This window comes from Nesoenas mayeri, assembly GCF_963082525.1.
Source record: "Nesoenas mayeri genome assembly, chromosome: 7".
Taxonomy (NCBI): domain Eukaryota; kingdom Metazoa; phylum Chordata; class Aves; order Columbiformes; family Columbidae; genus Nesoenas; species Nesoenas mayeri.
Genome location: NC_137551.1, coordinates 16,554,391 through 16,842,748, shown reverse-complemented (window position 1 = coordinate 16,842,748; position 288,358 = coordinate 16,554,391). Strand labels below are relative to the sequence as shown.

General features: G+C 39.9%; 1 protein-coding gene across 1 annotated transcript; it reads right to left on the bottom strand.

Annotated features, from left to right (window-relative positions):
- Window positions 1-247,065: 247,065 nt before the first annotated feature.
- Window positions 247,066-249,986, bottom strand: ZNF503 (zinc finger protein 503; the record flags this gene model as incomplete). Its single annotated transcript, XM_080348211.1, has 2 exons — window positions 247,066-248,586; window positions 249,678-249,986. 2 exons carry the CDS (start codon window positions 249,984-249,986, stop codon window positions 247,066-247,068), a joined length of 1,830 nt encoding a protein of 609 aa, XP_080204337.1.
- Window positions 249,987-288,358: the final 38,372 nt, after the last annotated feature.

The window sequence follows — 288,358 nt, the reverse complement described above, 5'->3', positions numbered from 1 at the left end:
GATGTGGCTGTTAACAAGTGGTATTACTTCTCATCATCTTGTGCAGCTGGGGTTATCTCCAGTACCTGGCTATTTTACAGCTATAGACTGTTTCCTCAAGTTCATCTAATTTTTTTTGCAGTTTTCTTTGGACTAGCTGCAGTTGCAGAGTTAAATTTTTACTGTAAAATCTCCTCAGCATTTTGCTCCAGAGGAGACTGCCTTCCAGTGGTGAAGGAAATAGTTCTTGTGCTTGGTTTGTCTGTCACCTCAAAGCTGTGAAGGGCTTTGTCTGTGGTATGTCATGACACTCCATGATAGGCATGCTGTCTCTCTTGACAGAGTTGCTAACTTTGCAGTGTGAATTATTTTTACTGCCTGCCTACACAGCCAGGCTGGGCAGGTAACGTAGGTAACATACAATGACACTGTTTGTCAGTTCCTTTTTTTTTGTATGCTGTCAGCTTGCTCAGTCTGAAGCATCACTTACAGTCTCTCATTGTGTTAGCACCCCTGGATCAATTTGCTGCCCTCCCATGTCTGCCCTGGGACTATATACTAAGCTGTGACACCCATGGCTGAAACACTGCTGCCTCCTTGGTGTTCTTTTTCCACATCCCTTCCAAGCTGACTAATAATCCATCTTTTTCCATCATATCCCAGCTCTTTGCTATTCATCAACTTAAGGCAATACCTTGCCTAAAATCACATGGTATTTCAACAGCAAAGCCGTTTCCTGGCTTTTTGGTTGGAGGAAATGTTGATGCATTTAACATGGAAACAGTTTATGTGAAGTTGTGGCTGCCTCAGCCTGATTTCTGCTGTGTGTTTTCCTTTCTCTTATACAGTTATGTGATTCTACTTCCTTGAGTCTCAGGCAATGTGCAGCCTAAAATATGTAGAAAACTTCACTCTATTTTGCATTGAAACTCAGTGAAGGGTAGTGAAGTGAGAGTCCTGGGTACCCATTTTTTTTTCCATGGGAAAGATTAGAAATGAAGCAGATGATAAATTTTACATTGTATGAGTGTGGCAAGATGTGCCTGTTCTCAGGACAGCCAAGATTTGTGGGTTTCAGCACGTGAAATTGCTGTTAGCTGTAACCCAACAGCTTGTTCTGAACCATCTGGTATCTCTTTTAGTCTGGTCTTACTAAACTTTAAGGAACACTGTGGTCCATAGCCAATATAACACTTACAGGAGAACCTGTGTGCTGGGTCTCCACGAGAGTGATACCACTGGATTTGGTCAGTGTTGAGTGCTTTGGAAATCTCACCCAGGTAACTGCACTCTCTGAATGACTGGGGAAGCAGATCTAATATTAGCCACTGCACACTAAACTACCATGTGTTTAATATTGATCTACATGAACCTGTGGAACCAATAGCTCAAGTCTTTGCTGACAAAGTATTTCAGGGCAGTGAGTGGGAAGATGGATGCAACAAAGAGGCTGTGGCTGATTTATTGAGTTACATGCATACTAGGAATTTGTAGAGTGTGAAACACAATGTATACATCACTGGATGAGAAGCTAGCCTGAATAAGGAAAAAGGTCTCTAGTATACAGTGCTTTAAACACATATGTGTATATAAGTATATGTAAACCAGTATGTTACCTGTCAGCCAAATGTTACTGATCTTTGAGGAGTGAGACTACAAGTCATTGGCTTTAAACTTGAAAACCAAGCACCCTAGTTATTTTGAATCATTACTTCTGAAGCACTGACCAATTGCAAAGACTGACCAACTGAAGCAAATACTAACACTTTGACAGAAATGTATAGAAAATTAAGTGAACTAATAGTAGGATACTGTCATCTCGTGAACCTTGCAGGGGATGCAGAGAGGAGACAGGTGTGAAGACAGGTAAAGATCTGAAGTATTCTACTATGATATTAAATGACATGAAGTAATAAGTGTCCTTAAAGATATGGTGAGGAGTTAATGGTAAAGGGAGGGACATCTAGTTATGCTTTGTTGTTCCTTGGTTTATGTTCCAAAATACTATATCTTGTCAAGAAGAAAAAGCTTGTGCTGATGTGACTTTAAGTTTCGATTCTCAATCAGCCATTCTTGGTGAGTCTTGCAAGCCATAACAGAGATCTCGTGTTTGGCACCACATAAACATAAGTCAAGGCAACGTTTTAATTCCAGGATCTCTAATCCTTCTAGAGATAGTAAGGTAAATACAAATCAGATATCCTATTAAATATAAAACATAGAGAGATAAATATTTCCCAAAGTGGAACAAGCTGCTACAGTACCTATTTTTCTGTGTGAAGCTCTGGAATGATGGTACTTCTTTTCTATTGTCCTCATGTATATCCCAAGAAATTAAACTTGATGAAAATTTCTGTGCAAGGCAATTGTTGTCGGGCAGCTGTTGGAGTAAAGATATTCAGGGAGCAGAAGTGACTTGGAGACAAGCCAGGAGGTCTTCTGAAGCTTCCTTGGACATTGTTCACAATGCAGTGATAACGACTCTGTTGTAGGAAACTAACAGAGAAATGCTTATTACAGCATGTGACAGGGTTTATAAACTGTAAAACAGTATCAGTGTTCTAATATCTCAGTCTCTGGTCTCTGCCTTATGAATTATTTGGTATACTGCTTCTTATAGAACTTGTTTAGAAACTGCTTATATAGAATTTGCTTGGCATAACTAAGTCTGCTTTAGCATAACTTCTGCAAGCTGTGAACTTTCTGCTTTGTTGAGGTTAAAAAAGGTCTCAGAGTGGTTTAAGCTACCAGATAAGGGGAGCTACATTCCTGGAGATAAGTAAAAGAACAGAATGGTATCTAGAAGAAGACAAAACAGAGAATGCTTTGGATTGCTAATAGTTTTTCTCCAGCTGTAGGTGCAGTATAGAAGCTGAAGGTCAGGACTTGGGTTGAAAATGAAGAGATTCTAGTATCTAATTTTGCAATTGGCCTACAGTGACATAGGTGGGTGGGGGCTTGGATTATGGGGGTATTGTTGTCCAAGGTTTGTTTGTTTGTTTGTTTTTTTACTGAGGGTCCCCCTTCAGGAGGTACCCAGCTTGAGCTACTCTATGCTGTACCTTGTGAGTAAATTGTTTATTTAAGAAGAATTTCAGGAATCCATGCCTGAGTCTCTGCAACAGGAAACCTACAGAAAATAAACTTCCTTAACAGATTCTTTATCTGCCTAAAGCTTTCCATAGATTTACGTCTCACTTGTATGTAACTTGAGCCAGGCCTTTCTTTTATGGACCTTGGGTGATTCACATGGTGTAAATTTTGGGATTGTACTATGCAGGGACAGGAGTTGGACGCATGATCCTTGTGGGTCCCTTCCAACTCGGAATGTTCTATGATTCTAAAAGCTGAATGAGCTAATAAGAAGAAAGTGCATATTCTTTAACTAAGAAAGCAACAGCCAGGCAAATCCCAGCTGTAGAAAGCATGCTTAACCCTTGCCAGAAATATTGCAATCTCTAATTGAGAAGCAGCTTGTCTGCAGCCAAGCTGGCTCTGAAGGAAAAATGAAAGTGTTTGATCTCAGCTGTGTTACCACCTGTATTACGCCAGGGAGGTTAAATGTACTGAAAGAGCTCCACCTACCACTGACTTTTATTTCTCCAAATGAAGAACATGTTGATAAACGGCTGATGAAATGAGGTAGCAGTGGGTAAATGGGCACCCTACCATAATCCCTGTTTTCTGTCTGGAGCTACTAACCTTGGCACCGTTAAGAGATGCTGCTTTGCAGTAATGGCAATGCTATGAAAGCAAGTGGTGGGCTGGTTCCTGCCATTTGAGGTAACGTGATGAAAGTCTGAGATATAATAAAATCACTTAGAACTAGGAGAAATATCCATTGCTTTAAAAGCTTCAGGACTTGCTATTATGTTCCTTCTCTCCCTCATGCCAGTGTTAATTTCCAAGGCACCTCCTTACATAAAATGGCTTAGAATGGGAAATATGTTGTGTTGCACTGGCACAGTAAAGCAGAAATGAGCCCTGTATGTATAGATCACTGTGAAAAGAGGATGTGTAGTATCTCCAGGCTTCTGAAAGTAGCTTCAAAAAGCATCAAAACACCAAAAGAGAGGTAGAAGAGCAGGCTGCTTCATCTGTATCTGCTGTCACTGCACACAGATGTAGTCTCCTGATGTGTCATTTAAGCAAGCTTTTGTGTCCTGGTGTACCAGTTATTCATTGCCTCCAGTCTTGGGAATGCCCTGTACTGGAGCTGTTCTTGATGAAGCTGCAGCACCTTGATTCAAAGAGTGATTAAGTGGAGCATACTTTAACAGAGAAGCTCAGCTTTATTGAAGATTGCTGCTCTTGAGTTGATTCCTTGAGGTCTTTGACTGCAAATACAGTATAGAGTTACCTGATTCATGAAAGAGGGTTGAAAAGAAAACTGAAGAGACAGAAATGCAGCTAATGTAGCATGTGGAAGTTAAGAACTCAGACTAATGAATGAGGGGCATTGAATTAAACTGAGTTAATCAGATTGAGCTGTTCAATGGGATATTAAGATCTACAAGAATCAATAACCTCAGAATTGTTGTGTATCAGCTTAGATGATGTACACTGACTGACTGGTTTGTGTAATCTTTCACTGTCTAAGATGGTTGACACCAGGATAAAAGGAAGTAAACAGAATATTAAACATGAGGAATAATATATCCAAATCCTTAACTGTAAAGAGAGACACACCTGGCAAAAACTCAGTTGTTTCCCAGCTTTGTGATGTGGCCCAGCAGGGTCTCCGTGGAAGACAGCATGCACTGACACTTAAAGTGGCTTCTCTGGCTGATTTGGGAGGACTGGGAAAAGACTGGGAACAGGCTGTTTAAAAACATCATGTCAAAGCAGGGTTATGGCAGAAAATAGGCTTCTCAATTAAATGTAGTTCTCCATTAAAAATGTAATTGTGAGGTACAATATCATTCAGTGGAAAGCCCTCTAGGGAAGGAGGGGTGAATGAGGCCAAGATGATTCTAAAATGACTCTGAGAAGCTGTAAGAATGTAACACTAAACAAGACCTTTCCTGTAGGTCATATGTTGCATTATCATAAATTCTGCTGGTGTCTGGACTCTGCAGAGACTGCTTTCTTTGCCATTTCAGGCATCTTAGATTGTTATTTTTGAAGTGAGCTGCAGGTATATTAAGCATCCAACTCTTTTGAATTGAATTCTTTTGGACCTCTCAGAAATCCCAGACTAGGCTTTTGTTGGCTTCTGCTCTTTCCTTGCAGGCATCTTTAAGATATTTGAGTTACTTTTGTGACATGGACCCAGATATGTTAAGTACGAAAGTTAGTAATTACTATTATTTTTACCTGAATAATTCTAAAGTGACTATGTTAAACTTTTACCATAGTTTCAGTTCAGACTGAATTGGTTTGAATGGACTGATGAGTGATGCCTTGACTAGTACAGGCAACTTGCTGTGCACAATAGTGCTTTGTTTTCCACATCTATCAAAGAAATAACTGGGGTGTTGGAAATGACACATGGATTTCTCTCTGGCAATAAAGCACCTGATTCTCTGTGTTACAGTGATGGGTGCAGCATAACAACCTTGATAGATAAAACAGTAGCTAACCTTTGGGCTGGGATGTTTAGGTCACCAGTTTAAAACTGGAGACTATCCATATCAGCTTACATTTCCATCCTTGTCATCTAACGCTCAGCTTTTGTTGTTCTGTATGCCTGAATTTCCATGCGCTACTGAAGTTGTGTTGCCTATTTAATGTACAAATGGCGTGGTATTTTCTCTGATTTGTCACATTTGCTTTGTGCTTTTACTTACGCTCATCTTCTCCTCTGAGAGTCCATATTTAACATTCTTAACTGCAGTGCAGATCAAATTCATCTCTGTGAAGATAAGCATTTGAACTTGATGGTGAGTGAATGATTGACAAGGTGCAAGTAATTTTGTGTCAAGGCTGTGACACGTCATTTATTGAAAAAGCTATTCAGCTGAATGCTGTACCCATCTGAAAGCTGGGAGAGTGAAGAATATGCCAGATTCTCAAAAGGATGCTGTTTGATGTCTAGTGGCACCATTAGTGACTTTTTGATGCTAATGAAGAAGGGAGCAACTTCTGCTCTGGAAATTACACTTTTTAAGGTTAGAAGAGGATGCTTTATGAAGTCTGTGCTATGCTGTTGCAATCCATGTAAACGTCCAGTTTTGCCATAGATAATGAAGTTACAGTTTGTGGATTGCTGTGGTCTATAGAGTGTTTGCTGATCACATGGTGATGAAAACTGCATGAAAGACAGCTGAAACAGTTTAAATGCTGCTCTGCTAGTGCTTTGCTGTGCAAGCAATTGCTCAAAGTGCCACAGGGATGTTAAAGGTTTGTTAATGGGAGAAGGGGAAGATGTTGGGGAGGTTATGTCTCTATTAAATTGTGTTCTGCAATGTGAAGGAGGTCTTAAGAATTGCAGAGATAGTTTGACCCAAGTTAATGCTGTATTCCCTAGTGTGAAAACCTAAAATGTTGCCAATATTGGGTACAACTACTTGGCTCTCAGCAGCACTACTGTTAATTAGCAGCTGTTTCCCTGTTTTGTGAGAATGTAGGCTGCAAATGAGCAAGTTGTATTTTAAGAGCTGTGTCAACAGGAATTTACTAATCTAAAACTATAGCCTTCCTGATATGGAATATCTCTTTGGATTTTACTTCTGAATAAATCAGACAGGTCAATTGACACTTCATCACAATGTTGCTTTAGTGAATTGATAGAAGTGGAAGATGTAAAATGCTTCCTACTACATGATTTGTAGGTATTTCCCCCCCCTAAGTCTAATATGGGCTTAAGTATTTTAAAATGCATCTCTTGTCTAGGTGTTCTACATCTCCTCCTCAGACTTGTGTTTCCTAACATTGTATAGGAATGACCACCAAAGTCCTAAGCAAATTCTGTTTAAGAAAATATAAATATTGTGGGTTTTTTCTTTAATAATTCTGCAAACAACAGTGTTGTTAATAATGATAAAAAGATTTTGTTGTTGTTGTTTATTTTGTTCTAGCACTTAACAGACTTTCTGAAAAAGGAATGATTTTTGTTTGGGTGGAGAAGAGGTGGAAAGGTCCTCTGGAGACCAATCTGTCCTGGGAGTAGAAATCTGCTACCTGGTGGCTCTGGCTGTAGCTTTCATCATTACCACTTATGGACAGTGATGAGTTGCTGCACCTCTTCCTCCTTGATATGCTAGAACCACAAGTGGTCTGACTAACAATAGCAACACTGCCTGAAAGATCAGAGCGCTGAGCGTGCACAGCCGTGGCTATTGTTGTTCCATTTGATGGATGCACCATATGCTGGTTGCTTTGCTGTGAGTTTTTTGGGAACAAAATTCATTAAAATCTTTTCACTGCTCTTTTTCTGAGACAATGCTGGGAAGGGAGGTAGAGGAGCCACCCTCCTGCTGTACTGTCTCCATGAAATTGCTGCCACAGATGCTGTCTTGGCTGCTGGTAACAGTGTCAGAAATGGCAGCAGCCTTCTGTAAAAGTGGTTTAAAAATAGACCTGTTTGGTTATGCTTGTTCCCTTAAAGGGACATTGTCAGTTTGATTTAGTCCCAACGTTTTAGCTTGGTTGCTGTCAGCTATGCCATCTCTTCTGAGTTGCCAGCCAATTTGGCCAGCTCTGCAATGGGTTCAATATTCTTTTACATACAGGCAAATATGCTTTGAATATAGTGCAATAAACATTTACTAAACCTAGTAAATTGTTATATTTTTTTTTTATTTTTGCCCAGATCTGTTACCATAAAAGTGAGGCACAACTAATGTTCCCTTACCAGTATTGTCACCCTTGCAGTTGAAGTGCTTGTGCTGTCAAGTTACTGGCATTATGTACAGTTATCCTTGTACTTTCAAAATACATGTCTGTTCTTCACCATACTGCCTCATTGCTCAGGATCCTGCTCTTTTTCTGACTCAGAAATTTCATTCCTCCTGTTCTCCTCTTCCTACCAAAATTAATTTGGGCAATGTAGCAGGGTGAGACTGGAAACACAGCCCCCATCTCCACTTACCTTCTATACCTTTAAAGCCTAGGGTTGCTTTTAAGGGTGAGAGTGGTTTTTGGAAGTTACGAAGATTCTTGGGTTTCCCTTTTGTGATTTCCCCTCTTCAGACAACACAAGGCTACACTGCTTGTGTCAGGAAGCAAATAACAAACTTGACCTGCAGCACTTCTGCTAACAAGACTTTCATTGTCTACCATTTTTGTCAGAGCAAATGTCCTGGCTCTGCCCAGTGTTGACACAGGTTGTATTACAGCCCTGGAGAGGAGAGCAGCTACAGTTTCATGACTGCAGTGAGTGATAAGGAGATGCAGGTTCCAGCCCTGAAAGCTCCCTGCCTAATTTCCTCACTGCTTGTAATATTTGTTCCCTTCTCTGCAGTGGTGTGGAGCTTGACAGTGCTGAGCAAAGGCTGTGAAAGCTGACTGAAGTAGGCTGAGAGGGGATTGTTGGAACATGATTTGATGCAATTACATCTGGCTTTGCAGTGGTACCGTCAATTTAATTTCTTCCTTCTCCACCATCTTCTCCATGCTAACTTCTTCTTTCTTCTCTGCTGCCTTATTGCCCTTCTGCAATGCCTCTGCTACTCTTTGACATGTCTGCATCTCTTACATCAACTATCACTTCCATCAAGGCCCTCTAGCCTCTTCTTAGCCTGGTTTCCACTTGTCTAATCTTTTTTTCATTGAGAATTAGATTTTGCTGACATCTCTAAGCTTCCCTATCTCCTGACTTTTGAGTGTTCAGCATTGATTTCAATTAGGGTCCCTGCCTAGAAGGCTTGAGCCGAGAGGTGTCTCCTCTCATGGTCATGAGTTGTTGTTACCACCCTACCGAATGTGCTTACTTGTGCTCAGTTCTCACAGTTGCTCTGATTTGCAGTCTCTGATCAAACCACACAAAGAAGGGCATCCTTCAGGGGTCCTCTGCCTGCTTCTGCTGGATGCATAGGTCAGGGAGCAGCTGCAGGGGGCTTCTCTATCAAAGGAGTCTTGAAATGCTATTGTGGTAATTCAAGTTCCTGAAAATGTGGTGGATTGAGGTAGCATTTTCTAGCATTTTTCCTTTCTCAGTGTTTGCACCTTAGCTGTGCTTTAGTGAGATGCTTGATGCCCATTCTGTGCCATGTAAGTAGGTGCTGGAGCAATTTTTCCCCATGCATCTACAAGCAGTTTTAAAAATTATGGCATATCTGTCTCTCTGGGACACTAATGATGTTGATTCCTGGATCTGTGGGGAGGTTCCAGAAGCCAGGAAGAAACCTAATGTTGTGCTGATGTAGAAAAAGGGTAAACAAAACAAACCTTGTAATTATAGCTCTGTCAACTTGATGTTTATCCTGGGCAAAATGATGAAATGGATGATAAAGTGATTTGAGTTGTAAAGAGTTAAAAAGAGTAATATAATTAATGTCAGTCAAGATGGGTTTGTAGAAAATAGATCCTGTCAAACTAACTTTATATATATTTTTGATACATTTAGTTGATTAAAGGAAATACTCTAGACATCTCTACAGCAGTTGACTTGCTACCACAGGACATTTTGGGGGAAAAAGTGATACAGTGTATGGCACATGCTAATGATATTACCAACTGGCCAACTGTGTCACATATCTAACTGTGATGCTTAACAAGGAATCATTGCTGTTAACAAGGAATCATTGCTGAGCAGGTGTGTTTCTGGTAAGGCCCTGCAGCATTTGGCTCCTAGCTCTATGTTGTTGAATATTTTTTTTAAATAGTAAAATAGGTGAATATGGAAGAAAAACTCATCATTAGTGATTATCAGTCTGCAGATATGCTCCCCTCAGGACTGTGTCAACAGGGAAGATAGTATTCTGTGATGCCAGGTTCCCAAGCCAGTAGTACCATATAGGAGAATGTAAGCAAGTGCAAGTGGAGCCTCCTAATAGGGCCAAAAGTCATATTTGGCACGTAGGAACTAAAGAGGTCATGCTTGCAGGGTGGGAGACCCTTTAGGGAAGGGAAGGACTCTGAGAGGGACTTGGGGCACCTGCTGAACAACAAGTTCCCAAGTTACCACAAGGATTAGTGGGGTCTTTGGATGTGAAAATAAGGGATGGTTAAATGAGAGTCAGGAGGTAAAGCCTTTGTCACTGGTGCAATTGCTTTTGTGATAGTATGCCTGGGTCTTGTTTCAACAGTGCTAGAAGGATGCTGATAAATGGGAGGAGAGTAAGAGTCAATCTGTCAGAATGATTAAAAGGTCTGGAAAACATGTCTCTTAGTGACACGCTCTGAGAGCACAATCTGTTTTAGCTTATTGAGCAGAGGTTTAAAGGTGGCTTGATCAGTCTGTAAGTACCTACATAAGGACCAGAAATGTTCTTCCATCTAGCTGACAAGCGTATTGTGATTGCTGTGGGCTGGAAGTTGCAGCTGGACAAATTTAGTTTAGAAGAAAGAGCTGTATTTGAAAAGAACGAGGGTAATTAACCACTGGAGGGTTTTACGGAGGGTTGTCATGGATTCTTTGCTGGCAATTTCACCCTCTCTTGACAGCATGCTCTGGTTGAAGCAGGGAATTAATTTAGGGAATGGTATGATCTGTGTTTTATGGGAGGTCAGAGAGGGTGCTTAGTTTTGTGTGTTCTTGCTGCAAGATCTCTGAATGCATTACAGCAGTTCTTGGCGGTGCTGGGTAGTTTGCCATGTCCAGGATCATTCCCACGCATTATTATTTCGGGCAGAGAATATCTTTTGTTTTAACTTGTGTAAAATGGATGCAATTGAAGAAAATTAGACATTAGTTCACATAATGAATAACCTTGATTTTATCAATTTGCAGCTCTATTTTCTGCAATTTGACAAGTTTAAATGGCATTCAAGTAGCTTTTCATGTAAGGTGTCACTCTGTTTCCTTACTAATGCCTGAGCAAGTACCTTGCCTATTGTCAGATCGTTAATTCTCTGTTATTAAGTACTCAGGGGCTTCTTTATTGAAAGGACTGTCAGTTACCAATGTGGAATCATTTAGATTAAGAAGCCAGCCTGTCAGAGGCTCCTCTGCTTCTCCAGACTAGTATCTGACAGCATGAGAGTCTTCTTTCTGGAAGACTGACTCTTTCTTTTTTTAATATTCCTTCCCCTCTAGAAGAAAGATCTGGTTTGGGGTGTGTCCTGCAGTTTAGTGATTAGAGAAGACCTGCATTCTGTACTGGTTATTTCTCTAGTCTTCCAGGTAGCCTAGGGTAAACTGTTCCCATTTCTCGTGTCCATTACTGTTTGGTGAGTGGGGTTAAGGATTTGGGCTTTCTTTAAGATCCAAAGTGAAATACCAGTATACAAACCCTTCTCAAGGAGCATTCTCAGTGCAGGAGGAGACTTGTCATGGTACTCTTATCTACTGGTAAAAAGTGCTACAGAAGAAAGTCTTAGGTGCTATTTATTCTACCTCTTTGTGTTGCAGGTCATAATGTGAGCTCCAAGTCAGATTAAAGCCTGATAGTTTCAAATTTCTAATGCAGTAGAGCAATAAGATGGACTTTTTGTGGATGAAGTAATCATTGATAGAAAAAAAAACACAACAGGGGCATCTTTATATTCTCTTAAAAGCTAAGTTTCTGATTATCTTTTAGATCGCTCATCAAGTAGTGGCTTTGTGAGGCTGTGTTTTTTCTTCTGTTCCGTCATTGTTTTTGCACAGCACTTAAGAGAAGCTAGGATTCAGAAAGTTATTTACCCTGGGCACTTAAGCAAAGATTTCCTGAAGGTGTCTATTTTCTACGTGCATATTTGAATGCCTTGCTCTAATACCTAGAATGCCAGTAGGTGGCAATAAAGAATATGCAGGCTGGTTCCTCTGTGTTTTGTAGGACCAAGAAGTTTCTTGTGTATGAGAAAACATCAGCTCTTAAAAGGCATGCAAAACTGGAGCACATGGAATTAATGGAAACTGATGCAATGGTTGGCTTCAATCTCCCTGCTTAGCCTGTACCCAAGGAATGGGTAGGGGTTAGCTGTTCATAAAGCCCCTGAAGGTAAACCACTTGGAATTAAAGTTGCGAGCTTGCTCCAACTAACCTTCCCACTTTTGGAGCTTTGGAGAGCAATCCAAGTGTATGTTGGGAGTCAGAGCATCTCCTTGCATTGCAGGAGAGCTGTGTTCTCACACCAGCTATATCTGATGCAGAAATGATTTCTCTGTGGGGTGATGTAAGGAACCTGCATTGGTACAGCCAGTAGAGAAGCTTTATATATCTATATCTATATCTGACTCTAGCAGGGTTACTCCTTGCAAAGCATGTTTTGCCATGGCAGGTTTTCAAAACTTTGTGTTACTTCCAAAACCACTCCAGTGTGGTGATCAGGGAACTTGCTCTGGAAATATCATGTCATGAACTGAAAAGTCCTGTAACTGCACTGAAGTCAGGCAGGGGTAGGATTTTTCTAGCTTCCTTTCTTCCTGTGGGATAGGAAGAAAATTACCATTCACTAATGAAGTTAACAGTTGATAATTTGCTGGTAATTGGATGGACAGATTTATTTTTGGTGCAGCAGGCAAATATATTGCTATACATAACTTTTCCAATGAAACAGTTTGTAAGAGCAAATTGCAACTGACAGTACAGCATTTGCCTCTAACATTTACCAGCATAGAAAATGACTTTTTCCCACATCTGCCCTCAGCTTGATCTTTCCTTATGATAGGAGACTGCAATAAAAGGAAAGGGAGGAAGGTGCAAGGATTTCACTTTGTGGAGGCCTTTTTTTCAAAAGAAATGGCTGTGGCATGAGGTCATTTGAAGCATTGACTGCTTTGTATAGGTATTGTTAAAGCATTGTGACCTACATTGCTTGAGCACGGTGATCCGCTCTAATTAATGGATCCGTCAGCACAGATTAATTATAAAACTGACAGCCACTTCTAGATGTAGTGGATGCTGGTGACCTCTAATCTAGAGAGGAAGATGCTGGCTTCTGCTTTGTGTGTGTGTGATAACAAGATTTGTGTGAATGCTGCTTTGTGGAAACTGTCCTTTTAAAATGACAAATCCCCTGTGTACCATATTTGAATTAGTTTTAATAGATTTTAGTTTCTTAATATGCTGGAAATCTGTAATGCCAAATTGATTTACATTTCTGAAATTTGCTTCTAGTTCTGTATTTTGCTCTACTTCAAAAGAATGCATCAGTATAATCATTGTTGCATTATCAGTCATTAACTTCATTAGAGAACCTTTCCTGCTGTAAATTACTTGGCTTAGACAGAAGAGCTTTGCAGAGGGCAACTCAAACTTTCCAGGCAGTAGCTGCTTACAAAGAGGGGAAAGCTGGCCCTTCTTCCTGTTCCCACTGAACATCTGTCACGAACATAATGCTTGTGGAAGTGTTATTAATAAATAGCTGAGTGAAGTACTTGATACCTACTTTGCTTCACTGATTGCTGGAGAAAGTTTGTGGGTGATTAGACCCTCTTGCACAAGATGCTATATAAAAACACAACAACAGAGAGTTTCTAACTGGAGGGGAGAGATTGTGTACAGAGAAATGGGAAGTGGGGAGACCAAGAAGCAAAGTGAGGTCTTGCTGTGTGAACAGTGTGCCTGAGTAGCAAATATGCCTCCTGACTGTACCTTTTTCTTCCTGACCCTCCCTCCCACATAGGGTCTGCTGCTTGAAACTTTTTGTTTGTTTGTTTTGTCTCCTGGCTTTCTGGTATGCTGTACCCCTAGTACATCATCTGTATGCCGTTCCAACCTTCTTGTTTGGGAAACACTAAGTTATACAAGTTACACCTAGTGTGTGGCATTTTTTTAAAGGTATTGCTCAAGAAATATTTTGCTGCCTGCTACTTCAGCAAGCACGAGAGGAGGATCATCTTGTCCATAGCCTTTAGCCCTGCCTACAGTAACAAGCATGGCTGAGGTGCTAAAAGGGAATAGTGCTTGTGCTAACAGCCTGTGTAAAGGAGGCGAGTATTTTTCAATCATTGCACAAAAATGCTGGAAAGATATTGTTTGAATCCCTGTATGTGCCCTTTTGTGGTGGCAGAGAGCACAGATTGCTGTATAACAGATAAAAATTATGTTTCTAGTTCCTGTGCAACCTCTTCTGGATTCCACTCTTCACAAATCTGCTTTCGTTTGTCTTGGTTTCTTCCCTGAGCTTCCAGAGGGAAGACTGAGCTAGGTATTTCAGGCAACAGGTTGATTTAGAAGTCTTCTATCTGTTTGTGAACAGTTTTTAAGATTTGCTAAACAGAGCCGAGGAGTGAAGCTGTCTGCTCTAGTATCTCGTCTGGGTGGGAAGAGGGCAGGCAAGCTCACTGTGTTTTTTAGGTTGACTCCTCTGCCTTTGCTCCTCTGAGAGGCCTCCATATTTGCAACTAATCAGCGTACATGAGAAGTTAAGATTGTTTTGCCAGTGTATATTAGTTTAAATTCATGCAAGTTAAATTTCATCTGCTAGTGTGTTGCTTGGTCCCCCAACATGATTTAAGACAACTGGAGTGTCTCAGATTTCATAGCTCTTGTCAGCTGAAACAATTTACTCTTGCTGGAAAACTTGGCCTACTTTGCGTTCATCTCTCTTGTGTGTTATGCAAAAGTCCAGGAAACAATGAACCCTCAAAACCAGGCTGTGACGTCTCCAAAGGCCCAGGCAGTAGGCAGTCATGGGAAAGGAATAGGGTAAGAATGTGACATTAATGTCATGTCACTTAACTGTGGGATGTTTCTGTATGAGAGAGGAATGTTCATACTGACATATTCCCTGTTGATGGCTGGTCTTTAATATTTCATGAAGCCAAACTAGTTCAGAAACATAAAGAAGCCTTTTACTAAAGTGATTTTCTAGAACAGACTTGGCATAATACACATAGGCTGAGTCCAGCCAGAAAACTGTCAAGCCTCTTCCTCCATTTTCACTTCTTTAATAAGCTCAGACATATTGCTCTTATGCTTCAAGGCATCCCAGGAAGCTGGAGATCCCATGCTTCTGAACTGGTACAACTACAGACATTTTCCCTAGGATTTATCTGCCATGTCTTTCAGCTGGTCTAGAAAAAAAACTCCCATGCTTCAGTGCACAGAAGGGAAATTGTCCAAAGCTGTTTAGAAATATCTGTGTATTAAAACATAGTATTTAAATATTTGGATAAGACTGAAATTGCACAATGATCTAGTACAGAGCATGAGCACACTGCAGGCAACTTTTGTACCCCACTGTAGGTAACATAAACCATTTTCTGTTGAATGTGCCTGTTATATCTTCCTTTTAATTTCCCTAAGTTCTGTAGCTGCTGGGTGCAAAGTACATTTATTCTTTCTCAGTAATCAGGGAGACATTTTTAGGTGCGTTGTAAGGGCTCTGCCTTGTACTTTTTCTCGAACACATTCACTGTCTTTTCAGCTTCCTTGCAAGTCAGGTGTTGCCATTTTCCTCATGCGTGAACCCAGGAACTGCTGAGATTATACTTCATCTGAAAATTTGTCTCATTCTTTGCTCACCATAACTGAAGCTAAATGTGTCAGCACCTTCAAATGGAGGATGAAAATCTGATCCTCTTGTATATGAGCTGCAGAATGCAAATGTTCAAAAACCACACAAAGCTGCATGGGCCCAGGTGAAGCAGAAACCAGGGGTCAGCTGGTCTATCTGTACCTTGCCCTGTTGCCCAAAAGAGTCCAGATATCTCATTTTTTATACCCTCCAGTGACATTTGCATTGCAGTCAGCATGCATTACAAATTTTTTTACACTGAACAAAGCACAACATTCCCTCTAGCATCAAACTCCTACTGCAGCTTTCTGCTGTGAGTAGGAGTAATCATAAATGATAATTGCACCACTATTAAAACAACCTGAAAAGATTAGTTAAACAGAACTAGTGATGGAGAGAAAGAGCAAGCTTAGAACAAGGAGGGCATAGGCATAAAATATTCTTAAATCTATTGCTGCTCCCCTCTCACCCCCCCCTTTATCCAGGAATTAATATGGTACATGGAACTGAAGGGGAAGTTTACCATAGCCATTATGGATGTTATGTGAAGAAAGATGGTTGACTTTGCAACAGTTCATTCTGTTTCTTTTACTCTTATAGATTTTTCCACTGATTGTATATAGAACTGAATAAGGTCCTCTGCATCCTGTAAAGATGTTGCTAGGTTTGAGTTTTTAACAGAACAGGGGCTAGTTGGAAGAAATTGGATGTTTCCCAATTGCAACTGGTCTTATGGGTTGGGATGTGTATGTTGTCCAGATGCTCTCTTTCTTTTGGGAGAAAACTTTGCTTTTTCCAGTTCCATGTCTGTCCTTGGAGCTGTTAGGCTGCAGTTTTCACTGGTTTTATGATGCACTGCTTGAATACTCAGCATCTCCAGTAGGCCCCTTTTGTAGTTTCTGGAAAGGATTCCATGATGCAGGCTTTCAAAAGGCAGTGGCAGAAACAGCTTGCTGAAAGTACGTGGATTTCTTTATCCTAGATAAAAACTACCAGGGGAGAGAAGTAGATTGAAAATAACAAAACCTTATTTGTCTATGAACTGATCTCACTTTTGGATTTCCTTGTCAGCTAAACAAGTTTTTAACTTGGACACTCTCAGCAGTGCTGACTGTTGACACAAACTGAGCTTTTCAATTGCTATCAGTCCAGCACTTCCCCTCTTCTAGTTATGGTGTTCCCAGAGCATGTAGGTAGATTTTTTTGTTTTGTTTTGTTTTGTTTTTTTAATAATTTCCTGATACTCCAAAGTTTGTTTGACTCACAATCCTGCAATGGGACTGACAGCTTGTTTGTTTCCAGAGGTACCAGCAGGAATCTTCTGGTGGTGAGCTCAGGCTTTATTCCTTCAAGAACCAGAGTGTTGAAGGAAAGATGCTGCCTGTATTCCTCAAACTCTGAAGAGATAAATTGGATTTAATCGTAGGGTTTCTTAGAACTGCACACTAGAGAATTCCAAAATCTCAAAATATGTATCCTGTAGATAACAGCTACATTCTTCACTCCATCTCTCAAAGTACTTGTTTCTTTCTAGGAGTATAAAATTGCTTCTGATCTTCCAGGCTCTTTGCAGCACTTACACAGTTGACAATATTGCTATCACCAAGACTAGCTCTGCAACTTTAAAAAAAAAAAATCATGTATGTTTCCTCCTGCCCCAGTTCTTTAAATGAGCAATGAATCAGAGTCGATACTCTAGATGAGATTGTGTATGCCCTTTTGATGTGTTTGGTTTATTGTGTTAAGCAGAAAGCTTTGCAAAGTGGCCACAGCAGTAGCTGCTGCTGCTGCCAAAATATATTGTGTGTCACTGGAGGATGGTTACCCAAGAACTCCCTTCAGCCAGAGGAATCCCCGCACAACTTTTAACCAGCTCCAGGAGAGAAAACACAGGAACAGGAACAGTAACAGTTGAATGGTCTTCTGCTTTATCTTCTGTAGTGCCTCTGTGGCTCAGGAGCCAGTCTTGACTAGTTGGCTGTCTGTAACTGGGGAAGGCCACCAAGCTCTTGCTGGCAGCACGGTTAGTGAGGAAGCCAGCAGCAGAAAAGTGAGGGAAGTTCTGTTCCTCTGCCTCCAGCAGCAGCACAGGTCTGTGTGTGAAGGTGGAGAGCTTCAGGAATATCAGGAAAGAGAAGCTGCTTCCATGGTTGGAGGGGAAGTGGGCCCCTGCTACCACGCACCTGCAGACTTGTGGGAAAGTGTTTACCTTGCAATCAGTACCATGGGCTCAGAGACAGCAGAGTTCTATATTGGGACATGCTGCAGGTGGTTTATGCCAGATGTAATGTACTGTGTAAAGATCTGGCATGTTCTTTTAAAATAGGATGTTATAGATAAAACTGCTTGAGAGTCAGAGCAGACCATATATTTTCCACTTTGCAACTCAGGGCGGAATGCATTTGGTAATACTTTTTTAGTATTTTTGGACAAATAGATGTCAACAAATCCAAATTTAACTGCAACTGAATTCTCCGTGCCTGCTTAAAAACAGAAGTAATGCTCACTCAGGGCATTTTAGTGCAGAGTTTAACATAAAGGGCTCTAAAGCATGTTACTCTATCAGCCTCAATCTAGAAGTGATGGAGTTGCAGCACTTTATCGTAAGATTCAGGAAAACCCACTGGAAATGAGAAAATGAATCTAGATAAACTGGATAAAGACTTCTAGAAGTATCCCATTCCTTATAGTATGACTGAAATTTTGGAACCCTTTGTCCATGCTGTATTTGTAAAATATATGTTAAAGGGACATACTAGAATTGTATTAAGTAGTTTCTGAACAAGACCATCTTAAATCTTCATGTAATTGTTCTGAAGTTTTAACTTAAAAAGACTAGGTCAAAATCTGCCATAAGGGGTGTATGGAAGCGGACCCCCAGCTCCTGTTTTGCCTTTGTAAAGATTTCTTTCGTAATGCCCAATTCTGTTAAATTTTGCTGTGACTTCAGATTCCTTTTGTCTCAGTGGACAGGTAGGAAATCCTAAATAGTCACGTTTCCCTGTCTCAGTGTTTGTTGTTGCATTTCATCTATAACTTCCTAAAGTTAATAAAAGTTCTCTTACTGTCGGTGATCTTTAAAGCAGATGCTGTGAAAGGATGTCTAATCTTCGTTAGACCTGAGAGTAAGGGGATGAATAATTCCTCTAAGCAGAGAAATGACCAAGTATTTTTCTTTTACACTGCAATAGATACAGGTCATATAGCCCTGACTTACTATGTGGTGTTCTGCTCCTGTTAAATGTACCTTTTTTTCTCTGCAGGAAGCATTATGTCTTAATCTGTAGCCCTGTCAGTCCATCAGGAGATGGGAAGTCCTGATGGAGATGGTTCTTGACAGAAAGGAGCAATAGTGTGTGAGGAGAATGAGGAGACCACAGGGACGGATCTTACTTTGAGCAGCCTCATTTAGGGCTCTGTTGGCAGACAATGGACGGAGCTGAATTTCCTGAAAAGGAGCATGTTAAGGACTATTGCAGTAAAAACTCTCATCATCACAGCTGAAGTGTACTGAAAGCTATTTTGTCTGGTCAAAATGCTCATCCTTTTTACTCCCCACCCCAACCAACCACTACCACCAAAAACCACACAAAACAAACACACACTGCCCCTGCCCCCCCAAAACAACACATAAGAAACCCCAAACACAGCAACTTGAACAAATCAAACACCAAATCTCTTGCCCCCCCCCAACCCCCTAGGATCTAAAAATTAATTTAGGATCATTTTGTGTCCTACTCTTCATGAACATTTATGTTTTTATGTAAATATTCTCATCATAAGCTTTGTATCTTGCCATTTATTTAACAGAATACATGAATGATTCATGGTAGCCCTATACATAATGCATAATTAAATCACAGACTGATGGAGTGGAATTTATTAATTGTGAAGACACATGTGTTACCATGATACTAATTTATTTCTTTCATTTTTATTGGCATATTGCTCACTCATCTGTGATTGCCTGCTTTGTTGCATTACCCAAGAACAGTAACATGTTGTTAAAACAAATTATCTGGACGTTTGGATAGGCTGTTCGTTCACTGATGGGAACAATATGTATTTAGCAAAAAGATTTAATGTGAATTATTTTACAGGGAGTATTATGTTAGCACAGAACCGTCACAAGAAAGCTGCTCTGAACCATATTAACTTCTGATAAAAGTAAAAAAAAAATAAATTAGAAAAACAACTGCAGAGACTCTTGCATCAGGAAAAAGCAGAAGTTTGTAGAAAATGATCTTAGCAAAATTGTGTGGTAATTTTTCATATATTTTCATGGTTCCTTGCAAAATTAGATGGTAAAATCTATCCATTATTTTAGCTTTCTTAGAATCTGTGTGCCTGCCTAAGGCTTTTGTCTCCGATTTCTGTTGTGTCTTGATGGCATCTTTGGAAAGAGACCTTTAATTTAATTTTAATTTTATTTGTTTGTGCATTTAGCAGGGCATGCTTTTGCTGAACAAGAATTTCATCTTTTAGCAATGGAATATCCACTGAAAGTGGATATTAACTTTGATTTCTGGTATGGAAATAGTGCAGTATTATTTGAAAGCTAATACTTGAATGAAAATTAGGAACTTGTTTTTCAGGAGACTTTAGACAGCTTACTTTTTGGTGTCTCTGCACGCTTGCCTGACCATTACGTAAACTGGAGTTGTGTCTTTCAAAATTCCAAGTGAGACACTCAACTCCTTTCACCATATTCATAAAAATACAGTTACTTAAAGAGGTCACACTTCTATATACTTCACTTTTTTTTTTTTTTTTAGCCTTTTTATAGTCAGATGATGCAATCATAGTGCTGAAAGGCAAGGGCAAAGGCTGTGTAGGTCCAAGGGACAGTGACAACTGGAAATGAAAAGTGTACACCCTCTTAGGAAGATTAGAGTAGAGTAGATGTGTAGTTGCCTTCAGAAACTGTTGATTAATTTGTGTACTTAGTAGGATATCTTGAGTATACCTGAGCCCTCAAATCGAGCTGCTTTTTCACAAACAGTCTGTGACAAGCCAGAGCTATGGTAACTCTGATGCTGCATGGTGGAGAACAGTAATGTCCATAGAAAATCGTGTCTTTCAGTAGTCAGAAACTGCTATTAGGCTGAATATATCATTAGCCTATTTCTTCTGTGATCTAATCTGGGGAATAAGGCCAGAAGGGGCACTTAGGTCATCTCGTCTTACTTATGCCTCTCACCCTGTTAGTCTATGGAATTGAGTAACTTTTGCTGGCTGAAGTGTAATGTACAGTTCTGCCACAGTGGCCAGTAGACAGGGAAAGGTATGAATAAGTAGAGGATCTTCTACCTCTGGCATACCTTGATCACCTTCTGTGTTGTCATATCTGCTGTATTGGTGTTAGAAAAATATGTCCTGGTTTGTTCAGAAGACCCCAGTGGGTCATCCTTTAAAATCCCTCAAAACTGATGGTCCTGAGCTTGCTTTGGTGCAAAAGCTACTTCTGTGCTGGATTTTCTGCAACATGGATGTTGACTCTGTTGTTCTGAGCAGGATTTCCTTCTCTGGATCCACACAACAACCTGGTTTGCAGATTCCACAGGGAAATGAACTGCAGTTTACTGCTTGACACATGAAGCCTTCTCTGTATTTTGCTGTAGGATTTACTGCCTTCTTTCACATAAAACAATCCTGGAAAATACTAGACAAAAAAAGATGGGGCTTAAAAAAAACCCCCATAATATGTAGTCAAGTAATGTTTTTGGATATTTTGGTTGTGGAGGGAAGGAAGTTTGGGGTATTTTATTAATTCTAGCCACATACTCGGGATCTTAAAGGAACAGGCTGCTCAGGGAAGTGGTTGAGTTACCATCCCTGAAGGTGTTTAAAAGATGTATAGATGAGGTTCTTAGGGACATGGCTTAATGCTCAAGTTAGGTTATGGTTGGATTTGATTATCTTTAGGGTCTCTTCCAACCAAAATGATTCTATGATCTCAGTGTTTCAGGTGCTGTGCTGGTATATGTTAAGAATTAGTCCTTGCTCAAAAAGTTTGCCATCTGGTGAGGCAAGAAAAAGCAAGATGTGATAAGTACTATCACTGCTCTTCAGAGAAAAAGAAATTGAGCTGACAGATAAAGAAGTAATTGAGATGCTGGCTTATAAAAGGTTAAATGACTGGCAAAGGCCCCCTAGGAATTCTACTGCATAGCTGAGAAATGAATCCAGGTTCCAGCCTGGGATCTTGGCCACAAAACTGCCCTTTTGAGGCAAAATCACTTAGGCTGAAGAAGATACAAGAACTGCAGAAACCCACTTCTGAATACTGTCCTTGAGATGAGAAATATTAAGTAAAGAAAATGATAAAATGCAACTGTAGTTTCTTGACGTATCAAAGTAATTATTTTAATTCTGACTTGCATGGCATGAAGCCAGATTATGTCAGCAAGTATATTGGTAAAATTTCAGCTTATCATAAACTAGTTTATACATAAGATTTCCTTATGCAATTATTTAGAAGCTGCTTTTTTATGATCAAGGCTGATTTCTGATTTGCCTGCGCATCAGAACAAAACCATCTCAAGGCTTATCAGCATGCACCTCTTAAATAATGCAGCAATGAGTAGCTCTTACTGTACTGAGTATGTATCCATCAGATACAATATACTGTCTGTAGTATATTAGTCATCCTGGATGACAGAGAAAAGTTACTCTTGCAGAACTATCAGAAGATAAATATTTACTGCTTTGAAATTAATCAGATAATTTTCCCTCAACCTTTATTTTTGCCTTCGTTTTTTCTTGCAGGTCTCTTGGTATCTTACTCATGACAAACTACATCTTGAATTAACAGTTTTTTTGGGGTTTTTTGTCCCCCCTAGAGCTAAGGGCCAGATGATTGGCTCCTGCAAGCAGGTCTTGTTCTCATAAGATCTCTGGGTGTCTGTTCTAGAAAACGTGCACTTCAGCACTTTCAGAAAACTACTTATTTTGGAAATGTTGAGCTGAGATTTTAAATTTGAGGCTTTTTCCAGCATTGTGTTACCAGGCTTCCTGATCAGGTAAATCAAAATAATGGTGTTCTCTTAAAAATTAACTGAGTTGCTGAGAGAACTTCCCAGCCTTGAATACGCGAGTGATTAAATGAATTACCCAGGAAGGGTGTAGAGATTCTACCACTGGAGGGTTGTGTGGTGTGTGTGTGTTCTGTGTGTGTGTGGGGTTGGTTTATTTGTTTTGTGTGGGGGTTTTTTTGTGTGTGTAGTGGTGCTTGTTTGGTTTTTTAACAGTTTCTTACACAAAAACAAGACCCTGTGACAAGCAGGTGTGCTCTGCTCTAGGAACATCTTGAGGTCATTCCCAATGCTATTGCCTGAGACTCTGCAGATTGTTAATGTAGTGATTGTCTTTTCAAACCTATGCAATTAGGGCTGGTTGGCTTCTGCCTTTGCATGTTTTATAAAGTTAATGGGGTTTTGGAGAAGATCCTAAAAACAACTTAGAGCTTTTTTTTGTCAGAACATATGGTTCTAGAGAGAGTAGTCTCATAACAAGGAAAGGAATATCTCTACCTATTCCTAAAGACAACATGAGAAGCACCTTGGCAGAAATGTGGCATTAGGAATAAATTCTGAGGAGGAAATGAGATATATTTTTACCTTCCAGTCACAGCAGGGGGAATATTAGAGTCCTGGCTCTGTGTAAGCTAGAAAGCACTGAACTTGAAAGGGTCTAAGTGGGGAAAAAAACCAGCTAAGTCTTCAGTCTCTGCTGGCTTCTAGCACAGGACCTCCAGCAAAGAGAGCTGTGGGACCTTCTCAGGTTCAGGCTTGTGTCTGTCTGACCTTCAGCCTTTGAGTAGCTTTCTTGAAATCCACAGGTTGACCTTGTGGTACAGCTGTATGATTAATGGTGTCCACTCCTGAATGAGACTTACAAGTGTTCCAGCCATTTGCTTACAAATCTGGTGTGTTGTTTTTATATCGCAACAGTTAAGGAATATTGATGTGCTGAGCAGTAATACTTCAGTAACTGAAATACAACACAATGTCTTCACATACTTAATATGATCCCTACGGTTGTGGAAACCACCTTGCATATTCACAGCCATCTTTAAATCCAAATGGCTAAATTAAAGATACTGGCCTAAAGGTTAAGCTCTTATCATGATCTTACTGTATTTGTTCTGATTATCCTGTCTTTAGATACTGGATTGGACTGAGATCTCTGATCTATGAACTTTGAGCTGTTTATATTATCTTAGAATCCCTGTTTTTTCAAGGTCCCAGTTTCTAGCTGATATTTCTAAATAATTTCTAGGTGGTCAGATAAAAAAAATCTAAACTCAGGTTTCTCTGTAACCTATTTTTGGGGATGGGAAATAAAAGTCTGATCTGAACCTCATCCAAACTGGTTGACTATAGTTTATCTTTTATGCAGTTAGCCCCAGCAGCTGCTGGAGATATGTGAATGCAACACATCTTTAATAAATGAGAAGGTACTTGCTTTGACTACTAGTACAGGAGATGGTTTAGCCTCAGGCAAACCTACAGGCTACAGATATTTCAGCTGGCCATGTATGTTTTCAGTGCTAAATTGAAGCCGTGCAAAATAATAGATCATAGTATTTAAATACATATTTGGGGAGAGGGTTGAAATGAGTGCTGAAAGGATAGGTAATGCATTATATTCGTAATAGTTGAATAGATTACTGAGAGGAGGAAAAAGGGGTTGTTCATAATATCTTTACCATCTGTTTGTATATGAAGCCAGTGGAACAACATAGTATGTACAGTGCAAGACGGCATATACTATGCCAGACTACTTAATTGCAAAGCTACTGAAAATGCACAAGAAGTAGTCTCAAATACCATAGCAAAGGAAATACTCTTACAGGGGGTAGTGTGATAGAAAGAGACAGATTAAAGTGTATGGTAATTAAAGCAGATGATGCATGTTTGGTGTATGGATGCTGTTGAAGCCAGATCTTGCAGTCATTGAGAAGGACTAATATTGGCAGTTTTTAGCTGTGTCCAAAGTGAACTCTCGGCAGGATTCTCAGCAGAATTCTACCTTGGAACTAAAGATGAGGTGTTGGATATGGGAGAGAGAAAAGGGAGCAACTGATTATACTTTAAAAACAAATAGGAAGAGAAAAGAAAAAAGCTAGCAGATTAGAAGACCTTTACTTTTCTTTCTCCTTTTGTGACAGGCAGACCAGGATTGGATTTGGATTTGGTTTTGGTTTTCCTATCTGTATAGTGTCACTCATGAGAAGATGAAGGTACTCTGACAGCTTTTAATAGAGAACTGTGATGAAACTGCAGGAGGACCCAAAGTTTGCTAAGGGCAAAGGTCTGAATAGAGAGAGCCTTAATATTATACCTCTCACATAAGGCAAAGTAGTGGAATGCTTTTTCAAAAACACTGAATGCTACCCAACCAACGTATATAGCTGTAGAGAGTGCTTCAATAAATTAAGAGAATTGTACCTTTATTGTGCAGGCATTTGAGTGATTATACATAGACTTCTGTGGTTCAGATGGTTATTTTTTCTTAACATTTCAATAAGAGCTAAAGCAAAGTTTGGAACTTGCTGTTTATAGACTAGTTCTTTTTTCTGGTCTGTATAGTTTGCTATATGTTTTCCTCATCCCTAGCTTACTGTCCTTGTATCCTAGGTCTGCCAAAATCAAGCCGTTTATCATCCTGATTTGGTGGTCTGTATTGAATTCTGGGTAGAAAATTCTGGAAGAAAACAGTAGTTGGAGAGACCTAATAATCTCCAGGTTAGTGCTCAAATTTAAATTCAGCTCAGATTTAGCAGTCTCTGAAACATATCACCACTAGATGACTGTTTGACTCTGTGTTGTGAGCTTGATATCTTTGGTGCAGATACCTACAATGTTAAATCTACTGCTACCTTTTGGTGTTTGGAGCGCTTGGTGGGGAGGAGGAGATGTAACAACATCATTTCTCTTTCACTGTGATCTTGCAGCACGAGTTGGGTGTAGGATTGCATAAACTTACTTCTGAGGTGCAGAGAGCTGGGGAATGCTCAGGAGAAATGCTTTTTCTAAAGGTGATTTTTGCACTTGTAGAGTAAATCTTATCCAATTGTGTGTGTTACCTGAGAAAATATACATGGGCAGATACAGTGACTCATTAAAGTATCTCATAAAAGGCCTCTGTTTATGTCCAGGTTGTGTTTACACAATACAAAGTTTAATATTGCTGCTGGTTTATTGCATTTTCAGCCCCATGTCACTTGTTCTGCTACACCCACGGTTCTGTGCTGCCTCAGCAGTACTTTCATGTTCAGTAGGGCCACTGGAGCTGGGTTGATAGATCCAGCTGAGAAGCACTCCCCTGCCCCCCTCCCCAGCAGGGCTGGTGGTTGAGCTGGAGCAGCTCCCCTTCCAGGCTCCTGAAGGACTTGAGCAGTCCTGCTAATGCACTGCAGGTGTGGATGGAGCAGGTGTGAGGGCGAGTTGCTTGAGGCAGGGCTGCTGCTACAAAAAACGAGGTGGAGCTGGTTATCAGCTGGCCCAGCTGCTGGAGAGGTTAGTGCTGTGAGCTGGGTGAGTGGCTGCTCTGCCTTCACAGAAACAAAAGGGACCAAAATGTCTTTGTAAGGCGAAACCACAGATTAGGTCTCACTAACTTCATTCTGGATCTGAGGTTAGGTGATGTGCTAAGTGCTTGCCTTAATTCAAGCCAATACCTGCACAGTATGGGCTGACAGGCAATCAATAGCTTGTGTGAGCAAAACTCTGGGTAGCATACAAGCACTGAAAGCAAGAAAACGTGTTTAATTATGAGATTTTTTTTATTTTTTTTTTTTTTTTTTAAGAAAATAGTGTTTGCTTTATGGCAGTAAGAGTAGATGTCAGTACAGCAAGATGAGGCTTTGATCAGCCCTCTCATGGCTTTAGCCATACTAGAGTGGCAAGTTACTGTCCTATGTCCATCCTTCTTCCTGGCTACTTGCCATGGGAATCCCTCTGTCTAGTCAACTGGCATAACTGCTCATGTAATTTAGTGTGATTAAAATCAGTTATGTTTAACCCAAGCAAGTAATTTTCTTTGAAGTGATTTAGGAAACTATTTCCTAAGCAATTATGCCAGCAGACCCAAGAGAACGTATCTGTGAGGGCAGGTATGGGTTGGTGACAGCTGGGGTGACCTTAAAGTGGCAGCCTCTGAACAGGGCATCTGACTACTTTGTTGCAAAGTGTGAGGGGGGTGGGGAAATCCCAAAGGTGCTTTATGGAAATCAAAACTTAAGGTTTGTAGGGAAGCTTCCTGGCACATGAGATGGTATCACCCATTTAAAATTCAGGATCAAATCAGCTGCATCTCTGAGGAGTATTGATTTACCAAGTGGAGTGTGTCTTCCTTCGGGATTTCTTCCCCAATTTAGGCTTCAATTGGTGTAATCTCAGAAGAAAAGCCTTGCTTCCCCTTGTAAGCTGTTCTTACCAGCTGTCTTGTAAATCTTTCCCTTTATTCCTTTGAAATGACTGGGCTTTGACCTTAGCTTTCTTAATGTTATTTAGCCCACATGGAATATCTATAAAAATAGGAGCTGCAAACTCTATTAAGAAATGCACAAATGACCTCTGCTTGTAATAACAGAATGCAATTAATGTCAGTCTTGTTTTGATGATAAATTAGAGGGTAACAAATGGATTTTGCTTTTTCAAACAGACTGGTATGAAGGGAAAATGAGCTTTAAACTACTTACTAAAATTTTAAAAGATCGCCTCTTCCCCACCCCTGACCTGAAAAGTAATCAATACAACTGAAGCTTTTGCCAGATTTGCACATTTTAAAAAAACAAACCTAAACAAACATACATAAAGTCTTCTGTAGGCAAATTCAATGCAGGGATGTAATTGAGAATAGGGATGCTCTTGTGTTACAAACTACAGAAAAGTTCACCTTGTGAAGCCTCTTAGTAATTGTGCAGCAGCTATTGCAGCAATTCCAGGAAGACACAGTGAAGATCCTGTTGCTTTGAAGGTCTTCACAGGTGCATCGAAAATCACTGCTCCTTCATCAATGGTTTTAGCCCTTCCATGTGTATGTAGCATCTCACTGTGTTTGTTTGGTGTTTAGATGTTACGGCTTCTCCTCTGTGTTTACCGACAAAAGTGCCAGCAGCTACTAGGTCAGAAAGCTTTTCCTCTCCAGCTCAAGCTATAGGTCCTTTGTTTTCAGGAGCAAAGAGCTTTGATCAGATTTAAGCGCCTTTCCTCCAACTCTCCCTATCCTTTGTCTCATGCTTCAAGTCTACATAGGAAAGCCTTCCTTATACAATTTGATTACTTCAAGGCACTGAAGACTGCAGAGCAGTTTTGGGGGTATTTCTTCTCTGATAGTCAAATATCAATAATTCCCTGCTCTAATAAGTTGTTGCCCCTTCCTCATCCTGTCTTATGGCTGGGAGACCAAAGACAATAGCTCTCTTGGTGTAACTAACCAGAGATTCTTGCAAGGGCCATGTATATTCTCATCCAAGGGGCAGATGGCTCTGGCTTGTCTTCAGAGCAGGTGGTGGCCTAGGGTAGAGAAACATTCAGTGACTCTGTACTGCTCATGCAGCTGAGTTGGGAATGCTGCTCATTCCCTAGTTTGCTTAGGGCAGCAAATTCCTAGGGCCTGCTCATCTACAAGAGATACAGTTAAAAGAAGGGAGAAGAACATTTAATGTCTTTATGTAGTTTTAAGCATAGCAACCTGATTTTAAAATATCTCTGGCAAAACAGAGACAGAACCATAATGAGAAAGGCAGATTGCTTGTGCATAGTCTGTGTGCATACCATTTTTTTTTGAGTGAGAAGCTCAAGGTGCTGCACTTGTCTGCAGCTGTGTAGTTTACTGTTTAAAGTGCTGTGTATCTTGGAGGCAGCATAGAGTGCTATGGGGAACTGCTATGTCTATGATGGAGTGGTTTTGTTAGAATGACAAAGTTTGGCAGTATACTTTTCCTGCTGACAGGGAGGAATCCCTGTGCATAGTTTTTATACCCAAGATTTGCTCTAGGGACAAGAATTTGGTCTGTAACATTGCTCATTCAAGCTGGCCTCAAAATCCATATGATGATGCAGCCCAATGTCAGTGTCTTTTCTCTTGCTAGAAAACTAATTTGCTGAACGCTGTCAGGGGGTGACTTTTTTTGCATATTCCCTCCTTGTAAAAGTTTGATGGACTGCCACAGTGGATATACTGGATATCGAAGTAATTTCCCTCTCAGACGATTGTTTAGCATGGTTTTTGTTTATGCCAACCTCACTGAAAAAGGAAGCTGCTTTGAGATTTTTTTTTTTCCTTTGGAAGTTGTTTCCAATCCTGTAATGAAGTTCAAAGGCATAGAAGAAAAAAGCAGAGAGATCAACTTTAGTTTATCTTTTAAGCATTAATAAAGTATGGGAGGTTATCAAGGAAGGAGTTCTTTTTCTAGATGATGAATTTGAAGGTGTGACTTGATGTTTTGCAACATGGAACTTTATTGTATTTTAGACCACTGCTGCCACCAAGTGGAATAGTTTCCTCTAACTCTTCATGGGGTCTTAAAGAAACTTGCACTTGCCTTCAACCACCTGCTAGTTCATGGAAAGGCAACAGGCCTGAAAACTAAAAATAGCTGTTGACTGTGCTTCAGAGTTGTTGCTGTAAGGTGATGTCATTGATACCTAATAAGCTTCCTGTCTAGAAGAGTCTGAGTAGCCACTTGGTGCAAAGTGGATTGGAGACAATATTTCCTCTCTGCATGACAAAATTTGGGACAAAAGGAAAATAATGTGGTTCACTGGTAACGACATGTGAAATTAAGAAAGAAACAGCAACAATTTGCCAAGTTTAACACAAGGAAATTGCAAATACAAAATAATGTACTTTGGGTTAAGATAGATGTTTCAGTGACTTCTCTTTGACTTGTTACTGTAGGTGACTTTTATCCTTTGCATCCTCCCCTTGATTTGTAGAGAGCCACATGTCAAAAGGTTGGCCATTCTATTAGGTCAACAGCTGTTAAAATCTTCCTTGCAAATCTGTGGCTGCTAAAGGAAGGTGTGTATTAATCAAGGGCAGCATCCACACAAAGATACATGGTGTGGGACTTTGGAGAAATGATTTGTTTATCCCTAAGACAGCTTGGTTGGTTATCTGACTGATCATGAATCTGAGGGGGGTTCCTTCAGCAGACAGTGATACTCCTGCTGTCTTGTACAGCCTGCGCCACTATGTCTCCAAGAAGGTAATTCAGAGACTTGTGGATCAAGGGAAATATCATCAATGCCATCAATATACTGTAGCTGACAGCATTAAAATTGAATTTCTGTTTTCGTAAAACACACTTTAGCTGGCAACTGGACAATGCTGTTTCCTTTCTGTGAGAGTAGTCTGCAACAGTGTCTGAATGTTACATTTCCAGGAAAGAGCCTCTCAATAAAAGTTTTGGAAAAAGCTTGTTTTCTCTTGAGTTTGAAATTGAATGTGCCAGTGATAGTGAGGAGTTCAGTCATCTGAAACAGTCATTTATCAGCATGGTCATGAGGGTGTGTTACCTGAGTAACATTTCTCAGGAGTCTTGGCTTCATAAGGCTATGAGATAACAGTGAGTTTGAGAAGTTCTAGGTCTTTTTGTGTGTGCTTTTCCCCCCTCCCCCAGTGCTCCCTAATTTCAGTGGCTTGACAAATGGTAGTCACCACATGTACCACTGCACATCATACAAATGTATTCTTGAAATGTACTTGTGAGCCCTAATGGAACAGTTGTGTTATTATGTCAAAAACTGTCTTCAGTGAAGGCTGGAAGACATACACAGGGCACTGGTTTCAACAAAAGCGGAGAGAAGGTTGTTTAATTTCCTTAGCTGACAAAATTATAATGTGTTACTCTGAAATTCTTGGCTCTCAAAATGTTCTGCCTGCAAGACCGTTTCTTCCCTTATGCTCTTAATACAGATTTTGCTGTTGGAGAAGGTGCTCAGACCAAAATCCTCTCTGGTCACAGAACAGGTCCAAAATGGCACGAATACTCCATAATGCTTCAGACTGTTGCTGGAAAGAAGTAGAATGTAATTTTATTTCCAGGTCCCCCTAAATCTGGATTTTGTCATTAGGGAATGGAGGCAGTGGTATGTTTCTTCTGTGGATGCCTGTACATCAGGAACTAGCAAGCTAATTCAGTCAAGCTATTCTTTGTGGAGGTATCTGGCTGAGAAAGAAATTTGTTGTCCCTGCAGGTAGCTGGGATGTTTTGATTTTTTTTTCTTTTTTTTCTTCATTGGGTATAAAATTAAACATGGCATCAAAAATCAGAAATACTTCATTTTAGAGATGTCAGAATGCTTTTATCTTGGAACACTTCAACTTCACACAAAATTATATATGCCAACATTTTAATAAAATGCAATACAAAATTAAAAGTCAGAATGAAATAGTCTTACAGCCAAAACCAAGAAGTTAAATTAAATATTCCATTATCAAAATCAATATTTCAGAAGGTTCTGTTGTTGACAAAATTATATTTGCCATGTAAAATCTTTTTTTCCTTCTAGTTGAAATCTTCTCCTAACTGTGTCTAATTGTGAATTGCTGAATTTTGTGTTTGAGACTATGAATGCATTTCAAGAAAAGCACTGAAAAGCCTCTAGGTTTTCATTATTAATGTATTGAATTTGATTTGGAATACTGGTTTAGAAGAGAATTGCTCTGTACCCAGCATCAAATTTCTAACTTAAATATTTTCTGGGTTATTCTGTATTTTTCACTGGGTCAGATAAATATAATCCTCCTCAGGCCATAATTAATGAGAATAGAATTATTTCACATTTCACAAATTTGTTTAGGCAGCATTCAGACCACAACAGTGGAAGGACCAGAAGTTCCCCTGTTTGAAAGACAAGAGACAAGTCACAGAATTACAGCGCAAGACTGAGATCTGCCAGCTGGTGTCTTCAGGCAAGCTTGTCTGTGGGTTGAAGTCTCATTTGTACTTTGTTCCCTGTACACAAGTTTAAGGGCTTCATCATGCTCCTATTTTTGTACAAAAGGCCCTACTTGTGGCAACGTGAGATTATTTTGTTCTTGATTAAACACCATAATCCATCATTTTTTTTTAATGCAATGAACTAAATAAGTTCTGAAATATTATGAGTAACTTTAATTTCAGATGCTTCAAAGTTCAAATTACTTTGTAAACCATAAACAGACCAGAACTTTATTAAAGGACAGTTACTGTTAAGAATTTATTTAACTGTGAGGTTTACATAGTGAACAGTATGTCTGGCTCCAACAATTAATATTGCAGATTGCTTCCATTTATTTAAGAGTGGGTCTGACTTTACTCAGCTCAGAAACAATCAGTTAAATGACACTGAGAACTTGGAAGACTAGGTGAGGAATTTTTTGTACTGTCTGTTCCCCACTCCCCAGTTTTTTCATGTTTGAGAAATTCTTGCCAGCTTTTAAGGGTCCCAGGAGTGCGATGTAAAAGTTTAAAACTCCCAAGTACATGTAAAAGGTGCGTTAGGGTGGAGGCAATATAAAAATAGTACCAGGTTCTTCTAATGGTTTATCAAAATATTTTCTGATGAACAGAATTACTCAGGAATTTGGCACCTTGGAAAACATCCATCCTTGGTCACATGAAAAAGATCTTGACTTCTTTGTCACAATTTAGCTGCCCTTCACAAAAGTAGTCAAATCAAAGTTACTTTTCCATCGAGTGTGGATTGTGAGCTCCTGATTTCCTCCAGTATTAATGTGTGTCATGCTTTGAGTCTTACCTAGGTCATTGTGGTTTGCTCAAAGGGTAACACTTCAAAGTCAGTAAAGGGGACGTGCACATCCAACTTCCATTTCCCTCTTACGCTTTGGAAACCCTCTGCCACTGTTCTTTGAAATTTTTCTTTGTTTTCTCTGTTCATTCCCTTCACTATAACATTGTTTCTTCCTGCAGTCTTTACTAGGCCCGGTTTCCACCGAAGTCGAATAGACCATTCAGAAGGTGACTATTTGGTTCCCTGTGTGAGAGACTTTATTTTTTTAATAGCTGCTGCAAAAAGTCATGCTAGTAACACTTAGCAGAACTTTTTGCCTGCTTACATGTGAGCTGATGGATGTTACTCTAGATCACAGAAACCACTGTCAATGTTCCAGTCCTTGTGGTGTAGCTGATTATTTTGATACTTTTCAGTTCACTGGATAGTGTAAGGCATCTCTCTTTCAACTAGTTTTTGGTTGATTTGGTTGGAACTTCCAATGACGACATGGCTTTTAACCAAAGGTAATGTTTTTTCTGGGTCTCAGTTCTGAATCCTATCCATTTAGATGACTGGTCTCATTAGAATCTTCCAATGCAAACAGTAGATTTGGGTTTCATTCAAATAGTAATGTCCTGAAGTTGAATTTATTATAGGACCAGGATTCTGTACAAAGTCAACTCCAAGAATAAAAATATTTATGCTTGGCAAGAATAAGAAGGTTTATTTGCATTACCTTGTCCTGTAGCGTTAGGTCAGTCACCATCTATTTTACAGCTTTGCACTAGCATGCATTATTTAATGAAAGATAAACTTCAACCTCCTAGGAATGCTGAGCGATATTGGCTTTTGCCATAATAAAATGAATGATGACCCATTATTAATGAACATTCTGTTAACCTATCTAGTATAATGACACACAACTGTCCGCACTTCTTAAATACTACCTTTGACACTTTTGTAGCACCTACATTGAACTCTGTGAAAACACAACTAGTATCAGTTGCATCAGCTCCTATTGCAGTGAAATTCATAATCTGGTTTGATTGCTGTATCTCATTTCCAAATGTTTTAGATAAGAAATAGCAATGTTTGGCTGTTAAGAAATATTTACACTCATAAACTAGAGCCACCTTCCCTTTTTTATTTAAAGGTTCTTGTTGACATTGCTACCTGTATTTCTGAAGCTGTGCCATTCACATTGGCACAAATTATACCGTAAACTTCGTTGTTCAACTGTTCATGTTTGTATCATGCAAGTAAAGACCTATTTGGCTGAAGGTCTTTCTTACCTTTGGAAGTATTTGTTCCCTCATCAATGTTAACTATAATATCACACTACTGAGAAGCATTGGATCTAACCAGACAGATCTATGACACAAAGCCCTCTGTCTCCTTCTATAAATAAAATGCCATACTGAGGGGACTTATAAACTTACAGGGCTAGCAAGAAAACTTTAAGAAACTTTTGATGCATGAAAATGATTTCTCACTACTGATACAACCCATGTTATATAAACTATGTACTTTTGTACTGGTTTTCAATCCTTTCATCTTTCTGTTCTCATTTATCATATTGGCAGTACTTTGCAGGAGTAATGAGTTACTTTTTTAGTTGTTAAATCTGAATGGCTAAATAAGTTGAAAAGAAAACACATTTGAACAAAAAGTGCTGTCTCTGACACTACTTCTTAATCCTTCAAGAGCTTTCCTCTATAGGAACTGGGGGAATTCTACATATTTTAAGATGCAGTATAACTGTGTCAAACTAAGCAATCACTTCCAGATTTTGTTACACCCTACAGCTCATTTTCTGATACATCACTCTTTATCTTACAACACAAGTTATAAGTCAAATTACATTCATAACATACTTCCCTCAACAGCATCATCACTGGATGACCTTTTACTTAGAATTAAGGGTGATGCTTCTCCCAACCCTAGATTTCCTGGAAGAAGTTCTCTGTGTGTTATAAATTGTACTGCTCAAGAAAATTTCATCTCGGAATGGTTCATGTACCACAGAAATAAATTAGGATAGGTGCAGAAATATTACTTTGTCTGGGTTCATGTAGAAATATACAATTTACTAGCAGCAAAAAATATCTTCCCTTCTAAGTTCACTCATCTGCAAACTCACTGAAACATTCATCTCCACTCAGTTTCAGTGTCGTCAAAATATACCAAAAACCACTTTGGAAAGTTAGTCTGGTTTTCTACTCCAACTGGCAGGTTAAGCAATTGTTTCTCAGTGACATACATTGAAGTATTTTTGAATACAAGCTAATGGGTGGGGGAGAGGTGGCAGATAGGCTGGGTTCCTCATGTGCCTCTGAACAGCTTAATATGTTGTCAATCTTTTTCACCTGTGTAAACCCAGAGGGGGATAATGGGAAGGTGCTGGAGTTTTACTGGAGAGACCTGTCTAGCTCTGTGGGACCTTCATTAGTGTTGACGAGGAGCTGGTGGGGGGAGAAGAGCAAACTCAGCTTGGGGTGGGTTTTCAGAGCCGGTAGCTGGGAGAAAAAATATTTTTCTTGTCTTTGTAAATTTGTTACATTTGATATAAAGTTATTGAAAGATGTGAAATATGGAACCTCACCATGACATTTTTGCAGTAATTTTGCAGAGTAGACTGACATGACAAATTGTGAAAGGAAGCAATGTTGCTCATATCCTGCATAGAGCTTTAAAAATACACCCATGGTTCTAAGGACTGCTCCATGGTTTCCTGAAGATAAATATTTTTCCCTTCAGGTAGATTTATGTCAGAACAGCCAATATACTGAAGGGTGGATTCTAATCTAAGCTTCACTACTGCAAATCTGAGTAACTATGGAGTCACTGAATTCTTTCCCTGTCCATGAGATGGTTGTTGTCTCTTTGTCTGACTCTTAAATCATATGTTTATGCTGTCACAGCGCTTTTGAAGCATTTAATGGCTGCTTGCTTTTACTCTCTTAAGTCCCAGGTACTAAATTGATTAGGATGATCTTAACTTGCAATCTTAAGTTGAGTGACAGTATAATATTTGTCTGACTTCTCGTCCTGTAAGAGTGGACTTTTGTTTGGGGTAGGGATTTAAGTCTGTTGTTTAGTTTTTAAAAAGATTTTTACTTGCTGTACAGCATATAGTTACTATTCCCTAATCCCATGTGATGCATTCTACCGTCACTTGTGTAGGTGACCCATCTGGGCCACTTAAATAAGAATAAAGAAGAAAGAAAATGTTTAAAAAACAATCCCAACAGTTCAGACTACTTTTTTTTTTTTTTTTTTTTAACTAAACTACTGCGTCTTTCCTTTCCATTTTTCCCTCACTTCTGTTGCTTAAAATGCCTCTCCCGTGTGTATATGCTTTATGATTTATCTCTTTTGCTGGCTTCTTATGATGAACTCTTAATAAATCTGGGGATTTTTGACTATACAAACAGGATGTGTCTTACTTAGTGCTGTTGTCACCTTTATTTGTTATCTTTAAGAAAATTTGTTTTGCGAGATTTGGTGGAGTTCATTTGTTTTGCTACATTGTTCATGATTGTCTGTATTAGATCTGTAATAGTTTCACTGTTTCTCATGTTAAAACATGTGAAGCTGATGTGCTTATGTCAGTCATTTTCCTTTAACAGTTTTTGTTTCATTAGATGGAGTAGAAGGTGTGGATAATTGGGCAAATGGAAAAATAAGAAATGTTAATTGTTGTGTTTGTGAAATCCATATCCTTTTTGTAAATGAGGCTTATGATTGAATTGTGTTCTTCTAATGCTGCAAGTAAGACCATCCTTTGAACCACTGGTGGCACAGCTCAGCTTCAAGTTCTAGAGAAATTTTGCTCTTGTAATAGACAGCAGCAGAGTAAAGATGAGAATGGTTGTCTTCACTGGCAGCTAGATTTTAATATTTTATATACATATTTATATATCTGTACCAGTTCAATAATTTTTTAATAGTTACTTTGAGTCTCTTTTCTGTATCTGTATAGTAGTGGATGAAAAATGCTTTGTTAAATCTTCTAATGGGCAGATATTAATTAAATAGTGAAATTTTATACTAAAATAATTCTCCTCTTATACCAAACCAAAACCAGTCAGGTTGTATCACAGCTTCTTCCTTCACCCTGAAGCTTTTTATCTCTGTCTATCTGTCTGCCTTCTACACTGAAGCCTTTGAGCACCTCCTGGGAAGCTGCCATCATCTTTCATACATGGTGAGAGTCACTGCAAATGAAATCCAAATCCTTTGATGAATGAGATCAGTCATCATGTTCAGCTCTTACGTCAGGAAATTTGATTTGGTGCGGTGTGTATATTTAGCTGTCTTGCTTTTCATCCAATGCTTTCTTGGGGGAAAAAAGAAAGTCAGCTGACTTTCCTGAGATCATTCATTTAGAGTCCTGCCAATTTGAAAGCATGTTGCTACACAATCCTCTTTGCTATAATAACTCCTAAGAGTGGTGTTTCTAACAGGTTGCAGATAAAGATGACAGCAGTGCTAAATGTGACATAATTTGAATACTTAAAACTTCAGATTAAATTTTGCATGATTCTTATTTAAATAATGACACAATGGTTCTAAGGCAGTTCATAGGGAACAGCTGGAGATCTGTCCAAGAGATATCTTAAAAATGTGATACCCACCCCCCATCCCCTCAAAAAACCCCAGAACTGCAACCCACTATTATTCTAGGTACAGCACAATGTTAAATCTAGATGCAGTGATTCTCCCTGTTAACTCCATCATTTGAATAAACGAGGGAAATATGCTGTCTTACTTTTTACCTTTTTTTTTTTTTCCCCCCAAGACCAATTGTTTAGGAATGTTATATGATTTACTTTGTCACTTATAATGAATGTTTTTTTTGATTCCTGAAACTTACTATATGGTGGGATTTTTATTTGTTCACCTACAGTCTCAATTTCTTACTAGTATGCTTTGATGCCCAGTTTAGTGTTTGAGGTTCAGCAGACTCCATCTTGCTAATCACATACTCCCCATTGAGAACTGATCTTTTTTATTTTATTGGATTTGTTTTTAATGAAAAATTGTTCCTGGGTGGTTTGTTTTTAATTAACATTTAAAAGACATTTGTTTTAGATTTTTTGCATTATTCACGCTCATCTTCAAGTCTCTCTTTCATCTAATGTATCGAATTGTTTTAAAACTGAGTCTTTTGTTAATAATAATGAAAAGCGACTCTTAACTGAGGGGCTGGTACTTTTCTTTTGACAGTAGTGGATGTTTCTTTAGGCTAAAACAAATGTGAACAGCAACGGTAGTTGGCACTTCTTTTGTGTAGGGTTATATAGAATATGCTGCAGTGTAGTAAAGGTATATCAGGGCTTGCTCATGCACCAGAGGCCATTTGCCAGAAGCAGTATGGAGAAATCTGAATAAGCACTTTATGACGCTTTACCATGGCACGGCTATACTAACTCTAGTAGCCAGTCTAAGTTAAAAGCTATATTGAGTCCCTATGCTGCTTTGCAGCATAGACATGACCAGTTTGCTGATGGAAAAGCTAATTACCTGGATACTCCATTGGCGGAGAACAAAGGCATGGTATGTGTTACTGATTAATGCCTGTCTTAAGACACTTCAAGAAAAAGGAACCCGAATTTTCACTGTTTATTGATGATGTCCTGAAAAGTTTGAATCCAAAAGAGTAAGAGGGTCCCAAAGGTGGGCACTTCAAATCACTTTTGAAAATTCTTGTGCAGTATAACTATATGGATTTGTGCTTGCAAGCAAATGCTATAAATGAGAATATAAACTATAATTATTTGTATTTAGAATGTACACACACATATCAGAATAATGGTTTGTTCCCCAATATATCATCTTTACAGTTGCTTGACGTAATTTTCCTAGAATTCATTGTTATCTCAACTGATTACTACTTTTCACCTTTTTACATCACATGTACGTTCAAAAGAAGGTGTGTTTTAGTGAAACAAGAAGAGATTATTACAAATGGACAGAGAGATTTACTGATATATATGTTAAAAACTCCCTGAGTCTGATCCTTTTATACACCTGCCCAAATATTTATATGTATGTATATATATGTACATATACTGCTTTTGCTGAGTTCTGTATATATTGAATAATGTAGATATTTTCTAAGAGACTTAGCTTAAACTATTCAAGGGCACTTTCAATATTTTAGTTTTATTTAGGTGAGTCACAGAAAAAAAAAAAGCTGTGACACTTCACCATAGTCTGAAGATAGTTTCCTTCCCTCTGATCTTAGTTTTTTTTCTTTATCAGGCTTTTGTGGTTCTATAATATGAATATATGTTTGATTTTTAACTGAAACTGTTTCTTGTTTCACAAAATCACTGCAGGAAGGAATTACGAGTAAATGTAGCTGTTAATAACCTGACTGGAGTTCAGGTTAGTTTCTCTGCTATTTCATACTATTGCTACAGCTTTTCTGAACACCAGACTGCTATGGCTGGAGTCAGAGTAGGATTCCTCACTAGGCTCAGGAGTTCAGTGCACAGAGGATGGCGGTTCAGATTATGATGCCTAAAACATAATGTGGTTAGTGCCTTTAATGTTCTTCACCTGCATTCTGTGAATGCTACACAACTGGGCAGTCCTGACCTGTTTCTTTAGCGAACTCAGACGTCAACTGGACGCTAGTTTAAAAAATAAAGAGATGGTCCTCAGCTCATAGTTGCTACAAAGCAGAATGTGCTAGGTTTTCATAGCAAGGCTGCTGCATGCTTCTCTAGTTGCACTGAGTCATCTGTTTTTGGAGTCCGTATCAGCGTGCTGTGAGTCCTGTCACAGGGGATCAGGAAAAACCTTCCAGGAGGGATTATGTGCATTCCTAAACCACTGCACAGAGGAGTTAATTACAGATAGAGGGAGGAAGGCAGGAATGAGACAAAGACTGCATTAGCCATCTATTTTGGAAGAAAACTATTGTATCAAATAATGATCATTGCAATCATTGCATCCTTGATGAACCTTCAATAAGAGCTGAGTATTCATCAGACTACATAAATGAGGGAAGAAGAGGGGAATTGGATGAGGTTGTCTAATCTGTTCCCTGGGGCCAGTCCCCTGCAGTACAGTTTCTAATGCTTGTCCAGTCTATTTCTTAACATCTCACATGACAAGGCTTGCCTCTCCATGGCTAGCTAGCAGGGGAGTAATGTAGGAGTGATTGTGCAAAAAATAAGGTGCTGTATGTTCTTATAGCTGGCTGCGAGTACCCATGTTGAGTGTTTGAGCTTGCCTAGTACAGACCTGAACAGACTGAATAAAGTGCTGTATCTCCAACTGTGGCATGGAGCCACCTCCTCGCTGCATGAGTTACCAAGGGCTGCACCTACCACAGCTTCCCATCAGACACTCAGTTCTCACTCTGGAAGCTTCTCCCTGATATTCATGCTAAATGGTCTCTGTTATTGTAATCTCATTACTCCTGATTACCCTGTTTTTTCGTGGACTAAATAATTCTTCTGCCTTCTTGATGGTTATACCTATCAGATGTTTGTAGACCCTAATCATGTTCACCTCCTCCACCCCTGCCCTAATCTTCAGTAAACCAAGTTGTTTGTATTGGAGTCTTTTAATTTTTCCCTACAAATCAATCTCTCTAGTCTATTACTCACTTCTGTAGCCCGTACCTGATCTGTCTCCAATTTATGAGTGTCGTTATATTAACGAGGCACTTTGACACTAATGTAGAGCTTTAAACGTAAGAAATTATCTTACTCCTGACCATCATCTGGAAGGAGTGGGAAATAGTGAAAATTAATCTTAATGACTAACTTGATTTGGATCTATCTCACTATATTTGTGGTTTATACATCCAGATCTTTGCCATTTCCTCATCGTTTGCTACTCAAACATATTTGCTTTAATAATGCGTATTTGGCTTCTGGATCAGAAACGCAAAAAGAGTTACTGAGTAGAGGAGCATACCGTTTGTGAACTCCAATGGGTACTGAAAGACCTTCTGCAATGAATTCCATAAGAAATTTTCTCTGACTGTTTCTACCAGTAGAACTCAGTGGCATAAATATTGACAATAAAAGAGTAAATTGGATCTCAGTGTGAATATCCTAGAGAAATTATATCCATGGAGTCAAAGCTTGTGCTTCTTGTATCTAAATACGTACACGAGACATGTTGGTCTTAAAATGGCAAAGTCATCAATGGATGGTCAGATATTTGACACACACAGCAAAGTAAACTAATAAGTAAACTAAAGTAAACTACTATTCTAATATTTACGGAATGAAGAATTGAAGTGCAGGTATGCTAGGTGACTTTTCCAGAGCCAAGGCTGTGGCATGTGGCTAAACTGAGAATTGAATCCAGTTCCCTTGATTCTCAGAGGCATTACATCAAAGCGTGCTATCTCTCAGCTGGCAGTTTGCTGTTATTAGTGGTGAAGCAGTAGGTTTCAAAAGATGTTTGAGGTTCTCAAAGCATTGAAAATTTTACTTCAGCTTAGTACAAAGAAAATCTTTCTCTTGCTTTATTACTTCTAAAGCCCAAATATTCTGTCAGCTTCTTGAAACATACAGATAAATTTTGCATGTGTAGGAGTGTTTTCATGGCTATAATTTTTACTCTTACCTTTACTACTAGAGTTAAGACGATCTTAACATTTTGAACATTTTGCCTTGCTTGACAAGGCAGGCTCACTAGTCTGAGAAGACTGACAAACACTGCCTTCATCCTTTCTACCTGATTGTATTCTAAATAGTTTAAATTAATTCTTTTGAATTCTACGTTGCCCCTTAGGAAATACTTATGTTGTGGCTGCAGTGCTGTGTCACTATGCCGTGTCATGTGACGTCAATGAGATCTTTCCTGCAGTTTTAGTAGGCACAGCATCAAGGTAACACTGCATAGCAACAGTGGCTTGTTGATCTGGGGCTGCTGAGTTGAAAACCTTCCTCCTCTTTCTACAGGAGCCAAAAGAGGGTGGCTATGAAACACACAAAGGATTTTTTTTTTTTTCTTAAATATGGTATAAATGGCTGAATAATAGAGCATGCAGGTGACTAGTTCAGGTTATAGACAGAAATTTTTAATCTAAAGCATTTGTATCACTTAATTTATGCTCTCTTGCAAGTGCTTCCAGCCAAACCACAAACACAAGCAGAAGACAACTAGGACCCAAAACTTTCACTCTGCTCTTGTGACTGTCAGTTCTTTGCAGTTGGAAATAATTATCATTGGCAGTTCAGGGCTCAAAATGCGTTTGTAGAGATCTGTATAATTCTCAGCAGCTTTCTGGAGGGTGTTGCACATCAAACTTTAAGAAGTGGTGGAGGGTGGAGAATGTCAGCCAAGGTGTCTTGAAAAATCTTTAGGAGTCTGAGACTTTGAAGATTTAGTTGTAGACTAGAAAAGGCTCAAAGGACAATAGATTAGTCATAAGCTTTGTATAAAATGATCAAGTCTCCTGGCTCACACAACAAAATTATTTTTTCATAAATGGTGTACTATTACTACTCCATCTCTAGACATCATGAGCCAGTCAGAATAAGGTCCCATGTTGAATTTTTGGCTTCCTTTTCCTGTGCCATCTGTTATTTTGGTGTATTGTTGAAAGGTTGATGTTGCTATTGCACATGTGAGAGTAAAACAGATAGACAGGGCATACTGTGTCAATACAAGATGCCAAAACATGTGCTGCATTTTAAATTAATTTTCAGTAGGTTGAAGCTAATGTTTCTTACATTGTTTCTGGATTTGAGCAGAGTGTCAAAATGACACCTAATGACTACCTTATTGGGGCAGAGCTGCCTTCTGAGACTCATTTAGGTATTGGAGCCCTCCTCCCCTTCCATTCCTTTTTCTTCCACCTTCAGCTTGATCCTGCATTTCTCATGGGGCTGAGCTTGCCCATCTCATGTTCTCACTCAGCACCTCTACCTGGTTACTTCTTGTTCACCCTTTGTCTTGTGTGTTGTTTGGGGTGGTGGGGTTTTTTTGTTTGGTGTGTTGGTTGGTTTTGTGTGTGTATGTGTCTTCCTAGTCATGGGATTTTGAGGCTCCTCAGTTCTGCAGGCTGAAGCTGGATACCCAGAACATCAGCACTTCAGGAAATCCAGGCTTATATAATGCATTCTTATGTAGCGTATTTAGTTGACTTTTCTGCATAATTCATGTGTTGGGTTTCTTTCAGTTGTTTTACTTTTTCTGACTTTTCCCTTCTGTCCCAGCAGGTCTGAATTCTGTTTTCACCGCTGTTCCACTTCCCTTTTGCCCTCCGATTTGCCACACTCAGCTTCTGGCCTGCTTAGCTTTCGCCCTCATCCGCTCTTTGTTCTCCTATTTACCTACTGAAAGAATTAATGACAGCGCATAAAATGAGTAAGTTAAACTATATGTATATTAAAAGCACACAGAATTTTTGTTACTATTATATAAAAATGAGTATTTATGTAGGAGGCATTGCACAGAGGTAGGCATATGATGAGAATGTGCTGCTTGCTTGATGCAGCAGGCTACCTATCTAAAATATGCAATGCAATTTCCAGGTACCTGAATGTCCAGGGAATGCTGGAATTGAATCCATATTGTTAATAGACTTGAGACTGAAGTATATGTTTTCATATCCTAAAGGATGTTGAGGAAAGATAATTTGTTGCCTGTTCATACTCGTGTGAGACTATCAGAGTGAAGGATTGATTTATTAAATGTCTAATTTTTTGAAGAGAAGTGGAACAGTGTTGTGGAGAGGTAGGTTTGTTTGTTTGGTTTTCCCCCGGTCTTCCTGCCCCACCCCTCAACATATCCATGTTCATCTTGCAGTCATGGTTGGGCCCTGTATTGGATATCATAGTGCAAATAATCATCCTTGTAATACATATGTACTGAGAGTTATTCACGGAAACCTGAAGTAGTTGAGTTTGGAAATCGTGGTCAGCTAGAGCAGGTTGCTCAGGATTGTGTCTAGTCAGGTTTTTAAGTAATTTTGAGGATGAAGAGTTCATAGCCTCTTTACACAGTCTAGTGTTCTAGTGTTTAATCACCCTTATAATAAAAATGTGGTTTTTTAATGGTTAAATGGAATATGCTATATTTCAACTTGTGTCTGTTGTCTCTTGTCCTGTCACTGAATACTGTAGATTCTGGCTCTGTCATCTTTATATATTTCTTTCATGTATTTATACATGTGGATAAGATCCTCTTGAGCTTTCTCTAGGCTGAACAGTACCAGTTCTCTCAACTTTTCCTTGTATGACAGGTGCTCTAGTCCTGTAATCACCTTTATGGCCTTTTGCTGGACCTGATCTGGTCTGTGGATGTACCACCTGTAAACTTGCCGAGGGTGCATTCTGTCCTGTCATCCAGGTCATTAATGAAGGTGTTAGACAGTACTGATGCCAATATTAAACTTCAGGAACTGATCAGAACTCTTTGAGCCTGGCAGTTCAGCCAAATTTCAGTCTACCTCACTGACAATTTATCTAGCCCTTCTTCAGTTTGTCTATGAGCATGTTATTGCACAAAGTGTCAGAAGCCTTGCAAAAATCAGGAAAAAAAAATACACTGTTCTTTCTGAATCCACTGAGCTAGTCATCTTGTAGGAGGCTTCCAGATAGCTTAAGCATGATTTCAGTGCCTTATTGTCTCATCAATTTGTAATAATATCCTATTTTTTTGATATCTTATTGTGAACATATGTATTATTTTGAAGACTTATATATTTGTTTAAAAAAACCCATCTTGATAACACCAGGAATATGTCTTACAACAAGAAGACTGGCTAGACTTCCACACTCTTAGGTTTTTATTCTGATGTAACAGGTAGCTCAGGCTACCATCTGTATAGAAATATAGAAAGTATTATGGACATAGCAAGGCTTAAAATCGTAGTGTGTGTGTGTTTGTTTTTTGTTTGTTTGTTTTTTGTGTGTGTGTGTTTTTTTTTTCTCCCTCAGCTGAATGAAATGCAAAGGATTATTTTCTCCCTTTTTGGCATTTTTAAGATGTGCTGTTTCCTGTTAAAATATAGGAATGTCAAGAAAGGATGGTATATATTTAATATTCATTGTGGGTTGTAGATATTGGCTGTCTCTTCATTATTGCTAATCAGAGCTGTGTGGTTAATTTCTCCATAAGTCATAATGAATATTTACGCTGGAATGTGTCATTGTCCTAAATGAACTTAAGGCGGCTGTCTCTTGCCATTAGGACATATTTCAAGAGACATCTGTTTATCCTCAGACTCTGGTCAATACAAAAAAGAGGCAAGGAAACTGTTCTACATTTTGCTGCAAAAGCTGTACGTAAGCCAGAGTTTTGTTTGTTGCTTTTTGTTTGTTTAAAAAAAAATCCAAACCAAACAGCCCTACAACCCTCTCCCAGTTGCTATCATTAGTGCAACCTTAGTAGTAGCAGGGATGTAAGGATAATGGTACAGCTTACAGCTGCTGTCTCTCAATCTTTATTCACTTTGGGGCTGGGTATCTTGGCTGTTTAAATGCTGTTGGCCTGACTTTGGGTTCTTCTAGCATTGCTGACTGCAAATAGAGCTGCACAGATGTGAAACGGTGTTCAAAACTGTCAGAGTGTAGCGTAGACAAAGTCTTGGTCTTAACCAGTTCTCTTTTAAAATTTTAAACAAATTAATATGTATTGTCTTCAGGCCCACCCCATCATGATAACTCTGTGCATGCTTTGTTTTTATTAAAACAACAGTAGTAGTATATTTGGAAGCATTTTAAATTTGACAAAATTTACTTTTTTTGGTATCACTCCAATTGCTTGTGCTTGTCTAGTCAAGGTTACAAAGTAAACCAAGTGGGGTGACCCAGTCTCTTCTGAGTATTCAACACTTGTGGTGGGCAACTTGTAACGATGATACTACAAATAACGTCGAGCCATTAACATTAATGGAGAGAATATTATGTTCAGTATGATCCTAACACTTTATAAACATGGAAATGATTTAATGTATTCATTTTAAGTCAATTTTCGTAGCTCTGATTTCACCTCTCACCTGATGAGGCTGCATTTAGGATGTGAGAATGAGAGTTAATTCTCCCTGGCTCATGCAGTATGCAATGCCTCCTATGGGACAGCATAAGTGTAGTAGAGGTGAGCATCATGGGGTAGTGGCTGTACTACAACTTGGGAAATTACATCTGCCTGAATTCCCCCAGAAATTCCTCTCATGTGCAGTGCTCCTCCCTGTCCAAGTTGTTGTGGACTATAACGTGACATTACATGGGATGAGTGCTGCGTTCAAATATTATTGTGGGTATGTTATCACTGCACATGGCTTTTGTAGTCAGAAAACTGCATCTTGGGACCCATTCTGATGAGAAGTATTTCACATGGAAGATTATTACGAGAGAATGTAGTTATCTTGTACTGAAAATACTAAAATGTGTTTGGTTTTTAAATACTGAAAGATAGTAGACAACTGGGACAGATCATTTCATTCTGGAGATTTAGGAAGAGGCTCTTGCCACAGTTACATTGATAATAGTTAATGACCTTAGTGGAGTTAAGTTTGTACTCTGCATTGTTATCGAGTGTGGATGTACTCGTGTACATACACACTTATACAGAGACACTTACAGGAAAAGGGTGTTAGATAAACTAACAACAGAAGGTGGTTGGTTCTGCTGCCATCGTGATTTAAAAGAGAAGTGATGTATAGAAAATTATGAATGCCTATTGCAGGAAGTCCTTTGTACCTTTTCCCATGTCTGGAATATGTTTCCTAAGTGGAGGTACTATTTCTTTTAACCTGCAAAGCCTGTCTTGAAGTATTAGGTCTTGCTTACTTGTTCTCTTACTCCCTCTTCCTTTATTTCATCTACTCAGCATATTATTTATCCTTTTGAAGGACCCATGAAAAGGATATATCCATGCCCATTTATTCTGCCGGGCAGGAAAAAGCAATGAATGCATAAATGATGTTACTGTACATCCAGGCACTGTAAAGAATTGAAAAATGGCTTTTCAAGTGAGTGCACTGGAATATCATTGAAATAAAATCTGTAAATTAAAGGTGGAATTAGACAATTCGAACATGAGCTTAACATTCAATGTTCACCTGGAGAGATGTGCTTGTGGGTTTTTGTGTGTTTGTGTTCCCTCCCCACCTTTTTGTTGTTGTTGTTGTTGTTTTTCCTGGAGATGTGTGCTTATAGGACTGAAACCTCAAACAGAGCAAAATGGATGTGCCCAGTGCACCCAGGAAAAACAAGATGGCAATTATTTTACCCACCTACTCAAAAGTTTTGAACCAGTAGGCTTTGATATTGTTGTTTATAACAGTGCAAAGTTAGAGTGACTCTATGTAAAAAGACTCTTCTCATAAAACATGCAAAGTGATGTATTAACAAGTCAAAAGGAGGCGGTTATGTGCCTTTTTTCCCTGTGTATCATGTGTTTGTGGTCTTTTTAGTTTTGTTTTGCTTTACATATTTTAAAAGAAAAAGATTTGGGCAGATAAGAAAGTAAACAGACTCCTGTTTTTTCACTCAATAGAAAAGTCTCTCTGCTGGCCACATCCAGTGATAAGTGAAAATGTAATGAATATGACTTCAGCAGAATTAGAGGGCGAAGCCTAGCAAAGGAGAGGAAAAGATTTGCTTGCAAAAAAAGGACAGTGTCAAATAATCTTTTTATGTCCTTCCAACTCTGAGGCTGAAGGCATCCTCTAGATAACTGGTGCCCAGTAAACATTCATCCATCTACTGAGTGGTTAAGTAACATGTGAGGATCTGTAGTGTGCATTTCAGCTTTTTAAAAGGGCCACCAGGAAGAGTGGTGAAGCATTCACCAGGAAAATAATAAGTCTGAGGGATGTTATTGATATTTAAAAGGACAAGTAAGAAATTCCCCCAATCTGTGAAACTCGCAGGGCTTCACTCTAAAGCATACAAAACGTGGAAGCACAAAGACTTTTTACAGGTCACCTTTGGAGAAAAAAAGGAGAACTCAGTGTGCACAAGGAACGGGGAACCCAGTTTCAAAGCCCAGTGGAATATTCTGAAGAGCAGACTGTCATTTTAAGCAGCCTTGTGCCAAGCCTGTTTGGGGACCTGCTATTTTGTCTTAATCCCAGTGTTTTAATTATTTTTCATAAGCAGTGTCTAGGATGTGAACTTTGAACATGTTTTACCTGATTACTGTAGGACAGGTGTACAGATAGGGTTGAATAAATGCCGTGAAAATGTTGTAGTCACAAAATGGCTAGAGATGTCCTAATTCCAGACACTCAGCATTATATATTAGACAGCAGCTCTGCTCAAACAGTAAAAGAACACGTCACTATATATCCCCGTCAGATTAAAAAACTAATTTGAAAAGATTAATGTATTCCATTCCTGTTAGCCTGAATCAGATACCGCTGTGCCTACAGCAGCACTGCCTCCTGATTATTGAATTTTTATGGCCTTGTAATTAATTGCAGATTCCCTGTTTTGTTCTATTTCTTTTTCTCTGACATTTTAATTTCAACAAAAAGCAGCGGTCTCCATGCAGCCTCTCTCAGGAGATCCTAATGGCCTATAAAACAAAATGACTTATAGATATGGCACCCACTTCAGTTGGCTAGCGATTGTTCGAAACCTTGCTGATCACGCGGAATTTAATTTTTTCCCTTCCTCTACTGTACTTATTTCTTGTCTATTAAATTGCAGCTCCAGTGTCCTGACTAACAAATGGATGTAACAGAGTGCCACCCTTCTGTAATACATTACTGTTGCCACATGCAAATTTTTTCTTAAAAAATTGCAGTTCATTTAATCTAATTATAAATGAATAAATGACTCTTGCACATGAATAGAATATTGTCCTTGACTCTGCATGTGAGAATTTTATGTTCTGGTAAATCATTTGGATTTATTATAAATTTAAAGAATTAAATGTGTTTTAGATTCATTTTGCATTTCCTCTCTCCTTCTTCCCAAAATACTGGAATGTGCAAAAATGATTGATTTCTGTGCTGTAGAAGGGCATGTTAGCATGACTCACCATCTCCCAGTGAAACTCCTGGAGTTACTGAAGGCTGGTAGTAGTGAATTATTGTTATTTATATTACAGTAGTGCCTTGAGATCAGAATCCCATTTTTCCGGGCACTGTACCAACAAATAATAAAAGATCATCTTTGCCCGAAAGAGTTCATAATCAAATGAAAGCATGCTCAAAAGGGAGGCCTGATGGGTGGGTTGTGCCTGGGAAGGGAGGAAAGGGCAGTGGGGACCAAAGCCAGGAACTGGAGGATGATGGGCAGAGCTGGGGCTGTGCTGGGGACACCCTGGCCTGGCAAAGGGCAGCCTGGGTGTGGAGCATGGACGGCAAGAACCTGGGATTGCCAGAATGTGTCCTGTAATGGTGTCACAGGCTACTGGAAGTGTCATCTCTGCTGTCTGCTCTGTCTGCACCTTCCCCGGGTGAAGCTGGGTCAGTGAATCTTCCACTGGCTGGACTATCTGAGCTGTCGTTTCATTAGCACATTCCTTCAGTGTGCTCCCAGGAGCTCCTGGGCAATGTCCCCTCTCTGTGGTGAAGTACTTGTCAAAGTGAGGGGGTGTGAGGTGTCTGCTGGAGTAGAGGGCTGTCTGAGAGCCACTGCTGAAGAGCTGCTTGCATTAGCTGGCTTCAAAGCAGCTAGCTGAAGCATTTGTAACCTAACCATAGCAGTGCGAAGATTGCACTGGGTGTGAAACCTGCTTGAAAACCAGAGTAAAGTAGCCCTGGCACTGATAAAATAAGTCTGTTATTTGATTAGTTTAAGTCTAACTTTGCTTAGACATACCTGTCTTGTAGCCATGCCTGGAGGTTGCAAGGGTGCGGTGACCTCAGTGGGTTCTCAGCTGTGGATGCTCTGTTCTGGGGAAAGGGTTTGTGTCTCCGTGCTCAATGTGTAGCCTTCTTCCCAGGCTTGGAAACTAGAAGCAAAGGCAAGTGTGGATGTCTTAAGAAGAGTCACAAGAAGTCACTGATCCAATTTGGCATGTATTATCTTTTAAATAGGTGCTAATTTAAGTGGTAGCACTTAGGCAGTGTAGTTAATACTGACTGTACGTTCCTAGTGTTCCCACACTAGAAGCTCCTAGATGATACAATAATAAAAATAATTGTTTTGCTGGATTGGAGTCTTGCTTGCTCTTGCTTTTAGCTTTGTAATTGGAATGCAGGCAGTAATCTTTTAATGGGTATTGCAAAACTGTAGAGACAATTTCTAACAGGGCTGTCAATCGTGTATTTCTGAGAGGAGTTACATACACCATCATCTCTTCTCTCTCATGGGTATATGTAGGCCCAAACAGACAAAAAAAGCCCCAAACACCACCCTCTTCTCAAATTTAAAAAAAAGAGTAATTAAGACAAAACAGCCTTTTTGAATGTTGTGACCTTTGCACCTCTGTGCTTGCTTTTCATGAGATAGCTGTGCAAAAGCTTTCCTGCATGTTCATCTTGCTTAAAAAAAAAAAAAAAAGACTTCTTCCTTCCATCTCAGATCCCAACCAAACCTATCTGGCCTGGTGTCGTTTACCTCAGGTGTCCGGTCTGGTTTGTTTGAACATCTGGGTGGTGGCAGGAGCCTCAGCTATCCCATTCTGTGGATTCCTGGCTGGAGTGCCAGGACAATGTGCTACAGTCTTGACATGTATTAGGAAGATATGTTCAAGAGGTTGTCTGAGCTTGTCTCAGCAAGCATCCAGAGAAGCAGTTTCATGTTAAAGTTAATTTCTTGACATTGGTTAATATCTAGCCCAAAGAAGTGCTTGCTTGCTCAGGGAGTGATGGGGAAGGAACCTATTTTCATGGTATGCTTGAATAGAGTCTAGCTAGGGAACTGTGGGTATTCGCACCAACTGGAATCTCCTCACTATCTGCTGACAGTTACTTGCTCTCTTTCAGCCTGGGGAGGATAGCAATCATGAATGGAAGTTGGGCATCTTTTTTTTTCAAGCTGACATATTTAAGAGTTAAAGTCTGCTCTGGTGTTATCTACAAAGCTGATTTTCCTGTGTAACCTATTTTGTCTTTTTCACCTTGTAGGAGGTTTTTGTGCTTGAATACTCCTGGCAAAACCTGATAGTGTGGTATGGCCTCAGCAGTCTACAAGAGACATCTTAGCAGCTTGATTCTTCATGACACTGACGTATTTTCCAGGAGACTCTAAGCTGATTCTGCTCTGTTACAATACCTTATGTAACTCTAGCTTGGCATCTCATTTTATCAGTCTCTAAAAAACATGGTACCACAGTTCCTGCCCATCTTGTATCTAACTTACTTTGTTTCTTTTCTGAGGATTAAAACTTCTTGTATGGTTTCCTTTGGTTGCTCAGCTGAGAGAGGGCTTCGCTAGTGGCTGCACGTGCATGGGACTGTATGCATTTGCCTGCTGAAATTGTTTGTAGAGCTGGTTCTGGCACAACTGGGTTAGGAACCACCCAGTCCAAGGGGTGAAACAGAACCACATGACACAGGCCACCAGTTTTAAGCTGCATCAGATGCATTTTTTTTTTTTTTTAATAATTATTTTCTAGGGCAAAAGAAACATCTGGAATACTACTTGTGATCTTGTAGATCTTAGTTTTTTGCGTTGGAAAAAAAATCACCCTCAGAAGACAGCTTGCCCAGACCTGGATACCAAGCTCAATTCAGTAGTTTAAATGAGGTACTGCTGTATTTATGTACTGCCTTCCAACCAGAGGTATAGAAATATTGTGATTACGTTTGCTTCTGGCTGTTTAGATTTTAAGAAATGCTTTATCTTCTGTTGTCGTTTTATCAAGCTTTGGTTCTGCTATTTAGTACTAGGAACGTGTGCACAGAGAGAAAAAAAGATTATAGCATCTGCAGAAAAAGAAAGATACAGGAGTAGGCTGGTGGATTGGGAACTCCCTGACTGCAGCTGCATGTGATGTTGCCAGAAGGCCTTAAGTGGGTATGTGCTGCAAAACTGAGCAGATGAAAAATGTTTCTGGATCTATAAAGCTTTCATCCTATAGTGCACTTAAATGTCAGTTATTTATTTGTGCAGTTTGCAGCAGAAGTTTTAGCATACCATACTGTATTTAACCAGACCAGAGCTGGTATCTGAAGGATTGCATCACGTGTAAGAACTGTAATCAGCAATTATATTTGTGACTGGAGAAACAGCAAACTTAGAGTCTAGTTTTGATTCCTTCAAAATTCAGTCTGTTGAAAAGGGGATTTTCCAGGCTACCTAAGGGAATTTTGAGTTCTTTTGATTTATCCTTTTCCAATTTTTTGCTTTGTGCAGAAGTTTGATGCATCTGTATAGTGCAAACAACAAGAAGAATCCTGGTTAGGAAGTACTTTGGTGTTCTTTGATTTGGTTCTTTTTTCACTCAGTGTGGTTTCTCCCTTTTTTAACTTTCAAAGAGAAAAATAATGGATAAACTGTCATTTTCATGTGGGATTTGGTGTATTTTCTCAGTTTCAAGTAGCTTAGCAAATCTTTGCTTATGAAACTAAGAAATCCCAGTGCTGTTTCTGCATTAAAGGTAATGGTGCAATTAAGTTCAGGTGTGACAAATCAAAAACTAAGAAGTGTTAGAGCATTTTGGGGAGAATGAAGTATCACTTAGTTGTAGCTATCTGGACCAAAATGTCTCCTCTTAACCTCAGTGGCTTTGGATTAGGTTTTCTGAGAACATGTGCATTTTGGTGGTTTTGTCACGGAGTCTTAACTCTCCTACAGGATATACTGAATACTTTTTTTATACTGCAAAACTGAGAAATGTGGAAGCCTTTAGAAGATGTTTCAGTATGAATTTATGAGAACAGTGTGTGTTTCATCCACAAGAGACAGCCAGAATGTAGAAGCATGAATAGCTGTAGGACAGGTTTTGATGTGGATTCTTAGCTGTTATGAAAGCTATAAAAAAAACCCTTGCGGATCTGCTCTGGACATGAAACAGAAACCATGGTGGGTGATGCATTAAAAGACTAGCTGTGTAAAAAAGAACAGGGCAGTGGTTATGAAGAGAACAGAGGAATCTGACCATCTGGCATCAGATTTATTATTTTAAGAAAAATTGAAGTTGATATAAAAAAATACTGGGAAAGTGGCTTTGAAATATTTTCTTCTGAATTTTGTAACTGAAGGATGTAAATTCTAATCAGCTGATTTAAGAGTGAATTTGAAATTGCTGGTGATAAACAAGCATAATACGTAGGTTCTTTCTGAGCAGGAGTTAGTTTATGCATAGTGGAGATGAGCTATGAAATTAGGAATGGTACTTCAATTTACATGTGCTGGAATTTTTGAAGATTCCTAAAACTTTAGCAAGAATTTTTTTCTTAGAGCAAATCATACTGTCACTTCGACCCATGGAAAGCTGGAATAATAACTTTCAACTCATGGCCATTACCTTGGTGTAAGTGAATGCAAAATTTGGCTCTCTTTGTAAGAACATTTCTTAATTCTCAGCTAACTTGACCTGCCTTTGCATCATATTTTTTCAGCATATGATTGGTTTAAGCTGGTTTTAGTTTATGGTGGGGGGTTAATGAATTTGAAAAAAGCTGAATTCACTCAATTTGAGTGTGTTACCACAACACTTTATGCAGAGCTTTTCATCTGACTGATTTTATTTCTGTGTAAATTCTGAATGGTGGTTTTTTTTTCCTAGTGTAAGGGGTATGCAAGTAAATTTCAAATGATAAATGAGCCTTTGCATTCCAATATAATTTATCTACAATCCTATGTCTTATTTATACATTTGGAAAATAGACAAAATGGTGATGTTTTGGCTCGCAGAGCCTTCAGAGTGTATGAATAACCTGTATTATTGCATATAAATTATATTGGAGTGCAGATGCTCATTCATCTTTTGAAATTTATCTACACAGTTTAGCTTTTCCATCCACAAATGCTTGAAACCAATCTGGCACCCACAGGAAGTGATACATCTCCGTGCCAAAAAAAATGGTACTAAGGGAAATGTTGCTTAAGGGATCGACTGTAACATATACTTGGTTTGCCACCACGCCCAGAAACACGAATTTGTCTAATCAAAGGGACTGAATTGTTGGGCCTCTGGTTATTGTGATATACCATCTACCCAGGTTCATAGCTGTTGACTTCTACCTATACCTTAGCAGCTAAAGCCACATAAATTAGACCATGTACAGCCAGCTAGTCACAGGTGTGCTTTGCTTTTTATCATTCTTCTCCTTTTGCTAATTCTCAGCGAATAATTTTATTATTTGCATCAGCAGTTCCTGCGGACTAATTGAAGTCCTTAGGCCAGGTTCACTCCAGCAGATGCACAAGGTTAAAAATTACCTATGCATCTGAAATAAAACATGTTAGTTTACCTATATTAGAAACAGAGCCAAGAAGACTGAAGGGCTGCAGGATGGGTGGAGAGACTGAACAGTCACAGGGGTTTTGGAAAGTGTCTTTCACAAGGGATTAGAGAAGTGGGAGAACTGAATCTGGAAATAGGCCTTTGTGCTGAGTAAGAATTTGAGATATGAGGGAGGAACGAGAGAAAACTGCAGGGGCATTGCAGCAGTCTATAACTTGGGTACTGGCAGAATATCATATGTGCTTTTTCCTTTCTTCTCTTTTCCTTAGCTCTCTGAGCCACCTGCCTATGTTTCATGCATCAAAATGCCTTTAGACAGAATATGTAAAAATCTTTCATACTCCTTGGTGCCTGCTGGTGTGCAAATTTGTGAACAGTCCTTTGGCAGATTCTGCTCTTGCGTCTTGCTTGGGTTTGTTGAGCCCCTCTCCCAACAAGAGTTGGAAATCTGCAAAAATCATGAAGTAAATGCTACTGTCTTGTGGCTTCTTTGCCTTGCCAGAATGTAGAAAGAGTGGGCTTGAGTGCTGTGCACAAGAGGGATGTATGGCAGTTTGGTAGGAAATGTGAAGACATGCAGCCCAGCAGGAAGCACAAGCAGCGATCTCTGTCCTGCTGATGATGTGGTGCTCCTGCTTCACACAAACCTCAGGAGAGGCCAATTTTGGCATTATCAGAATAGAAGAGGAGATATCAGGAGATCCCTGTGGGTAACAAAAGGGAAGTTTGGTGTGGAAATTGGGAAAATTCAGAGCTAGTCAGAGTGGTGGGTTCACACATCTTTCTCTTCACTTAAATTCTCCCATACTTATGTACCCTAGACAGGCTGCTGAGGAATCACGTTCTGTGCCCACTGAGGTCTTACATTAGACCTGCTTGACACATACTGCCTCTCAGAGCTCCTTAAACTGCTTGTGGTCTCAGTCTGTGGTGTAGCTACCTTTATGTTGTGATCAGGGAGAAGTTCAAGGTGGTTGAGGGTGAGGGTCCTTTGGGAATTGCACAAGATACCATCTTTAGGCAATTAAATGCTCTTAAAAATTGGTCCATAGCATGTCATACAGCATATAAATGATGTGGGACAGAACTTGGGGTCTTTGTTTCCAGTCTTAGTATTTTCCAACCCATAGAAAATACTACTTCTCAATTTCTTTTATTTTCACCATCACATTGCAAGAATACAAGGTATCCAACCCTACTGCACAGAGCAGAATGAGGAAATTGCTTGGGAAACACATCTCCCCAAGTAAACCCAGTGGATTATGTATGTTCTATCTTGTTTTTAAATACTATAAATGCAGATGTGAGAGTTTTATTGATTCTTACTCCCTCCCCAGTACACCAGTCTATTAGTAACAAATGCAACAATATGTTATAAATACTCAGAACACCAATGTGTTAGCATAAAACCAGCAATAAATTCCCATCCTTTATGTAAAAGCAAAAATCCCTAATAGCACCTCTGCAATTTGCCCACACAAGAGCAATCAAGAACCCTACATAATATGAAGGTGTTGCTGTGAGCAGCCAAAACATACAGGATAATTTCATTTTGCCGATCTTTGAAGAGGTCCCTAGTGACATTTTGCTTGGCTCAGAGTAATCTAAAACTGCTACAGTTTAACACTGCACCTTGCACGTAATGGTGGGGTTCAGAGTATGAACCAGTAGTTATGACTATGTTTTATACGTTAATACTTTCTCCATTTTATGTTAAGACCTGGAACTTATCCTATAGCCACATAATGAAATGTCTGTTAAAAAAACCACACAGAGTTGCACCAAACATTAAACCTTCTTATTTTAAATAAGGAAGAAATGTTCAGTTTAATACTGTAATTTCTGTAAGCTTTTGATTCTGGACAGTTGAAAGTGAGAATGCAACGGTAAACAGGTTTGGAGGTTTTGTATTCGTCTGTTTATCTGGCCCATTATGTCATTCATGTTTTCCAGTCTGAAATGCTCATATCTCCAAATCTCCCCCGTGTTCAGCTCCCAGACCTTCTGTATGCTGGGATGTTACATTATTCTCATGTCTGCTCTACAGTGGTTCAGGTTCTGTGTGTACAATGAATTTAACCAGACTGTGAGCAGTGTAAAAGCTGAGGCAACCAAATGCAACTCTGGTGTTTTCCAGTGTCACAGACATCTCACTGTCCTCGTCTCAGTATCTTATTCCCCAGCATGGCCACCAGTGGGGTGTTTGGTGTGCAGCGACTGTAGCTTCCTACTATGCTTGCCCTGGTGTTTCTGGAGCACTTTTTTTCTGAAACCACTGAGGTGTGTGTCAACTTTGTAAAGTGATGAATAGGTTGGACTCTTTCTGGTTTTGTTTGTGAATAAAAGGATCTTGTCTTTATGCTGGAGACCCTGAGAGATTGCTGTTGCAGAAGTAAAGAATATTGTTACATGTAAATTGTTAGAATTTGGACTTATTGTTTAATTTCTCTGGAATAGGTGTCATGGGAATGATGGTAGTGTTAGAGATTGGTGGCCTAACAACTAGTGTATTTAGTTTCTGTTTACTCTGAATTTATCCCTCTCAGTGGTGTACATGTGCATTCTCTGTCCAGATGAGACCTCACCATGACAAAGTTTTGGAGCCTTTGGTGTCCTTTACAGATAGATTAAACCCCTTTTTCATTCCTTAGGTTAATTTCCTTTTCGCAGGAAACACAAAGCTGTTGTTTATTAGAGGTTGTGTAAACAGATGGTAACATTACACCTTAAACCCAGTCACATTATTGTTATGTTACCATGGTACCTAAAACCAGTCCAGAAATGCACAGCCTAATCCTGCTGTTACTGGTCAAGATGCTGGCACTGATGGAGTAGTTTTAATATGAAACTGGAAACAGGCCCTTTCTGAGTTCCTCTGAATAGAATTCAGATAGAAGGAGCAGGGAAGCAATTTGCTGCGTTTTCTGGGTTTACTATAGAAGTGGAACAGATAGACTTGAGAGTTATGGTTTAACCAATGAGAAGTTGAACCAAATGAGTCAAGCAAGGGCTTTATTACTATTTTGCTGGCAATAACACTCTATGTACTTAAAGTTACATGAGTGGAAAACTCATTCCCAGGGGGAAGAAATGTGCTCTATAGTGTGTACCTGAATTGCTGTTGTATAAAAATGCTGTAATAGGGTTATAGGAGCTAAAGATCCCCTGTGTCAGGAATGAAACCCAAGAGGAAATGCATAAGTACAAGTAACTCTAGCTGTAAACATACTATTTAAATGGAAATCCAGGTTTAGCTTTATTTTGTGTCTTACCAACCACAATTACTACTATGGTAGTTTCTGCAGCTCAAACAGTATGTTTTTAGTACAACATACATTAGTTGTTAGTAGAAAGCACTTATAGCACCGTATAATTGTCATTTATTTTTTGATAAGTATTTTATGTGGAGGGAGATTGATTCATAATTCTGTTAAGCTAATTTCTTTAGGACAAGTGTTGCTGAAAGCAGCCTTTGACTCAAACCATTTCTGATATGTGAAAGCAAGCACTCAGCTCAAGCTGAAACTATTACATGGTAATTTTTAGGAGATACGGTAGCACAGGTCCAAGTATAAGCAGACAGTATTGTATTCTGGCACCATGCTGTGGATACCTTAGTTTTGAGAGTTAATATTGCTATTCTCATAAGCCAGCATCTCTACGTAATCGAAATTCTCAAAAGATACTCTTGAATCTGAGTCCTTAGAAGCCAGCTGGGAATACCACGGAGTGCAATCTTTTACTGCAGGCTGGATGAGACTGCTCAAACCAGTCTGCATTTCACTGCCAGATTTCTAGGAACTGCTTACCTTTAGACCAATAAAGTGGTGAAAATGGATGTCTAGTCAAAATCAACTTATTACAAAACAAAAGGTGGATCTGAAGTTTTGCATGTCGGGAAAACTGAGAGCAAAATTCACCAGTGACACAGTAGCATTTTTGGGTTTGTGGTTGGGTTTTGTTTGGGTGGGGTTTGTTTGTTTTATTTTTAATTTTTATTATTTATTTATTTTTAATGTGTTACCAACTATCTAATATGGATGATAGCTAAGGTCAAGTCTCATATCCCTACTTTGAGGTATCAGTTGCATTTGTAGGCTTGACAATGGATAGAAAAAGGGAAACCAGGTGTGAAATGAGTAAAGGCATTGATTCACATTTGTGAAATATTGGCTACCTGTAAGGAAATTCAGCATATGTGAACGCAAATGCAAGTTTTTGCAGTGGAGATAAAAATGTTTTAGATAGCTGAAAATGCAGTTTTATCTTCCTTTTGTCTTTCCAGACCTTCCAAAGGTTTAGGTTGGAGTATGTGTGGTTAGTGGTGGTTGGTTGATTTGTTTTGTTTTGTGGTGTGCAGCATGTTTGTTTTTTTGGTTGATTTTTTTTGTTTTGGGGGGGATGTGTGTGGTTGTTTTGACTTAAGCCACTGTGTGAAGGCCTAAGTTGCTGCATTATGTTGACAGTGTTTTGCTCTCCCTGGAAGGTTGTGAGACATCTTTTCCATTGACCTACTTGAATGCAGTTAGGAATAGCAGTCTTATATACAAAGGTCTATCTCACATGCAATCCCAGGAGAAGAAAAGAGCACCATATGCCACTGTGTAAAGTGCTGGTGTGATCACCTTTATGCCCAGACTGGTCCAGCTGGCATTGGTGGTCCTGTCTTCAAATGGAATAGGGATGGAAGTTGTCCTGTCTATTTATTCTTCAGTCTGATGGGGTAATAGGAGATAAACTGCCTTTGCAGTGTTAAAAGACGTTGCTTAGCAAGATTTTGTTCAAAAAAGTAATTGTGTAATTTTTACCTGAATAAGAGAGAAAGTTGGATGTGAGAGGTAGGAGACATCTGAATCTCCACATGCCATCCATGGGACTATCTCATGCTGCTAACATTAGTAAGTTTGTCTCCTCCTTTATCCTCTCTTTACCTCCTGGGTCAGGCCCAAGTTTCTCTCATTTGTCTTTGGTAACTTGTCTATTATACTTCATGATGGTTAGAGGATATATTTCTTTTACCTTCTAGTATTTCAAACAGCAGAAGAGAAAGTGGCTCTCTGTCACACTGGCTGTGCAGTCTCTCACCTCTAGGTTTATCACATACCTTTTTTACGGTTCAGTAGTCTCTGATTCTGTATCTTGCCAGAATCAGCATTCATTTTGCACTTCCGAATGAGGCGAGATAGTCTTTGGGTATGGCAGCTCAGTCAAGGGATCTGTAGCAAATGGCCTGGATTATCACAGTCTTTAATTTGTTCTTCTCAACCTGTTAGTGTGTGTTGGTGATAGTGGCTGATGACTTTGACAAGCTAGCATCCGTGGCTATTCAGTCTGATTTTAGGCACCCTGCAAAAGAAATGTAAGATGTATATTTTACCTTGCTTTCTCTGATTCAAATATCACTGCAAAATGTGGACTGCTGTAACCTTTAGACTATCAGATAAACTACTCATTGCAATTTTACAGCCCTCCGGGTGAGTAAAAGAAATAGTGACAGGAGAAATTGAAGCCCAGCAATAATATGTGACAATGGTTATGATGACTTTGCAATATAAACACTTTCCTTCTTTAAGGACCCATAAATTGCATTAAGATAATAACTGTACAGCTTCCTAACTTGACTTTTGCACAGTTCAGATTGAACACCACAAAAAAAGGCAGCATAGGATTAAAGCCAAAATACTGTTTAAAAAAAATTATCCTTCTTAGATTTGCCCGAGTCTATATTCTATTAATTTAACTATCCTAAAATGTTTTGTGATATGCGCCATGCTTCTAAACTGTGTAAAGGGAGATGCTCCCCCAGGCTTTCATGGAAATTATGTTTATAGTATGTGCTTCTGTTTTCTTCTCATTCCCTTAAGCAGAAAGGTCCTCACTGGTACATTTTCACTGGCAAAAATGTATACATCATTTAAGTCATTACAGGTCGACTGCTCATTTGTTACAATAAACTATACCATCCCTGCTAGGAGGCCAGAGAGAGCCTGTAGCCATGAATATACATCTTCCTAGAGTAACTCAATTCAAAGCAGCAGCATGCCATGGTAAAGTATTACTTAATTTATACTGCTAATGTTTAACATTGATTCTGTGTGGGAAAATAAAGCCCAACACATTTTGAGAACCTACATCATTAAGGTTTAATAATTTAGACCTAGTTAATGTGATAATGAATTTACTGACAACTAAAGTGCAGTTTCAGTACTTACATTTCTAGAAATACTGACTCTGAAACTAGGTTTTCTAGGCAGAAAATGTATATTATAGGATTGTTTCTGTAATTTACCTGTCCTCACCCTCTTAAGCCACAGTGAAAAATATATCTTTAGATATGTTTACTAACTTGTGGAATGCAATGCTTCTTTCACTCCATATGTCTGGTGAATTATATGGTTCTAATAGGGTATTTGTGTGTTAACAAAACTTCTTAATTGATGGAAGCTGCTTAATATTTTTTAAATGTAGCAAAAGAAAGTTGTTACTGTGGTCCCAAGTACATTTGGCTGCTAGAAGGAGCAAGTGCTCTCTGTTGTGCATTTGCATCCCTCCCACTGCCCCATCCTACTCAGGGCTGCTGTAGCATCTATTATGCTAGACTGTATCACCACAGAAACTATTTGACAAAATGATATGTAGGTCACTTCCAAAAGCTCTAGGAGGGGGAGGGGGGATTTATTTTTAAAATCTGACATAGTGTAGTCCATCTACCTCCCTCTGACCTTCCTATGTCACTGTGCAGGCTGCAGCCATCTTCTACTGCCCCTGTGGGTGTCTTATATCAATCAGGCTTCCTTTCAAATGGCTAAAATAATGGGTGTCCTCCACGCGTCCGAATGTGTCAAGGCTTCTGCGATATAACTTCAAGCAGGAGTCAGGGGCACTCGGCACCTTGTGGGAGGTACTTACTCAGCAGCTTGCTGGGTTTGGCCTTGTTGCAGAATGTTTCTGAATATCCTTTGCATAGTCTTCTTATTCATGGTTTACAATACTACTGTTGGGAAAACAAAGGCGAGCTAGGTGTTCTGTGGCGTGGTTGTCCCCCAAATCGCGTACCCTAATTTTGCTGGAAGCAGCAGCAGTAGGTGTGTTCGGTTGGGGTTTGTGTTTTGGGTGTGGGGGGGCTGGGTGTTGCTGTTTCCAGCTTCAGTAATTCTTGCATTCGTGATAGTCTGTCACCTACTTGAAGTTTATAGCCCAAAAGCCTTTATCATGTATTACCACGAGTTGATGGCTAATGCCTGACAATATCTTGCATCAGATTATAGAGATTATGAACCCTGACATTGGGTTTCACAAAGAGACACCTGTAATTTTGAATGCTATTTGGAAAATGCAGTGCCCATCCCCAAAGAATTTCCATGTGCTTAAAACAGTGTTAATGTTTTCTGGACTGTATAGCTGTGAAATTTGGTTAATGAGATATGTGAGTGTTCCAGTTCTGCCCAGGAGAGGGCAGTTCATATTTATACTCGACAGGCAATTATTCTTAGTTCTTTAATAATATTATTAATTGTTATTAACAGTATGACTGGTTGATCCAGATTAGGAAATACTCACATAATTTCTTTGCACAGTTCTGTAATTCTTCAGGGATATTCCTGACTTCAGTTTAAAAGTGGAAGGTAGCACAGACATGTGAGTTTTAGGCTGTACAATTGTTTCCCTGGCTCTTCTTTTCATCTAGGCCCTGAATAAGTTATTTTGTCTCTTGACATATATTTCACCACCTTTTTCTTCCCCCTCCTTGTGTAATTGCTGTATTAAGGTTTTCAGCTCTTGGCTAGAGTGCTGTCCCAGCATGTGTTTACCTTGATAGAGTTTGATCATTGATTCTTAAATAAGAATGAAAGTTGAAAGGAGAACCTCAGTCTTGCAAAAAACTCTGTTCACAGGAGACTTTTGTCCTTAAACTGTAGAGTGGGAGAGCTCAACCAAACATGTGGATCTTGAGGCAGTGTGATCCAAGCCAAAACATTTCTATTTGTGGCTCACCTGCCATTTGTGCTAAAATACTAGCTGTAACTGTATTTGATCACCACTGTCCTCTACTTGTTAAAATGCACTGCCATTACAAGAAGTGGATTTTTCAGTGTTGCAAGGTGCCCATCAATTAGTTTAGTATACTGAAATAATTTACTGAACTCGTACTTGAGCAGATAGTATAGTCCTCTCCATTTAAGTGCTGTGGATCAGTGCTATCTTACCAGACTGGACAAAAACCATTTTTCTAACCAGATTCTATGTGTTTTTCTTTGTGGTCCAGGCTGTGCAAAGTATCATTATCCAGTGTTGTTCTGATCAAGTAGGTTACCTTTTCAATGTCTTGCCACCTGCAGCCTCGCTTTCTACCCTGTAAAAGCTTCTTCCTTGTGACTTGTTGAGATTGTGTTCCTTCCCCCGTCTTATTAGGAGTTTTAGTTTCTATTTGACTCTAAAGTTTTGTAGAGCTTTTGTTTCACCTTTTCGTCTCTCCCAGTTCCTATTCTCTTCATAATGCTGTCCCCGAATAAGTCTAGTATGTGCCTGGCATCAACATACTGTAAGAGAGTGACTTAAACTGCCTGTGGTGTGCCATAGCACTCATTTCTCTGCTAGGAGCTAATGATGTAGGTAAGCCTTTCTTCCATGTTAGCTTGCAGAATATTGTATGTGTTTTACTGACTTCCATTCCCAAATCTGGCTGAATGTAAATAAAAATTTACTTTGTTTCATTTTCAAACACAACAAACTTGGCAAATTTGGAGTGTCAGTTGTCTATAAGGGGCATTTTTCTTTCCACAAACCCAAAAGACAAAATTACTTTAGAGCTGTCTAGAAGATGTGGTGAATAAGTGTTGAACTTCCTTGGAACGGTTAAAAGAGGTTACTCCTTACCCCCAGTCCGTAAGGCCTTGTTATACAATGGAGATGGCTGTGTCCATCCCTCAGCTGCAGTCACTCATGGTCTGGTTGTTAACTCTACAACCTCAGGCTGTAAACTTGGTTGGATAAAGAATAACAAAACCTTTGCTTTTCCTATTTGGCCACTTTTTTAATGTAGGGTACTGCTGTGCTTACTTGATACTTAGATCACTGAGTTACATAGCCTGTGTTTGAAGTTGAAGACCAAATTCCTGTCCCTTCTTCTATCACTGTATATTGGAAGCAATTCCTTTGAAGGCAAGCCAATTCACCTTTGGTGGTAGACTAGTGTGGGGGAATGGGGCTGTCAGATTCCTCGGTGGCTATCAGAGATTGTACCAGATGTTGCTGATGTGCGGCTAAATGAATTTTACCTTTTTTGCTGCATTTACTTTCCAATACTGCTGGCAGCTGCTTTGTGACTAGTTAAAAAGTGAGCCTGAGACATCTTGCTAGAACAGATCAAGTATCATTACGATGCATGGTATTTCAAAAGGAGAAAAATCATACATTTATTTCAGTTAATCTTATATATGAGGTGAATGTGCTTTTCATAATGTTACACAATGTAACCATAATAACATAGCCAAGATGGTAAATTCATTTTAATTCCACGAAATTCATAATTGGTGACATCGCCAGTGGGAGCAATTGATCTCTGCTTTCCATTTGTTCTTGACTGTTTCCACTTCACTGAATTAAAAGAATTGGGCTATTGGGACCCCACCCTCCCTCTGCATGTTCATACAGCATATTATGCAAGAGCAATAGCCTTCAGAAAATTGCTTGTAATAGACAATGCCTGCGTTAAATAAAAAAGGCAATAGTCCCTGGCCTGACTCAGTATTTTAATGCTTTTCAGGTTTTTATTATACCTGATGCTTTTCTGTTCTGTGGTGGAGCTAAGGAACAGGTGTAATTCAGTGTAGTTAAATTGCATTATTTGAAGTTAATGAGTTCTGTGTTTATTCTTGTAAATTAATACAGTTTCTAATAAATCAAAAGAGAAAATGCACTCCTCTGTGTTTGCCTGCATATTACCTCAGTGGGTATAATTAACATCTTGTGACAGTGAAGTCATATGTCAAATCTGAGATCTTATTGCTAGTCTAGTGAAAATGATGTTGCTAGTGACCTATATCATGACCTTATTGATGCAGTACAAGTTCATTCTAAATGTTCAAATCTTGTCACTTCACAGTCCTTCCTATTCTGTCAGAAAATAATAATATTAATGTATCTAAAGTAAAAGAAAAAAATCAGAGGTAGTTAATGGGGAAGACATTAACATAATACCATTTGAAGTGTGTATAATTATTTTTCTTCTGTTTTTTCTCAACATGTTTATGTTGTGTGCTTTGTTGTTTTTTGTTTTTTAAAAAGAGTACCCAAACTATTCATGTTGATGCTATTTCTTTTTTACTATAATTAGGGCTACGTTAAAGTACTTGTAAGTATATTACTAGTAATACTCATTGGGTAGAAGAGGTTTCTTGTGCCTGACTTTCTTCCTTAAGGGTAGGTGAAACATTTAAATTTTCTTTGACAGAAGAAAAGGCTGTGGAAGCCTGTGAATTCATTATAGAAACTTTTGGTCATCCAGCTTGTATTCTGTCCATTGGTAATTCTTGATCCCATTTCTGGATGGCTCAGGGCACTGGTGATGGGAGATGGACTCTTTCCTCTGTAGAGGAGAGTTTAATGAGCAAGTACTCTGAGAGTGCTTGGGTTTCCTCATACAAGAAGAGGTTGTGCACAAGTGCAAGTGAGTAGGTTTCTGTTTAGATGCTGAACATGGAGATGAAGTGATCCAAAACTAAAAGAAAGAGAAATGGGATGTTTTCAGCTCCTGTGAACTAAGATAAAGGTCTTCAGGGGGAAAGAAAAAAACCAAAAAACAACACAATTGAAAATATCTTGAATGGTAGCCAGCAGAGTAGTTAAGAATTTACTGAGCATAACCATGAGGCTAAATTCACATGTTTAGATGTAAACAAAAGAGCCTCTTTCTGCTTGAAGTTGCCCATGTACTGTGACTCTTGTTGCATAAAGCCAGTTTTGACAAGTCTAAATGCCGCTGCATTCCTATGTTTAGCACTGGCTGTCCAAGAAATGACCTTATTTTCAAAGGTCAGACATTCTACCTTCCTTTTCTTAGCTACTGATTACTTTAAAAAAAAAAACCCAAACACACAAACAAACAAAACCGATTAAGTTATAAGGGAGACCCAATGAGTGAACTGATTGTGTTTGATGTGCCATGCCTGCCAGAGTTTGCATGTAGTCTCATACAGTAGCTCTGAGGTGAGGACAGTCTTAGTGTAATGTGTGTGTATGCCAACTAAAATAATCACCACTTTTTATTAAAACTTTGTTACACACTTATATGCTTGTCACAGTACATAGGAAAGGAAAAGCAGTGTTAATCCTTTGAACTGCACTGTTTACTTTGTGTTGATCCCTCAAAGGCTGAGAAGGTGCAACCACTTGTGTTCACCCAATTAACATGGCCAACTATGTCTATTCTGGCTGATGGAAAACTGAGCAAGAATAGACAACAATGAAAGAGCTTGGGCACTAAATAGTGGAAGATCTTTTCATAAGGGCTTATTAAGTTACAGTCCTGTGACATCTGTTAATTTTGTAGGTGGAGGTGGAATACTCATTACCCATTTCCTTTTTCTCATCTTCAATTTGATGCCTGGACTTTCTTAGCAGCAGCAGGCCGAGCCTGGTCTCGGTTATACAGGCTGAAATCTAGAGTAGTACTACTTAAATCTGTAAGGCTGAGCTCCATCTTCAGTTATACAACTGGTATCTGGGCACTTTTAGTGTAAAATATTTATATTTGTATCATTGTTATTTCTTAAGCATCTGAAATCTGTCTGTCCCAATTCTGGATGGAAACAGCTGTATTTTCATTTTAAGCAACCTCATTCTTTCTCCAACTTTCTAAAGTCTTTTTAAAAGTGGTATTGGTACACTCATTACCATGGATATCTATTGATGTCTGTGTCTCCAAAGGCTTACATTTCTTCATGTAAAACAAATACAGCCTGTTGGGTATCATCATTGGGCCCTACAAGCACCAGCTGCAACTAGATCATGATCAAATATCCTAAAGCAGGTGGATTGCGGCCTGGCTTCTTAGAACTGGAAGTCTGCCGGCTTTCATCCTTCAGGTCTCTTTCCAGCTATTTTTGGGTTGCAGAAAAAATTGGAAAGACTCTTTAGAGAACCCTTTCCTTTTCAGAGAACCATCTCTTAAATATACCACTATACATATATATTTTTAAAATATCTCAGTCCCATAGTTGCCCTTTGACTGATGTCCTGGCATACAGACAGTGCTACCTTTGTTGTTCTCCTCCTCCTGCTCCAGGACAAAGGGACATTCTTTGCTGGGAATTTGTATAGCACCATGTACTAGCTTTCTTTTGGAAATCAGAAATAAGGGTTCCTACTGCTGAACTTGAGTATGTTTTTCTTAAATATATATATATATTTTTAATAACCTCTGTATGATGTTTGCAAACCAACAAATTTATGATAGTTTCTTGGACTGATAATTCTCGCCCTAGAATGATTAAGGATCCTATATTGAAGTCCCAGTGACATTGTGTCCTTCAGTGGCCCCATGTGGGTTTATTCTCTTGAATCAGGCTCCAAGTATTTTATTCAAAGTCACTAGCTGAGCATAAAACAGAATCCAGAACCTGTGACTCCTTGTTGTCCTCTTATTTTGACCAGAACACAACTCCAAGGCATAATTCCTCTTCACTTCTTCATAACAACTTATCACCTCTGGTTTTCCAGTTTAACCTCCTGGAAAATAACACTGAAGGAAAAATCCCCTCCCTTTTAATTTATTTTTTTTTGTCTTCCTTCTTACAGACCTCACAGCACGTTATCTGCTTTTCAACATGTGAAAATGAAGTGTCTGGTGATTTCATGTAAGCTTTTGTTTGATCAGTGTTCTTTCTTAGTCCTTCAGCTAGTGTGCTCTGTGCAAACCCTACCTACCAGGCTAAGAAAAAAAGCCTTTCAGTCAGTATAAAAGTAAATAACTAGCATTTCCTTGCTGCAAAGAGAAAACTTCTGCCATTTCAATTAAAGCAATTACTGGGATTATGAAGACAAAATCTGAAATCAGATTTAGCAGCATTTATGAGGATCAAGTGACCATTTCAAGTTTCTCACTTTTTTTTACATGGGTGCTTCTCATGCTCTGAAAATGTTGTACCCTGTTTGTACTGAGAATGGAAAATAATATTCAGGCTATAGATGGTTGATGAAATGAACCTGGTTGACCATATAGCTGGGGAAATTTATGTGTGTCTTTTATCCTTTCCAGCTGCATACAGTGGTGTTCTCTGAATTTGAGTTTTTTTAAATTAACTTTTATTGTTTTTAAAGGAAATTTATTACATGAATAACTTTGATTGTAGAGCCAAGGCAACTCTTCCAGTACCTGCATCTCTTGGTATAATAGCTAGTTTTATGCAGATTATCAGAGTCAGCATCATTCCAGTAGATTCTAAGTTGAAGTAATTACTCTGTCCAGTTAGCATGGGAGAATGGGAAAACAGATTTCTCAGGCTAAGAACCAATTCCTGTAAGACGGGATCACATCTTAACTGCATTAGGAAGATCTAATGCTGACCTGCACCACCTTGCATGTGTTTGTCTATTCAGTACTGTGCTATCTAGTCCTCCTAGAAACAGGTTAGATAGATGTGATGTAAAAATTGCATGAGATAGGTATGTTAAAGGCTTGCAGAGGTGATGAAACTGAACCTGCGTAAGAGAGAAAAAAAGTCAAACACACACACAAAAGCCCTCGACAAGAAAATCCTCCATGCCTCAGTAGTTCCATTAAGCAGGCCATTAGTGTCCACCTGGAGGTCTTATGTCAAGCAAGGAGTCTGACAGACCATTTCTTAGCTCATCTTTCTGATTCAGTTTGAGGTATTACCATGTCCATCTGTCCACTGCATTCCCCTACTCGAGGATTCTTGGCCTCACAGCAGTTTTGGCAGGCTGTCATGTATACCTACATGTTAGCTGTTCAATTTGGCAATTGATGCCACTAAATCCAAGTGCTGATCACCATGTGTTTGGGCTAAGACAGCAGATGCTAAAGGGGATTGGCTGGGACATGGATGCACTTGTCTCCAGGGCCAGTAACAGGCTGGGAAGGAAGCTGCATGTTAACCTGGAACAGGTGATGTCTGAGTGAGTGGCAGCTGGAGTCGTGTATGACCACAGCTTGTCCTGGCATTGGGTACTGCAAGATCACAAGGCAGTCACCACCTTGGTGTTGTGCCCCTCCCCTAGACCTGCCCAGAGGAGAAGCTGAGGCACCCTCAGCTACTTTGCTGTCCAGGCATTAGTGTCACACTCACTGATGTACTGATAATTAACACTGCTCACTAGTTTAACAATGACCAGACTAGCATGTTCTGTCACTGCCTTCTTTCCAAGGAAAGATTGTATGAGCTATGTGTACATTTATACAACATAAAAATCATTCCCTTTCCTCACAGAAAATGGTGGTCAGGGAATGTCATTGTTTTTATTTTATTTTCCTCTCACCAACTATCACAGAATGTCCTGGATTGGAAGGGACCCACAAGGACCATTGAGTCCAACTCCTGTCCCTGCATATGACAACACCACAGTTCATACCATGTGTCTGAGGGTGTTGTACAGTGTCTTCTTGAATACTGCGAGGTTTGTGGCCATGACACCTCCCTGGGGAGCCTGTTCCAGTGCTCCACCACCCTCTGCGTGAAGAACCTTTTCCTAATGTCCAACCTAAACCTGCCTGGCACATCTTCCTGCTGTTCTCTTGGGTTCTGTCATTGGTTGCTAAAGAGAAGAGATTGATGCCTATCCCTCTTCCTCTTCCACTTGTGAGGAAGCTGTAGACCATGATGAGGTCTCCTCTCAATCTCCTCTTCTCCAGGCTGAACAAGCCAAGTGACTTTAGCCTCTCTTCATACAGCTACCTCTCCGAACCCTTCACCAACTTCATAGCACTCTTCTGGACACTCTCCAGTAGCTTAACACCTTTTTTTTATACTATGGCACCCAAAACTGCACACAATAAAAAAAACCAAAGGCTCACCTGAAGGCACACACTGAGCTGTTCACACTCAGAAACTTTGACCGTTGTTGAGCTGACCAACAAGGATGGGATATGAACCCAGATGTACACAGCACAATGGATTACCAGTGAATTGCCTTTACCGCTTGGCCACCTTGTCAACATTATGTACCGTAATACATGATCATGAGCAAGAGTATAGCAAACAGGATCCCTATCTGTCCTGGTAAGCAAGCCTACTTGGTTATTAAGAAAAATCACTGATGCAAACAATGTCTTAATGTGAGGTATTTCTTAACAGAGCATTTTTAGATGGAGGAGAAGGCACGATTTGTTAGCAGCTAGGAAAGGCTAAAGCTTTTTTAGAGAAGGTTTTGTGTGCACACCCCCTATGCACATATTAAATATATGTTTATCAAACTGGAGTTGTCCTTTTTCTTGTATTAACATTCCTACATGTGGTTACAAGAGTAGAAGTGCAAGGGTAAAAAAAATACCTTTGTTTTTCTAACAGTGATTTGCAACCCCAAGACCTCTTAAGCTGCAGGTTGATGGATCTTAACTTAGTGACACTAACATGGCACTCCCAGAGAAATGTGTTGTGTAATGCTTTAATCATTAATTACCATCATTCATCATGCAGCCTTCCTTTTAATGTCCATTAGCATCATATGCCACTCATGAATGCTTGTAAGTGTATAAATGTGCTGGTAATCCTGCTGAGTAGGTTTACATTAACTGTAAATTATCTTCTTGACCAGTTGGTTGGCCTTCCTGGCTGGTGAAGTCGTCTTATTTGTAGCATTAGCAATGAGTTTGGGAAATGAGATATGTAGAAAATATGTGCAGGTCTGTCTTAAAAGCAAGGACCAGCTGGTGCTTGGGGATATGTTGTGAAGTGTTAGCTCAGTTGTGCCAGCACGCGTCAACATCTTTTGAGACAAAAACCTACAGTCTGTGATCCACATGGCAACGCTTCTCTAGAGATCGCCTAACACTTACCAGCTCCACTCACTTTAAGCCAGTTCGTTTAACATTCCATAAGTCTTTAAAAAGAAAAAAGGAAAAAAGCCCCACAACAACACACCAAAACAAATGTAACTGTAGATAAGCTATTGAGGGGAAAAAACAAATAAAACACCAAACCGTAACAAAAGAAAATAGGTAAATGCAAACAAGAGGGGCCTTTCCTCACAGCAGCTTGTGAAAGCTAAGCAAGCGTGCAGACATGCCTATTCTTTTCTTGTGTGATTTTTCCTTGTTATAAGCCTTATGTGGGCACGCTTCATCTCCAGGAAGATCATGTGGCTTTGGCGGGAGCAACATTATGTTCTATATTGTTGCATTAATGATTCATGTGAAACATGCAAATCAAAATATAACACTTGACTACATGTCATTAGGGAGCAGTTGAGTGAACTATGACAGAAACAAATACAAAGGTATAAATCTGTGTTGCATATATGAAACATTTAGTGTGAAATATTGATTGCTGCCTCCTCACAATCAGTTCTTTCTCTTGAATTAGCACCAATGTGTTTTTTGTCACACAGTTCAATACTGGACAGCCTTTAAAGATAATCTCCCATAATGTACTTTTACATAGGAGAAGTCATGCAAGATGCATTTTGCTGGTTGGAACTGGTTTTGACAGCTCATCAAGCAGCAGAATATTTTCTGTACAGTCCCCCTTCTGCTGTCTTTGCTGGTTAGATGGAGTGCATATTTATTTGCCCCAGGTTCCATTGTGGGATTCTGGTTTCTCACGTGATTGCACAGAGTTTACAAAATGTGAATTTACAACACATTTTAAATTGTTTTATTGACCACCAATGTACCAGGGTAGTTTTGGAGTAGTTCTTTGTTTCCTTTAGAAGCACTTGTTTTTGGTGATTACCTGCTGGTATGAGGCTAGATTTTCACCAATCTACAGTGCAGCAGCAATTTTCACTTGACAGAATCTCTAGAAGATAAGCTGACATGTTGTCAAAAGTCCTCACAAATATTTGAGCAGTTTGATATTTTACTTATATGCTCGGCACTGGGTTTTACATAAAGCTCCACTAAGGGGCTGTTCTCTCTGCTGGTGTCAAATCCTGGTCCTGCTGAAGCTGATCACAGGGCTTCCATTGACTTCAGTGAGAAGAACTGGATAAATATGTGGGCTCCATTGAATGCGGCCTGAGAGTTTATTTGAAATTCAGAGGTTGATTCAGCTAGATCTTTGTTTCTTAGCAAAGCTCTTTGTGATAGCAAAACCAGTTTTTTTACACAGGTAACATGAGAAGCAGGGTCATTTGTATGAGACTTTGAGGCATCTGTACCATGGTCTGCCTGAAAGGAGTTTGTTTACTCAGATCAGCTCCTTGGAGATCTGAAGTCCAAACTTCACCATTATTTCTGTGTTCACTGTTTTTTCTGTGCAATCCCATCACTATGGGTGAGTGCTGGGGGAGGGAGAGAGCTACTTATTCACCAGGTGTAGAGAGAAGGGTGTGCAAAGTTTCTTCTGCCAGAGAAGACTTAAATCTTGTGTTCCATTGATGTGGCAACTGTTACTATCGTTAAATTCACTGACAGGACGGGAACACATAGTTTTTATCTTGAGTGCCGAACAACAACTGCTGTCTTCACAGAAGGCATCGGTTTGTCTGAGGTAGAAATGCTAAATTTGTTGTTTTCAGCACAAGTGGGACACAGGAAAAGACACGCTCTTCCCAATCAGCTTTGTTCATTCAGAGATTTCTGCCACCTGCCATGGTACATACCCACTATTGTAGACTGCACCCATCTGTCACATCCTCATCATATCCAGAACACCAAATCTGGAGCTGTAGCAGACATGGCCATGGCAAAGCGTGTTTTTGTTTGTTTTGTTTGTTTTTCTCTTGGAAGAGATGTCTTCCCACTCACCATCACCAATGGTACAAACCTCCTGCCTTCCCTGGATCTGGTAGCCATGCTACATTGAGCCTGGTAAGAGAATCACTTTTTTTGCTACAGGCTATGGAGACTTCCAATTCAACCAAATGTGCAGTGCCAAGGAGTCCAACCATAGTCCCAGGAGCCATGCTGATAACTCATCTAACTCAGGGGTAGAAAGGTCCAGCAATGAATTATGATGCTATCTAAATTCTAGTTTTCCAGTTGAAAGTGTAAGTGGGACCATGGGACTGTGTCAATAATTGTCTTAGGAAAGGAAAAAAATGTGAGTGTTCAACAGATGTCCTGACTCTCCCCTTTTGGGAGAGAGCAATCCTTCCGTTTCGCTTTAGCAGACTCTGACTATTTGTTCATGCTTCTCTGGGGGCTTATTTAGTAGTTCTGGAAATATTTTATAAGACGCTTAAAGGGAGTTGACAAATGTTTGACCTGTTTCAGTGTCCATGAGCTAAATTATGATGGTATCCTTTACATGCAACACAGAGGCCTGGAGTTTAAAATTGGGGAAGACTGTAGGAATGTTAAACCCATTTCAGTAATGGTATCCAACATATGTTCTGTCTGGTTGAAGTGTAAGGGTGAGGAAGCAGTGGAGTTGTATGCAGGTTTTCCATAAACCCTTCCTGATGGTTCAGGTAAGACCAAAACTTTCCCATAAATGTGCTGTAGCCTGCTACTGGCTTCTTGCTGTTCCAAATGTCATCTTCCCTGCCCTCGGAATCTGTTTGCTTGCAGAGTTTGCAGAAGAGAAGAGGCACTATCTCTGCATATAGAAGATAAAATGGGATGATACTGCATTCACTACACTTTTTTATAACACTCCCTTGCTTATTAAAAACAAGAAAATAAATGTGCCCACAAAACTAGTTACTGGTTAGACTGAGGTGTTTGCTGTGCTCTATCCTTGGCTTTCTCAGTTGTAAGTTTCTCTCTTTTGGGGCAGCATATGTAACTGGTGCCAAACTTCCTCCTCTTCCCTGGCAGGATTTTTTATCTGGCTCTTGACCTGGATCATGCTCCTCTCCCTGATCCTAGACCATCTTTGGGGCTATATCATTCTAGCTCCTTTGCATTCTTTTTTCCTGCTTGTATTGCCTCCTCTTTACAGTTATCCTACTGAGCACTATCATCTATATGTATGTACCTCTGTGTCCTAAACCTCTGGCCTATCTTCAGTGTATTGTCTGCTCTGCTTTGCCTTCTCTAGCCAAGAATGTTACTGAGCTTCTGTCTCCAATTTCTTTGCTATTCTCATTCACCTCTCTTCAGTTGTAGCTACCATTCTCTGACAAGCTTGGGGGCACAATGAATAGTAGGGCAGCAGGTCTCACTTGAGCTGGTGGAGTTCCACAGGAGAATTTCAGCAGTGTTTGCACAGTGGGTCTCTGTCCCTGTCCAGCTGAGGTTTTTCATTTTACTGCAGTTTATGGTAAAAAAAATCTGGTTTATAATTAAAGTCTATCTTTGCTTATTGTCCTATTTACCATAGTTTGTAAATTTCCTCTGTGTAAGTTGAAGAACAAATCTTGCGTTAGTCAGAGACTGACACAGACTGCACTTGCTCCTTATAGAAACTCAAGTTGAACTTGTCCAAATATGACTACCTGCTGTTAATATCATAAAATTATAGTTAAGTATCTGTCCTGATTTTTTTAAGATTTGAGCAAATGCAACTCCAGATAAAGGGGGTGTGGCAGTAAATAATCTCAGGAAATCAGGGTACTTTTATTTAAGTCTCTAAATAAGACCTTGGGTGCCTGTATTTTACATTTTCAGGTTTTGCAAATGTTTGCTGTTGTGTGTAGGTTCCAGTCTGTGTTAATACCAGCAAAAATGTCACCTCTTCTCCTTGCCTTCTGCCCTCCTCAAACAAAACCCTAGAATGACATTTGCCGTGTCTGAATTGTCTCTGTGTATTGTTTAACAACTTTGTTTCCTGCCAACAAGGAGAACCATGACCAAAAGGAGTGAGATGGTGCAAAATAAACTTCTGCATTAGTCTGCCAATTAATCAGGCTCTAAGTTTCATGTTGTTTAGGAGAGGATCAGAGGATTATTATCTGAGACTGACCTGAAATGTGAACTTTTCAGATATGGCCTCAAAATTAAAGTCCCCTTTCTCTCTTGGAGACATTGAGCAGTACCTTTTCTGAGATGTGCTCTTTTACTTCTTGCTACTTCAAGCACAGTTTTCTAATGTGAAAAATATTTTTGTCCTTTTTTTTTTTTCTTTTCCCCCTGCTGCTTCAGCTGTAACAACATTGGATGTTTGCTTGGCTTGGGTGGGAAGATGGAAAATTCTTCCAAAATTCAGAAACAGAGAGCTTTCTGATGTGTGCAGTAATCTTAAGGCAGTAAATTCTTTTTATTTGATTTTAAATGCATAATTTAGTATACAATATAAAATGTATCCATGGGGGAAATGAATTTTTTTTAATAACATGCTTCCCAAGGCGAATGGCAAAATGTGTGTGTTGATGGGAAAGGGAGGGGATAAATTTATATCCTCAAGGCATGACTTGTGGTTTTGAATAAAATTGAGATTGGTGCTGCTGTTGGCTTAGTTTCTTTCAGACAGAGATGGGTTATACTGTTCACTGAGAATTCAAACGCAGGCAAATTGGGTTCACTTACAAGACTTTGATGATACAGGGATTTACTCCATAGTTCATGCTACAGAAGTTATTGACTTCTCTGCAGCCTAGAAAGAAAATTTGTAGACTGAGGATAACTTTTTGCTCATCAGGAAAATTGTGTGGCCCTGATTCTGTCACCCTTGTGCACATGAGCCACATCTCTAGCACCAGTGAGTTTACTTGCACGATTAGGGGGTCATATAAGGGTGATGGTTATTTTGTTTTCAGTCTGTTGCTAGACAAAGTTTCTTAGGCCCTGGTCCATATGGCAGTGATAATCACTTTTCTCCAACATTAAACAGACTTATTGAGAATAAAGAAAAGAAGTATTAGCTTAAAACATTGCTTATACATCTTTGGGTAATGAATTGTTTGTGTTGTGTCTTATCTGACTGCCTCCAAGAGGTTTAAAGAGAGCATGTGTATTTTCTCACATTTTGGATCAATTCATACATGTGTTAGCAAGTGGGGTTTTTTTGTTTGCTGTGGGCTTTTTTATAGATGCATTTTTAAACTCATGATGCAAACTGAGATAATCACTTGGATTTCAATTTAAACTTGATTTATGCTCATTTAACCTGAATCCATAAGTAGAATATTAATTTGAAAGCAAGTTTGTAAAAGATTTGATCTGTATGTTTTCCATTCAAAGTGGATTTTTGAAAAGTCCACAAAAAGTCTTGATTGCCTGAACATGAAAAAAAACATTTGATATCTAGACATGTCTAGCAAGTGTATGTGTTTCTTTCTAGCAGCATTCATCATTTCATGCTTTTCTAAGTGTTGCTGTGTCATGTAGTCATATACGCATAAAACAAAAAGAAGTTCAATTGTGTTATATCTCTCAGGCATCTCAGAGTTTGAGGAAATTACAGCATCAGATTTCCACCGGTATACCTTAAATCCACAGCAGTTTGGATTTCTGTCGAGGCTGGCAATCTGTAGCATGTCTTTGCATGCTGTCTCCAGCGTGTGCTGGAGTCAGGAAAAACTCCAGCCTGTATGGATTTGGTGGAATAGAAACATATAATGGGATAGTTCTTTCTAAAATGAGTTAAATACAGCAGCTTCTGGTGTTATTGTCCCCGTGTCAGAACACAAAATTTTAAAATAAAATGAACAAATCCTGAAGATAAGGGCTCCACTCAAGGCCTGTCTCCAGGGAAATGTTGGGGCTGGAGAGCTCGTGGAACTGCACTTGGTGTAAAGGCGATTTCCCCAGTGGTTAAAGTCCACACAGAGATGTGGGAAGAATGAGCTGAGTGAATCATGCTGCTTCTGGCTACTCTAGGCTGCTAAACAGTCTCATAGGAAGTCACTGCAACTGGCTAAAGATGTGATGTCCTGGGGAGCCTCTGACTTGCCCTGGGGACAGCTCAGCGGGGTGAGGCGCTGGGCAGGTGGCAGCCACCACCTCCCCTCCCACTGTCCCCAGCTGGGGTCAGGCTTGTCCCAGCAGCAGGAGATTTGCAGCCTGCTATTCCTGAGCTTCCTGCATCGTATGGCACAAATGCATGTTCTTTTCAATGCGAATTAATCCATGGAGTGATGTTGTGTAATATTAGATTTAAATATTGGTTCACCTGTGAAACACGGGGAAAGTAATAGTTTCAGTCCCCTCTCTTTTGCATTATTGGACTTCCTATGGGTTTTGCTGTGTTGCTGCAGTGGTATTACAGATGAAAATGCCAGATGTGCAACTTCAAATTGCGGTGCTGGGTAGCCTGATATTGCAAATGCCAGCTTATATGAATTACATGAAGTAAGGATTAAATTCTCTGTTGTTTTCATTGATTTGTGAAATGGCTCTTTTCCAAACAGTTCCTCTCTTTAAAATGACTTCTTTTTACCTTAAGATTTGAAAGTAAAAGGCAATTTGGGCCTAATCCTGGCTGTATAGGGTTCTCTGAGCTTGCAAAGTCAGCCTTAGCAGGTGAAGGGGAAGCAGAACCTTGTAAGACCAGCTGCCTGGATTATTTTATTTACCACACATTGAATATACTTTTGCCACTTTGTTCTATCAAGTAAGTTGATCAGTTTATGCTGAGCTGTAATGAATTCTTACAGTCTAAATGCTTTAAATTGTGCATGATACACTTCAATCAAATGAGGCGCCACCAGTCTTGTTCTGCCCCTGGTGCATTGTGGGAATCTCTTAAGATGCTGCTGTGCAAATTCTCCTCATTGACACCCAGCAGAGGGTGATATTGTACAGTAGGTTGTAAATCTGTGAGGTGTAGCACCTTGAACAATTATCTGAGCTATTCCTTAGATTTTTATCATTTTAATCCACCCTTTAGAGCTATTACTTAAATGATATAGACATGGGTGGTATAATTAGAATGTGCTGTATCTGCTATTAATTTATAACATATGATAGGCTTATAGATGTCATAAAAGTGTATCTTGAGAATGCTCTGAACTCTGTTTAACCCTGATGTTTCAGAAAAGTTTGATTTTTATGGCCAAACTGTTTCATCACTGCAACAAGATCTTTCTTCTAGAAAAAAGTGCTTAAAATGAAAATTCAGTTTCCTCTCTGGTCTTGATATTCTCGTACTGCGCTGGAATTGTCATATGCAAAAATAGTCGTGTTGTTACTGCAAGCATCAATGCAACTATCCTGGCTTGGATTTGAATTTCACTAGACCTAGGAATACTTTGTTTAATGTATGGGACATTCATTTACAAGATCAAAGTTAAAGTTGTGTCTGTTTGACCGCATCCATGTTTTCCATAGAACTTTCTCATAGTGAAAGCTGAATGTGGTGTGAACTACTGTCCATCTCTGTGTTTGTCTCCCTCTTCTGGCTTAACAAATTTTTAGGCCTGGTGCTTTGAAACAAAACCGGTTTTATTATTTAGCTGAGATTATTCTTGTAGATATTTTTCTCATATGCTTTCAACTGATGTGTGCACTAGGCTGTCAGATGGTAGTGCCTGTCTTGTTTACAGCCTAGATTTTGACACCTTCTATCTCAGTAAAATATTGAGTTGTGTTGCTGTTTTTCCAACAAGAACTGTATTTACTCTTAGAATATTCCCTTGACTCAGTTTTATCTGATGACCCAAAATGCTGGCTAGTGAGTAGAATGCATAAACTGGAGTGCCACTGTATATGCTTTGTGAGGAGGGAAGTGATGAGTTTCGGAAGTCTCAAGAGTTTGTTGAGATTGCACCAACGTGCAAGGATGGCTGCGTTAGTATGGCTCTTAAACATCTAGTTAGGAGTAAAAGTAGTATGAAAATCTGCCATCTCTGTTCCTGCAGGCTGTAAACAGACTTCTTTCTGAGGTTTCTAGGAAAAACAAAAAGGATTTGCAACACATTTCTGAATTGAGAGGCCGCTAAAGCTGTCAGCTTCTTGGTAGTAGAGTTACCTAGCCTGAACAGAGTGAAGAAGGATTTTAAAATTATCTTTTCCTGTTGGTCTTCAGTGAGACTTGGAAGAAACCATGTGACTTCACATCAGACAAAATAATTTTATTTTAAAGAATCATATGTAATCTTGCAGAACCATTCCTAGCTAAAAGAGATCAGTACTTAAAAGGGGCATATAAGAAAGATGGGGACGGACTTTTTAGCAGAGCTTGTTGCGATAGGGGTAATGGTTTTAGTCTAAAAGAGGGGGAGACTCAACCTAGACATGAGGAAGAAATTTTTTACAATGAGGGTGGTAAAACCCTGGAAATGGGTTACCCGGGGAAGTGGTAGATGCCCCATCCCTGGAAACAGTCAAGGCCAGGCTGGATGGGTCTCTGAGCAACCTGATCTGGTTGAAGATGTCCCTGGTCATTGCAGGGGTTTGGACTTGATGAGCTTGAAGACCCCTTCCAACCCAAACTATTCTATGATTTTAATTTGTGGTATTTTAATTTGCTGATTCACAGAGAGTTATTTTTCTCTTAGGTGTTGAAACTCCACTTTACAGTTATCTTCCAGCAATTCTGTGATGCAACGGTCCTGCTTTGTGTCTTACTTAATCCCGTGGTTGCTGGTGAAAAGTTTTTCCTTGAACTTCTAGCATAGAAAATCATGTTATTTGTATCGGAAGGGTTAGAGATGAGTTAGAATATTTTTGTCTCTTGTGGGCCAGTTGCAGCAAATGGTTTTGAGAGGCTAAAGCCACTAATTAACTACAGATTTTCTGCAGTCCCCAGGAAAGATGGAGACAAATCTAAATCTTTTGGGTGCCACCCATGATGACGGGGAGAGCTGGGTGCCAAAGCTGAAAGGCCTTGACACGTTGCAAAAAGGTCTTTTCTACATTGCAAAAGCTGTTCCTGCCTTCCACACCTTGAAATTAATATGATTGTCCTGAAAGAAGAAAAGAGAACTCTGTGTGCCTGAGAGGGTTGTCATTTCAGCGTCAAGACCCAGCCATCAGACGTGCGGGCACATCTTACTGAGTGTCCTGTCCAGTATGTTGTCGTGCACCTTTGCTCTTGACAGCTGGCTGTGATGCCTGTATTTGCTATACCAGTTGCACAGTCAGGTACTCGCATGCATTGAGAGTACACTTGGACCCTAGGCTTTGCAGGGAAAATTGGATCCAGTTCCATCTGCAGCTGGCTCTCATGTAAGTAAAGAACTGTACCAAACCCCAGACAACTGAATACCTCCCTACTTTGCCCTGGTAAATTCCTGGCAACGAAGTTCCTGTTTCATTCAATGAAACAGCTCTTATCTCTGCAGTTACTGTGCTCTGCTGCTGAACTACGCTGGTTTTCCTGTCTATTCCACAGCTCCTTTTAAACTGCAGTATTACTCAAGCTCTACAACAGGAGACAAGGCATCTAACAACAAATCTGTTTTTATTTGTCCTCCTATCAAATCACTCTAAATCATACTGTGGCCAGACATGGAGTGGAAGCACCCCAACCTTTTATAGCACTCGCTGTGTTAGATAGGGAGGAGGCAAACTGCAGCCCTAAATCTTCCTGGTGCCACCCTTAATGACAAGGAGAGCAGGGTGCCAAAGTCTATTATGTGCTGAGAGGCCCCTAAGTGTTATTGTAAAGGGCTTCTGCAGACCCACCATACATTTTCATCTGAAGGTTTTTAGGCTTCCACTGCATGGGAGGAAGCTCATGGAGTATTTGTAGTGTGTACCTGCCATATTTTATAGCAAAGAGCCCTTTCTGAGCAACTCTCCTTTTTAATTATACCTTAAAATGGTATTAAGTGTTGGCTCTGTTGATGCCAATTGCTGTTTGGTTGTAATCACTGCAAGAGCTCTTGCTTGTTGGGACATCAATTTTATTTTCATTGATGCTTTGCTTTTATGTTTGGAAGGGAATTTGAAAGTATATAGGCTGAAGCAGAAAATATTGCTGAGACACACAGAATGATAAATTTCCCTTCTGATACAGGAGAGTCTAAGGAGGAATATATGTTTTGTTCCTTTTAAAAAGTTTTCCTTGCAAGGTGATGTTTCGAAGAAGGTGGGGGGAGAACAAATTTGTACTTTTATGCCATGGGGGAGAGGAGCGTGTATGTGTGGGTTTGTTTTTTCTGCCTCTTAAAGTCTACCTTAAAGTGGATATTTTATTGCCTGCTTCTACTGACTTACATATATTGGTAATTGAAGGAGAGTGCTGAACTGCTGGCCTAGTGCATTATTTGTGTTTTCTGAGTCTCCAGGATCTTGAAGGAGGTGATTATCCCAACAGCTTCCTCTTGGGGAATATGAGGGGAGAGGGGAAATTGCCTAGTTGGGTAGATGGGCTCACCTCTGAAAGGTCATGAAGAGAATGAAATGCTGATATATTGACACCTTGTGGACCCTTTCTTCCCAGCTTGATACAAAAGTTAGCTTTAAATCGAGAGGACTGTGCTACTGCGAATTGCCAGCCACTGGTCTCGTTTGTAAATCACATCTTCTCTCTTCTGGTGTGATTTGTCTCCATTCCCTTTACAAATGTGCAAGAGGGAAAGCCATTTACAGTAATCAGCTTATCTTACTTAGCCTTTTAAGAATGTTAATTTTGCAATATTAAATCTGAGTATTATACTAGGAGCACTCTTACTGGTGACCTTTTGCCTGCTTGACTAACAGATATTGCAAAAGTTGCAGTGCAGCCCTGTAGCACAGGGATGATGGCTTCTAATGGGATTATGCATGAGTTAATACATTTCTTGGTGTATTTGGGTTTTCTGAGAGCATCCTTCATGACATATTCAGTGTCTTTCAGCTTGAATTATGCACTCACAATATACCTTAAATGACAGAGACATCTCAGGTAATTTATTTTTTTTTTTGAAAGTTATATTAATTTTGAAATTTTTACTTTTTTGTGTCTAGGCATAGTTACCTGTGTACTGAATTTAAGCAGACTTGGTACGTGCTTTTCATCAGGAATTAAGTCTTATTTGCAGGAGTCAAACCTTTGTAACTTGGGTCAATAGTTTTAATTTAACTTGTGCTTTACCCTCTCCTGTCCCACTCAGATGTGTGTGTTGGACACCAGCTTATAACATGCTTTGTTGTCTTGCCACCTCCTGTGTGTTTGGCTGCACAATAGCACACTTTCAGGAGGAGAGATGGCCCCACTTAAGGCATTTCGACACCCTGGTAGGCAGAACAGTCTTTTGAGACTAAAGTGTGGCTTCAAACCCTGGTTTCTAACTTTCTTGGCGGTTGCTTTATCCACAGGGCTATTCTATAAGTAACTCTTTGGGTGTTAGTGCTGAGGTTGGAAGGAAAGTAATGCTCAAGAGCTTTAGAGATGGGAAGATTTCCATTCTCCCTGAGACCCTGCTTCACTTAAAGTTCATGTCTGTGCCGTGTGCTGGAACACAGTTGCAGAGCATGGTTGTCAAACTCTGGATGTGCACAAGAATTTCACCTTGTGCTTTTGTTTTTATCCTTGAGAGTTTGCTCCTCAAAGTAAAATGGCAGATTGACTCCCCAAAACTGAGGGCTAAAATATCTGAATAAAACATATGAGGGAAGGGAGGAAATTGACGTGTCTTTCTAAAAGCCACAGTATTCCTGTTTATTCAGAGAGAAGCAGGCATGCAGTCAGGATGTAGAAAACATGATCTCTATAAAATTAGCACAGAGATGGTCTATAAAACACAACATTCAGGAATAATTACAAAGTACAATGTCAGCTGGAGGGAAAACTTGTTTTGACAAGCTATGCATTTAAGCCAATATAGATTAAACTTTTTTCTTCCTCATGTATATTCTATTACTGGAGAAATTTTAGAAGAGGGGAGCAGAGATCTGTGAAGTATGGTGAACCTTAAAGTATCTTGGGATTTCAGTAATTTATGATGAAAACAAATGTGATTGATGGAGTTACATGTCAGCTGTAAGTAGGACCCTAAAGCCCCTACTGTAATTTGCTTGGAGACAGCCAGCTACAATGCACCTTGATCACATCTTGATAGCATGTGGCTAGGAGTGAAGAAAACAGAAGGCTTCTCTTTTTCTTTTAAACAGCCTCCATTTATTCATAAATTTGTGCCTGGAACAGCTTTCATGTAAATCATTTCACAATTTATTTCAGTTCAGGCTGGTTAATAAGTTTACTTTTTACTGATATAAAGGGCACAACTGACATTTTAACTGCAAAAATATGAGAAGCATGTTAAGTGCTGATTGCTTGTTTCCATTAGCCCTCAGAAACAATATAGGGATCCTGATGCTTTTTAGTGAGGTCAGTGTTTAGTGTGGACCACTTCCAGCAGAGAATGTACTCTGGACTCTGTACTGAGAAACTGTATAGGATGAGTTATTCTGTACATCTAATTCCAATACAATCAATGGAGCTGTATAGATTTACAGTAGTTTAAGATTTGTCCAACTTGTTACCAGCAGTCACATCTGCCCATCTTCAAAGAAGCAAATTAAACATTTCCTATAATCCTGTAGATTTCTGTCAAGCAGTGGAGTGGCAAAGATGCTTCAAGGAAAAAGGAATCTCATTTTCTCTCTTCAGCATCTCCAAATCAACAAAATTAATTTCCCTCCCTCATAAATGAAAAAAAAAGCTCTCTTGATTGTTACTGCTTTGGCTGCTGCAGATTTTGAGTTAGTTTTAAAACTCAGAGGTTTCAAGTTTTCCTCTCCATTTCTGATGCAATTGGCTTAGGGTTGTCAAGAATTAGTGCTGCTTACATAGGGCAATTCGCATTGTCACATATTGCAAATAAATTTGATTGTGAGATGAAGTAAGCTCAAACAGACACTATGGGCTTATGGCAGAACAGGGACCTCTAAAAAGTATTCTGGATGTGCAATAGCTTTAGTGTGAAATATCTCCTGGATTGAAATACTTCATTTTTTTTTAAATACTGCTCTAGAATGAGTACACCTGCAGCTGATCTGTGTAATACTGGACTTAATGCAAGTTTGCATCTGAAGAAAAGGTGGTTGGTTTGTGTGTTGGGTGGTTGATTTGTTTTTTCTCTCCTGTTGGGTTTTTAAAAAAATGTTTACACTAATGTGTGAATTTTTGCAGCCAACAGTTGAAATTTATTGGGAAGAAAATTAATTAAAATTCATTAGCCGGAGAACTTGGAGAAGTGTGTATCTTTTTTTTTTTTTTTTTTTTTCATATTTAATAAAAGAGTATTTGAGAATTGGCCTCCCCTTTCTGTCAGCTGTGGACTTCTGAAGGATACTGGTGTAAAGTCAAAGCAGCATCTGCACTTAGGCCTTCTGCAGCCCTGGGAGCAGCAGCCACCATTGCAGGCAGGATCGGTTGGTGAGTAATGTCCCTTGCAGGGCTAGGATGCTGTCAGCTTCAGGACTCTGTTCTACCTGTATCACAAAGAAGATGAGCTGTGTGAGGAAAGAGGCTCCTTTATCTTGTTTCCTTTTGTATGTTGCTTTTAAGGAGTTCCAATCTACTTGCAATTATGAGGTGTCATTTTTACTCAAGAGGACCCCACTTTGTGTAGCATGTAGGGGTGAGCACGCAATACATCATAATTCAATTTGGAGAAGTAGCTGTGAAACTGGTGCGTCCTGTCTGTGAGTGTTGAATGTAGATACCTAAGTAATGGTCTTATGCCTTGCTCTGGGTTTTGGGTGTTTTAGTGTTGTGTAAAGGGGTGAGCTATAAATTGTCAAGAACTATGGATGTCAAAAGCGCTGTGCTGATTTATGGGATAACTGAGTTTCCTGGGCAAACTGGAGAGTAAATAGACTATTGGCATCTCCCAGCAAATTTTGACAACTGTGATAAGTGGTTTCCAACTGCTGCAACTCTGTTACTAACTCTACTACCAAAACTAATTTTGTTCTATACAATTAATATATATGAATACAACTTGAATACACCGTTTATATAGCATAATTAACATATGTGTGGGAGAAACTATTCACATCACCATAAAAATAATTTGCTAAATAGTTGAGAGTCTCTACCTAAGAAATGTCATGAATGTTTCAGGGTAAGGATACAAACATACAGAAAGCCTTATAATTGTTCTCTTTTCATCTCTTGCCTTGTTTTCTTGTTGATTTAGGATTCAACTCCTTCTGAGATCTACTCTGAAATTTTATATGTGATACCATATTGGACTTCAGGGTTTGATTCAATACATTTGAGGGTACAGTGAGAGATAGAGAAGTGACGCTGCCATAGATTTGATGTTTGACCTTTGACTTTTCTGTGCCTCAGTATCACCAAATGTGATACAAAACATTGTCCACAGATGTGCAGTGGCTCCGAAACAAACTGTAACAAAGCTGAAGTGTAATTACCTACGTACTATTTTTTAATATATTTACTTACACTTTTTTTTATTGCTGTAATCTCTTTCTGAATTATATTCTTTCTCATGTCATATATTAAATTGATTTTTATTAGTCTTATTTTGTAGTTTCAGGTGGGGTTGTTGTTATTTGTTTGAGGGATTTAACTTTTATTAACTTTTGGTCATTATAAATAATATATAGCATGCCAGTTGTCTTTCTACCCAGAAATGTCTCTTCTCGAGAAAGCATTTTACTGCAAAGATGCTATGCAAACTAAGAGAGATTAATTATAACTATAGTGGAGCATAATTGCTAGAGGCTCTGGATCTGATGGCTTCAAATTGATATTTGGGGCACACCAGCAGATCAACAGATGTGGATCTAAATGAGTGACTTGGAGCATAAGGCAGCACAATGTCAGGAAAGTAGGGTGGATTGTGATTATTAATGGTCTTCTAATTAATGGATATTCCAGACAAACCTGTTGTTGTTGTTATATGCCTGGCTGGATTTAACTGCTTGCAGGCTCAGGCCATTCCTGCCAGGTCACACATTTTAATATTAAATTTAGATGAATATTTGTCTTTTGCTATTTTTCTCTCTAGACGTCTGCCTGGACTGTGGCTTTGAACAAGGTGAGAGCATTTCAAACACTTTATAAGGGATGCCCTTGCAGGTAATCAGGGAGGTTGGACACAGTCTTGGTCTTAGATGTGGGTTTATGTGGTCAGATGAGCCTGGCTGTGAAGTTTGCAGCTCATCTGTATGAAAAGTGCTTCTGTGGTGTTGGGAACCTATGTCTGGATTATTTAACACGGTAAATGACCATACTGAAGACTCAAAAAGCAAGAATGGCATTAAGCCAAGTGTAGCGATACTTGAAAAGTGCACAGGGTTTCAAAATTGTGTAAAGTTTCTATCCTGCTTCTGGGAGGACAGGGCTGTGTTGCGGTCCCTGCCATCCATAAATCAGTCTGTCTTTCCTGCGAAGGAAGTTTGCACTTGTACATCCCATGCCTAGAGGCACACTTACAATTCAGCACATAGCTCTGTCAGTGCGGCTATGGCGCCAGCACCGTGCATTCGTCTTCTGATTGCGGCTGGGCAGCCGTGTCCTGCTGGCATGGCAGGGTGCTGGGGACCCTCTAGCTGGCTGTGCTTTGAGTTCCTTAAATATGGAAGAAAAAACTTGAAAGTCATATCCTTAGGGTATGAAATGGCATAGTGTAACTTACTACAGTAGATGATCTGGCCCTTCTTCATGTGTGTCTTGCATCTGTGCCTGTCTCTAGTCACAATATTGTATATTTCATAGAGTGCGTTATTTATCAACAGACTGTGTTTTCAATGTAAATATTTATATGTTTCCTATTCAACTCCACTGTTGTTTGTGGTCTACTCTTCTTTGTGATGCCACTTGGCCAAAGAAGTTTTATTTGCTGTATAACTTCATGTGGAACAGACGAATGGACCACATCTATGACAAGTCAGCTGGTTTTTCTGTGGGACCACTAGTGTAAGGAGAGGGTTGTGCAATAATTAGAAGTAGGAGCAACAGCAGCGAGGTTCTGTCTCCAGCACAGATGGTATTTAGCTTCCTGCTAAGTTCATTGTCTGTATAAGGGACTTGAGTAACTCATTTTTGTCCCATTGTTTTTTTCCCTTCTATGTCATTTTTCTTTCCCTCATTAAGTCACTGAGTTAAATTCAGGATTACCTATCAAAACTATTCATGTTTCCTTTCCAGAGTCCCCTTTGTTATCACCTCCCATGCCCTATAAATGTAGTCTGATGCTGCTTCTTGGTGTGTGCTTGCATGCACTGTCTCTCTGCAAATTGCCTTTCTATACTTAACGCATCTATACTTAACATTTGCTCTAGCAGGGAAATCCATCTTGATCTTAGCATGCTCCTTTGTCCCCTTGGAGAAAGGTGGATAGAGGTCATGCTTGTGGGTCCTTGTAACACTGACCTCACCTTTCTTTTAAATTCTTCTGAATGCTGAATATAGATTTTATATTGTCGGCATTTGTCTCTCTCCTACTGGTATCTCCCTCGTGCCTTCATTTTTTTCAAGTTTAACTATCACCATGTGAAACTGCTGTAAATGGGTACTACATCTGTATCATTTGGTTTCCTCTGCTCTCTTTTTTCTGCTTCCTCTTGGTTTCACTCTACGTGTATCTCCTGGCTCTTACTCACATTTCTCTTCCTCTGACTTTCATCTCTGTTCCATAGTTACCAAAGGCAGGAGAAATAACTGCTTAGTGAGGTTAATGATGCCATAAAAAGGACAAAGATTCTGGTACATCGGAGGAGGGAAGGGTTTAAATTCTCCCTCCTGTAGAAAAGGCAGCTGGTGTAAGAGGATGCGTATGGTATGTCTGTTCAGTGCTTCGTGACACTGTAGACTTTAGCTTGTACTTGAACCCAGCTCTGCACCTTTCTAAATGCATTATTGTCATTGCCAGAATAAATTACATAGACCAAACAGCAGGTGTCAACCCTGTGGCCCTCCTAAAATCCTGCTTCATTTTTCATACACAGCATCTCCCTAAGATTTCTGCAGTTCTGGCATGGAATCAATACTTCTTATGAGTGCTCCCATCACAGATGGATCCACTGAAAGAAGGTGCTTCTTGTGACTTAAGATTATTGCTCTTGAATATCAGGTGCTACTTGAATCTGCACAGAAATGATTGCTCTTTGTTTTCCCATTTACATGCAATTCATTCTGGGCTAGGTTACTTTATTCCACATTAAAACTATTCAATGGAATCGATGTGCAGATTTCAACCATCTGCATCCCTGACAACAGCATGCTGGTGGACGGTGTCCTGAGGGCAAGAGAAAATGATGTTTGTGATATAAGTTACTCAACAGCCTTTGAAGTGATGGTTCAGAATGTACTGCGGGAAAAAGAAGCGGAAAGAAGCCCCAGATGTAGTATGTTAAAAGAATTTGGGGCTTTCAGAAGGCACAGTTGTTACCCTGTCTCTTGAGTCATTAATAGAATCATAGAATGTCCTGAATTGGAAGGGACCCACAAAGATCATTGAGTCCAACTCCTGTCCCTGCATAGGACAACCCCAAAAATTCACACCATGTGTCTGAGGATGTTGTCCAATCACTTCTTGAACACTGTCAGGCTTGGGGCTGGGACACCTTCCTGTGGAGCCTGTTCCAGTGTCCACTACTGGAACACTGTCCTCTGTCTGAAGAACCTTTTCCTAACGTCCAACCTAAACCTCCCCTGGCACATCCTCCTGCCATTCCCTCAGGTTCTATCACTGGTTGCTAGAGAGAAGAGATTGATGCCTGCCCCTCCTCTTCCCCTTGTGAGGAAGCTGTAGACCATGATGAGGTCTCCCCTCAGTCTCCTCTTCTGCAGGCTGAACACTTTAGCTGCTCCTCATACAGCTTCTGCTGCTCCAAGCCCTTCACCAACTTTGTGACCCTCTTCTGGACGCTCTCCTAGTAGCTTTATGTCCTTTTCATACTGTGGCGCCCAGAACTGCGCACAGTGCTCCAGGTGAGACCGCACCAGCCCAGAGTAGAGTGGGACAATCACCTCCCTCGCTTGAGTGGCACTTCTCCAGTTCATCCAGATCCCTCTGCAGGGCCTCTCTGCCTTTGAGAGTGTTGACAGCTCCTCCCAGTTTTGTTTCATCAGCAAACTTACTTAGTATTTCCTCAAGTCCTGTGTCCAAGTAATTTATAAAGACATTGAAGGGTGCTGGCCCTAAGATGGATCCTTGCGGAACCCCACTAGTGACGGGTCACCAGCCCAACATAACCCCATTTACTAGAACACACTGAGCCTGGCCTGTCAGCCAATTGCTCACCCACTGCATTGTGTGTTTACCCAGTTGTGCCCTGGATGTTCCAGGAGGATACTGTGAGAGTATCAAAGGCTTTACTGAAATCCAAAAAGATCACGTCGACAGATTTTCCTTGGTCAACTAGGCAGGTAACCTTGTTGTAGAATGAAATTAAGTTTGTTTAGTGAACCATTCTCCCCTCATGAGCCCACACCGGCTGGGACCGATGACTCTGTTTTTCAATAATTCCCAAAAAAATCTTCTCCATGATTTTGCCAGGCACAGAAGTGAGACTGACAGGCCTGTAGTTGCCAGGGTCATCCCTATTGCCCTTCTTGAGGATCAGAAGAATGTTTGCCAGCTTCCAGTCAACTAGGACCTCTTCAGATTCTCGGGAGTGTTGAAAAATCATGGAGGGAGGTCTTACTATGACATCAGACAGCTCTTTAAGTACCCTTGGATGAATCCCATCAGGCCTCTTTGACTTATAGATAGGTATCTAGCTGAATTGGCAAATCCTGCTCAAGTTTGGGACTGTTTAAGAGTTTACCATTCTCACAGCCATGGTTCTCTAGCCCAGGGCTCTGGGAGTCCCAGACCCCATCTTTGGTGTTGACAATCAAGGTTGAAGAAAGCATTAAATATCTCTGCTTTGGCCATGTCCCTGTTTGTGAGGTGACTGTGCTCATCAACTAATGGGCCAATGTAATTTTTGGCTTGCCTTTTGCCACTAACATATTTTTAAAAGCCTTTTTTATTGTCCCTCACACTATTGGCCAACTTCAACTCTAATTGATCTCTAGCCACCTGAATTTCCTCCCTACAGTGGCAAGCAGCATCTCTGTAGTCTTTCCAATGATGCCTGACCTTCCTTTCACTGACCATATATCTTCTTTTTTTTTGCTGTAGTTCAAGAAGAATATCTTCTTTTTGCCTCACCTGCTTGACTTTTGACATTTTGGAATTGCCTGATCCTGTGCTTTTAGGAGGCTACTTAAAAATGACCAGCATTAATGGACCTCAGCACCTGCAAAAGCTTCTTCCCAGGGGACTTTATTAAGTAGTTCTCTGAGCAACATGAAGTCTGCTCTGCTCATATCCGGCTTTAAGGTCTTGCTGGCCATTTTCCTGCTGTTAGCATAGATTTGAAACATGACTGCTTCATGGTCGCTGTCACCAAGGCAGCGAACAATCACCTAATCACCCACAAGATCCTCTCTGTTAGTGAGTAGCAAATCTAGGAAGGCACCTTTCCTGGTTGGTTTACTTAGTACCTGTACCAAGAAGTTATGGTCCAGATGGTTTAGGAATCTTTTGGACCTGTTTGTGCCAGCTGTGTGATATTCCTAGTTGACATCTGGCAAGCTGAAGTCCCACATAAGGAGAAGAGAAGGTGACTTAGAGGCTTCCCTTAATTCCTTAAAGAATAACTCATCAATGTTGTCATCCTGGCTGGTTGGCCTATAGCAGACACCCATGATGATATCTGCTTTATTTGTCTGTCCCTTAATCCTTACCCAGAGGCTTTCAACTTTGCCATCACCAACTGAAAGCTCCATGCCATCCAGCCCCTCTGCTGCACACAGTGCCACCCCCTCGCCTCTCCTGCTCTGCTTATCCTTTCTGAAGATCCTGTAAACATCCATCATGGCACACCAATCACAGGACTCATCTCACCAGGTTTCACTAATGCCAATCATGTCCCTGGGACTGGCCAAGTTTTCTAGCTCATCTTGCTTTTTCTTTGTGCTATGCACAGTGGTTTGTGTCTCTTCTCCATAAGAAGGTTAAACTAAAGCAAGAGTACTGTTCTCTTCACTCGGGAGGTAGTTTTTCCTCCTTTTGACCTTGGCTTCTTTGACTTCACCATCTGAATTTCTTTGCCTGTTTCTGTAGAATAAGAAACATTCTCCAGAACACATATTGCTCCTGTTAATTTAATGTACTCTCAACTAAAATTCCTGTTGATTAGCAGAGAGTTATGGCCTTTGCACGGCACCTGTTGTTCTTGTGAATACCAGTGAGCGCCTCCTTTTTCCAGCAAGGGTGGCAGAATATCTGGAAGACTAAATTCCTACCAGTAAAAGAACAGAGTAAGATCACAAATGTAAACCCACCCTTGTCCTTGCTTTGTGGTTGCCTGCTATCCCAGTGGACAAGTCCAGGGTATCTGTGCATGAAGAAACAAATTGATAATTCTAAGACCAAAGACTGATTTTGTATACTTAGTCTTACTAGGTCCTAATCTGAAATTTTAAATATGTCAGTCTTTGAAATGCCTTGTAAGTCATTACACAAAAATGCAACATTCTTGTGATGGAAAAGGATGTCTTTCACCTGATGGTGACTGCTTTATGTGTTAGGTATGTTGTAAGCAATTTTTTCTTCAAAATACATACATGTCTGTATGGTGAATTTTATTACATGAGATCAGGGCTAAATGCTTGAGCGCTATGCCTTGCATGTATCTGTATGTGAGTGTGTGTACATGTATACTGCTTTGGGCCTTGAGACAGCTGGATAATGCCTCTCTCTCCTCTGATTTTAAATTACTTCTATTTTGGAGACAAGAGATGCATTTTTCCATCAATACTTGATTTTTTTTCACAGTGATGTGTTGACATAATTTTCCTTAACAGGAGTGTGTGGATGCAGATGTCTGTCTTGGTGGGTTGTTCTGTGTGTAGAGATGCTTTCTAATGTTATTGTGTCTTTAATCTGGCAACCCTGACAGGGAAATATCACCTTTCTTTTACCTGTCAGAAAGAAATCATCTTCTCCAAAGAGCTCCTGGATTTCAGTTTTAAAAATAAAGATAAAAGCAAAACCAAAGACAGGGTAGTAATCCAAACCCTTTGCAGCTGGGATTATGGATTACCTAGTCAAGTATTGGATAAAATTATTTGACTTTTGTCAGTGAGATGGTATTGCCAAAGCCTTTGGTACCAAAACAATTTCTTTGAAGTGCCAGAACTCTAGAGGATGAAAGAATTCCTTATAGTTATATTCTGCCTCTGGTTATTCTGGTCTCTAACTTCCATTTCAGATGTATTACTGTGCTAGTACAGCCACATGACAGCATACCCACATTCCTCAGGAATGGTGTGCATCACTTGTTTTGAAAGTGAAAAGAACTCCAGTGCTTTCAAGTGTATTGTAAACATCAGAAAAGTGGAACTTTTTAATTCCTCCAGTGCTGCTGGAAGGGTAAATATTAAAACAAATGACAGTGTTGGGTCTTAGTTTATGCCAAATTTTTATAATACCATAATAAATGAAGTCTGTCTATACTACCTCCAAGCATGTGCAATTTGAACTCTCTTTCTAAATACCCTTGTAAGGATTCTTCTTCATCACCTTGGAAATATAGTGCCAGCATCTGAAGAGTCTCTCTAAGTAACGAGATTCTGGAATCACTTCAGCTGCTTGTTGCAGTTGCTCCTCTTGAAGCGGCATACCTTTTTCAGTTAGCAAAACTTCTCTCCCACCCTCCTTTTTAAAATACTATTGTTGGTCTTTGTTTTGCTTGAGTAGAGAGGAAATTCTTCTGGAGGAGAGGGGTTGAAAAAATCAGGCATGCACTCAGCACGTTTCTCATCCTTTGTACTTTTATCTTTTTGATCTGCTTACCATACAGAATTAAACATTTTGCTCATCCAATCAACATATGCTCTCATAAATAAACCTTAGGACAAAGTGATGCTTTAGAGACAGTGGGGGCTGGATATTTATAATTGGAAACAGAATGAGGTCCTTGACTTTCTGCAACAACTTGCAGTGACTCCATGTCAGAAGTATTTAGTATGGACCTTCTGTAGTGATCCAGAATGTGTGCAGGCCCTTCTATGCAAAATTCTTCATAGACTTACATAAGTGGAATCCAAATTTGACTGAGACTTGTGCAGTTACGTGAGTAAAAAAAAAAAAATGCAAAGATGTGGCTAACATTCTGGTAGGCAACAGAGCATGCTCCATTTTGAAACTGTATAATCTTGCTTCACGTCTGACATTTGTTACTGCTGGGACCAGAACACTCTGTTCAGAACACATCTGCAGCCAGCCGCAGCTCAGAAATACCACATGCATGGTGGGGATTATGTCCCATCAGGTTTTGAACTCCTCCTGAAGGCTGAGCATTCTTCATCCCTTCCAGTATTTGCAGAAGCTGAGGCCACTCAGCATCTCACTGGTTCAGGCATTGTGTGTTCTCCATGGTGTTGGAAAACACCAGGATAGAAGTTTCAGATGGTAAATTGTCTCATTTTCAAGCTCCCCTTTTATGCCACAGATGCATTTCTCTTTTACATTGATTTCTCACTACAAAAAAAAAAGTAGAAACAGCAGCCGTTTTCTACATTTGCTGGTATCCTCCATTCCCGGCACTGAGTTTGGACAGTAGAACTGCAATATTTTAAAAGTAAACACCTTTTATGTGGAAGTAGATTTAGAAGAATTTTGATACATGCATTTCCTAAATTTTACTACCTTATGTTGGATTTATAAGATTTCTTCTTTGGAATTGCATCTCACACCAAAACGTTAAGCAGTATTAGATCTAAATACAATTCTAAAACAGTTAACATAGAAATGATTATACAGGGAAACAGAAATGCGACATTTAATTTACTGGGATTAGATGGTATTTTTAAGTATGTTTGTCTTATATTCTATCAGGGTGTTGGCTTGAGCGCGACTTCAGGACCACTTACACAATAACTAACAAGTATACAATCTGTTGTTAAATGTGAAAAATAGACTACATTGATATTTTTTTCATTGTGTTGCTGATTTGTAGCTACTGGGATTGGTCTATTCCTTGCAAGTTAGGTTTCATTTATACTTGTTAAGAACTATGCTCTTTTGGAAGCTAGATAGTCTTGAACATCTCTAGGAATTCATACCAGAGACATGCTAGCTATGCTTCACTTGCTGTTTAGTAATCTTTAGTTTTAAATCATCCTGAAGTCTTTACACACACTAATAAACTTAAGCCTCATGACATATGGTATAAATTGGGGATTATAAGGTCACAGTACAGAACTGACAATCTTACATTCTTGTGGTTTTTTCTCCCATAGAAATTCTACTTCAGTATTTGTGGTGGGGTCTCTGACAGCACTTGCTTTCACCCCAAATTATACTTCATGCTTATAAAGTTTAGACAGATCATTTAACATCAGTTTCATCACTGGGTAACTGTTAGGAATCGTATTGTGTTATCAGGATGAGAGACCTGAAGGAAAACCAGCTGATATCAGGAAACCAAATAGCATCAGTAATGGAAAATAACACAATAAGCACTATAGATACTGTTGTATTTAATTCTAGATATTTTCTGGAACTTCCAGATCCTTTCACAGATTTTGATAGTGAGTTCTCTTCATAATAAAACCTTCTAGGTTATTGTACTTAAAAAGCATTTAACTGAAAATCTAGTGATGTCTAGTAACTGTAAAATTAAGATCATTTTTATATTGACATGGTGCCTCTTTTGTGTAGAGGATGTTGGAATGTATAGCGATCATTCTTCTGTTAGTCAATTAACTTAATCTTTAAAAATCTGCAGTCCGCTTTTTCACAACTCCAAAAATGGTAGTATATAATTGATATCCTAATTAGACTAGATAATTATGCTTGTAGAGACCTATTCAGAGCTAGCTGTCTGTACTGAGGCAAGGATGAATCTGCACATAATTGTTCACCTAAACAATAGTAGAGTATTACTGGGCAACGTTTCATTCTCATGTAGTAATCTACAGTGCCTTAATGCTTGATTTAGAGTAGAAGTTATTGTTGAGGCCTTTTGAAGGTGGCTAATGCAAATGAACTTTAATTTTGAAAAGTTTCATTATCAATTCCAGCACCTGTCTTGGGAGGAGAAGGCAGCAGGACTCATCCAGGGATAATCTTGGCTAGTTTTAAAAATTAGAATATTTACTGTGTTTCATTTACCTTGTTGTCCTGCAAATGAAACAAAATATGGCAATATAGCAACAAAATAAAAAGAAAGGAAGAGGGAAAGCTGTGTCTGCTGACCACCAGTGGGCAAGGGCAGTATCAGGAGCATGAAATCCTTGGATTCCTTTCCCAGAGGAGTGGGTGCCCGGCTGCGCACGCACCTCTGAAGACCTGTGAGACAAGTCTGGCGAGTTTTCCCTCCAGGAGAATTCTTTCCTGAAAAGCAGACTAGATGAAAACATGCTTGTGTGAAAAAGGCTGTTGCTAGACCTTTACATAAGGTGCAAAGATGCTTGTTCTTTCTGTTTTATCAGTACTGCAGCTGAATTTTCAGCATTTTTCTCCTTCCTTACTTTTCTCTGTTCTTTTTCTTTTGCTATTATAGCATGCTCCTCCCCCCGCTCCGCCCCCCAAAAAAAGAAAAACCAACACAAACCCAAAAACAAACAAAAAAACCCCAACCCTCCCTACTTAAAAAGGCCCACATAGAAACTGGATAGTTGAGGAGATTTACGTTTATCACATTTCTGCTCAGGATGTTTAAACTGCATGACTTTGTTATTTAATGCTGAAAAGTATTTACAGGAAATGATTGAAAAATGCTTTTCAAATACTATATACATTCCCACCTTCTCTTTCTCTGTATTTTCTGAAGAGTGGCATAGACAAATAAAGGTTTCTTAAAATAATGTTAAATGATTCTGGGTATCCCCTGAATAACTGGTGATTAAAACATTCAGCCTGTTAATCTGTATCCGTTTGCTGCTATCCTCTGAGCTGATTCCTCTCTCGTTTGTCACTTCTCTTGGATCTTGATTAATAAAGGCAAAAGAGTGAAATTTGCTCAACTCTGGGTACAAGTGTGATATATGCAGAGGTATCCTTCCCTATCCTGAAATTATTTGAAGTGTTCTTGTACGTTATTAATGTGTTGCCTCTTTACACTTTTGTGCCTAAATCTTAAAGTTGCTACAATACTTAATCATGGTTTATCAGGTTCTTCGAGATCCTTTGGTGATAACTGCTGTTATACTGGTGACTATCAAGAGTTCCAATGCTAATTGTGTCCTGGTAATTATATTCCCAAAAATCTAACAATGTACTGTTAGGGCTTTGCATTCTGAGCACCAAATGCAAGCAAAGTTGAGACACTGAAAACAAATGCTAAACTCTTACTGAAGATGCAGAAGCAGGGCTATCAACAGGTCAGGTTTATTGTATTTATGAAAAATGCCAACCCACTGAAGAACCCCAAACCATGCCAGCAGAGTTACATTGCCTTGGATGGCTGTTTCACTTGACCCTCCTCAGCCAGTTACTGAGAAATGCCAGGATGTAGTTTGCTGAATGGAGCCTGGAGGTTTATTCTGTGGTAGGAGAATAACACCACCACCAACAGAGTAAAACTGATGGATCTACATTCAAAACTGTTTTACAGAGTGGATTACCTAGGTGAAAGATCTACATACAGACTCTTCACTAAGAGCTACAAAAAAAAATCAGAGAGCCCCAAAACCCCACGAAGTCCCACAGCAGGAGTTGTACAGTCTAGGAGATTTAGAGCTGTCTGATTTCTGCTTATGACCTATTTGTGCTGACTGTTGACAGCTGTACTGTGTTTCAGAAATAGTGGAAGAGTTAGTAAATTGCTGAAAATGTGGCTAAGTTTGTTGAGTTTACCTTCACTCTGGGAGTGAAATGGAAGCAGCATAAACCCTGAATGGAAGAATAAAATGTTTTGAAAACAGAAAAATTATCAGCAGCTTAATTATAAGCAGAAGTATCTCTTACAGATACTTCTCTACTTGGTCTTAATAGAGAAGTAAAGGGGTGTTAAGCATGAAGTTCATTTCTTACAAGTCTGCCAATTCTGTTTATTTTGCTGATCATTTTGGGCTATTTATGAGTTATAATTGCTTGTTGGCAGGACCATAATTATCTGACAACTGGATGTGAAAGAAAATTTAGTGCGTTGGGTGCAGAGCGACCGGACAAAACCTGATTGAAGGGAGGTCAGTACTGGCTACTGTGCCCCTCTCAGGCCATGTCTGAGTAGGCAGCACTTGGATAGGTTAACCTGAGGTGGAAATGTGCTACTCATACCATCTCTGAAGTATGCCAGAGTTCCACTGAGCGTATATCAGCTAACAGAAGAAGACGACTCTTTTTTACTTAAGTCACAGTTATGCTGTTTCTGTGGAGCAGGGTCTGGCCAGGCTTTTAGAGAGATAAAGGAAGGCAAAAAAATGCATGCTTGGGCCACACACCACAAAAAGCCATTATGTAAACTTAAGGCTATGCATCTTTGAAGCACTTTGGTGGTAAGATTTTAGTCGTCCCAGATATTTAACCCTCAGCCAAGGTAAGCCAAAGTAGGTTCACAGCCAAGGCAGAGAACCTATCCCATTATGCATACTGGAGTAGGAAGCCAGGCATTTGGATGGCTTCCTGGCCCACTATGGAGACTAAAAAAAGATGACCTGTGTGTTGTTTGCAAAGTAAATAGAGTGTCAACCAATAGCTGACAGTAAAGGTGACCTGGTCCAAGCTTCAGTATAAACTTCCCTGCTATAAATGTTTTTTTGATAATTTATACATTCAAATAACTCAAAGATGTATCCAGATTACCCAGGCTGTGGGTGAACTGTTGTGAGTGTAGAGAGATGCTTTGGGTTGTTTCTAGTGCTAACTGGGGGTGTTGCACTTCCAGAGCCAAGCTCCAATGTCACTGGGCTTGCTTTTTTCCCCCCCTTTGCCATCCAACTCCTTTTCACTCCCACTCCTCCCATTCATCTGGATAAACCAGCATTCTCTAAAGAGTTAACAATTAAGAAAAAAGTTACCTGTGACTTGGGGAACTCTCCATGCATCAGAACTGATCATTACCATTCCGGTTCTGTTCTGCTGTTCATTTGTGCTGGGTTCTAGAGACCGAAGGGTTCTCCAGTGTGCGTGTTCTCTGTCTTGGACAACTAGTCAAGTTGTCCCCATGTGCGCTCTTAGCTGCTGCTACTGCACGTCTGAGAAAGTTTCTTTGATCATCCAAAGCACAAGCTTCAAGTGGCTGTTTTGTGGTAGTTTTTTTTTTTTTCTTCCCTCCCTTTACAGACTCAGGAGCATTATAGAAAAACGTCAGTTTTTCCAAGGCAGAACTAGAAAGCCCATCTCACAATAACTGACAGGTCAAGTTTGCATGGCTCCGTTTTCTTATGTATTCAACTCCTTTCTAAACCTGTGCTGCCAAATCAGTAACATGGGCAAACGAATGTATCTTTTCCAGCTTTGACAGACACCTAGCAGATGATAGGACCAAGCAGACAGAGAGTCTGGGCTTCAGCCTTTGCTATTTCTCAGGACAGCTTCCATTTTTGAGCAACTTTAACTTTGCCGTCTCTACTCATGCATGCCTATTCATCCCAGGTAGTATTCGGTCATCATTTCTGATCATGTATTTGCCTGAGGTTCTCTAACCATTCTGTCAAGGCCTTCGTCTTTCTTTTAAAACATATTTTAGTATAGGCTTAAGATGACAGTGAATAGATTTTAAGAGTAACATGATTTGCAACCACACTTCTGTGAAATCTCTAGAGTAATTCCTAACCACCAGTCAAAAAGCATGCCCATTTTCTCACTTCAACAGTCCCCTTAAATAGCATCAAATTCTATGGAACTATTTCAGTGGATAGTTGGCTCCACACTAACTTGTGTGGGTGCCTTGTCTGTTTAGGGAAATGAGCATTTCCCCCTCACAGGATCTTGTGAGACCACCGTTCAGCAGCCATGTATGAGTAGAGCTCAAAACAAACAATTTGTCTTTGGTTCACCTGCCTTGGAAGAGGTTGTCAGGGAAAAACTTCCATTGCATGAATTTTATCCTTTTCAACGTAAAAAGATGTTCTGACCAGCTGATGGAGACCTTCATAAAAATGGCAGAATAAATCCTTGTAAAAAACAAACACCCCCCCACCAAAAAAACCCCAATAAACAAAAACCTATCCCCCCCAAACACCAAAACAACAAAAAAACCTTAGTCACCTCCCCCAACACCTTAGCCTAGATTTTTATGATCAAAAAGATAAAAAATGGGTTCTAATTTCTGCAATATCTTATTATTTTAAAAAATACTGTCTAAATAACTTGAAGAGCTGCTTGTTCACTGACATTCATGTAATCTATCCATGGGGATTTTCCACTTTATTTGGTATATTTCTGTGAGGAAAATAAACAGAAACAAAGAGAAAAGTAAAAGCTAATGGCTTTTAAAGGCCCTTGGCTTCTCCCCCTGCCCCCCCATACAGGCTTCTTTATTCTTGTGAAGGGCAGCTGTTTTTACATAGTCTTGTTGTCTATTTGCAAAACAATATTTGCAGGAAAAACTAACATATTTGCAAATATAGTACTCTATCTTGCAGTTCCTGACACAAACACCACTTGACTAGACCTACTGGTTGCATGTGTGAGTCAGACTTCAGTCAACATTGAGCCCTTGGATAATATAACATCATCTTTATATGAAACTTTTCCCTACTCGTGCTATTTTATTACAGGACTTTCCCTCACAGCTTGGCTGCATGAAGATGGTTATTAATGTCAGTGCTATTACAATGAAAAACTTCTTTAAATAGTAGAGACTCTGGCAGATTTAATGCATTAATTTCACTAAACATGATAATTTACTTCTTGTTTATATATTTTAATAACAGCATCCTTTAATTGTTATAATTCCTGTGATAGAAATAATTTATGAAGAGCCTTGGGTAATTGCTTTGTGTCTCCTCTCCAGGTGCAAGGAGTTATATTCTACTGAGAAGTATCAAGACCATTTTTCTGGTATATGTTTTTCTGCACTTTCAACAGCTGATCTGTGCTGTATGTACTGCTGACTCACTGGAAGGTTTCAGTAGTGATCTCTCATCAATCGTTAAAAGAAACAATGTTACTAGGTCTAAAATTCAGAGTAATTTCTTTTTATCTTGGCAAAACCATTTAATTTTATCCAGCAATCTCTGCGTTTTAGAGTGCTGCTTTGAAAGAATGTGTTGAGAGGAATGCAGGGCGATTTCTAAAAAGTAGCTGCTATAAAAGATATTAAAACAATACCTCAGTTCAGGGTGCTGAATGAGCAGTGGAGATTAATGTGATTAAAATAGGAAAATAATGTCAGTATTTTAAGTGTGTAGCTGTTAGGTGGGTGCTAGTGTATACATCTGTTTTCAAGCCTGTATCTTTGTGCATATTATCGTGTGGGGCTTTGTCATCCATGGGTAGGATCAGTTAGTGAAGTGTTCAGTGCTGTGTTGTGGTCACAGCTGCCCCATCTCCTGCCTCTTCCTTTCCTTCATCTCTCTCCATTTAGAATAAATCTGCATCAATCCCTCTCAGATATTTCAAAGGTGAATAAAATAGCTTGGTAGCCTCTCAGTTCTCTTATAGAAACTTGTTAGGTCTGAATCAATTGCTACATAATATTAATTTCAACAAGTAATAGCTGCAGTCTAGGAATCAAAACTTGTGTTGCAACCTCCAGCATCCCTTTGCAATACCCTCAGAGTGAGCAAATATTACTGTAATTGCTTTACAGAACAAGCTGAAATAGAGGTAATTGAAGCAGTTTGCTTGGAGTTATCAGAAAGGAGCTTGTGGGCATGGGCAGAAATGTACCGCATCTCACTTTTCTTAGGCACATATTGTAACTGCAAACTTGCAAATTAAAGAAATTCCCACCTGACCTGCCAGCCTGATACATGTGCGACTGAGACTTAAATCTAGTTCTCTCATTCTCGAGAACAGACAAATATTATACAAGACTAAACTTGGATGGAAATTCTTGATTCTGGATATTGAAATCATCTGATGAAACTTAATTGACTTCAGTGCTGGGAAGTAAGTGTCCCCTTCACACTTAAAATGTGCCAAATTAGCCTGGCAAGTATCCTCTTGTCATGAGGGTGTTCACTTCTGTCTGGGACTGTCCCTCTGAGCCTGTTTCTGTCCAGTGCCAGCCTCTGCTGGCCAGGAACTTGCTGAGATTTCTCCTCACCATCTGCACCTCAGTCATGCCTGTCTCTTGCATCTTCCACTTTGATCCACTCAGTTCTTTCACTCTGGCTTTCTGCCTTTCCATTTGTTTCTTCCCAGTTAACATTCCCAACTCCTAACTGCGTGATCACATGAGATAAGAAAATCATAAAGCTATTGTGGTATTTGCTGCCAATGTATGGCTTTATGTTATAGAAACTTCCAAAAGAGCCTCTTCCAGTCTCCTTTTTCTTCTCTATAATAAGTAGCCAGTGGAACTGACTGCAATGGGCATAACAGATAATATCTTCTGTTACCTGTTGTTTCAAAGCAAAAGATTAGATTGTTAACCTATGAAAAGTAACATTAAGGTTGCTTCAATCTTTTCCAGAGATGTCACTAAAGTGATTTTTTTTTTTCTTTTTAATGAATTGGTATATTCAAAGTAATTTGGAGTAGCTGGAAAAACTACATTGATTTGAAAATGGTGAATTATTTTTTTATGCATTCTGTGGAAAAAAACCCCAACAAACCAACCAAACAAAACCCTTTTAAACATCAACTTCAATTATTCTGTAATGTATATAACCTTGGATGTAAATTAAAATCAATTAGACTAAAATTCAAATTTATTATGTGCTTAATCAACATTTTTAAATGCATGGTACTTTGTTTACAACCTAGAGCAAATCCTTTGAGAAATGCATCATCTTCAGTCTTCCACTCAGGAACTGTATAAAAGTATATGATGGACTTAACTCCGATTGTTTCTAAACAGAGACTCAGATGCAAAACTGTAGACTGGAAGAATGTTACGTGTTTGCAAGGGTCTGCTTAATGTTATGTGAAAGCATTTGGTTTTTATCTTTTGGGTCCATTTCATATTCTTGTTTTCTCTTCTACTCTGTGTGTATGTGTAACACATAACATTACCACCTGAAGTCTAGTTGCTTTGTTTCTTTTTACTTCATAACCCTTTATATGGCTTTGCAAATTAGATTTGGTAATTAAAACAGACAAGTTTCTTTAACACAAATTATAGCCTATCTTAGAATCCGTGATCTATTTCATAGCCATTACTGTGACTAAGTGGTTTGTGTGGCAGGAGACTCAAGACTCTAGCTTAATAAATCATTGCCCATTTGGTCAGTTTTAGGCATGAAAGAACAAAAGCACAATATAATTTCTGGTTCAAGGAAAGGATTATCAAGAAAGATTTGTGAGTTGTATGCAACCCCCTAACCTTCTGGGAAAGAAGGCATTCTAGGACTCACTTATCTTCCTTCATAAATAAATAAAACAGTCTTGCCAATTAAAAATCCTTTATTGATAACCTGCAGATTTATTTTGTGCCATAGCTAGAATGTCGGTATGACAAGGCAAAGTTTATTTCAATTGTGTAGATCTCCCAGTAGGAGGCAAGCAATGTGTAAAAGAGGTCTGGCTTGCTTTGAGAATGTGAGCTATTAGAAACTGTACACAACTTCCTGATCTGGCTAAACCTGCAAGAGACTGCAAAACCATGTTGTTATATTAAGAAAACGAATTAACATCTTACACAAAGTCCAGCTTAGTGATTCAGGGTTTAAAAAATACAAAATATATATACAGCATCAAATGGGAATCTCTTTTGAGGTTAAATTAGGATCTCGAATGCATGCAGATGAATGAGGATGGTTTAATCGTGGATGAATGAAGCTTAACTTATTTAAATGGTGCTCTCTGTCTCCACTTCTAATTGTACCATATGGCATCACTGAGTAGGAGCCAAGTACAGATGCCAGTTGCATCACAGTATGATATATTATAAAGCAATCAAATTTGAAGTGAAGATTTATGATGGGGCTCTTCTTTGTTAAAATTAAGCAAAAAAAACCTATCTGATCTATTACTGTCACTGAATAGGCTCTGTTTTAAAGCTTCTGTTTTAAAGGCTTGTCTCTCAGCATGCACCCTGCATCCCTAGGAAGTCTCAGAAGGGGTAAAGAGCTGAGGGAAGGATTCCAGAGGTGAGACCTACCTTTATGCTGTGACCAAAATACTTTGCTCAGGAAGAAAAAAGCGGTGAGATCCTGAAGTGAGCTGAAGAGTTGCTCCTTGCTGGTGTGCAACCTGGAGTGTCCATTGCACTGTTGCTTCTGCTAAACGCATTTAGGAACCCCATTCTGTGATTATGACCAATTCATAGAATCGTTTTGGATGGAAAAGATCTTTAATATCACCAAGTCCAACTGTCAACCTAGCACAGCCAAGCTCATCTCTAAACCATGTCCCTCACAGAATCCTAGAATTGTTTTCTGTCCTCTCCCCACACACCCATTGCTACATATTAAGTGGCAAAGAGGCCATTTTACTCTTTCAATTTTTACCCCTGTGTAACTCATACTAGAAAGTTTTGTTGGTGTTGCAGGCATTAGGCTTGGTCACGTGTGACTGTGAATATCTTTAAGGAGGTGCTCAATCCCAAAGACACAAGAAGTGATGAAGAATCCTTTGCTTACTTTCATCTGGGTGGTAGTATATGGTTTTAAGAAACTTGGATAAACTTTAAAATTTAATTAGGTGCCAGTAAGCTTCCTTAGCTTGCCTATATGTACATCACCATTAAAAATTAATAACTTGATCAATAAGAGTGTGTTTTCCATATACTCTCTTCTCATTATTTACATTCACAATTCACAGCTCTATTTCAGCCAGTCACAGGTAGCTGCAAAACTGTCATTTCTTTCTCTGTTTTGTTACAGGCCAGGTGGTGAAATTCATGTTGTTTTTATTTTGCCTTTTTATGCAGTAAAAATCAGCATAGTTCTCTGTTTACTTTCCTTATAATATTTCCAATTAGTTACTGAAACCTTTAGGAATGCCAGGAACAATGGCAAAGCATTTTCAGGTGTTCCTGTGGTCAGAAGGGAAGGTGTTATAGTTGATGTTCATTTGCCTGAGTTTGTCTAAAACTTAAAATTGCATTATAACAGTCTTGGTTTAAGAAATAGCTGCTTGGAAAATTTTTTATTATTTTTTCAAATAAATTTGAGTTTGAGTGACCTATTCAGCATATTTAAGAATTGCTTTTTAGAAAAGCTAATCTGCTTTTATTTGAAACAATTTATCATGCAATATCAAAGCGAAAAAAACAGGGGCTAAGCAATATCCCACTGGAACATCAGGAGGACATCAGCATACATCTGCAAACAGAAGGATTCAAACAGTAATTTCTGCCGTTGCCAGTTAGGGAAGCTTTAAAATAACAGTTGCCAGGATGCAGGTGAAGAAATTGCAACACATGTGCATTGTGACTGTCATTTGACCTGTGTGCAGGCATGTAAATCTCCCATTATTCCCAAACTGAATAATCCTTGGATAAAACCAAAGCCATCAAGCGGAAATAATAGTCAGAACTATGTAGCACTGACAGTGCACAGAGCTCACTCTTCTTCTCTGGCTTTTGTTGCACAGCTTGCTGAGCGAGGAGTGAAATAAAACAGTTGCACGAGAGTGTGTGAATCTTCAAGTAGAACAGAATGATCTGTCCAGACTAAAAATCCAGGGAAAGATTAAACAGGAGGAAGATTAGAGTTGATGTACAGGACCTGAGACAATGCAGCAGCAACACTTTGCTGCTGCTGAAGAGAAGTGAATGGGTTTGATCAGATGGGTCAAACTCTGAACTGAAGGATTCCTAGTCCTCCTCACATCTGCCTTTAGAGACCAGGATATTCACAAAGCTATTTTGTTACAAAAGTAAAGAAGTGTGCTGGCAAACTCATGGCATACATGACAATAAGCAGATCCTCCTGAGTGGAACAGAGCATACATTTTCCTTTCAAATTTACCCAAAAAGAATTTTCATTGTTTCTAATAATTTAATCCAGGTTCCCTCCCCTCTCTACATGTTATTTACCAAGAATTTCAATACATAAACTCATTTGTCTACCTCTTCTGCTGTTAAAAATCTTCAGGGAAAGGATTGGAGAAAGTTAAGCATAATTATCGTTCAGATTTTGGTCTGCCTCCTGAGACTGCTCTCTCTGGGCAAATTGTTGTGATACCTGGAAGATTGTCTTGTGAGGAGAGAGTCTTCTGTTCTGCTTTCATTCCCTATTTTTTCCAGGCTCTTTATACCATTAGTGAGGGAGAGATTTTCCAGAGTGGGAACTCATGGTATCTAAATGATTCTTCTGAATCACCCTCTCCAGGCACCAGTCTCTTCCACTGATCATAGGTGGCATGTAAAACTTTTGTTGAAACAAAAAAATGCTGTTTCCCTCGGAAATTTTTGTGTATCTAATGCAATTTTAGTTTTAGTCTCTTGTAAGTTGATTTCTCTGCATCTTTCCAGTATTAGCTGTGGATATCTTAGGGAATGAGTGTAAGTAGTCCAAAAAAACACGGGGAGTTCTACTGGGTGGTATTGCCAGTCAGAAATCTTTTATCAGGCAGTAAGGTGATGAGCCTTTGAAAAAGATCCTGTGCCCTTTCACAGTGTGGAACCTCTAGAAGAGCTGTATCTTATGAGAAGCCAAAGATCCTCAGTTACAGAGGTGTTCTGGGTTGTGTTTCTGTGACTGTAACTGTGCTTGTGGATGAAAGGAGGCCTGCTGCCTGAAGGAGGTCCTGGTTAAAGGATATTTGCATCACAGCTGAGTGGTACATAACAGTCCTGCTAAAGGTAATAGCTCAGCAAGAGTCAAAGCTTCAAGATATGTCCTTAGCTAAGTGGAGGGCATGATTAATTTTCTTATTTTTAACATGAAGGGAGCTGCTAGATTCATGTTAGCAGATCCTGATTAAATCACACAGTTCATTTTTGAGGCAACTGGAGCAGATGTCTGAGTGTTACTGCAATCATGCTGCATCTCGAACTGTGACTTGCACAGTAGGCAGAACTGTGGTTTGTAGCTATCTTAGCAGACCATTGGGCTTGCAGCTGGAGAGGGTTTGGGCAACTTGTGGCTATGTGTACCCCTGGCTTTCCATGCAGCCTCCCACGTCAGACGTGTTTCAGCCACCTGAATGCAGTGCCTGCTGCATCCAGCTAGAAGAACAAAGCCCCTGTGCCTGCAAAACTTGTATAATGAGCATTGTTCTGACTGACTGAATTGTCCCTTCCAGTTGATTTCAGGCATCTCTGGTAAAGTACTTTTCCTCTCATCACCCTGATGCTGTCACACCTACACCCTAATTGGAGCACCTTCCTATCATCTACCACATCCCCCTTATCACCTGAGTGATCCTCCATCTCGGCTCCCAGCCTGTTCCCCATGGACCACCCTGTCCTCTCCCTCCAAATCTCCTGTCTGTATGCACAGCTTAAAGTTTTCTGCTCTTCTCTCACCAAAATTGAAGCAATCTCTTATAATATTTTAAGATACAGGCGACAAATTCTGAAAGAGAAGGGGATGTTCGGACTTTCATAATGAAGAAGATTCAAGATATAATTTACATATTTTGGGAAGATACATGAGTTTTTTGTTAGTTTTACTGATAATAATTAATGTTTCAGTGGAATCTCATTGATGAGCATTTCATCTCCCTTAAAATTCACGTTTTCTCCTATGTGTATACCTGCTGGTTTTTTGCTGTTTACAACCACCAGGTATTGAAATCCATAATGTTGGCTTTGTAGAGGACAATTTAATTTCAAATTTGAAACAGCATTTTAAAATCCATTGATACAAACTTTCTTTTCAGCTAAAGAGAACAAGACAATGATGCTTAAAGTATCTTTACTCTTGATAGATCAACAATGGAATTTTTTTCTGGACAGATATTATTCTGAATACCTCCCATCTCACCTATTTCTTTTCCAGATTATTTTAGTTTCAAAATTACACACCAATCCTTTCTCTATGTAGCACAAAGTTAGAACATTTAAATTAACTGTGGCATGCTTGTTGATAGAAAATGTGATGAGTTACATGTCTCTGAACTACCATAAATTGTTTAAGAACTTTTTGCAAGATTTGTTAAAATTTTTTTGAGAAAGGTTTCCCACTACTTGATCTGGTTTTGTTCAGTATCTGAGCCATGGATAAGTACATTTTATTTTCTTTAAACAGATGTTTTATCTGTCACATACAATGCTGATCAGATTAGGTAATACTAGGTGATTTTGTCAGTTTGTTCTATATAAGCCTTTACAGGACAGGCAACCCTTACTGAGGCAGTGCAGGAAATTCATTTGTCTTCTGTTCATTGTCATGCTTGGCTGTTGCAGAAAATAATTTCTCACAATACCACATGCGTTAGAACCATTATTCTGCTCTATGCTATATCACATTCTTTTATGTTGACTGATGCTTGGTTTTCACATTTTACATCAAGAGGAGCAATTCCATAACATGTTCTGAAGGTGTTTATCAAATCCACAGCTTTTGCCACACTACATCCCAGAGAAATGAAAATAAATGTTGTTTGTGTGCAGTCAGAGACTGATTGTTACCGTTTATTATGGGTATTGCAACAGTAGTTTGTTCATTTTAGGAGAAAAAGGAGGTCTGTAAAGTCTGAAAGAAGTTGGTCCTCTCTATGTGTTACATGGGATGAACCAAATTCTTTAGATATTATGTTAGGAAGAGATAGATCACCTGCGGTTTGCATTGACTTGAACTGTACATAAACTAGGTATTCAAGGGCAGGACTTGACATGCTACCTGTAGAAATGACAGGAAGATTATCTGTAAGTGCTAGCTTTCACAGTGCATCACAAGCAAATTTTTAAGTCCTAGAAGGTGGCATTCAGCCAGGCCAGGTTCCTGCACGGGCATTAATCTCACTGGGTGACTCTTCTGTGAATAGAGACTCTTACTGATTATGTGATTCAGTGTTAAGAGTTGCAGAACCAGGCCCTGAGGGGAGAAACGTTTTCAGCTGGTGCTTCATATTGTCGTTCCTGCATCGAGTGTCACTTCATCATTGGGGCATTTCATCACCTTCAAATCACATGTTAAAAAAAATCCACCTGGTTTCTGAGAACTGCTCAGGGCATGGGTAATAGCCAGCACTGCTACTTGAATTTTGCTATTGCAAAAGTGAATAGGGATAATCAAGATAGGAAAAAAAAAAAAGGATATCTTAGCCTCAGTATGGTTTCTGTTCTTGATTTTTAATGTTTGCAGTGGATAAGCTACACGCCTTTGAAAGAGGAGGTTGTTTTGCTTTGGCGTAGTCTTCTGATGGCACCTGAGAAGGACAGCACCATCCATGCCACTGTCTTTAGTGCTTATAGCTGACTGCCATAAGCTTTTCTGGCCACACACTCCTTTCTGTCCTTTGTGCCCCTTTGTACTGTTTCACAACTGCCCTTGTCCACCACCTCTGCGAGGTGCCTCAGGAGTAGTTGACTTCAACCTTTTGCGAGTGCTAGCTCCAGGTTACCTGCATTTCATAGCTCTTGTCAAAATGGATGTAAAGGAAACCTTCTTTAGTTTTTGAGGTTGCTAGACCTTTCCAGGTTGCTGGAGGGTTTTCTGCTCCCCTCCTCATCTTTCTTGCTAGGGAAATTGAGAGGAGTATGTGCTGTCTACAGAGATCTAAATTCCCTGCAGGAATCAAGTCCTTCAAATTCTAGCAGTTGTCGGGTGGTGATAAAGACAGATGGGTTTTGATGATTTTGCAGTCCTTGTTTAGGGCAATAGCGTGCCTTTCTTTCCTCCTCCCTACTCATGGGAGTAGTTAATCTCTGGGTGTCACTTCTGAGGCACTTCCACATGGCAGCAAGAGAAACTCTTATAAGAACTATGTGCAAAGGTCTGCAAGTATTCCTCTGACTTGAGAAATCCTTTGGAACCCAATGTGCTAAATGTTGAGAGAATATGCCATGGTTTACTGGTTATATACGCATGCGCACCCGTGTTTTTCTCGTGATTGTGCTCTTCCCAAGGCACACACAATTGTCCCTTGTCAGAGAGCTGCATAAGGGTCTAAATCAGGCCTTGTTCTGGTGGAGCACAGCTGTTTTCCTGTCCCTATGCGTTACAGCGATGGACTGTGGGCAAACCATGCTCCAAACATTCCTGAGAGGAGGAACAAAAAGGAGAAAGGATCATGTTTTGTGATAAAAGCCATCAAGACCTGGTGTTTTAAGAGATATTTTGCTGCATTTTTTTTACTGGCTTAAGTGTCCTGTCAGCCTGCAAGCTTGCAGAGATGATCTGGGTATTCTTGAGTGGTTCAGGAAACCATATTTTTTGTTCTTTTCCCCAGACATGACCTGTTTCTGTCTATGATGATCACTATATTCTCCATCAGAGCATAAGGTTTTGGCTGCTATGTCAAACAGGAATGATTCCTTAAAGCCAAGAATAAATTCAGGAATTTATACATATGCAACACCCCTCTCTGCCTTGGTCTGCTCAGCCCTAGCAATTTGATTACCTATCCAAGACTTTCTTTGCAAGAAGGAAGATCAGTTTTTCTTCTCCCCTTCAAAAATAATGTTCTTTACGGCATGAGAAGCTGTCACATATAATGAAGGACCCAAGTGCATGTCATCAGTTCTGGGTGGACTTATGCCAAGAAGAAGATATTAAGACTTGTTGCAGACAGAACCTTTTGGGTTGTGTTTTTTTTGTGTTTTTGTCTGGTTTTTTTGTTTGTTTTGGGGTTTTTTGGGTTTTTTTTTTTTTGTTGTTGTTTGTTTGTTTGTTTTCAGACAAACTTTTTTTTTTCTTAAAAAAAAATTCTAATAATTTATCTTACAATACCTGAATTCACCATCCCTACTGGCAGATATGAGTTTTTATTGCTCAGTGTGGGAACATGGGTATAATGTTAGCAAACTGACTGTGGCACATCTCAGTAAAATGGCAAATAGTATGGATTATAGGAGATCTTGTGACTGGGTATTACTTAGCAAGAACACATGGTTAGGTCACAAACTTGGTGATATAATCCATGCTGAGAAGGAATAGATAGTATCTATCTACATAACACACATAATGTTCAAAACAGTAACCCTTTCACTGCCTTCTGGCAACATTATCTTTCTGCATTCCTTTATAAACAGTGCTAAAGATGAGAAATTTAACTTTTTTAGAATTTGGAAAAGCTGAAGTTCATTCTTCTACAGTGTTTTTTCAGATGGAATTTCTGTTGTCTGGCTAAAAATATATAGGACATGTCATAGTGAAGAGTCAATGTTGCTTTCAAAATCTTGATGTTTTCCTGATTATTTTTCCTTTTTGCGCATGTTTTTATGTTGTGGTTTCACATTATGATATATTAACTTGAATGTTTTGGTGTTATAGAAGGAAAATTAGCATTTAGTGTAGTTAGTTTGGATCATGTCCCAAAAAGCTGACTTTGCTGCAGATAGAATTTTGAGTCTCTTTTCAAATCAACAGATTAGGCCTTTGTTAACCCAATATCACAAGGGCTATAGCTTTGCAATAGAAAGGCATGTTTGTAGCAGGTGTTTTCACATGATGCTTTTTTTCTGTAGACTGAAAATTGATTTTCTGAATGTGCTATACCTTTTCAACTTTAAATAAGCATGTGTTATGTTACTTTACCTTATGTGGAAGTTAACAAAGAATTTGTTCAGTGCTTTGCTGAAGACTACTGTAAGGATAAAATCATACCCCAAGAACTGAGCATTGTGTATGTCTGCAGTGGCTTCTGGAAGAGAATATTGCCTAACTGCTGCTTGAGTCTGCCTTTGTCCTACAACTGATACGTGTGTGGTTTGTTTTCAAGAGAAAAAACAAGTGATACAAAATACATCTGCCCTCAGCCCCAGTTTGGGTTAGTTCTTTCAAAGCCTTGAGGTGTTCTCTTGCTCTTGTCAGAGAAGTAACAATACATTTTTTAAAAACAAAGTTGCAACTTTTCCTTCCTAGTTAAAAGTGTGAAGATGCAAGGTTCAACATCTCTTTTAATATAGGTGATCTAAATATTTAAGAAATGTGATGGATGTCTTTGGCATCCTCTATCTTGGAGTATTTTGTGATGCTGAGGTACTTCACTGTGATGTTTGTGACTTACTCAGGTAGGAATTTCACTCACAACTCATGAACAGTCCTAATAGATCTTTCAGGCCAGACGACTGCCACACAACTGTTGAAGAGTGGTTTTAATCAGCTAAAATTTTATTATTAATCACAGTATTCACAGCTGGTCGCAAGGCACTGCCCTTACCCACAAAACTGCACAGCCACGGTTCTGAAATGGGAAACCAACCATTTCTTTACTTCACACAAGTGAAAAAAAACAGCATTAAGAGTGGTTTCACTCAGGCTGAGCTTTGTAAAGAGATTCATATTTAATTTGGAGGAAAGAAATGGTAAACCCAATATTAGCATCTAAGTATGAAGCAAAGCCATAAAAATCACATTTTATGCCTTATCCTTGTCAGTAGACATTTCGAGGAGGAGTTAAGAGGGAAAGGTTTTCCCATCACATGGACTTGTTTGCCTTGCTAATGGAACAACATTGGTGCTGTCAGTTCCGTAGGTGAAAATGTTGGAACAAACACTCTGAGTGCCTGGACCAAATTTAGCATGAAGGCGTGACTTCAGTGCTGTTGGCTGCTTTATTGTTCCGTCAAGTTTTTTGGTAAGTCTCTGTTTATCTCCGTTTCCTAGTTTGTGTTGACTTTGTTGAATCTTACTTAACCATCTTTCATTAAAGGAAACTGTGTGTGCATTTTAAAACATAGCTTAAAAATATACATTGTATTTCTAGAAGATAAATATTTTTTTTGCTCCATGTAGATATTCAGGTGCAGGTGTCCTCCCAGACACAGAACACCAGCCTAAGTATTTCCAGATAATTCAGTGTTTGGATTGGTGGGGGGGTGACAAGGGAGTGTTATGTCTTTTTAGTAAAACAAACTGTTAAATTGGGAAGCCAACAGAAAACATTATGCTAGAGACTGGTGCCTAGGTGCATATCAGCCTCTTGGCTGATGGTTGCACATCCCTCATTTGAGGCCTTTTCTCTAGATGCCTTTCATAACACAATAGTAGCGGCACACATGGATTCAAATTAATATTTTCCAGAACACCACCTTTGAAAAATCAGTTAATTTGTGGAAAGATAGCCAGCCTGAGGCAGCTCTGAAACTACGCATTTGATCTGAATACCTGCCTAATGCAAAGGTCAGACACAGATTGCATCTGGCTGCCATCTTTTGAATGAACCATTCCAAACTCACTCCATGTCCACACATGCTCCTATAGAGAAAATACAGAGTTAGGTTCAAGTCTGAATTTATCTTCTGCAAATATGAATCCTGGATCCTAAAAATCTCCTGCTTCTGAAAATCCATTTGTAACACCTGGTACTGGAATGGTTTGAAAGTCTGTCTGTGAAGCCTCATCCCACTAACCGTAAGCAATCTTTTTAAACCTCTTTTTTACTAATGGACCAAATATGTCCAAAACTTTTCATGTTGACAACCTTTAGGTCTAAATTTTATGGCTTTGCTTCATTCCTAAAAATGCACTAGTTGCTTCTCAGGCTAAGAACAGTGAATCCACAGCACTGCCAGGAACAGCCCTTGTAGCACAAGGGAATATCTATTCATATTTCTCTAGTGTTGAGCTTTAGAAACATATCAAAGTCTTTCCCCACTTCTCAGTTGATGCTCACAAATTTGGAATAGTTTCCCGCTCAGGGATAAGTGACTTAAAAAAATCAAGATCTGATGAAGTAGCCTTCATGATTTACCAGGAAGCACACTCTGCCAACTGCACCTAATTTGCAACAACAGTGCCAGAAAATATGAAGGAAGGGAGAGAACAGTTGATTCATCAGGGGTTTTTGTTCATTCAATAAATGGCAGCTTGTCCAGGTGCTATGTCAGAAAGCAGTTTCAATTTGATTAAATAATTGAGAGATGAATACATTGCCCCACTTATTCAAAGTCAAGTAAAGGGAAACTGGCTGCTTCCCCATAAGACATACAGGTGTTGCTCATATTCTGACTACTAGAAGTTGTACAAGTGAGGATGGGCATTCAGCTAGTGAGTGTTGTGATGGAGCAGGCAAAGCAATCAGAATAAATCTGCTGGAGGATCCTCTCCTCTTTTGACCCAGAGGCACATGAAGCATGTACCTGGTAGTGATGCCAATTAAGATCAAAACTTTAAAATGACACCTATAGTGTAGCAAACTGGTTAAGTGCACAAAGAATTAATAGGAGGCATGGAAAGAATGGTAGCTTCTGAAGCTCATTGGGAAAGATTAAATGAAAGGAGGACAAGGCAATTCTGCCAAGTGATATAAGTGACAAACTGTTTAGATTCTCAAAAATGTATTTGCTGTCACCCAGTTCTGAAGACACATAAAATTAATTGATGTTAATGTTGTCAAAGGACCATAGAGCTTCTTGATGTTGAGATTGCTGACCCATTCAGGTTCTTGCTTGTAACTAAGTCTACCCAGACGCACAGATTAAGTGTTTATGTGTCCATTCACTGCACTAACAACAATAGGCTTTCTCAGAAGACAGGTTCAAGGTAGAGCCTAACATCTAGGCTGCTGTATTAAAAGGGAGCATGTACTCTTCTAGAATAAAAGGCTGCAGCCCTTCCTCATTTCTGAAAAATGAGATCGTAATTCCAACCTTCATGCTTAAGGCTGTGACTTCAAATGGCAGCTGCTGAAGTCAAAGTCTGGGCAGATATCTTTCTAAATTGCAGAGAGGAATAGGAAGTTAGAAGACAGGATCTCCTGTGAACTCCCTGTTGGCAAGTTCAATTTGTTCCCTGTTCAGGGTGTTGGTTTTAAGGACCCTTTTTGTTCTTGTTGTTGGCTTGCTCTCTCCACACACTGTGGGTAAGTGTTATGACAAATATTAGAATGCAAGATTCCTACAAGGCCAGGTCTGTTCTATTGAGTGCATCAGTGCTCATGTTCTCTTCTAGGATAAACAGAGGGAGCTTTACTCCATTTAGCTGTGATTTTTACCTCTTAACATCACCTGTGCAGTAGAAAGCAAGTCACCCAGTTAGAAATGAAGGTCAGAATTGCTCTGTGTGTACACATGGTTTCTACCATCAGATAAATAGACAGGTAAACATGTGGTAGCTACTTCAATTAATCATCCCCTGGAAGCTTTGCCCATTGTATTCCCAAGAACAGTATGCAGGATGCATCACTGTAAAGAAATTCCACACGTTGCATCAAGTGACCCCTTACCAAAAGCATGGCTGAGAAAAACTGTAATTTCCTTGTTAGAATCACATATTAGCACCTTGCCAGCTACATTCTTGACTGCTGTTCAGCTCTTTTTTGCACTTGTTGCCCACAAACACTGCGCCTAAATCCATCTACAGGGTGACTCACAGCATTATTCCATGTTAAACCTCTTTGTCTGAAAAGGCTGTGCTGGAGTCATTTGATGCTGTGTTTGCTAGTGTCCTGGAGGCCTCCAGGCAGTCCCCAAGTCAGCTGATTTTGTGTTACCAGGGATAAGCGAGTGGCACTCAGACTGCGTGCCTGCACAACTGTGACTTCTTTTCAATCATAAAATAATTTCCCAATTTACATGGAAATTATACATTGCTTACCAAATATAGGAAACAGATCACATTGCAGTCAATATTTTACAGGTGCTCTATGGCCAGTTCTGGCTGTGACTCATTCAGAAGTTCCCTTTGGCTTTGGTTCTTCCCAGCTGGGCTGTTCACACGAAGCAGTGTTTGTATTAGCAGATATTAGCCTTGTTACGAATGGGAGTAAACACTCATTATTCACAGGATAGATAATTGCCCAGGGGAGCAATTATCTTTTTCCCCTTTTCTTTCTCTGTCCCCTCAAAGTCTGGATTTCTGCCTTGTGTAGGGAAGTTTCTCAAAGAGTTAAGAAAGCAGAGAATACTGAGAGGCTCAGGAAAGAAATAGCATCCCAGGATGTGCTGTCCAGAAACTGGTTTTCAAAACCTTGAGTTCTGTATTAAAGCTCCAACTTTGCAGGGCAAGGTTTTCCTCTTTTCATCCTGGATGCAATATTGCAAAGCTCCCTTTGTATTTTGGGGGAGCTTTGCTTCAAAGAAGCTCTAAACTGGAGAAAGTCCCTTTCAGATGAGGGATTGGGGCTCTCCCAAGTGTAGATCTGCAGTGAGAATGTTATTATGAAAGGAGGTAGAGAACTGTTTGAATAACAAGCCTATCTGTCTATGCAGGGTTTTTTAATCTCAGCTCACTCTCAAATGATTCGCAAGGTGTCTGCTGTGTGAGGAAACTGTAGTGTCCCACATGTAGTTGGCCTTCCCTGTGCTTTCAAGGCATGATCAACCAGGTTTTCCCATGAACCCAATTCTGTCTAAAAACGATGCATGGAAACCATGAGTCCCTATCTCTTTTTTTTTCCCCCCATCTCTCTCTTTACTGGAAGCGTGAGCAGCTTTATAATCTTAGAATTCACATCTTGTGCAGAGGGAACTTGAACTTTCATTGGGAGTTAGGGCAGTCATGTCAAGAGACACTTTTTAGGAGTGTATTTGACAACAGAAGGTGGGACTTTGAAGACCGAAGAGCACATTTAGACCCAAAAAATCCCCTTTGCAAAAGAGAGAAAACAAGAGATCTAACCATTTCCAGTTTCTGTTTGGATTTGAGGGAGAGTACAGGCTGATCACTGGAACTTAGGCATCTCTATTCAGAACTGGGTATATCAAGTTTCATGACTTGTTGCTATTGTTTGGTGGTTGTGCCAGCAGACACAGTGGTCACTAGCATGTGTATTTTTGTGCCATTTCATTTGTGTGCTTAAGTCATCATATGCAGACATTAGGCTGCAATATCAGCTCTTTAGGCCTTTTAGAAAAACAAAAAATTCAAGGGATGGAATAGGAGCTCAGAGCAGGAGCTCTGAGGGTGGGAATCCACTCAGCACTCAAGCAGTTCAGGACATGGAAACACTGGGAAAGGGTAAAATTTGTGTCGACAGATTGCTCAGCTGGAGTAGCTACTGTCTGCTTGAAAGCCCAGTCATTCTTTTGGAGCCAGTTTAGGTCGCTGTAGTGTCAGTAAAGACAGCCCAACAGTCAGTGAAATCCTCAATGAGATTAGGTTTCTATACATTTCCCTTGGTGACATCACAAAAGAGTTTGAAGAAAAAGCTGACAGACCCATTATTGTACTGGCACAAGGTATGGCTGTTGTCTTTCCAGTGCACCCAAAATAAGTCTCATCTTTGAAAGTGAGTTACTGTATATGTCTGTGGCTTAAGGGCAGCCCTGAGAGCGCCTTCAGTCCTGCACAGGAAACACAGAATGAAAAGGCCATCGTGCATCTCCCTTGCCTGTTAAGGAAGCCAGAACTCTGCAACCTGCATAACAACAGAAGTTCAAATTACCAAAGCTATTTTGATAACGGTATCATGTGTAGGGCAGACTTTAAGAACACCTGTGTCAGATAGATAAGCTCTCTGGGAGACTTCCAATGTCATATATTACCAGAAAATTTCTATTTTTTTAAGTCCATTTTCCTTAAGCTCTTTAAAATGAAGCCACCACAATAGGAAAGCAGTATTTCCCAATAAGCAATAGTACATAAACAGACACATTGTTCATAATGCATTTTCCTGCTGTAAAAAACAAACAAACAAATAAAAACAAACAAAAAACCCCTCCAAACAAACAATCCAAAACAAAAAAACCCACCAAAAAACTAAAAGACAAAAAATCCACAAACTATCAATGGAGCACAAAGCAGCTCTGCCATACCAGCTAACCAGCTAGCTTGGTGTAGCATAATGTGGAGGGAAGAAAAGAATGTGGCTTGTTGTGACTGCTTAAAAAGGGGCAAGGAAGGAGCATGTGGAACAATGGGTGCGTGCTGTGTGGAGTGTGCATAGTCCTGGAAAATAAGAGAGCGAAATGCTGCTGAAATATTGATAGGACAGATAGGATCTGGAATGATTGACGGCATGTGTGTGTGTCTTGGCAAGTTTAATTGGATTTGTTGGGGTAGAGGGTGGAAGAATGTGGTGCATTTCCTTTCATGGGTTTATTTCAGTCTCTCCTTTGCTCTCCTATAGAACTGACATTCAATGCATATCCTTCTCATTGTCTGCATAGAAAACCTTGTCTTTATTCCCCTAAATTTTAAGGTGGAGGGAGCTGCATGGAAGGTATGAAAAGAGATGTAAAACAACTTTCACTGCATTTTGTTCATTACTTGACTTCACTCTTGAGTGAGTACCCTTGCCCAGTAAGAGTGGTAACTTGGAGAGGAAGAGAAGGAAAAGGGAACATATAATTGAATAGTGGTTGAATTAATCTCAGAGTTATGTTGCTAATCATAACAGGAATTCTGCCCTGAGGACTTGCATATATGCTCTATGTGGGCATTACTGTGCTTTTCTTTTTGGCTTATTGTCAGTAACCAGATTCCTCTCATCTTCCTACAAGATTTAAACCTGGGACTTCAGGCACAAAGATGTTAGGTTATACCAAAATGATAAAGTCCAGATCCCTCAAAATGCTGTTGAGCAAAATGCCTGTTTAGCCTCGCAACTTCCATTGAAACAAGTAGATGTCTGTGGGGAGCCACCGCAGTTTCTTTGATGGCCAAAGCTTAGATTCCCAACAAGTTGCCAGCCATGGTTTCTGTGGGCTTTCTTCTGTGAGGCTGTATTTCAGCCTTCCCCTCTCCCTCTTGCCTTTCTCCAGTGTGAGTATCCTGTACTTTTAAGTAAACTGTTAAACCAAGTATTCTCACCCCATGTCTGATTTCTACTCGCTCTGGTGTAAATCAAGAGTTCCCCTGATGTCAAAACCAGCAAGCAGAAAGCCACCCTGGATTTCTGATTCCTGTAATAAGTTTTGTTTGTTTTTATTAAATAAACTAAACTACTTTTATGAGTTGTTTGTTTGATATTTGCATTGAACTTACTGTTGGTGAAAAGTCCCACTATGGGAACTGGCACGGATGGCAGTTCTAAGTTTTACCTGCATTGCTGGGCTTGTATGGTGGGGTCCTGACCTAGAGGAACACATCTGCGACAAGCAGGGAGAAGGTATTTTGACCCCCTGGTTCTTAGCCTTTCACTATTATAAGTTAATACGCAATCTAGTTATTGCACACAGGAACGTGGATCTGGAATGGACATCACGTCTACTGTCACAGGTGAACTTCTAGAGCTACATCTTAAGAGTAGTCAAGTTTGCTGTTGTGATTCCCATTACAAAGTTACTCGCTCCTCTGACTTTTGTCCAATTTTGGTTCAGGTCTTGCAGGCCAGAGAGCTGATAATGAGGGATGACAGCTTCCTTTGTGTTTCAGAGAGAGAATCCCAATTGCTGCTCCTGGGCTCAATGAGAGGTAAGCCTGCTTTCTGCAGAGGTGTAGGTGAAGGAGCAAAGAATCAAGGTGAGCTTGCTTTGTGTGGGGAAAACGGAGAATGACTGATAGAGGACACTACATTTCACCAAAGGGTAAAAGTTTTCACTTGCTCCTGCTCGGAGTTCAGTTCGGCTCACCGGCCAAAGACTTGATAGTCCCTTTTCAAACTTGTGAGCTTTCCAGGCCCTTGGACACATACTTCAGAGCTGTTGGTATTCAACCTCTTGCCGCGTCCCCTCTTTTGCTTCATCCTGCCCCACAAGCAAATTTAATAGTCTGTGAAAACTGATGGGTAAGTAGGTATAGGGAGGGGGGACTAATGACATGTTCAGTCATCTCTGAAGAAATGAAGCCAAACATTTGTCTGGTAGCAGAATATTTCTGGAGCAGTTTGTCTGTTTTCGAATAACAAGCTTAATGCAATAATGTCATTACCCAGCTCTAAATTCAAGTATGTGTTTTCACTGAAACACAATAGAAGCTGAGCTATCAGTGAAATACCTCATTTTCATTGAAGTAAAAGCCAGTTTCACTGGCAGAAGTATTTCTGAATTTTCCGCTCTTACTTATTTAAGGCTGCTTTTGGCATGAGATAAGCGTATCTTCTTGAGGCTGACTAAAAGACTTCTGGGTGGAAAGAAGGCAGAGTATAGGAAAACATTAACTGTCTGCTTGTTTGTTTGATCTGATTTGTTTTTATTAGTATGTGCTTTAAATTCAATTTCTGAGAAAAAATATTGATTCAAGAAACTATGCATCATTTTCTGCTCTGGATGTTGTACGTCCTTTCTTATGAAAAGCCTGAATTTCAGAAAAACCAACAGGTAGCATTCATGAAGAGTCAACCATCATTTTTATTACTCCACTAATCAACAAACCTCCATCTCCTGCTTGCTGTAAATCTGCTCCCATTGCCTCAGATGTTAACTCTATGGTCAGTTCTCTTTAATCTTAGCACCCTCTGCTGTGGACGGCTATAATAACATCGTATTTAATTGTTCTTGGTTTATAACGTATGTATCTCTTTTTCTACCAAAGGATCTACAAATGCAACACAGCTTGTGTCAATGGAGCTGCATGTATCTGGTATGAAAAATGTATTCTCTTTCTTGTGTTGATCTGGAAGGTAGTTTTTTTTCAAGTGTTTACTGAAGAAAATATGCGTAGAATGCAGACAAAAGATTTTAAAGTGTTCTAGATTAGAGAGGATCCTGAACCAACATCTTAATCTTTGCAGAAGAGTAGTGTAGATGTGCAACCATGCTTGAGTCTGGAGATACCAGTCTTCCACATGCTATAAGGAAAAGTTTATATATGCCATGTTTTCTTCCTGTGGAACGTGCACTGATCATAGAATTATAGAATAGTTTGGGTTGGAAGAGACCTTTGAAGGTCATCTACTCCAACCCACCTGCAATAAGCAGGGACATCTTCAGCCAGATCAGGTTGCTCAGAGGCCCGACCAGCCTGGCCTTGAATGTCTCCAGGGATGGCACATTCACCACCCCTCTGGGCAACCTGTTCTAGTGTTTTACCACCCTCATTGTAAAAAATTTCTTCCTCATGTCTAGCCTCAATCTCTCCCCTATCTTAGTTTAAAACCGTTAGCCCTTGTTCTATCATATCACTTCTATCTCTGGTGTCAGGTTTTCTACATGCACAAAGGCACGTGGGTTAAAATTGGCTTTGTTGGCTCTCATTTATCCAGACATTCTCTCTTGCCAGTACAGTCCCTAGCTAGTTCTTCACATCAAGGCATCTCTTGTGCCAGCAAGACTGGACCAGGATGTGGCCCATTTTTTTTTGTTTGTTTTTGTTTGGTTGGTTGGTTGGTTTTTTTGTTTGTTTGTTTGTGGTTTTTTGGTGGGTTTTTTTTGTTGTGTTTTTTTTTTTTTTTAAAAAAAACACTTTTAAAATGTCAAAACAGACAAGAAGTGAAAAGCAAGTATACTTATCTGCCTAATTTATAAAGAGAACTTTGCAGGGATTATACTTGAAAAATCAAACTTTGTTATTGTATCTTTCAAGTAACGAGTTCCATTTTTTAATCTCTCGGTGGCAGGAGAGGAGTAGATTTGATTTCAGCACAGATATAGCCTGAAAACTGGAGGAAGAAACTGTTCCTGTTAGGTAAACTATGGTCAATTCCTTAGTGAAGCTTCTTGTCATAGATCCTCAGATGGGAACACTGTTTCCAGTGACCCTTTCTTTTCTTCTCCCTCATCTCACATTTAGAACCTTTCTCCAACTCAACAGGCTTGAAGGCTAACAAGAGGGCTACACCAAAAGGATGCTTTCGAAAAATGCCATTACTTTAGATATAACGTATGAGCAGTTCTCTGTACTTTCAGTGTCTTCCTTTAAATGCTTAAGTATTTGTTTTCAACCCTCCCTTCATCTTTCCTATTTTGACTTCTAGAATGCAGCATGTGTAACAGCAATAACAGTATGAATCAGTCATTTTCCTTCTTACTCCTCCAACTCCATCTGCTGATCACTCATATGAGAGCTCTAACAGCAGATCTGCTTCTGAGGATTGCTGAAGACATGGAACAGTGAAAGCCTTCTTGTCAGGCCTCCAAGAGCAAATAGCAGCAGAGATGAGATTTTGAGTACATTAGTAATAATACCATATTGATCTCAAAACTCTTTGCAAACATTAACTAATTAAGCTTCAAAGCAGTGAAGTAAGTTTGCATTGATAAAGCCTATTTAGCAGATAAAGAAGTGAAAATAAACAAAGGATAAGTGAAGCGACCGGCATCATGTGGTGAGTGAAGGTCAGAGAAAGTGTCCTGATTTCTAGTTGTTCTGCCTTTCATGTGATCTCATTGAGAAAATTTTTCCAGTGAAGCATGCAGCTTCAAATTGAGTCATTTGGGATGTTTTATTACAAGCCTGAGTGTTTCTTACAAGAATCAAGATGATATAAATGCTCACAAAAGTAATAAATGTTTTTAGCTGCTCAGGTCCAGCTTTGATTGACAAGGAGCCATTTCTGAAAGCAGAGATGGGGCAGCAGTGGCTGTGGTGTTTTCTGTGTGGCGAGTCTTTCATTTCTCATTTGTGGTGCTCTGGTGGTGCTATCTGGATAGAAAACTGCCTTAACCTGCAAAATGGGAATTTACATGGGCTTGACACTGATGTCATGCATCTCTCCCACCCCTTCCTATGAGGGGAGTAAAGCCTTCTCAAGGGATTGCTCTGCTCCAGTGATCCCAGCCAGTCTGTGCAGCCTTGGGGGCTATCATAGACTGGAATGGCTTACAGTCAGTGGAGCAACCCTGGCTCAAAACCAACATAACAAAGTGGAAGATTGGGCACACAGTAAGTGAATCATGCAGGACAGCATTGACCCAAACAGAGGATGACAGCTTAGAACAGGTTCCTCAGAGACGTCAAGTTATCCTTGGAAAGGCAGGTCTCAAAGCCAAGGCTTATGCTTTCTTAATGGGTTTCATTAGGCAGAAAGGAAAGGAACTGGAAAAAATACTTGTAGCTTAAAAGGGAACAGCTTCAGCACAGTCTAAAATTTGTTCCATTTTTCAATAAAAGAAGCCAATGCTGCCTTGAAATTCATGTCCCTTCAAAGTTCAAGGAGGCCTGTATTGTTGGCCTGCTCAGTCAGAATGCTCCAGCCACTTATTGTATGTGGATTGCACTCCAGGGACGGACTGAAAAAATATGATTTAGTGAAAGCTTGTACCCAAAACACATCATTGGCCTCTGATCTCTGAACATTTAAATATTTCAAGCTTACAAGCAGACGCTGTCACGAGGACAGACCCTGATCCCTAGCTGATTCTAGAACATCTGTTGAGGCATTTACCAAGTTAATAGATTAGCTATGAGAATCAGGCAGGTGTTTTTCACCAAAGCCAGAAAACATCAAAATCAGATTGCCCTCCAAGTCTTTCAGCACAGGCAATCGAGTTAGAATGACTCATAGAGTCTAACAGATAATAAAACACACATAACATTTGCTTTAAGGTACAGGTGGGGATATTTTGTACTGTGCTTAGGAGAAAGAAAAACTAACTCTATTTGGGAATAGAGTAATTGAATACAGATGGGAGGAGGCAAATGAAAGAATTTAGCAAATATCTCAGTGGAATAGCTAATGGGAACGAGACAGAATAGGAAATTAAAAATTATTCGAAGCAGATGGACCATTCTTTGAGTTTTTTAAAATTTATTAGGGCTGCGAAAAAAATGTGTCTGTTTATTTTCCACGGCCATGAAATTAATGACTTGGTGAGTTGTGCTTGTGCAATTTTATGACTGCCATGTCATTTGTCATAATTTGGGTGCTGTTTGATATGGATTTATGAATATTTCCTCCCCCCAACATGATTTATGGGTGTTGGTCATATGTGAATTAGACTGTCACCTTTAGTATGAAAAAGTACAAATGACAGATTATAAAAAAAAAAGTGCTCAAGTGCTTAGTGCTGGAAAGCAGAGTTCACAAATCCCATCCTCTGCTGCTGCTTTGGAAGTTTTTGCTTGGAGCTGACAATTAAATATTTGGAGTTGAGTCAAGCATATGGGAACACTGAGAGGGCTTGAACAGATCTGAACTCATCTGAACTTCACCTGTGAAAATCAGCTTGAGTCATCCTTTCCTTGTACTGTGCATTGAAGAAAAAATATTATATCTATATCTATATATCTATATATCTATATATATATATATATATATATATACACACATACATACACACACACACATACTACTTGCCATAGGAACAACTAATTTACTGTACCAGAGCAGCAAGTTGGCCTAGCAAATTTGCTGTCTTGCTTCCAGTAGTGGCTAGTTCTAGGTGAAGCTTCCAAGAAAAGTGAAAATAATCTCACACGATATGTCCAGTTATGCCGCACTGCATAGTTGAAGGAGTGAAGTTAAAGGACATACAAAACAGTCAGCTGGATTTCTGTCAAAATAATAGTACCCTAGGTTTAGATCCAAAGCCCAACCTTTATACTATTATAGCTTCCACCAAACCTGTTAGTATTTGACATTTGTTTTGCAACATGTAGCAACAGGATGCACCAGTTTAGGATGGGAGAAGCAGCATAGTTGCTGCTGGGTTTGAGCCACCTGACTTTAAGCATAGAACCGAGGCACCTAATTTAGTACCTAATCACCCGAAGCTCTCCCATTGATGCTGGAAAGTGATATGCACCTCCAGAGGGCAATTCGGCCCATGTGTCTCCATCCGTTGATTATGCAGGCAGACTAAAACAGTACCCCTTCCTAATTTAGCTCCCCAGTTTGGTGTAGAAAGTCATGTGGGAGGAATTAGAGCCCAGCATGGGGTATAGCTTTAAAAAGAAGAAACAATACACCTTGCACGACAACAAAACATTGCTGATCATCATGCTGAGCTAGCAAATGTTTCTTTGTGGGGATATGACTGATTCTTTCTATGGTTCTTAGATGACCATATGCTGAAGCCCATTTACTGAGCCCCCAGTAACATTGCTTCTGCAGTGAGAGGCTGGTAATTCTTAGTAGTAAGTGTCTCTGTACTTGTGGGGAATGGATGGATTAATTTGCAGGGAGCCACCAGGACAGACTTTGCACTTCTGGATAGAACACATTACCTTGAAGGGTAATTGATCTTTTTTTTTGTTTCCCTGTAGATGATCAAGCAAGAACCTGTGTTAGTAACCCAGTGTTGTGTCTGCTCTTGTGATAGGAGCTGAGATGCTTTACAGTGGTATTCAGCAGCTTCACAGATCTGGAGTTTCTGGCTAAAAAGTAACCAGGATCACTGGTATTGAATTCCAGACTGAGGTCTAGTGATCTCAGCCTACTCATCAGGAAATCTCCACGCCTACTGGAGAAAGCTCAGCTCATCAACTGGGATACATTGATATATATCCAAAATATCCCATTGCTTGGGCCAATGAAACTTGTTTCCATCTAGCACATCTAATCAGTTCTAAATTACTTTTATTGTGCAAAAGTAGCTGACTGTTAAGCTCTGTGGCAGTTTTAAGGTGAAAAAAAAAAAAAAACCAGAATTCAGAAAACTAAAAAAAAGAAAATCAGTTTCAGTCAAGTAAAGTATTTTGCTTAAATGCAAACAAAGCGCTCTATCTAGGACTTACCTATGTTTAAGAATTTTTTTTTCTTACTTGAAAAATTTTTCCAAACAATCTCCTTTTCACTTTTTTTTTGGATTTTTTTTTTTTTCCTAATTACCAAACATGTATCATCTCAGTCTTTTTCAAACATTTTGAGTTTTGTTCCTTTATTAAAATAAGTGGTGAAAATGAAGCAAACTTGCAGAACCTTCTGTTTCACCAAGCCTGGATTCACCCCTGAAAATGTTTTGGTCAAAGCATTGAGCCTTGATTAATTCTTCTAGTTACTTTTTAATTTTTTTACTTACTGGATGCATTGCCTTGTATAGTAAGTTTTGCATTATGTTTTGCCAGATTTTGAAATCAGTGAATTAAGTATAAAATCTTTTTCTGGAAAAGTCTTTATACAAGGTTTGGGGTGGAGAGGAGGAGAATATCTACTGTTCAATAAGAGTGGTGTTCTCACTGAGCCTATATCAAAGCTGTTTTGACCATATCTTGCATTTAAAAGGCCAACCTGCTCATACTCTGTTACCATAAAGAAATCTGCCAGGAAGGCAGGTGTCTAACTATACAGGCAATCAGATTACAGAGCAAAGTAATAATGATTTCTGGGTTTGAGCATAGCTTGCGGCATTAGCACATGTACCTTGGAAGAGAGGAGAAGTAGACAAAGGACGAGGGCCGAGATCATTTGAGCCAGTACATTTCTAATAGGCGTAGTAAATTTTTTGTAGCTGTTATTTAAGTATTTTGTTTCTTTTATATAAAAGAGGTCAAAGATATCTGAAAATGAGAAAATCCTCAAGTTTGCTTTCAGTTGTTTTTAAGAGTTACTGAAATATAGCAGTGTGTTTCTTGGGAGGCACCGTTTGCACACACATGTCTGCAACTCTGAGCGAGTCACAGCTGCAGAGTTTCTTTAAGGCATGCATGCTTGGCTTTGACATGCTGAGATTTATGGTGAGATTTAAGTTCTTGTACCAACGGTGACGTTTCCTGAATAGTTTTCATCCAGATGGTCTCTGAGAGGATAAGGTTTAACAAGATTTATTCACTGAGAGGGGGCAATGCGAATTAAAATTACAAGGGGTACTGTATATACACAACTTCTTTCCCATTTACTGCCTCACGAAATGTAGAAAATCCTCTTTCTATTCCCCCCCCCCAAACAAAGTTAAATGGAGTTGCTTCTTCCAACATATCATTCGACTCTAAGCAGATTAGGGCTCTGGCAAACAAGTGCTATTAATTTTGTTGGGGTGCAGGAAGGGGTTACCACCCTTAGTGTCTACCCTGCCACTTTGCCACGGCCCTGCACCCTGCTAGTGGCAGCAGCAGATGCAAGCAAGTGCCAGTTTATCAACTGTCACAGTTTGCAGTCCATTGGCAGTTAAAATTAATGTGCTGGCTCTGAGCTGTATGGATGAGGGTTGGACCATGTTGCTTTCTGATGGCTCTGTTTCAGCTTCTGATGGGGGCTTTCTGCAGACAGCTGGGAGAGGTAACTTCTTCAGCCATTGCCACTAAATCCAGCACAGCCTCTCTGACTGAGCTCCAAGCCTTTGAGAGCTGTTAGGACTAACAGCACTGTTTGCGGTCCAGAGGCTGCATCTACACTGGGTTATAAGACCAGTTAGAGTCAGTAGAGCACCAGTGATTTGTGCAGAATGAGTATCTAAGCATGGTAATTCAGATTGTGATCGCTGAACCTATGTTCTATGGAAACTGCATGTATTTTGCACACAAAAAACTGATATAAAAACCTTGCAGTGTTTTATAATGAAACAACTAAGCACATGCTTAACCGCTGCAAGATCATTATCTTCACCAAAGAAAACTAAAAAGTGTTGTTCTTATGCTTTAGGTTAAATGCTTTATAAGTATTTTGTTGGACAGAGTCAGGAGATCTGTAGTTTTCTGGGTTTGTCTTTTTAAAATACTGTGGAAGTTCTATTAGTATAGGCTTCTTCAAGTTCTGTTTAAAAAAAAAAAAAGTTGGTATGAAAAGATCAATATGTCTTATCATTTGTTTTCCTCACTTGAAGGCTGATTTTTTTTTTTACCCCACCTCTATATCTTGAAGTAGCAGAAGTATCTTAACTGTTAATAATTTGGCTTTTTTAGCAGGATCAACACACTTCAGTTTGAGTATCTTTGAATCAAGCCAAAATTCCAATGGCAGAAGGCAACAAGTTCATCCTAGAGCAGCATTTATAGGAAAATACACTGTCCTGCTTGTTAACCAGCAAAAACCAGCTTTGCCAGCATATTGAATTTAGGAGTTTGAACTTGTTCAAGGTATTTTTACCTTTTTTTTAGTTATTTTGCTTTGCTATTTCATATTACATGAATAAATACCCTTCCTGCATTTCCTGCTGCTAGTTGAGTAGCTGAGTTCTCTAGGATCAATGACTGGTCTTGAGTCCTTCATCTTATGAGTTCTCAGCTTGTGTTTCTTTTACTTCTAAAAGGTAACTAACTGCTCAACATTTCATAAAATCACATGCGCTTTATACTGTCTCAATTTCATCAGCTTCAAGTATAGATACTGAAAGTCACTGATCACTTTGGAATCTTGGGCTGGGTGAACAATATCTTTTTAAAACAATGGAAAAGACTTTGTGAGAAGACTTTCTGATCACTCTTTATGGCTAAGAATGGACAGTCTGAGAAAAACATAAAAGGGTTAATAACTGTGACAAAATAGGCATCATTGTATTGTTGCAAGTTAAAAATATGCCTTTTGCCGCAGGGCTTGCATTAATATTGTTTGAGAGGAGTAGCATCAATGTACTGTAATAGACTTTTATTAATAGGCTAGCACAGTCATCAGTCTCTGGGTTGGTGTGATTGCTGAATGCAAAGAACATGAACATCCTGACAAGCAAGTAACAAAATCTATCAATCACTTTCAGCATGAAGATGCTGTGATAATTATGTTTACAGTGGTAATAAAATATGGATAAATAAAGTGTTCAAACACATGGAAATTTTAGGGTCCACAGTGAATATATTATGAAATATGAAAGATGGCTTCACCATAAATTCACCTAGCTGCATAGACTACGATCATTATACTCTTGACCCATCTTGCTATTTTTAGAGTATATTTCATGCATTTTTCATTTGGCACTGTTCAATGGTAAAATCACTCCAAGGCTAAAGGCCTAGGTTGAAATCTTTTCTTGCTGTAATCATGTATAAGGATGTTAGGTACCCTTCCTGTTGATGGTGCTGATGCCCTTAGAGCAGCAGTGTGGTGGCATTTTATCATTTGCGTTAGTCACTTTATCTTTCCAGTTTTGGCCAGATAAAAATGGGGCATGTTCTGCTCCCTTTTCCGCTTCTTCGTGTGGCCTGTTGTTTCCAGTCATTTCAGTCGAATTACTGTAAGCTTATGGTATAAGGAAAAACAAACTTCCTGGTCTAGTGGCTTTTGGTGTCAATGAGTCAAAGTCTCCCAGCCTGAGAAATGATCCCTCATGTGGTTGCTGCCAAGAAAAAGAGCCCTAATTTTTGTTTTTTTTTTTTTGTCCTAGGGCCATGACCCTGGCAGGACAAAGAAGCCTTATGTATTGGGAATCCATTGCATTTACATCAAGTTTCAATCTCTTTATAATGCAGGTTAATCTACACTTTAGCTTCAGGAAGAACGTGGCCCAGTCTGAATCACCAATCTGCCCCACACTAAACAGTATCTGGATTTTCTCTTTTCTATGATGATGTAAATTCAGTTCCTGAGAGAGGTGCTAGTTTGACAGTCCACGATACCGATGTCTTTGTGCTCCACTGTGGTACAGCCCTGCTCAGGCAGCAGCAGCACAGGCTTCTCCTGCCAATGTGCCCCCACGCTGGCCTGTAGAGGGGGAGAGGTAACTTTGCTTCCCATGCTTCATTTAATTCTTGGCTCTGTCTTCTGAGAATGGCAACGGAGTTGCCAGTTGTGGCATGCACATTTATTGCTAGGAAGTGAGCCAGAACCACCAATCCATTTTGCATAGACGCTGAACAGCAATGGTAAATTCTTCTTGTTCATTATTAGCCTAAGCCAGATTTGAACTGAAGACTTGGAGGTGAAAGACTGTCTCCCATTCCTTAATCCCCTTAACATTTCAGCCTGCCTCATAAAATTTTCTAAAAACAAATGTGAACCTTGTGTATAAAAAGAAATCCAGGAGAGAAAAGAAAATCCGGAGTGAAGACTTGGGTCTGTTTTCTTCTTCAGCAAGCTTCTTTGCCTAGTAGTGACCCTGAAAAATTGTTCTTTGATTATTCTCTTGAGAGATTACTCTAATTTCTTGCTGCTGTAGATGGCCATATGATCAATTGTCATCAGGCACTGCCTGATGATGGGTCATTACTTACCAGTGCCTTCTTGGGGGAAAAACACATGCGACTTCCATTAGGAGGCAGAGTGCACCTACATCAAATATGAAGTATACAGTAAGTTCTCATTAATAACATTTCAAGACTGTCCTCCTAAAGTTCCTAACACAGAAGCTGCCTTGACAGTGGAGGAACTTAAACTAAGAAAGATTTGCAGTTTACAGTCAGGAAAATAAGTACTCCCATAAGTAAAAAAAAAAAATCTGATTTTTAGTTAAGCGTTTCAATAACGGAGATTGGTTTTATTGAGAAAGGTGAAGCTCACTGTCTTCTATTCTTTGCTTCAGGACCTCCTAGTTTGAAAGAGCTTCAGTGTTTCAATTAATTAATTAAATTTTGTTAGAGGCAGTATAAATATTCCCTTCTTGTTCCATTTCAAAGTTAAGAATTCATATATGGCACCATGGAAAATGCTGCATCTCATGGGTACTGTGTTGATCAAGAAGTCTGGATGTCTTCAAGAACACAGAGAATAGTTTTAGTGAAATTTTGAAATATATTTCTTTTAGATTTTCTAAACATCCTAGCAGCAATTCAAATCAAACCGGCCTTCAGCTGAGTAAACTACTGAGAATTAAACAATGTAAAGCAAGCACAGCTCTTCTGTGCTGAGTGGTGTTTTCAATGGATCCTGCAAGGACAGCTTCTTTCCCATAAATATGAAGATAGTTTCTGTCTAAATCACAAGAATTTTCATTTAGGCTTTCAAAGCGAAATCTGGTAGACCAAGAGGACAAATGTTTGAAAGAGGTGAAAGTGGAAGAAGCAGTTGGTTTTTTTTGGTCCCAGCAGTTGGAGGGTACTGAAATAGGTAGAGATAGGATTGGATGAGATTTGATGTCATCTAGTCACGTTGCTGTGTGTTCCAGTCTGGCACTGAATGACACTGGGTATGGTGCATACTGTTGTAAATCAATAGATATATTCATAGGTGTTCTGTGAGCAGGGCTTGTTTCCATGCTTCATCCCACTTCCCCAAAGTCCCATACCTTTGTGGAAGACCTCTTAAGAACAAATCTGAAGAAAAGCAAAGAAAAAAGGAAAGTTCATCCTTAGTGCTTGTTGGTTTCTTTTCTGCTAACTGCCAGTAAGGAGGGCACTGGTGTGTAATCACAGGCATGGATTCTTATCCATTAAATAAACTGAGGGTTATTAGACAGATACTGGAATAACCACATTTGAAATGACTGTCAAACTGCTTGTTTTCAATATCTCAAAGTCAGTGTTGAAATTCTATAGACATGGGAAGGAGTGGTCAGCTTAGCCCTCATGTTGCCCTCATGTATGCGGGCGGGACCACGCTTCAGAGCAGAGAGAAGGCTGCAGTTCAGAAGCTTTACATTAACTAGTTTGGTTGACTTCAGTTGCTCAGCTGTGACAGTCTGAGTCCTTACCCAAGACCTTGCTGAAGCCTGTGCTGCTCTGAGTATTTGAGCTAGTTAGTTTAAGCTACTTGGAGTATGTTCCCACCTCTGGATTACAATGGAAGTTATTGCAATGAATCACAACTCCAAACATTTTGCTTGAAGCATTTATCAGCTGAGCTTTGGCCTGCTTCCTGATCACAAATTGGCCCTGGATGGTTACTTGTAATATGCTGTTTAACGCTGGAATGTACATGTTGAATACATTTTAGGAAAGGATCTCTTTGGGAAATATCATGGTCTCTACACCTTCCAGCTTAGTGCACTATGCTCACTCATCTCTATTTATTAAGTTGTGTGGGTTTAGGTGGGGAATTTTATGGAGGAAGTTTGAGCTGCAATCCCATGAAAATGTAGGTAGAGCTTAGTACTTCCTTCCCTTAAATTATAATGTTGTAGGTAAAAGCCCTTCACTGTTCAAAGTCATTTAGGGCTACCTAGATGCCGCTGGGGGAGTTATCAGTGGTTCCTGAGGTGGTCAGAGGCCTGATGTCCATTGAAAGGCAAGAGGATTTAGGCTCTTTTCTGTATCCTCTAGTCACTACATTAGTTCTTCAAACACCGAAGTGTGTTTGTAAAACTCACCCCTAGTACTCTTGAAAATCCTACCCTTTAGCTGGTGTAGTTCTGCTGTAGATAAAAATAACCACCCCGTTGCCTGGCTATAACAAAAGTGAGACTGCAGTGTTACTGGTGCATATTCCTCTTTGGCACCATCTAGTGACTCCAGAGCTAGGCTTCCAACCACTGCTGTCTTCTCATTGGAAAACAAGACGTGTTTTCTTTCGGCAATAGCTTAAAATTCAGTTCAGTGCAGATGCTGCTCTCATGAAATGAACTCGCCTTAGAGCAGTGGTTGTAAAGCGTTTTGGGAGAAAGCTTTGTAGTACAGGTCTTGTACTAACAGTTTAGATTTGTAATTCAAGGTGCAAAACTGCCAAAGCACATAAAAAATAATGTGAAGATCTTGCTATAGATATTTTGTTACAGTAAGAATCAGGAATGGGTATGTGTCTGTGTCTGTTTTAAGACTGTCATAGTCTTTGAGCATCTTTTCTAGTACTAATAAAATAGCTGAGAATGAAATGAGCATACTTAAATTATAGAATGATTCAGGGTATCATGTTGTTAATAATGTAGAGAAATGAGATATAAAAGCTTTTACTCAAGCATACCCTAAAGCAAATTTAAGTAGAGCACACAGTTATGATGCTGATTGTTTTCACAGGTGTTGGCACCATATGAATTAAATGAAAAAAAATGGTGAAACATTTATGACTCATTAGAATTATGTGGTTTTCTATCCTGTCCTAACAACTGAAAAAAGGTGTAATTTACATTTGCAGCCAAATGGCGTGAAGAAACATTATACTTTACCGACATGAAAAGAGGAGACTTCCAGATGACTACTATTCTGAACTTCTCTAGTTCTTAAATCCTGGATTTTCAGTTTTTCATGTGGACTTTTGAGAGCTAAAATTATTGCCCCATAAAAAAAAAGGGATATGGTAACTTTGAATCTATAGAACATGTTCTTTCATAGAGCTAAGTGTCATTCACAACATGTAACACCTTTACTATCAGAATATTTCTCCTTTTTGTCAAAGAATATACTTCATAGATCCAAAGACAGCCACATTCGTGGGGTTTTTAGATAAATAAAACTTTGCATCCTCCTCTTCCCCTCTCCTTTTCAGAGTTTAATTTTTTCCTATCAGAATTGTTTTGTTGTAGATTTTAAATATTTACATGACGGAGGTATGCTGACAGGCTGATCTATAGCAGGAAAGCAACAAATAAACAAAGCCATGTCTACAGTATTTTAGATTCTGGTTTCCTGAGCTGCTAAGTGTTTATTTTTCCTATTGTAAAAACTTGCATTGAAATACATTCAAAATGGAATTCACATGGCAGCTTTCATGCAATGTCTAATGTTTTAACAAAGCCATAATATAAGCCTCAGCTTCCCATACACTGCATAGTTGGCTAAAAAAAAAAAAGAAAAGGCAGCGGATTTATCAGAGCCTCTGTGCTGTAGATGAGTCTTCAGAAAAAGAACATGTTGTACTTTGCAACTGAGACTTTTTTGCAAACACCTAATAAACCAGAAAAAGAAAGTTTTACTGGGCTTCACGAGCACATTTTTCTCCGCTCACCAGAGCACCAAACCCAGTTTGTAATCCTACTTCCATTTATTTCATCCTCCCCTGAAATTCCTCTTAGTGCAAACTCACTCAATTCTGGCTGGCTAATTTTCATCTCATGGCCTGAAGTATCTCTTTAGGAGGTGAACTATTAAAAATACATTAGCCTTGTGTGGATGATAATGGGCCAAATGCTGCTGGTTTTGAAGGCAATCTGGGAAGCCTCATGCTCTCTGACTCTTGATAGCTGTGCAAGTCAGTTGTTTGCTTTTGCTGTCCTTGGATTTTAAAAGATCTAGCAGCAGTTGTAGGTGAGATGATTGTTCTTCTGAAAGTCTGGGTTGAGAAAAGCACTTTTCTTCCTTTCCAAGATTGCTCTAATCATTAACATTACCCTTATTTCTGTTCTGCCAGAACTGTGTCCTATTAGCATCCAAAAATGTTACACATAACTTTGGCTTGCTTACAGAAGATGATCCAACCACTAACATTTGCCTTCTGTAGCTGAACGCTGAAAGAAAAAATAATCCACATTTGAAATGTGAGACTTCGCTGCTGTCAGTTTCTGGAGCTGATTACGAGGGCTGTGATTTTTATCTACTCGCTTGTACAGTAATTAAAAGCAATTCCCTCATCAGTTATCATCCTGCGAAGCCAGCTTTTAAGCAGCACTTGATGTACAGTTTATTAACCTAAGCTCACATTGAAGGAAAGGTGACATAGTTTAAAAAGTAAGAATGAACACATCTGCACTGGAAGAAAGAGTGGAATGTAAAATAGATGCTTATTGTTAAGCTAGCAAAAATGGCAATGTGATTTGAATTGGCAAAGTAGCAGTTATCACCTGGCTTGGGCCAGGTGTACGCCTTCATTCTGTCCACTCCCATCTGTGTCCTTTTTATGTGGATTATTTTCTGTGTGGAGGTATCCTGTCATGATGGAGTAGGTGGTTAAAGACTTAAGGAGGAAATCAGGGAATCAATTACCATGGCATCCTGAAGAGGAAGAGCTGTTCAGCTGCCTGACAACCTTTGCCACACCTTCTAGCAGGTATTGATCAGCACAAATGCCTATCAGTGTTAGCTGTAACTCCAATATATTTTATATTAACTGAACACTGTGCCTCTAGCCACTAATGTTGTAGCTTAGAACATCTTTATTGCAGGAAAGAGTTGTAAAGTAATAGGTAGTTAAAATAACGATATTTACCTGTGATAACTTTTCTACATGGGTGCCGGAGACAAAATGTCAGGCTGAATGAAGGGAAACTGAAAGTGAGCCCAACTATGCATCTATCACATTGGACTTTTCTTGACCATTGAAAATGATGTGGAATCTTCTGAGAATGCTCAGAGATTAGAAGAAACAGGCATTTAGAGAAGAAAAACGGCAAGTGGATCAGAAGTGCATTACGCACTTGCAGAACACTTGAGGAGCCAATGTTGGATGTGCCTGAGAAAAGGGAATAGAAACAGCTCTGCTGTAAAGATACAGGCTGCAGCATTTACTGATGGAACCCTGGTATATGCCAAAAGGGGAAACAATGAGGTAAGAAGTTAACTACTGGCTCTGCACCTTCAAATTGAGCCATTCAAGGCATTCCAACAGAACAGCATGGTGTGTGATGGGCAGTAAAGCAATTTGTATTACATGGTCAGCCAGACAGAAAGGAGTAAGTGCCACAGGAGGTGGTGCCCGCCCCCAGACATGCTAGCAAGTGAATGAAGAACTACATGGATTTGGTTTTAAATGGAACTGAACAGTCATCCCAGGAGACTTAAGAGCTGAGATCATGCAGTACATACATATTTCACACCTGGGGATAGAGACATGCCCGAGATGAGCCAGGAAATGTATCTACAGGCCAGGCGTGAATACCCAGTTGAAAGCATACATGAAACAGTGCAAGCTGTGCAAAGAATATAGTGATTGACAAGAAACGCCTCATGAAATCCCAGCCCAGCCCTGGGAAAAGGTCAGAACAGACTTGTTCCTTTCTAATGAAAGAAACTTTATGGCCATGGCAGATTACTAACCCAGATTTTGGAAGGTACACAGACAAGAACAATTATCAGAAAACTGAAGGTGTAGATTTTGAGATGTGCTATACCTCGCTTATTGGGACCAAGCGAGGGACTCCTGATACCCTTCATTTAAACATTTGAAGGTTTTGGTGCTTTTAAAAACTCCTGTTTAAGATTTATGACCCTGAAAATATACACAGAGTGTGAAGATGGCATCGGTTGTGACAGCAGCCAAGAAGCTGATGACAGATAATAAGGGTGTTCGGCCTGGTTATTTTGAACCTCATAAAAACTAAATGCTCCCATGATCTAAATAGAGACTTATTCAGACACTGGCCTTGCAGTCTACTAAAGCCTGTGGCAAAACCAATTGAGTTTTTTTCTTTACAGTTCTTAGGAACATAAGCAAGCACAAAGGACCTAAAATCCAGAGGTTACTATATATTCAGGAAAGTATGTATGACATTAGCCATGAACTTATTACAAAAGGTAACAGCAAATAAGTTGTCATTGGGTGCAGGATGTGAAATGAGTAGAACAAGCAGGAAAAATGAAACTTGAGACACCATGCTGTGATTGGAATCAAAGATAGCAACAGAGGATCGTGGTCTGTTAGGCTAATGTAAGCAAGACAAAAAGGATGCGAAGTGTGTGATCAACACAGAGGATCAATATGACCAATCCTTTCAAGTGTTCTCAATAATAACAAAACAGGGAAGTTGAGCTGTATGAAAAGAACTTGGTGGATTCATCATTGGCATACAGTGGTGTTTTAGCTCTTATAGAGTAGCCTGTGTGGCATCCATTTGCTACCCTGGTGGAGTGTCAGTCTGCTTTAGGTCCTGCGTCATAACTGCTATTCCCGTACAGATGTCCTGGATGCCTTAGGGCCTCTCAAATGGCACCAGGCACCTGTGTGCTGGGCCGAGGAGTCCTGGCCTTCGCTTTACAAAGCAGCATGCTTTGAAAGGCCACGACAGCATGGGAGCAGCCAAGTATGGCAGCAATGAGCAAGCTGGAGAAGTCTTTAAACAGGTAAGGCTGTCCAATAATTGTCTTCAGCTTGGCCTTTTAAGGCTGGCTGTGGGCTTAGCCCTGCAGCTTCCCGCCTTGGCCAAGGAAGAATCGCCTGTGGGGAGTTGTAATTCCCAGAGCAGATGGGAGCTGTCAGGTTCACAGTCAGAAATGATGGAAAGGGATACAATGTGTAACAGTTCCTTTGGGGCAGAGGGATCGGGGGTGGGGGGGACTCACAAGTGGGTCTCTCCAGCCAAAGAGCAGATATCAAAGCCAAAGGTGCTTTAGGAAGGTGGTTTAACAGGCAATCAGGTGTCTATGTAAAATACCCAGAGGAGAAAGCAATTAAAAGAGCTCTAGCTGATTTAAAATAAAAGAAAAAGCTGAAGAAAATTAAGCTGATCTGAAAATTAATATTCAAAGTACCCTTGAAGTTTTATCAGACCACCTAGAGATGCAATATCCTAGACAGGCAATGAGTTCTCAGAAATACATCTAATCCTTTTTTTATTATTTTTTCCTACCCTAGAAAGACTGAAGTGTTTTGATTTGGTTTTGTTGGAAGACTGAACTAGCTTGCCAGAGGCAATCTGGAGGAAGCTAGAACATTTTCCCAAAGAGAAGGTAAGGCCCAACCACACCTTGCAACATAAGATCTTTAATCATGTACCCGCCTGTATAGCAGCGGCAATATTCAGTGTTTCTGTAACATCATTTATGCAAGAATTTCAAAGCACTTCATAAGCACTAATTAATCAAACCTCACAAATACTCTGCAAGCAGCAACTTTGCCCACCTATGAAGCATAATCACTTCTAAAATGGAACACGATGGCAGTTTGATATCGCATAACATGACACAACAGGTCAAGGTAAGTAGAACAGGAGCAACTGAGGGCACTTGGGAAGTACCTATCCTTAAACAGCTTTGCAGATACAGTGCTTCTGTTACACTGGATGTGCTTTGTGGAAATATTTGGTAAAAATATTTTTGTAAAAAAGTAATTTTTGTGTTTTACCCAAAAGAGCAATTTGAAATATGTTTTTAAAATTCCTAGTAGAGTTCCTAATGCTAAAGGCAAATAACCTGCACCTTGCAGGGGCAGTCCATCAGAATGCATTTTGGGATCTGTTGTTTCCATTCCTTTAGCTAAGGGAAGCTGCAGTCCTTGAGATCATGAAATAGACAACTCCTGTGTGGTTCTTGACCCACAGATGCTGCCCGTTGAGGTTCTTCAGAGGGAGAAGGAAGCTGTGTCAGAGACTGCAGGCTCTACTTTCAGTTCCTCTGTGTTTTAAGGACCACCTGTCCCATTTACTACTTTACCCCCTAAATCAGTCTCTCACAGCTGTGATCCCCAGCCACAAAACCTGTTCCATTACAGAAGCCACAGGGCCTAAATTAGGGTCTTCTCTTGTCCCAGTAAAGCGGCCAACATTCCAGTTGACTACAATGGGAAAAATATTGGGCTGGCCCAGTTTCTTTGAGGGACAGACTAATTCAGATGTGTATATGTTGCTGATACCCCAGCATGTATCTTCCCAATTAAGCATACGTTTAACAACCTTGAGCTTCTTCTGTCTATAGGCAAAACATCTCTGTAGTTTATAGGCCTCCTATCCCATCACTTCTCATCTCTTTTGGAATAATGAGACATGGAGTTTTTTTGACATCGTATGATCAAATGATATTGTACTTGTGTAAAACAATGTGCAAACCATTAAGTAGAATAATGAAATGCTGGAAGTTAAAACAATAAGCTTGGATGATTTAAACCTTGCTACATTTAAAATGTGCAATATGTTTGCAAGCGTGAATTGGTCTTTGGGGCTGAATAAATAGTACAGATATCCAGCCCACTTTGGAAAGAATAAGTAATACCTAGGAACATAATTTAAACCAGTGTTGTAATTAGCTGGTCATTTCACATTGCCAGAGTTCCGGTCTTGTTGTTTGGCTTTATAAATGATCCGTATAGTAGTCTTATAACTATACGTGATATGTTTAGGAAAAAAAAAAAGTTAAAAAACCAAACCAAAACAAAAACACCAACCACCAAACTGTTTGGATGAGAATCTTTCATTTGGCAGAATAGTGATGAGTAAATTATTTAGATGGATTATGTGGTACACTTCCCATTAATATGCCTTTGCAAACTTATTTAAAAACCCAAGACCTGGAGGCTCCTTTAACCGTACCTTCAGGATATCATAATTCTCCCTGATTTCACTTCCTGAACATGAAGCAACACAGTATTTTCTGTCAAAAGTCATCTCACCATACATCTAACAGGTAAATAATGGATATTACTGTGAATACAAAAGGATGGCTTTGTTCCTGATTATGGTAGAAATGGAAACTTTATTGTAGAAATTCAGTCAGACTCTTACAGGACTAAATTGAGAAGCTAGGAGGACTGGACCTTTCCTTGGGACTTGTCTTCTGTCTGCAGCACAGGGTATAAATTTTTTCTGACTTTCACACTGGTTCAACCATATATCATGCCAGTATTGAGAAGGAAATCAGAACTGTCTCAAGGTTGCTCTCAGTTACCATTGCCTTTTTAACACTCTCAAGAAATCATGTCAGTTCCCTGGGATAAGGGAGAGAGAGATGTTCCCAGTCACAGTTCCCTTATAACTTCGCCTGTAGCAGATTAGTAAGTGATATGCTGTAGAGGAAGGCATTGTAAAGCTGCCGGATGGGTTTGTTATTTTTGTTTTTCAAAGCCAGCATTCTTCCAACAGAGTGTGAAGGTACAGGTACTTGGTTAAACTTCTTGTCTGTTTCATTCTTGCCAATTGCTGGAAAGCAGCTACTGCAGGATTGCGGCATCTGGCCCCAAATTTGAGTTCTTTGCAATAGAATGAGGATTCTTTAGTATGCTGAATTATATCATTGATATTAACATGTTTGCAAATGTAACACCTCAGTGAAATAATTTCTAGGGAGATTCTAGATTGCGAATCATGAAGTATCTGTCATCTAAAAAGCTTTCTGAAAGCATACACTTCAGTCCTCTAAATAGCCCCTTTTTACCAGCCTAAAAACTGAGAACATAGTCTTTCATGTATTTACCTCCTTTTCATTATCTTGGCTTTACAACTTAATTGAAAAATCTATGCTAATTATAAATTTGCTACAATAAAAAAAAAAGTGTCTGTTGATATATGAACACTAGAAATTAAAAGTTGGGAGTGGGAAATGAAAAATTCATAGCCTTGGATGTTGAGAAAGTCAAACCTGCTGTCTTCCCTTGAAGTCACCTAGGTGAGGCTTTTTGACATAATGGAAGCATCAATGAACTCCTCTTGATTTAAAGTTTGACAGGTTGACACTATCCCCCTGAACAGGAAGACCAGGGTTGAAAGAAAATTTTAATACAAACAGAATTTCATTAATATCACAGTTTGCTATAATGGGGGTCTTTCCCTCCCCACCCCCTGTTATTTTTGCTTAGATGGTGTCACTACCTTTTAAAGCAGAAAGACACTATGGTTAAGCTTTGTCTCAGAAACAGTGTCATACTAATGGAATGGGAGCTTTCAAGTAAAATCTGAAACAAACTGCCTGGAACAGTTCTGATTCTCCAGGCACAAACAAAAGCAGTTTTAATAGGGTGGTTCCTCTAAATGCAGACTCTATTCATTGAGCCAACATTTATTTTGTGGAGAGAGTACAGAAATTCATTAAACGGTATAAACAGAATATCAGAATGGCCTTACATCTCCCAAGATCCAAAAATATAGCCTCACTTCACTTTATTTACCTTTGGAGAGCTTTTTTTTCTAATGTGGTAACTGTTAGACTCTATCTGTTCTGCTCAATGTTAGGGCTGTCATGATGAAAGTGAATAAACAATATAAATAATAGTTGTTGGCACATGAAAGGAACTCTGAGTGGATTGTTCTTTTGGAATCTAACCGTCAGGGTTTTTGTTTGACTCTCAGAGATTTTTTTTATTGTTTTTTTATGTTTAATCTAAAAATTCTTATAATCTTAAATTGATTATTTGAAAAACCATCATTCTTTTAATATTTACATTGCAATTTAATATTTATAGCTTGATGCCAGGCATTTCTTATAAAATTTAGTAAATATTTATTAAATCAGACTTGTTTTTAAAGGCTTATAGTTTTGTAACCACTCTCTAGCACTAATACTCTTTGAAGCAGAATGTCAGCCTGTGCAAGTCAGTTTCTGTATTGTCTTTCCATTCCTTGTCTGCAGTGATCCTTCTTGACTTCTTTTTACTGCTGAATAGTTAAATAGTTTAATCTCTTTCAGATCCTTGATATTATCAGGTTATATAACCTCCCACTCCATTCCCACTCATCATCTCTGAGCCGTAATATTTGCAAGTGGATTTTTGACTTCTCATTTGAGATTTGCAGAGGTCTTTAAAGCATTGTTTGAACCCACAACATCTTTCCTCATTATGTATTTTTAATTTATCATTTGCAGGCAACTAAATTGACTTACTGTGAGCTTACAGTATATTTTTCTGATATCATTTAATTGTAAGTGTTCAATTTTTAGATGCAGGGCTTGAGACATTTGCTACCTTACTTGTAGACTCATTCCAACTCTTTTTTGAAGATGGTGAGTGTTGAAGTACTGACCCACAGTGAAAAGCAAGACAATGTACATCTTCTCAGCTTGGAAACCCCAAACCAAACCATCTAAATCAATGAACTTGATACAACACTATAAACAGTTTACCCAGTCACCAACACAGTCAGTAATAGAACTTGGACATCTGCTTCACATTTTCTTGTTCTCCTGCTATGCTGTTCCTCTCTCCTTAAAGCATCGGTGACAAATTAAGTAAAAGTGGACATGTGAGGAGTATGGGGAAGACAACATTGAAAACAAAGCAATTCAGAGCATTTTATCCTTTCTATCCAAGTCAATGGCAGGTGTTCTATGTCCTATTACAGCCTTGATAGTGTGTTACGTTGCATTATTTCAGCATACTTGCTTTCAGGCTGGATGACTAAATGTCAGTTCAGATAGCAGTTATACAATCCAAATGAGCCACTGTTGGATGGCAGCAGGTGAGCCAGAGGAGCATCCAGTTCACGAGCCTACCCTACCATTCCCTACATGGAAAGCTGCAGATATTCCAGATTTTGTTAGTGGAAAGAAGCAGATGTAAACTAGGAAATATTCTCCTGTGATTTTTCACTTTTTTTCATGATTGATTATGGGTCTACACATAATGGAGAAGAGAGCTTTTAAGAACAAACGTGAACAGTTCTGATTATCCATCTTGCCATTTATTGACACAAAATGGGCAATAGATAATGTGTTATAAGCAAAAAATGTTTCACTACGTTAGGAACCATTTCTTTGCTAAAACATCCATGAAATCAGCCTCTTGACATATTCCCCAGCAAGTTAATCTGATCATGATTGGCTCTGAGTGAAATGGAAATGAGAAAATTCCAGTAAGCATGTGAACATACAAACTGATTTTCAACCCATTTTAAACACAGGTTGGCTGAAGACATTACTTGTATAGGCGAGTAAGCAAAAAGCTGAAGTGCATCTGAATGTAAAAGCCAAAATCAATTTGATTTTAAATGATTTTCAACTGATTTTAAAAAGCAATGGTGTGGAACTTAGGTGTAAGGTTAAAAGGCTTCAATTTTATTCTTTTCAAACTCAAGGAAGCTCTTTTTTTTTCTCCTTTATTCAATTTGTTATTTTTTTTAATCCCACTGCTGTTTTCAAGAGCCTGTATGTCACCTTTACCAGTTTTAGTCAGAATTATTGGACAAACAATGCAAACTAGTTTAATACACAGAACTGAACATCAGTTAGAACTCCAGGAATATTATATTATTCATGGCCATTCAGTTAGAGATGCCTTAAAAAAAATAATAAATATCTAGTCTGCTCTGGTATGGCCTCAGTTTTATTCTAGCTGAAGGTTTCTTTTAGCTACATTCAATGAGTAACCCAGTGGACTCTGATAAAAATTCCCTTTGAAAAGAGCAAAAGTTTTCTATGTTGAATTTGGTGGGCTGTTGGTCAGACTGTAATTACCATTCATTCACTGACAAAAATTATTTAAGCGATACAGGATCCATAATGAGTTCGAATAAATCTGGATTATATTTTTTTGTCCTTGTTTTGCCTGGTCTTGGCAATCTTGGGCAAAATATTTGTTCTCTCACAGCTTTGATTTCCTAAACTATAAAATGAGAGTAAGATTTTTTTCTTTTCTTACCCCCCCCTCTATATTTTGTTATCTGTCAGTTTAGACTTTACTGGTTTTGGGTAGGGGGTTGATTTTTGTTGCATGTGGAACAGCAGCAACCCATGCTTATCCCATTTGAAAAGTGGGTTGTTGCTTCTTCCAGTTCTTGGAACACTGTAGTGCTAATTAATGTGCAATTCCAGAAATATTTTGATCGAACAATGACAAGCAAGCATAAGGTGCAACAGCTCCTCAATTTGCGTGGACAGACACTAGCCAGGGAGTTCAAATTGTTCTAAATGATTGCTGCTTGTTCTTTGGAAGATGATTCTCAATATAGATTTGATAAGGATTCAGAATTGTGGTCAGGCACAGGTTTATATTATGCGGGGAGTTATTCTACAAGAGAGCTGAGCAAGATTTAAATAAGTTTAAATTGGAACAGAATAGAGCTTGCTGAAATATTTGCCCAAATATCAGTGATTAAGGATGGTGACAAATGTGTCTGTGCTATTAACTGTAGAATCTTGAATCATAAAGGGTTCAAAAACCATAATCTATTTCTCTGGCAGTATTTTAAATGAGGAGTAAACAAGCTAACTTTTGAGTCTTCTTTACATCACTGTAAATTGAAGTAGAATTTGTTCCAGAAACTAGACTGCATAAGTGTCATGAGATAATTTGTATCTTCTCTCTCTCTTTCAATCTCTCTCTGCATTCCAGTCCTTATGGCTTCCTACCCCATGATTTAATTTTCTGTTTGTATTTATAAGGGGGTTTTATTGCTAATGTTTTTGCACAGTGCAATTAAAAAGCAGCTTCCCTACTGAATGCAAGGACCCCGAGTTAGATCCCTGTTTTTGATACACCCCTCGCAAAGCAATATGATAAATCTTATATATGAAAGGAGATTAAGGATAAGACTTTCAGAAGGGATTAATTTAAATTCAGACTCTTATTTCTGTATTTATCTGTTTTTCAGTGAAAGTGCTTAAGTTCTTGACACTCAGAACCAACTTTAAGCATCTGAGGGTCTGAAATGCATTTATCCCTTCACTTCCATTTAAGGATTCTTCATTGTATGAAATGTCAGTTTTCCATCTTGCATATTCACTCACTGTGTACTTTTTACTACCATTTTAAACCATTATTTTTAAAGCTTCTGTCTCCACAACAGTAAAAACTTAGTGATATAAATAGGTTACTAAAATGGCAATTTAGCTAATCCAGCTTCCTTAGAATAATGCAGTCACATTAGTACTTTAGTAATTTCCTTTTTGAAAACATTCAAACTATTCTGAAAAATATTTGCCAAGCTGAATTTTCTCAAGAATTTGATGCAAAATCTTAAGTTCATGGAAATGCTCTGAAGATTTTGTGCATGTGTATTTTTGTGTGCCAAAATGCTGCTATTAAGTTGGTGAGCAGTTAAAGACTTATATTTTGTCGTCCCCCCCCCAATTCTGTATACTTATGGAAATAGATAATTGCAAAAAACTGTGACAATACTGAGAATGAGGTTCACATCTTGAAAATTATACCTATTTCTTGTCCTCAATTCAAAAAGACCCTACATACAGGAAAAGGTAACAGCAGTGAGCCAATTTCTGGAAAGGTTTCCATATAAGAGGCCAAGTAGAATCAGCTTAGAGAAGAGGTCCAAGGGCTGCATAATTCTTCTTGGTAGAATCTTAGATTGTTTGAAGAAGTAATAGGGAATTCTTATTCACTATTTCTTCAAATTGTAATAATACATAAACAAATGGAAGTGCTTTTCCACATAAAAAGCATTAATAAACTGTGGAATTCTTTGCCACAGGATGCCATAAAAGCCAAAGTATAATTAGATTAAGAAAGCAATTATCTAGGCTCGTGAAGGGTACGCTTGTCCTTGCAATTAAAAAAAAAAAAATCCTTACTGCTGAAAACAAAGGTCTTGATACAGTCTCAGCTCAGGAAGTCTGGAAGAGCTGAATTACAGGATACGTGCCATAGAAAGGAGCCCTCTATGTTGTATAATGCTGAAGCATTGCTTTTCCTGAAGCTTTTGGGTTTGTGGTTTTATTTTATTCTACAATGAAATTTGATGGAATCTAGGAGAATCTTACAGCAGTGTTATGCCATTGCGATTGTTTCACTAATTTAAACCTGTCACATAGGCACACTGCATCAACATCAAATATATCTTATTTCATTTCCCATTGTGCTGACAATGTATTCTCGCACTCTGGTACATAGCAACTTTGTTTCCTGTCCACATTTCATACCCCAGATAATACCCTGTGTATTCTGTAAGACAAATGTGGAACATACAGCACGTACTAAAGAAATGAAATCATAGAATGTTGTGAGTTGGAATGGACTGACAAGGATCACCAAGTCCAACTCCTGTCCCTGCACAGGGCAACCCCAAAATTCACACCATGTGTCTGAGGACTTTGTCCAGTCTCTTCTTGAACACTGTCAGGCTTGGGGCCATGATACCTCTTTGGGGAGCCTGTTCACCTGGGCAAACAGGAAAAATTTTGAACTTGACTCCCAGTAGCATATACATGCATCTACATGTAAATGTGAAATAAAGCAAGAATGCCTAACCCGAGGCCCACAGACTCACTCCAATAATACCAGAGTTCAACCCTGGACTATATTCATCTTAATGAGGGACTGAAATCCATGGTAAGACCTAACATCTCAGAATTCAAGTCATGTATCTTATGTTGAGAAGCATGTTGCAGCAAGTGATGATTTTTTTAAATTCCGCCCCCCCCCCCCCCCGCCCAAGAGCTAATCTGGCACATAAATTATGAGAACATTAGACATTTGCTTCTTTTATTGTAAAGTAGTAGCTGCTTTTGACAGGACAAAAGTTGAGTCCGTCTCAGGAGGATTGCACTACCAGTGTACTTTGCTTATTGCTATATGGTATTGTCTCAACAAAGCAGAGCCTACTGTTATCCATTACTTTCTCTTCTCACAGAGCTGCTCTGGATTAGCCAGGCAAGTCACTGGCTGCTTAGCATTTTGCACACCACCAGCAGAAATAGTCCCTAAAAGCAATTCACCTTGACAGAGGTGGCTGCACGTTTTTTTCAAATAGTGTTTTCATTAGAGTTTGACTGTTCATCCACTGGAAGTACTGACTGAGCCCATGGGTAGAACTCCCTGTGGTTTGGCAGTGCACATTTCAAGAAAGGAGGACAACTCAGGCTTTTTATTGTTACCTACACATGAAGTTGTATTATCAGAGTCTGGACCAAGAGTCTTCCATTGTACCAGGTGGCCATGAATGGAATTGCTGCATGACAGACAATGGTGACTGAAGCCATTAAACTTGTTTTGTTTTTTGGGATTTTTTAGGTGGTGGTGGTGTTGTTTTGGGTCTTCTAACAGTAAAAAACTCAGCCTTTCAGTCTGCCTGCCCCTTCCTCCACTCCACACTCAACCATTGCAGTTAGCCCAGGCATGCTATTGAAATATTTCTACTAGCTACAGCAGCAATGATACATGAAATGTCTTTGAGCTTATGTGTCATCAGGAAGAGGAGAGCTCACCCACCAGAAGGCAAGCAGCAGCCAGCTTTCTTGCTTCACCTTCAAGTGCCCCTTTAGTGTATGCAAGCACCTGTAGAGGCTAAAATCACCTCAAAGTGATTGCCTGTACAAACAGCACTGGTAGGTTTGGGGCTTTGAAAGGTGCAGGAAGGGGAAAGTTTGGGTGCATAAATAAGCTAAAAACATCCTCACTGTCAAATGAAATGTTCCTCTGCTTTATCACCATTATTTTTAGTGAGATTTTGCATTATGGTACCTTGAGTTTTAAATTAAATGTCAAATATAATTTGGCACTACAAAGAATGAATTATGTGACTGCCCTTAGAGAAAATCAGAAGGCTTAGCTCTGTGAGTTAAATTGGTATCTGCCTTATACTGAGCTGATGTGGGCTAATTGATTAGGATCTGACAGGATACCATATTGCAAATTCAGCACAATCTCTTCCATTAAAAAAAATAGACCTAAGTAACCTTTAGGGAAAAGCAAAAAATCCTCTGTAAAACAGAGTGGGGAGAGGAAAAGAATATCTTCAAGGACTCTCCTTTGCATTGATGGTTTGGATTCCCCAGAAACCCACGCTTCTTAAGGGTACTCTATGGATGTTAACGTGCCTCAGGTCACTTTGGAAACAGGTTTAGTCAGATTTCAGGTTCTTATGGCCTAATTTTAAAGAGCAGCAAAATATTTTCTCAGCTGTCTAAATCTATCTCTGTAAGAACTAAGATGACAAAGTGCCACTTTAGATCATTAAAGAAGGGTAATACATTTTAATCAGCAATTATATGAGGAAGGACAAAGCAAATGCTATAGCACAGGGTCATTTTATAAATTCAGTACTTGTGGGGCCCCCTCCCTTTCAAAATGCATGATGCTATTTCCTGGAAACATCAGTCTTAAAAAACTATTGTCAAGTAAACAAGCCTTGTGTTTCTCACAGCCTTCATGTCTGTGTAGTCTGGGTTTAATTTTCTGTTAAGTATGGGTAGTGTTGGGGGGGGGAGGACTAAGTTTGAAGTTCTAATGTAGTCAGGCTGGAATCTGTCACTCAGCTTATTGCATGTTGATGACTCAGTGCAGTTTCAGCTGTAAGCAGACCATGATTTATGGACACCAAGTGAACTCCTGCGGCAAAAACCAGCCATGAGATCAGAGCAGCAATAGGGCCTTTTTTTGGCAGGAGACAGGGCCTGCATTTTTCTCATTCATGCCAAACTGCTTTGCACGGCAATTAGCTCTGTCCTCATTTAGTCTCCAGTCCCAAAGGGTAATGAAAGTCATATATCATCTTCAAGGCTGCTAATTATCCAGCTCAGTTACAGGTAGGCTTTGTAACTGTGAGAAGGGCCTGTCTGCTTGATATTTATTGCTCTTCCAATAAGTAAGCAAAGGAGAAGCAGGGGGAAAAACTTTCTTGAAAGCTTGCCCATACCCCTTGCCTCAGATCCTTGACATACCTTCTGCAAATGTGCTAGTCAAAGGGGAAATGTCTTCATTCCACATATCCATTTTTCATGCTGTAACTAAACATTCAGCAAGAACAGAGACCAAGTGCTTGAAACTTGAGAGAACATACATTTGGGGGGAGCTTGTCTGTAGTCATTTGCTTGTGGAAAGACAATCCTCTGAATACACATCCACAGAAACAGAGAGAAGGGCAATAGGGAAGAAGGGCAAACTTTCTCCTCCTCCACTTCTTTCTCCTCCCAGCCCTTCAGCACACACCACAGCAGCATCTTGGGAAAGCAATGGGGTTAGAGAGCTGCGATAATTTTATTGAAGATATACCAGAGGAAGGCTAGAGCTCCATAGCTGAACTTCCTCACCACCATCAGCCCTGAGAGTGAAATTCAAATCTGTACCTAGAGTTTGGGTCCTGCCTGACTTTCTGTAGCAGGCTGAACCAAATGCTTGACAAATTCAGTTGGTTTTGACGCTGTTATTAATAGCGACAAGTCTTGTAACTGGGAACCGTCTTTGGCTAATTCAGTAGTCCAGCTGAGTTTTTACTTTGCAGCAGAATGAACTTCCTAAACTTGGATGAAATCCTGCTACATTTTGAAAGGGTTTTATTTGCTTTTGACCTCTCTGTTTCATTTGTATTTTACCTCCTTATTTTATACTTATTTTGATTAGTAGGCCTGAAGACTGTGATGTCCAAGCCCAAGCAGTCTGTTGCAGTGCTAGTGTGGAGACATGTCCAGATCCCACCAGCCAGTAAAGGAGTTGCCAGATGTCCATTGTAATTGCCTAGTAAAGTCTCACACTTCGTACAAAAAAAAATCACAAAAAGGCTTTCTCTGTTATTTCCCATCAGCTGGCCGGGTTTTTTTTTTACACTGGTGGCAGTGGCTGCTTGGAAAAAAAGGTACTGTGCATTTGCAGGAAAGTAGTTTTGCCAGCTCCAGCACAGGGCACATCAGTGCATACATTGTGCAGCTGACCTGTGCATGCATAGCATTCATGGAGTAACGTTGCATCTCAAGGCATGACATCTGATCTCTCCGGTATTATCAAGGCTTCCATTTACTACAGGGTCCATTGTCTCAGAAATCCTCAAGAGAATTTTGTTATGTAGAAAGGTAGATATCAAACTAAGAACATGAGAATGAGGAGCTGGGGCAGAGGAGTTAGTAAAGCTCAACAAATTAAGAGCTTTGGCAGGCACTGACCTGCAACTGGAGGCACGGTGGGCAGGAGCAGCAGAGATGCTCATCCTTTGTGTGCAGTGAGAGTGATATGTGACTATACTGGCAGAAGGCAAAGAAGATATGGACCTACTGTCATAGTAGAGACATGCTGAGGAGAGAGGATGTTGCTAGGTATACGGCTCTTTGGGTGGGGAGCTGAGCTGCAGCATGGTGGGAATTCTGTAGCTTTTCAAGGCTTTGAACTGCAGTGTGGCATTGGGAGGGGCCCAGCACTGCTCTGCTGCCTCTGGGTATCTCTGCTGGGTTCATCCAGGCCTGACTTTCATTTCTGTCAGCAGCAGGAAAGCACTTAGAGGGTGGGGGTGTGAAAGAAGGGGAGGAAGTTCTTTATTCTTTTTTACAGCTCTTCTTCCTGTCTTTGCTGTTTTGAGAAAATGAAGGATCAACTTTCATGATGAAATGTGATTTTATTTTTCTTTGCACTGAGAATGGCAGAATATTTTGCACTGATTTCACCTTCTTCCTGGCATGGAGGAAGCACTAGAAAGCTGAATGAGATCCAGATGGTTTAGACACCAAGATTCAGAGGAGCATTGGAAAGGAGTGGGTGCTCATCTGTCATGTATTCACAGGTTCCCTTGAACTGAGCAGTACTCATCTGATTTATACCAGTCACAGAGGTGTCCTGCAAACCTTGAGTTATTTGTCTGCATTGTCTTTGCCAAGTTTCCAAACCTGTTGACTTGAACTTTCAGTAGTTGCATTCCAAGTGCTCTCACCCAACCCGTTCTGGAAACAGGTATCCACCAGCTCCTCCTGACGACCATGGGAAATGCTGTTGCGTATCCTACTGCAGAACAGAGCGCTGGTGTCTGCATCCTGCTGCCTTGTAGGATCAAAGTTTGAGGCACCATGCCACTGATGGTGGTGTGAAGGGCAGAGAGTTAGACAGAAGTCATCATTCAGGATCAGAGTGGTGATGTATCTAATCTGATATCTTGGCACTGATAATGGATAGTGCCAACTGCCACAGAGGAAGTTGTCCCTTTTTTTCTTGTTATTTAATTTTTTTTCTCTGAGTTTAAATTACTCTTTTTCCTTAATATTAAGATTTTCTGCTTCTAAAAAAAACCAAACAAAACCAACCCACAAACATTTTGCACTATTCTGTAATTTTCTAGACTTTTCTTTTTACACTTCTTCAAGCTTTTCTTCAGTCTTCCTCATGAATTTAGCAGTGTGGGAGATGGATGATAGGAAGAAATAAATATTAAAGGCTTAATCCACTAGTGTATTGCCTTTTCTACTACTAGGTTTAGATCTGCTTCCTAAGCCAGCTTTTCATATACTACTAAATAGTAAGACACCAATATTAAACATAGTTTTGGAAGCAGCATTCTCTGAGATGAAGATGAGAAAGTAAGGAAAAATGAACGTTCAAGCCCTACAGTTCTCTTTCCACAAAACCTTCATGTGGAACTTCATTTAACATGGTTTAATTTTTCCATTTATTGTCTCCTTGCTTGAAACAAACATTTGTCTGAGTTACATCTTTTTCCATTTGTATTAACAATGACCATGATATCATAAAGACAGGTATTCCAAATGTTTATGCTTTATCAGTAATGTGATTTGGTTTTGTGCAGCGAATAACACAGGAATCCGTTGTTTCCTTCCATCACAAAAACCAGCTGATACATGGGTGCAGTTTTGTATCATGCAAGGCTAATCTATTTTAACCTGCTGAAAAGGCAGTGAAAGGGTGTCTGTCCCCTGTCCTTGGTGTTGTGTCAGCAGCAGTACCAGCCAGCTGTGCAGGCAGCTGCACGGGGGAGCAGGTCTGGCTGGCTGCTGAGGCAGGCAACCGCATGTGCTGACACAAAGCGTGGAGGAGAGACAGGTGAGGTGGTGGAAATGAAGGTCTGTCCTTTTTACTGGCATTTCAAAGTTCAACTAGATGCCGCTCACCATAAAATCTCATCCTTGCTGCAGCTGCATTTATACTCTTTCTTGTTTAGGCCTCAGTTTATTAAATGCCTCCTTCAGCAGGTGAGGAAAAAAAAACAAACCCAAACATATAGACATCCTTGATGTGCATAGAAACACACATCATAAGAAGACACGGTTTTTTTTACCCCATCTATTGAAACAGTTGAATTTAGGCCTGTGAATAATGCTGCTGTTTTTCCCAATACACCAGATTGGTGCTGCTGCAAATGGAAACTGAAAGACTGTTATTGGCATTGTGTGCTTTGGAACTATCATGTACAGGTATGTTCTGAAAAGATACACTGAAGGAGTATTTTTGAGTAGGAGTTTAATTCAAAATAGGTGTGGTCGAAAGACCACATCAGAGGAGTCTGAGAAAGATAGAAAAATCAAGTCTTTGATCAAGATCTATCTCAAACCACTCGCCCTTTTTGCATGGAACTTACACATGATTCAACTGCCCTCCATGTATCTAACGACAGCTTAAAAAGAAAGCTGATGTAAGATAATTTTACTCTTCCCTTTCAGATGAAGATGAAAAGAAAAAGAATATGGGGAAAATTCGATTTGTGACAATTGAACTCTGGGTTTTCAAAACTGTTCCTGAGCGTGAGTTGAGTAATCTTCCGTAGGAACCTTGCTCTGCTCTTTCCTTGTGCCAAAACTTTGTGATAACCTCTGTGTTGAATAGTTTGGACTGCAAGTGAGCTCCAAACAGCTCCCAGGGAATTTATTTTTCAACATTACATTAAAATTCACCCAGAGAATTCAGGTCTTCAAAAAAATTTCGTCTAAAGTTTCTCTGTGTATACAATTGACAGGAAGGAGGAGGCGTGGTGTGTATTTTGTCATTGCTTAAATCTTATTTTCGTGGAGAAATGACTAAAGATTAAAGATAGGGCAGTACAAAGCACCAATCAATACATGTGGTAAAGGAAAATCATGCAAAGGAGAGGTCTGAAGTACGAGGCACCGGACGTGAAGGTATTGCTTCCTTCTTATGACAAAGAGGATTGTTTTTCATTTCTAACATTAATTTCTATGCTCAACAGTAAACATATTGCTTCTTTCCTAATAGGCAATCATTGCAAATTTGACCAGCTTCAACAGGGGAGGCCCCAATCAGGTCTCATATGGTAAATGTTAAGTGAATTGTCAGGACTACCAAACCTTTGGCATTTGTATGTGAAGAAGGGTTAGGGAGGAATGTTTTATCCAATCTCTTCTTAAATACTTTGTTCTCTGTATGTTCTTGTACTATGGTTATCTCTGTAATACCATCTACATGTCATTCCATTTTATGTCATAGCAAGCAAGGTCAAAGGCATGTGCTGTGTGCATAACGCAGAAGATACAAGGGTTTCTAGTGTTACTCAGCTCTTTTGGCAATCTGTGCTTCATTTCATAACGAAGTCACGAACACCCCATGGGAGATCCCACCTCTTGTGTAGATGATCTCTGGCCTTTCTGTGAAGAGTGCTGTTTGGACGGAGGGCTGTAACTGATCGTGGTGTTCATCCTGGATGTATATGCAAGTACACTGGAAAAAAGAAAAATATTTTTGAACTAAATTTGAAATGTTATGAAAAGTCATTGTAGGTAGTAGAGAACAAGGGTAATGTGCTGACAGTGCTACTGAGGAAACACACAGCTGTGCCCTTTAATGGGAACCAACTAGTCTCTTGTTAACTCCCATGAGAATCTAATAAGAAATACAAAGTAATGTGCTAGAATCAGCAAGTTAAACATGGGTTTCTTCTGCACTGATTTGTTACTACTGAAGGCTTTAAGGGAATAATGGAAGGCTCTTCCTCAATTTAAATATTGTGTGTGTCAGTCAAGGTACCTGTTGTTCATGATACTCTTTCTTAATCCAAGAGGATCACAATCCCCATACTCCTCCACTGTAACAGAGAGAACATAATGGCACCTCTGCACTTTTCCTACTTTGGGAGCACTGGCAGGATAAAGGGGGGGGTGAGTAAAGAGCAAATATGTTCCTGTGGTTTGAGAAAGCATCCTGAATATGCAAGATTTTTTTTCAAGCGAGTAGGGTGTTATTTCACGATTGCTGTTCTATTCTGTTCAGACTGTTTGAGGCTGAATAGCTGTTCTGTACCTGCTAATACCACAAAATTAAATGTGGTCATGCGTAATTCTTACCTAATTGTGTCTTAGGCTATATCTCTATATGATTAATTAACATACTTATTAAGCAAGAAGGAAAATGTTTTATTTACTAATACAGTAAACAAACTACCAACATACCTATTAATATGTCTAGTGAACCACCAGTGATAGTTTGTTTTCAGATTCAAAAAATTAATTATCACATTGAGTAAGTAGGTTCAGAAGCAATCCTTTTATTCATATCTTGCTTCATATAGCTGGACTCATGTTTATATGGTTTTCAGTCTCTAAGCCAAGGCAACCACCCAGTTGTCCTCATTCAAACCAGAACGTAATTTTCATTTAACAAGCCCATTGCAGTAGTTGTTCAATCTAGGCTATTCCAACACCATTGTTAAAAAGCAGACAAGCAAGGGAATATCTCATCCCCAAGTTGGTCCAGCAAGCAGTGCAGTAGTATCATATCATAGCTTTGGCCTGGCTGCTGCGAGCAGATTGGATAATCCACTAGTCCTAATGTCTCTGCGGTGTGATAATCAGCACCCGATTAGGGGCAGGGATCAATTATGACTTGTGGTAGTCAGCTGTCCAAGAAGCAAGCGAGAATTGTAGGAGCTCTTTCTCTTTCATGGCTTCTTGAGTGAACTCCTACCACTCTGATTACTGATTTCTCAGCTACTGATACCTCATATCTGTGTCCCAGTTGAGACTCATTGGCAGAGGAATGCAATCAGAGCTTGCCTTTCAGCTTTTTGTTCCCAGAGGCCTACATGCCTTGCAGACAAAATACCTTTTGTACTTATTACTAATACAGATGTTTCCGTACTATTTATTGGATGCATCAACACTAAAAGTGCTGAGACACAAGCTGGTTCAGCATGAAGGAAGTCTGGAACCAGGAATGGTGGGAAAGGATGGTGGATGTATCCACACTCACTTTGTAGAACATCGCTGGGTCTAAGAAACATTATGTTTGTGCCAACACAGCCAAATGATCTCTAGATCTGAACTCTTATCTCTGCATGTCATCACATGGACTAACCATTCAGTCAATGTCCTGGAGTCAGATCCTGAAGCGTTCAGTGAAAATTTCTGTTGGAGTCTGGCAGAAGGAGCATATAATTTCATCTAAAAACACCAAATATGCAGTAGCAGCTTTAGTTGTCAAATCTAGCATAGGATTATACCCTACATTATATGCTTCAGCACTTTATACAGACTATGTTTAAATTAATTTTTAATTAGCTCATTTTACAGATAGAAGATCTGCTTGTCTCAAGTTTCATAACCACAAGTTTGCTGGCAGGTCTGTCTATCAGACGGTTGGATGATGCCAGCACCCCCCTTGAGCTGGAAGTGCTCAGACCTGGCAGCAATGAGACTTATATTAAAAGCCCTGATAGTATCAGGCACCACCCTCCATTATATCATGATTGCATTTCCATCTTCGTGCCCAACCTTCTTACATACTATAAAGAGCTTGTGGAGGGTGGTGGTTCGTGACTGCTGGAAAACCTACATGCCATGGAGAGCCAAAGCTATTTGACAGTGCATAATAGTGCTACCTGTAATCTCTGCATAGATTTTGATGATTAAGTGCAAGTTTAGCCCACCCAAAATGATTCATAACGAACTATTGGTCCAGAAATTGCAAAGCACAAATCTTGTCTGACTTCTGGTTGGAAAAGATTTTTGCAGACGTATATGTCTAATGAAGTGTGACAGTGCCAGTTGCCTCTAATAGTATTACCTGCTTTGGAAATACCTTCTCTTTTCAAAATTGTGAGATACAGTGTACGTGTACATAGCTTGCAGCATGAATAGGCATGGCTGAGAAAGTACTAGCTTTACAGACCTGAAATTAAGGTACATCTAAAACCATTTGTTTGGATTTGTACAGGAAGCATGCAGCACAGTGAGGAACAGACCACAGATCACTTAAGTTCTAAGTACTGTACTTAATTAGAGATCATCCTTATCCCCTGGTAGCTCCACGTTAGTAGTTTCTCCATTAGATTTTAGTTCCATTAACAGTTTCTTCTTGGAGCTTCCAACCCACTCCAGTGCAACAAGCTGACAAAGTTCTAATGAGATTATTCAGAAAAATTGGGTTTTGTTTGTTTTTCTTTCCTTTCATTTGCTGTCAGAAATACCCTCAGAAAACTAATTTCCATGAAACCAAGAGGGAATGGACATTTCACATGTTTCAGTGTGATTTTTTTAAGGATAGCTGCACTGCAGGAAACTACTTGCTTCAGACTGATCAAATGGACGTAAAGGTTGTCAACCTAACTTGACACAAACCATAAACTTGACTCAAAAATTCTTGTGAAAAAGTGTTTGATTTCTTTACTGTACAGCAAATATTTTTGAAAATATATTCAGTCTCAAGTTGCTTTCTATGAAATCCTGTTCTTGGCCTGTGTGGTACAATGCCACACTTCAGAGATGGGACGTAATCCAGCTGCAAAAACTCCTTAAGCTATAGTCCAGCCATTCACACCTCTGGAATTTCATAATAAATTTAATCAACTGAATGCACAGAGTGGGGGTTAGACAATGAACAGATCTGAATGAGTGGTGAAACCAATGACTCATCTCAGTCTCTTGTTTCATTCCTGTTCAGATTGTTTATCCGGGAAGAACAGAGCAGGGAATATAAAAGGATATATGTGCTGTTTATTTAGATCTGTAGTAGGAAGCTAATTCTGAAGCAGAAGCTCTTCTATGAAGCAGAGGGAGACTGATTTGCTATAGGATATCATTAATTTATTTATTTTAATGGCATTTCTTGTCTTTTGCTTGATGAATAAGAAGATAGTGACTTTCTTCAAAGTCTGTCTCTCTGAGATCCTTCATTGTTATTGATTTCCATTCAACTCCTTCCAGCTTCTCTGAGTTGATGGCATTCAAGGGCCAAAGCTTTGTGATATGTTTGCTTTGGTTTTATCAATGCCATACAAAGCCTCATCTCTTCTTTAGTTCCTGATTGTGGCAAGCCTGGGGATAGAAAACTAAACTGCTCTGAAGCATTTCAATGTCTTATTTCACTGCAAACTCACATTAAATTTGCTATTCTCTTTGAAGTCAGTGGAAAAGAACCCTGACTGACATCACCTGAGTATCTGGGTTCTGTGTTTTTGACATTACTGCTTGTCTGGTAGAGCAGCCCCTGTGGCCGCTGAGAGTGAGACGTAGCTGAGGTAGTTTCTCAGGGGTTGGGAATTCTAAGAGCCCGGATAATTCACCCTCTAACTAGCCTGGCATCTCCTTTCTCTGTTCTTTTCAACTTGTACCATTATCACCACTGCCGCTGTGGCTTAGGTCTGTGCTGAATTGCCAGTAAGCATACAAATGGGGGGATGAAGGTGACTGTTGAACATGAAAGGGGGGAGGCAATAAAACATTTTGCTTGCCCAGGAGTAGCAATGTGCTCTCAAGGAACCTGGGTATTTCTCTGAATATAGATGTTGCAGAGGATTTTCTGTAAGGAACAGGCATCCTGCCTCCAAAAATAACTTGTGCCTGATCTTTCAAAGCCCTTCATAATGTACCTTGCCAGCTATATGTTGCTGAGCAGGAGGGTTGAGGGGATTATTTCAGCTGTGGCAATCAGTTTACACCTTGAACCACAAGATCGGATTACTTTTGGTATTTAATTTTGAAATATTTCCCCCAGATGTACCGTACCTTTGCATGTTTCCCGGATGAATTCCATTTTGTTATTTCCTGCTCTTATTTCTAAGCTTTCTCAGGTCCTCTGTGTTATTTCTTTGTCTTCACTTATGTTTGCAACACTTTCTAATTTAGTGTCATCTGCAAATTTAATTATTGCATCAGCTCTTTATTTCACCTGATCAGTGGTTTTTAAAATACTACTGAAATATTAAAAACTTGAATTTAACATGGTCTCTGCAGATTTCCCAAGGGGCAGTTCCCTCAAATCATTTATTCTTGGGGGGTTTGTGTATGCTCAGTATATATGACAGTGTGGATGTGCATAAGACTACCCAATAGAAGTTGCTGATGTAAATTAGTGCTTTCCTTGCTCTGAAAGACTAAGGCTACAGACATCTCAAAGGTGTGAAATAGCATAAATATGGAGTGGGGGTATGGTTGTACAATTGAACATGTGAGTTTTCTATGGGAAGCCTCTAGCAAAAGTGAGTTCAAAGCTGTCACAAACATACTTCATGTCACAGAGGAAAAAATAAAAGCTACGGTAGGAAACAAAGACTCAGTCCAAACAAGTCTGATAGTTCTTTTAAGGAGCAGGAATAGTGAAGGAAGTAGTAAAGAAGGATGTCCAAGGGCAGTGTTTCATGGTACTCTAAAATGCTGTTTTGAACTTGATTTATAATAAGTGGAAACCAAGGAGCTGAGAAGGAAGAGCATGAAAAGATAAAATATATGAAATGGACATTGAAATAAAGGGAGTAAGAAAGCTGTGAGACAAAAAAAAAAAAAAAAAAGAGAAATGTTGATGTAGCTGAGGCAGCAGATGACTAATATATAAACTCTGAGCGGTAGAATAAAGAACAGGCTGAATTTTTAAAGTTGTTAGACCCAGTTTTATGCTAGCATCTAAACAAACAGTTGAATATTTCAAGTGAATTTCCGCTAAATGATTTACTAGCATTTAATGTATTGTACATTGACTTGTTCTGGTTAAGTTTAGCTGTTTGGCAGTTTAGTAAGAGTTTGTCTGGCAAATTCCTTATAAAACCTCTTTGTTACTGCTTTACGTAACTTCACAGTTCTTGCAGGTTATTTTTTCCTGTGCTTGTATTACTTCAGTGGAGATTCCTTACTTGGGCTGACATGTTTTTATGAATTGCTTGCTCTTCCTTACCTTTGTGATTGCCTATTTAGTTACTACAGAAGAAAGAACATAATGAGTTATTTTGTTTATTGTTTTTCATTTTACACAACACAAGTTATCTCTTGCATTCTGAGAGGAATTTTTATTTAGTGGCTTTCAGATTATTATTTAATAGCTATATCCCAATATGATGGATCATTTTTCTCAATTATTGCGACTTTGTATTTTAGATACTTTTTTAGGCCTAATTGTGAACCAGGTGCAAGGTGCTGAGCAAACACAAAGTGAAAGCATGCGCTTTGTCCCAGTGAATTTGCAACTTACTGACTGTTGTCACACATTCCGCTGTTCTGATGTTTGTAACTGATAACTTTGTATTTTAAGTGTCATCACTGTTCTAAAACATAGATTTCACCAAACTGGAGATTTTAATGAATATGCTTTGTCAGAATGAAACTGGAAAGATTGAGTTCCCTGATTCTGTTTTTAAAACAAAGCCTAATTTCCAAGATCACAGGAAACTCATGGTCAGATAGTATTTAAACCAAAATCATGCAATTTGTACAAGAGATTGTCGCAATGCCCAAAGATTTTTGTGCAGGGTATTCGGCATTCACATTGTCAAATTTCAGACACCTGGCCTGCGTGTGTAAGCTAGCTGTTTAAGGTTCTTCATATGCTCAACAAAGAGGGATGGGTACCTACACCTTCATTATCCTCTGGAAGGTCCACTTTCACATAAACCTCCCAGCCTAGGGACCTAAGGGAAGACCGTGTCACTGTCCCACTGTGTAGCCACACTGCTATCTCCAAGCAGGGGTCTGAACCGGCAGTGAATGATGTTCAGGAGTGAACAACTGTGGCTTTAGGAGTTTTTTAAAGATGCGTACCACTGAATCTAGGGCAACTGTTGACACGTGTAATTACAGCTATGCTTAGGGTCAGTTTTATTGGAAGGGGGGCAGTGTGGAAAGGAGATCAGCTTGTAGTTTACACAGAAAAGAGTCTGTATCGGAGAGGATCAGGTCAGGAGCTTGTCTGTAAATGAAAGCCCTGCCCTCACAAGGCTACAGTCCAGTGAAGAGGAAAAAAAAGTTCCAGTGCAGTTCTCTGGGGACCTCACTTATTAGGCAATTTTCATATAGTTGTAACAAGCTGCCTTTAAGCCAGACCTTGGGTAAGGCCTTAGAAATGCTCAGCTGTGCCATGTGGCTTGTAACAAATATCACAAAGTATTGATTTATCCCATAACCACTCCCTGCCATGTGTTATGTAAATAACGATGTTTGATAGAGTGTGTGGTTCTTCATGCTGTAATGCATAGGTCTTGGGGAGGTCTTGAGTCAAAAGATGAAAGGCTCACTGCCTCCAGTTGTCCTCAGGATGTGTGCATGACACTGCAGCTGCACACACATGCACCAAGCCCTTCCCTTTTGAATGCATTTTATAACGATGATGGTAATGTTTTATCTGGTTCTGATCTGGGTGGATATAATCTTCTAATTATATAATTTTGAATTTTCTCAAGTTGTCTCTATCTTTAACACTATTAGTAATTCTCCCTGGAAAAGCTAAATTCACAGTGCTTTCACTATATATGCTCATATCTATATGGATTTAACCTAGAAAAAAACATGCAGTCTGAAAACACCACTAATTGTGCTTCAGCTTGTAGGTTGCAGAGCAACCTCGTTCTGTTTTCCCACAGCCAAGAGAAGGCCTCAAGGCCAAAATGTCACCTCAGATTTCTTTTGATCTCAACTTATATTTTATTAACCCTTTTAACTTCACTGAGGGTGTGCAAGGAAACATGTATATTCCCTTTCATATAAAACTAACATTGTCCTTACATCTTGTGTGCAAATGTATGGACAGTTTCTCATACAAAGGATTGTTTAGATGTAATCTATATGCCTTGTGAGTTACGGATAAGGAGGGGTGGGCAGCATTTATTCTGCAATGTTTATGATTTATTCCCCTTTTATTTTCTCTCTTTAACTCCATCCAAAATATTTCTGAGAGTCTTAGTGAAATATAATACTAGAAGCCTTTAATAGCACCTTTTCATCTCACAATTGCAGAATGCTTTTCAGGGCTTAATTAAATTTTACAGCACGTCTTTCAGGTGAGTGTAATTTGAATGCATCCATTCCTGTTTGTGAGGAAACTGAGGCAGGGACTGGTGATTAACTCAAGGCTGTGAGCCAAGTAAATGTCAGAGTAAGAATTATGGCCCAGGAGATTTGATTAGTATCGTATAATTCCAGCACGATTTGGTTCTTAAATATTTCATCAAATAGACAACACAATTGATGGCTGCCTGATCTGGCAGAGGAGCCAAATAGCTTCTCTGGACTTTTCCTTTCCTTATCCTTTGTGATGACTGGTGGTTTATGCCTCATTTCAATTTCAGGGCTTCCCAAACCTTTGGGCATGCCTGGTGTTTGCTCAGCCCTCCAGCATGATCAGAAGAAAAGAAGTGGATGGTTACATTCTACCTCCATCTTCTTTTTGGTATGTGACATAGGTCTTTCATTGCTTTCCACTGACAGTCTTGTTAGGGTGGGATCTGAATGCATCCATCAACTCTTAAAGTCATGGTCTTCTACAAGATAAACTGTAATGTTAGTTGCGAAGGACATGGGGCTCCTTGCTTGGTCCTTTCCAGTGCTGAATGGGGTGTTTTTCATCCTTCTTTCAGTGACTGAAAAGCATTGAAAGCAGCCTATTCTCTTTGCCAGATAGGCAGCTGGAGGAAAAGAAAGCTGCTGGGAAGAAAGTGTTCTTTTACTCTGCACATTTTTCTTACAAAGATCATGGTTCCTGATGATGCTGGAGGTTAGGTCTTAAAGCATCATACAGGAGTGGGTTAGGAAAGTGGGAAGATACACTTTCTGAGTCCTCAGTGACCATGGGTTGGAAAACATAACCACTTTGACCAGAGTCTGACTCTGAGAGGAATGCAGCTCTGTGAATGTCTCATGTGCATCTGGTTCCCCATTCTGTGCTCCAATCTGCAGATGGAACAGTATTATCCAACCTGTCTGGCAGACCTAGAACTGATGTGTGCTGGAATTTGAAAAGTTTGATATGGCCATTTTTCTGAAGGTGTGTGAAACAAGACTGAAGTCAAGCACGTGAGAGATCACGTAGATACAGTGTGCAGGCTGAGAGTGTCCTTCCCTTTGTTCCAGCCATCGTGGTGACAGAAAGTCTTCTGGATGTGAGACAGACTCATAACAAGCAGAGCAGTAGTTTTAATGAGTTAAAGAATCTGTCTTTGGGAAGTCAGTGGTGTGAATTAACTTTTCGTTCTTCCAGCACAGAAGCCAAAGATTGAATTATGTCCCTTTGTCATGAGAAACTGGCCTAGACCTAGAGGAAAGAGGGAGGACACTCCTGCTGTTGCATGCACAGTCCTTTGCTCCTTGGCTCTGCTGGAGCCTCAGCTCACTCTAGGCAAGCACCACTGCACCTAGGCTTTCCAAAGCCTGAGCAGGACCTAGCAATCACAATTTCCGACTCCAGTCCCTCCAGGTAGGGTATGCAAGGTGGTAACACAGTGTGTTTTCAGTGTCCTATAAGACAGTCAGTCAGTGACCGCTAGGCAGGTATAATGAGGGCAATTTCCAGTGTTTTCAGCCTGATCTCTTAAATGTACTTGCCTGAATGTGAAATGGCTCCACATGGTCCTGCAGAGGCCAATCTTCTATTGCTGTTTTATGAAATGGGCACTGCATGGTTTGTCTTTTTATCAAACAGTATAATTGGAGTACAAATGAGGCCATGCAATTGCTTAACAGTTTTTGCCACTTACTGTTCATCTTTCTAATACCTTTCTTTTCTCCTTCACACTGACCTCTTCTAATAGTGAAGTCAACAGCTGTGGCCACGTGCACAGAACATACTTTGACAGCAGCAGGACTCAGCTGACAGACTCTGGAATATATTATTTCAGCAGCGTCATCTGGGTCTGTAGCTGGATCTCCTATAACTGTGTTGAAGGTTGAAGGCCTAGTTTTTTCTCTCCTTTTCATCTCCTTTCTCTACACCGGCATTGCAGAGGGACCTTGAAGTACACATAGAAAAATGGGCCTTGGGCACTTCAGGGTTAGAAACTCAGCTTTTTTTAATTTATAAGTGCTTGGTTGTGTGTAAATCTGTTTCACTACCATAACTTCACATCAAAGTATTTGAGCTGTGCTGTAGTTGATGAGAGCAAGACTGTGTGTTTGTTATTGCATAAGCAAAACAGAAATACCTTCAGGAGCAGGGAGACAGAGACCTGAGCACAGCACACCTTAGAGGATTTGCCATTAATTGCAATGACAGGAGGGTTGGTTTTTTTTTTTTCACATTATTAGCATTCTTCAGATTGAAACTTCTGCAACAAACACTGTTTTGAACCTTGCTTATGATTGAGGCTATTTCACAAGGGTGCTTAGGCTTCTTTGAAACCTCTGGGTGGGGTTGAACTTGGGAGACTCAAGGCCACTGGGAAGGTGTGCAAAAAGTGCTCGGGAGCCTAACTCACCTCTCACAGAGCACAAACCGCTCCCATTGACCCCACCTCCTGGACCCCTCAGCCATCAGGAGAGCCATGGCAAGGTGTCAGCTGTGTGTATTGGGAGGAATTTCTGCTGATCCTGTGCTGGGCAAAGCAAGAGGAATTCCCTCTGAGTGGAGAAATATCCTGAAGGTCAGGATGTGTCCCAGCTCCTCGGGGAGAGTGATTCCAGAGGGGTGTTTAAGTGTTTGGTTTTCAGGAAGATTAGCCGTGCCTTTCATTTGTCCTTTGAAGATTATTTTTGCTCTGTAAAAGGGTTTTTAAAATGGCAAACCAGTGCACAGGCACATACAAAAAAGAAGAAAACACAAGGTTATGGGAAGAAGCTGAGATTCTATCTGTTTTATTGAATGATCCTGGAATACAGTAACAAAGGGACAGTCACATGCTTAATCATCTCACTCTTACATGTGGAAATGATGCTTGACAATAGAGTGCACTGATATGAATGTAAGAGTTGGGGAAAGGGAAAAAAACACTAAGGAACAAAATAAGCATAAAATGTAAACAAAAATCTGCTAGGAGTATTTGTAGTGACAGATGCTTCGGTAGATAGGGCAAAAAATATATTCCTTTCTCCTAAAGGGAAATAGGTGGAAGTCCACCAAATAAACTTTGTCCTGGCATATTTTATTTTTGAAGGGGGGGAAAGGAAAAGATCTTTTTTGATGTGGGCTTTTTTTTTTTCTTCTGCTGTTTTTTCCCTTTCTGTCATACAAGAAAAAAAAGATTATAGCAGATAAGCCAGGCAAAAGAGAAAAAAAAAAGGAGGGGTGCAAGGTTACTCTGAGTATCAGAGAGGGGGCTAATTGTCAAGGTTATATCTCCAAAGATGATTGATGTGAGGCTGGGTTTTTCTGTCAGCCTGTCACAAAGCAGGAATGTTTAATGTTCTCATTATTGGTTACGCTGTTGTGTATATTTCTCTGTCAGCACTGCGGACCCATCTGAACTGCCAAGGCACTTCAAAGCCCTGCAGGTCATTTATCATCCTCCTGACGCTGCGAATGTTCAGCCTCAGCTGAGTGCCAGGGATTTGTTATGACTTGAGAGCCAGCTGACAGACAGGTCTGCTGCAAAAAGGATTCCTTTTTGTCACACTGCGAAAACATCAATGTTCCTATAATGGCCTACAACTGTCAAAGGGGACTGCCACCTGACAGTTGTGTGGTCTCACTAATTTGCAGCCCGGTGACTTGTTTCCTTGAGTTTAGATTCAGTTACGGTGTCACATGCAAACAGGTCACCATCTGTCGTCCTGTGCCAGGGGGCACATGGTAGGGGGTGGAGAGAGAGAAGGAAAAGATGAAGTGGCAAACTGGGGGTGGGGGATATGCAAGGGGAAAATAAAAACGGCTATGCAAATCAAAGCTGTGTCTTTATTTCAGATTCCCTTTTTCTGAATGTTTCTAGCCCAGCATAGTGTGAATCTCTGAAAGTTGTGATGAAAATTGAGGACGGGAAAGAAAGGACCTTGCAAACAGCCAGAGCCTAGTGAGAGAGAGGGGGAGAGAGAGAGAGAAATATCAGGGCTTTGTTTCCTTTCCCAGGCCATGACATGATTAATCGTTTTCTTCTGATCTAATTTTGGAACATGAAAAACAGCACATTTGTCTTGAAGAAAAATGATGTGCCGTACTGCGCAGATGGAAATTTCGAGCAATGAAAAAGATTAAAGTGAAATTCCACTCCTTAGACCTAATCATGAGTTGTAGATTATTCTGTCGTTCTAACCAGATGGTAGGCTTGATTCCACAACCCCCTTCTTATATTAATGAATACTAGACTGTTATATTTGACTTAGGTAAGTGAAATGTCTATCAAGCCTAATGGACTGCCAGCCAGCATAACACATGTTGTACCACTGAGGGTCCTTGCTGCATTTTTCATGTTTTATACTAATGTAGAACATTTTGTTTCCTACTGTTTTCCATCATTGTCACTGTTTGCTAAATATTTTCACATGTTGGGGGAAAAAAGTAAAAAAACTTGTGTCCAGAGCTAATTTCCTCACGTTGGTTGCAGCTATAATTCTACAAGTAAAACAGTCACCCGAAGCAATGCATACAAGAACTCAATAGTAACTTGATTAAGTTCCCAGTCAACAAGACTGCACTAGGCTGTATGTTAACAAACCTAATTATAGGCAGCATGGTGATAAATTGTGCAGGGTGCATGTAGCACATCTCTGAGGTCAGGTCTAGAAAAGAAGTTTTGCCCCAGGGGACAGGGATGGTGTGTCATTTCTAAATAAAGTAAACACAGGTTCACTGATGTTTCCCATTGGGTTGCCTTCCGCTTTCTGACAACTGTTTTTCCAGCAGGGGTGTCCCAAGGGATCCTCACAAGAACGGAAGAGCAGAGAAGCAGAAGAATGAGAGGCTGGGGGATTCTCTTTAACCTTTCCAACTGTGTGCAGTCCTGTGACCACCACATGATTTCTACCAAGCCTGGACTTGTCAGAATCATGGGCGTACCGGTAATCATGTTAGGATGGATGTTACCACTTGTGCTCAGTGTTATCATTTTCAGCATTTAGCTGAACAAAATAACACTTGTTGTTTGTCCTGAATGTGAAAGTGGGGTGGGATCTTCTCCTGTTATGTTAAGTAAAAATCAAAAATCTCTTGTTTCTCCTGTCAAAAAAGCAACAGTTGGGGTTTATTGCACCCAGCACATCCGTGAGTGCCTGCCTCCTGGTCTGTTGGAGGGCATGCCACCAGGTAGAGAAAGCGTGCGTGCACAGAGCTAATTTTAGATGTGGAAAGAATCAACAGGATGCACGGATCGAGTTACTCTCTGCCTAGGAGAGAACAAGTCCAGAAACTTGAGTAAGCAGGCAAGAGTTGTCCAAGTTTGGACTTACTGAAGTGTGATAGGCACAGTAAAGTTATAAATGTTCATTTAGGCTGAACAAATCCTGGTAAAACAAGGCACCAAAGTACACCTCCTAATTGAGTAACTAGGATATTTGCATTTGATATTTGCTTTTTGATAATGGAATGAATTTAAAGCTTACATTGTGGCTTTAGTGATTTTGTTCTTGGTTTCTTTAAACTGTTTCTTAAGGTTAAAATCCTGAACTCCGAAAGGCATGTCTTCCTTGGTGAAACTACCATTCATATTAACTGTCGAATAAAGGACTTCTGGATTGCACCATAGAATAAACTCTAAGTGGCCTTCCAGTGTGAGTACCCTGCACTTTGGACCCTCTTTGATGACGATTTCCCATTTTTCTCATCTGTGTAACAGTTTTTGAAAGGATAAGGTTAGGAAGTCCTGAGCAGAATGCCTGTGTCGTGCTCATTGTATCTTGCCCACACTAAAAGCAAACAAATTGGAAGGCTTAAATTAGTATGCCTCAAAATGTTTTTCTTTGTAATTAATTTTAATTACAAAAAATATTTTTTCTATTTGCAGATCTGTCCAAGAACACAAACTAAAATAGCAAACGCTTTCACCACATTTCTGTTATGGTTGGATTTAGATTCTGTCTTAGCCCTCCTTAAAGCTTGCTCTCAAGGGATGGAACATTTTTGTTGATGAGAATTCCTATGCAAGAAGTTGTTTGGCATTTTTCTTTCAAATCATTTAGGAGAAAACTCCCACTTAGCCTGCATTTACTGAGAGCAGTATAGAGGAGTAAGTTACCCCTTTAAAATGATCCCTGCAGATTACCAGCCTGTGTAGCTCATATCCTCTGGGGAAAACTGGCTTTTTGCAGTGTTTCTTCTCTTGTGCACAAGGCGTGTGGAGCTGAGTTGGCAGTGAAGGGAAAGTAATTTGTTCCTGACAAGGGCCAGTAGCAGACTATTTCTTCACTGGAAGAAAGTGACAATCAAGCAGGAAATTGCAGCTGCAGCTCCTTATTTGAACTGATCCTTCTTAGGAGCTGGTAGACATATCTTAACTTAGCCTTTAGCTTGTTTGCCTCAGTCTCACGGTTTTGCTTTCCGTGAAATGTCAAGGACCTTGAATTCCTGCAGTGTTTACAGTTTGGCCTGCAGAATTCATGGCCTGCTCAGAGTGTCGCAGCTTTACAATTTTATTGTGAAAGTAACACAGGAAAGGCAAGAATTACTCTTCTGTGCTGGTATTTCCCCAGAATGATTGCAGCTAGTGGAGAGGACTTTGACCTGCCGAGGAAGAGAGTAGCACAGCTGAAAGGGAGAGAAAATAGTCTGTTGTTGTTGAATCCTTCTTAAGCCACCTTGTTTCCAAACACAGGGATGGATGGATGTGCTATAGCTATATGTAAGCCTCAGAAAGCATTTGTATTCCTGGAAGAGTGTATTTTGGCCTTTCTGTTCTGCAGTGGGTTACCACCCTGCTGTAATTTTGACCAATGGTAAGTGATGGGAGCAGGAAATGAAAGTCCGCTGTTTGTGCTCAGTAACACTGCTCAGGAGAACAGGACTCCAACCTGATGGAATATTTTACAGGTTTGAAAGGTTACGTACGGCAGGGTCAGCAAGACGTTTGCTGTTTTCCACGTGTGCAGATTCCTCATGAGTGCTCACAGATGGGTTCTTGTACTCATATTTCAAATCAGTATGTCCGTGTAGTCTTCACAGCTCTGAATCAATGTGGTGTTGCCTTTCTGAAAACAAGACTTCATGGCTTCTAGCATTTCTTATAAGAGGACACTTACTCACATGGTGGATGCCCTTCTAAAATTCTAGGCCATCCAAAGGTGGCTTTTGCACCCTTTCTCTATACACCTTACCCTTCTTGGTTGAACAATCTTCTTCTGAGAAAATGACCCTATTCATCCTTTTGATCCAAGGCTCAGATCATTGGGTGCTAAAGCTATTCCCCCTGGGCAAAGTGGCTCCTCTGGTGGGACTGGGAGCATGTAAGGAAGGAAAACATCCTTTCTCATCTGAACTGCAAAACCATTGCTTACAATAGTTCTCATGAGAGGGATGACAAGTCTTTTTTTTTTTTTTTTTTCCCCAAGAGTGTTTATTTCCATTTTACACATATTCCCAACTTCCCAACCTCTATGCAGTCTTCTCACTTTTGTACCCTGTAACTTTCATCAGTTTGTTTCTTTCCTTTCAGATGTGCTCAAGGCACAGCAAAAGTTGATACAATCTAATACAAACTTCCCTGTTTGCTGTATCATAAAATGTAGCGCCTGGTGTGTTCATTCCCCTCCTGTCATCAAGTGCCAGCTTCAGCAGTGCTTAGTACCTCCAGGTTCTTCCTGCTGTCATTTTCACTTCCCCCCAAGGACTAAACATTTAAAAACTGAGAAATCCTCACTGAGGTCCTAAGTAACACTTGAACCATGCTGATCGTGGGTAAACAGTTCCCAGAGTGTTACCATTCCTGATGTTGAAAGAGCAGATCATTGAAAGAAAAGAATGTGCATACAAATTCTCTGTATTCAGGCAGCCAGCTGATTTCTATATATTGAAAGATTCCTTTGGAAGCCATTAATTCTGCTTATGTTTAAACTGACACACAAGCTAATGAGCCTTCTATTTACTCATGAAAGACCTATACCAAATTTTTACTAGAAGATTAAAGCTTAATTTAGGGACAGGAACAACAACAACAAAAAAGGAAACTTGGGTGCTTTTTTTTGGTCTATATATATATTTAAATTTTCTTTCATTAAACTGCTTTTTGAAGTTTACCGAGCAGAAAAGTAAGGCGAAAGACTACCCATCATGCTTTGGGCAGAACTTTTTTCACCCCAACACATGCCTATGTGGGAGGTGGTATCAGGCGCTGAAGAAACACCTGCTCTTTTTTTGGCCAGAAGCCAGCCTGTCAACATAAGAGTGAGTGTACATTTTATTGAAAGGTAAAATGTAGGTCTTCAGTAAACAACAGCATTTCTTGCTTAAATAGGGCCTTAGACTCCCATCTCCTTCCAAAGTATAGGTTGGCTTGTGTCAGGGCCCTGATTTGCCTTAAGGGCTTTGGTGAGGCACATCTGGGACACCCACTCACAACCCTTATCTGCACATTCAGCAGTCCCATTTCAGCTCAGCTTTGGGCACCGAGCTGTTCCCTGAGCCAGGTTATAGGTGTTCCTGAGCCACTCATCTGCTGCTCTGGCTTGCTGACTGGTTTTCTTGGGTGGACTCCAGACCTGCCCTGCAAGGTAGCTTTTTTTCCTTGCCCTGTGTTCTGAGTGAAGCTCAGACCTGTGTCACAGATCCATTTCCAACCTCCTTTCTTGGCTGGGCTTCCTGGGATGATCCTACACTTGACTGTTTATCTCAACTTGTCTGTGACTGTCAATAGACAACATCACAACCACCAGCCTAGTCCTGTTCAGACAATGTGAGGCACTCGGGTTATTGCCATCTCCCAGGCTGTTCTTCCCTTGGAGAAGCACTGGTCTTGCTGCTCCGTGATGAGTGGTGTTTTTTTAGGATTCAAGTGTGCCATGAAGCAGTAGAGCTCCCAGCCAGCCTTCCTTTAGTCAGGGTCTGGCCCTTCTGTGGCCCCATCCCACGTTCCCTGCTCAAGAACAGGGTTTGCTTGAACATCTCACTGCTACACGTGATACTACTCTGCTCATGATTCTTGCAAGAAGTTGAAGACATCTTCTCAGGCCCATGAGCATGGGGTTTTCAATGGGCTGGGGACAAGTCCATTACTGAGTCTGCTTGTTTTTGCACCTGTATAAGCAGTTCCTGCTTCAACACATAATGGTTTTGTTTTATTTAGGCACAGAGGTCTTTAACCTGCTGTGTGATTTTGTGCAGGTTCAAAATGGCCTCCCTATTCCCATTTGTTAGTGGAAGGGGTAGAGTTTCCCTGATGCAGTGCCAAAGGTATATGGAATTTGAAATGTTCTTCTAGATGAGATGCTGTGTTCTGTAATCCTCAAGAAGAACATTATTTCTTTGGAGAGATATATGTAAATACAGTGGTATCTGGAAAAAAAAACCCCGTATTTCTAAATAAACAGTTGAACATCTACCCTGTATCCTAGTTTCTGTTGTTGCTATTATTGTTTTTTGGAAGCATATACTCACAGTAAATTCATACCAAGTTAATCAGAAAATTTGACAGAAGAGTACTTGATGAAAGACTTCAGCATTATTGGTAACTAGCTAACAAAAGTTGACAATAGTAGATAACTGTGGTGAAATACTGACATTTCCTTAGTTCTGTCTTTTTTTCTTTCTGGGGTATTGGTTCTGAGAACACTTATTAGGCAATGATTTTACCACATTGCTAAAATTAATTGCCAGGTTGATGTAAAATTAATCACAGAATTTTACTTTTGTGGAGAACAGTAGCCACTGGAAGTAGGGAAATCTTTCTCCCTTCTATTCTGTGACATGAATGTTAATAAACTCTAACCCAGGTTGGTGTCAGGGGCAAAGAAATATAGGTCAGAACTGTGAATTATATGATCAACTATAGAATTTAAACAGTAATTTCTCGTTAATCTCAATGACAATCATTTAGCTAAATCCCCATATCCTTCCAAAAATATGCTAGTGTTCTACTACTAATTTTGTCACATTTGTATATAGTGACAGATTCTTTAAAACTACTTTTATAAATGAACAAAGCCCCAAAGTGCTATACTGATGAATGCCAGTAAAAACCTAGAAGACAACTTGATTAGATTTCCTGTTGTAGAAGTACTTTATCAAACAAAATACAGGTTTTGAAATGCAACACCTGAAAAGAAATACAGTAGGCTGAAAATTCCTATAATGAGAAATCCATGAGCCTAAGCGTTTGGTGTTTCTGATTTGCTCACTTCCTCAGGTTAATGTTTCTTCAACGTGTTTCCTATTCTTTTTCTTTTTCTTTTCTTTTTTTTTTTTTTTTTCAGCTGAATTGATAGTTATACTTTCAAAGGTGATGATTTGCAAATGATGATTTCCAGCCTACTGTATTCTGCATATGGCAGAATGTCCATCAAGATGCCTGTAGGTGACATTAGTAGTGCAATCATTCAAAGTGCAGCCTGACAGCATTTCAATCAATTCACTTTTCAACACTAGACATCAAATATACATTGCTAACCCAGCACCTGCTCTACTTGTAGCATGACATCAAATAGGTTAGCCTCGGGTCCTAGGACAGAGGCTGTCTCTTGAATTGCTACATTAAGAAGTGACTTTGGCAATGATACCCTTGGAGATTAACACTCCACCAAGACTGGCTCTCAAGCTACAATACAATCTAATCCCTTTACTCCTTGTGTTTCTCTCTCTCGGCACAGCCCACAGGAGCTCTGTGTCTGCTGGATGAGTCAGCCACAGCATCCAGCTCTTAACCTCATACTGTAGAGATTCACATTCACAGCAAAGGTGGGAGCAAAATGGCAAACTTAAGTTTATGAAAATTTGCCCCAGGTCTGAGCTCCTTGGGATCAGCTTCTTCCCTTTAGAAACAGCTGCATTGTACCCTCAGAGGTATCTTGTGGGGGGCAAGCTTTGCAACTCTTCATGCTATCTTGGTGGGTGTATCAAGACCTGCCTTATTAAAAGAGCAGGGGAAGAACTAGGATAATATCCAGCTCTTGTCATACTGCTCTTGAAATGGAGACATCTAGCCACTGCCATCCCAGGACTTTTTTGTCTTTTGCTGGGGATCAAGAATAGGTCATTTAATGATGTGAGGAATGCAAGTGCAGTGGGAGATACACATCCCATGTGGCACTGAAGAGCTTAACGTAGGGGCCGGTAACCTTCACAGAAGAATCAAACAGCTGGGTAGTAAAAGCTGTTGGAAATATTTGCAGTCCTATCAGAGTTAATGGAGGAAGAGAAATGCTGTCTCGGAAGATGATGCAGTAGAAGCAGCACATGGACAGACCTCAAGAAATGTAGGAAAGTGTATAGAGGTGGGAGATATTATTCAGAGCTGCTTACCTCAGTGTCTTTGGGATAGAAGGATCTTTTTCTCTTTGAGGAGGGGTTGAACCTCCTCTGGTGGAAACATTGGGCTCTGGAGATAGACAGACTGGATTGTGGTAAATCGCAGGTTAGGGGAAGGTCCCTGCAGGCCTGCTCAGTCTGCTCTGTGGGACATTCATCTGGCTGGTGTGCTGTCAACGTGCAGGCTCACAGATGGTAACAGGGCTCACAAGCCAGCCGGAGTGCTTGCTGGGGACACAGATGTGTTCTGAGGATTGCTTTGGTATTTATGTGAAATGACTGCTTTTTATTAAGAAGTGTTGAAACTAATAATTCATATTTATAAATTATTTTAGTGTATTAAATTGTTGACATAACACAAACACAAATATTTCTTAGAAAAGTGAATAAGCATATAAAGCTATGTTACTTTGTAAATGAAGTCATTAGTATTTATTACAGGAAATTACAATTATTTATTAAGTATTATGATGGCTTGCTTGGAGAATGGATATATTATTTTCACTATTATTAATAATTTTAATTACCAACTTTAAGTACTGGTGATTTCCCCCACACATCCCAGGGCACTAATTTTTAAACAGCATCTGAAATACACAGTGTTTTTGTTTTGGCTAGCTTTCTAGCACACAAAAATATTTGAAAATAAAGGTAATTTCCTAGTTGCTAAGTGGAAGCAGAAGCTCTGGGTGTCCCTTAATCAGAGGCGACCTGGCTTGGGATAGCTGGTTTATATTGTGCAAGAAGAAACGTATTTCTCCAAAGTTTTTTGTGTCATAAGCAAAGCCAGGTTTCCCCTGCTACAGATTTTTATGTTTCTGCCATCAAACAGGATTTTTATATGCTCAAAAGCCTGCTGTCCTTACACCTACTGTATTAAATTGGTCTAACAAAACATACTGCCTAAAAATGTGTGTAGATTATGACGGACCTATGATTATCCCTGATGCTAATCTGGTTGCCCCTACTACAATCTTGTAGATTTCCAGTAATAAGCCCTATTACACAATATTCAGACAAACAGTTTTCAGATATCTTTATTTGTCAAGCAGATACATAACCTGAATGTGTTTTTTGGCTTCTCACCACGGGTCTTCACATGCCCCACTCCGCACTCTAGTTCTCCTCCCGCATGCGTTCCTCTAGCAGCTCTATGCTCTGTTCTCTTAGGTTACTTCTTCTGACTTCATAGCAACCTGACTGATGTGCTGTGGGACACAAAAACTGTCATGTAGAGATAAGCATTTTTAATCCTCAATTACCACAATTAACTTCACACCCAGTATCTTGGTAGAAATGGGACTTCCTGGCCAACTGTACCTCTGACCACCCCACCCTGTCCTATGATGCTGCAGCCCCCCCTGAACTCCATTTGTCCTTGCAGTCTCCCACAGGCCTCTGCTGAGGGAGCAATGCCAGGCAGGATCTGTTGCCATCCTCTGGTGCCCAGGCAATTAGCATACAGCCCATAGTCAAAGGGAGTGAAAGTGCTAATGGGAACACCTGGATTGATTTGGTGATGATATTCAGCTGTTGAACCAATCACCAGACTGTTGATTTAACACAGTATTTTGCTTAATACTGAGCAGTAAAGGCATTGTCTGTGCATACTAGGATTGCTTTATGGTACCTTGTAAACTGCTTTATGTTAGAGCACAGCAGAGTTATTCTAGTTTTACTAGAAGTGGGATTTAAAAATACATGTAATTAATTTTTTTATTCATTCTTTTGTGAGTTGCCAAATAACTTCAGTGCAACTAAATGAATAGATTTTGGATGTTGTGAATAGGTTGGTTATCTGGAGTGGGATGAGGAGAGGGATATTGTAGCAGAGCTCTTTTTATCTTCCTCATTTATTTTTTTTAATACTTTCAATACAGAGAAATGAATGAATTCTTCATGAAAGCTGCTGGTTGGACAACTCCTGTTTCTCTTTACAAGTCCTGAAAGAACAGCGATGGATTCTCCTGCCTTGCTTCACCTCCTAGGTTGATGCCTTGTGCCTGTGTCACACTTAAGAAGTTCTGTTTGATTGCTACTTTTCTGTTGAGACTGTCCAAGGTAAGTGTTTGCTTCATAGTGTTGGGGTTTTTTTCCTCCTTTGTTTTTCTCTCATTAGGAGTGGTTACCCACTGAGTAGGTATGACTAGGTCAGCTGATACAGATCAAAGGTATTAATAGCTTGTATTAGCAATAAGTGTGCAATTTTACTGTTACCTGAACAATCATTTCACATTGAAGTATTTTCTAAGAAGGAATACATAAAAAGTTGCATGGAATTTGCTAAATAAGGTTATGTGATGAATATACTTTGATTCAACAGAACTGTTATTTTATGAAATTAGTTATTGTCATGCTTTTAGTTCTGATGTATTTACAGTAATATTTTCTATCTAGCGGGACTTGATTGAGATGGGATCCTTTGCCTTCCATTGTAACAATTAAATGTTTGTTTTGAATTTTTTTCCACATTCTAAACAGTAATTTCTTGTTGCAAAGCACTTTGATATACTCTGCTCAGATGGAAGGCATTATGGAAGAATTCTATTGTTGTCAGAATTGAGTGAATTCTGAAAAACATAAGTAGTAATTCAAATTCAGAAATAATTTCACTTAGGCTGGATTTGTGCTTTTGTTGCTCAATGCAGTAGGATTTGAAAGACTTTGTCACAAACTGGAACCCTGCTGTGCTAGAAGCTGTATTGACGTTGGACAAAACGGTAGCCGCTGCTCTGAAGTGTTTTCAGTTTTCTCACAAACATTTAAGCAATTAAGTTGGGGGCTCACTTTATTTGCTTGTTTGGGTGCTTGCTCTGCTTTTTTTGTTCGCTTCTTTCCTGAATGATAATGAAAATTTATGTTGAATGCACATGTTGTTTTAATTGCTAGAAAATACACAGGTGTTATCTGAAGGCTTCATCCACTGAAGTGGAGAAAACCCTTTACTTCTCTGCAGCAAGTTCTTTGTTCCTTGATTGTCTTCCTTCATGTTCCTAAACATATATACAAAAGTCTGGTAAATATGAATGAGGGCAAGTGTCACTGACCAGTGACTAGAAGTATATTCTAAAGGTGATATAGCCATTCTCAAGCTATTCTAGGCAATTCTTACCTGATCTCTAAAACCAGAACTACAGAATGTGGCATTTTTAGGTAAGGCAAAAAAGTTGTGGCTGTTTCAGTGCTAACACTTACTTTGTGTGGATAATTGCTCTGTGACATTGGAGGCAAAATTAGAAAACCAAAGTCTTCAGTGGTATTCCAGAAGGGACTAAACCCGCTCTGCTGGGACTGTTCAGCTTCACAAAAATATTGTATTCCTAGCATTCATCTGCTAAACCTGATTTGGAGGTCATTTAAGGTCTGGAGCCAACAGAAGTTTTTGTATTTGTCTTGTGGGCAGAATTGGTTCTTGAATTATCCTAAGACCTTCCTTTCCCCAGAAAAGGGCCTGCATTCACTTGCACAATTATTTGGTGTGAATTAAATTTAAACTCTCTAGCCAGCTAATAAATTTAAACAGTTTAATTTCTTTTTCCTAGCAACAGTTCTTTAGCCAAGGCCTATGAGATTCAGAAAAGGGAATATGTGTGTGTCTACATGCATGTTTGTAATATGTGTGTGTATATACATACATATAGTAGTAAAGCTTAAATTATAGTTGTGAGTACTTTTGATAAAAATTTGATCAGTGTACTGCTGTAAATAATAGCATAAATAACACCATAGGCTTTTAATACATAAATGAGAGAACTGCCTGTTTGCAGACATATTTTATGTAATGAAAAAGATTAAATTTAAACAATTTAAGACTTCTGAAGTTTTTTCCACTTTTTCAGAATATGAATAGCAAAGGTCAAAGGTGTGAGATGTATGCTTTTGCTTATCTTGTTGTACTGTTAAATACTGACAAAGTCCCTGAGTATATTATTCAAGTAAATACTCAGTACTAATCAATCCATGTTGCAATTCAGTGAATTCAGAAAATTAATTCCACTGAGCAGAACTGTATTTGCAAAAGGTATACATTTTATTGGGTGATGCTTTATTTCCTTTATGACCTGAAAATTACCCAGTACTAGATAACATTTTAATCCCCATATAAGTATTTTGCACTAACTTACCTATTTAGTTAGATGTTTGTCCATTAATATAGTAAAGCTTTTATCAGCTCTGTAAGCCACCAAGGTACATCTAGATAGTTATAAAGGCCTCTGGTAGCTGTACAATCTTTTATAATTAAAATGGTTTGGGTTTAATGTCTTGTAAGTAGCTGTAGAGGTGCTCAGACTGCAAAGGAGTAGAAAACATAGCATCAGGGTGGGAGCTCAGGGGAGGGCGAATTAAATAATCAAATGGATGGGGAAAATTAATATTAGTAGTGCTGGTTGTATTAGAGTTGTATGTATAGCTGATTCTATTTGGTTGGATATCCAATATAGTCAGTATCACATGGAATTATAGAGGCAAAACAGCATGTGCTCTACCCTGAGGAACTTGCTCTACAAAATGTGTATGTAATGGCCAAGGGAAGGAAAAGGAGAGGTAATGCTACTTCTGCTGTTGCTTGCTGATTCACTCCTCTCTCACATATATGTGTCTGTGGGAGCAGCTTTTACAAGTACTGGACTGAAAATTAGCAGAGGATACTTGAGGGACTAGGAAAAAAAAAGTGAAAACTATGATTTCTACTTGCATGAAAGCAGCTGTGCTATCTTCTGTAAAGGGCTGTATAAAAAGACAAAAGATCCAAACCAAGGCAGAAGGGTCAGTTCTACAGCTGGTGTAAGCTAGCATGGCTCATTGACTTCAATGAAATTGAGTTGCTTGCTACCAGCTAAGGCCCCGAATGCCACTCAGGTATTAGGACAATGTGTTTGATGTTCCCTTTGATCATGTAAGTCAAATTGCATAAGTCATTACTCAGCGTGCAGGAGAAAGTTGTGATTTCAAAAATTGCCCACTCCTTCTGAAAATTCACTGAAATGTTTGCCATAAGAGTCCTGGAATAGAGCTAAGAAAGCAACAAAAGCCACAAACTTCTCCCTGAGGAAATTTATAGGAGGGAAGCGACATATAACAGTGAAGCATATTCATGATGTTGGGGTCAAGCCCCTTCACTTTTGTCTTGGCCTAAACTATGTTTCCACTTGTTGTTTTCTATGCCTGTGAATTCCTTAAAACCGCCATAAGTATAAACCAATTCCATTTTGTTCTGCAAACAGTATTTCAGCCTTTTAGGCTTGGGGATACTTGTTCTGCTTATTAATTTTGTGCTTTAGGTGAATCCATGCTGATGGTGAGACAGGGCAAGAAGATTTATGTTTAGATTTATTGGGGGGGCCTATTTTCCCCTCCTGGCTGACATCAATAGGGTTGCATGGTCTATTCACTCCATCAGAAAGTGCACCCTGAGAAAGTACGGAGAGGGCCCCGATTGCAATCCTGCCTTCAAACAGGTCACAAGTCCATTGTTCAGGAACAATAAAGGTTTTATAAACAAAGTCTGACTAGAAAGTTTGTGAGTTATGACACTACAAAGACCCTTGCTGAAAGCGAAACGAGGCAAAAACGGAACAGGGTAAGGCATAGAAAAACTCTTACAAACATCAAGTTAAATCCCAGGTCCTGAGTGAGACATTGATCCACTGATGTCAGAGGAACTGTGCTACCTTACAGCAGTGCTGAACTTGGTTTATTAGTGTTTACACCACCCAGTGTGTATGCTGTATAGTTAAAGTGAAAATAAATGTGTAGGCACAGAAGTACTTAAAACATGCAAGCGATGCCTTTGAAGTCAGTAGTAATCAGGTTTTTAAGATAGGCATATAGTTAGGTTTCTTGTTGGGGACTTGAAAGAGGCTGTGGATGATGCCCTCCTACTTGTTTTGCTTATCGCAGTCATCTCACACCTTAAGTTACTATTTCCAATGACCATCTGTTGCCTTTCATCATAAATTTAGCACCGCCCTTACAAGCGCTCCCATTGGCAAGCCACGCTACAGTTACTTGTAGTGGTAACTCATATGGAAGTATTTTTGCAGTATTGGAACTTGCTTCTTTGAGGTATGACTGTCTTCTCACTACACAATGTGCAGTACCTGGTGCAGCAGGTGCCTTGTTCAGTGTAAAGTAATGCAGTCGAGCATCTTGGTTGGAGCGGCACATCTAAAGGGTGCTCTGTGAAATAGAAAGCACAAAAGGAAGCCTCTTTAAGTCAAACAGCTGGTGTGTTAAAGGCATTCAAACTTGTACATATATGAAATTAAAAATAATTCTACTAAGGTAATATGGTTAATATATCCTTTGTGCACAGACGTTTAAATGATCTCTTTATCTAGATGTTATTCAGTAGAAGGAAAATTATCAGCATTTCAGTCCATCCCACCAAACCAAGGAGCTTTCCCTCTTCAGAGCTGTTCTGGACATGTAAAGTTTTTTTCCACCCTTTTGGAACTGTAAGTGTCTGAAAAAGCAAGGTCATATTACTTTGTTATATGGCCTGCTAAAGTTTTTAATTTTGATTGCTGGAGCCCAAAGGACAAGTAATCAGTTATTAAGCTAATCAGCCTTATGTTGTAGTGCATTGGTTTGATGAGGCTGGTGTCAAAAATCTGGCCTAAGTATTTGCAGCCTTCCTGTGTCAGTGGAATGTAATGCTTTTTCATGCGAAGATCAACTTAACAAGCAGATTTAATCTGACACGGGAGGGAAAGGAGGAGGGGGGTTGGAGCAAAAGGGATTGAAACCCTCTGTGTACTAGACTTCCACTTCTATAGCTAGGGTAAGCTATTTTTACTGAATGAAAGGTTCAGGATTTATATCAATAAAGCAGGTGGTCAAAATGCTGGGCAATAACAATTCAGAAGTTGCCACTTTTCTGCTCTCTCTTTTTAAGGCATCTATAAAGAGCATCCAAGAAGGCTGTGTGCAGCTATTTAGAAACATTATAATTAACTACCTCTCACTTGTTAGTAAGTGGAAAAGAGAAGATTAAAAGTATCCATTTGGTATTTTGTTTACTTTTTAACTAGATTTCAAGTGGATCTTGAATAAGATTTGTTAGTATGAAGTCTTAAAAGTGCCAAGCAATTTTTTAGACAAAAAGTGGGGAACCTGAATAAGACTGAAAAATAGTTATTGTATTGTATACACAAATGCTACAGTTCAAGCTTCTAGCTAGGTGAAGTCCAGAGTCACTTGGGATTATATTAGTTCCTAATGAGAGTGTGTTCACCGTTTTTTTATCAAGAAGCAAGATACCAGAGTTTCTGCATCAGGCTTGTTTGGCATGGAGAGTGGGGACCATCCAAGTTCATCGAGCTGAATTTTCCATTCTGCAGCCTAATCAGTCTGAAGCTGATTAGCAGCCTCTACACAATAAGGCCACAAGTCATTAATCATAGGAGATGAGAGCAGTCAGCCCCCCATCCTCGACATTTCAAGAAAAGTTTTCTGTTGCACTTTTTTTTTTTTTTTTTTGTGATAGGGCTTCAAAAAGTCGCAAGGTTGCTTTTCATGGTCAATAGTGTGTGAAGTATAAGCGGAGTCTTGATGTGACAGACAAGGGACCACTGTTCAAGGACCCACTGGACTTTTTTTTTAATGCTGCCCTCTAACAGAATGGAGTCAACTGATGACTTTATTTGCTTTGAGTTGAAGCATAGTTCAGCTGGGAATTAAAAAAAAAAAATTAACAAGTATGATTTTTGTTAAAGCGAAGCTCAAAATTTTACAAAGCTGCTTAGTTCTTTTTAAAAGTTACAGTCCTTTCTTATGCACAGCTAATGAGGAATGAAAGTCCTTTCACATGCCTAATACAGTTTAGTACAGTGTGTCTTGAAATCTAATGCTAACAGCCACAGGCTAAGCACTAGGAAACCTTTGTAGGAAAAAAATAAAGTTTTCTGAGGCTATTGATAAAACTTCTTCCAAACAATTTGGGGTAGTAAATTTAAATAAAATGTTTGCGACATTTTATTGTGACACTGAGAATTAGATTATGCATTATACTTTGCTCTGTATCATCTTTTACGTGCAGATATCTGTATTACTCCCACAATAAAGGGATAAACATGCAAAATAACTTGATATGTTTGTGGAAACATTTTCTGTGAAGGAAGTTCTGCTTCCTGTATCTATCTTACTCTAATTTTCTTTTTTGTGGGGCGGGTTGATATCTGTACGCCTAATGCATATCTTTAGCAGGTCTTACTCCTTTGTGGTCCATAGTGTGTCTGTGCACCTGTTGATAGCATCACCATTTCAGGAGAAAAATAATTATGGTATTTCGGCCATTTAGAGCTTCTGACTTGGACAACTGAGGAGAGGAGGTGATAAGTAACAAAGGTATTCATAGTCTCCTTTTATTCACCACTGAATTTCCAGTATAAGCAAAACCGTCTCGTTGCAGAACGGGTTTTAGAAAGATTTCTTGAAGACCTAAGTGTATCTCTCAAGGCCTCCTGCTTATTTGTTGTTTTACTTCGGGAATTACAGTAACACTGAGAGCAGCTAGTGGCCTTTTCTTTATTCAACTGTCCAGGAGGTCCCTGTTCAAGCAGGCACTGTACCAAACTCCACATCCATCCCGCTGCCCGGAGTCGTCCACTGCAGACTGGGGGCAGCTTTTCACAGGTGTCAGCTCAAGCAGCACCACTGTAGGGAGGCACAGCACTGCCAGCAGCCTATACACACACAGAGATCTACCACTCCCAAATAAGCAGTTCGAGTTGTGCTTTAATTTGCTTATTTCCCCTCTTTGCAGTGTCAAAATGACACTGAAAGAAGCATGTTTGGTTTGGCACTTTGTTGTTGTTGTTGTTCGGGTTTCTTTTCCTGTTATCAGTCTATGAGATTAACATAGGAAATAAAAATTATAATTAGGAGTCTCAAACAAATGAAATCAGTGCTCTGTCTCCAGAAGTTCAGCAAGCGGCCGTCTATGCCTGTAATATGGCTGTATTATGTTGTGTTTATTTTTCTTGATCACCAATGGATTTTGTCCTTGAACCAGTGTTCTAATTCAGTAAGAATGATGTCTCCAAGCTGTTTCAAATCTTGTGCTTATTCTGGTATCCAGGAGTCTGTGGCCACCATCAAATGATCATTTTGGGTGACGGCAGGGAGGAGATTATCCCAATCAAAAGACTATGGTTGAAAAGATAATTCTAGTAAGACTTCAGAGTGAGAAGGTTTGTGTTTTGGTGCCGAGTAGTATACCTTTATTTTGATATGTTATTTCCTCCTGGGAGAAGGGTTAAGAAGCCATGTTAAGTGCCACCTTGTCAGTGTATTTTTGGTTCCTACCCCCTACTTGCATACTCCCATGCTCACTCCTTGCATTTCAGTTCTCTGTTTTTGAAATGTGAAACCAGTGACATTCCAGTTTATACCAAGCTTTCGGTGCCGGCCTGAGTGGGCCTGGCAATTAGGCAACGTGTTCATGTATCCCTAACAAAAATGAACCTGTGCAGAAACTTCAGCAAAAAACCTGAGGAGCACTGAGAGACAAATTATATTCCTCCTGTTGTACCAGTGTAATGGTACAGATTTTGAAAATTCCCTTAATATATTTTTAAACCATAGACCATAGCACTGGTTATGGTCTACTGTATTAACTCATACATTTCAATAAGAAGGCATTTTCCTTCTTTTCCTCTCTTTGTAATACTGAGGAGAAAAAATATGACAGGCATTCACACAAAATTTTGTAATGAAATCACATTAAGGATTTGACTAAACCCACAAAAGCAGAGAGTTAAGACTGATATTCTGTCATTACCTCAGCTCATTACATCTTGTTTTTTTGTTACTCATGTAGTCTGTGAGTTCACCCACTGTCTGGAGAATCTTGTACTACCTGGAAACAAAGGGAAGTGTTATGCTGTAGCTTTACCTCTGAAATTTCCTTGCTTTGCCAACTTAGTGTTACCATAAAACAGTTTTTGGTGAGTTATATATATTAATGGCATTAATTAAACTATCAGCACAGCTGAATGGGAGAAAATGTGTCTTCTCAACTTGTTTCTTGAATAGGAGTAAATGCCTCATTAATCTTAAGCATCAACCGAAGAACACTCTGTTTGTTAGATAGAATAATAAATGACTTTACAGGAAATACACAATAGCAGATGCTGGAATGCATCCATTCATTAGTCACTGTGCATAAATATCCCCTTATTTCCATGAAGAGACATTTAATGGAGGGCCAGTCTGACAAACACGCGCAAGCTTTCACTCAGTCACTGAGAAAACGGAAGGGAGAAAATGTCATACAAATGTGCCTGCTGAACACAAAGCATCACACACCTTCTTCATGTTTTTTCTGCTCCTTACCTATCTTTCATCAGATTGAAATGTGCATTAGCAAAGGCAATACTGTCAGGCAGGTTTTGGGAACCCATAAGGCATTATGGTTATTTCTGCCTCTTGGTTACAGTCTGTTTCATTGCTGCGTCACCCTGGAGACAATCACCAACTTCCCTCATATTGATATGGACTCAAAGCCCAGTTTGGTGTTTGGTAAAGCCAAAGGAAGGCTTTTTTACTCTAGAACCTTAGAGAAAAATAGTGTTCAGGTTATTTTTAAGGGTTGGGTTTTGGTTGTGGTTTTTGTGTTTTGTTTATTTGTTTGGTTGGTTTATTCTAATCAGTGTCTCCCAAGAAATAAGCTCGTTTCAGTGAATAATAATGTATTAAAAAAAAATAAGTATAAGAAAAAAAATGAGTTGTTCCTCATCCTACCACCCCTGCTTTCTCTCAACTTCTGTAAACTTGTATTTATTTTCTTCCCTTGTAACGTAACTAGACCAATGAAGCACCTCTGGCAAACAGGTGCATCTGCAATTGTTTTTTAAAAAGTAAAGCCTGTACAGTAATAGAGTGGAGGGGGAAACAAAACAATCAGTCAGAACTCCTGTTTTTCTCTGACTGCTTATTCAATGCACAAGAATCTTGGATGCATTACAGAAGCACCTAAATAATTTTCTTGATATGCTCCCTTGTTTGTCAATGCGTACCTTAATGAAATTTGACCGAAGAGTTACATTTTAGCATAATAGTTCTTAGAAAATGTTAACAGAGTGTTTGTATGTCCTTTTGTGTTTGAGGTCTATTTGGTTTCTAAGGCTAAATTGACCAGAAAGACAAGAAAACCTTGATTTATGAAACAAATTCTTAAGCTGGTGGTTGTATTGTGTACCAAAGGTATCCATGTGCTGTAACAGCACCCATCCCACTTGAGAAACACAAAATCTTCCATAAAGTGCCTTGTGTCGATGTATTCTTCACTGATGTCATGGTGTTTCATGCTAGAATACTAATCAGAGTACTTGGCTTTTAGTGTGCATGGCCTCAGCCTTATAACATAAGGGAGGGCAAAGCTTAATTTCTTATACTGGAAGTTTCTGAATAAGTGTGGATTTGAAAAACTGCTATGCATAATTTGGTGAATCTTCTCATCTGAATTGAGAGCTTGCAACACTTTTTAACATTGTCAAATCAAACATTTCTGAGCAAAAAATTTGAACTAGGTACTGTAGTAACTTGGGAGGTAGTTCTTATTTTTCTACGGGCCTAAATTTGCAGTCTTTACTCAGAAGTCCTGCTTGCATGAACAAGCAGCAGCTTGCTTACGGAATTAGAGCCATAGGTCAGCAGTGAGTTATTAGCAACGTCAAGGGAGGAAAGTTGTTTGGTTTTTTTTTTTAAGAAGTAATACTTAATGATGATAGCAGCCTAAATCTTCAGAGGTCACTAGTGATTTTTGAAATTGAAAATACAGGAGCGTTTGGTGTTCTTGCATCTCTGTCCTCTGAGAACTAGATCCAGTTCAGTTGGACACAGTGAGCTATTAGCCTAGCAGTAATTTCTAATAATAACAGACAATATTAGCACTTCATGAAGTGAAATGCAAATTTACATTTCTAACCAATTTTTCATCATCAAAGATCCTGGGGAAAGCTCACTGGAGAACTAAAGAAGTTTCCTTTTTGTGATTGTCAGATTTCCTTTTGGGGTAGCTTACATTTTTCCCGCATTACACTCCTGGTGTTGTTTCATGTGGGCAGGTACAACAGTACTGGTGTTTAAGTGTTCACATCCTTCGAAAACTGTCCCACTGGTAGTACTAGCATTATATTTCTATCCCACAAGCAGCTACTTTTGTGTGACCAGACAAAATCCTTTCAAATGTATACAACACTAAATGGAATTACACCAAACGTAACCATCTTAACCTTGATTAGACAGGTATGCAGCTAATAAACTACAGCATTGTCCTTTTCTCCCAAGGGTGGTCATTCTGTGCAATGGTAGTGGGTCATTTCCACTGTTGGTCACAACAGGTCAATCATAGATGGAACCAGAAAGCTCCTTTTGGAAGAGAAATACAGAGTCATTCTTTACAACTGGAATGCTGGGTGGGAATCCTCCAGACTCCATCTGGAACAGCTTTCACCAAACAAAGGCCACAGATCTGCTCACAGTGCATTTGGTGGGAATACTGTCACAGCGTTCCTTGGGAGCAGCATTAGGCTTCGATTATGGTCACAGCAAGAGAGTAGTACATGTACAGCTGCCAAAAATATTAACAAATAATTCTAGAAATGTCTGTCTCTGCTTTCCTTTCTTTTCATTTTTCTTTAAGGCAACTAACATAAAATGCTTCTGCCTGTCATGAATGAGAAAATAAAAGTTTAAGGCCCAAGCTCCCTGTGCTTCCCAAGAGACACAGGTCAGGAAAGCCATGGCTTTGAAAGTGCTCTGAGCCACTGTCCCCTCTTCCAAATGCAGGATTGTGCAATGGCCTTGGCAGCTGCTGACATTGCTCACAGCTCACCAAGGAATCTCAGCATCCCTGAGTGCAGCCTTGGCCTCTCCACGTCCTCGCCACAAGGGCCAGCTTTGAGATAGCGCCTTCCCACCAAGGGCATTCTCCTCATGCACTTGATGCATCTGCCCAATGCTCTGTGTGTTAACTCAGCCCATGCCTTTTCTATTAGTATTTCACAGCATGTTTGCTCAAAGCAACTTTCTTATGTTATACTCTTGATGAACTATCTTTGTAAATCAGAATAACCTTAACCAGGAGGAGACAAAGCAGACTTTGTGGGTGCTGAATTCTTTCTTGCCTGAAACTATTAAACGTTTGGGCAGATCCTAGACCTTTTTGACTGCTGATTGGTGTAGAAATTGAACAAACTAGGGTACAGTGGGAAGAACCAACTGCAGAAGAATTTTCCTTAAAACACAGTGTGGACAGGCTTAATTCCATGAGATAATTTGAAAGGAAAAATGGCATCAGTTCTTTTAAATAGCTTTCTACAGTTATGTGTTGTTTAGAAACATTAAAGTCATATTCCTGAGCTCAACAGCATTGAGTTTTTGTCATTAACTTCAATGGAAATACACTGGGATTTTTAAAATGCTTTGTTGAGAGACCTCCGTCATTATTCCTCTCCTGTGAGGCCTTTTAGGAAGGACTGTAATTTCCTTCTTCATGAGAATTAATTCAAGACAGTCAGAGATGCCTCTTTGTTTGTACATTTTCTAGCTGTACAATCCAGGCTTTAATGCTGACCACAGTGTGAGAGCCGCAGCCTTGGGTCTGGAGTGCTTTGTGTTTTGTCCCATGATGTTTCTTCCATAAGCTACGAAGGAGATGCCTTTCCCAGAGTGAAAAAAAATTGAGAGTATGGTCCTGCCAGTCCAAAGGCAGGTCAGGATAGTCAGTAAGGTATAAGAAAAAGAAAGCTGAAGGCCAGAATGAATACTGTCCATTGTTCTTATGACTGAAAATGTTTTGTGTAGACAGTGGCGAAAGCATAAGCATATAAATAGCTGCTGACACCAACGAACTCATTGTAACTGGATTAAATTATTTTGGTTTCTAATTCTATAAAGACTATTCAGAAGCATATACAAACTAGTGAGTAATTCCAGACTGCTCAGTATCTTTGCATCCTATCAGCCTAGGAAAGCAAATGTAAAACAGAATTGTTCTACTTGCTGGATTTTAGATCCATTTTGTGTTCACTCTACAGTTGCAAAACCTGGCACAAATTTCAGAGCAATTCAGGACATAGCTACATCTTCCTCACAACTTAGATCATTCACTCCAGCTACTCAGTCAGCAAGATATTGCTTTGAATGTAGAAATTAGTGAATTTCATTTCATGTGTGTTAGAAATACCTTTCTAACCCCACAAGTGGGGAAGACTACATGTTTACTCTTTCACTCTTCCTCTATGCTTACAGAGGCACGTACTTGCTGTCTCTTAACAGATCTGTCAATTGTCATTGGTGCAAGCATCAGAGTATTATGAAACATGGTACCACAGAAACATGCTTGTGGGGTAATGAAAGCAGAAGATTCGCAACTGAGCTATTTTTTCTAGTCTAGTTTGCTAGGATGCTGTAGGATATAAGGACTGTTTGTGGTGTCTGAGGACATCGAAGTGAATACAGATGTGCAATTTGTATTTGTTCAGCTTCATATCAAGTAGATGGGAGAGATGGTGGTAGGGATATATCTAAATGCACTTGAAGAAGAACTACTCGTGGCTCTTCAGCAATTCATTATGTGGCTAAAATTGTATGATACTGTATTTTTGACCATGCATATATGCAAATATGTGTTTCACTTTGCATATTTGTTTTGAATAGGGAATTGGGATGCTATTGTGTACTCTTGCAAAGAAATGCATGAAGAATTGCAGCTGTGCATGTTATAAGTGGCAGGTACTAGGCATATGTTTGCATGCAGAGCATTGAGACTGTGATCTCAGCATGCTGTGCTTTATATCTTGGTCCCACCTGCTTTTAAGTCCATGCCTGTTGGTCCAGCTCTGCTGGCTGTCAAGCAGTGGGCGAGCTGTGGTCTTTCTGTGTACGTCCACCTTCTAGAGCTAAATCCTCCCACTTCTGCTCTGTTTGTTCAAGAACTGACACAATTTGTGCCATTAATATGGAGTTATGAAAGATGATGCAATCTGGTTCCACGTCTTTTCCCCCTAACCCCCCAGCACAGATGTACAAATTGAGCCTGTGACTAAACGTCATTTTGACTTGAGTTCAGCAAAGCACTCACTCAGGCTTGATCTTAAGCATATGGATAATCCATTGCTATTGAACAACTTAAATACACCATCTTTAGGGGGACTAAGCATGTGCTTGGGTGCTGAAATGAGATCTTTGGGTTTTTAAAATAAATTCATGCCTAGCTGTAAGTACAAACAAATGCTAGTGTGCATGCTTAATGATGCTCTAGCCAGAATTGCTCATCCTTGCAGCTGTACATCAGAGAGTAATTTTAATTAGAGTTTAATTATATTTTCATTTATTTTCTTCAGCAAGTAAATGTATACCTTGCTGTAAGTTTTCTTGGGAGTATAAATTAAAGTAACATTAATAACATCCTATTTGTCCTAATTTGTGTACCTATACTTATTTATCTGGGATTTTTATTAGTCATAATGAAGTATGTTTGGAGAAATGAGGCAACTAATGCATGGAAGAAAATAATGTTAGGCAATATCATTATAATAATAAAAGACTGTTTCTGATTTACTGAATAGAAATTATAATATAATAGATTTGCTAATAGGGTTTTTAATACATTTCAAAAAATTTATTTGGGGGAAGTTTTCTGCATGACAAGGGTTTAAGCAGAAATAAGTTTGTTTTTGACACTGGAAATGAAATTAATCAAAAATGAACTTGAGAATTTTTTTTTTTTTTGTTCAAAAGTTACCTATTAATGGAATTTAATGTCAACCAAGCTTACGATTATTAGATACTTCGTTACAGAAATTAATCTCTTCCAGAATATATTTGTGAGAAAATGTTTGATTTGTGCATTTTTACCAACATAGAGATGTTCAGATCGAACAAATTTTCTTATTGGAATGAGTTCTTCCTTACACATAATGTCACATAATAACTTGAGAATTTGTAGTTCTGCTGACACATCTCCTTCAGTCCAAATAATTCGTCAATATATGAGAAAAGTGGAAAACTATGATGAACCTCACTATATACAGCAGAAACCTCAGGCACAAGGAAACTAGGTACAATGAGTTCAGATAAAGTGATCAATAATTTGAATGATCAAATTTTTGTATGCTTTCCTTAAAATATCTTAAGTCAACTTATCTGTACTAGACATATATAAACTTTTTCTGCATCTTCTGTTGTCTTTCTGCAGTCTGTGGATTATTTCAAAGCATTGCTTAGCCAACATCCAGATTAGGGATGGGCGGCTCTATTGTGTTACTTTGGGTTTGTAGTTCTGAGTTACTTCACTCTGCATGGCCGTGTCAGCTGGCCTCACTTCTATGAGGCATCTACAAGTTCACAAGACATTTTCTTCTTTTGTGTTTTCTTCAATTTTTATAGATTTTTGGAATACTGCTAAGGCAGGAAGGCTGAAAGTCTTCTCAGATGCACATCACTTAGAGAATGATAAATAAACCGTCTGCTTCCTGACACCTCTCTGGTGTGTGTTTGTTTGTTTCCCCTTCCCCTCGTTAATTCTGGGATTCTATCTTTCTAGCATCTCCAGAGTAGCAAGACTTGTAGTTGAGCTAACAAGTGATTTTCTACTTCATTTCCCATATGGCGAAGTGCCTTGTACTGGGACGTGATGTCTAGTCATAGATTACCTCTGCAGAAGGCACAGAATTCTTGTTGTGGATGTCTAATGGTGGGCACAGTGCTGAGGGGTTGAAGGGGCTACGTGATGACCAGGGGCCAAAACTAATTGTAACAATGGCACTTCTGCAGGCTGTTCTGTGACTAGAGGTTGTCAGTGAGTGATGTGACTAGAAATAGTGACAACATTGTTTGCTGGACTGGTCTTAACCTTCCTAAGGTGAATAGTTTGTACTTACTAGGACTGTGTTGTCTGCTCTACGTGACCAGAAAATGATGGTAAGATGGGTGATAAACCTCTGCCTTGTAACTTTAAAGCTCTAACAGAGTCCTTTTTTGACTAAATTCCATGTTATATTCCTCCAGGCAGTCACAAAGTTGACTATGAAATAAATGTGTTGCAATGATAGCCTTAGACTTAACAACAGCCTGTCTCTCCTGTAAGTGACAGGATATTCTTTCTATTTCCCAACCTGATGGAGCCATTAAGCTTTGAGTCATGAGTCTTCACAATAGCGTAACACAGAGAGCAGAAACTAGGTAAACCAAGTTTACAGAACTTTTGCAAATGTTTTAAACATTTTCCTTTCTAAGCCACACAAGTCTTGCCTGAGGCAAGACTTTATTTTCCTAAAATAAAATTAGGCTTCTGAAAGATTTATTAACTGCTTTTGGAATTCAGCATAGTCGTCCTCTTGCTCATTCACATAATGAGACGGTTGTGAAATCCTGACTCAGGAGCGAACTAAGCCCTCTTCAAAATGGGGACAAACGGGAGTGTGTGGTCACACACGTACAACTTCATCATAGAACCGAATCTGTAAGCAGCACAAAGGGTGCGAGAGAAGGGCTATATACAGCCCCCCAGCACCCTCCTGCATCCACTCCTGCTGTACTTGCTGTGGAAGTTGCTATAGTCCACAGGTATTCATGGAACAGCTGGTGCCGTACATGGAATAAGGAGTTGCAAAGGCATGAGAAAGCAGATCTGTGTGGTCCCTAGTGATGACTACTCTGTTCCCTAACACAGCTTATTCTCGCCTATAGTGACATTCTGCTCTTTCTTATTTAATTGCCCCTATGTTAGCTCTGTTTCATAGTAGGGGGTGATTAGACAACTGTGTTCCCCTGCTGTGTTAAACAATCTTGTCTTAAGTGAAGTGTACTGAGTGCATTACATTTAGTGTAGTGTATTTCACATAGGAAAAGACTACAGCAGCATTTGAAGCTGTTTCAGTTGATTGGAGCTAAAAGACCAGAACTTCCTGCTGCTACTGCCACTCCCAGCCCCATGCAATTTCAATGGCCTGTTTTGCTGAAATCAGCCCCCCTCCGGGTTGTTTACTCATCAAAACTGGTTTTGCGATATAGAGGACATCAAGTGCATTTCAAAACATGGAATAATCTTCAAACCAGATCCAGGAAAGGGTGTGTATTTGTGCACACAGCTGCTGTGCTGAAGATGCTTTTTCACTGAAATCTTTCAATAAACACTCTGAAAAGTGTTGTTTTTTTCCCAGCAGTTCTTGCTATAAGATTGATTGGATTCAGGTGGCTTAAAGGAAGTAAAAGTGTTTCTGCTCTGCACCTAATTCTTTCCCTTTTGTCTTCCTGTGCAAATACAAATAACTAATGCAGGCAAACAGTAAATTGCAGTGAGCAGTGGAAGTGCTAAATGGTAGCAACACTTAAAACATTTGCTGAAATTCAAAAGAGCAGCTGTTAGACATTTAAACCTATCATTCTCTTCTGAACATACATCAAATTTACTTCGTAGCACTGTCATAAAAATGCATGAGAATGTAAATGCTTGAGTGACCCATTAATCTTTTGAGTAGTAAACATAAAATCTTCTTAACCCCAGTGATGATATAACCATACTTTATCTTGAATGAAGGCTTTATCATTGAAGTGAAGATGTTCTGTGTCTTTCTGTGGTGTATAAATAAGAACAAATTAATATTAAAGTCTGATGTCTATGAAAAGTGTACCATTATATTGATTGCAATATGAAGATATATGTAGTGAACAAGGCAACACTCAATTTCTGATGAGCACGGAAAATCTAATAATAAATACGCAAAGAATGTAAGCTCGTTATTCGTTGACAGCAATCACCAGTCTGATGCTGTTATCATTATTATTTACTAACTTACTCAATAATGAGTGTTTGTTCTTACAGAATTGTCCATAAAACCTTCTTTTTTATGTGTCAAATGATAAGTTTCTAAGCTGTCTTTGTGGTGAAAAGACACCCTTAAATATTGGAACTGTTGATTGTTGATTTCCCTGCATAGGCTAGTCAGCTTGTCTCTAACCAAGCAAACTTATCATTTATACCAAGGTGAATTTTGATTCAATAAGGACAATAAGAAAAATATATATTTTGGCTTTAATTTGGAACATTTCTATTCTTCCATTTATTCCAATTCTTTTATATACCTTCCATTGCCTCTTGAAGCCTTGTTTGGAAGACATCATGATATCTTGACTAGGCTTTAAAGACAAAAGATATTTCTCATGAACAACAAACTGCTTTCTTGTTACAGAGCTAGATTTAGCCTTGATATAAACAGGAGAAATACCATTAAACTTCTGAAGTTGTCCAGTTCAAAGCATTGTGCCCACAGGGTAAAAAACTGGGAGAGCTGGAAAATTTCTATTAAATAATCAGTTTCATCCTCCCATCCAGCCAGGATTGTTTCCAGCAGTATGCTATGATTTCTTAAGCAATGGGACTTCATGTGTGGGGAACGTGATTTATTCATAAAACATTTGAAACATGTCTAAGTAAGCATGGAAAAATTTAGGTCCATCAGTTTTTAATGATATTTGGAAATGGAGGTGATTCCAATTTTGGGGGAGGGAGGGAGAAGAAGGAAAAAAAAATTATAAACCAAGTAGTTTAACAGATTGAAATGGGCTTTATTAGTTCAACTACGGATGCAAACTAGCTACCAGACTACATACTCCATGACTGACAAGTGTCTCTAATAAAAAAAGGTTTCTACTATGTTCAGCACCTTGCTCTCTTCCCATTGTTCCTTGAAACCATCTTTGAAGGGCTTCATATTTTATTAATATTAACTCTCCCTTTGAGACAAGGTGTGTCTTAGTGAACAACAAATTACATGGTATAAGGATCTTGATGATAAGTCAAAAAGATTATCTGAATCTGAAATGCTTCCCTTAGCTTGGAAGGCAGATTGCAAAAATCAAGCCATGGAACAGAAGCAGTACATTAGAAAGCAGAGTCAGCCCAGGTGGCTTTCATGTGTTTTGAAAACTCCCTCCAAAAATGGCATGAAAGTCAAACCAAAAGATCACTGATGTGATTAAAGTACACAGTAGTTTAAACCTTGTCACCTTTCTTCAGTATTCATATTAAAAATACCCTATTACTGCTGCATCACTTTGGAACAAACATCTGGCTTTAACCAGCATCCTAGAGAGAAGGGAAGTTTTTGAGGAGGTTTGGAGTTGAGGGCAGTGTGCTCAGGGGGCAGGGCAGGTACCCGTTACCAGCTGGAGCACAGCCATCAGAGGCCAGGCTGGCACTACCCACACTTGTGCTGCAGCACCAAGTCCTACAAAGTCAGATCCCAGCAAATTGGAATGATGTGGTGCAGGTAAAAGGCTATTTAGGGAAGTGGTGGAAAGGCAAGAGAGGAAAGAAGGTCTTTCTACTAGGTTCTCCAAAGCTTCCCACATCCTCAACTTCCTCTTGTATTTCACAGTCTGAGAAAAAGGGGGAAAAAAAATCTTCCCACAGAGCCCACTCTTCATTTGCCACAGCATGGAATGTTGTTGCTTCCAACAAAGAGGTCAAAACAAATAATACTTTTATGTGTGGGCAGCAGAATCAATTTTGCCTACAGAACTGTAACAAAACAAAATTTCGTTCTTCAATATTACACTTACTACTTCCATAAAATCTGAGTTAAGATATTTTGGATTTACTCATGCTTTCCCAAATGATTTTCCTCTTATTCTACTGCTTTGGTACGACATGGTCAGTCCAGGTAATGAAGGAAAAATAGTTACATTCTGAGTGTATGCATGAAAGTATATGGAGCATTGGATAGATGGCATTGTTGTAAGACAACTTTTATAGAAAAATAGTTTCTTATTGTGACTTTCAGTCTTCTCAAAAGTGTTCAAGTATATTTAATGGTATTGTACCATTCATGGTGGATCTAACTACATTCCTGGGGAAATTCCCACAGATCTTTCAGTTTTTGAATAAGCTCGTGTGACTCATCACACCTGCAGGATATGGCTGAGAGATGTTAGAACACCTGCCAGTGAGGTTAGGGACAACTTGAACATACTTGATGAGGCACTGTGAGGTTTAAGCCAGAACTATGAATAAGATGTCTCTGAGATTAAGACTTCAGTGCATGAAGGAAATGCAAAAGATTGGGCCTTAAGAATGGCTCTAGAGGTAGCAACACTGATACAGGCTTTTAAGAGTAGCAGTTCTTCCCTGTTTATCAACTTTTTACTTTGATTAAAAAAAGGCTTCTCACTCTGTCTGAGAGTGCTATTGCAGTCCTTGAGAGCTCAAGTAAGAGTATTGCTCTTGCTGGAAAGTCATGAGTTCAACAGTATGTTCATTAACGCAAAGCAAAGAGCTGCAGATAACACAATAGATCTGAGCCAACAAGCCCTTAGTAAGATCTTATTAATAAATGACAAAGCTGTCAGATACCAATCTTTCACACACACTGTAATTGAGACTGAGGCTTGATAGCCAATATGTTCATGAGCCTCTACCTGAGCATGTTGGAGCTTGCACGATCTTTTGTGTAGGCTTCTGTGATGTGGATTTATTGAAGGCATTTTCATTCTCCTACTGCCTATCAAAAAGAGAACCCTAATTTAAAAGTGAGCAACAGAACCTAAAAATGTGCAACTCCTAAGCTAAAAGCTTTCAGCAGAGTAGACTACTGTGTCTCAGCAGCATTGCAGGGAAGCGTGGTGTTGTCTGCCTGACGTTGAGCTGGAGCCAGGCTCCATGTCAGAGCACAGCACTTCCTCACGCAGTGCCTGAGCTCTGCTGGAAGATGGCTCTGTGGCTCTTCCCTTCTGCCTACTTCACAAAGAAAGAGCTCCCTTCAAGAGCTAAAAATTTCATCCTCTTTCCATTGTGAAATCAAATAGTTCTCCCACACTTACACAGGTATGAATGCAGCATCAGTTAAACAGTTCTGGAATCTGAATACACACACATAGCACTGTCAAAACATCATTGCAATTGTGCACAAGATTATCCTTCTCCTCTCAGGTGCTTTCCCCAAAGCGTCACAGGCTGAGGACTCAGTTGTGGCATCTTATCCCTTGCAGAAGCTTCAGAATCAGTGTTGCAAAGAGGTGTTCAGGACAATGTACATATTTGAAGTGGTCATTCTAGGCATCCTACAGCATAATTCTGTGCATGAATAAGGCAAGAGAACAGGGCAAAGCTTTCAATTTCTTTTATTCAAAATGGAGTTGTATTAATCCAGAAAAGACTGGATCTTCTTCATGTAAGGATACCATTTAAGATACCTCTTTTAGCACCCAAGTCTCCATAGAAATACGTATGTTTCTCTCAGCTAAGCATTTCCAATATAGTTCTGATTTTCTGTTTATTTTTTGATTACCCCAGGTAGGCCGCATCAGTGCATAAAAGATCTGAATGGTTTGTAATAATGGAAAGCATACAAAAGCAAACCTCTCCCACTTGTGTTTTTTTCATTCACACATAGAAGGAAGGACCAGTCTTTTTTTGCTCATCTCTTTTACTAGTTAATGTAGAAAGTTATTGAATGTATTGACTCTAGTCTGTCTTGAAGGTCTTGATAAATGATACTCCATTATGTACTTAAAAGCTGCTGTGACTCACTGTTGAGTATCAATTCCATGTTTTTTTCAGACACTTTCATTTTGCTTATGTGTTTTTCCTACTTTTCTAGTCACCTTCGAGACTTATTCAAGGCAATGAGCTTTCTAGCAGAGCAGATTGTAGTAGCAGAATATTTTAAATAGGTTTTGGGGATGTTTCTCGAAAGTCAAGATGCCTGCAAATGTTAGAATTTAGATCAGAAAGCTGAACCTTATGAGTTACACCTGTCTAGTCAGGGAACAAAAAAATTATCTAAAGTTTGCAACCAAGATTGTTCTAAACCCAGCTCTTACCTTTTCCTATGGAATACTTTGCAACATACTATCTAAGACCAATAACTCTTCACAGAAAGTACTTAGTTGGAAAATGTGAATTACGAGTAAATTAGAGAAAATCATTATCTGCTGGTGTGCAATTTGCTAGAATAAAAAAAGGAGATGAAATGTATTGAATATGTTACTTGTTATGAATTATTTGCCCATTACAAATTGATGCCCTGCTCTTCTCATGGATCTGAGCCATATAGTGTTTCTCATTTTCTCTTCCTGTACAGTTTATTAATATTCATTTTTTTCCCAGTTTCTCCTTACTTGCAAATCTTTCTTTTGCAAATGAAACAACATATGCAACTACCTATAAATATTTATCACTTGAGAACAGTCATGACATAAAGACATCTGAAGAGTGAGATTGGAAAACAATTGGTGATAGTTGGTCACTGATGCTGCAAAATTTAGAAATGCTAAATCTGAAGTCTAGATTTACAAGCACCTGTTTTATAAGGCATAGAATAGCTAGCCAAAATAGTGAAGCTTCTCAGACCTACCACACACCTGAAGAAATAAGTTCCTATTCATCAATTTTAAAGTAATGATTTTTAATTTAACCTTTCCTCTTATTTGTAAGCAATGTGATGGGCTACTATGGTATGTAAAGATAACTATATCCTTCTTTATAGTTTGTGTTTTCTTTGTAGGGGAAAAATACTGTTGCATGGGCTTGTGAGCAAATATGCTCAGAAAAAAATCAATGCTATATGTTTGTTCTGGTCAAAAAAACCTTATCGAGTGGGATAGTGGCCCTAACTGAAATACATCCTTTAGTGTTTAAGGATTAAGTTTGAGCATTTCAAAAGTCCTTTTTGAAATGAGAGAACATAATAGCTAATTTGATCAGTCACCGAAAAATTTACTCACAGCTTGAAGCTGAAAGGTGCTTTTTGCTCCCTGCAAACAAAGAACAACAATCAAGCATAGAAGTGCAGGTATGGACAGAGCATGAGAAAGATCAGGGATGCAGACTGGCAATTCAGATACAGCAATGGGTAAAGCCTGCAGGTCTGAGAGCTCCTAGAGGATGTTGAGACGCCAGTTTTCATGGCAATTGTATGCTAAGATTAACTGTTATGCTACTAAAAAATTCTTTGTCCTTTTTACTCTCTCTAGTTTTCTGTGTGTGGGTATTAATGGTGAGCAGATGTTGGAATCAGCCTGCAAAACAGAGATGTTTGAAACTGTTGTTGCACAGACAACAGCATTTTCAAACTTTGTGGATACTTTTCTCATTGCTGTTACACCCTGAGTACTTAGTCACTTTGTTCATGTGAAGTCACCGAACAGTTTCACTGCATTCAGGGAGAATGATAAAAGTCCTAAATGCCTATTTCATCTGTTGTATACCTGGCATAGTCTAGAAATTCTGGAAAATCATTTGCAGGGTAGGACCCGAGACATCAGCTGACTCTACTGGGACGTGAGTCCTTCACTTTGATGTGTGCACAGATAAAAGTTCTTCTATGAGCAATTGTTTCCAGGGATAAGGGTGTATGAGTGAATCATTTCTCACAGCAGTGACAAAATGCAGTCTCTAGTGAGCTAGCTAAACCTTACATGCTCACTATATAAAATGCCATTTTTTTTCAGGTAAAACTTAATCGGTAATTTAGGGTATATGCAATGTAATTCCTTAGCCTGGAACTTGCTCAGGACTTCTTGCAAGAGTACAATAGAATCTGCAATCATCACGTTTGCCAGGATGTCAACTGTACAAGACAGTGCCTCTCCAACAGGTAGTAGTTTTATTAGTGGGCACATTTATTGCTGATTTATTAGTGATTCAGAAAGGGGAAAAGCTGCTAAATTAATAGCTTTAATCACTTCTTGCCATAGCCTGCACTTTCCTTAGAAACTCCTCAATCAAACATATTGACCCAGTTCTCTCTAGGTGTAGCTTCTCCAGACACAGGGAAACAGCTCAGAGAGAGCTGCTGGTTGTGATTTAACCTATATTTGTCAGTGCAGTCTCTCAGTGGACCAGAAAGGAAATAAATTAATACAGATATTTTGGCATTATGAAGCAGTCTGCCTATCCTGCGCCTTTTTTGAAGAGATATAGATTATGAGACGTGATGATGGGTGACAGAATCACTCTCTTATCTATGGTCAAGTTGCAGTCACAGCCTTCCAATTATTGTGTTGATAACTTTTAAAACTACTAGCTGAAAGCATCCACCCATTCTGGAGGGAATGGCAACAAAGATGAGGGTTCTTTTGTTTGACTTTTATAGAGAAATATGTACCAAATTTATATTTTCTTAGACCATGTGAACTTTTAAGGCAACAAAACTCTTGGAAGTAATGTTGAAGCTCTACCAAAAGTAAACTTAGACTAGCTTGTTCTTTGGTGATTTCATCAGCTTCTGCCTAGCAGTCATCCACTAAACAGACATGGGTTTATGGTTCTGAAAAAGTCTGTGATAGAACTACTTGTGTACATAATACAGGGACTTCCATGTTTCAAAGTGAACTTTGAGGATGTTAACTTCAATGTCATCAGCTGCATTTATGTCCACTGTATCCAGCAACTCTAGAACAGTGTGTAAGGACATCTTCAAAATTATGGCTTTGGCCTCAGAATAGTTCGTCATGTTCCTCCATCAGTTAGTTCTCCTCTGTTTCAAGCCAACCATCAGCTCAGCAAATGTTTGGATTGAAATAAAGTTCATCAGAATGTTGCGTACAAATCTGAGTGTGGAATAATTTAGAAGTCCACTCTGCAGTCTCATGTATTACATCTAGTATAACTTCCTTCTCCCCTTCCCCTTCAAGTAGTAATACAACTCTGGAAAATGATTTTTCTCCATTTCCATCCTCACCCACCTGTATTGCACAGAACTACATGAGGCATTTGGAGATTAAAGTGCTTGAGATTGGAAATCTAGAGTAAATTCAGAAATATTGCACAATTGTCAAATTGATGAGGTTCACACCTTGTAATCTGACGAATCTGATGTTCTCAGGTGAATTAGTGAATAAATAAAGAAGCACTAGAACTGCTGGAACATCTCAGCATTTGTAGCTAAATGTTGACATACCTGTCTATTTCAAAGTTGTTTCTCCTTTTTGCCCATCCTCACTGTACTGGAGGTTTGATGACTTATTGTAATCATAGTTCTGTATCATAAATCAGCAAATTAGTCTCAAAAGTAACAGCTAACAAAATTAATCTGTGTTGTCCTACAGTCCCATTTCACTTGTCTCTTTATTTGTTTCTCTGTTGTAGACCTAAGTCTGATCATTTGATTGTTGCTTAAAGAAACAAGGGCAGCTCTTCTCTGGGATGGTACAGAGAAATGAATTGGCTTGAAAAATAGATCCTAACTTTCTTACTTGCAGTGATAGAAGTGACAGATGGGTTACCACTGTCTACATCGCTCTGTTCTACCAGATAAATTTTAAATTGTAACTATAATTTCTGTTGTAGCATTTTCCAGAATAGATGAATATGATGATAAACCAAAATTTCCAAGAAAATATCACTAGGCTGCGAGACAAAAAAAAAAAGAAACGCTGTTCCTAGCCTGCCAAGAAAAAGGCAGAGAAAGATCTTGTGGCAAAACAAAAGCATTTAAAATGTCTGGAACCATTTGAACTTCTCTATCTTATATAGGGAATGAAGCAGCATACAGGAAATGTGCTGAATCACTCACTGTCCCTTAATATACCACCATATAAAAGGTCTTTGCCCAGACTCAGTGGTGTCTTCATTTTACAGGCAAGCCATTAGCTGAAAGGAAAACTGTAAAGCATGTCTTTTGCATTCCACCTTTGTACACTGCTATATATTCAGGATGATAGAAAGAACCTGACTCAGAATAATTCATTAGCATTTTAAGGGTTATACAGCATATTCATACTGTTAACAATTGAGCAAATCAATGTAAGGCGAAATGCTAAACAGTATAGTCTTTTTTTATATGGTGATTTGCCAGAAAGTTCTGGTATGTGGTTTTTAAGATCCCAACTCCAACAAATGCTGCTACGTTTTATTACATCACTGTAAATACAAGTTAAAATTTTCTTCAATAAACCCATAAAAATAATAACCCCACCCCACTGATTTGCGAGTTGCAATAGTGCCTGTCCTTAGTATGGTGTCATTTTGCCTTTCTGCCTTTGCGTTACCTCCTCAACAGCTGAGCTGGCTCCTGAGTTTTGCTCATAGGAGTGCAGGGAAAATGGAAGTGGAGCAGTACATGGAGGAGCACCGCTGATTGCGTTTCCCTCTAGCTTCAGCAGCTGTGATCACATGAGTAAACGTTATGTGCTCTACAAACTGTAAATTGTGGTGGTAAATGAGGGAAGCTGCAATTCCGCTAAGTTGGGATCACCATTCCTGAATGAATTTTTGGGGGGATGGGGTGACGGGTATAAGGGAGCCTTATTCCAAACCAGAACAGCTGAAGGATCTTTACTATTTATTTTTTGGGGAATAGGTTCAAAATTACACCAAGTAGCTGTGTTTTTAATAATTTATTAATGACTCTGGATGGCTAACTGGAGACATTTTAAAGTGGAAACTGCTGAGTTGTTTTTATCTTAGAAAGGAACACCCAAATTCACAGCAAATTTTTCAAACTTCTGCCGAGGTCTTGCTGTAACAGTTTGTGAAATCAGTCTGTATGCACACATTTGTGCTACTTTGGTGTATAAGATGTTTGTATTGTAGGTTATTCATAACTATCCTGCCTTTTTTTTTCAAAAATTTATGCTACCAGTAAAAGCAAACAGTCTAAACTTGAACTGGAATTGTTTGGGCTAATTATGTAGAGAAGTTAATTAACCTCTATATCTTTCAAGTATTACATGGAATAAACCTCTCGTGATCTTGAGAAATTCTGCACATTTTACTTTTTAACCTCTTTAATATCTGCTTAAGAACTAAGCATTAACTTGAACAAGTTCATTTTAATCATTCATTACAAAATAGAAAATGAAAGATCTTTCATTCCCAGAATAAAGAGGGAGGGGAAAACCACTGATAAGTGAACTTAATTTTAGTTTCCACACTTATAAAACTGCAAGTTTAGCATATCCCTTACCAGAGGTTAATGCTAACTGTCATTGGAATGAGCTGATGAAGTAATGATTAATATAGTCAATGTTTGCAAATGAAATTCCCTAGTAAAATACAAATAAACCAAAGGACTTTTTAAGATGATCACATTTTAATTTCTCAGTTGGAAAAAAAAGCAGGATAAGTTGGGAGTTGGTTTTGCTATTTTTCAGAACTGTCCAAGCTTCTCCTGCCTTGTTTTTACAAGTACAAAAAATTATTGCAATAAAATTTATCTCAATCTGCTTTATATTTTTTTAGCAAAACATTATGTTCAAAAGATTAAATATTTTTTTCATTGATACACCAATGAGATTCCACAAATTAGTTAATTTCTATGATAGACAGGTTTATAACTGCTAAGTTAGCATCATGTTTTACAACAATTAGTTTAAAAAAATCTTACAAAAGTGGGCAATAAATTTAAATGCTTTCTAACAGCTGCCTTCAAAGGCCATCACCCCATACCAGATATTCAATAAATCCTCTGTTGTGATAGTGAGTGCTTACATCATACCAAAGACTATTTTAATTGTTCAATTTAGATGTTAAATTCCAGGTGAATATTGATTTAAAAAAAAAAAAAAAAATCATTACAACTTTTAGCCTTTTTCTTACTGAAGTTATTTAGTTTACTGGCCAAACCTGGATTACTAATACTCAAGACTGTGTCTAAGTCTGGTGCTTCTGGTCCTGTTCTCAGGAAAATTAAAGTCCAAGGAGCTGTTCAGTTACATAAAGCACAGCATCTGTATCAGTATTTGTAGATTCAGAATATTAGGTAGTTAGTCTGCATAATTTTACAATTCTTATGGGTAAGGAGGAAATAAAGTCACGCCAAGTCAGAGAGGACACTGCAGCTAAAAATTCCCGGTAGTCCCTGACATTCAATGAAAGCTCCCTGGTGAAATACTAGAAGACCGAACGTGCTGCTCTCAATCTCAGCCTGGAAAAGGGTCCTCGAATCCTGGACGCACAGGGAGCAAGGACTGCACTTCTCAGCACCCAGGTGTTCATCTCATAGCTCATCAACCTCCAGCTTTCTGCCTAGGAGATAGGATACAGACATAATTTAGGCAGGCTTCTACATTTAGTAAGCTTGTAAAGAAACATCAAACTAATACTAGGGTATTTCAGAGGTTATCATATTTGGCAACTACTAGGTCCAGTATATCCTTCTTGAGCTTCCCAAAGTTAAGAAAAACTGCATTTCTTCTCTTGGGGACAAATTTGTCACAATTAGAGAGAAACGAACTACAGTGTATGCCTTTTTTTTTTCCTCATTTTGGCTTCCTTCTCTACTGCAAAGTAATAGGTCTGACTGCCTAGTGTGCTAAAGCAGTCATATTTCAGCAGCACCCCAGGCTGTGTGTCTGAACAGCAGGTTTTTCCTCTGTTGTTCTATTGGAATTAAGTGTAATGGTTTGCTTTGTTCAGAATATTTTCTGTCTGGTTTTGCCTGTCTTTGTTTTCATCGCTCCACGCTAGAACTTCTGGGCCATGAAGCCCTAAATAAGGGCACTGCTGCCTCGGTGAGATTCTGCCAACCACAGCAGGAACCACAGTGCAGCAACTAATTGTGCTTTCTCAGTCAGAACCAGTGTTACTCAAGGATCCCTTTAAACTGATGTTCTTTCCCTTTGGCAGAAAAAGTTTACCCTCACCTGGAAATAGTCAGTCACCACAGAAATAGCACCTGCATGTCCTCACCATCAGGAGCACTGTGATGTAAAGGGACGGGGACCATACACAGAATGAGGCTCCCAGGTGCCAGGTGTGGTTATGGGTAACTCCATTGATGCTGGGGATGAGCTTGTTCTATTGAGTTGTTCTCTTATAGACTTTTACTCAAGGATAGAAAACACAAGAAGGGACATATTAAATACTATATTTCTATAAATGGCCTGATCCACAGACCAGTGGAGTCTGTGGGATTTTTCCAATAATTGCTGTATGCTTTGAAACAGACTATAAATGCTCTCAGTCAGGAATGTGGCTCAGAAGCGGATACTACAGGGAATCCAAGCTTATCGAGACAACTTGCTTCAATGAAAAATTATGTAAGGGGCTACAACGCTTTCATGTCTTTGTCATTAACTTTTACGCTGCACAGACAAATCTTTCGCCTTATGAATGACATGAGAAAGAGAGAGTATTTCATCTGGGTAGGAACAACCCCAGGTTCCAGTATAAGTTGGGGAATGACCTATTAGAGAGCAGCATAGGGGAAAGGGACCTGGGGGTCCTGGTGGACAACAGGATGACCATGAGCCAGCACTGGGCCCTTGTGGCCAGGAAGGTCAATGGCAACATGGGGTGTATTAGAAGGGGGGTGGTTAGTAGGTCACAAGAGGTTCTCCTTCCCCTCTACTCTGCCCTGGTGAGACCCCATTTGGAATATTGTGTCCAGTTCTGGGCCCCTCAGTTCCAGAAGGACAGGGAACTGCTGGAGAGGGTCCAGCGTAGGGCAACAAAGATGACTAAGGGAGTGGATCATCTCCCTTATGAGGAAAGGCTGAGGGAGCTGGGGCTCTTTAGCTTGGAGAAGGGGAGACTGAGGGGTGATCTCATTAATATTTACAGGTATGTAAAGGGTGAGTGTCATGAGGATGGAGCCAGGCTCTTCTTGGTGACAACCGAGGACAAGGAGTAATGGGTTCAAACTGGAACACAAGAGGTTCCACTTAAATTTGAGAAGAAACTTCTTCTCAGTAAGGGTGACAGAACACCAGAACAGGCTGCCCGGGGGGTTGTGGAGTCTCCTTCTCTGGAGACATTCAAAACCTGCCTGGACATGTTCCTGTGCAACCTCATCTGAGTGTTCCTGCTCCGGCAGGGGGATTGGACTAGATGATCATTCGAGGTCCCTTCCAGTCCCTAACATTCTGTGATTCTGTAATGTCTGTGGAGAATAAGGATTGGGAGAACAGAATTCAACCAGTTTTGTTTTCCTGCTATGGGTTTTCCTGTATTGTTCTGACTGTGCAAGATCCAGAGCTTGGTGTGCAGCAGTCACTGAGAACCTTCCCCTGCCCATTCTCCTTAGTTATGAGGGGTTTTATAGTCTTAGAACTTACTTATCAGTCCTGAGTGTGTACTTGGGCTATACTCTGTAATACAATTTACTGTATTTCTATCTGAGAAACACAGCAATGGATGAACATGAAACTGTCTATTAGGTGGGATCAAAAGCACTGTGCATCATCAGGAAATAAGGTAAGAATGAAATGAAAACATTTCTTAGGGGCAGATAAAATGGCTTACAGAGGTTTCACACACTAATCCAGTCAACCAGCACTGTGATTACGGGAACCTTTACAGTGTAGTTTGACAAGTTAAAGTAGCAAGAACACTGACATGTATTTATATTATTATTTAGGTTACTTAAACTGCTGTACCTTAGGAATAATCTTAACCCATCAGATTTTGAATACAATACAATAAAGCATAACTTAAGTTTTACTGCAAAAATGCCCTCCCTGATACCTATAACATCTCACACATTATTGTTCCCATATATTTCTAAGGTGAATATAAACAAAATAATCCATTAGTATTCAAAGAGGGAAATGTAATTAGAAATAAAAATGTAAGATAACCACATCCACCTTCCCAAAAAGAGATTTACATTAAAGAATAAGATGAAAGTGTTTGCTCTTAAAGCATTTTTACTGGATAATTTCTGGCTGAACAGACCTCTTTTTCCTCTTGTTTCACATAGTTGTCCCAAATCAAGTAAGGGCTATATTTATCTCCAGTTCTGAATTTCTGAACTTGTGCTGTCACTCAGCAGCTCTTCTTGGATAAAATACATCATCATTTACTCTATTAGAAAATAAATGTATGGATGTATTATGGAATTTGCATTCCATTACCTTGGTTTGCATGCCATAAAACATTTATTACACCCTTGGGCTACAGTCTTAATAATGACTGGGTGAAATGCACTAATGTGGTCTTGGCCTTGCTATAGAACAAAAGATTAATGCTCTTTGATGTCACCCAGCTAATAGTTGTGCTCGCCAATTTGTCCCTTCAAAAGACATTACAGTCACGCAGACAATCCCTGTAAGACTAAAGTGAGCAAAAAATGTTTAAACCAAACTACAAGCTGAAGCCCAGCTAACCAAATAAGCATTACATTAGATTTTCATCTCTAAAAATAAAGGTATGCAAGTTCCCTTCAGCAAGGGAAGAAAAATCTTCCATGTTTTATTTCATCCTCTCCTTTTCTGATTATACCCTGCTGACATCAAGTTTAAAAAAAGCCATCAATATTTTCTTATATTTTATGGCAGATACAAAATAACATTTTAGTTAAGCTCCTGGAAGGCATATATCAATACTGTCTACAATCCCAAGCCTCTCAGGCCGTTCTCATGTAATAAATTTCACTTGCCTCTGATAAAACTATTGAATTTTTTATCCACCCACTTCTTTTTAGAGAGAGGAGGAAGAAATTGTCCCTTTAACCTTAAGAGACACCTTTGAGATTTTCAAACTTTTTTTTACAAAATGCATAGCTAATGGTGAAGCTTAATAAAAACAAACCAACAAACCCACATACAAACAACAACAACAACAAAACCCACAAAAACAAAACACTGTCATACCAGCAGAAGTTGCAATCTTGTCAGACTTCACTGACTTGAGTAGTGGGTCAATACTTGGATGACAGACATGGGGGAAAAACTAAGGAGGAGCCTTGCAGGGCAGGAGGCAGGAGGCAGGGTCCCAGTAGCAGAGGAAGTGTCTGTACTGCTGGATGTGCCAACTTCCTAATGATCCTACACTGAGCAAGAGGGCCCAGTTCACCATGTGATGTAAATCAGCATTGCTCTTTTGAAAGCACTGGAGTGACAGTGACTTACACCAGCTGAGTATTCTGACAAGAGTGTATTATTTGTCACACTGTGCTGCAGTCCTGTCCGGAGATATGACACTATACCCCTTTGAATTTTCCAGATAGTTTCAACAGAAGATTTTCCTCCTGCCGCAATTTCATATTTTGACCAAAATGGTTTTGCAATGTCCTTTCCAATTGAAAACCAGCTGATGGTATTTCCAACTAAAGGTGACTGTGCTTCTGGGATGAAGGAAGCCTGTATCTATTTGAAGTAAAGCTGTTTGTAATTATATAATGTAAAGCATTGGATATATAATCAGAATGTACGAGATTGAAATCCCTTTAAAACTCTAGCGTCTTGACTGACAGGCGATCCAAGAACATGCTTATAAAGCACAAAAAAGTTGTAAAGCTTTCAGAAACACTGATGTTGTGGTCATAAGGCAATCCTTTGTAGAGTTATGATTAAAATAGCAGATGAGCCAAAGTGAACATCTTTTTTATTTTTTTTTTCTTTCATATTGCAAGAGACAGCACAAGCCTGTAAAAGTCCCAGTGCACAAGGAATATGGCAACACAGAGAGGAAAGTGAGACCCTATGATATGTTTTGACAAATAGGTTATAAAAATGAGTGAGAAAATTGTTTGTTGAATAGTAGATAGAAAATGTCATTTTATAAGTATAGTCCTGCAAAAAGTAGCAAATACAGTGTGACTAGCTCTGATCCTGCAAATGAGATGATGAGGAAATAATCCAGATTGTGTTCTTTTTCCAGGATTTATCTTGAGGTAAAAGTTATTATCAGTTCTCTAACTACATGGCAGGCCTTGTGCTGCTGTTTGTGTATATAATACTTATCAGACATAGAATACATGAAACATCAAGTATTAACAGCAGGGATAGATATCAGTAAATTTATTTAGATTAGCAGTTTTAAAGGAAAGTCTTTACAAACATCCAAAAGCCTGTGTAGAACTTTAATTACTATGTATGCATAAGCATAAAAACATTTCTGCTCTAAACATATATATGGTGCTTTGCGAAGGTAATAACTTCACTTCAAACCTCAAAGCCTGAAGTAAAATGTAACAGGACAAGGCATGCAGATTTGGGGACCTAATGTGGGGAATAATACAATGTTTAATTAAACAGCAAGGAAGTTGATTATTTAAATATCAGGGCATTTTAGTTGGCTGTGTAGAATTACCTTTCTTTCTCCATTTCAAAATGCCAGATTACGTGTAATGATCGCAAGACAATTGAACTCCAGTCTTAAAAAAGCCCTCTACCAACACTGGTGCGTGGGTTTGTGAAGTACCATAGGACATTTATTTCAAAACCATTTTCAAGTGAATTGCAAGTGCCACTTCCGCTGTTTGGTTGGGTTTGTGATTTAAGTCTCTCATTTAAGTCCTAGTTAAACCTGTCTCTCCTCAAGTTGAGTTCTGGTGAACTCAGGGTCTGGCATCTTTTTGTTTGGAAGCTGCTGAACTGTCTCTACCTGCCTGCCAGACAACTGTTACAGGGGATAAAGATGTTCCACTTCCAGGTATAAAGCAGGCTGATCTCTTCACATTTCTCCTCCTATACAAGCAGCACATCTCTCTTGGCAGCTGTATTTGTGCTGGCTTCTGACTGCGTTTCTGTTTTCCCCTTGGTTGACTGGTGGGTCAGAAACTGCAATACATAATTCAAGACCCCAAAAGAGAGATGCCAGGCCTGTTCTGCCCCTCTCCACAACCCCTTCCCAGCATGGCAGCCAGATGTGACTGCTGTTTTGTGTGAGTTTGCCATATCACATTGTGATGCTACAACTCAGAATCACGAAACATCTGTTCCATGAGAAGCTGATAATTTATTTTATCCAAGAGCTTGGTGGGTAACACACATTATCACTGCAAGCTTGATTCTCTTCTCTCCTTACACAGATACCATCCACAAACAATGAAATATCTTTACAGGACCATGTTTAACCCTTAATTGACTACTACTAAACCAGCTTAAGGTCTTGAATTAAAAAGTACCATGACAGAATACAGAAGCTTGGTACAAAGCTCCTACCTCCATAGGACTTCTGCATACTTCTCTAGAGGTGTTCTCACTAGGAGCTATTTCTCTAAATAAACTACCTTTCAGGAAACAGAGCATCTAAATGCTCTTCTCACCTCCCCTGACAACCTAAAACTGAAAGTTATGGTTAGTCCTTAGTGTGATCCTACGCTATTTCCATCAGATTATTGCTACGCAGAAAGACGTTTGTTTACCGCTTACAGTTTTACAGTCACTGCATGGACACATACTCTGTTTCAAAATTATCACTGTATTACCTTTTTCACCTTTCTCATTTGCTTTCTTATTTTATACACACGGAGTTCTGGCTTGGCCAAAAATTAAAAAAAAAAAAGTTAGAATTGTTCAAGGTGTCCACGTTGAGACATCTACAGCTTTGATTTCCCTCAGTATTTGGCTCAGTTTCCAGGATGTGAACTGCAGGAATAAGCTCCCTGTCCCTGTGAAACTGTCCTCTTGGCTACACCTTCATACTCTTGCTCCTCACCCAATTCAATCTCCTCCATCTTCCACCTGCCATTCAGAGTCCACAGCAACTACAGAGAAAACACTTGGCTCAGAAGCATATGTCAGCGCTGCGTGGCCTGTGTGGCTCTTCTAGCCCAAAAGGCAAGAAGGGCATGTGGGATGTAGGTTATGTAGTGCACAGTGAGCAGACACCAAACTGAGTGGCTGTTCTTCAAGCACACACTTCATCATCAAGGGTGAAAAACATTATGTCGCCTATAATTGTAAGGTCTAATATGATGTGCAAGGATGGTACAGTAAAGCTTTGAAAATTAAATTCTTACCTACATCTCACATATAGAGTCTACGGCTATTTCTTAGACAGCCTTGAAGTGTCTGGTCTTAAAATCGACTTTTTCCTTCTTCCTCACCCATGTAGTGCCACCAAACTGTTGGATTTAAAAACTGATCTTTCAGCCTTGCCAACTGCAATGACTTTGATAAGTAACGGTTTAAAACATCTTATATTTAATGAAAAATCATTTTACTTCACTTACATACTGCCATTATTAGTATCTGCAGTGTCATACATTCATCATGCTGTTGATGAGCTCTTTTCTGCTATGTATTATAATGTCTTCCAGGTTACCAACATAAATCAGTTATTCAAATTTTTTTTAAAAATCACATTCCTATTACAGGATTTATTGTATCCTAAAATGGGGACTTGCTTTGTATGAGAAAACATCTGTCCAACATTCATTCATAGCTTGAAAACAGGAAATTCTAGCAGAAGGATGGCTTACTGAAATTTTTATGCTTAGGCTATCTCAAGGAAAGTATACTACTACAGCTGTATGGCATAGCTCAGTCTAAGAATAGTAACCTGTTACCTATTTGTAGTTAGTAACGACCATCCTTGAGCACTAACCTTGCTTTTCAGTATGAGCGATGGCTTGGCCCCAGCCTAGTGTGTTAATAGCAGCATCACGGTTTAAACTGGAGGAAAAAAGCTGTTCCTGGAGTGCCTGTGTTTGACATGGCCTCTGGTTTAGTAGCTATGGGGCAAAAGGAGCTCCTGCATGTTGAAAAAGTTGGAAAGGGATATATAAAACCATTTGCTCTATGAGTGTCTTCTACTAATGAGTTCCTGGATTCTGGAATCACTGCTGGCAGGTCAGTGTGCATCTTGCTTGCAGACGTGTAGACAGCCCACTTTTCCATGTGGTAGGTAACTTTGAGTGTACTTTGCAGATCACAATGTTAAAATTTAACAGGTGGATTCTGAGAAAGTGGGAGTGTGTTTTAGGGGAGACATACATATCGAAGTTGTTGAGTGTTTTTTTTCTTCTTCTTATATATGGAATTTGGAGATACCTGTCCAAAACTTTTTTTCCTACAGAAAGGAAGATAAACGGTGGTTGCCTAGTGTGGCTGAAAAAAAATGTAGTGGTTCACTGACTGAGCTTTTAGTCCTTTTCTAGAGAAGAATAATACATGGGTTACCTCTAGCAGGTCATCAGGACACATTTCAAAAATCCATCTCCTGCAATGGGTAACAGCTGGTACAGCTGCCTCGTATCAATCTTGTGCTAAGCCTGACAGAGATCAACTCAGAAACTAAGAAGGGCTTTTGCTGCAAGGCACAAGTGCATGCAGTTCATTTAATTATTTCAGGAAGTCACGTATACTTTGCTTATTTCAGACCAAAATGCATAATGGTTGTGTCTTTCAACTGCTTTTTGTACAATTAATTACAAGATGTTCTTGGCTTGCCTGGGTATCTGGTAGGAATGGTATGGTTGATCTTTGCTGAGTCAATTATTTTCCTTCCAATAAATCTTAAAGAGTCTTATGGGATGATTCTTTTAGTAGATTCTTTGTTCTGGGAAACTCTATAGGATGGTCTTCTGTGCAGCTCTTTTATTTGATATGTATGTGAAAAAATTTGAGACCATAAGTGGATTTATTAATGTGCAGATGGCACTCAGCTGTGTCTGTCTCCTGTCACACTGGAAGGTTTAATCTCTCTGCTCTTGTAGAACCAGATCACTTGGGAGGCTAAAAGGCAAGTTGGAACAACCTCAATTCAGATAAAATGGAATTTGGATGGTTAGGGGGATGTACCTGAAGATGATTGCTGACAGGGCAAATGTTCTCTCTGTTCTAGAGGAGTGTGACTTTTTTATTGTCCTCTAGCAAAACCAGTGTGTTCTTGTGACTTTCTGTACCTTTCCCAGTATTATCAACTTCCCTGCAGAGGCCATTATAAGAAAAACAGAACACCGGTGTCTCAAGCTGCAAGCTATGATGGCCAGCTCATGGCAGGAATTGATATCATACCCCTACTTCTCATTCTATGCTAAATTCTGTACAGAAAAGAGCACCTAGAGAAACCCAAAAATTGTCAATGTGGTCATGACTTTCTGAGTCTGTCCTAAAGGTTCATCGCCTAAATGAGAAGTGAAATAACAGAACATTTAAGACCTTAGTAAGTCCCATCCATATTGCAGTGAGGAAGGCTGAAAACTTCTGGAAGCATGGCAAATCACTGTTAAATATACCTTAGTTCTAGGACTCTCATTTGGGATATGTAGTCAATTTGGGGCAAGTAAAACAGACTTAACGTTTAGCTATATTAATCAGTGATCTCCATTGTAGTTTGTGAAGAGCCAGTGATTTAGAAAAGCTGTTTGCCCCTGTGCATTTATTGATGCCAGCATATACAGAGCCATAAGCAATGTGTTTATATATATTAAAAATCAAGAAAGGAATTAATAGAGTTCAAGAAAAATCATGACAGAACAGGAAACCCTTTTCCTACCTGGCACATTTCTCCTTTGCAAATAATCAGTTGATGATACGTGCAACGAACAAAGAATCGCTGCATGAAAAACTGCAGCCTCCCACAGTTATTGCTTTCCCCGTGCTTCCTGCCAGAACAAGGGAATAGAAGGCTTTCAATTTGATGTTGATGTTATTTCCTTGAACATTTTTGTTAAAGTGCTGAACGCACAGTTTGTTTGCTAGCAACCTTTGGATTTACGAGTTGCCAGTCCTGGAGACGTTACTGTTTGTCATGCATTTTCCTCCTGATTTCCCTTCTTTATCCTCCCGCCTTCAAACCTTTTTAAAGCCTTCCTATTGCTGATACTTGCTCTGATGCTAACTGGTAGTAATAGAGTGCTGTGCAGCTGTGGCTCTGTAGCTTCCCTCTGGATAATGCTGACCGCAAACTTAGCAGCATGTGCCAGCTCAGCACATCTTGATAACTCATAATCCCTACCATAGGTTTTTATAGTTTGTCTGGTCTACTGTAAATCTCTAATTCACTGTCATCGACAGAGCTCTTGACCTGATTCATAGGCACCAGGAATTAAGCTCCTGTCACACTCTGTTGAAAGACGACACCATTTATGCCGTGATATTATACAAACAAAAATAGATGCTCTTGAATATAGTGAATCATAGAACAGCATCAAAGGTCATGTAATTATTTTGAATGTTCTTAATTAAACCAAGTAACTAAATAGAAGGAAGAAGCAGGGGGCGGCGGGGGGGAGAAGAAGAAACCCATTGGAAAAAAACAAACAAACAAAAAAACCCACCCTGTGCAATAGCCAGCACTTAAAAGTACAGGCAGGTTATGTTATCTTTTTTACTAATGCATTGCAATTTGAGGCAATCTAGTGTGTCAAAAAAAATCATGTATGTTACTAAAAATAATCAATTCTGCATTTTTATCCCTCTGCCTTGCTGTGAATGTGTAAGTTTTGTTGTAGTGACAGATAGTCCTCAGTCCTATTGCAGTTTGCATTGGTTCTCAACTACTGATAGATTGTGCCTTTGAGGAAAAAAAGGACCATGAAAGTATTAAAAGAAAGAAAGAAATTAAATCATTTTTGACATTTTGACACAGCAGAAATTAGATGGATTGTGCTGTAAAAAGGAGCCTAGTCCAATTCTGTCTAGTTTCTCATTAAAGATCAATTTGTCCATTAATGAAGACCCTGAATAGGGTACCAAAATTTTATTCTGGATCAGACCCTGGCTTTTCATGGGACTTCTGTACTGAGGCTTCACTGTGCTTTTGATTTTTACTGTATCATTTGTAAGTCTTGCCCACTCCTAGGCTAGGTTCCCAGGAGGCTGCCTCTCACCATGTGTGCTCACTGCAGCTGGCCTAGTGGAAGCTCTGATTGCAGGTGGAGGAGCAGGATGCTGTAATAAACCAAACTTGATCTTTGGGGACTCTAATATAAGACAGAACGATCGAGTTGCTTTGAGTAAATCATGTTTAAAAATGCATGACCTAACTTTATTCAGTCATTCCAAACATTTTGCCTTTGTTAGATGAACAAATATAGACATTTTCAGCTGAGAACACAGGGGTTTAGATAAATGCAGGATATAAGAAGTTGATCTTCATGGAAGTCTTTTTGTATTTTTAGTTACCGCATTTGCCAGAATGAAATAATTTGATAATTAGTAGGTTCCTTGACTTCATAAGACTAATTAAACATTCTCAGTATACAAATATGGTTCAATAACAGAGGCCCTATTTGAGGGCCTACGAGTTTCTTCCTGAGAATTACAAAGGTTCCTATTTTGCATGTTTTGGCAAATGGTGGTAAAACTATAACTGCTCCTTCAGCTGTATTTTCCTGAAAAAATATGGCTGACTGACTCACCTATAGTATTAATACATTAATGCTCAGAGAAGTGTTGTTATTATTTTGGATAGTTCCCAATACTCCTAATTCAGTCATATTCATGCTTAAAGTCTTAAATTGTAAAAAACTGATGAGTAAAAGTATGTGAAATTGCAAAGTAATCACAGGGAGATGGAATAACGTAGTGTTTGTAAGAGAAGAGACTACACAAAGACCGCATTATGTCACCTCTCTACTGTATGTAACTGGTTTGACTATATCAGTAGTTGTCATCTGAAAACTGGTTTGGGAAGCAAGCTGGTTTTTTCAGCTCACATGAAAAGGAGCTGACAGTGAAGGGGAAAAGTACCTCACGATACTATCCCACCTCCTTTGGGCAAGTTCAGTGCAGTTGGTAAGGACTAACTGGGCACACACCAGCTCCTTGGAGCACTTTTTCCTCTTAGGCTATCATGGAAGGGCACTGGCACAAAGAATCATGAGCACTGTCTTTCCCTGCCTATTGTGTCATCAGTCTAGGATTTCAGTTTCTACAGACAATGATTTAGTTTCTTTAATTCATATTAAGATCACTTAAGAACATCTGTTTTGCACTTTAGATTTTAGAGGTATATCTTGTCATTAAACCAACTTTATTGAAAATTTGGCCCCATTTAACCTCATAGACATATTTTTCCTCTAGTAGTGTCAAGATTAGATGATGTAGCTTTTTAATTTGTCATAGGTATGGCCTGACAATATCTACACAATTGAAACACTTAATGGCATAATTCAGTGTTCTAAATTCAGTAACCTACCTGTAGTGTGATACATATGATCTATAGCACTTCCATCTGTAACTCTAAGGCACATTGATGCCACTGTTGGCACTAAGCAGACACAGAAGATAGCCACTTCTCTGGTAGGTATTTCTTCTAGCCCTAGGATACAGCAAACCTCTGTGTGAACTCTCTAAGACTCTGATGGACTGATCACAAAGGAGAAGATCCAGCAGTTCCTCACTCTCAAGCCATGCTGAACTGGGTACAGGTTACTCATATCAGGGCAGTAGGGATTGGATAACTGCTGCAAGGGTCATGTTGCCTGGAAACTTGGGTGGTCATAGGTACTCTTCCATGTCTTGGTAGAAAAATCCCTCCATTTGGATTCCTCTAGCACTGACAAATGTAGGATTTCTAACATACGTTCACAGAGAGGTAAAAATCTCAGTTTCTCTTGAAATCTACTCAAAAGGACTGTGTCTTAAGTCTTTTGAGTCCCCTGCAAGAATACCTAACCCATTGGGACTGGATGGGACAAAAATGTGGATAATTTGTAGCCTGTTGTCTCCATAATCCTAAACTATTTTAGCCTTAACAGGAACAACTGTTAGAATTGATAGATACTAATCTCTCCAGTAGAAGAAGAGTATGGACTACTTGCTAGCCTGATGCATGTCAGCTGGCTAAGTGCTAAAGCTCTGTCACTAGCTTAGCAACATTATCGCATGTTTTATCTTTATTATTGAAACAAATTAATGAAAAATTATATAGATTGAGGCAGGTAGTATTCACATCTAGTTCTCTTCTGTAATAGAGAAATTGTCTAACAATAATAATTTCCAAATCCCAGTGTGTTTTTCTGTGCTTTCTGATTTGATATATCAGTGTGCTGTCACTTGAAATTAATTACAACTAATTAAAAATGATGTGGTTAGGACAATTGGACAATAGTGCTCTGGAGATTTCTTCATTCCCAGAGGCTTGCTGCTGCACTGGTTCAAGTCTTCAGAAGGGTGCTATACATCATAATGTCATTTTACATTGTTATTTCTCTGAAAGCAGCAATTTAAGAGAGTCTCCTGTGAACCTTGAGCAACTTTGCACTAGAAAGAAAAATGTTACTGTTCAAGATCTGTAAAATATAAAATATAGATTCAAAAAAATCACTTGACATGAATAGTAGCATTAAATTTGTGCCATTATTTGCATGTAATATATAATGTTGTAGTAAAAGGCTAACAAAGCATTTAGGCTTCTCCAGAGCTCATTGATTTTCCGCACCTTTGTTCGAACTAGGTCAAAAACAATGTTGGTCTTATTTTATCACATGCATTTTTCTCACGTTTGAGACTTACGTCTTAAAGTGATATAATGCAGTTTAGGCCCACAACATATTGTGGCCTACAGCACCTATTTAGAGAGAAGCAATAGTCTTATTTTGGTTTAAATTACCCTAACCAAGGAACTGGCTAATGTGAATTAAATTTCAGAATATACAGAGGGTCCATTTTTTAGTAAGTTGGGTGAACTGAGAGTTTAATGGAATAAGGCTTGCTTTCATGTTAGGGTGAAGTCCAGTCATTTAAAGAATTATGAAAACGAACCTTGTAACCAGTGCAAATGTGTAGCTCTAACACAGCTAAACAGCTCATTTGATATTCTGCCTCACCACTATAAGTGGAAGCATAGAGCCTACTAAAATTAGATTTTGTCCCAAGTCCCAAAGCAACAAATCTTACTGCCCGTGCAACCCGTACTTTGCAAACTTTATTCTTTGAAGAAACAGAGATGCAGAATTGAGGATTGGTATCGTTCTCAAAGAGGAAAAACACAGGCTAGAGTCTATTTTTAGACAATTTTGAGGCTATTAAACAAAGTGTATATAAACCTGGCATTTCATATCACTTCTCCACTGTGAAATGTATTTTATCATTGAAACCAGCTTGTTATAGTGTGTGACCCTTCCTCCCACTACAGCAGCACAGCTGGAACTTCACCTCCTCTCAACATATTTTGCTTTTCTTAATTCATCTGATTTCTGAACAGAACCATCAGCCAGTCTTTGAAAAGGTTTCATTCAACCCTGTGTTATTTCATTTTTACATTGCCACAATAGCACAAAAATCAATGGAATTGCACTGACATGCAAGTGGAGTAACACATTGGCAGATCAGACCTATTGAGTTTATTTTGCTCACAAGACTATTAAAAATGGTTTTAAAAACTTCAGCAATGAGACAAACAGTTCATTTTCGTACATAAAATCCACCCTGTGTTCTGGTACTTATGCTCATATTAACGGAGAGTGAGTGGATTATTGACTTTCTTACCAAGAAACTTTTAAGGAAAGATATATAAAATGAGTGTATTTCTTTGTACAACAATTATCTCCGTGTCTCTTATACAGACAGAGCGCTATCACATACAGATATGCTATTGAATAAACTACAGAGTCAAAAAAACCAGACACCAAATGCTGGTCCCACTACAATCAGTAGCAGTTTTACCTTTGACTTGGCTGGAATTAGGAATTTATCCTAGGGATCTTCTTCCTTTATTTATCCCAATTGAGCCACACTAACCAGTGTACACAAGTACATGCTTCCATGTAAGCATGGCATTACTATCTTCTTCATTAGATCAACACAAATCTCTCAGCATTTTTTTCTGGGACTATCCTGATATCCTCCTGCTAAATTGAAAGTGAGATTAAGCAGACTTCTCTTGCAATGTGTTTTGTGCACTCTGAAGCTCAGGTTTTGGCAGACTTCAACAGAGAGAGAGAGTTCCAGGGAGAGTCAGTAGGAATGTTTTGTCCATCAAGATGTTTGAACCAGACAATAAAAGCACTCCAGGCAGTTGTAAGTTATAACTGCTAGAAGATACAGAGAAAAAAGGCAGTCTCAGAGATAACTGAATCCTAGACAATGTACTTTGGTTGGAAGATAACTCATGTCACCACTGCTGCAGTTGGTTTTTAAAAAGTAATCTTTTTCTATTCAAGGCAGGGAAGAAAATCACTAAAACAAATAAACGACTGGGTGAAACTTAAAGAAGCCTCACATGCATTAGCCTTTATTTTGTTGGTAGACAGATAACGTGTTGCTCAGAGGGCTGGTAACAGATCATAGAGTTAAAGAGGGAACAAGTAGTCTCTGTTTCTCTCCCACTCTCTCTGCTTCTCTCTCTCTGTGTTTCTCTCCTCCACCACCACTTTCTTTCTCTTTCTTCCCCCATGTCTCTTCCAGGTTCTGAACCTGTTTGAGGCTGTAGTCTGATATTCACTGCAGAAACTGCTTTACTAGCTTAAGACAAAACTCCTGCTGGTTTTACCTCCTCCTCTGCCAAAGGTCATTGTCCCCACAGCAGTGCAAAGTTAAGTGGATTACTTTCAAACGGTCTTCTGTGGTAGGTTAAACTGCCTTGGCTGACTTTGCAATGAAGTGGGTGAGGATCCAGGTATCTGCCCCACTCTGCTGGCTCTGCAGGGAGCCGTGGAGAGCAGCACAACAGCTGGTGGCCCAGCCACCCCTGCAGTGGATGCTCGAACACGTCCCTCAGTATGAGCATAAGTAAAAGTTAACATTTTAAGTATAATTTCTGCTAGATCCTCTTAAACTAAGGTCCCGTTGTGGCACTGGAACTGTGTACTTCCACACATATTCTGTAAGAACAGCTCAGGATCTCCTTGGTTTTGACCCTCTCTAACCACAGCTGATGGAAGGGCTAGTTGGGGGAAAAACCTTTACAGTGTAAATCTCTCAGACTCAGCTCCCATGGACTGAACTTAATGGAAGTTCAGTTGCATAAAAGTGTGGTTTGTTTTGTATCAAAGAAGTGTCTTATGGTATTTCAGAATCACTAGGATAATCATTAAAATAATTTTACATAATTACATATACTATAAATTCCTTGACTGGGTAATCACTATTAGTACATATATGACATTTCTGTAACTTCAGTTAATAACAATGATAGGAAAATAGTAGTACAGAGTCTCATTCTTTCAACTTCTCAGTGTAAACCTTCTGGTTTTGTATTCTGGCAAACGGGTAAACAGAAATCTGGTTTTTCAAACATTCTAAGGGCTCTGCTCCATGGTCTGCAACACCTGGTGTATCTCAGCTCTTGGCATAATTTAAACAAACAGGCCATGTAACACATCTCTCTCTCAGTCAAATAAAGCAGACTTGGTGTGCTGCCAGTTCTGCTCTCATTTATTTGCTAACCCCAGGTTTTATTTATTCCCTGAATCATCAAACACATCGCAGAGAGTGACAGGAGCAGACAATATTACATCTAATAGCTATATAATAATGTAAATAAAATATGGTAAATCATCAGGTATAGTACTTGCCTGTTTTTAACTACCCCACTTCATTTTGTGCACTTGAACCAGAAGTATAGTAAATGAAAAAGCTTTTTGCACAGAGCAGTGTTGGAAAGAACATACACATTGGATACTGGAGCCCCGTCATTTACATTAAGTGAAAAATACCTTTTACATAAACATACACCTGGATGTAATACAAAATTTGCTGTATGAGCCTCATCCTATGCTCGTTATAGTCTGCAGCAAAATGTCTTCTGACTTCAATGACTTGGGGATCATCCCAGGACTGCCAGACTGTGGGACACAGGCCTGTAAATGGTAACGGATGTGAGGATCTGTGATACGCTGAAACATTAGAACACCTTCCAGTGTTGAGTAAGAATTACTGAGAGGATTTCTGTGATCAGAGGGTGAGGGGAATTAAGGGGGAAAGAGGGGAGGAAAGCAATGTTTTGAAGTTAAGAAGTGTGAAGGAGATCACTCTCGGTTCCCACAGGGGAGAAGAGTTCGTGGTCAACAGGCCATTGTGTGGATTAGATTGGCAGAACAAGTGAGTAGGTGACAATAAAGCCTTGCATTTGTTTAAGGTTTGTGCTTTAAGAAGATTTGTCTAGCTAAGGTCTAGCTCAACTTTACGTCAGATTGTTTTCCACTAGAGAGCTGATTTAAACTCTCACCAGATAAAGGATCGGAGCTGACAGGTCAGTTACATGTCACTTCAAACTTTAACTGTTGAAGAGAGGAATTATAATTTTTCTATTTGTAGTATTGCTGTTGAAATATATTTTTGAAAACTGATTCCATGAAGGCTCTTCAAGAGCAGCACACAAATAATGAAGGGAAATTAACTGCCTGAAAACTTTTGTGTACAGTTTCTGACTATGAAGTTCACCAAACACTTACTTTCTTCTGTTTATTAGTTGGCCCTTTCTGCTAGGTTAATCTGGGAAGACAAGACTCTGCAGTACTTGGGGTTGTGCCTCGACCACGTAATTGGGAAAGTAAATGGTTTCCCTATGATCAGAGTTGGAATCTGTGCCAAAATGACTGAGCTCCATTCAAAAACCCCTTCTCATGAGTCATTTTGTGGCAATGCATGTTAAAAGAAATGGCAAAATACCAGGAGTAAAATAATCAGCACACCTCAGGCTGCTAATAATAACAAAAAAAGCTTTTCCTACTGTGAAGCTGGCTCCTCTGTAGAGTCTTCAGACTTGCATGAGCTTCCTGTGCAAGAATCTAAGTCAGAATCAGGCCACTACTCTTTTTTTTCCTCTTTTTTTTCCTCTTTTTTTTTTTTGCTTTCTAATGTACATCAGGAGCCCTGTTTATCTCCTACCCTAAAATGTAAAGCAGCACTGCTTACGTTTCCAGTTTGTTGGCTAGTCCCAACGTCCTTTAGCATGTGTCCCTTAGAGAAAGAATGACTGCAATATTTTGCATCTGAAAAAGAATGAATGGCAAGGCACAGTTGCAGAGGTTGGAATTCAAGCATCATTGGCCTCACTACTGAAAGCCATGAATCACTGGCTTGACTGTTCCAGGTCCAACTTTGGACACCCCTCTGTCCCCTAAACCCATCATAATATATTAATTTGTATTGAAGCTACTCATGCATTGTGCAATACATTCATTTTTACTCTTTTCTACTCATGTGTTGTGTTCAAATGACAGAGCGTATTTTTTCCTGCTGTTCTAAAAAGCAGCAGAGGGCTGCAAGTCCTCACAGATTTGAATGGAATATATGCTAGAGAAAACAACTATTTCTCAGCTTCAAGTTACCAGTTAGTTCTCCAGGATTTCAGTAGCCATACTGAGGAGGAGTATACCCCTTTATTTCTGAGGATTTAGCTCCTTCCTCTATTATGTGGGCTGGGCAAAGAGCATGGCCCTAAGTACTCTTCATGTGATTTATTCTACATTGACAACCACTTAAGTGGAGGCAAAGTTAGACCCAAAAGGCACAAAGTGATGAAAGCTGGAACTGAAAAATAGCATGACAGTCAAAATTGCTGCGTTTCACACAGCCCTTGCTCTGACAGTGTTAGAAAACTCTTGGTCTAAAAGAATCCCAAAGAGCCCTCGGGAAACCAAATCCCATGACTCATATGCTCTCCTTGAAGACTTTTTTCTTTCCCTCTACCAAATGACACTGAAAAAAAGCCTTGTGGACTTCGTTACTTGCTGCAATTTGACAGCTTTTAGTCAAAACATTTTCCATTTACAAGACAAGGACTTTTTTATGTCCCAGCTCAAGTTAAATGCACTGGCATCTGCAAGTCAGATGGGAGAGTTTCTATTTGGGTCATAGGCTGGATAGACCCGTAGAGATACGGTACCTTCTTGGCAGGGGACGGGAAGGGATGTAGAGGTGCTGTGCTACCTCAGGAACTTCATGAAGAATTAGCTCTGGTGGCTCAGGCATTGTTTCCCGAAGACTTCCAAGAGCTCAGGTATCAATGAATCATCGCTTCTGTGTTTGCCTAGCTCACTAGGCTGGTTGAAAGGCTGACAAGACCATGCCACTGCCTTACCTGCTGCAGGTGAAGCTAGGAGGGAGTGATTCTTGTCACTATGCATGTTATGGTTGTTCCTATGCAAAAGTCAATGGGAACAAAGGACTGCTCTTTCCTTCCCAGCAGCCACCCTATGTTGACTCATAAAGGCCAGATGCTATCTGATCTTCCCTCTGGGATTTGGTTGAGAATGCAGTCATGATCTCAGATCCTGAATACTCAAGCTCCCTCTGAGTATTACACAGAATCAAAAGGAAACTTTCAGGCCAAGAGTGTAATAACAAACTTTTGTGTAGTTTTATAAGCTTTTATAATCCAGGTTTAACAAAGAGTGTATTTTCTCTTTAGTCTGGATTTACTTTTTTTTCAACATGAGAAAATCAAAACTGAAAGATTGTGTATTGAAGTCCATGCTTATGTCACTGTTAAGTTTGCAGATGACAAAATGAGAGACGCTAATTTCGCTCACGGATGAGCTACTTGCATTTTATATGTTTAGATACAGTGAGTTACAGTGAGTATAAAAGTGTGTTTTCTCATTTCCTTAGACGTGAGTTTGCAGATCTGGTACTGTTCCCCTTGCTACCATGCATAATAGCCTCTTGTCTGTCTAAATTAGAAGCTCTACAATCAGCTGGAATGAAAATGAAGGTGTCAGCTACAACGTTAGGGGTTTCTTCTATGTGACTCAAACTGTGGCAATGTAGATTACTCATCAGGAAAAGCTGGTTCAAAGAAGTGATGTGGGGCATAAAGCAGGCAGGTGCACAAACCTACTCTACTTTACATGCCAAATGGCCAACAGGAAAATCAGCTGTCAGGAGTTTTTCCCTATATTCCCTAAGGTCTCTGTTGCCTTGGTACCTTTATTGAACTAATGCTGCCATGCCACTAAAGGCATGTTTGAGCCATATTCCACTGTATCGTTGATGTTGCAGATTGAACTTTGCGTATCTAATTCCCATGGTTTCTTAGTGCTTTTTAATAATAATATATACTCTTCATGTAGTCTAATAATTGCTTCAACCTGTATCCTTTACATTGGATTTTTAAAGCATTCTAGATTTCAAATACAACTTTACAGCTACAATGCAATAGCAAACAACTTATTCTACAGTGGTTAAAAAGTGAGAATGTGATGGCATTTTTTTTACTGGTAATTACAAACCAGACTCAAATTCAATTTGACAACATATTGGAGAGAAATTTAGGGCCTGAATGTCCAGAACTGCATATTCCACCATAATTTTCACCAGCACATCATGACAGTCAAATAACATGTTGCCTTGAATATTCTTCAGCATACATTTACAGACAGGAGAATCCAGCTTTGCATACTACTGTTGGGTACCCCTCATCTTCTATTTGCTTTTATTATTCTCTACTATTTAACAGTTATTTTCTCAACAATCACTTGTGCATTTCTTCAGGTAATATTATTAACTTGTAACTAGCAATGTTACTAGCATCAAAACTTTATTTTGCAGGTTGTTGTTTACTAGATTGACTTATTAAGTTACTCTAAACATAAATCAGCAAACAAAATACGTGCATAAAAATTAAGATATTTTCTATTCTTAACTGTTTTTTAATGGATTGAAGGAGATTTTCAGCTCCTCTCCTTTCAAATAGCTCCTAAATAGTATAGTTTATTTTGGGTGGTTGATTATTTTGTGCATGCAACGTAAGAAAAAGATTTTAAATAGTGTATTTTTTTCATTTTTAAGGAATGAAATTATCTTTATATCTTGACATAGAATTATTGAACCAGTTATCTGTATGAGTTCCATATGTAGCTCTTTATGCTGACAGAACATTATCAAGACTTATTAAAAACAAGCACAGCTTCCATTACAGCTGTATTTCAAAAGGGAAATAAATGGCTTAACAGGTTCTTTGCAATGTTATCATTAGTTAATGTTATTTTTAATAACTCCTCTGCTAAAAAAAGTTAAGATGACATGGTATTTTAGTACCACAGTAGTGGCTCTTATGTGAGTCCCACTGCTAAACACCATGTACAAAATTCTCGGGGGCTTTCTATCATATCTTTATTAATACTTGCTCTCTGGGAGGACCAAGTAATAGGAATAAAAATAATACCTAATTTTACTCTTAATTATCAGATAGCCCCGTGGGACTGTACTTCTCCTTTCAGTGGTGGTCTTCATCCTAATCCACACCCATAACAGGTGTAAAAGTGAGCTATTAGAGGCATTCCTGTTGTCTTTTGCCCACTGCATGGTTTTGTTCCTTCATTTCTTGCAGATAAAAGCAAGAGAATCCATCATTTGTCTTTTTAGATCATAATTATTTTTGTACAAGTTCTGTTTCTTGTTAGGACCTGGTTGACATGGGAAAATTCTGGTAGCACAGCTGTATCAGAGACTATTTTTCCCCTTACTTCATTCCACCACAGCTATGCTGGCAGAACTTCTACTTTATTTGTGTTTATACCACCAAGAAGTCCCGTTGCCAGTTTTGCTAGTATTGCTTGAAAAACAGGTTTGTTCCCTTTGCTTGCCTAAACCATACCCTTCGAGGACAGATTGCTTTCATCTTGACTTTACTAGTAAACCTTTGTAAAATCAGACATATCTAGGAGGTACCAGAACACAGGTTTGGAGGAGAACTATGGCATTATGCAGTAGCACAAAATCCTATGAGAAATGTGGGCTTTTCTGTTCTTCCTCATCAGTGATTCTTTTAGTTTTCTAACCACCACCACTGATGAAGCCCCACAGATTGTCTGCAGCCTGTCAAAGATTGAGTAACTCATGTAGGGCCTCAAGTATGGAAGAGTTGAGAGTAAAAAGGACAGCAACAGAAAAGGGAAAGTCTTCACAACCCCAAGATTAAAATACACCATAGATACTAAAACAGATGCTTAAGGATTCTTGGTAAGTAATGTGACAATTTAAGTTGTAAAATCTTTAAAAGCTCTTTAAAGATCAGTGGATGCCAGTGAATTTGACATTAGTACTTTGAGGTTTTGAAATTAATGCACTTATTGAAACATTTTATTAGCATTTTTAATTTTGGCCAATAGATGTGATTTTTACAATAAGCACATTTTTGTGGTCTACTTCTTCAAGCTGACATCACGTCAATCAGAAATAAGCCCAGCTAATAAATTATTTTGACAAATAAATGAAATTATTTTGTGGTTAGCTGAGTGTTTTCATAAAGTCCCAGCACAGCCCAGGAAGTGTTCTGCCTTCTCTCTTAACCAAACTTACTGATTGCTCTGTGTCAGCCACAGGAAATCTCCAGCATTGTTTTTGCCTTGCCCTTACAATCTTACTAAGATGCATCTTAACCCACACTGACTTAAAAACAAACGCAAGAGGCAGTGGTTGCTTTTATAATCATTACCCCAAACATTTCCCTGGTGAAACATAAACACATATTAAATAACATGACATTAATAATTGCATAAAAGGAATGTTAAAAAAAATAGTTTCAGAAGAGAGCATAAACCATTAATGAATTACTACATTAGTGAACCAGTTTGGGTAATAGTCGAGATGTTTGTACTAGGTTGATAAATGCTGCACTAGTAAATCACTTGCATAGATCTTCTTTTCTAGTCTTAGTTCAGAGTCCTTTAGATCTACAAAGGTTGTAGATAATTTTTGCACCCACTCAGTCAATGACTGGCAATGCGGCATGTAGCCGCAGTCATTCATTCTGTCAGTCAGCAGCCCTTGATAATGTGCCTGTCAATATAATTCAGTGCCTGTTCAAGGAAAGTGACACTTTGAATAGTGGACACTTTTCAAAAGCATTCATACAGGGTCAGTTCCTTGATAAATAAATATATTTTGTGTTTGGAAAAAATAGGCAATACACAGGAGCTGGAGTCTGCGCAGAAATACACAATCAGTTTGCAGGACACAATAAAGTAAAACAAAGAGTTAATATCACAAATGGAACTTTGTTTTTCATGTTGTATTAATTATGGGATAATGGATAATAAAGTCTTCATGATCCTGCTTGGCTCAATGGAGCCCTGATCCATGACCAGAGGCACTATGCACTACTACACTACAAATGAGATATTAGAATAATACTATCAATGGTTCTTTAAACCCTATAAAAAGGGGCACATATGTTCATTGCTGAATGGAAAAATGCAGGCAAAAATCTTTAATTACCACTAACAACGTGTTAAAGAAAGTATTTCTATTGCATGCAGTGTTTAGTTTCCAGTTTCTGTTAATACAGTCTGCGAATGTGAGGAAGAAATATGTGATAGTGACAGGATTTTTAATGATACCTCACCTTAAATGCATTTTAAAATATGTAAATCAATAAAAAAATTATTTGTAATAGCAGACTAAGAGTGCTGGTTAGCATTACTGCTGAATGAAATGTATGCTACAAGCCCTATTACCATACATCGTGGGAGCTGTAGTTAGGATTAATCTGTCAAAAGGGATGGTTTAGTGTTGATGAATATGACATGTGACCATTAATGATGTTGATTTTATCTCCTGAGATTAGCATGATTTACTTCGGATGGATAATAATGTCATTTGCTTGATGCAGTAGATCTGTTTACGAGCTGATTAAATTGTAAGGCCTTGCTTCATTTCATGCTATTTGGTTTACAGCTTCATTACTGCAATCACAAAAGCTGTGGAAATGTCCCACATCCCATGTCACAATAAATCATTGTTTAAGATTGCAGCTATGTATTTTAGCATTTCAGTTTTGCATGGACCATGCATTCCTTAACAAATATGTGATTGGGAATACATTAACAGGATATTCTGGAACATACTGCTGCAGAAATATAGAAAATCAGCCTGAATCTTTTAATTGAGATTAAGGAAGCACTTGAGTAATTAGCTGTAACAAATTACCTTATTATTTAGACAGTGAAGTAAACATTTTTGTTGCAAGAATGATTATCATAAATCTGCAGAAAAGTGACAGTCAAACAACCATAAAGGAAACTTGTAAGCAAACTACATTTTCTGCCTATTACCTTTTACATTTAAATAAAATTTATCAGAGACGTACTCTAAAAATAACAGATTTGTTGTTTAGAGATAGTATACGTTACAAACCATACCATCTGTAACTACTGCACTGGGGAGAGTATATACATGCACATCACAAAGAAAAAAAAGAATCTGTTAATTATAATGGCAAATGCTAATCTTGCCATAGTTAAGGCGGTGCCAATGTTTTCATTACAAACCCAGTTATAAAGAAAGAAGGAGAGAGGGAGGCTAGTAATCGGCCTTCAGAGACTGCTGTGTGCTAAAATTTTGTATACAAAAGGGCCCACTGAGTTCTCCCACCGCCTAAGTCAGAGGTATCTGTTAAACCGTGCTTGCAGCCGCAGTGAGAGGAGGACCAGGGCAATGCTCACAGCTTGGGAGCGAGGGTTACTTTGTGTTGCAATAAGTTTTTCACATTTCACATTAAATGGTATTGCTACTTTTATTGTACAAATGAAAAAAAAATGTTACACTGAACAGTCAAATGGGGTCTTTCAGAGCTTGTGGCTTACCACTGGCTGAATTTGATAACTACAGTTGATGAAGTCTTGGTTTATGTGCTTAATTTTAAAGTTAGTTTTAATAAATTTGAAGAGCATGCTTAAATAATTAGCTTAAGTGGCATGTTTTATTGGAATAGAATGGAATTTCTTTTAGTTCTTTCTCCTTCCTGTTTTTTAAACCCCCACCAAGTTGGTTCCCAGTGGATTTCGTGGAAGTATCTCAAGTTAATTTACATGTGAATTCTGCTGGGTTATAATATGGTCAAATGGTAACTTTATAGTGGATTTGTGAACTCTTTTTTTCCCAGCAAAACTCCACTCTCCACCTCAAAACATTTCAGTTGACAGATGAAGGGGGAACCCCAAGAGGGACTATATTTGTGAATAGTCATATACCCGTGCTTGGATTATATTCTAGATCAGGCCTAGAGTATCCAAGAATTTCCAAATATGTTGCAGCAATGACCACGATCAAGGTTTTTTACAAATGATTCATGACTTGGCTATTCGGATCACCCAACCTGAGACATTTTGAAAAGTCTGAGTATTTTTCTTTTTTGTTTGTTTGTTTTTGATGGCTGATGCATGAAGCATTCTGGAAAGGTGGTCCTGAAAGTCTTTCAGGAGAGTTCATGCTGTGGATTTGGAAAGAGGGGACAACTCTAAAGCTTGCAACTCAATCTTGTCTGGTCATTTGGGGACAGATTTACCAAGTTCATTCAGTTTTCCAATATATTGTGTCTGCTGTCTACCACTTTTGACTTTTTGCAGAGCCAGTCCCTGTTGACACTGGTAAAGTTAATGAAAATGTTTCATGTGTTGAAATATTGATATTTCCAGCAACATTTCAACTAATCAAATGAAAACAGTGATAAAAATTTTGTCTTGTTTTCCAAATAGCTCTAGACCTGAGCTAATGAAGGCTTATCTTTGAAAATAAATGGATAAATATGTTTATTTTTCACCAAAAAAAAAAAAAAATTAACTGCTGGGGCAAAAAGAAAAGGCAAAAAGAGGAAACCAGACTTTGAATCTTCATTGCTTCAGGAAACATTTGGTAATATATTGCATCCTTGCTTAAGTTGGCTGAAATGTTATTACCACAGTTTCACAGTTTTATGTTTTATAACTTTGAAATTAAACAAAACAAGGGCTTCCTCTCTTGATGAGCTGCACCTTTTGACAGAACTTTGGTTTCCAGCCAAAAAGAAAATGCAAAGGCAGAATTTTGCAGGGTGCACATTCTTTCACTGATATTCCTGTTGAAACTATATGAAGAATGCCTTTGAAAATCCCAACCACTGGCTTCACTAAAAGCATATAATTTCATCACCTACCTCCCAATGGTTGATTTGTTATAATTTGTGCATAAAAGAAAACATCTTTCTAACACTGTGAGGTGGAGAGGCCATCAGCCAGGTTGCTGGAGTAATGGTAGTTTTATAGAGAGATCTTTAACCTGAATAGACAAAGTCACCTCCATGAACTTTAGTAATGACCACTCACATTTACAGGGACGAAAGTACTAAGGATATATAATTTTTTAGTTCCCTTACAAGCTGTCCCTAATATGCCCTCTACCGTTCCTTAGATTCTACTATATTTGGGGAATCTGTGTAAATACTACTAATGAATTCTGGCTGATGCTTTGAGGTTGTTTTTCTGAAAAGGATGGCACTGTGTAATGCATGTGTGCCTGCCGGACTGATAAAGCTGCTGCCATGGTAGGAGTGAAGAGACTATTTGATCCTTGTGACTGAACCCTGAATAAACAACTTATACATTCAGAAAGTTGATGATTGCTGGAAGATGGTTCATCAATCGTCTCTGCAGGTGCCTTGGATTACAATAAGTTTTGAAATAGGACATAAAGTGGTAAAAGAGGGGTTTAAAGTTATTCAGATGGATGCAATTAAAGGACAGAAGTTGAATCTCTAAGTGGAAGGGGGGAAAACATATGCAATATTTTGTAATAGGAGAACTGGTTTAGCTGCAGATCTGTTTACTGATAAAGGAAGCAAAATAATCTGAAAATTATAATTTTAAAAAATTGTGGTCAACAGTAGAAGAATTTTGGGTAGCTTCAGGCGAAAGTGTTTCCCAGACTGGAGCAGGAGAACACACCTTTTGTCTGGATTTGGATCTCCTACATAGAATATTCTTAAACTCAAGGCAAGGCCTGCAGATGTTACATCCGCTACATTTGAAGATCTAAATTGTGTGTTCCAGGTTAGAACTCTTGGATACCAAGAAAACTGTGGTGTTTTGGAAGACAGGGCTGCTCATGACAACTTATAACAATTAGATTGCAGAGTTCCAGATAAAAAGCCAAGTCCAGCAATGTATTAGCACAGTTTTCTGTTTCAACACTAATCTTAATAGGGATATTTTCCCAAATTTAGGCCACTAAGGGAGAACGCTGAATTTGCCTCCAGCAAACAATTTATTTTCTTTTACAAACTTGCTGATGTCAGCAGAATTGCGCAGGCATGTACTGGGACCAATTTTCTTCAAGAGGTTCTTAAGGAATCAGCACATCCTAAATCCTTGACTGTTCTAGAAGGCGCCCAAATGGCTGCCGAGGAGGGGCAAAGTCATAAGTAAAGAAAATCTACAAGGCAGTGTGTGTGCATGTGCCTACATAATGTCCATTGTGAGCCTCATTATAACATTTAGAGGCTGCTTGATGGCACCGCAGTGAGTTCTGAGCAGCCTTAGGAATCAGAACCATGTGTCTTCTGAAAAAAGATTCCTGAAAGATGTCTTTTTAGATTTCAGGATTTGAAAAATCTCTGTCATGACGCAGTCTGATTTTCTGTATTACCAGGCCCACAGAATTTCATTGAGGAGCTCCTGCATTAAGTACAGCTATATTTGATTGAGCTAGCTAAAGAATACAAAGAGAAATTGGGGCAGACAATTTGTTATTTTCTCCCTTCGTGGAGTTCAAAAATAGGTTTTGCAAAAAGCAATTGTGCCTCCTTCAATTATTGCATTACCTCTAACACAGAGACTGCTGTAGTCAAGCCTTTTAATGAAAAAATTTTGTAGAATTTAGGGTCTCTGAAGTGCAAAGCCACATCAGAGTGTGGCTCTTAATGTGCCGTATGAGCATTACGTTGCTTGCTTTCTCTGTCAAAGCTGGCATGTATCAGAATGCAATAAAAGAAAAACTATTTCATTCAAAATTAAATGGCAACATCCAATTAAAGAAAAGACTCAAGTCTGAAACCATAAAATCTATTGAAAGTTTCTTTCTGTTTTAGAGGAAATGTACCAAATGCTAATGGAAGAGTTACTCTAAACGGCTGGCTACTAGTTAGCTATTATATATTCTAGCAGGATTTGTCGTTGGATGTTTTTTTTCATTCCTCCTTCTCAGAAAGTTTGGAGAAAAGAACAGAACACTGTTGAAAAGATTTGCTTAGTCTTTTATCTTTTGAATTGGTGTCATACTAACAAAAAGATGTTTTGAAGTCTTTAACCATTAATTGACTAACTGGTTTTCTTTAGACATAAAACTTGTCAAGGCCTTGATTGTTGTGAATCCACAGTGATAGATTCTGGCTGACTGCCTAAGTACAAGGTCTCTGAACACTAGGATAACACTTTCTGAAACAATTTGGGCTTATCCTCCATAATGTCATTTAAACAAACTTAATTGACTAAAACTTTCATTTTTGTGCATTCTATATGAGGTACTATTTGAAAGAAGAGGCCTTTTAGGAACAGACTCTAAATGACAAAATCTGACCTCTACCTAGCCTTAGATTTTTCTAGTTCTTGTTTATTTACACAAAATAAGCCAATATTAACTGCATTAAAAATTCACTATAAGCAGAAATCCTGTTATATAGCCTCATTTTCCTTTAGTGAATAACCTTTAGAATGGGTTGAAACCAAGACTCTCTGAGTAGCACAAAAATCACATACTTCTGCAGAAAGACTAATCATTATATTCAGGTAATTGTCCATGCATGTCACTCAGTAAGCTTGTTGTATAGAAAAGAAATAAAAAGTTTCAGACTGAAAGTTGACATTTTTTTTTGCAGTGAAACTCTACTGAAAACATGACCCTGAGATGATTTTCTTAAATTTAGAGTTCTGAGCATACCCAGAATTACACGTCCACCTCTACAGAATACCAATTTGTGTTTTCCACTTTTCTTTCACTGGTAAAATGACTTGGGTTTGAGTGGAAGTAGTATGTATATTTAAATAATATGCAGGAGTGATATTGTACTCTAACGCTATTTCCAAGAAACCTGACAACTCTAGAATGACTGTTTCATCTCTAGGAGTTCTGCAAACATCAGAAGGTAAAAGTTCTCAACACCTAATGAGTTTTGAATGGCTCACGCAACCTGAGTTGGTGATAGTACTTTGTAGCTGTCAGGACACTCAGGGCTCTCATAGGCCTTAATGGTTCTCACTAGCTTCACCCAGGGTCTCCCACAGGCCCTGGAGCTCCCTCAGTCCCTGTCTGAGCTAGACCATGGGAGTTCCAGTCTCCAGACTGGCCATGGGCCCCACTGATCCTGAGCCCATCCCATAGGCTGATGGCCTTGGCCTCACCTTGTCATCGTGGACCTGCTTGGAGATCCTAACCTCAGTTATACTCACTGCAGATAGGCTGTCAGCTTGACCTTGTACCTGCCCGATCACTACAAACTCATCTAAGAGTCTGAACTCCTGGTTGAACATCAGCTTCTATCTATAGTGCTTCCCAACTTCCTAATAGGGAGAGCAAGGATCCTGTCCTGGTGACCATGACATTGCCCTTGACTCCATATTCCATCTCAGAGCAGCCACCCTTGCTGCTTCTTGACAGTAGTGCAAAAGGTTGTATCTTACCAAAATAATATCACAGGTAGGATTCATAGACTAATCCTTATTCTGCTGTAGTCGAGACGTGACTTCCAGTGATGTTGGTGATCATTTTGTTTGGGAAACTCACTAAGAAGCCCACCCAGTGAAGAAAGCTCCTGTTAGTGGTGTACTTGTTCCATGAACAGAGGGTTTCTGTCTCACAACTCTTTTTTCTAGAACAACCACAGAGCTTCAACATAAACTTCCCATTTTATTTTAGTCTTTCTTCAAACAATTATTCCAAGAAAAGAGAAGTTTAGCCTAAACGGTTTTGTAATGAGCTAGAAATTGCATGGCTGAGTTGAGACCTGGCCTTAACAGGTACATTTTGTTACGAAGTCTAGCTGCAACCTGGAACAGTGTGGAATAGTCATTTTTGTTTCTTGAATGCATAGAGGTACTGCAACTCTGCTGCAAACCAAAGTGCCAAGCAGCCACTATACTGCTCAAAGGGTGCCAATCAACACACCAGTTACTTCTCTTAAGAGAATGCAACTATTATTAGGGGTTATTGTTAGTATGGAAATCTTTCAGATTTAAGGGATTTTATTGTATTTTGGTTTTATTTGACCGAGATTTTGCTGACCAAAACAGAGAGAAACAAACCTCAGTCTTACTTGAAGACAATTTTTAACGGAAAAATGTTGTTCTGGTTTTCAATTCATGGAACACATATTGAGAATTAATTTTTTTTTCTTTAAAGGTATATATAAAAAAAAAATCACATTTTTTGCTATGCAGAATTTGGTTGTCTTGACTTCTATGTCTAACCACTTTGGTGTTAACAAACATTAGTGATGTGGCAGTGAAGTTTGTGAAGCAGCTAATAGTGTGATATATCCACGAACTGAGAATGCTTTTAACGTGGCTGAGACAGCAAATTTGAGACTGTGCCAGGTTTGTTAAGTCCATTATCTGTATCAATAGCACCTGTATATGTGATACCTAAAAGGTATTATTTAATTATTATGCAGGTCTTGTACTGAGTACCATTCAACATGGAGGAGCTGTGTCCTTAGACTAACGTTTCAATTTATCTGGATGAGACTTTCTGAATATCAGTGTGTCTTGCCATCGTTTTACAGAAGCAAGTCTACTGAAAGCATACAGCTTACCTACACAGTTGTAGAACAGTAAAAGAGGGTGTCTTTGAAGGAAAAATGGTGCTGCCAAGGATGCTGCTAGGATGCTGAAGTGCCCAGTCATTTTCATGTTATTTTGATGTGCTGCATCTGTACAGCTGAAAATTAGATGTGGAGTGAAAATTACTATTGAGAAAAGGCTCAAGGCCCAGTACGACCAAGAAGAAAGTGTCTGCCACCACTGAAAAAAAGGATGTGTAATGTTTTTGGGGCTGTGTGCCGCATGTCCACAATGAGTGATAACCTGTGTGAAGGATTAGTGAGGCAATGGAGTGTGCTGTTGTAGCGTACTGTTTATTTACTGTTGGTTTTTTTCTAACGTTATAAAATAGTTTGAACATTATGAAAGTTTTCTGATATAACTTCATGACCTTTCCTTTTTCCCCAAGCACTTACGCCTTAACATATTTTACAATTAAACTGATTTATTAACAAATAAAAAAGTATTGAAATACCAAATACTGTAATGAAAACCATTGCAAGAATCCCTTCTGCCAGTAGTAAATAACAAAATTGGAAATATGTGTGTGTGTGTGTGTGTGTGAAAGGAAAATGAATATCAGGCAACATAATCTCACTGGTAGTGGCAGCGGAGAGCTGAGTGGTTGCACAGGAATTAGTGAAAACTAGGAATAGTTGTTCACTGCACAAGTTAATGGACTCGTTCCTCATCTGTCAGTCACTGCACGGCTTTGAGTATAAAGGACTATCCATAGGTATCCATGTATGTTAAAGCAGGTTTCAAGCAGTTTAAGGAAGTGGAACAGTAGGGTAATCCTCCAGCTGCCGCCAGTTCTGCTCCTTCATCTCTGACTCAGCACCAGAAAACAAAGGGGCTGCAGTTTCATCCTTTTTTTCTCACTTCTCTCTCACTTTTACATTTTTCAGTTCCTCATTGAATGAGTGGTGCTGGTTCAATCTGCATTACAGGTCTTTATGTGTTTCTTGCCATAGGTCATCCCAGAAAAATGTACCTGTTGGTTCCCCACGTGTTCTGCAGTAATCTGGGTGTTTGTCTCAGACCTATCTAAGGTAGAAAGTCCTACCAAAGCAAGGAATGAACAAGTATTTTTTTATCACTGGAAGGACAGAAGTCTTTCTTTCTATACTAAGCAGCTTGCAAGGCCAAAAGTTCATAATTTTACATAATTAATATGTCTTTCTTTCATCTCTGTTCATTCATTTGTTCAAAAGCTGATTTATGCCAGTTTACTAACTCACAGGCAGATCGGTAGTTATTGTAGATTTAAGACACCTAAAACCAAACAACTGTCAGGCCTGACTGTTGCACAAGGGGATCAGACTGAAAGGCTGAGACATTACTACTTTTTCAGATTAGCGAAGCCTTGGATGCAGGCTTCCCTCCATCATTCCTAAAATGATGCTAATCCCTAGACCTAAGGTTTTGTAATTCTATAGCTGGACGGCACCTATACTAAAAGGATTTTTCACTGCTGCTGACTGCTTAGCAGATTAGTTATAGGAGGGGACTCTACAGAACAAGCCGTGCTTGACCTGTGCAGAATCTCCAGCTGTCTTGAGTTTTTCCTGGTTGGAAAATTCTCAAGCATTAACAATTTGCAGTGGCCCAAGATGGTTGTGACTAAGGAACTTCTTAATTTAATCTTTAATTTAAGCCACTGTGACACAAGCCACTATGACACTGTGCCATAAAGCTAGCACTAGTAAAACTGTATTTAACAGTGCAGCAGTAAGGCAGTTATACAGTGAAAGTGCATGAAGAAGTATGTACATGTGTCTCTTATAATGCCAGCTTTGATGTTTTTTGGGTTTTTTTTTAATTTTTAGTAAGCAATTCAAGTGTAGCTAGAAACAATTAGCTGTTTTAAAAAAATATTTGCTTTGCTTTGAAGCCATCTAGGCCTACTTTAACTTGGTGGGCTAGAGGTTATGACAGAAGAAGAGCAGTGCCAAGGAAGTTGCATGCCTTCTCCCTTCATAAAGTTAGTGGGATACACCAATAACAATGACTTTGTGAGTCACAATCTGAAAAATCCTCCAATGTATAGAGCAATTGGTCTAGAACAATAGTAAAGATGACAACTTTTCACCAACTAAACGTCTTTGTGGCTTCTTCTCTACCTCTTAGTTGTTCGATATTCTGAGACCTATGACTCCCTCTTGTTCCCATTTCTCCTTCTGCAACCCGTTATTTCCTAGCTCTGCTTCGACCTGTTCATTTTATGTCCTAAAACTCACACTGTGCTGTTAAAGACTTTGCTTGTGAGACTGCAACCTCTGTGCTGATTGGGAGGTGAGGAAGAAGAAGGTAGGACATTCTTAGTCCTTTCAACAGAGGAAGGAAATAGATAATTTTTAGAACTGCATTGGTCTGTTTCTTTTATGCAGGATTTGATGCTGAAATTCTTATTTCTCTCAAGCCAAAGGCTAATAATTTGTTCTATCGCTTGTTTTGCTGCTTCTTGCATAAGCTTTCATACAGAGCACAATTGTGGAGGTCCCTCTTGAAATGACACCTTCTGCTCTGTTCACACCAGGAGGCAATCAGAACTCACGTATGATTCTCCATCCTCCTAGCAGTTCACAGAGACATCCGATCAGAGACTGCTGACGCACAGACAGCTGGAAGATGTAGTGTCTTACACAGAGAAGGAATGTGGGAATAAGCAAACAGAAGGGCCAGAAATCCTCACCCTGGGGAACTCTGGAACTGTCACTGGAAGACTGTCAAGTCAGTATGTCCCCAGAATGAGAAAACATGAGTTCAAGCCACACAGAAATCCAGATTTCGGAGGATTGACCTCAGGTAGGGCTCTGAATTACATGAAATTTTTAAGGGAAGTACAGGAAATCTACTGTGATTTCATATATTTAAAAGTCTGTTCTTAATCAAAATAAGGCAAATTAGTTTCACTAACAACAGCAACAAAAAACCTTGAAGGGATTCTCAGAATTTTGAATGAAGAGATTTTTAAAAATTCAAGTTTAAGGTATTACTGTACTTGAAAATTATTTCAGATTGAGGCAGGGTGTGAATTTAATGGTAACAGCCCTACAAAAATATTATGCATATATAGAAGCTTATTACATAACGTGATCACCTTATTCTAGTTTGTGGTCTAGAACAAACACGTCTGCACTAGAAGTTGTTCAGTAAGAATGCTGCTTTTATTCTTGAATAATTCTATGTGCAGTCAAGCCTTTAGTCAAAGGAGCACAATTGTATGTAGATAAATCATTGGTATATCTCTGCTTATATTTACAGGAAATCTGTCACTAAATATGGCTGACAAGTCTGAAAAGTCACATTTATTTGCAGAATAAGCATAGATCTTACAAGCATCCACCCTTATTAACCTACTATTTATTGTGTCCTTTGGAGGTTTTATGAACTGCATATCCTTCATATTTTGTGTTCAATTTCACTAGCAAAATAGTAAGTACTATGGAGAGAAGGAAAACCTTTTTCTTCCCTTGTTTGCCGAATAGCCAAAAGGGAGAGGTTTTGAGTGTGACAATGCTCTATCAACTCTATATAAAAGTCCAGGAGAAGAATGCAAACTCGCTTTAATTGTGGGGGAGGGGAACCTTTGTTCTAGTTCAGTAAAGAAAACTGAACACATTAGACCTTTTAACCAGGAAGGCTTTCCTTTCTTTATATGGTCTAAGTATTTGTGTTTGTCACCTGTGTTTGCCTAGTTCTGTCATGAATGCTGTCTCAAAACCTTAATAAAACATTAATGTCCAAGCCCCAGAACTTTCACTATTACATTTCTATCATTTATCTCTGTTACTGATTTTAGCTGTGGTTACTTTTTAGAAAAGTTAAATAGCAAAATATACATTTCAAGAAAGACACAAGATTAATGAATGTATACAACTGGGACCTGCGGTGAATGATCTAAAATATCAGTAGGAACACTTAACACATAGTTAAAATTGTTTGGTTTCTACTTTATGTAGGTTTTGTACCTCTACTTTGATATTATTCTCTAACACAGGATTGAACAATTCAAGTACAGACTGGGTGGCCTTATTAGCATCTTTCTCTGAATAAATAAGTATATATTTTAATTCAATTATGTCTAAAAGTTGCCACCACTAAATGGCTACTTTCTAGTCCATAAGAAACTATGTGGTGCCAGCTGTTCAGACATGTTTAACATGAACTTGACCCAGCTGTGTCCTCAGCAGAGAACAACTCCTGAAGAGCACATGAAGAATGGGCTGGTTTTTTTCCTACTACAATTACACCTCCAGCCCAGGTGCCTTCCCCAGCAAACTGGAATGAAGAGGTCAGTATTATTATCACACTTAAGAGTTCACGTGCTGTGGGCAGGAGTCTGCATCCCTGTTTAACATCACAGCAGACTATAGATATCAGGTGTTACACAAACCTTCAGTGATAACATTTTTCAGAATCATGTGAGCCAAAGACCAATTGCCAGGGAGGTCATTCTAGATTTCAAAAAATAAGATCAGTGAACAAGGTAATTCCTCTGTTCCTATATTGGTTTTGTTCTTTAAATATGTATCATCAGCCTTACCAGTTTTTGGCTATTCTGACCTATGGTGCAATAAAATAAAGATATACTTAGGAATGATGCAACCCCCAGCTGGGGCACTGAGTAACACTAACCGAGCAAATTGAGAGGGACTGTGTGATTCAACTTGCTCACTGGTGATAAATCAAACCTCATCACAAGGGGCTCCCCTTTAAGGGGGAAAAAATGGCTGTCCAGCATTTGGCTGCTTGGGAGGAAACAAGCAGGACCTGCTTTCTGCACCAGCAGGATGGTGCTGTGCTGAGACCAGCTCAGCGCTCCCTGGAGCCTTGGCCATGGCTGCTGTGGAGAGGGCCCTGGTGACAGCAGCGGGGAGCACCCCTGGGACTGCAAGCAGGTCAGTGACTAAGCAGAAATTGCTATTACTCTTTTTAATCTGAGGAATTTTTGTTGTTGTGTTAACTTCTTTCAACCTTTTTAAAGTATATGTTGAGAAAAATCTTTTCATGAATCATTATTTCCTTAAGTTGTCTTTGGTTCAAATGTTATTCCCTTTGCTATTGAAAGTAAACTTTTTTTATAAAGAGCTATTTTCATTTAAAATGGAGGATTTTATGTCTGATATCAAAGTCACCTTTAGATTGTTTGCTACATATGTATCTTGCAGTATGTTATTTCATTTTAAGGAGAATTATTTTTGGCAGGATTATTTTCTTCAAGAGTGTAAAAGTTGATTTGTTCGACTTAAAATTTTATGGACTTTGCTAGTAACTCACTTTCCAGAGGGAAAAAGCAATAGTTTGTCAGGATGGCTTTCCTCTTCAGAAGGAAGTTCTGTAGCATTTTTTTATGTGCAATGTGTTTGTTTCTACCTGTTTGGTTTTTGTTTGTTTTGGGGTTTTTTTGTGATTTGCTTCTGTTGTTAAAAACAAACTGGGACTTCTTAAGTATTAGAAGGAAAAATACACTAGGTTTTACGCTATTGTTTACCTAACCATTAGTATTATGCAGTCTCTTTGGCAACAGAAATGTTATTTGACTGCTTAATTGTGATAGATTTAATCATATGTTCCAACTTCTCCGTTGTAAGGCTTTAGAACAGGAAGATACTTCCTGAGTCTTCCCCTCCTTATTGCAGCCGTCACTCAGGCAATTATATTTTTTTAAGTGTGGTGTACTCCATCTTAACAACAGTTGTGTGGCTTGTTCCCACTGTTCCCAGAGGATGGCCGTTACAGAACATGATTGCTTTGCTGGTGAGCTGTTTGCTATTGGCACTGACTTGGAACAGAGTCAAAACGATGAGCTACTACCATACACTTAAACCTGCACCAGCTATCAGAAAGGTTCATCACCAGTGCTCTATTGGTTAAGAACCATCTTCTAATTTCAAACTTAGTTTATTCATGACCAGCTGAAGTCCTTTTGGTCATGTGCCAAAATTCTCTTTTAAATAAAATAGTATATTTTCCGCTCAGCTTGTTAACTAGTATGGACAGCAATCCTGTCCTCTCTCAGCTTTTGTTATAGTATACCAAACAAATAAAGCTTATTTAATCTCATTTCATGAAACAGGCTTTCTGTTGCCCTGATCTTCCTAGTGGTCCTTGTCCTCTACCTGCTCTAGTTCCAGTGAATCTCTGGAATGCAGGTATGCAGAATTTCAGGTGAGCTCTTCCCAGTGCTTCACATGATGCTGTTACTTTTCCTTGTCTCTGTTGGAAATTACACCCACTGCCTTACCCTGGTGATCCATAGTCATCCCATTTTAGCAGAGCCTTCTTAATGATGTTGAGAAATCACACCAATGATGCTTTTTTAGCCTAGAATGCTAGGATTTGTTTGAGGTATTGATTTCTGGATTTTTGGGGTTTGTGTGTGAGGTTTTTTTCATTGTGGTTTGGTGTTTGGTTCTTTGTTGTTGCGTTTGGGTTTGGTTTGGTTTTTTTACTGTTGTTTTGGTTTGAGGTGGTTGTTTTTAATCAGATAAAGTTATTTAGTGCATTGTGATCTACTTTAAATAATTCCAGGCTGTACTTACTCTTTTTTTTGTAATCTCTGCCTTGTTACTTTCAACTTGTCGTTGCAAAGTTTTGGCTATTATTGATATCAGAATGACAGGCATATAAATCTCAGACATCATATTTTTCTTCTTAAAATAGTCTTTACTTTGTGCAAATTTTGTTTTGATGAAGTTTGGTAGAAAGTCCTTGCAACTGTTGTGGCCTAACATCCTAGGCTTCTGAGTTGGAGTGGAGATTAACTGCACTCCTACAGTTTAGAACTATACCAGATTTGATTTTTGTTTCTACCTAATCTGATTTTAATTTTCTAACATCATTCCTTTTAGCTATTTCCCTTTCACCTCATGTTCAGTATTACCCTTCATTAAATTAATGTAACATATCAGTTTGAGGTTGGGAGTGTGCCTGCGTTATCCTTAATCTCTACTGCATTCTCTTCTTTCTTTTGTTTTGTTTATGTAACTGAAAAATATCTTAATCCACTTCATATCCTCTGCAAAGCCTAATACAGCTCCTCTTTTAGCAATTATCAGTTCACCCCATGCTTCTAAGGACAGGACTGATGAGCAAACAAAAGTGTGTTTTTCCACATGTTACTTTTGTTTCTTATTTTCAAGTGTAACACAATTATTGCCGTGATAGTGCATTCAGTTAGGCCTGGAGTGCCTTCTTCTGGGTTTCTTTGTTCTTTTTCCTGTGCTTGGAATATAGGTTCTTGACTATTTTAACATTTGTAATGTGAAGTATTTGTAAGAGTTGGCTCTCTACTTAATCTTTTAGCTCCCCGGCCCAGATGATATGACTACACCAGAGTCTGCCCTTCTGAAATTGAAACCTTTAGAGATCTACTTCATTTGTTCTCCTGTTAAGGTTAAATCAGTTTTCTCTGACTTGATCCAGAGCTGACTTGTACAATGGGCTCATTTCTAATATTCTCATTCCTTATCAGTAATAAAATGTAAAGCATCTTATCACTTCTTTTTGTTCAGATGAGGATTTGATTAAGTGCATTGTACATTGCACCAAAAAATAACAGGTTGTTACTGCTGCAAATAATGCTTGTAGTCCATTCTGTCTCTAGATTTGTAGTTATAAACGGATCCCCATAACCACTGCTCCAGGAAAAAAAAACCAAAACTGTGTTGCACTGCACACAATGGACCCTGATTTAGGGAATGCCAGAATCTAAAATAATGTTTCCCATGCTTTCCTGTGCTGTAGTGAGCCCTGCTAATAGTACCACCAGAGTTAAGCTGATTTTTTTTTTTAAGAGACTTGAGCACCTGTAGTTTAGCTCCTCTGAAAATCAATTTCTTAGCCTATAAAATGGATTAGTCTCTAGCCAATCTTTAACTTGCTTTTGAGTAGGTTTGCATATGTAGCCCAGTGTTCACTGTGCTATGCCTCCCACTCTGTGCATCTGGTCAACAGCGGATATGAGTGTGCTGCAGCTGCTTGTGAGGGTATTTAACTCGAGGTGTAAAGGTTTGTGATTTAGCCCTGGAGGTCCCAGGTAATGAGTGAGATGATGCTTATTACCCTTCCAGAATTGTGCATACATGCATTCCTAAGGACAGCCTGTGATGGGGGTGTGGAGGCCATTGTTTCCTTTTATCTGTTTTAAAGCTCACAACATTTTTTTTTCCAGAATTAAACTATTACAAAATACATCAAAAGAGACTTCACAGAAATATGCTTGTCCTCATTTTTCTGTCCGCAACAAAAAGACTGGAATAATGTTGCACAAATGAGTTTAACATTTAAGACATGATGAAATAACACGGTTATGCAATAATTACTGTCAAGATGGAAATGTAAAACTCACTACCTCATTCTGCTAGTCCTCAAGTTAGTGTGTAAACTAGTCAGTGTATCTATGCATACAAAAACTGGACTAAATTACTGAGCAATAGAACTGGATTACTGCATTTGTTTCATCCAAGATGATTAGCCATCAGAACAGATTAAATATTTTCAGAAGTGCTCTGCATAAAAAAGCTGTTCTTTTACACACAGAACCTTACATTTTCCTCTATTTTCTTAATAACTTAAAGGACTTTTAAATATTGGAGGGTTTTTAGTTTATTTTAAAATCATTATTCTATTGTTTTCTTGGGAAAAGACCTGGACAAGTATTTTCTGTGTAATATATACAATGTAAAAATGCACACATCTCACCCATCACTGAAATGCAGCAATTTCTTGAGTAAAACATGAGAGATGACTGATGAGACAGATGTGCTGATTAAACTCCCCATGTTCTTACTACCTTGAGAGGCACCAGCTCAAAGCTGACCTTCTGTGATACAGCGGCCAAAACCTACTCTGTTCTGTTTTGCTTAACATTTAAAAATACATGTGTTCAATGATCTTTTTTTGCTTATTTGCTACTTATCTACTTTGCATGCTCTCTTCAGATTTTGTTATCTGAACCCTCTCAACAAAGACGCAATGCAAAATTCCTTTAGTTTGCTCCAAGGTACTCACAAGCCCCTTCCCAAATTGTCATGAATTGTACAACTGTGTTGCACGTATTTAGTTCTTATTTATATGGAGTTAGAATTTGTCAGCTTTAGGGCTTTTCTGTCCCAAGAGAAATCCTGCCTGCCTTAGGAGTTCTAGAAACTTCTGCTGATTTCAGGCTGGCTAGAATTTCACACTAAATTGTGAACTTTGAGTGTCTGCAAGTTTAATAGCTTACAAGTATAAATGTAAATTGACACAATCCCATTAATGAGCAAACACAATTAACCATGTGGAACACTATGTTTATACAAGTTTAAGTGTTTCAGTTAGAATAAATATTTTTTCCCTTATAGAGTTAGCTTTTTTTTCAAAACCTGTGACCTGATATATACACAGCTATGATGACTCACAAGTACCTTCTCTAATAGGAATAAACTGTATTGTATAATCTACACACAGTGGTAGAGTTTACCAGTGTTTTTACTTACTTTGATAATGTAGGAAACTGTACTATTCTGACTCAGTCACTTTAGAAATAGATAAGTTAAAGTAGTATAAGAAGTATTGACTGTCCATTGAGGAGGTAAGACCTGCAATAACACTTATTTAACCCTAGAACAAGATTATGGCACTCTGAGCTGCCAGTTTTCTCAGAGAATTTGTCAGTACCTTACTATTGTATATACATAACAACCTCAACCAAATGATACGGTTAAACTAGAAAAGTTAGTTGCTCCATATGGTCTAAATTCCTTTCTCAATCTTTTAATAAACCTATTGATGTGTGTAGGGTATCTGCTTTTGATCAAGCATAAGATTTTACCCTAACTCTGTAAAGTCAGCCTGAAGACCATAATTATAAATGTGATTAGCTCTCTTCATAAAATCTGTTTGACACCTCTACTGGAATGTATTTAGCAGCTGATCCTTCTAAAAAAGAACTAATTTCTACTCATCTGTTTTATCTGGAACACATTCCCCGGGCCTGCTGGTGCAATATAATCTTGCAAAGGGAGGGAAATTGGAGGGGTGGGGGAGGCATAGGACAAAAAACCACTCATGTGAATGTTCTCGGACTCATGAGCTCAAGTATTTCACGATTGAAGCTGGCTATACTGTTATTTTCTTTAAAAGAGTTGACAAAATGGGCTTGAAATCTTGTGGTAAAAATACGTATAGGGACAAGTAAGACTTTGGCTGACTTTGTTTTGGTCTCCACCAGTGATTTTTTTTTTTGGTAGCCTGACATGGGCAGAGTTGAGCAGGACTGCGTGTGTGGATGGTTAGAGGAGATAGTCACCAGTGGCTCCATATAGGGTGGAGCAAAGTAACAAAAATAGAGACCAAAAAGGAGAAACATTCTTACTTGCACAGCCAGGAACTCTACTACAAGAACCAGTTTTTCTTTGCTGTGTAATCAGTGCACACAGTGGGAAATTTTGCCTTGTGAGGCAAAGCTTGCTATCACCTAACATACCATGGTGGTTTTTACTTTCTTGTTTGTTTGTTTTTTTTTTTTTAAAAAAAAAGCTAACTGGAAGGTCCCTATTCACATAATCATTTATCTAATAGCTTTGTGGCTACAGATCTATATTTTTTTCCTACTCCACTTGAGTAGACTTATCTCCTCTAATTACCATCTAGGGTGGGAAGGAGATGTTGAAAGTGTTACTACTTTTCTTCTTCTTCTTTCCGAATGTTTAAAGCTTTTTCTTGAGCAAAGAGAGAGTAGGTGAGAACATTATTAAATCTGAGCAATGACTGGGGGATCTGAGCTCTAGGCTTTGGCAAGCACCATAACAAGTAGATTAAATAGTCTTCTTATTTCCTTCTCTTTCCCTCTGGCCTGCTGCATTTTTATGCAAAGTTAAATGCCTTCAAAAAAGGGGGGGAATTTTTCCCACATTAGAATAGCCCAGTGGTTAGGAACCCTAACAAGTGACAATTGTAGGTTTGAAACCTTTCAGATTGAGGAATTGGTAGGTATTCCTCTGCCTCAAGACAAGTACTTTAAGCATGGAGTAAAAGCACAGTAGATGATGGCAGCAGTTGATCTTTGCACAGTACATGATGGCAGCAGTTGATCTTTCCTGGCAGGAAAAAAAAAAAAAATGTATCTCCACAAAGAGAGGATTAAAGGCTGTGAATTGTACAAGGGGGAGATGTTCTGCCCACAACTGTAAGGTGGATTGGCTGTGGTTGAGAACCTGGGCCAATGTTTACTAACTTCAGTGAATGAAGACATCATATTGCAGCTGCAGTTTTAAGCCTTGTGGTGGCAGAAAGGGTGTTAGGAGTGATATCACTTCCCCTGCACAGTGTGTTCTGCACCTGTGCTGGCTGTCCCACTCCCAACTGAACCGACCCTTCCAAAGCCATGGCAGTGGGTGAACTGCACTGGTGGCCTTTCCTGAACGGGGCGCCCTGCCTCAAAAAAGCCATGGCTGAAAACGGTCCTTCTCCTGGCCTTGCCACCACGGGAAGGCTGTTCCCTGCTGGCGGGGCCTCAAGGTGGCTGTGGCTTGGGCTGGGCCATGCGGTGTCTCCCTCCGAGAAGGAAAGCAGGGAGCAGAGAGATACCCCGGCCTTTCTCTCTGGCCATGTCCCAGCCAAGAGGCAAAGAGCCGTAAGGTCCGTGCTGGGCCGCCGCGGCAGGGTCCGGGGGTGGCCCCGGCGCTGCACACCAGCCGACCTGCAAGGGTCAGGTGTGGCAGGCTCAGCTCCCGGGCCCTCTTCTGTCCTTCCCCTCCTCCTCGCAGTTTGAATAATGACAGCATTATTAGCAACCAATGCGTTTAACTTTGCAAAACGTCCTAGTGGGTAGCAGTGTACGTGAGTAAGGAGGCTGAGCAGCCAAGGACGGGGTACAAACACTGAACCTGTAACTCGAAGGATGGGTTCGTAACCACCGGCATTTAATTTCCTCCCTAAATCGGTCGGTTCCGCGTGTCTCCTGTGCTTTACAATAGTTACCCCTAGTCGTTTTACAAGACTATTGCGAACCGCCGGCAGAGAGGACGCTGAAGCCGGTGCTACCGGCTCGCAAACGGCTGCGAGAAGCGCACAGTGCCGCTCGGGGGTCCCGTCCGCCGCGCAGTGTCCGCTGCCGCCGGCTGGGGCTGCGCAGCCCGCCCGCCTGCGTGCGGCAGAGGGTCAGCGCTCCCAACACAAGCCCCAGGCTTTTAAATAATGATCACGGGGCTAGCGTGGCAAGTAAAGGAACTGGAAATTAGCCGACATTAAGCGAGAAATCATTAATCAGTTTGAGGCTGGTTGGGTCCAGGTTTTTAAAAGTGATTGAGGAAAAAGGGAGAAGGGTTTGAAGAACCTGGAGCACTTATACTAGCTTCTAAATTGCATTAAACTTCTAGTTATACACCAAAAATCCTTCCCTAAAAATAACTCCTGCCAGTCACGTAAATTACTTGTGAAGTGTTTCTTAGTTTGTTTGATTTCGATCACCCAGTAGCATTTCATGCTACCAGCCCCCGTTTGGATTTAGACTAATTTTTCAGCAGCGACAACGGGGCTGCTTTCTGTATCATGGCAGATTATTAGAAATTTATAATCTGCAGTTCACATTTGCCATCAAGATCACAGCAGGGGAAAAGAGAGACCAGAGTCTGCAGTAGCTTCAGTAATACCCGTTCACGGGTTCCATATGACAATGGAAAAAACTGTTTTCAGAGCAGACTTGCTTGAGTTTAATATGCAGTGACTTCAGAAAGTACAATAAAATCTATTAATGTTGCGAAAGCATTGGCCAAAAAGAAAGCAGCGAAAGGATTTGTGGAAATGTAATGGATTTACAAATGTTTATCCTGCGACTTGGTAAACAGTAATAGGAAGGACGAGATGGTGAAAATAATTAGTCCCGCAGCCTCAGTTAATATGGACAATTTATTGTTATAATTTTGTCCTTTCAGTGGTTATTCAAATTTATTTTTTAGTTTCGCGATCTGAGGCGCAGGAGGATTAATCTAAAGTTTGGTCTTGGCTTCCTTGGGGGCTGGATTTCTGCTTCTGACGTTTTCTGTCTTCTCCAAGCCAAGTGTGATCTGTCATTTGCCAGGCTTCTCCACGCGGAGAGCTCATTCTTAGTGTTTCTGCGTGTATGTTAAGGGCTGTATCATTGCCCTTGGGAAATAATGTTACCCAACGGGGGATGGACCCTCTGTTTGCCCCCCTGTGAGCCGGCGTTTTCTCTCCCTTTTGATTTTTCGGACGCGTTTTCATGCGAACTTCGTAAGACCCGCGGTGGGGAAGAGGCTGCGGAGCAACGCGAGCACCGGAAACTTTTCTGCTTGCTCGCAGAAGTTCACGGGCCTGTTATTACAGCAGAAACGAGACATCGAACACAGAGTAAAGATTACAATTTCCAGAAGTCAGAATTTATTACAGTTAAACTGTGATAAGATCCCATCTGTTATGAACACATGTAGCACCAATTGTTTTTCGTACAACTGCAATTTATTTACCCTTCAGAGCGAAGGAGATTACAAGCGCGATTAGAAAACAAACCAAAACGGAGAGAGCGCCCGCCACCACCATGTTTTTTGTGTGGTTCGGCCTATCTGTTCTGATCTGGCTGAATCCGTCTGTCCCGCAGTGCTTGGGATGGGATCAGCACTTCCCCCGCCCGAGCGCGCCATGTGTCTCGGGCCCGCGCCGCGCACGCGGGTGCGGGCGGAGGCGGTCGCGCGGCTGTCACGGGGCCCTCGCGGGGAGCGGCCGCTCGCGCCTCAGCGGCTCCTCGCGCCGCGGGGCGCGGCAGCGCCGCCTGGCGGGCGGGAGCGCGAACCGACCCTCGCAGGGCTCCCCAGACAAAGGGCAGCAGCCCCCTCTGCCCTCCCGGGGGCCGAGCTGCTCCGCACCGGGTCCCCGCGTGGGTCCCCGCGTAAAATGTGCCACGCTCTGGCCTGCCCTTCAGGAAAGCAGTAACGTGTATTATTAACTGGAACGGGAACCTGAAACGGTGGAGGGGGAGGGGAGGTATTTTTGTGTTCCCACTGGTCGTAGTAGTTGAGGAGCGAGGAATGTGCCTGCTCGTCGTCTTGCCCCATTCCACAGAAGTGGCTTGGATCAAGGAGCACGCGCTCCACAAAATAAAGCAGGAAAGACGAAGCAGTTACCAAAAAAAAAAAATCCCACATATTCTTACCGTGATAGCTCAAGAATGGTAATCTAATTTTGTTCCTTCAAACTGTTTCAAGGCATATATGTGTGTGTATATGTGTGTATATATATTCTCCAGGTTTCAGTGGGCGTCTTTCTGCTGCTCTGTTATCATTATTTCTTGCCTTGATGTGACGTTGAAGACAGATGACAGCATTGTCAGGTTGTCTTTAATTCATTTGAAGATTAAAAAAAAAAAAAAAAAGTACACACAAGACTTCTTACAATATTCAAAGCCTGAACGAATTTACTTTTTTTCACATGGGGACGAGATTGCTGGGAGGGGGGAGCGGCTGATGAATTTCAGACATGAAGCGAGAACAAAGTCTGTGCATCGCTGTGTGCGCACACACACGCACAGAACAAGACGGCCGGAGGTGGGATTTTTGCAGCAGCAGCACCTGGTTGATCTTGATGGAGAAATACCCAGCATTAGGACAGTCTTTTCACATATACGCACAAGCTCGAATGTATAACCTCCTCAAATTTCAGCCCTGTGTCCGCCAAAGCATTCCATCTCCAAATAAGTGGGAGCATACGGGCTCGAGGTCCGTCTTTTTTCTTTTGACACCTTTATGCTTCACTGCAACAACATTTTACTTTTTTTTTTTTTTTTTTTTCTTTAATGTAGTCTGCCCCGAATTTCCTAGGACTGAGTTGACAGAGAGATTTAGCAGGGATTAGACACCTCCGATCAGGACTGATCGCTTGCCTGCCGCAGGTCTGCTTGTGAAGCAGTGCGGGCTGCGCTTCGTGGTGCAGAGAGAATCGTGGGGTGGGGGTCTCAGCTTGGCGTTAGAAATACCCAAAATCTGGATGGAAAGGAGATTCGATGCTTGTAACTCCAGCCATTTTCCAACTGTTCCTTAAACAAACAAACAAACAAATAAAAGCCCTACACAAAACAAACCTTAACGGCGCTCTACTGAAAGTCTGTAGTGAGAGCCAACAGTCTTAAAGCAAGGCAGCGTTTCTCTCCGTCTTTTCTAAAGATGAAAAACTGACTTTTGATCGATGTTTTTACGGAATAGGAATGCACATTTACTTCTGTGTCGGAAAGCCTGGGCCTTCCAGGACTCCACTTGCCTGGGTGATTTCGGTTGTCGATGTGGGCAGTTGATGACAAACCTCGAATTAGAGAGCGGAGGTTGAGCCCCGTTCGCCGCCCTGCCCGTACCTTGCTGCCTGCGCTGAGGGGGGCTCCAAAGGTACCGCATGAGCAGCGGCTGACGTGCTAGTCTTAGGAAATGGAGCCTCTTATCGCTGAGGAAAATCTTTCCGTCGTAAAGGCATCACTGTATTTTAGCTTTGGCAAATATTTTGCATTCTAAAATCAAGCAAGCAAACATATATGTATGTGTTTGGTGTGGACTTGTACGCATAAGCCAAGGTGCATATACCCATATAGGTTCAGATATATTACAGAAACCCCTTTGCTGTCTGTGGAGTCTGGTGTTTTATTGTTTCATAAAACCAGCTTAATTACATTTCCCCATAGATAAGATAAACAGAACCCTTTTTTTCTAAGTGTTGCTTATCAGAATTACTTTGTCGAAGTGGCATCCAGAGTAAGCCTTCGAGAGGGGATGAAAATGCATTAATTTTTATTTTGGTTCTTCCGTTGCACTTAGCATCTGACAAGAGTTGATTTAAATATTACATGAGTTTAACTTTAATGTTCAAAAAAGATTTGTGAGAACGATGAAACTGTTTAATTTAAACTAATGTATGCCTGACTCTGGTCAGATTGATCGGAGTTTTGGGTTTTGATGGGTTTTGCCCTTCTGTTGCTTGTCCTCTCGAGCTGGTTTTTCACTGTGAAATTATTTTAGTTCGGTGGCATGGACCAGCGGCTGCTGTCAACTCCACAACCCATCCAGTTAGTAAGAACGGGGCGGAGGGGGGGTGGGGGGGGGTGGGCAAATAACAAATGCAGTTCCTTTTACCTAAAAACGTTAATGTCCATAAGTCAATCTCTGTTAGGAGAAAAAAAAAAAAAAAAAAGGGAAAAAAAAGGCAAATTTGCTAGATTAATATCAAAATACTACGTGACACTTGCCAGGTCAAATACTTCACAAGCCTGGAAGAGAGACCTCCTTACCACTACTTTACATATAAAATAAGCTATTTTAATTTTTCATTAATCTTGGGCACAGTGACTGAGCAAAACAGTAATAATAACTTTAAGTGTTCATTTCATCACTTGCATCAAAATCTTTGTGTATAACTTTCCAGAGCTGAAATCCACAAAACTGCAGTTCGGGCTCCAAGACACAGAAAATGCCTCGCTCGCTCTTCTGAAAACAGCCCCCGCAACACCTGATTGCTGATGGGGTTTAACTAGCGAAGTCCGAGCTGCAGCTGTTAGAGATCTGTAATTGTAAAATACGTGAACATAAGAGGAGTGTGTGTGGTGGTGGTAGTGGCGTGGGGGTTTGTTTGGGGTTTTTTTTTAATTTTGTTTGGTTGGCTTTTTTGTGGTGTTTTTTTTTGTTATCGCGGCGAATCTGTAGTAGTTGCTTGCACGCCCAGATAGAGCCTGAAATGTATTTCTCCTTGAATTAAGGGATGGTTAAAACAGCGAAGTGGGGAGGGCAGGCTGGCAGGGCTTGCGGAGAGGGCGGGGGGCGTGCGGCGTGGAGAGAGGGCTGCGAGCTTATTCTGCCTTTCTCGGACTCTCTTGATAAATCCTCCACCACCATCACGCCCACCCCCGACCCGCAAAGCCCTTCTTCCGATTACTTGCTGTCTTTGTATCCGCTTCCTATTTTATTATTAACGTTTACTTGGTACGGTTAACAGTACTGCCCTCCTCTCCCGTTCGCTAACTCATCAGTTCATAATGAGAGCTCATTTTACACTCCTTAAAGCAGAGATACGCGATGGTCCCTTTCCCATTTAAGGGGGGGGAAACATTTGGTTAAAGCACAAAACATTTCCCGTGCCGCTTTCGGATCAGCGTCCCAAAGGAGCCGCAGCGCGGCCCAGCACCCGCCGGTCCCGCGTCCCCGTCTGTATCCCGGTGCCAGGCCCGGCCCCGGCAAGGCGCCCGGCTGCGGGTACCGGGGCGGCCGGCCGAGTGCTGGAGTTTCATTAGCTTACTGCTTTTCTCTCCTTTGCACATTAACGCTAACTTCCACTAATTATCTGGAGTAAACGTATTAGACTAATTAGCATCTGGGCACCACGGGAAACTTTGAACAGTAATTATATTGTGGGGGATACAGAACAAGAGAGAAACCCCAGTGATTTATCAAGCAGAGTCGCCGCTTGCAACTTTTCCCCCTGCCAGCGCGTCTTTTTGGGGCCGGGGCAAGGGCAGCCCGCGGCGGAGGGAGCGGGTCTGTGCGAGGGGCAGCAGGTACTCGGCTCCGCCCGACCCGCTCCTCGCAAGCGCCTGGCAGATCGCGGGAGCAAAGCCCTTCGCCAGCGTCGCCTTTACGGACTTGGGTATCCCTTTTCCGTCTGATCCCGGCGGCAACGGTTTGTTCGGCAGTTTTGGTAGCCGATTTGGCTTTTCCGTCGAAGCCTCCGCACCTACCTGAGTGCAGAGCGACGAGCCGGAGCCGGGCGGTGGCCCTGGGCGCTGGGAAACCCGGACTGGGGAGGCAAAGACGCGGTGTAGGCAGGGGCAGCCCCTCAGCATCACGTCGAGTTTGGCACTGAGCTTCAAGAGAGAGCAAACGCGGACCAAAGAACGGATAGACTTTTTTGGTCTTTCCCCTTCCTCTCCTTTTTAAAAGAAAAGTAGTTCTCAGAGCAGTCCATTTTTTTTTTAACATGATGATCGTTTGTGCTGCGGTACGAACTGAAGAAAGAAATTGAAAATAACTGGATGAGATCAAACAGTGCTTCCCTAATTGCTTCTGAACTTCTCATTTAGAAAGAGACGAATAGTTATGCATTATACTGTAAAAAAAAAAAAAAAAAAAAAAAGCTTTCAGATAATCTTCTTACTCTTTTATAAATAAGTCCTGCCTTAACCGTGTCTTTCTAAAGAAAAACCGAAGTCCTTTAATTGAAGCTCGTTTTTTAAAAACAGGTTTATACAGTTTAAAACATTTTCTTAAAAAAAAAAAAAAGTTAATCTTCCTTAGGAAAGCAAAAGGGATTTAACTGATTCTCAGTTTTCCTATTTCGTGCCTACAATTTATACTGAGGAGGAAAAAAATTACTCCCGTCTGATTTTTTCTTTTTTTTTTTCTTTTTTTTAAGAGAGCCCTGGGGTTACAATAAAAAAAAAAACCTTTTCTTTTATTTTTAATTAAAATTTAATAAACGCTTAAGAAGAAATTAGCAGTTGCCTCCATCCAAGACCTACTTGGGTTTTATAACAGAATCAAAGCGTATCTAAAAAAAAAAAAAAAAGTAAAACCTTTTAATACATCAAATATACGGAATTTTAATCTTTAAAGAGATACATTGTCTATTTTAGTACATGACGTAAACCTTACTTAACCCTTTTTACAGGGTGGACTTAAAAAATAAAAATAGTTAAGTGTTCCTTTTAAAGAACAAAATAAGGCAAAAGAGGTTTTTGGAATAGAATTGTTTTTGTTTTTCTTCCAGAATACATACAAAAAAATACCAATTCTCTTTCAAGGGTATACACCTTAAAAATAATTGCAATTTGAAATTATAACTGACAAATTGCGAGTTGTTTTTTAGTAACAAACATGCATGTAATTTTTGTTTCAATGAGACATTAAATAAGAACGTACAATACAATCATAGCAATTTTAAAGTAACATTAAAGAGAAGACCTCTATCTTTTTATTTATATTCTACAATGGGTGTTCCACTTTTACCTATTGAGCTCAGTTAAGTAATGCACTTTATGATTCGTTGTCCCGCTTGAAGCTAACATAAATAAATACAGTGCTCATGGATCCAGTCCTCAAATGAACACTATTTTATAAAAAGTCAGATTTATTTTGTTTTCTTTCCAACTTTTATAAAGTTTTGCAGGGCTTCCTTCCCTCACCGCTAGACTCTGTGTTCTGTTGTTTTGTGTGTCAAAGCCCCGCTGCCTGCACTCACTGGTACCCCAGGGCCGAGGCTGTGGTGAGTCTCTGCCCGTAGAGTGCGTAAGGGGAGTAGTAGGGTCCAGTGGCAGCGGGCACGGGCACGGGGGCCCCGGGGGTGGGCAGGGGGCTCTTGGAGTAAGGGTGGTAGCGGCTGCCGAGTCCCAGTGCGTGGTGCGGGCTGCGCAGGGCCAGCGTGCCCGGGCTGCCGGGGGCGCCCGTCGTGGGGATGTGCATGTGGCACGCCATGGCCGCGGCCGCCGCGCTGGCCAGTGACGAGGAGCTGGGGTAGCTGGAGAGGAGTTTATCGGTGCCCGGGAAGGCAGTATGGGTCCGCAAGTGGCTAAGCAGCTCCTCCGAGGTGGCAAAGCGCTTGTCGCAGGGTCCGTTGGCCGACACCCAGTTGCAGATGTGTGGCTGGGGGTCGTTGGGAAGCATGAAGCCGTAGGGGTACAGAGGGTGGCCGGCCAGTGAGGGCGGCGTGGCGCCGGTCAGCGAGGAGTGGACGCTGTGCAAAGGGTGGGTGGGGTAGACGAGGGGGTATCCGGACTTGAGGGCCTGGTCGTGGGCGCAGGAGGCGCCGGCGGCGCCTGCTAGGTGGCTGGCGCAGTGGTAGCTCAGGCAGTACGGGTCTCGGCACAAGCTCGCCGTCATCACCGACGGCGGCGACGCGCCCGCCAGCGGGCTCGACCCCGCCGGCTTGCTGCAGCCCAGGCTGCTGGCGGCGGCCAGCTGGGCTCCCACCAGACTGGACGATTTGGTGGGGTCCAGCGCCACTCCGTGCGGCAGGAACTGGGGCGGGTAGCCGGCGTAGGCTCCAGCCAGCGTCCCCGGGTAGCTCATGCCCGCCGGGGGCAGAGGAAAGACGGTCTGGCCCGGCTTGTAAGGGGAGACGGGGGCCACGAGGCCGGAGCCCAGGACGGAGGTGGAGGAGGTGGCGGTGGTGCTGCTGCAGGAGGAGGCGGAGTCCGAGGCGATGGGTTTGGAGCCCGGCGTGCTCTCCTGGTGCTGGTTGACCTCCACGTTAATCCCGGCACAGCTCACGCTAATCCGGCTGTGGCTGATGCTGGTGGTGCCCGGGCCTCCCTCCGAGCCGGAGCTGCCACTCTTTCCGCAGCCCTCCGAGTCCTTCTTGTCCTCCCCGCCTTTGCCCTCGGCCGGCAGCAGCCCCGGCGAGCAGGCTGAGGCGCTGGAGTTCGGGCTGCCTGTCCTTGGGGTGAACGGCTGGCAGGTGGCGCTCGGCACCCGGAATCCCGACTTCTCCCCGGCCGCGACCCCCGCAGCGGGGGCGCCCGCGCAGCCCGCCGCCCCCGGCTCCTTCTTCTCCGCGCCCGGCTTGGAATACGGCTTGAAGCTCGACTTGTCCTCCACGCCAATGTCGCTGAGCTTCAAGGGGCCCGATTTGGAGTCCTTGTCGCCTCCGGAACCATTGGAGGTGACCGAGGAGAGTTTGGAGGAAGGGGACGGGTCCGGCTTCCCTATCTGCGAGCAAGTTTGTGCCAAAAGGGCCAGGGGACTCTTCTTCGCATCCAGCTGCGGAAATCAGAAGGACACACGAAGACAAAGGTTTAATCGGGGTCTGAGAAAAACCCCGGGCCATACCTAGGACACTTGTCCCGTACATTTTTGCAGAGAACAGCATGGAAGTAATGAACGATTTCGTGCACATTCATCACCCTGACAGCCCCCTCCACTGCATGCACCATTTTCCACAAAGCCTTTAAAAAGGGCTGGGGATTTTCGTGTTCCTGTGAGCCCACCGCGGCCGCCTTTAGCGCCCGCTGCTTCCCCAGCAGCGGCCCGGGCAGTGCGGGGCTCGGCGCCTCGGCGTTTGCCTCCCCACTGCTCTGACCATGCAGGCGCACAAGCCCGCCCGTGAACTATAGCGACTGCAGCATTTCTGCGCCCTGACTACTGCCACTATTTATAAACAGAGCCCGAGTTAGCCAGCGAGCCGAGGTCCGGGGAAAGGGGTGTCCTCGCCCCCGCAGAGACCATAATGAAATCATTCATTCCCACAGACACACCCTTCCCACCACCCGCTCCGTTTTGAGTTTCGGTCCCTCAAACAGCGAGCTGCGCAGGGGGAGATCGACAACCTCGGCAACAGAGAAAAGGATCGAATAGAGCTCCCGAAGTACTTATGCGGGCTGGTACTTGAAAGGGAATGGTCGGGGAGCTGAAATAGTTATCGTGCCGCACCCACGCTTGAGCCTGTCCCTCTCCGGGCTTCTCTCCCCAACCCCCCAAACGCTCTTTCAAAAGCAAGGTTGTTTGGCACTCCAAGCGCTGCTTAGTTGTGTGGTCGGATCGTGACCCTTGAGCGGGTCGTTTGCTTCCACTCGCCCCTCCTCAAAAAAAGAAAAAAAAAAGGCTAAAAAGAGCAAAAATGCAAAGCTAATTTAAACAGGAATTAGAAAATTTCCCAGTAAACGTGGAAACAATAACCAGGAGCGGCTGCTCGCACTAACTCTAGATCAAAAGAAGCCCGTTTCCTGGTGTAAGTGCCTTTCAAAGCGCAGGGAAGTGCCGAAGGAGGCTGGCGGAGCCGCCATGCCCAGCGAGCGCCCGGGCAGGGAGGGGAGAAAGAGACGGGGGGCCGGGGCCGGCTCCGAGGTCCTTACCTCGATGGGGCTGACGGGCGTGGAGGGCAAAGGCTGCAGGTATTCGGGGTGTAAAATGTGTCCAGTCCGCGCCGTAAGCATTTTCAAGACTTTGATGGGAAGGCGGTTGGCTTGGCGTAGCGGGTCCGAGGGGGGGACGGTGTGGAAGCAGGGCTTGGCGGCGGCGCTGCTGCCGGTATTCCCAGCGTGCCCGTTCGGCCCGGCGAGGTCGGCGGCGCTGCGGCTGCGGCGGGGGCTGCCTCCGGGCTCGCTGAGGCTGCTGCTGCGCTTACTACTTCTTATAGCAGAAAGCGAGGGCGATGTGATCATGACCCAAAACCTCGCATGAAAACTGGGGCAAGTGGCGCCGCTCGCACTCGGAAACGCGCTCTCGCTTTCTGCGAGCAAGGAGGGAAAAAAGCCACACGCCCCCCGAGCAGGAAAACAAACATAAAATGTCCCGTGGCTCTCTCTGGCGGGGAGGGTGTGGGTGGGGAGGGGGAGGGAAAGGGGGAGCCGGTCGAAGAGAAAGAAGAGGAAAAAAAGCCGAGTAATCCTTGGGCTGTGCGGGGGGCGGGGGTGGGGGCTGCGAGCGTGTGCCGCTGTCCCCTCCGGCCGCTCTCGGCTCCCCCGGCAGGCGCGGAGCGGAGCGCTCGCCTCCGCCGCTCAGCTGTGATGCGAGCCGCTGCCCATCCAGCCTGGGATCTGGCAAAGAAACTCACTTCAAAAGCAGCTGAATTAGTCTGAGATTAAAGCCTTTGCCGCCTTCCAATCAAATGGGACCCCGAGGTGATTGGAGGGTCAAGGGGATGTGACGTTCCCTTTTCTGGGGCTTTTTTTCCCTCTGTTTTTAATGGTCTCTCGCTCTTTTTTTTCCCCTTTCCTTTCTCGTCCGCCTTCCCTCTCCCCTCCCCTCCTTCCTTGTTTTCGCTCCTAGGATGGGCTGGGCGTTAATTCTGTGTTTCACATCACGCGCTGCGAGCGTTTTTCTTCCTCCGCAGCTGGCGCGGACACCTTGGCGGCAGCGGGACCAGCCGCGATACTAGGGACGTCGCGCCTGCCGGGGAGGCAGCCGTGGGGCTCCGCCGATCCCCCCACCTACCTACGCCCCCGCCCCACCCCCCCCCCCCCAGCGCAGTCCTGTTGCAAGCACACCGCCCCGAGCACAGCCTGCCGCCGTCCGCCCCGCCACGCACGGCGCTTACAGGCCCAGCCCGCGGCCCCCCAACCCGGACCGGGCCTGCCGGGACAACTCCGTGGCCTCCGCCGCGCTGCGTCCCTTCCAGGCCCCCAGTGATGGGCGCGGGGCGCTTTTCTCCCCCCTCCCGCCTCACAACGCGGGGTAGGCTCGGACGAGAACCTGCAGAGCGCCGGCCTGCACGTCGCCGCCCGTGGCGGGCGGGAGCCGGGGCGCTGCGGTGCGGCTTGCGGCGGCGCGGGGAGCGCGGCGGGATTGGGGGAGGCCGGTCGTCACACGCGGGGCTGTCACGCACCGCCTGCCGCCGCCTTTCGGGTCTCTCCGCCCCGCCGTCAATTGTCAGTGCTCCCCAACCGCAATCAATCAGTTATTTGTCAGCCCCTGTCAATCCGCCCTTGATTTATGTCAGCTTTTGTTGCTGATTACAAGCCTGGTGTGACTTGAAGGGGGAAAGAGAGAGAGAGGGAGGAAGGAAAACAGAGGGAGAGACGGGGCTCCTCGGGAGAAAAAGCCGTTCAATTTACAGAACAAATCCTTCGAGTAAACTCGATTTGTGTGCCAGCATCCGACAGCCTTTCTCGGCTCCGCACCGCGCTGCCCGACGCAGACGCGCAGGACAGCGCGGTGCGGGGCTGGGGCGGGCTGCTGGCTTCTTCTTCCCCTTCCCTCCTCTTCGACAAGAGCCCTTCGTCCCTGCTCCCGCCGGGCTGGCCCGGTCACCGGCACCGAGGGCCTGGGGAGGCGGCCCCTCGCCTTAGCTAGAGTATCGCTTCGCCATTTACGTGTTTGATTTCAGCTCAGGCTGTGTTGAGAACCTCGTGGGTATGTACACGGTATCCACCCGGGCGTTATATCCACCTTGCTTTGTCTCTGTGCTCTCCGGAAGCGCACCGAGTCCTGTGCCCTCAGCCCTGGTTTAACCGTGCCGGCGGATGCCCCGAGCAGAGTCCGCAGCCCTTCCGTAGCTCCTTGGATTGCCTTTTTTTTTTTCTCTTTGTACTTTCCTTCCCACTAGCCCCCCACCTCCTTATCCCATAACATTTTTTCACAGGCAAAATGTGTTAATCAATCTTTTACTTTTGTTTCCGGATCTGACATGGTGGCCCACACAATCTACAACATTAACAAAAAGGTCACTTAGAGATAAAACACGTTTGACAAGTGAAGAACAAGGCAAGTGCTTCAGGGGTCGCGTCCAATTCCTGACCTGGACTCCGACCAGAACAGGCGCTGATCCTGGAAGGGGTGGGCGAGAGAAAGGACTTTCACTTTCTCGCGTTTATATCTGCTGAACGAAGTCCTTTTTCTTCCCTTGAAACACCGATCTCCCTCAGTCCCTAACAGATGTGTCAGATAGCCTTGATGATTTGCTCTTGTTACGAGGTAGACATAAGGCAGGTTTTCCTTGCTATCACTCCCATTCCCCCTGTTAAGCGGTACCTTTTTAGTTCTGCAGCCTAGTAAGCATATCTGCTGTCTTTTATTAAAACCAGTTTACTCTTAATGTAGTGAGTAGACAGGGCAAATACACGGAACTCTTCTAGCTTCTGTAAAGATACAGTAAATTTTAACAAACTTTTTAATTTCTGTATTTTCTCCGAAAGCACACGGCTTATTGCCACAACTTCACAGTAGAAAGTCATAAACGTACTTTCATTTTGCAATCACCACGGTCAACTTACAAGACCGTGAAAATTAAAAGGTTGGGGGAAGAGAAAGAAATCTTGCATAAAACCCGATGTTGAAGTAGGACCGACAAGACCCACAACTTGCCCTCAAGGAGCTCCCCCCTTTCCTTTATGTGGAGTGGAAGTGACTTGAATCTGCCCCAGGTTTTCCCCCAGTTCTTTCTTTTGTTGTCAAGTCCAATTGATAAATGGAGTGCAGTAAAACTCTGGAAGAAAAAAAAAGAAAAAAGAAAAAAAAAAAGCTGAAACCTTCATTTGTGTTCATTTGCATTAAAGTGCTTGGAACAGCTGTTTTCCTTACAGGACCGGGGAGACTCCTATCTGTTTTCTCGTTGTATTTATCCTGCCTCCCAGGGTGAAAGACTAAAGATTAATTGTCTTAAGGTAGAGTCAGCTGTGGGAAGGCTCCCCCCTCCCGATTTTCCCTTTCCTCTCTTGTGGAGGTGAGGGTGATTTCGGTAAGGGGTTGTTTTATTAATACTTGTTAGCCAGGGAAGTAAAGGCGATACCCGGTACATGTGTAAAACAGGCAGCGCACCGACGGGAGAAGCGGAGGAAGGAGAGGGGGTAACAGCACGAACCCCGATCTTTCTGGCTGAAGTAGAAGCATCAGAGGGTAATTTAATAAGTAACTACAGAGGACAGCTTTTTTTTTTTTTTTTCGCTCAGCCTTTGAAATGAGATTTAAATCACACTCAGTACTGTAAACTTTTTATGTAGAAGCTTGTAAAAAATTCAGCCCCAAGACATCCCCTCCCCCTTATCCCCTCCAAAGCATTTCTGGGCTCTGAGAGCTTATTCACTGCGTTTAACACACGCGGAAAACGATTCCCAGTGAGGGCTCGGAGTTGGGATGCACACGCGTACGACCGAGCGGGCGGCGGGGCTGCTGCCTGGAAGCGGCGCGTAGTTTTTGCTTTGGCTGCTGCCGGTTCCTTTCCTCTGCCGAGCTGAAGAAGATGGATTCAGTCCTGCTCGTTACCTTCGCGAGGGATCCTTATTCAATGAGTCCATGCAGACGGTTTGCTGTTTGGCATTTACTTGTGCAGTCTTGTTGGAGTTTTTGTGGGTATTGTTTTCATTCTCTCTCTCTTTTTTTTTTTTTTAATAAAAAAGAAACACAAAACCAAAAACCCAAGGGTTGGAACCCGTCTTCCTCCTCTCACAAAGGAAAATTGTAACTTAAAAAAAAAAAGGAGAGCAAAGGAGGAATTAATTAACAAGTGCCAGTCCACACTTTCCTTTACCTACCAGCTATTGGCAAGCATGTCAAGTCGATTTTATTTGCACACAATGGAAATGATTTATTTTCTCTTAAAAAGGAGTGGGCTGGCAGATATTTGAGGAGGAGAGGGAGAGAGGAAAAAAAGTTTGAAAATGCCTTGAACTATTCACTGTCGAGATGGCTAATCAGTATTGAGGCTCGAGGGCACTCGGGCAGCTTTTCAATGCGGTTTTCCTTTCATCTCAAGCTGGATGGAGGCGCTCAATTAAAAGCCTATCAGTTTGTAAGTAAATCAACGCCTATCAAAGTTGTCACATCAAACAAAACGATTATTATTGCAGCCCGCCTCCCCTATTAATCTCCCTCTAAAATAATCCGCTTGACAGGTCAGGCTGGCGAGCTGCAAACCCTGGTCAGGATCACCCAAAAAACCCGGACTGACTATTTTTCCCTCGGGAGAGGGAACTGCAGAAACCTCGGCACCAGCAGAAACCTCGGCAAGAGCGTGCCTGCTCTGCGAGCTTGCTCTCTTGCCATTTAAGTGTCAGCTCCTGTAGATCATGTTGGAAAAGGGCTCTTAGTCTTCTAAACTGAGCAGCAACAGCCCTACAGGCCCTTTAGATTTTTTCCTTTACACTCCCTCTCTTTCCTATCTTTTAGAGCAAGGTTAAGCTTTTAATTAACAGTAATGTAGTTGCTGAGTTGTGTCTGGGCTGTAATTCCATGCGTAACACATTCACCTACCTGTCTGTCCGTCCTGTGCGTCAAATTTATTTGCTTTGCTAGTGCTTGCGTTTCACTGTCTACCCCAAGGCTTTTATTAAGAAATGCATCGCAATAGATTTTTGTAAATGGCGCATCACTTTTTTTTTTTTTCCTCCCACGAATGATCGTACTTTGGATAAGAAATGTGTTGCGTTATTAGAAACACCGCACCACCAATTCGTACATTTGGAGTTTGGAGAGAGGCACTTTTTTTTTTTTTTTAATACAAGACTGCATGTGCTCTGATGCATCTGCCCAGGTATCCGGCAGGAGTGTGGGGTATATCTTCCTGAGTGTTATTAAAGCAAATAGTTGGAGTGCTTGCCAATAGAAATTAAGATTTCCAAATCTCTCTCCTGTTTGCATAGTACTTGAAAATATTTACCCTTACGATTGTAATTACTATCCTAATATATATAAGCAGTATATATTTTACTCTGCATGAGATGTAGCTAATCGTTTTATAAACGGTGATGATTTTAGAGCCATCTTCAAAATAATAGTCACGTTTAAGTGAACGTAAGTTTTAGTCGTCAGTGGTATTTTTTTATTAAACGAGCAGAAATCCCTTTTTTGTTTGTTTGCTTACTGCTTTCGGAAATATACCTTATCCTAAAATGTTTTGGGATGAGTTTGTCTAATTTTCTTCCTTTTGTTACGCTGATATAAAGAAGAGATTAGTGCACCTAATGAAAAAACCCTTTCTCTTTTAAGTCCTTTGATAGATTCCTCTATTGACGCTTTTTCATGTATGAGTGTGAAAATTTTTACTCCCGTGTTCAAACTCTTTTAACAACAGCGATTTTCCTAATCTATCCTCTTTTATGTTGAAGGTGTTTCTTATGCAAACAGCTTTTATTTTAAATAAGCCTTAAGGTGACTTTCTAGAGGGCGAGAGAGAGAGCAAGTCAAACGAGTGTGATGACACGGGAAAGGCTGGGTATGTTTCCTCTTAACTACACCGAGATTTTTAGTGCATTTTCATGTTATTAAATGTACTACGATTAGAATGATGGAGCCAAAAGCAAGCGAACACGTTTCCAAATTCGTATATATGTACTCGAGCTAGTATTTGCTGCCTAGATTTTAAGAGTGAAAAAGGAATCTTTTAGCTTCTGTAACACCTAGGTCTGATCTTTGAATCTCAGCCATCATAAAGGCATCTCTTTATTTATCCTCTGCAAAAGCCTGGAGGCTACGGGAAAGAATTATACCAACTAAGCACATATTTGGTTACAGTAATCCTTCAGAAATTAACTATGGCACACAAATGGAGGCTATCTTTAGCTTCCTCACTTGGATCCCAAATGTAGAGAGTGTTTATTGACAACTTTGTTATGGAAACTGCAGATCAACCAGATGGGTCTTCAACAGCGTGAGGAATAACGTCTTTTGCGATACGAGGAACAGTTTTAAGGGTATGGCTGGAAAAGGCATTGGTACCCCAATAATTAACCTTATCTAAATGAACAATAATCCTTGACACAATTACAAGACAGCTACGTTTGAGAGGGGGGGCTAGGGGCAGGGAGAAGCATGCAATATATCTTGACTATCTTCTTGAAGTAGTCTAGGTCCACGATCCGAAAAGGTTAAAATAATCTTAATTTTAATAACTACAAGCTTGTTTTCAGTCATCCCTTATGATGCATTTAGGTGTCCTCTAATCCCCACTGCTTTCATCTTTAGCTTTTTACACCCTAAAATTAATTCCACCTAAAGTACATTTTTCATTTTGTACTGTACTAGCGACGTGCAAATAATTTACATCAGCGTTCATCAGGACTGTCCTGAAGTGATGGATCATTTTGTTGAGTTGCAGTAAAAGTGCAGAATGATCTATAATGATGTAATATATACATTAAAAGGGTGTCTGGATGATCAGAGTTTTGCTAAAAATGTAAAAGGGCTTTTTGATTGATAACAGGGTTGCTGTTTTTCTGCAAAGGCTGTCACAGGCTGACACAATGCTTGAGTTATTAGGGCAGAGAAGGGCAACCATAAATTTCCAACGTCAGGCAAAAACTCTCTTTATTGTCTATATGATGGATGGGCCTCCGTACTAGACACCAAATACTTCGTATCACCCTTAAATGGGAACACATTTTTCGTGGCCATAATTCATGTTTTTTAAATAGAAAGTTTGAAATGCCTGCCTATATTTCACAATCCTGACATATTTATGAATCACTCCCTGCATGCAAATATAATTATTTAAAGCACCGAGGTGACATATGGGTTAGAAATGTACCAAATGCTGTTAGCGAAGTGATTTTTTTTAATTCCCTAAATTGAACACCGTAGAAAACTCTGCCTGTCTGTTCAGATCAATAAAGTCGAAGGTGAAGTTTTACTGATTTTGTCAGTGCCACATACAGATATTCGGTTTTGATTAGGTGAAGCTGACAAAAAGAGTGTCTTTTTGCAATTACCATTAGGTTAATGAAAGAAACACTCATCTTTCTCCTGGCACCCCCGCGCAGGCATACGCGCTTTTCCCCCTCTCTTGTCGGGCGATGAACTAGCCGGAGGTAAATTAGACAGGCTGGGTTTTTTTGCTTTTCTGCGGTTGTTTTTTTTTTTTTCGAATTAATTTTCCTTCCAGCAGCGCTGGTCTCGGGGGGAACGCCGGTCCCCGAGCGACAGAGGGGGCTGGCAAGAAGAGCAGAGGAGGGCTCCGCCGGCCGGAGGGTGGGCAGGGCGGCCAGGCCCCCGCCGGGGCTGCGCGGAACCGCCGCGGCTCCTGCCCCTTTCGCCCTCGCCCCTTCGCGGCGGCCGAAGCCCAGCCCGTCTCCCGCGGCGTTCGCTCCGAGTTGCTCCCGGGAAGCCGCCGCGGGCAGAGAAACCCACCGCCTCTCCCCATCGGGACGGCGCCTCCCGGCCGGCCGCCCGCTGCCCCGGCGTCCACCGGCAGCGCGGAGCAGACGGCGAAGCCGGTGCCGTCCCGGCGGCGGAGCTGCCCTCCCTGCCGGGCACGGCGCGACGTTACCTGCCGACTTAGGCAGCGGGCTTGGTTCAGGCACATCGACCAGCAGCAACGCGGATTAGGCAGCTGCTCTGTTGCGGGTTAGTTTTAGTTAATTACGGGGAAAACCACCCCACCCTCTCGGCGGAGAGTCCCAAGCAGCAACGCCGGCAAAAAGACACGGCACAGCCCGCGGTGCTGGTACCGCCCAGAGCCGCCGGGCAGCCCCGCGGCCGCCGATACTTCCGCCGGGGCGGGCGGAGCCGCCAGTCTCTGCTCCGCCCGCCGGCTGCTCCCCCGCCCCGCCGCCGGGCTGGGGGGAGCCGCGGTAACCGAGAGGGAAGGGGAGACTTGCCCGACCTCCAGTAAGTACCGCGGGAAGATACTGGAGAGGGTCGGTGCCGACGGTGGGGTCGGCACTGGGCGGGTGGGACTCGCCGGCGCGGTCCTGTGCCTCTTGGCGGTGTGCGGTGAGCCCTGGGCACCGCAGCCCGCCCCGGGCTTTGGCTGATCTCCTCCTGCCTCGGGTGCGTGTACCCGCAGCCCGGGAGCCACTAATTCAGCCTGAGGGTCTAGCCTGTAACACACACCTTTATATTTATTTAATTGAAACCTCTGCTATTTTCAAGAGAGCTCAAGCGATGTGAGCATCAAAACCACTTAGTATCTTGAATATTTTTTCCTGTGGACTTGTGTGTAAATGTGTAAAATGTTTGCAGTAGTCCCAACTTACTATAGCAGGCTGACTCTTTGCCTATAAAATGTTAAATCAACCATGACCAGACTCATTTTCCCATGTCAGCCAAGAGGACTCTGTAAATCAACACATTAGGGCTTCGCTGGGTAGGAGCTGCGTGTGCTTCATGCAAAATGGCCCTGACAGCCACTCTCTTGGTGCTGTGGTTGTCAGCCTGTGGCTGACTGCAGAATTGTCATGTGGGAGTGGGAAACGTTGCAGGTAGAGTGAAAAATCATTGGCAATGCAATATGCAAGAGACCAAGGACTGGCACAGCAGTAAGAAATAGTAAAGGTTCTTTTACTCTTTGATGTGACTGTGTTTTTCGGACTCAGAGGTGTTTTGCAAAGCCTATTCCACCACTTGATTTGCTTAGATGAGCCTGTGCCTCCTGTAAAGGCCTAGTTACTCCTGTGTGGGCAGAGATATTCTGTAGGCACTTCCTACCATCTCAAGATGGAGCCCACTTGGAAGCCATTACAGAAGGCTTGTCTCAAGGTTATGGTGTGTGTGTGTGGGTGCAATAGCTGTACCTGGATGCAAAAGAGCACAGTGGATAAGTACAGCTAAGAAATAATAGCCTTGACCATAGGTCACCATGCAGAAACAACTATGACAAAGTCTTTGTCCTCTTTGTTCAAGAAACAAGAAAAAAAATAATTCCTGCCATACAAATCTAAGCAATATGCTGTAAAAAGCCTCAGCCAGCCAGCTCTTATCTACACCACTATCTCTGGGTAAGGGTTAAGATACTGCAAAGCTTATTTCTGGGTGCTAGTAGATTGAAAGGAAAATGAGACAAAGTACAGCATGTAACAAAATAATATAACCCCTCACTACCACACAACCAATCCCAATAGTTATACACATTGAATCAGATTAGATTCAGATATCAAGGTAGAGCTTTGTACTATATTTCATGAAAGGGGCCTCAGCATAGAGAAATCATTATCCAAGGCTCCTTGCTGGATTGCCTCCCACTCAGAGGAGTGACCCAGCTATGACCCAGTCTCTGAACACTTGTGTGTAAATTTAATTTTCAGCATTACATCATTTCAGCTGTAATCTTACTCTTTGCTCACAGTTGTGCTATGTGACTTACCTGGAGGTAAAGAGATAAAAGAAGAAAATGTGCCAAATAGTAGGAAACAATAAAATTAGCAATATAAGTTTAGCTTAAAAGTATGCACCTAGCCACTTCTACCCTGAGACAAAATGAGTGAGTCATCAGTAAGCTGAGAGGAAAAAAAAAATCACATCATCAATTTAAAATCCTACAATATGTCAAAAGGGAAATGGTTACTTATGAAGTGATAATACAAACTCTGCTTACAAATATTTCTCTGCTTTGAAAAGAAAAGTCATAAGGCATTATTCAAACAAATGTCTGCAGCATAATTTCTTTTTAGTCACTATTTTCAATACCCATAGAAGGAATGAACAATGGAAACTTGTTCTTAAAAAATCAATGTGCTTTTCTTGTGTGGTTTGTACATATTTGCTGTTTTCTCCAGCAAATGTTTGGAATCTGAGTTGTATGGAAATCAACAACAACAACAAAGTAAATTTTGCATTGTGAAAATTTCCATGTGAGAATTATCTGTCTCCATGAAGATACAGTGTTAAGGGAACTAAAACCAGTCCTCTTGCGAAGCTTGCCCATTCCCTGAATCATTAAAGAATTTGAAGCAGACTAAGAATAAGAAGCAACTAAGCACACACTCTGCTTCATCTAATTATAATTTTTATTTTTCAGCAGAGTTTTACCCTTTATGTAATTTCTTTCCCATAAAAAACATATTTATTCTTTTTCTATTTCATTCACAGAAAGTTCACACCCTCAATGGATGGCAAAGTAGGCAGAAGCATATGTGTGTGAAGAGTTTTTTACCTGACCAGCTTCATTCAGGTACTCCCATCTCTGATAAATGTACTACCTTTAGCGTCGTAAGAAGAGATTAAAGGCAACAGGAGCTTGGCCAAGATCACAAGTCCTCACAGCAAATAAGCAATTTGTTCAGGTAAACTTATTAAAATAACAGAAACTATGCAGAGTTAGCAACTCTTAAATTGCATTTCCAGGTTTACCATTAACAGTGTGCCACTTAATTGTGTGGCTCTGTATCTGTAAAATGTGGTCCTGGTATTTAGTTATCAGTTACAGAGAGTTTTAAAGAGGATAAGATAGTAAATGGTTTAATGCATTACTGTGGCATAGAAGTGTAAGAACTTAATCTCACATTCCCTATAGAAAAGCTCTAACATTATGCAATGTGTCTGGCTGTATAATAGCATCGTCAAATCAAGGGGATCATCTCACTCCTGTTTAGGGTGCTGCGCTCTCTTATCAGAATTAAATATGCTGGTCCTGCTGCAAGTTCCATGTTTTGCATTACTCAGTGACCAGAAACAAACATGCTTCAAGGTGTCCCATTCCTCCACTGATGTTTAAATTAGTGAAATAATGTAGTACAACATATGCACATAATGATGACATATATTGAGTCTTTTGAATTAGTAGTTCCCATATGTTTCGATATTTGAAGTTAGTGTTCTTGTCATTTTGTTTAGATTTATACAATATAGCGGTTTTACCTGTGACCTTGAAATAATTAATAATCTCCATGCTAGTACAACAAAGATACAAACGGTATTATTATATAGCTTTGGTAGTTTTATTTGAATGTTATTAATATACAAGGGTAAAATCAATTAGCAAACCACCCTTTTTTATATGTAATTTATTAACTCTGTATCAAAGTGTTCTTTGGTTGAATAGCTCGAAGACAGAGATAATATAATAACATTGCGGCTACTTCAGTTAGTGCTTGCATCTTCTCTCCCCGGACTGAAAGGCAACATTTTCTAGTTTACTTCTATATGAGCAGAATTGGACTGTGGTAAGCAGCTGTTTTGGTTTAGTAATCACCCATTGTCTCATTCCCACACTTTTATCATAATCTCAACAAATGTAAGTAGGATGTATTCATATCTATTATGGGTATTTAGTATCAAAGTATGTTAATAAGAAAGAGGTATGGTTATATATAACATCTAAGAAAACCAGTAAACACTACAACCCAATTTAAAAAGATGCTTCACTTTCCCTGGACTGTTAGAATCCATTTGTATCTGTTCTTGTTAATAATAAATAATATTAATTAACCAAAGAAGAAAAAATAAAAACCTGATGCCATTTTTCATTATTCATCATGACAACTATGTAGATAGGATTTTTTAAAGGGTATATTTCTAATTATAGCAGTCATATAAACAACTGTAGATCTGTAGCAGACTCTTTAGAGTGTAGGTAAAAGCCATTATTGGCCGCAATGGCCCGCTTCTTTCAATATGCCCCTTAAAATCGTTTGTGTAATAAAGACAATGAGAAAAAGTTTCCATGGAGCACAGTCGTGGATGTGGCCATAAGTTTACCTTGATTTTTGGGGCTAACATTTGAAGTTTCTGTGACTTGGATGGTATGAAAATCCCTGTTATGTGCAGCAGCATAGTTCAGTTGAGTTCTGGGTGAGTAATCTGGTGTAAACAAGAAGAAAGTTGACAGGAAATACAGTTCTTCCCTGTGGCAGGATTGTAGTTCTATTTATATATTTATTCTGGAGTAATGAAAGCAATAACATTTTTACAGTGAACAGTAAATAATCATAGGATACCAAAATATTGAACCCAGAGCAGGTTATATTTGTGTTTGTAGCATACACACACACACACACACACACACACACACACACACGAAGTGTTACCTCTTGGAGAAGTGTTGGGCTAGTGATTGTTTGGTATCTGGATAAATCAAATGTTTATCTGTAGTGCCCTTACGTCCTCTCAGAAGGCCTAGGTATGCTTTCCTGGGCAATATTATGAAATGTCCGAGAAATAAATGAAAAAAGCCCACCAAAAACCCCCCAAATAAACAAAAACTAAACAATCTGCAACACCCACAGTTTTCTGCAGTTACTTGTCCTGTAGAATATCAATGGATCTGTTGCATTGGGGACTTTCTAAGACCTTGTAAAGCATGGTGAATTTCATTCTTATAAGATTAAGAACTGAAGCAGACTCCTGAAGTACAGAAAAATTAATTTAACAGTTATAAAGATGTCAAATTGATGGCACCAGAGAATGAAGTGCAGAATGTCCTCCTCTGCCTTGCCAGAATAATTAGAGAATAGTTCATTCATATCCTCTCTGTTGATTCTGCAAAAAAAACAGCTGTGTGACTGGACTTCAGCAATAGAGATGCCCACTAGTTCACCTCACAGATTACCTGACAGCTGGAGTGTGGTAACATCTTTGATACAGCAGCTACAGTGGCTACTGAATCCATGTTTCTTTTTCTAAATGTAAGGTTATTTGATTTTTTTTACCTCTGATTACCTATATGGCTGATTTTGATTCTTTGCCCTTTACTGCTGAAGATTTTTAGTTCACCTTTAAGTGACAAGTTCAGATAGATATGAACTTCTCGGCTTTTATCAGCTTAGGTCAAATTGTGAGCAGAGGTTTTTTGATTAAAAATGGTTAGTATTCCACCCTTCCATTCCATATAAAATAAAATTGCCTGAAGATACACACCATAATCTATGATATTCTGATATGTACTGTATACTATCAACTTTAACATTTTAAAATCTTAAGTGAATATCTGCTATCACTGTTTAATACAAATAGTTCTGAATGATTATAAAAATATTTAATGCATAATGCATGTCACTCACATATTATTGTCAGTAATGGATGAGGAACAATGTTTGGATAATTTATGGCAGTAGAAAAAATGATTTTTCAGTAGTTAGTGTTTTCAGGGTATTGGTTTCTAATAATAACATTTTGGTCATAATACTTTTTCAGCATAACTTAAATGACTTTACTTATGCAAATTGGTGAACTAACTTGAATGCTTTTATTCTACCTGAAACACTGATAGTGTCTTGCATTATAGAAACATGTATAAAAACAGTTTAGCTCTTTTCCTTGCTTCAAGCCAAACAATAAAACAGAACACAACTTTTCTTGGTTACAAAGTAAAGGAGCCCATCTCTCACCCCTATGTATGATTTCTGAGGTGCCAAGAAGGTGGAGAGGAACCTTAATGGTCACTGGGTTTCCTTGAGCAATGAGGAATCCTTAAATGGTAGAGATTTACAGAGAGAACCAATGTATCGAGTGAAGGAGCGAACACAGCTCGGGCACATTGTGGGCTGCAGTGGTGCTGAACCGGGTGTGACTGCTCTGGTGGAGGGTGAACTCTCACATTAGGAGCTGGTAAAAAACTTTTATTCAGCTTTTACCATGACTTCGAGGTGTGCCAAGCCTATCAAAGGCTGTGCCTACCCCGTCAGTTTAAGATGCTCTCAGGCTTTGGTGTCCCAGTTGTATATGCTGTTCGATTTCAGGTTTCCACCTGGAACAAATAATTTCCTTCCTGCTAAGGGAAAGTTTAGGGCAGATTTAGCACTGGACAGTATAGACCCATGCTGTGTTTTGCTTCCTCTACCCATGTGAAGTGTACCAGTTATATCCATAAGGCCTTGGAGATCCGTATGTCCCCTTAGTGCCATCAGTTGTGCACCACACATTTTATGTGTCATACCAGATTATAGAAATCTGCCTGACTGCATTGCAGCCTTTATTTTTTTAGCCTGCTAACTTACTTTTAACCAAAGAATAAAAAAAACCTATGGTGTTGGAAGGGCACACAGGTAAGAAATGAGACCTGACGAAATCAGGCCTGCTGGAGGTAGCCCAAGCCCATGCTGAGAAGAAGTTTCTCAGCAGGACACAAAAGAGGTGACTTGGTGTGAGGTGGAGCGAGGCAAGGTCAGTGCCACTGTTTTTCCTTTGGTCTACAGGACCACATCTTGTGGAACTTCTTGTAGAAATCTCTTGATCAGATGTATTCACCTCTCTCCAAGAAGTCTGTAAAGCCCTAGTTTGCTTGAAAAGGTAGAATTCTGTAAGAGCACAAACTTTTGTCCATTAATTTTGCCTTTTATTTTTATATTTTCCATTTACAAGAGGGAAGAGGCTTTTCATTTTTCATTACGTACAGAGAAGTGATTGTCATTCTTGGGTTTTATCCCCATTTCTGAGTGGTATTAGCAAGACAGCTAACCTTTCAAGCTATCCTCAGTGAAACTAGCTGTAAAATTTGGATATTAATGCCTAATTGAGATGAGTATAGTAGGGCTTAATTGATTAATATATGTAAAATGTCATGAAATTTGCAGGTGAATGACACTTTAGAAATGATAGGTATGACTTTCTTTATATTTTAAAATAGCCAGTATAAATAACACTAAGAACTGCTCATTATGAACAATTTTCCAAACACATTTACTTATAATCTTTCCACTGAAAGACAAATTATAATACTGTACAGTGAATACAATTTGAAACAGTAAAAGTAGAAGGGAATTAACATGCACTTCCATTCACTAGAAGGAGAAGATGAATGCTAACAAAATTTCCTTGCAGATAAAACTTTGAAAATATTATTTTCAATATGTCAGTTTATAGGCATGTATGATGAAAATATATATATTAATGTAACCAGTCATTAAGCTGAAAACAGAATCTCTAAAATTTTTCAGTGGACTTGTCAAGTCTTTTTGCTCACTTACCTGTTTAGTGGATGAATGTTTTGGTCTTTGCTTTTCTACTCAAGCAGAACAATTTTTAATTAGTACTATAAACCAGAAACCCTCAAACTTTTCAGGTAATAAAAGATTTTCAGACCTGTGGTTATCTTACAGTTGGAACTTCTTTCTGTTTGTGACAGTGTGGACAGTTCTGCAGATCTGAAAATGAAAAATTAACAGTAGGGAAGACCTGAATTTAATATCTTGCTATCCTTTCATATGATTTAACATAGGGAATAAACAGAGATACTCTCCATGCTGCTGCATCTTTGAGGTCATTTCACAAGCATTTTTCCTTCACTTCATGAAGTTTAATGTTTTTCAGTCAATTCCTTTTTAAGTCAGACCTGGACTAAATGCAAGATCAAAGACAGAGGAGAAAAGTGTTCAGGTTAGCCACTAGGTCCAGGGTAGTCAGGATTTTCCACAGGAGGCTCCACTTGCTGTATCCAGCCTGCTGGATCTGAAGCGTACGTGAAGGCACAACTTGAGAAGACGTGTCCAGCACCATGTCAGGGGTGCCAGAGAGCCAGTGGGCTGCGTGAAACCTTCCCTGGCTCTGTAGCACCAGGAGTGTGTGCACTAGAGTGCACATTCTCAAGAGAAGAAAATAAAGTTTTGATTCTGGGAGGAGTGGCTGACAGGCCAGAAGGCTGTGCTGCCATCCAGAGACCTGGACAGGCTGGAGAGTTCAGCAGGGAAAAATTTAGTGAAATATAACAAGGACAAGGGTAGAGTCTTGCATCTGGGCAGGAACAACCCCAGGTTCCAGTATAAGTTGGGAAACGACCTATTAGAGAGCAGCGTAGGGGAAAGGAACCTGGGAGTCCTGGTGGACAGCAGGATGACCATGAGCCAGCACTGTGCCCTTGTGGCCAGGAAGGCCAATGGCATCCTGGGGTGTATTAGAAGGGGGGTGGTTAGTAGGTCAAGAGAAGTTCTCCTTCCCTTCTACTCTGCCCTGGTGAGACCACATCTGGAATATTGTGTCCAGTTCTGGGCCCCTCAGTTCCAGAAGGACAGAGAACTGCTGGAGAGAGTCCAGCGTAGGGCAACAAAGATGATTAAGGGAGTGGATCATCTCCCTTATGAGGAAAGGCTGAGGGAGCTGGGGCTCTTTAGCTTGGAGAAGACGAGACTGAGGGGTGACCTCATGAATGTTGGTAAATATATAAAGGGTGAGTGTCATGAGGATGGAGCCAGGCTCTTCTTGGTGACAACCAATGATAGGACAAGGGGCAATGGGTACAAACTGGAACACAGGAGGTTCCACTTAAATATTGAGAAGAAACTTTTTCTCAGTAAGGATGACAGAACACTGGAACAGGCTGCCCAGGGGCGTTGTGGAGTTTCCTACTCTGGAGACATTCAAAACCCACCTGGATGCCTTCCTGTGTAACCTCATTGGGTGTTCTTGCTCCGGCAGGGGGATTGGACTAGATGATCGTTTGAGGTCCCTTCCGATCCCTGACATTCTGTGATTCCTAAAAAAAAATAGTAAATTATCCATAAACATTTTAATAGAAGGTTAATGAATTGACATGAAGTTAAAGAAGCCAACAGACTCTGCTTATAGCCATCCGTGACTACTGCTGCATAACCTCATCTTCAATACATGGTTCACAGGCTGTAAAATTTTGCACATTCTCTTACTCACTAGTTAATAATGCTTTGAAAAGTATTTACAAACTTATAAAGTACAGCCTAATGGTTGTTTCTTTCTTTTTCTTCTTGTTTTAGTAGGGAAGTCTAAGCTGACAAGCTGGCAAAAAAAATCTATAAACTTGGCTGGCTAATCTGGATGCTTCCATCTCTTCATTGTGAGAATTAACTGTGCATATTTCTCAAGAGTTTTGAGCTGAGAGTAAAACAGTTTTTGTTGGTTACTGCCAGTTCTCCAAGTGCTCAATTTGCAAAGCTGTGTTTTATTCCTTTGTCCTGTAGTCCCAATCCATGATGATATTTGTTATGACAGCTTCGTTTTTGCTGGGTTCTGTCACAGAAATTTCATTACTCCACCAAAAATAAACATAGGTTTTGTTTTGTTTTTCCTTTCTCAGAGAGAGGGGAAAACAATAAACAATTAATTTGCAAAAGTTTTATGAATAATAAAATTTTAAACTTCCCAAACATTTTTTCTTTGGCTTGGTGTGAAGTCTTTTGTAGTGTTGCCATCACTGAATTTTAAAAACACAGCATCATCCATGACTAGATCACTTTCAGCCTTCACTTTTTGTTACAGAATTCACCCAGCCTTGTCTTAACAAGATACTGAATCTTCAGTAAGTGATCCAAATGTAGCATAGTAGTCTAGGTTGCTATATAATCGTGTGAACTATTATGGGACTCAGATACACCAGTTATAACCATTACTAGAAAGAAATCCCAAGGCAGAACCCTGTTTTGTTTGTTTGTTTGTTTTTGGTTTGTTTTGGTAACTTAATGGTATTGAAATATGCTACACTGTCAACTTTGAAATTGAAGACCTTACACCATTGCGGTGTGACTCATTCTATCTCAGGTCTGATCTGGAGACAAAGCCTGGGGGAGTCTGAAGTGGTTTTATTGTCTATATATTCTCTATATTAAATCATTGCCCCCCCTTTTTTTTTTTTTTTTCCCCTCAAAATATGTAGACTCTGATATCTGTTTCTATGTTGATTTTGTAACGTGGACATCTCTCTGCTGGATGAAATACTTTGTTCCTAATTAGTCATGTATGTTATCCAACACCATCAGATGGTAGTAGCTTTACTTATCTGACTGGGGTTCCAGCAAGAAAGCTACACATGGAAAGCTTTATATTGTTGACAGTCCATCTTCATCATTACTTGAGAACAAGTAATCTGAAACTCTGAGCTGTTCTCTTGTGATTCTGGAAAAGATCCTCAGTATGATGGTCAAATAGCAGCACATGTTCAGGTACTTTTATATGTATGGAGTCAAAGTTGAATTCCAAAATTGAGTTAAGAATTTCCTTAAGTTTAGCATTGGTTTGTTTCTAATAATCTCTGCAGGAGATTAAACAGGAAGTCTCTTTGGTTTTAGTCTGCTTTTTCATGTGTGTTTGTCACCAAAAGAAGTCTTATAGAATCTTTTTTTGTTTGATTGTTATTTGGACAGATGGGTGGAGAGTCAAATGTTACATACAACCTGTGGAATAGCACTCTGTTCTCAATGAATGAAGCATTACTTTGGCTCAGCTCCTTTCCTTGTTTTCACTTTCCCACTTAAGTAGTGAGAAGGGTTTAGAAGATTAGTTTTTTGGAAAGAAGAAGAGAGATAGTATTTGGAAAGTTGTAATGAATCTAATACTAATATCATAGGACCACTTGACCCACAAGTTGGATTTATTTTCTCTGTATTTCCTGTTCACAGTAATGCCATTTTCTTGTTAAAGAGTGGTTCCTGTGGAAAATACCTTACCAAATGCACTGGGTTCCTTTGTTTTTCCACTAGCTTACACATGATCTTCCAGTTCTTGAAGGACTTAACATAGTGTGACTGAATTGTGCAGAGAACTTAGGACAAACATGTTTTGGAGAAACAGCAGGTACTATAGAATCTACAGTCTACAATTAGGCACTATTTCTGCTTCATCTTTCCTAGAAAAGGGAATTATGCATGTTATTGGATTTGAAAGATTTCTAAGTGAATATATTTGGATGCAAGGAAAGTGGAAGAGTAAAACACTAAATTAATGAGGAGGAAGCCTCAAGAAGAGTCAAATTTAACTATACCACCTTGATTTCCCATACATTTTCTCTCATTTTCAGGAAGTATAAAACATGTTTCTTGTGGTTTTCATGTTTATGTATATCTCTCTATATTGACAGTATATTGCTCGTGGAGACTGTACCTTTGCAACCTTCAGCTTTTAGCTCTTCCCTCTTGCATCATGTGTGTGTGTGTTCTTTTTCTAGTGATGTCTCCAGATGATGCAGAATTAATGCTAGCTGAGCTATATTTATTCCTCCTCACCCAGAAGGATGGGTGGATGAAAGTAGTGAGTAATGGGAAAAGTTGCTGTTTAACGGAGTGCAGAGAATGGTGGCTTTTGTTTGAGTTCTGTTCTTTCATAGCCATCCAAATTGTTAGCAACTTCCATACACTTCTGTGGGAATCTTTTGTACTTAAAAGATATAATGAAAAATAGTGACTGGCTTGAGAACTGAACAATAGAGAACTAAAACTTTTGCTCCTTAAAATACAGAAGTTATTCCATATTGAACTGTACTATGTTGACTTCTGATTGGACTGCTTATCTGCTTACTGCTTGCTCTCTTTTCAGCAGCAGCATCATGTACCTATTATCTGTGTGGAAGGCTGTGGTTTTGCTCTTTACTGGTATAACCAGCTTGAAGATGTAAGATTAAAAAATGAGGCCAGGAGAAGCAGGGAAGGAGCCTGTTTGTTAATGTCAGGTACTCCCACACCTTGGCTTGAACTCCTGCCTGATCATACAATCCCCTGTCATGGTAAAGATACCTGTCTTTAGGGGTGTAGGGTCTTGGCATAGGACTCCTTCCAATATGTATTTTCAATAGTATGTGCCTATTTATAGAGAGGTCTCTCTTATTATGCAGTGTTGTTGGCAAAATAAGGTGCAGATTGTGTCTCCTTGGATTAATCAGGTGAATATAGTTCCTTCTGAAAAACAAATCAAAACAAAGAAACAAACAAAAACCCAAAACACCAAACCAAAACCTCCTCTGGTTGGTGTGGTATTTCAGTTCTACTGTGAACTGCCAAGACAGCCAGAACAAGAGAGATCAGCTCAGCTACAAGCTCCTCTGGCCTCTGCAGCCACTTTCTTTGTTGTTTGATCTTTGTATTCAAGCACTTCCTGCAATAATTTTGTTTTGTCTTTGTGTGACAGACAGTTGCTGCCCCAGACATTGTGACAGAGACCTGGAACAAGAAAATACCTCACTGAACTTCTGAAACCTCAAATCTGTTATTTAGAATAGAACTGCTATGTTGGGTGGCCTCAAATTAGGCTTGATCCTAGCTTTAATCCTTTATTTTTTTCCGTAGTTCTGATTGTTGCATTCTTATGAGCAAGCAAGCATTGATGCACAAAGATGTATGGTTGCTTCAGTATTGCAATTTACTTTCCCACGATGATGCAGCCAGCCAAGCTGAAATGCACATATACGCAATGGATTTTAGGAAAGTATAGCACTTCAGGTCTGGTGTGAGTCTGTCATCTGAGGCTTAAAAAAAATAATCTCTCTGTATGTGTGCAACATATAATTATAGGAGAAGCAGTAGCAACAGTTTCCATACAAAGATGACTGAATTATTTCAAATTAAAAAAAATCTGATGACCTTTTGTTAAGTGTTCTGTGCCTCTGTGGTTAGCAACAGGCCTTTGAGCAGGATAATCCTGGCATTCTTTTTGTTAGCTTTATGGAAAAACATTTAGATTGCATGAAATATAAGCTATTGAAAAATGTCATTTCTTGTCTTTGGTTTGTGCTATACATTTAGTTTTGGCAACATGTAAAAGTCCTGCAATTGTCCACAAGGCTTGTGGGTGCCCCATGTCAGCATCTCTCTTCTGCATGCTATATGCACTGAGGGGACACACAGAGATTTGTAATCACCCTTCAGCTTGGAATATCCTTTTGCCTGCAAGTATTTTCCACTGGGAGCAAAAAAAAATGATGGTTCTACACTTGCTTCTTTTCCTGACTGGAAATAATATTTTTTATTATATAATACCTCCTATGCCTTTACACCAAATAGAACAAAGACAGAGAACTGTCTACAGTTAGGGTGTTACCCTAGGTCTGGGGAAGTGTAGGTTCAGTTCCCTAGCTGACTATGGATACTGAACATAAGTTTTCATTGCAAATAAATTAGCCTTTCTGTGCCTCTTTTTTTTTTTTTTTTTTTTTCTGTAGGATATTAATAAGAGGATTTTTCTGTTTTCCTGGCATAGGGTGAGAATAAATGCATTAAAAAAATGCTAAGTGCTCTGGTAATACAGTGCATTGAAGAAGTTCGTGGTATTTTACCTAGTTGAGTTAAATTTACTGAGCTCTGTTCATTCTATAGCCTCAGGAAACAGACAAAACCAACCCTTTACCATAACATATATTATAAGAAGGCAGAATTAAATTGCACAATTACTTGTTCCTATGTCTTATTTTTTGAGTGCGTCACTTATTAAATGTAATTCTAAGCTAATAGCTATAGGGTGCTATATAATGTAACAAAAGGGATTTTTAGTTATATTTGGACCATTCCATGGTTGACAAAGCTGTCATTAACTCCAGTGGAAGCCAGACAAGATTACTGGATAAAAATTTCAGGAATATTTTTACTTCTGTCATCAAAGATTTCTGTTCCGGTTTTTGAAAACTCTTAGCTTATAGTATCTTGCATTATGAAGTCTATACAAAAACTTACCTGAAAAGAATGGTAATAAGGTTTTTAAATGAAGCTTTCCAAAGACATCAGAAAATGCTGAACTTGAAGGTGACTTTGCAATAAAACAGTGAGTGAGCTTTTGTCAGAACTGCATTCATTCATTATCACCATAAACCCTCAGTGGGTTCATAGAGCACTGCTGCCATATAATAGGAAAATAATAATTAAATACCTTCGAGATGGTTTTCAACAAAATTCTGCTTTGCTTGAGGACAGGATAGGAATCAAAGAGCCAAAATGCAAGAGGTTTTCTTAGGAAAATTATTAGATTTGACCCTCTGCTTCTGTCTTGCAGGAAAGGATAAAAAAGCAAAACTCTAGATGAAAGTAAAAGCATTAACCCTCTTTTTTCCATTCTTCACAAGAATAGAAAAATGTAAATCAAGGCTACTAGTTAACAGTAGAAAATTCAAAACAAACTCAGAGGTATTATATGTGCCCATGGTAGTATGGGATAACCAATGTTCATTGGCGGCTTTTCTGGACAAAGGTATTTTGCAGAGTTTCAAAGACATGCGTGTGGGAATACAGTTCTGAAAAAATCACTTTACTGTCATTTGGATGTTCTTATCTTCAAGTTTTATAGCACTATATCACACTGTCATACTAATATAGTTCAAGAAAAGGTGTAGTATGTATTGAGTGTACATGCATAACCTGTTTTTCAGATCCCTTAAATGGGTTTATCATTGGCTGTTAAATGTCTTTGTAAATGGGAATATAAGAGATAGGTTGGAGATAGGAAAAGAGAAACCAAATTTCCAGCAGTTCAGCTTCAGAATGGCAAATGACATCATCACTAATGTATTTCTTTTTGTCTTTGTCAATAAGATTAAATTATATACTTCATTGTATTTTATCTTCCTTATGGCATGTTTATTTTTTTTTTCTGTGTGTTTCACAGCAGAGAGTGCTAGTGATGCTATAATCTGGGAGACAACTGAAGTTATTAGTTTGGACATTAAACACCATCGTTAACTGTATGCAATTAAAAACGGGTAAGTGAAGCTATGTATGAATAAAATGTTCCTCTGGTAATATGGGCAGAGATGTTTGTACTACAGTCAGTCTCTTTCAGTGAAACTGATTCAGTTTGTATTAGAGGTTGTATTTCTGTGGATACTTATCAACAAATATTTTGAGATGTTTTCATTGTGAGCATCAACAGAATGAGTGATATGGGTAAACTCTGAGGCAATTTTTCAGATGGTCAAGTTGGAAGAATTCTGTGACTTGGCTAGGACTTTTTTTTTTTCCAAAATGTTTTGCTGTAGAAAACTCAGTTTGTTAAAGCACACTTTTGTCAGGAGAAATTACATGTTTTTTTTAAGAAGATGATAGTTTGTTGTTTAACTTATTCTGAAATGTAAGATAATTGTGTTGGTGCACATGCAGACATACATGCATAGTGTGCTGTGAGCTGGAAACCAGACCATTTTGAATAATGCAGTCTGAAATATTTGTGTAATGTTCAGCTAATAAAACATTCAGGATTGCCACTTTTTCCTGTTGTAAACCTTCAATGTTCTTTTAAGATAGGAAAACACTTGTATAGGTAGGTTTTATATAGAATTATGTAATTATTTCAGTGCTTGATGCTTTGCCAAATTTACTGGTATGTATTAGCTAATTATTTTAATCAGTTGGTCAATGAGATTTCATAATTGTAGCTGTGTATACATTTTAGGCCAATGACTGCTAAAATGACTTAAAGATCTGTTATTATGTGAAGAACTTGGAAATAAGTGGCAGATCTGATGGGTATCTACCATGGTTCCAATACATTGCCTCCCAGTTGTTTGGAGGCTGGTTTACGGGTATTATCTTGTTTTGAACATATAGTGCTCTTTGTTCAAGGAATGTTTCTGCTCAATTTGTAATTTATATATGTATATATGTAAAAATATACTGAGCATATTAGTATAACTAATTTATTGTAGCTATAGACAAGAAAAAAATTTTTGGAGTCCATGTTGGTTTTGTCTGTGTGCAACTGCAGTTTTAGCAATACTTTGTTAAAAATCAAAGGAAATCATATTTGAATGGCTCATACAGAACTGCCACCTTCTGCTTTTAACTGCGCAGTGAAACAGATAATTTAAATAAACAAGGGGTTTTTTTTATATTTTATGTATACATACACTGTAAAAAAATATTTCAAAGGTCAGCTAAGCTGCACTGTCACATAAATTATTTTGACCTCTACAAAGAATCCTCACAAAAACTTTCAGCTTCTAAGGAACCACCAACAAAAATATATTCTGTAAGTACAAATTTAGTCCTTTGAAGCTTTACTCATATAGGCAGCTCTATCAGATCTAAAGAAAACAGTCAGATGATTGAGGTTGTGCGGGGCCAGGACTCAAGAAGGTAGTGTTTTGGGATGCTCAGAATAATAAATGTGTATGGGTTGGTGAAAAACATTCTAAAACCGGAGTCAGCCTCACAGTCATGTAGAATCTGTGCTATAAAATGACACTGATGATTTGCAGGCTCAAAAGCTAAAAAAGCCCTCCTGTATTTATATAGCGTTGTAATGTATTTTAGCTCTGTAATAACATGAGGCACAAACTAATGAGCACATTGACTCATAGGTTTGAAATCTGAGACAATGTTATAACTTCGTTATAATTTCAGATTAGTTGTTACAAAATACTCCTTCAGTGGTAGACAGTTGCAGCTGTGAGTTTTCATTCCTCTTAAAAATTACGTGCAGGTGAAGGGTGCTTAGAAATTAAGGAAAACAGAGACTCCAAAAGAACAAAGTTCAAGAAATTTGCCAATCATCCTGTAGGAAACTGGCAGCAGAATTAGGACTTTCAGGGTGCAAGTTTTCGAAGTCTAGGGAAGCATCACGACAGTCATCTCTCTTCTCCATTTCTCTGTTCTAACGAGTTTTGCTTCTCACTTCCTGTACAGTATAATAGGCCCATTTTGTCACTGTGGTTGGTAGCGCTCCCTGTTTGTTAAACACCACGGGATTTGGATCTATTCTTTTATCCATGGCAGATAATAATCTAGGCCATGTCTGTACAAGAAAACGTTGAACTGGTTTCAAAAGAATGATTATAAGCCAGATGCACTTAAAACAGTTTACCACCTCCTTAAGCTGTTTTTGTAATTTACAAAATTCAGCTCAACTGATTGAAGAGATGATAAAGTCAATTTAAGTAACCTGGTTCAGGGAGCTGCACCTGCAACTTTTCCCTCTAGACAAGGTCTTGCCTAGTAAGTAGGAGGATCAATGGCAGGTTAATGCAATTGGCAATGTAAGAAGCTGGGAAAAACAGACTTGTTATTACTTGTCTGTGCTATTTTGTAAACTATTCAGGCAGGATTTTTTTTCTTTGTATCTCTAATGTGACAGCTAACACTCTGCTAAAATTAATACTAATAATATAGATAATGATGTGCTAAATTGTTTTCAGTATAGTTATTCCCATTTTACAGGAGTGTAGCATTGAACTGAATTTACTCCATTAAGACAAAACTGTAACAGTGGGCCACTTTGTGCCTTGTGTGGTATGTGCTCATCCTGATTGGAACTGCATGCTTGTGACTAACAGCGAGATAAAAAGCAGTAGATACAGAAAAGGGAGCATGTATTGCTTTGTTTAAATTTACAATTCACATAGTACTTGTTTTCCTTAGCATATGTTATTTGCTACATAATCTAATAAATAAATAAAGGCAGTAGTTGTTGTGTGCTGAGTAATGACCTGAACTAGTAAGTATACCTCTTACTTAAAACAGGACTTTGATTCATCAGTGTAGGATCAGCGTATTTGCTGTGGATGGAGGGCTTGATACTTCTGTCTTACACCATACCAGGAAAGTTTGATCTATGCAAAGCAAATGAATAGTTTCTTCATTGACTTGCGTTTTATTTTTTCTGCATGTTGGCCCATTTTTATTTTAACACAATACATTATAATAACAGAAAGAGCGGTACAATATTTTTTTCCCTTGGCTCTTTGCTCTGTTTCCAGTCCAGCAGTCAGCATAAAAGGAGGGATGACTTTAGAGAAGGTGTAGTGCCTCAGCTGTACCAAGAATTTATTCTGTTGATATTAAGAGGCAGAGCAGCAAGTACAATATTAGTTTCTGCTGTGTTGCTGAATAAACGGTAGAAAGTGGTTTGCAGTGTAGAATATGTATCCTCCTGAAACTTATTTCCCCTCACAGTGTGAGCCTCTGCTTTTATCAGGAGTGAGTTATGCCGTATTAGCAATAAAGGGGAAAGAAGAGGCAGATTTTTAAAGGTGCTTAGGCAGCTGAGGAGGCAGGAAGATGACTAATAGGATTTAGGATCCAACCCTGGGAAACCTAAGTATCTTTAGAAGTCTCACATAAAATTCTTACAGAAAACCTTCAATTTTCTTACTCTGTCTAATCAGTGATAATCTGCCATCATGCTATTATTTTAATTAGTGAATTCTCCTGCCCTGGAAGGACTGGTTTGACAGGTATTTCTGATAATTGCAAAGGTATTTCTGTTTTCCACACAAATTACTCTACATTCTATAGACAAGAAGTATCACTATGGGGATGTGAACCTCTCCTATAGATAGCATAGGGTTATTTCTGCAAATGTTGCTTTGCCAGTGACATACATCTCTTCAAAGGCAAGTTGTACTTTATGCCACAAATTACTTGACTGCTCAGTAGGCGGAAAGCCCGTCCAGATGACCCCCCAAGTCATCTTGCTCCTTACGGGGAATTAAATCAAAGCCCCGGTTCCTCTGGTAGTGTCTCACAGATCAGCTATTTCCATCATTTCTTCCCAGGGCCTGTTCCACCGCCGTTTAACCCAACATGCGGTCCCAGCCTCCTGTTGAAACGCGGCAGCGGAGCACGCGGCGGCCGGACCTTCCCTGCAGACACGGCACCGCAGCGGGGCCCGGAGCAGCCGCCGACATGGAGTCGCAGACCCGAGCCCCACGCCTCCCCAGTGCTCTCGCCTCCGCCAGCCTCCTGCGTGGGAGCGCACTCGTCCCCGTCTTGCCGGGGAGCCCGTGGCAGCAACTCGGGGCGGCCGGCCCGGGGGCGGCGGGCGGACCCCAGGGCTGGGGCGGGGGACCCTGCGGACGCCCCGGGGCCGCCGCGGGCGCGCGCAGCCCAACCGCAGGTGGCGGCGGGAGCCTCGCGCTGCCACCACCCCCACCCGCGGCCCGGCCGCGCTTCCGCCCGCGTCAGCTGACTGACGGACGGACGGACTGACTGACTGGCTGGCTGCTGCGGCGGAGGTACCGGCCCGGTCCCAAGTCCCGGGAGCCCCGGCACGGCTGCCCCCACTGCCATGGCGGGGGTCGTGGTGAGCGGAGCCCAAGTAAGTGTCCGTGTCCCGCGGCTCGTAGGGACCGGGCGACGGCGGCCCCACCTGCTATGGGGCAGCCCGCCACGGCCGGTGCGTCCCTGCCCCTGGCACCGGCTGCCTCAACTCCACGCCGGCTCCCGGTTGCTCAGCCGGGGCGCTCTGCCCACTGGAGCCGGGGCTGGGTCTGGCCGGGGGCGGTGGGTTCGCACGGCGCTGGGGATTTAGTTTCCAGCCGCACGTACGCACCGCGCACGGGACGCTGCTCAGGTGCCGCCTCCCGCAAGCACGCGGCTCCGGGGCCGCCGCAGGGACGGAGCGGAGGAGCCGTCCCTGTCCCGGAGCGCGGAGGAGGCGGGGCGGGCCCGGCCCGGGGCTGCGCTCTGAGTCCCACGGATTAGGGGTGTGTGCGCGGGCTGTGCTCTGTCTTAACGGGTAGACAGCAGAGCATCGGGGGGATTGGTGGTGGGATTATTGCTCTGCCACTTTTGCTGCTGCTGTAGCCTGCTCAAGTGCAACAGGCGTGATCCTGAGGCTTCGCTGCGGGAGCAGCGCGGCCCTAACAGTTCACTCCGGTGCAAGATCCGAGGCGGGGCCGGTGGGCGACCTGCAGTTGCTCCGGACCCTGCCGTGCTCAAGTTTGAGTCGGCTGCGGGAGGAAACTGAAGGAGAAGGACTGAAATATGCTAAGTATTGTTCCTGCTGAAACTAAACACTGTGTTTAAGAGGTTAAAGTTGGTTAAAGTGGGGAAGTAAAACAAATCCTGCTGACCTTTATCTCCAGTGTCTTGCTTGGCTACTGGAAACTTTTTTGGCTAAACATTGATGTAATTAGTGCTGAACCTGTGGCTGAAACTAGCAAAATACATTTTTTTTTTTTTTTTCCACAAGAAGAATAAATTAAGCTTGTCTTCTTTCGGAAAGTGGTTTGCCATTAAACTGAGGTGCTGCCCATCTAATTACTTCTTTAATCTTTTGCTGGTTTTGTGTGGAATTCAAGTAAATGTGCATGTGATATGGAGGCAATTGGCTAATTTTGCAGCTGCTGCAGGAAACGGTTTCTGTGGTCTCTGTGGTGCACTATGACACTGAGTAACATGCTGCCTTCTTCCCTTAAGCATGCCTTAAGTCCGTTCAAGTAAAAAGTATTCTTAATTTGGTTACAATCTTCAACAGCGCAGAGTAAACATAATGCTCAACTGACTGGAAATATTTTCTAGATGTAATTCCATTCAATGGAAGGGAATCTGTAATATCTAGAGTTCATATATGACCTATTTGGTGATAATCTTTATTAAAGATGTTACTTTATGAGTTACTAAGCTTACAATACCATTGTAAAGTGATTGCAGAGATTAAATGTTAATATCCTCTGAAACCAAAACAGAAGAGACATGTAACTGCTATTGATTGGTTAACTTATGTTTTAAATATTTCATAAAAACGTATTTGTTTTCCTGAATTACATACAGTGTGTTGAAGAGTCTGCAAGAATGTCTGAGACATCTGTAGCCTGTCAGATCCCGGGCTTTGCGGGAAACTTTCTGAACATTTCAGTAGGATGTTGAGCAGGGCACCAGTAATAAGGACAATTGACTGTGACCAGCCTGTATTATGTTTCAGTTGAAGAATGAGGCAATACGAACATCCACATCCAGTTTTTAATCCCAGATAATGTTCAGTGACTGGTATAGAAAAATCTAAGAATTTTCCTGCTACTGATGTGACTTGCACCCAAAGAGCTGAGGAGTCTTGGGAAGAGTATGCTTGCTCTCATCTCTCAGTGATGACATCTCTGGATATGTACTTGAAAGCTCACACTCATTTTGAGGATATTTGAGGTGGATGCATAAGAAAGAATACTGAATTGTGTACTTTTTGTTGTTTTCTGGGTAAATGATTTTGAACTGAAAGAATGGAGATGAAAAAATATTATTCTTATGTTGTCCAGACCACTGAAGTCTTGTTTTATATCAGCATTGTTCAAGGATTGAAGAGTGGAAGAGTGGGGAAATAACTCCTGAAAACTGTTCAAAAGACTTATTGTGTATTGCATTGCTAGTAGTTGCTGCTATTCTTAAAGTAAAGAGAATTCCTAGGTTAACTAAAGCAAGTTCATGTATGTGGGGAATAGAGATTGGAAGCTGAATGCGCAGTGTGTATTTTGTGGAAAAAATAAATCTATTTGTTTTGAATTGAAAAAGGTGCTTGTACTGTGAGTGTGCTGAAGTGGATTTTGTGGAAGTAAAATTCCTTTTACAAGGCCTCAGAATTAAAAGGTCATGACAGCCATATTTCATCTGCAAATATACCTGTAAATAATCTGTCTGTATCAGCTGTGCAAATATGTGTATATTATAACAGTTCAAAGGCTGAAGCTTTGCAATATTTTATTTATTTTGCCTCTTGTGTGCTCCAAAACACCTTTGTATTAACTTTTTTCTCCAGCTTGTGTTCTTGTGGAGCTAGAATGTTTGTGGCCAGGTAAGTTTCTGAAGCAGTGGGAATGCAGGTCAGAGTCTCTTACTTCTTCTCCACCACTCCTTCCTGAGTGAAAAGCAAAGTGCTGGTCTGTTCTCTTGCGATGTTTGTATTTGCTCAAGATGCTTTTGTACTCCTAGTGTTAATAACCATGATATTTTAGTAATGTATATTTCAGTGTGTTACATTGAAGTAAGTGCTTAATCCAAAGTATTGTTCTGCTGTTAATGTGGTGTCTTTCCAAGGGTTTGCAAGCACTAAGGAAATCTACCGTTCAGTGAAGAATGAAGCAATTCTTGTACACATACCTGCATGTTTGTTCTGAGGTGTGTTGTAGTTGTCTTGGAGGAAGAAAACTCTCATATTTAACTCAATAAATCCAGCAGAACAGTTTGTTATGTCCAAACCATTAGGATGCCAACTAGCCAAATCAGTTCCTTTCCCTTTTGTCCTTATATTTGCCACAGCCGTGTGTACGTCTGGTAGCAGAATTTATTGCAAGAGCAAGCGTGGTTTAACAAGGGGAAGAAGTTGTTAAACTGAGCTTCAAGCTACCTGTTTTCTGCTCGTAAAAATTATTTCCCTGTTGTCAGCTTTATCTGTTAGAGTTATTGAACAAAATGAATTAAATGGGATGCAATACAGTATTATCAGATTGCAATAATTTTTAAGAGTGTAAGAGGCTGAATGACTTGCAAAAGTACATACCGCCCGTCTGTTCTGCAGGGAAGTCTGTATTTTAACAGGAAGTGAAACAGTATCAAAACAGTTTGACTGACGTTTTTCCGTATTTTTCATCTAACATATTTTAGATCAAAGTGTTGGAATTGACTTTACATTAAATATTTAGATAATAGCAGTATCTTAGTGGTCTAACACAGTTTTGAAATCTACTTAACTCGCAAATTTCCACGTAAGGGCAACTGAGATTTCTTTAGCACAAAATTTGAAATGTCAGTGTTTATAATGATATTTTGAACACTGGGAGGATGAGACAAGATAGATGTATAGAATTTGTGACAATAGGTTTGGTGGGCTTTGTGGGGATTCTTTGAAGAAATCAAACCAAAGACTTCTAAGACAGTACAGTAGATAGAATAGAAAAAGTTTAGCTGTTTTATTGTTTGTGTTTTTCCGGAAATATTATCACCCACTTCATCCTGGCTAAAAAAAAAATCTGAGTAGAACTGTATTTTTGCTACCACTAATTCTTCCCATGTTTGTTAAAGGTGAGTTACATAGCCTGGTATGAAAAAGAGGAAAGACATTAATGAATGTTTTGAGCACAAGGAGAAGTGCAATCTGAACATCGGTGTTAAAGCCAGAAATCTTTAAGTCTTACATGACTGTCTGAAGAAAGGTGCATGCTTGGTTTTTCAGATCTTGGGCAGCCCTCTTGTTCTGTCCCTAGCATATCACTGGGAATAATAATCTCGGGGAATGGTTATTGAAATGGATTGACAGTACAGTGCTTAGCTATTTCTGGACCAGACTTTCCAAAGTGATCTTTTAGTGTGTTGTGTACTGAGAGGCAAACTAGGAAGGCCTTTGAATGGCTTCTGATCTTTCAAAAAAGTTTCTTCTGGAGTGTATCAGAATGGTAATACAAAATAATGGTAGATCAAGGTATTAACAGTGGAATAGAACAAATGCAACAGATTTGATAAAATATTTTTTACCTGAAAGGAGACAACACGTTGTACATAAGACTACAGATGTAATAAATATTAAGCTGATTGTATAAATAGGAAAATGAGATTGCGATAGATTCTATAGAAGTAAAACTGATGTAACTTAAAGCTGTAACTAATATTTACTATATTGTATGTTGTCATTGGATCCGTGAGACGGAATCTGGGCAGGAAACTAAATAATGCACTTATGAAATATTTCCTTTTTGCTTCCAATTCTCAGGTGTCCTACATTAGTCAAGACTGTGAAGAAATCCCAGAATTCCTAGGAAGAAAATATGGACGGGTGGCAAAAAGGCTAGATCTTAGCTTCAACTTGTTAAGGTATGTGGTAATACATAGATTTTTCAAGTGTGATATGGGACAGCAGCTCCAAATTTACAAAGTAGAACCATACATGTATGTCAGGAACATTTAGTTGTTATCAAGTGAGTGACAGTGTTTTACACAGTGTTTGTCTCATTTTCTTGCATACTTGGAAAACAAATAACCAGGTGAGTCTGTGAATTTCTTGTGTTACCATAAATTATGCCCAGTGAGGAGCTTATGGTTTATTCTCTGCTCAAAATGGAAAATCAGCATAATTACCTGAAGAAGTGAAGAATGGGAGAAAAAGTGAATTGTTCCTGACCAAAATATGGGTAAGTGCGTGCTTCTTTCCCTTCTTTTTATTTGTAGGTCTCTGGTTATTACCATAAATAATTTGTAATACTCTTTTCCCAGATTATGTGTTTTTGTTGTATGATTTTATTTTTGAGCAGCTGTGTAGTTCAGTGCTAAAACTAAGTGCAGTTAGAATTTATAAATTAATTATAATTATTTTAATATATGGATTCATTTAGAATTTTATAGTATTTCCATTAGTTATGAGAGTATCTTTTTTCATTTAATCCTTGTGAGAGAGGTTGGTGAAATTCAGTGGTATATTTCAGGTTGGCAACTCTGTAGGTAACAGTGTAGTTGTCTGTGTAAGAAAAAGCATAATTTTTCAGTGGTAGGGCTGGACTCTTGAGTTTTTGTTTTATTTTACTGAGGGTAATCTTAGAGTCAGCTTGTGAGGAGCAAGAAACAAAAGTAGCGTGCTGGTGCCTTTTTCTCCTAGAGGGAACAACCACTGGTTTTAACTTACTTACCCATAAATGTTATCCTGAGCCAATGTCAGTTCTGAACGACTGATTCCTGCATACAAGAGGTATCAGAGCAAAAGAGGTACTAAACAATTGCTATTGTCTTCTGCTTGATGACTCTGTACCTATGGAAACTGTGACTGGAAGGGAGAATTTTGCTGTGGGAGAGAACCGAATGGACTTTTTTTTCATTTTGTCATGAAGATAATTCAAGTTCTGTATGTGTATTCAGATTTAATGTGTCATCAACAAGACTGCTTCTGCTTCACATCCTTGGAGGTACTACCTCTGGAAAAAATGATAGACCTCTGTGGTCTATCTTGATTTCAGTAAAACATTTGACACAGCCTCCCACAGCATCCTTGCTACTAAACTGAGGAAGTGTGCTCTGGATGATCAGGTAGTGAGGTGGACTGTGAACTGGCTGAAGGGAAGAAGCCAGATAGTCGTGGTCAATGGGGCAGAGTCTAGTTGGAGGCCTATTATCTAGTGGAGTGCCTCTAGGGTCAGTACTAGGACCAGTACTATTCAATATATTCATGAACGACTTGGATGAGGAAATAGAGTGTACTATCAGCAAGTTTGCTGATGACACCAAGCTGGGAGGAATGGCTGACACGCCAGAAGGCTGTGCTGCCATCCAGAGACCTGGACAGGCTGGAGAGTTCAGCAGGGAAAAATTTAATGAAATATAACAAGGACAAGTGTAGAGTCTTGCATCTGGGTAGGAACAACCCCAGGTTCCAGTATAAGTTGGGAAACGACCTATTAGAGAGCAGCGTAGGGGAAAGGGACCTGGGGGTCCTGGTGGACAACAGGATGACCATGAGCCAGCACTGTGCCCTTGTGGCCAGGAAGGCCAATGGCATCCTGAGGTGTATTAGAAGGGGGGTAGTTAGTAGGTCGAGAGGAGTTCCCCTTCCCCTCTACTCTGCCCTGGTGAGACCACATCTGGAATATTGTGTCCAGTTCTGGGCCCCTCAGTTCCAGAAGGACAGGGAACTGCTGGAGAGAGTCCAGCACAGGGTAACAGAGATGGTCAAGGGAGTGGAGCATCTCCCTTGTGAGGAAAGGCTGAGGGAGCTGGGGCTCTTTAGTTTGGAGAAGGCGAGACTGAGGGATGACCTCATGAATGTTGGTAAATATATAAAGGGTGAGTGTCATGAGGATGGAGCCAGGCTCTTCTTGGTGACAACCAATGATAGGACAAGGGGCAATGGGTACAAACTAGAACACAGGAGGTTCCACTTAAATATGAGAAGAAACTTTTTCTCAGTGAGGGTGACAGAGCACTGGAACAGGCTTCCCAGGGGGGTTGTGGAGTCTCCTACTCTGGAGACATTCAAAACCCACCTAGATGCCTTCCTGTGTAACCTCATCTGGGTGTTCCTGCTCCAACAGGAGGATTGGACTGGATGATCTTTTGAGGTCCCTTCCAATCCCTGACATTCTGTTAAAAAAAAAAAGAAAAAAAAAAAAAAGAAAAGAGTTCTTTCTTTCATTTAATGCATGATTTGAAGAACAGTTCTTCAGAGTTTGTTTTATTTCATAAAGTAAAATATTAACATTAAATCTAGATGTAAAATACCACTTTAAAACTTTAAGTCATTGGTTCATGTTTACATGGAGAGATTAATTGGTGGTGTATTTCTCAAATCTGTGTTTTCAACCCTTCTTTCCTTCCCTACCCAAAACATTATCACTTAGCCTACATTTCAGAGGGGATATAATTTGTTTTTATTGGGCCTTCCGGGGGAAAAAAAAAAGTGTGTTAAAATATTTTTTTGGGAAACATGAGAGAAAGTGCTAGTTTTTAGGGTAGGTGCAATCAACTTTTGATATAGGATAGCTTGTTCTTGTCAAGTTGTAAGAATATTCTAAGGCCAGAAATCAGATTTTGGGAAAGTGGAAAGTTTGTGGTTTTCTTTTTCTTTTTTTTTTTTTTTTTTTTAAGCTTAGGGAAGCTAGTACTAAATGTGATGAGAGCAGTAATGTTTTCTCATTTCAGCTGTGATAGATATACTAAACATATTATACAGTAGCTGTTCAGGCTGGTCTACACTCATATACGAACACTGTGCCTGCATATTATAGAGTCAGATAAGATATAGAATGTTATAGCCTTAAATGAGTGTGAATATAGAAGAGACATCTTGGGCAGCTGTTGAAGCAAGCATAAACAGTTAGATCATTGTCATCGTCTTTAAACAAATATTATTGCTTGAAAAATCTGACAATGCTGTAGTATACTGATGAGTTTCATGATTTTTATCAGTGAATGCTTAATTTGAAAAGTTTAGTACATTGTTTTCAGGGGAGAAGAAACTAATATATTTTTTAAAAGGAGTCTTGATTTTCTAGAAAATCTTGCTGTCTGTTGGTAAAGGCACAAGTTGAGTGAATAAGACCAAGTGTGATCAAAATCTAGAAAAAGAGAATGTCATGCTTAGCAGGCACTATAGTTATTTGCAGTAAAGATGTTTTCATTATAATATGATTCATTATTAGATGAATTAAATGTGTTCTTTGAAAGAAAAAAATATTTCAGTGCTCACTAATTTTTTGGCCTGTATTTAAGTCAGAGAAATGCTGAAATATTGAACAATTGCCTCTCCTCACTGTTAGGCAGTGATTAAATACTTACCAATGTTTTTCTAATGTTTTGTTTATAGGCTTCCTGTGTCCTGCCCTCTGTAAGCATGGCTGCTGCCAAGTGTATGTTGGAAGGAATCATCCTTCTGTAGCAGGCAATAAATTCTGTTATGTAAAAGTGTCAATAGAATTTCTGACAACATAACAATTACATTAATAATTGAAGAAGTTGAGCATAGAGGGAAGATTTTTCTTCCATTTTGTGGGCAGCACTATTTGCAGTCATGTTATTTGATGTTGCTGTCATGCGTGTAGTTGCACGGAGAGAGAGATCTCTTTTCCCTCATCATAACGTGTTCAGCTTTGTGGTCAGTTAGGCAGCAAACTCTTCTTCCAATACGGTGCTGTCCTTTCTGAACCAGAAGTCATGTGCAGTTGTAGACTTGTACACACATACACACACATGCAATTATCCACATAGGAGACTCCAACTAGAAAGATGTATTTGTGCTGTGTGATACAGGTGTCACAAAACTAACGTAACCGGTATAATACTTCACTGAACATTTGCTTTAGTCAGTCATACCGATTTTGGTACTGCTATAATGTAGATAACTCTGCTGCAAAAGTCAGGATAGAGCTGGGGAAGTTATTTTGCCTTTTAAGGTTTTCCATTATTTTCAAGGACTTGTATACTGGAAAAAGGGTAGGAAGACTGGCTGATGCTGTTAATAAGATGGGAAAGAGTTAGTCAAACATGCTATATTTTGTGACTTACATGCAAACAACTTCTGCCAAGCTTGTCTGTTGATAATGGATTTCAAGAAATTCTGTTGTGTGTTTTTTGGGAAATATAGCTCATTCGTTTTATACAAACCAAGGAGTTTCTCCTGCCTACACCCCCCTCTTTTTTTTTTTTTTTTCCTAACTTGTTGAGTTGATACACATTTGGATAATAATTTGAAAAAAAAATTAAGTATATATTCTAATTAATTATTGGTTGTAATGGCACTTCTATCTTTTTTTTCTGCAAAGAAGAGTAATTATTCAATTAGATTCAATGTTACGTGTAGTGGTTTTGTTATTCTGATTTCTCAGAATTATTTTCTTTTAGAGTGTGATATAAACATATAAACGTACACAGGACTGGAGAACTAAATTGGAGGAGGGGTGGATTGCCATTAGTTCTTTTGCATTGGCAGTTTAATACAGAGGAAAATGTATATACTTCACTGTTTTTTTCTGACTTCAGAGTTCTTCCCAGGCTACAGCCCCTTCCCCTTTATTAAATAAAAATAATGGCCTGTGTAGATGCTCAATCGTCTTTGCATTAGATGTGGTAAATCTAATAACACTTGATTAAATAATCACAAAAAGTTGCTCTTTAAAAGAATTGTCTTTCTTGTTTGCCTTTTTTGAAGAACTGATGTCTCTCCTTGATCCCCCTGGGCGACACATGGATCCAACTGTCTCTCTGCTGGCAGCCAAACCAAAGTTGAAATGGAAAGATAGAGGTCAAGGGCAAAAGGGATCTTTTTATGAGGATGTTGGGAAAAAGGAGGAGTAACAACAATTTGTTGCATATTAGACAAAGCGAAAAACTGGTTTGTATTTGAAAGCATGTGAGTTGTAATCAGCAAGATACGGTGCCACTGACTTGTCTCCTGTTTATGCCTCTGGCAGTCAGAAATCCTTCAAGCCCAGACCACTGTAGTCCACCTGTGAAATATATATTCTCATGCTGTTTTCCTTGCAGATTTTGTTTAAATATTTTCTAATGTAGTTTGTTCTTTTTGGGACTAATGGGTGGTTGTGAAGAAGGTGGAGCCAAACTCTAATCAGATGTACAGCAAAAGGACGAGAGGCACAGGTTGCAGCAAAGGAATTCCCGAATATTTTTAGAGAAGGGCTTGATAATGGGAAAAGTTGAGTGGAAGAGGTGCCCAGAGAGGCTGTGGAATATCCATCGAGGGTGATATTCAAAGCAAAACTGGACAAAGCCCCAAGCACCCTAATCTCTTTGAAGTTGCCCCATTCTGAGCAATGGATTGCACTAGCTGACCTCTAGATGCCCCTTCCAACCTAAATTTTACTGTGATTCTGTAGCTTTATTGGTGTGTTCATCATAAAATGGTCTGAGTTGTAGCAGCTCTTTTAATTTGATATTGGTAGTGATTTTCAGCTAGTTTAGAAATGAACTATTTACACCATGTTTCAGGAGCAGAGATGTTTTGCTTTGGAAATGTTCTCCTGAGTCTCTCATGGCAACTGTATTTGATAGCTTTCCCTGATAATAAAATGCTGTAAAGGCCACCGTTTTGTTTCATAATATGTGGAAAGCATTCCCCGGTTCCCATTTAACGAAAGCATAGAGTATGGGAAGGAAAATCACAGATGCGCCAGTGTTAGCGTTACTGGGTGGCTTTGCTGAAAGGGATTTCAATGGGGAATGAAAAGCTGTTGTTGGTCATTGGAAGTTATAGATTTCATTGGAAAAAAAAAAAAAGGTAAATAATAATCACTGGTGAAGGGAAAGGAATAAGTAGGAAGAATGTAGTGTAGGTAGGGTGTAGAGATCCGGATGAAATACAAAGTGTGGGGTTTTTTTTAAGATTTTAGTTGCATCTTGCTGTCTTGTGGAGAGGGAAAAAAACAACAAACCAACTATTCAAAGGTTCTTTTATTTGTCCTAGCTAACTTTTTGTGCCAAATCTCTCTTTTCACATTAAAGGCTAAATGCATTCCAGTGCTTGAATAACAGATGTCAGTGTTTTTGTACAAATAGGCACCATGCTTCTATAAATAACATCTACAGTTCAATTCACAGAGAAGTCAGTCTCCTAATTTTGTCTTCAGTAATTTTAAACATGTGTATTGTTTTCCTATTTCTTACAGAGATTTCTTCTGGATCTAAACTATGAGCTGAAAGGGAGAGTGCATCTTTAATCTTGGCCAATGAGGGAGGATTAATCCAATAATTGTGCTCATGGAGATGCAGATATCTCTTCCCTCTCTCTAGGGTGCAGATTATTTCTGCTAGGAGCATGAATAATTTGCACAGTGTGTGCCTGTGCATGTTTTCCACTGTCCGATTATGAGGGTGTATGTATGAAAACATCCCCTTGAACTTTAATCCTAGTCTGGAATGTTCCTCCATGGCTTTTGGGAGACTGAGGTTTTGTAATATCCTCTCTGGGGACTGGCGATTGTTTGCTTCTCTCTTCTGCCTACTGTTTTCTTGCCTGGGGGAATATGCAAGTGGCAGCTTGAAACTGGGCTTCAGTTTTACAGGGCATGTTCCTCTTTGTGAGTTGACTATGTAAAAGAGAGGCTTTTTTTTTTCCTTTTTTTTCTTTTCTTGCCACCTTCCCAGTCTGTGCACCAGTAAGACACACAGCGCAGGAAGATGAACAACAAAAGAGAGATGGAAATAAAAGCCAGAATTAAAAACAAAACATGACATATTTTTTTAAAAGCCTTTGGAATGATCTTTGTAGCATTTTAAAATGTTTAAGAAAATGTACTATTGTTAAAACTTTTTGATGGTTTTATTTATAAGGTAGAAAAATATTTTCACCATAATTGGGTAACTCTTAATCGTAGCAATTGCATATTTATCAGTGTGAGGGGCTGTTATTAATGTAGCTGTCATGCACAAACACATTTCTGCATTAAATCCATTTAGTATGTGCATTATTCAGTCTAGAATGTCACCAGGACATCAAAGCCCCCTTAGGCATAAGAGCACAGTGCCCTGCTGTGGCTGCAGAAAGGGCTTGATCAATAAATGTAACATGTTAATGCAGAGCAAATAGAATAAAA